At 43.8% G+C, this 252,914-nt stretch overlaps 1 protein-coding gene across 1 annotated transcript; it reads right to left on the bottom strand.

The window, feature by feature from the left end:
- Positions 1–20,291: 20,291 nt before the first annotated feature.
- On the bottom strand, positions 20,292–137,760 carry VIPR2 (vasoactive intestinal peptide receptor 2). Its single transcript, XM_083188992.1, has 13 exons — positions 137,320–137,760; positions 127,205–127,307; positions 120,296–120,403; positions 119,591–119,691; positions 75,876–75,973; positions 63,875–64,001; positions 48,081–48,231; positions 38,875–38,935; positions 38,724–38,793; positions 28,872–28,963; positions 25,775–25,904; positions 25,648–25,689; positions 20,292–22,454 (listed from the first exon to the last, which is right to left on the bottom strand). The coding sequence occupies exons 1-13, from the start codon at positions 137,371–137,373 to the stop codon at positions 22,281–22,283; spliced, it is 1,311 nt and encodes a 436-aa protein (XP_083045118.1). The 5' UTR covers positions 137,374–137,760; the 3' UTR covers positions 20,292–22,280.
- Positions 137,761–252,914: the final 115,154 nt, after the last annotated feature.

The raw sequence follows: 252,914 nt of genomic DNA, 5'->3' as shown, positions 1-252,914 counted from the left end.
CTACATCTATTCTGTGAGTGGCGTGCATGACTTTTTCTTTACATTTTGGGAATTCGGACATACGGATACGGTCGTATTGTCGACAGCACTTAGGTCGACGCCATTGGGTTGACAGGTGTCTAGGTCGACATGGGTGAAGGTCGACAGGTGTCAAGGTCAACATGGGACAAGGTCGACATGGGCTTATGTCGACACAGTGTTAGCTCGACATGGGATAGGTCGACATATCGGAAAGTCGACTGTTACTGTTTTTTGAGCCGACATGTGCTGACAGGCGGTATTTCATGCCCTACCATCCACTAGCGCATGATGGGAGAATAAAATAGTGTGCCAAGCGCAGCGAGGCACCATGAACGAAGCATAGCGAGGGGCTGCGGTTGACTTCCAACTGTGTCCATGTTGACTGTGTCGACATTCGGGTAAAAAAACAGTTAATAAAACCATGTAGACCTTCCAACCCGTCGACCTAACCCATGTCGACCTAACGCTGTGTTGACCTCAACCCATGTCAACCTTGTCCCCTGTCGACCTTGACACCTGTCTACCTTCACCCATGTCTACCTAGACACCTGTCGACCTTGCCACCTGTCGACCCAACGGTGTCGACCTAATGACTGTCAACCTAAGTGCTCTCGACAATACGATCCACACCCGGACATACTACATCACATATTTCTCTTTTCCTTATGAACGACTTATTCTGAAAAGAAGTATATGTATTGACTCATTCCCTACATTATCACTTAGAAGAAGTTGGGCTTGAGCACCATATTGCACTATATTTTTATTTGTTGATATCTGTTTATTAGATTTGGTGATCTAATTTTAGTGTGGCTGCATAAGGTCATAAGGTCACCTTAGGATTGTTCAATCTATCTTTTGTGCCTTGTTACAGTATATGTGTTTTACCTCCAGATCTGATCCGATGGAGGTCCAGTGTGCATCAGATTGGATCCAGAGATCACCAGGGCTGCCACAATGAATTATCTGATCCTGTGGCAGTCAATGGCATTGCAGACAATACATCATATAAAAAAAATGTAATGTGCATATGATGTATTATATGCAATCTTGCTGCCCAGAAGCCAGTAGCCAAAGTTTCTGCAAGCTAGGCAGTATGTGATACCTCGGCCTAATGCATGGGGGACTTTAGTAATTCAGTCCTTGTTCCTGGCTGCTGATATTATGGAGTCTTGTTGCTGATAACCTGACCATGCTTTCAGATTTAGTCTTCTCAGCTAAGTGCCTACATCTTTGTATATATTATCCATGGCTTGGCTGAAACCAATATACTATATTATTGCTACTTCATTAGTGGAGTCTGTTTTGAATGGTGTTCATTCCCCTTGCTGTGAATACTACCATTGCCTTGCATACAACATTATACATTATTAGTTCTGAGATGAATTTTCTTGGCTGTGGAAGCTACCTGTGGCTTACACAGATTTACATATGGCAAATTCTGGCAATTCTATATTATATTCTAATTGATATTTGGGTACTTGTTTCCTAGCACGGCCACAACGATCATGATCGTGGGCATCGTGAGTAAAAATCGTGGGCGATGGCCATCGCATGCACTGAAAAATCGGGTGAGATGGTACCGACGCGCAGTGGTGCAAGTAGGAAAAAGGTCTTAGTGGTACTGTGCCGCGCTCCGAAGGCGCGCGGCGAAAAATGGGCGTGGTCAGGGGGTGTGACCAGGGGCGTGGTCATATGACACTAGGGGGAGTGGCTGGAATATTGCACGCCAAAGGCACACGGCCAAAGTTTACACAGTAATGCCTGTTACGCGTCACACACCCAATACATATGGCCCATACCATAATGCCCGTTACACATTATTCCCCACACCATAATGCTCATTACACCGCACAACTGATGCCCATTACTAATAGGCCCACACAGTGCCAGATATGCCCCCACAGTGCCCCAGTGCCAGATATATGCCCCCACAATGCCACACATATGCCCCCAGTGCCAGATATGCCCCCACAGTGCTACACATATGCCCCCAGTGCCAGATATTCCCCCACAGTGCCACCCATATGCCTCCAGTGCCAGATATGCCCCCACAGTGCCACACATATGCCCCCAGTGCCACACATATGCCCCCAGTGCCACATATGCCCCCAAAGTGCCACACATATGCCCTCAGTGCCACATATGCCCCCACTGTGCCACACATATGCCTCCAGTGCCACATATGCCCCCACAGTGCCACACATATGCCCCCAGTGCCACATATGCCCCCACAGTGCCACACATATGCCTCCAGTGCCACACATATGCCCCCACAGTGCCACACATATGCCCCCAGTGCCAGATATATGCCCCCACAGTGCCACACATATGCCCCCAGTGCCAGATATGCCCCCAGTGCCAGATATAATATGCCCCCACAGTGCCACACATAAATGCCCCCACAGCAGCACAACTCACCAGTGCTGGCTGTGTCCGGGGCAGTCAGGTCCTCTCCCCCCTATAGTCCCCCGCTGTTCTGCTTCCCTGGGGAGGGGAGGGGGAGGGAGCGCATCTCCCGTTTCTTCTGCCTGGCTCTGTCTATCTCGCGGGCTGGCTCCTGATTGGCTGCCAGCCCGCGAGCGCTGATTGGCTGTCGCCTGACAGCCTAGTCTGAGTGACACAGGGAGGGGAGGGAGAGAAGCGCAATGCGCTCCCCTCCCCTCCGCTCCGATCAGCTGTGGCGGGGCGGCGAAAACCACGCCCCCCGCCACTTACATATGCGCGCATGCGCATTACACACTTTGGGGCAGATTTGTTATGGCGGTACGGGGTACCGGCAGTATTTCTTTTAATGGTACGCCGTACCACCCCGTACCGCCATACTTGCAGCGCTGCCGACGCGATGCCCGCGATTTCCCCATAGGGAACAATGTTAAATGCCTCAATTTACCCGCGATGCCCCCGATTTCCCATAGGAAACAATGTTAAATGGCTCAATTTTCCCAAATCATCATAGGGAACAATGGTAAATGGGCCAGAAACCCCCAAAAACACCCCTGAACAGTGAAATGTCCCCCCAAAAGTAGTTAACGCCACCCCACGATCAACGCAAACCTGAAGCGTGGCGAGCGCAGCGAGCCCGCGAGGGGCGGCGGTACGTGTCCTCCGACCTTTTCATACCCCCACTATCCACGTCGGCGTGGAGCTGAGAATAGAATAGTGTGGCGAGCGCAGCGAGCCACCGAGCCCGAAACGTGGCGAGCGGACGCGGATACCTGTGAAGCCTGCGAAGGGACGCGTTTACCTGTGAAGGTATCCGCGTCCGCTCGCCACGCTTCGGGCTCGGTGGCTCGCTGCGCTCGCCACACTATTCTATTCTCAACTCCACGCCGACGTGGATAGTGGGGGTATGAAAAGGTCAGAGGACGCGTACCGCCGCCCCTCGCGGGCTCGCTGCGCTCGCCACTCTTCGGGTTCGCGTTGATCGTGGGGTGGCGTAAACTACTTTTGTGGGGACATTTCACTGTTCAGGGGTGTTTTTGGGGGTTTCTGGCCCATTTACCATTGTTCCCTATGATGATTTGGTGAAATTGAGGCATTTAACATTGTTTCCTATGGGAAATCGGGGGCATCGCGGGTAAATTGAGGCATTTAACATTGTTTCCTATGGGAAATCGGGGGCATCGCGTCTGGACCATTTAAGCCTTTTTTAGCCGCATACGACGCGACCGACGCGATGCCCGCGATTGTGGCCGTGCTAGGAAACAAGTACCGATATTTGTGTTAATGTCTTTTGTAAAATCCTGTTATTACTGAAAGTATAGAACAAAGAAAGAGAAATTGCAGCGCTCTTTAATTATGCAAATTGATGATGTTACAAAACAATTTTATTAGTAAAACACATAAAATATAAGATGATTATATATATATATATATATATATATATATATATATATATATATAGTGTGGCAAATTAAAAATTCAAGATTGTGGGAACCTGTCAACAGAGAATAAAGGGATAATATAACCTGCTCTGGTCACTCGTATAGTCCCGGCACTGGTATAGGAGGAAGGAGGGTAGAGTCCAATATTGTATTCCAAGCAATTGTTGGAGGTGTCCCAGTCCTTTTGGGGGCTGTAGATTTGGGGGATCCTCTCTAGAACACTGTTATGCTTGTTGGTGGTACTCCAAGGTATTACTTCTCCTTATCACTCTCAAGAGGAGTCACAGTCCGCCTGGACTGGGTAGTGTGCAAAGTCCTCTGTAAAGTGCAAAGTGCTGGTGGAAGTAAGTCAAATGCCAGGAGGGTATTGTGCAGATCCAGATGATTCAGCAGGATGGAAATGGCAAATCTCTGACAGGTCCCTGAGGTGACACCAACGCGTTTTGCTGTCACTCCCGGACAGCTCTACTGCCTGGAGGTTTAAGGCCTGGTGGCATCCTAAGTACATTTGGTTGTTATAGGCAGAAGATCCTCCTTAGCAGCTCTAGGTGCCATAATATATATATTTCATAAAAAGTATACAGAAAACCTCCTAAAGAGTGATTGAGCAAACAAAGGGAAATTGGCCATAGTAACAAATAAGCTTTTATATACTGTATATATAAGCTTCTATATACAGTATTCTTTCATAGAATTCAATTTATGAATGATTGATAGATAGAAGTTTGCTGAATACAATGGTGACCTTCATAAAAGATTTAGTATACCCCCACCCTACCACAAACAAACACATATACAGACAGAGGCAAGACAAAGGCATGCTAAACTCAATTTTTTATCCAGAGATGGTTTGCAGAAGAACACTCTTTGAAGACTTATTTATTTTTGTAATTTATTAACAGTTTCTTATATAGCGCATACATAATCTGCAGCGCTTTACAGAGAATATTTGAACATTTACATTAGTCCTATAGCGGATCTAGAAGCCACTATTGACGCACACAATAGATCAGAAAGTCCCATCAAATTAACCAAGGCTCATGATAAATGTAAAATCTGCATTTTAGACATCAAAATTAGGGCAGAAAATGACATTTTATCCACTTGCCACAGATCGAAACACCATGCTGAGGCATGAGAGTTTCCACCCTAGAGCTACTGTAAAAGGACTACCTTTGTCTCAGTTTATTAGAATATGTCGTATCCAGGGCCGGCTCTACCACTAGGCAGCTTTAGGCAGCTGCCTAGGGCGCCAGGATCTAGGGGGGCGCCACCAAGTCTGCCTACCAAATCAAGGATGTCTGTGAGGATCCTTGTTGTACTTAATGCAGGCGGCTGCTGTGAAACCTCAACAACCTCATCTCCATACTTTCTCTTGAGGCATACGTCCCTATTTTGCTGCCCTCTCTTCCTGTACTCTGTTGTGGGTGGCAAAGGGGAGGGCGCTGGGGGCCTCCAGAGAAAGCAGGGGTCTTGCCCACCTACCCGGGGCGCTGGGAGAACCACTGAATTTTGGGAGGCTCCCTGCCATTCCAGAATGTTAGGCAAGTATGCATTAAGGGGTTGGAAAATGGTTATTGGTGGCAGTATTGGGGGGGGGGGGCAGTAGGTTGAAGTTTTGCCTAGGGTGCTGAGAAGCCTTACACCGGCCCTGGTCGTATCACTAGCATTCCAGAGGAAATGGATCAGCAACTTGATGCAATGACAGATAGGTTTCTACAAAGGGGATACCCGTTGAGAGATTTATTGTCAGCTTGCAAAAAAGCTATTGAGAGAGAGTGAGAGAGGAGCTTTTATTACCAAAAAAGGTGACTAGGCAACAGACCCTCTTTGCTTTGGTCAACCAATATAATGTACGCAGCACCTACACATCCAAGAAAGCTAAAACACTCTGGCCAATTATAACGTCAGATACAGAGTGGACGGGGCTAAAGCAGAAACACCTGATGCCTATCTATACACGTAGTAAAAGCATTGAGGATTTGGTAGTCAAGACTGATCTTTCCAAGTTTAAAAAAAAGGTTAACAACTGTTTCCATGCCACTTTGTGACTGGTAAATACAGCATGGCAATGCTGAAATATAAAATAAAAGATCATGTTCCATCTAGTCCCAGAGGAGGGGATAGGGGAAAGAAGCTGTTACAATTAGAAATGCAATGGATCATTAGACTTGGCAGCATGAGACCAAAATGTCTCAATAAGCAATTGGGGTTAATTAATTTTATATAAACCATTACAAGTATGCATGAGTACCATTCCCTTTGATATACCTTGTACGATAAAATAGCATCGTTTCTTAAACAAGAAGAATCGGTACACCTCATTGGATGACATAAGATGTCGATAGCCCAGTAAGCCCAAAGCCTGTATAATGGGAATATTGAGCAATAGGAGTTCCCACATAGTTAAATAGCTATGATTAGCCAACATTGTAATCTTTGTAGGTAATGGTTGTCCTATTCGTGTTCCTGCTTAGCCAGATTGGGTCTGATAGCACAATCACTGATGTTTTATACAGAACATCCTGTTTTCACAGTGTAGCATGTCATTCTGTATATTATTTATATATATATATATATATATATATATATATATATAGAGAGAGAGAGAGAGAGAGAGAGAGAGAGAGAGAGTAGAGAGGAAGCGGCACTCGGAGTCAGAAATAAAGAGAAACGCAGGTAGATTCTTGATCAAACGTTTTCAATGTTATACAAACATCGTCATCAGGATAAGTGAACAAGCTTAAACACACACCTTATAAAGACATCACCCCATCACGTGTGGTTGCCCGCCAACAGCTCCCAATTGACGCATCTAATCGTGATGCAATCAGCAGGAGACGGTGGTCATAGCAACCAGCTATAAACAGTGAAAAAATACATTACATAAAAAGATACATAAATGAATTAAAAACATATAAACAACTCCACCAAGGATACAATGTAGATATCATATAAATGTATACTAAAGAAGTGCAACAGTTGCACTGTATATATTAAGAGTAAGCATGTTATCATAAGGAAAAAAGAAGAAAATAATCTACACATCAGTAGAGATCCAAGACGCAACCCTGGAAAAAACATGTGCAGAACATGTGTCGACAATATATGTGTCGACCATCTATGTGGACTGGCTCAGCTCAAATTACAAGAAACAATGTAATCCTGCAGACTCATTGAGTCCGCGAGGTGCCAACGTGCCAAGGGAATGTATCCAACGGGCTTCCCTACGGAGCAGGCGCAATGATCTGTCACCTCCCCGCAAGGTCGCTGGTTCATGGTCTATGATAGTGTATTTTAACATGGCTAGAGTGTGCTTCATAGTCACCCAGTGGCGAGCCACGGGTTGATCACTGGAGCCACTGGCAATCGCAGCCCGCAAAACAGATTTGTGGCCGGCAATTCTTTCTCTTAATGTCCGGTCAGTTTTGCCGACATAACATAATCCACACGGACACGTAATTAAATATATAATAAATTTGGTGGTACACGTCACCCGATGTTTAATGGGGATACGTGCGCCCGTGTGGGGATGTGGAAAGTCACTGCCGGTATTCATGGACCTACACACTATGCAATTGAGGCACCTGAAACATCCAACTCTCAATTTCAAAAAGGTATTCTGTTCCGAGTCAGACTGTCTCATACCAGAAATATCAGTCTTCATCACCCAATCCCTTATATTTTTACCGCGGGTGTAACACGGCATTATACGGGTGTCATGGAGTTTAAGGGCTGGATCCGTACTGACTATTGGCCAGGCATTCCTGGTTATCCTCTGAATGGTAGAACTTTTGGCATTAAAGTGGTTGACCCAAGGGATACACTTCATGCGGGCAGCTTTGGAGGAAGGTCCCAATAGTTCCTCTCGTGAGCGTTCAAGAGCTCTACTTATGTACATGGTCGAAAACGATATTTTATTCAGTAGCAATTTATTTGTTGACAATACCATCTTATACACCAGATATATAGATGACCTGTTCATCGTCTGGTCAGGTGAACAGGAGGTCTTTGAGAATTTTGTTAAGATGCATAATGCCACTGGGCATCCCGTCCAGTTCACTTATAATATCAGTCAATTAGCTGTCAATTATCTTGATGTTAATGTCAGCATATCTGGTAATTTATTGCATACTGAACTGTACCGCAAAATAACTGATAGAAATACCACACTTCATGCCGCCAGCTTCCATCCCAAGAAGTTGAAATACTCACTCCCCTATTCACAATTCCTGCGGGCAGTAAGGATATGCTCCGAGAAAGAACAAGCGGTCAGACACATCGACAGGATGATTGTCGACTTCTTGGACAGGGGTTATGAAAGTACTCAACTTGAGTTAGCTAAAAGTAGAGCTCTTGAACGCTCACGAGAGGAACTATTGGGACCTTCCTCCAAAGCTGCCCGCATGAAGTGTATCCCTTGGGTCAACCACTTTAATGCCAAAAGTTCTACCATTCAGAGGATAACCAGGAATGCCTGGCCAATAGTCAGTACGGATCCAGCCCTTAAACTCCATGACACCCGTATAATGCCGTGTTACACCCGCGGTAAAAATATAAGGGATTGGGTGATGAAGACTGATATTTCTGGTATGAGACAGTCTGACTCGGAACAGAATACCTTTTTGAAATTGAGAGTTGGATGTTTCAGGTGCCTCAATTGCATAGTGTGTAGGTCCATGAATACCGGCAGTGACTTTCCACATCCCCACACGGGCGCACGTATCCCCATTAAACATCGGGTGACGTGTACCTCCAAATTTATTATATATTTAATTACGTGTCCGTGTGGATTATGTTATGTCGGCAAAACTGACCGGACATTAAGAGAAAGAATTGCCGGCCACAAATCTGTTTTGCAGGCTGCGATTGCCAGTGGCTCCAGTGATCAACCCGTGGCTCGCCACTGGGTAACCATGAAGCACACTCTAGCCATGTTAAAATACACTATCATAGACCATGAACCAGCGACCTTGCGGGGAGGTGACAGATCATTGCGCCTGCTCCGTAGGGAAGCCCGTTGGATACATTCCCTTGGCACGTTGGCACCTCGCGGGCTCAATGAGTCTGCAGGATTACATTGTTTCTTGTAATTTGAGCTGAGCCGGTCCACATAGATGGTCGACACATGTTCTGCACATGTTTTTTCCAGGGTTGCGTCTTGGATCTCTACTGATGTGTAGATTATTTTCTTCTTTTTTCCTTATGATAACATGCTTACTCTTAATATATACAGTGCAACTGTTGCACTTCTTTAGTATACATTTATATGATATCTACATTGTATCCTTGGTGGAGTTGTTTATATGTTTTTAATTCATTTATGTATCTTTTTATGTAATGTATTTTTTCACTGTTTATAGCTGGTTGCTATGACCACCGTCTCCTGCTGATTGCATCACGATTAGATGCGTCAATTGGGAGCTGTTGGCGGGCAACCACACGTGATGGGGTGATGTCTTTATAAGGTGTGTGTTTAAGCTTGTTCACTTATCCTGATGACGATGTTTGTATAACATTGAAAACGTTTGATCAAGAATCTACCTGCGTTTCTCTTTATTTCTGACTCCGAGTGCCGCTTCCTCTCTACTCCATATTTGGGACCGCCGAGTTCTTATTTGAGGGCACCGGGGCACGGTAAAATTACCGGAAAGGTGTGCTGTCCTACAACTACTTATATATATATATATATATATATATATATATATATATATATATATACAGGGCTATTTTTCAGCAGGGTCCAGCAGGAACTGAGGCCCTTGTTCTAGTTCACTCTTTCTGACAAAATATTTCTTAGATGGACAAAACCATGTGCACTGCAGGTGAGGCATGTGTTACTTGTGCAGAGATAATAAGATTTGGGTGCGGTTTTACACCTGCCTCACCTGCAGTGCACATGGTTTTATCCATCTAAGAAATATTTTGTCAGAAAGAGTGAACTAGAATAAGGCCCTCAGTTCCTGCTGGAGCCTGCTGAAAAATAGCCCTGTATATATATATATATATATATATATATATATATATATATATACAGCTTTTGCGCTGTGAAGCCCGTTGGATTCTCAGACTGGGGACTCTATCACCCCATGGGTTAAATGAACATACAGGGTTATCTGTGTTAATGAAAAAGATCCCATATCTTCCCAGTGTCAGCGATTGCAGTCAGCTGCGCGATTGTTTTTAATAGTTGTTTCTTTTTAAGTGAAATTGAAACTGTTTGCAGTTGTCATCATATGTTGTAATGGTGTAACTGTATTATATTATATGTATTTGTTACAATGGATCATTTTTGTTATGGTGATGGTGTCACACTATTGAAGGGGGGCGGAGGAGTCAGCCCTGTTAGTGATGTCATAGGTATGCGCCCCGGCTGGGAGCGTGGCCTTGACACAGCTGATGCACTCACTTTTGGTGTTATATAAGGTATGTTAAGATGTATGTTGTTTATACTGCCTGAATAAAATACCTACGAGTATTGAAACGTTGCTAATAAAGCCGTTCTAATTATAAGAAGTGGAGTGCCGTACTTATCCGTTTGCTGTTTATCTTCCTGCACGGGCACCCCGACGATTATATACTCAAGTGGATGTGCTGGACACCCCCTACAAGTATATATATATATATATTTTTTTTTTATTGATGTTTTCTATTCTGTAGATCAGGCTTTCCCAACCACGGTCCTCAAGGCACACCAACAGTGCAGGTTTTGTAGATATCCAGGCTTGAGCCCAGGTGACTCAATTAGTACCTGAGTGATCTGATTAAACCATCTGTGCTGAAGCCTGGATATCACTAAAACCTGCACTGTTGGTGTGCCTTGAGGACCGTGGTTGGGAAATCCTGCTGTAGATTGTTTACCCGCCCATCACCATGGGAACCTGCAGAGGAGATGCGTACACTTTGGAAGTAGGGGTGACTCTCAAGGCAGGTGATTCCACTCCGATGAGCTGGGCGTCCCAGGTGCACAGAAGGGGCAGGATGTGGGGGGTAAATTTTGTCTATTTATTTCACATGTCACTTATTGTATGGTTATCCTGATGTAGGTTGAGCCAAAAAAAACCACCAAGTTTGTTTTTCACGCAAAAATCGCAAGTCTCCGAGTGCCGCTTGTATTCAGCAATTATATACATATAATGTAATGATGATATATCGGGCAAGATAGTGGTAAACCCAGTTGATGTGCATGCATAGTTAGTATCTCCAGGGCACATAGGGCCTTATTCTAGTTCACTCTTTCTGACAAAATCCTTCTTAGATGGACAAAACCATGTGCACTGCAGGGGAGCAGATGTAAAATGTGCAGAGAGAATTAGATTTGGGTGAGTTGTTTTGTTTCTGTGCAGGGTAAATACTGACTGCTTTATTTTTACACTGCAATATAGATCTCACTTTGAAGTAAAACCCCACCCAAATCTAATTCTCTCTGCACAAGTTACATCTGCCGCCCTGCAGTGCACATGGTTTTGTCCATCTAAGAAGGAATTTGTCAGAAAGAGTGAACTAGAATAAGGCCCATAGTACCTAGTGATGCAATTTTAGAAAGGAATCCACATAGAAAAATGTTGTTTTTTTTAAATATTGTTGGATTCTAGTCAATTTTTTTACTATCGATATGTGAGAATTGCAGCATAGATGAGAGTGCGGGTTGCCATGGTAACAGCCGGCTTTGCTTAGCAGAGCAAACTCACTTTAAATAATTTTTAAAAAACACACAGGTTTGTTACAAAGATTATAAATATAACACTTGTCAAAATGTCATTTATCTTTAGTCATGCGCTAAAGCCTTATCACAGCATTTATTATTGTCGCACACATGCACGCTTTTTATGTTACAGGCAGACATCACACATCCGAGACACTACAGACTTTTAAAATGCTCTAGCCATGATTCATACATGCCCCGCATAGGGCAATTTCATTCTCAATAAGGAGCCATTTCTTAAGCTTTCTGTTTACTAAAGACATCTAGGAATGAGGAATATTGTGATAGAGTAGATTTGGAGGATGCCAATAGGCATCACTGGATAATAAGCTGAAAAGAGGTTGCCCATAGCAACCTATCATATTTTGTCTATTATTCTATTGCATCCTAGAAAATGATAGACAGAATCTGATTGGTTGCTATGGGCATCACCTGTTTTTAATTTTAGAAGCTTTAGTAAATGTATCCCTTATATGTATCTAAATAAAATTTGTATTTAAGCATCAATAGAAATGTGAAAGTTGTTTTATTTTCTAAAACGCCATTGGATTTGCCATTTCTGATAGAATCTTGCATCAATAGATGTATAATTCTGATGAAAACTGATGGACATCTCTGCTGAAACTATTTCCTAGTGCTCCATTTATAACTACTCCCCAATCCAGCTAACACATTGTGAGGGTGTGGCCAGGCTCGGACTGGCCTGGCGGGGAACCGGGGAATCCCCCGGTGGGCCCTGGTGATTTCTGACCCCGCCCACTTGTTTAGGGGGGCGGGGCCTTTCATATGCGTGCGCGCGGGTGTCTGGCCGGAACGGATGCCTCCGCTCCTGGCTCAGTGGCAGTGCTGCTGCAGTGCGGGTTCCCGGCGGCTGCCGTGAATGATTGACAGCCGCCGGCGCCCGGGTCCCCTAGAACAAGTACAGGACAGCTGAGCGACGGCTCAGCTGTCCAGTGATTTTACAAGATGCAGCCTGCCGGGCCTGCAGCTCAGGGATTGGCTGAGGCTGAGCGCGCAGGCTGCAGGGAAGGAGGCGGGATTCCGGTCTGGCCTCAGCACTGCAGCACACAGGCAGCTACTCAGCCAGGTGAGAGGAGCCGCCGGCCAGGTAGCCAACTGTTATGGAAAACCGGTCACAGGCTGCAGGATGACACTCTGGGGCTGCGGGGGTAGATGTCCGGGAGGTCTCCTCCCGGCTAGTGGAGAAGGAGCTGCTTTTGGACCCCTCTGCAAACTGGTAGGTAACTGACCATGTGCTTCATTAACTTTTTTATATTCTTTTTTTTTAGGGGTATGTGCTGTATTTTGTGTGTGTGTGTGTGTGGGGGGGGGGGCATATTATCTGGGTAGGGAGGAGTCAGGACCTATGTGATGTATTACATGTGGGGGTACATATATGCGGTGTTATGAGTGGGGGGACCTATGTGCTGTACTATTATCTGAGTGGGGGGACCTATGTAATGTACTATATGGGGGGCTATGTGCTGTTCTATTTGATTGGGTGGACCTATGTGCTGTATTATATGTGGGGGACCTACGTGCTGTACTATTATCTATGTGTGGAGGACATATGTAAAGTATTATATGTGGGGGTACATATGTGTGGTATTATGAGTGGGGGGGGGGGGGGCTATGTAATGTATCATATGTAGTGTTCCCACTAGGCTTCTTTCACAGGGCGCTGCGCCCTGCCCCTTTGAAAGCCGCCGAATTCCGCCCTGCACAGTAAATATCTGCCGCTGACAAAATAAGGTCTGTGAGTCCCTGGGAGGTAGGTGGTACCTGGGCAGCAAGGTCCGGGCATGGGGGTGCCTGCGGCGTATAGACAATCTCGGCGAGGTCCCTGTGGTGTATGGACAATCAGTGGCGGGGTCCCTACGGCATATGGGAACTAGTTCAGTTCCCATCCACCGCAGGGACGCCGCCGTTGATTGTCCATACGCTGCAGGGAACTCAAGCCCGCCTGCGCTTCCTGGACCCCGCTTCCCAGGATACCACCTGCCTCCCAGGGACCCACAGACCTTAATTTGTCAGGGGACCCTTCCCAAACCCCCCTTGCACCTATTCATGTGCCACGTGAATCTGAGCTGTGCACTGCTGCCGGCAGCAGTGTTCAGTCACAGGTTTCACAAGCAATGCACCCAGCACTGCGGTCCCACCACCCCCCTCCTCTGCCCCGGCATCTGAGCTGCACAAGCAGCTGGGTACAGGGCAGCTGAACAAGTAAAGTGCCCAGCACGGCGCCGCAGTCCCGTCCCCCCTCCTCTCCTGCTGCGGGCAGGCTGCACAAGCAGCATACCCAGTGCTGGGGTCCGCCACCCCCCTCCTTTGCCGTGGCATCTGAACTGTGCACAGGCAGCTGGGTACCGGGCTGCTGAACAAGTAAAGTGCCCAGCACCGCAGTCTCGTCTTCCTCCTCTCCTGCTGCGGGCGGCTGGGTACAGTCACAGGCTGCACAAGCAGCGCTCCCAGTGCTGTGGTCCCGCTTCCCTTCCTCCTTTGGCCCAAGTTCTGAGCTTTACTCTGAAGCAGGCAGCTGGGTACAGGCTCAACTAGCAAAGTGCCCAGCGCCTCTGTACACCTCAGCGGGCAGCAAAGGTGCAAGATGAAGAAGGTGCCCAGTGTGTGTAGTATGTATGAATGAGGGAGGCAGTGTGTGTAGTATGTATGAATGAGAGCGTCAGTGTGTGTAGTATGTATGAATGAGAGCGGCAGTGGGTGTAGTATGTATGAATGAGGGCGGCAGTGGGTGTAGTATGTATGAATGAGAGCGGCAGTATGTGTAGTATGTATGAATGAGAGCGGCAGTATGTGTAGTATGTATGAATGAGAGCGGCAGTGTGTGTAGTATGTATGAATGAGAGCGTCAGTGTGTGTAGTATGTATGAATGAGAGCGGCAGTGTGTGTAGTATGCATGAATGAGAGAGGCAGTGTGTGTAGTATGTATGTATGTATGACGGCGTCAGTGTGTGTAGTTTGTATAAATGACGGCGGCAGTGTGTGTGTGTGTAGTATGTATGAATGAGGGCGGCATTGTGTGGAGTATGTATAAATGATGGTGGCAGTGTGTGTAGAATGGATAAATGAGGGCGGCAGTGGGTGTAGTATGTATGAATGTAGAAGATGCTGGTACCTGGTAGAAGATGCTGCTATTGGGTCCTAGGGGAGAGGGAATGTAAAATGAAGGTAGATTCTACCTCCATTTTACATTTTAATTTGATTTGATTGCTCTGCATCGGATTAAACATTCCAAAGTGCACTAGTGGAGGGGGGCCTTTACACTTGAAAAGAGACCCTCTCCCACCTCATAACATTTTGCATCATTCAGTGAGGAGCATACAGCGAGGAGCCCTAGAAGACAGAAGGAGAAGAAAAGAGAAGAAAGACAGAAGGAGAAGAAAAGAGAAAGACAGAAGGAGAAGAAAGAAGACCAAGAACATGGTAAGTAAAAGAAAGATCATTATCTTTGCAGACAGTGGTTGTTTTAGGGTAGGGCAGTGCACCAACACCAACACATGCCCCCTGTCATTAAACACTAGTGAAAAACATAATAATGTGTATGGGTGGAGGTAGAAGCAGCCTGATCTGTGTCCCACACAGGGACATAACTATCTGTGTGCCAGTTGTGCCTTGCCCACAGTGCATTTGCACTCTATAATGGACTCATTATACATAGGCCACACACCGTGATGCCCATTATACATTTGCCACACACAATGATGCTCAATATACATATGTGGCTCTCTCTGTGTCCTCGCTGTCACTCTCTGTCTGCTGTCACTCTCTCTGTCCTTGCCGGGGACATAGCCAGCAGCTCAGAGCCACTAGCCATGCCCCACAGCGTCAAAAATGGGGGTGTGGTCGAATTGAAATAGGCCACACCCCCATATTGCTAGGCCACGCCCCCAAAAAAAATCGACGCGCCTGCGGCGCGCAACACGCCCCTTGATGGGCCCCTGTGAGTGATTTCCCTGGTGGGCCCTTCATGCCCCAGTCCGACACTGGGTGTGGCTGGTGGAAATAGAGATAGGAGTTAGTTGTTTTCAGGAATTTCACGACTAATGCCCGGTACACACCAGAATGATGCACATTGTGAGCGGATCATAAGACGATTGTACGACCCACTCACAATCTGGTGGAGCTTACGACCTGTTCATGAACTGCATCCGATCCGATCACGACCCGTACCCACTTGAATGGTCGTTTTTCAGATCCTACCTGCTGCAGGTAGGATCTGAAAAAAGACCTAACCACCTGCGGGGCCGCGCATTGGATCGGGATTGGAACTGAAATGCTCTGAACTGGTCCAAAACATGCCCAATTTACATACAATCGGTCGAGATTGTATCTAATTGGGTCATTTTGGGCCAAATTGTTCTGGTGGGTACCCTACATTACTCAAGTGAATGTTGGAAGCTGACTTCTCTTTTGTGTCCTTTTGCAGTTTGACTTATTTTTTCTTTGGTGTATCCTTATTACATACCCTCCAACATGACCCATTCCATTAGGTACAAAATGCTCTGTTCCTGGACTTCCCTGTCAGTGGCAGTTACAGATGTGAGCCTGCAGCACAGTCCAATATTCAAAAAGGGGAGCTACACCTACTAACACCCCAAACATCACTGTCCTGGACTCACTGTCAGTTGATGTGACCACCCCTTTTTGAATATTGGACTGTGCTGGAGCCCCACCTCTGTAACTGCCACTGACAGGGAAGTCCAGGAACAGAGCATTTTGTACCTAATGGAATGGGTCAGGTTGGAGGGTATGTTATTATTTCTGTCTTATCAATGTTTATTTGTGTGTGCCTATGGTGTGCTAGTGTAAACAGGGCCGCAATGGTACTGGGACCCTGGACTAGACAGGGTGCCGACAAAACTGCTTGGAAGAGGTAGGCGGCATAGGCATATGTACAGGCACACCCTTATGTCTGGTACAGCCTCTCACAATTGCATGCTGTAGTGATTACCAAGCGGGTCGATTTATTGTCCCACCTACTCAGGACTGCGTTACTGGCTGGCTGCCAATGCTTCTCACTCTCCCGGCTCTGACTAACATACTGACGTGACATGATGATGTCACACCGCCTTCTAACTCTCTCATAATGTACCATGCCAATGCCACTGATGAGAAGGTGGAGTAGCAGCAGCATTCTACTTAGGAGGATACATTCAGTGCCAACATGCGGCAGCCAGCAGTTATATAATAGCAGAAGCAGCACTGCCATTGTGATCGACTAACTTGCAAGTGTAACGGAATCTGCTGCGCTATATAAGACACTGTAACGGAATCTGCTGCGCTATATAAGACACTGCAACGGATTCTGCTGCGCTATATAAGACGCTGTAGTGTCCCCCTCCCCTCCTCCTGGCCCCACGAATCCCCCAAACCTCAAGTTTATTACTATGTTTACTAACATCATTAATTAGCTGTAAAATGTAAAATAAAAGAAATCCACCTTGAACCAACAACACATAGATAACAGGGCGGCACGGGCGGCAGCAGAAAACCTTCTCCTCCAGGCTGGTGACTGAGTCTGGAGTGCTGCTGCGCTGGAGTGCTGCTGTGCTGCCCCGGAGCCGGACTGAGCAGCAGCAGCAGGGCAGGAGGCAGGCGCCGGGCAGGGCAGCCACCAGGACACGCTGCCCGCCGTTAGTGTATGATATACTTGCAGGGATCATTTGCGGAGGGGGGCGGGCCGGCGGCGCCATTCCACCAATCGTCGTCCGGAGCTTGAGCTCCGGTGGCTCCACCCTTTCTACGCCTCTGGTGGCCGGTCCACTCCTAATGCCATGGAGCTGCCTGGTTCTTACCCCAAAGAAGGGCTAGCCTTTTTACAGGGGTGGTGCTCCATATGAGTCCATACAGGCTGGAGCTGAGTTTTTCCAGCCTTAATACTAAAGTCTATTTCTTTTTTTTTTTTTAGATTAAAACATATTCGGTACTTCCTCATCTTTGGAGCCACTGCTTACACTACGGAATTTATGTAGCATATGGCGAGCCGCAAGGGTTATTTTCGGGGGCAATGCCACCCTCCTGTGTTCACGCCACCATTTATCACCTTTAGTAATGTTGTAGCGAGCAAAGCAGAGCGAGTCACCGAGCCCAAAGCGTGGTGAGCGAAGCGACCGCTCAGTGGGGACAATTGTGATCCACATAGCCATGGCCACAAATATGAGGAAGTACCACATTTTCAAACACTAACCTATACTACACAACATACTGTACGATACAAAATGATCCCACTGCCGGTCACCATGTCCTGGTCACCCACTGCTTCTCTCCTTCACCCACTCTCTGTCACCCACTGCCTTTCTCCCATTCGCACTTTCAGTAAGACACTGCCTTTCTCTGTCTCTCACTCCATCACACCAATTATCCAATTCTTCTCTCCATCACCCACTGCCTCTCCATCACCCTGCCTGTAACCAATGCCTCTCTCTGTCACCCATTTGTTTTCACCTTCTTCCTGTAAATGCCTCTCCCCACCACCCTCACCACTGCCTCTTTGTCACCTTCTCCATCACCCAATGTCTATGAACCTGCACCTGACAGATGGGCTGGGGGCATGGCTAGCAGATGTCACAGGGCTTGCCATACCCTCAACGGCAAAATTGGGGGCATAGCCTTGTGGAAGTGACGAGATTCGCAGGCCACACTCCCTGGCCGCTAGGCCACAAACCCAAATTTCAGACACATGGCTCCCACTGCCCGACTTATAAAATATTCCAAAATCCAAACTTTTTTAGTGCAATTGTAAACCCGTTGCTTTTTAATGGTTCCATATACACAAACTTTGTTTCATGCACAAAATTATTAAAAAATATTGTATAAAATGTTCTTCTTGTGTGTTAGAACAAAGTAAATGAAACATAAAATGCATTCCATGTTTAGACATATCTCATTATGGTATGCACATATTCCAAAACACAGAAAAAGGCAAAATACTTTTGGCTTACAACATTCAGATATCAGAGAATTGGGGGGGGGGGGTATTTAATATCTGCTCATGTCTTCAACAAAGGAAATACCGTCAGTTAAGGTATTTTGGACGTTATTTTTGTTGACACTTTAAGCTACGGACTTTGTCATTCAAATGCCATTATTGAGAAGGGAGTGTTAATTCCGCACTGAGTACTCCTTTGTTCGTATTTGCAGAAGTTGTATCCTCTATTTCTTTATCATTTATAATTTGCTTAGAATTATTTAAATGTTTTTATATGCAAAATGAAATTGGTGCTTCCCTTCTCTGATACAATGACTAGAAGTAGGAAAGAAAAAAGTAGTAGAGGGTGCACTCTGAGGATATTTCTGCAAAGAGTCTAGCTTACACTTTCTTAAAATGTAACTTTTATTAATGTTTGTTAAAAAAGAGGTGTACTAATTACACCTTCTAAATAAGATGATAATAAGGATGTGCATTAAAGGGGTTAAGAAAATGTGATTAAAACTAAGATGTGGATGCTCTAATAAATGATTTGCATGTTTTTCATGTGCTGGATAATCCTCCGTAATTTATAAGGAAATCATTCTTATGCGCTATTGTGTAATTTGCATCTCTCTCCCCTGTATATTCAAGTATAATTATTCTATTATTATAAGCAGGTTGTTGAGTACTGTCGCAGTTTAGTTATGTTTATATGCTGTCTCATATGTGTCCATTTGTTGAGACAATAGAGCTTCTTTTATAAATAAATTGTTACTGTTATATACAAGGCTTGATTTCAGATGTTCAAATACATTGTATCCACATTATGATTCTTGTGGTTTGATACCCTTCTTCCCTGTAGGAAGATAAACCTTGTAATCAGAGCTATTTTTCAGCAGGAACCAGCAGAAAGTAATTTCCTGAACCTCTAATTAAATATGATCAGGAACTAAAAATGTACTTTCCATAAGATAAGTTTTATTTTAAAGTCACCTGTGAGTTCCTTTGTTTCTAAATACAATATATACATCTATCTCACCCTCCCTCTCTTTATTACATATATTATTTTTTATTTAATTGATCCACCCCCAGACCTGAAGATCCTGGACCTATTTTTCCAGAAAAATAGTACTGCTTGTAATTGAATATAAAGGGTATGTTTGACCTCTTTAATACCGCACTGTGGAGTCATGAAGTTATGCTATTACAGTATAAAATGCATGATTTGGTAAATCCAATTTTAGGAAATAGCATAACTTCATCACTCCGCACTGCGGTATTAAAGAGGTCAAATATACCCTTTATATTCAATTACAAGGTTTATCGGTATACGGTCATATTGTCAACACCACTTAAGTCGACAGTCATTAGGTCGACACCGTTGGGTCGACAGGTGGCAAGGTCGACAGGTGTCTAGGTCGACATGGGTGAAGGTTGACAGGTGTCGAGGTTGACATGGGACAAGGTCGACATGGGTCTAGGTTGACAAAGCGACCTGTCGACCTTCACCCATGTCAGCCTAGACACCTGTCGACCTAGACACCTGTCGACCCAACGGTGTCAACCTAATGACTGTCGACCTAAGTTGTGTTGACAATACGACCCACACCCGGTTTATCTTCCTACAGGGAAGAAGGGTATCAAACCACAAGAATCATAATGTGGATACAATGTAATTGAACATCTAAAATCAAACCTTGTATTTAACAGTAACAACTTATTTATAAAAGAAGCTCTATTGTCTCAACAAATGGACACATATGAGACTTATATACAAAGTGTCCCCCGGCTGTGGCATGACGCAGAGGGCTGTTGGAGCCCGGTGCTGGTTTCAAAATACGTGGGACCCCCTACGCTTTTTGTCCCCGGTATTTTTGGAACCAGCCCGGGACTGGTTATGCTCAGGAGGGGGAACCCCACGCCATTTTTTTATTTTATTTTTACTTTTACACATATTTTAACACAGAACCATACACAGATCTCAATGATCTGTGCATGGTTCTGTCAAATTTGCGAGTCAGAACCTGGCCTATTTTTCTGCTGATTTTTAGACATTTGTTTTGCTGATTTCCAAATTCGCACACCATTAAATTAGCGAATTCTATATTTTTCAATGGTAAACATCTGGATGCAAATTGAGAAATCGCCACTTCTGAATGAGCAAATTCACGGCAGAAAGTGTGATTTTTGCCGCAATTCGCATCCCATTAAGTTGGCGATTTAGGGAAAAAAGTGGGAATTCTGCCATTTTTGCGAAAAAAACCCATCCAAAATTACAAAATCGCACCCTATTAAATGTCACCTAAGATTTTTAAAGCTTCAGATCTCTTTGTATTTAAGAAAAAAAGTGAACCTTGTTCTTTTACTGTAAATAAAATTGATGGAAACATAGAAACATAGAATTTGACACAGATAAGAACCACTTGACCCATCTAGTCTGCCCCTTTTTTAAACATGTTAAATTAAACCATATTTAATCCTTATTGCTTTGTAAGGATATCAATATGCCTATCCCAAGTATGTTTAAATTGTTCTACTGTATTTGCCTCTACCACCTCTGATGGGAAGCTATTCCACTTATCCACTACTCTTTCTTTGAAGTAATTCTTCTTCAAATTTCCCCTGAATTTTCCTCCCTCTAGTTACAGTGCATGTCCTTGTGTTCTTCCTGTAAAGAATGTCTCCCACCTGTACCTTGTTAAAACCCTTGATACATTTGAAAGTTTCTATCCTGTCCCCCCTTTCTCTTCTCTGCTCTAAACTATACATATTAAGATCTTTTAGTCTTTCCTGGTACGTTTTAGGCCATGCACCATTTTAGTTGCCCTTCTTTGTACAGTCTCTAATGTATTTATATCCTTCTGGAGATATGGCCTCCAGAACTGAACACAGTATTCTAGATGAGATCGCACCAATGACCTATAGAGTGGCATTATTACTTATTTATTTCTACTGCTGATACCTCTCGCTATGCAACCCTTAAGTCCCCTGAATTAGTGACGCCTAGATCCCTCTCCTTCTCAGTAGTTTCCATTATAGTGCCAATAATACTATATTTAGTCTTTGGATTTTTGAGACCCAAGTGCATGATTTTGCCTTTTTTTACATTAAACTGTAGTTGCCATGCTCTTGACTATCCACTAATCTACCTAGATCATCAATCATTTGTTTTACCCCTCCTGGTGTGTCTACCCTGTTGTTTCATCTGCAAAAAGGCACATTTTACTCTCAATATCATTTGCAATATCACCAATAAAGATATTGATGGTTTACAAATCAATACTTTTAACGTGACAAGCTTAATTTAATACTGCACAACCCAACAAATAATACCCTAATTATAATAAAATCAGTTTAATTGTTGGATATACATATATTTGATACATTTCAATTGATACATTTTGCCCAACTTGTATGTACATAGCACTCAATTATCCACCAACTCTCAAAGAGCAAATACAAACAAACATACTTTAATACTCAAATAACCAAATATGTTCCACAAAACATAAAGAAGACACACTATTATAATAAATTAGATGAAAATAAATGGATGGTAGAAAAGCCTATAGAGCAGTAAGTGCAAACATGAAGTCCCAAAGTTCATAAAAAATAGTCCATTGGTCGTCAGAGCTGCAATAAACCAGTCACTGTACAGATTTGATATCATTTTTAGCTGCACACAATTTTCAATAGTCCAAGGATGTTGTTTGTATATCCTCTTTATGCTTGCAAGAGTTAAATGATGGAAGTTTCAGTTTGCATGATAGAGGGTGCTCTTGAGTTTCGGTGGAACTGAGGCGCGCTTTCGGAGCCATTCCGTGAAATAGACAGACTGTGCAGTCTGTAGTCGTGACTCAGGTATCGGTTCATAGACAGGCTGCCCCATTTCCTTTTTATCTCACCCTGGACCTGATAAGTGATCAAAAAGCACAAAATTAATAACAGGAAAAGACTATTGTGAAATATTATATATTTTAAGAACAAACAAGGACCCTTATTCTGGTTTACTCTCAAAGGCAAATTCCTTCTCAAATGCACAAAACCATGTGCACTGCAGTTGGGGCAGATTTAACTCATGCAGAGAGAATTAGACTTGGCTGGGGTGAGATCTATATTGCATTGTACAAATAATGCAGCCAGTATTTTCCCTGCACAGAAACAAAATAAATCACTCAAATCTAAATCTCTCTGCACATGGTACATCTGCCTCCTGCAGTGTACATAGTTGTGTCCATTTGAGAAGGAATTTGCCTTTGCGAGTGAACCAGAATAAGGGCCATGGTCTGTAGTAGTTTTTCACTCCTTCTTCACTCCTTTGGTCTAGATTTTTATTGTCCATGTGTGCCTTTAAGTTACATCTTAGAAATGTCCAACTGACACACAAACTTGTGTTGACCTATTAACCATGTCTACCTTTTACTTGTCACCATTTTGATTGACCTAATGCATGTGGATCATAAGTTCTTTATATAGCTCCCACATAGGACCTTATTCTGGTTCATGCGCTCCCATGCGAATCGAACGGGAGCGCAATGTTTTTATTTTTCGCATGCGCATTTCTGTGCATGTGCATGCGCTGTGTGCGAGTGGCCACTGCAAATGGAGTGTTTGACAGGAAATCGCAGAAAACAGTGTGGGCGGGGGTGTGGGGCAGCGGGCAGGGGGATGCACCCATGGGAACACCCAGCGTTTCATGGGCTTTCCCATGAAAATGCCTTGCGTTTTCATGGTAATTTCCCGATGACATGGGTGCTGGGGGCAGGCAGCTGACATCACTGGATGTCAGCTGTCCGCCCTGTCCTCGTACAGGAAAGCTAAGACACCTGAGAGTGTCTACATTTTGCATGTACACCACATCATTCGATGGTCAGTGACCATCGAATGATGTATGTCTTGCCACCTAGGCTGGGAATGGATGTTTATGTAAAGCCTCCCTTCTCAGGCAACAGGGCCGCCAAGAGAAATCCTGGGCCCCGGTACAACAACTTCCTGGGGCCCCCACAGACGGAGCTCCCCATACACTCTGTTGACCCTTGTTACGCCACTGCTTCCAAGGTGGATACAGGGACAAAAATTACACCTTAGTGTCTATTACACATGTCACATACCCATTACATATTATACCACATGCCATAATGCTCATTACACATTATGCCATACCGTAGTGGCCAGTACACATTATACCATACACTGTAATACTTATTCCATATTTTACCCCATTTATTTTGCCCATTACACATTATTCCACACACCGTAATGCTCATTGCATATTATTCCACACACTGTAATGCTCATTGCATATTATGCCACACACTGTAATGTCTATTACATATAATACCACACATATTATGCCACATACTGTATGTTTCATTTATCTAAATGCTCATTGCTATGGGCTTCATGCTTGATGCCAGGGGTTAACATGCTCTACCAGGGGTTAACATGCTCGTTGCCATGGGTTTACATGCTCTGCCTGGAGTTACATGCTCTGCCAGGGGTTAACATGCTCTTTGCCATGGGATTAACCTGCTCTGCCAGGGGTTACATGCTCTGCCCAGAGTTACATGCTCTGCCCAGAGTTACATGCTCTGCCAGGTGTTAACATTTTCTGGCAGGGGTTAACATGTTCTTTGCCATGGGATTAACCTGCTCTGCCAGGGGTTACATGCTCTGCCATGGGTTACATACTCTGCCAGGGGTTACATGCTCTGCCAGGTGTTACATGCTCTGCCCGGAGTTACATGCTCTGCCCGGAGTTACATGCTCTGTCCGGAGTTACATGCTCTGTCCGGAGTTACATGCTCTGCCAGGGGTTACATGCTCTGCCCGGAGTTGCATACTCTGCCAGGGGTTACATGCTCTACCCGGGGTTACATGCTCTGCCAGGTGTTACATGCTCTGCCCGGGGTTACATGCTCTGCCCGGGGTTACATGCTCTGCCCGGAGTTACATGCTCTGCCAGGGGTTACATGCTCTGCCAGGGGTTACATGCTCTGCAGAGAGTTGCATGCTCTGCCCAGAGTTGCATGCTCTGCCCGGGGTTAACATGCTCTTTGCCATGGGATTAGCATGCTCTGCCCAGAGTTACATGCTCTGCCAGGGGTTAACATGCTCTGCCAGGAGTAAACTTCCAAATCACGTGGTGGGCTCTCAGCAGGCCCTGGAGTTGGAGAGTGGAAGGACCTCTGTGATGCTGCTGCCCCATGCCTGCCCACGTCCACCCACATCTGCACTCCTAATGCCGCTGCTGAAAAGTTGACTACGGCGCACTCAGACCCAGCGCACTCGCCACCAAATAAAAACACACAGAGAATGTTTTAACACTCACATCAGTCTCTACCCCAGTGGGGCTTACACTCTACATTCCCTACCACATGTACACAGACACACAGACATTCTAGGGTTAATTTGTTGGGAGCCAATTAGCCTACCAGTATATTTTTGGGTTGTGTAAAGAAACCGGAGCAAACCCACACAATTCTGCATGCAACTAAAGCCATGCATATATTCTATATTTCATGGGACACTACAAGTAAAACCTACAGTATATATATAATACATAATGCCCATACACACTGCTCGATTTTTAGGAGAAAGCCGCTTGAAACACCAACTTTGAGCAGCTTTCAGCTCAAAGCCGCCCTAGTGTGTATGGCCCGGTGATAATCGGTGAGCGCTGCTGCGCGCTCCCGCATCATCAGCGGGAAAGCCGCTCATCTGTTGGTATTACCAGCAGATGAGCGGCTTTGAGGACGGCTTTGCATAGCACTGCGCTATGCAAAGCCGTCCGCCCCCCACTGACGGAGCCAGGCAGGGGGAAAGCCGCTCAGTGTGTATGCACTGAGCGGCCTTCCACCCAGCGATGATAGTGATCATCACTGTCCATACACGCTGGGTATAATCACCCAGTGTGTATGGACCTTTAGAGTTGCGATACCAACTATCAAGTTCAGGGTGAGATCATGTTGCTACACAGAGGTCTGGCATTCATATGTATCATCTGCACTTAAACATGGTCACATGATCATGCCATGCTGTAGGTCACAAAAAACTGCTCTATCTGTATATTCTTGTTAGTGTCAAATATAAACAGATAACTTACTTCTGTATTTAAAAAGCAGTAGAGAATCACCACCACCAGTCCCTGTAAAAACAAAATGTATCATTTTCCATTGTTAAATAAAGAGAAATCAGAGTTCACACAGATCTCTTTCATAAGTTGGATTTACCTGAAATGATCCAACGCAGAGTTCAAACCATATCTGACAATCACTAAAACTGGGCACCTGGAACACGGTGAACACCATATAGTGAACACCAAATAATGGTATAAGCAATAGGGTAGATTTGGTGAGCCTCCTGTTAGAAAGCAGAGATAGAATATTAATATTAAACATAATGTAAAGCATCTGGATGCAGCTTAATGGAGCGCACGGCAAACTGCTCCATCAGAATACATGGTTTGGCTTTGCATCTTTACAACCTCAGCGGTCATTTTGAAGGATCAGTTTGGTTCTGACTAGATACAGTAGAGCATACACTCTTGCTCCCCCTCCCCCTTTAATGAGAATCCTGACTAGAGAGTGGCTATTTTCTCATTCTTGGGCCCCACAATTTCTGATGACAGCCTTTATAGCAGGGCATATACTGTAGTATGATCATCATTGCTGTGCATGCATAGAGAAACCTCATTCACATCTCTGGGGGGTTTATTCTAGTTCATTCTTTCTGACAAAATCCTTCTTAGATGGACAAAACCATGTGCACTGCAGGGGGGCAGATGTAACATGTGCAGAGAGAATTAGATTTGGGTGAGTTATTTTGTTTCTGTGCAGGGAATATACTGACTGCATGATTTTACACTTCAATATAGATCTCACTTTGAAGAAAAACCCCACCCAAATCTAATTCTCTCTGCACAAGTTACATCTGCCCCACCCGCAGTGCACATGGTTTTGGCCATCTAAGAAGGATTTTGTCAGAAAGAATGGACTAGAATAACCCCCCATATGATTGGTTAAATAACTTTGTACTGGGTCATCATGTTGTAGCCAATGACAACTTATCACCAATGAGCATACTTACCTACTTTTGAAAACTAGTTTCAGGGAGATTATAGTTGGTAATAGAATTTTGCACAGTGCCCCATTAAGAGGGCGTGTCATGCTCCTCCCAAAGGGTGTGTCTAGTTCCATATATGGAGAGATTGTGAAAAGAGATTGTAAAAATGGGCATCTGGAATCACTAGTGTGTACTGCTACATCTGAATCTTTTAAAATGACTTATATCCAAATGTAGATGAGCCCTAAAGCAGTTAGTAAGAGCTACTGTACTATACTTGCTAAAGGAAATGGAGCTGATGATTCAATGTAAATGTATCTGTCTCTCATTCCTTTTTCCCCAAATAAATGTAACAGTGTAATGAGGGCTAGGTGAAATGAGGGAGATTGCTAGACTAATGAGGGAGAGAGGGAGATTGCTGTTCTTTCAGGGAGTCTCCTGCAGAATGCAGGAGGGTAGGCTATTATGCTAATGAGGTACAGTACATACATAATTCGGTGGTATCTGCAATTGACAGGTTTTTCTTTAATTGGTACGGGTGCCGGAAGGGATCCCAACAGTCGGGATTCTGACAGGCATGTACCCGACGTCGGGATCCCGACTGTCAAAACACCGACAGTCGGGTTCCCGACGGCCACTCGCTATTTTCCCTCGTGGGAGTCCACGACCCCCATAGAGGGAGAATAGAATAGGTGGCGAGCGTAGCGAGCCCGCAAGGGGCTTAGTTGCGCTCACCATGCTGTCTGGGTCCGGCCAGTCGGGATCCCGACATCGGGCTAATGACTGTCGGGATCCTGACTGTCGGACCCCTGTACCACACCCATTGGTACTGTACCTCTTCTCTATTGCCTAAGATCATTATACTACAGCAAACTACTAGAGCAACTTCCAATACTTCAGGGTTCTATTTAAATTGGCTTCTGAAAGCTCAGAAACTATCTGCTACTGTCATTTGAATGTTACTTTCTCAATAATTGTAGCTATGAAAAAGTGTGGTTTATACTGTTTATTAAAGAAAAGCTATTTTTCTGTGTTACTGGACAGTCACACAAGTTTATGGACTTAACATCCTCTTTATTTGCACATTCTCAATATCAACATTATAATGCATCTCCCAACTTTAGAAGATCTGAAGGTGTTGACATTTTGGAGGTGTGTTCGCTGCCGTGGGGGCATGGCTCATGACTCTTTAAGCTGCTGACCATGCACCCAGCCCCTCAGGCTTCAGGAATAGATTCTGTGCACAGTGTCTATTCATGAGTGACAGGAGGGGACTCCCAACTGCCCCCCCCCCCGCACACCGCAGGACACTGCCGGGTGGGATGCGGGAACGTCACAGAAAACCTGGATGGTCCCGCGAAAAGTTAGGTTTTTTTGATCTGAAATTATTTACATCTTTTATAGTCTGAGCTGTCATAATTGTATGCATGTTAGTATGTATTAAGCGGAATGTGTGAATTTTAATTATAATACAGTGTGTGACACAGTAGAGTATGCATTGTGGTCTTAGAAGCGGCAATGAAGAAGCGGAGGCTGACTAAAGGAGGCGGGAAGTGCAGTGAGCTTCCAGGGTGTGGCTGGATTGGAAACAGCGGCGCTGGGGAGGGGGGGGGGAGGGGAGGGGGCTAATGATGTGCTGGACTGAGCTCACTGTGTAAATGGCTTTTCTATACAGTAGCGTCTCCTCCGCTGAAATGAGGTTTTGTGACCACCTCTGCTCATTTACGTATTACTATGACACATTGCGGCACACTACGAGGTCAACTAGTGGTGTATCGTCTAATGTAAGCTGAAAGTGGCAGACCATAGAGTTTAAAGTCTGGGGGACAGGAACACAGCTATGGAAATGGAGGAACAGAGTCCGAATGCATACAGTAGAAGGCACTCTGTGGGAAACCGGCCAGATGTTTTAGTATAGTACGTGCAAATGTAAAGAATAAATATATATACAAATAAATATCATTTAATAAACTCCCTAAAAAAAAAAAATTGCTCATGACGGGATCCAAACACCAGGCACAGCAAACAGCATGCTCTGGACATAACCGTTAGGCCATAAGGGCTTCTGTACCACAGGCCTGTCATCTCATTCACACTTGATGCTGGCCCCCAGAGCCTAGCCTAGCCCGAGACTATCGGTAACGACGAAGCCCACCACATCAGCTTAGAAATAAACCCCTAAACATGGGTGGATTACTGAAAAAAAAATTAATTGCATTCAAAACAGAAAAAAATATTTTGATTGTAGAGAGCAATAATACATACATGCACTGCGATTGGTCATTGCCGCCTACGTCGGGAGATCGTAACTTTTGAATAAGGATCCGAATGATATTGATAAATAGACAGAAGTTTACCTGTAAAGGAGAACAAAATGCATTATTACACAGCCCTACAAGTTTTTCAGAAAATACGGCAAAGATTGTAGGCACTTTAAGTATAACCACATGGTTGCAAAATATGCCATCTGGTCAGTTTATGAGAACACCAAATAAAGTGTAACATGACATTTGTCATACAATATATGTTAACACATAAGTCATAAGAAAAACCCATTGGAGGGAAGCCTGGAAGCCCCTTTCTCACATCCCAGCCAATGGCCACTACAAGTAGTATAATGGTCAGAATTAAGCTTTTACACACACCCAGTGGCAACATATTTTTCTACCAAGTCTGCTGAGTGAATGTGTGTATGTATGCCTGTCTGTGGATATGAGTGCTTACTCATCTTAAGTGGCTTACCTTGATCATTGGCCTGCATTGAGCCTGTTTATTAACCCCTCGGGTGGTAGGCCCATAAATTTTCCAAGCTCAGCTGCGTTGCCGCAGCGAGCTGCCACGGAAAATTTCCGGGCATACCATTAATATTCAGCACTTGCGCGCCAGTGGTGTCCAGTTGTGCACCACTGGCGCACCACCTCTAGAGCCCCTCCTGTCATACCCACCAACCCCCCCCCCCATCACCTCCGCTCCGGTGATCATACGGTATGACGGAGCTCCTCCACTGTTAATTCTCCAGCCGCCAGCTGACATTCACAGCAGTCATGAAGGCAGCAGGCTTGGGGATGTTCGAGGGGGATGCAGTTAAAATCCCGGCGTTCAGAATCCCGACGCCGAAATCCCGACACGTTCTCCCTCCGTGGGTGTCCACGACACCCCTGGAGGGAGAATAAATTAGTGTGCCGAGCGTAGCGAGGCACCGGGCCCGCTGCGTGGCGAGCGCAGCGAGCCCGCAAGGGGGGGCGATCCACGTCCCCCCCTTGTCGGCATTTCGGCTCTCAGGATTCCGGCGTCGGGATTCTGAACGCCGGGATCCCGATCGCCGGGATTCAGTACTGAATCCGTTCGAGGTGGCTCAGGAGGACTCAGGAGTGCTCAGGAGTTCAGGCGCTCGAGTTCTGCCGAGCTGCTGCGAACATCCCTGAGCCTGCCGTCTGTGGTCACTGCTGTGACTTACAACTGGGGCAGCATACAAATGCCAGAGAGGAGGTGAGAGGGGCCCCTACGATCTGTGGTGGGTTTTGCTGGGACAGCAAAACCCACCACTCAAGGGGTTAAATAAACTGCTCTTTGTTTGGGACAGGCTATGAGGGGTTTTCATGCCCCATCCCCTGTGTCTCACCAGAGCAAGCCTGGCAGATGGAGACTCCCAACTGCCCCCCCCCCCTCCCCATGTGGAATGCTGCCGGCCCCAGGAAAATCGAGATGGTTGGAAGTATGAGGTCATATAGATGATATGAGTCCCATGTGATGTAATACATTGTGTGCTGTAATAAGCTCATCATCATCAGTCAGGACCAGCAGTGCAGCATTGATACCTCACAGGACAGCAGGAATGGCTGGTATGAGAATGGAAGAAGGAGGGAACATAATTTATATTGCAGATCATCAGTGAGACCACCAGAGTGCAGAAAAAGCACGTATGAGAGTGGAGAAATGAGGGAGCAGCATTTATATAACAGCTCATCAATCAGTCCACCAGACCACAGGAACAGCTGACTTGAGAGTGATGGAAAGAGGGAGCTGCATTACATCACAGCCCTATCTTTGAGACCACCAAACTGCAGCAATGGCTGGTATGAGAGAGGAGGAAGGAGGGAACCAAATTTTTAGTGCAGATCATCAGTGAAACTGTCACGCTAGCAGTGGCACCACCTGGAGTGTAACGGAGGCTAGGTGCCTTGATTTAAGGTTTTTGCATAAACGACAGAAGGGAGTGATGCAATTGGATAAAAGAAAACCAGTTTTAATAAAGATACTGTAGTACAGGAGATGAATAGTGGCACAAAGGTAATACTGAAGATATGCGATAACCAAAGTCAATGATATATAAAAGTTATTGTAAAGTTCGTAGTGGGTGGAGCACGAGGTTGATATCTGAAGATGGCTTGAAGTGTAGATTGGATAATAAACGTAAACTTGAATAATCGAACTGAAGAATATACTTGGAAAGATGATTGGATTGATGATTGAAGAATTGAATGAAAGATTGGATGATTGGACGATTGGAATCCGGAAGGAATAATAGCAGGCCTGAATGGCTGTGACCAGGAGAGTTGCAGGTGAAGTGACCGTCAGGTGAGGAAAAGGGTGATCCCCTTTGGGGGACTAACCTTGTCCGGACCGTAGAGGTGGCAGCAGGGTCCTGCAGGTGGATGGTCGAGTACAGCAGGCAAGCAGAAGGATCGCTCTTGGAGATACCTGGCAGGCAGCAGCGCTGTCAGGAGGAGGGAGTCAGATGTCTAGGGAAGGACATCATTGTACTGACTGACTCCTAGACCTAGTCAGTCAGTATTTATCAGGAGGGCTGCACTGCAATTGGTTGGAGCTGATTGGCAGTGCAGTCCCATTGGAGTAACCAGATGGCTGCCGCCTAGGGGCGGCGACAGTTCCCAGCCTGCAGGAAGCATGTGCAGCATACTCCAGGTTGTGTGTCCAGCAAGGCCCAAACAGAGGCACAGAGCATCATGGAGCCTCAGGCCCCACGCCGAGCATTACCCGCATGTCACCAGCGAGCACATCATCACTGTCACCAGCAGGTGACAGCGCGACAGTACACAGCCCAGCAACCTGGGGACTGCCAGCGGAGGTAAGCACCAGAGCATGTACTGCCCTATTAGGGACCACAGAGGTAACCATAGTATGGGAGGAATGGGTAGCAGCCATGGTGGTCGTGACAGAAACCACCAGACTTCAGGAACGGCTGGTATAAGAGTGGAGAAAGAAGGGCGCAGCATTTATATCGCAGCTCATCATTGAGACTCCCAGACCAGCTGGTGTGAGAGTGAAGGAAGGAGGGAGCTGCATTACATCACAGTCCATCAGTGAGACCGTCAGACCCCAGGAACTGCTGGTATGCGATAGAGGAAGAAGGGAGCAGCATTTATACCACAGCCCATTAATGAAACCACCAGACCATGGAAAGGCTAGTACAGTATGAGAAAGGAGGATTGAGGGAAAGGCATTCTTATTACAATCCATCAGTGAGACTTCTAAAGGGGAGTTTAGGACATCAAGAGCTCTCTGAAATTGCAGCTCAAGAGACCACCAAGGAGCACCACTCCTTCATAACATTTAGACAATATATATAGAGTGAGTCCTTTAGCGCAAAAATCATATAACATATAAATAATGGTCCCCTTTATATAAGATAATGGGACTTCATACAGTAAAGTGTTCCTCAAAAATAACAAAAATTATGGTATAACAATCAATAATAATAGGATCTATTCGGGTGAGTGTCCCGCGTGGTATAGTAGAGGGTCCTAGCACTCTTTTCTTTTCGGTCAGATCTCCCATAGACTGAGACTGACCTTAAATTAGGTCCCTATGTGCATATCAAGGTATGTTTGATACGTCAGGTAATCAATTATTCTCAATCCTGGATACACCTTAGAATATTACTGACCTGGGATCAAAGTCCTTATGGACCCACAAAGGTATCTGTATAACTAAATGACTTCATATGCATCATCCTAAGGTGATCACCAAAACGCATACTGACCTTAATGTTATTCCCTATATTCACATAAGGGTCTCTTTTAGGTTCAAATCCTTCTGGTCAGGCACATGGAAACTGTGGATTCTTCTAAAATAATTTATTAAAAATTGACAAATATCCAACAAAATTCTAAAAATAGTAAGAAATCCAGAAATAAAGAATATATAAGAATATATATAATAAAGAGGGGGGTCTTCAGGAGGGCCACAACAAACATAGGCTGATTCCCATCTCACCCGGAATGAGCTGGAAAAAACAGCCAAAAGTTCCTGATGTTATGGATAGGTGTGGATCCCTCCTGTATTTCTCCTTCTTTTAACACCAATGTGTTTCAGACTACTGTGCTTCCTCGCGGTTGTCGGGTGTGCTGCTGGTTTTGTTAGGAAGCTGTTGCTCAGCAACCTGGACTGGGTTCTCTGCAGCAGTCCACCTGCATTGGATATCTCATTAGTTGGTTACCCTTAATTAGGGATTCTGATCAGTTCCTCCCTGCCGGTGATACTTTCCTGTTGAGCTCCTAGTGAGTGTCCGGGTGTCGTAAGTCCTGTGGGCATTTTGCACATTGCGACTAGGTCTTCTGTTTGTATACTGTTGTTTTACTGTATGTAAATTTTGCGTCTGGGTTGTTATTTTTATTTTTGCTCATGAAGAGATCGCTTCTGGTACTCACTTATTAGCGGTAAGGTCGCCTTTGGATCTTATGCGTGATGAGGTCACTAATGTTCTATTGTGTGTGATGAGGTCGCTTCTGGTACTCGCTTATTAGCAGCGAAGTCGCCTCTGGTTCTTATCCACAACTAGATCGCTATTGTTCCTTTGTGTGTGACAAGGCCGCTTCTGGTTTTTGTGTTCATTGTTGTTGCTAACTTTTCTTTAGTTTCAGGTAGCCTTCTAGTTTTATTTAGTTAGTTTTCCTCTTGTTTTCCCTTAGATTCCACTGGTGCCTTGTTTCCCTGTAAGTACTGGCAGCACTAGAGTTGGGATGGACCTAATTCAACCCTTCAAATGTGGCTGTTAGAGGTGAAGCCTTAGCACCACAGGTATCCAGTGGTTTCTGGGGGAAACAATAGAGTTAGCTGTTAGAGTAGGGTGTTCTTTTCCTAATATTGTCACAGCTTGGTTTTTGTTATTCACATATTCCATTCATACATCCATACCACGGTCATGTAATCTTCATCCTCACCTCTATGCTCCTGGTTACTCTTGTCAGTCCTTAGTCCTGTATTCAGTTTAGTTTACTCCTTTGTTATTTCTGGATAGTCCTGCAACTGCTCCAGGTACTTTATTGCTCTAGTTCCCTGTTCTATCCTTATAGAACAGGTGTTAATCATAACAAGGGTGTCTTCCACACCATCAGATAAAGTCATCTGGTTATAAAGATACCTTTATAGGGACATAGGGACTTTGATCCCAGGTCAGTAATACTCTAAAAGGTTTATGCGGGATTGAGAATAATTGATTACCTGAAGATACCTTCATATGCACATAGGGACTTAATTTAAGGTCACTCTAAGTCTGTGGGAGATCCCACAGAAAAAAAAGAGTGCTAGGATCCCCTACTATACCACATGGGACACTCACCCCGATAGAGCCTATTATTATTGATTGTTATGCCATAGGAACACTTTACTGTATTAAGTCTTATCATCTTATATAAAGGGGACCATTACTTACATGTTGTACAGTATGTTTGAAAGTATTTTGCACCATCAGTGAAACTACCAGAATACAGGAAAGAGCGGCATTTATATCACAGTCCATCAATGAGACGACCAGGCCACAGGAAGGCTAGTATGAGAGTGGAAAGATGGAGGGAGCAGAATTTATATACCATACCATCAGTGAGACCATCAGACCAGCGGAAGGCTTGTATGAGAGTGGAAAGATGGAGGGAGCAGAATTTATATCCCATACTGTACCATCAGTGAGACCATCAGACCATAGGAAGGCTTGTATGAGAGTGGAAAGGTGGAGGGAGCAGCATTTTTATATCACAGCCCATCAGTGCGACCATAGGAATGGCTAGTATTAGTAGAGAATGGAGAGAGTGGAATTTATACTGTATAACAGTCCATCAGTGAGACCACCAGACTCCAGGAACAACTGGTATGAGAAGGGGGGATAGAGGGAGTGGAATTGGTATCTCAGCCCTTAAGTGAGACCATCAGACCACAGGAATGGCTAGTATGAGAGTGGAGGACGGAGGGAGTGGCAATTATATCACAGCCCATCAGTGAGATCACAAGAATGGCTAGTATAAGAGAGGAGGAAGAGGAGAGCTGCATTTATATCATAGTCCATCAGTGAGACCACAGGAACAGCTAGAATGAGATTGGCAGATGGAGTGAGTGGCATTTATATCTTAGCCCACCAGTGAGACCACCAGACCATGGAAAGGCTAATATGAGAGTGGAGGATGGAAAGAGCAGTATTTATATCACATACCATTAGTGAGACCACAGGAATGGCTAGTATGAGAGTGAAGGACGGAAGGACCAGCATTTATATCATAGTCCATCAGTGAGATCACCAGACCACAAAAAGGCTAGTACTGTAGATTGAGGCAACGGCTTTTTTTATCACAATCTATCAGTGAGACCACCAGACTCCATGAAGGAGCAGCATTTATATCACAGTCCATCAGTGAGACCACCAGACCACAGGAAGGCTAGTATGAGAGTGGAAAAACAGAGGAAGCAGCATTTATATCACAGCCCATCAATGAGACCACAGGAACAGATAGTCTGTGTGGAGAATGGAGGAAGCAGAATTTATTTAACAGTCCTTTAGTGAGCCCACCAGACTCCAGGAACAACCTGTATAAGAGTGGAATACATTGGGAGCTGCATTTATTTCACAGTCCATCAATGAGACCACCAGACTCCATGAACAACTGGTATGAGAAGGGAGGATAGAGGGAGTGGCATTTGTATCTCAGCCCATAAGTGAGACCACCAGACCACAGGAATGGCTAATATGAGAGTGGAGGAAAGAGGGAGCGACATTTATATATTACAGCCCATCAGTGAGACCACAGAAATGGCTAGTATGGGAGAGGAGGTAGGAGAAATCAACTTTTATATCCCAGCCCATTAGTGAGATCACCAGATCACTGAAAGGCTAGTATGAGAGTGGAGGATGGAGGGAACAGCATTTATATCACATACCATCAGTGAGACCACCAGACCACAAGAAGGCTAGGAGGAGAGTGAAGGATGGAGGGAGCAGCATTTATATCATAGCCCATGAGTGAGACCACAGAAATGATAAGTATGAGATGGAGTCCATCAGTGAGACCACCAGACTCCATAAACAACTGGTATGAGAGAGGAGGGAGCTGCATATGTATCTCAGCCCTTACATAAGAGTGGAGGATGGAGGGAGCTGAATTTATATCACAGTGCATCAGAGAGACCACTAGATCACAGGAAGGCTAGTATGAGAATGGAGGATGGAAGGAGTAACATGTACAGTATATTACAGTCCATCAGTAAGACCACCAGACCACAGGAAGGCTAGAATGAGAGTGGAGAATGAAGCAAGTGGCTTTTCTATTACATCCCATCAGTGAGCCCACAGGAACGGCTAGTATGAGATTGGAGGACAGACCGAGTGGCATTTATATTACAGCTCATCAGTGCAACCATTAGACCACAGTAGTATGAGATTGGAGGATGGAGGGAGCAGCATTTATATCACATTCCATCAGTGAGACCACCAGACTCCAGGAGGGTGTGGCATTTTTATCACAGTCTATCAATGAGACTACCAAACTCTAGGAACAACTGGTATGAGAGTGGCTGATGGTGAGAGGGGCATGAGAGGGGAGGGAGAAATATTTACATTACAGGAGTATTTTAACTCCAATAAAGAAATTAAGTGCCTCCACTGCAGCCAATAGAAATGTAATTAATGCTTCTATTAAATCCTATGCAGGGTTGCCACTACGCCTTTTTGCATGCACCATAGTAAAGAAGATAAACCAATTAAAAAAGTTGCTCTTCTACTGAGGAACCCACCACTAAAATCCTAATTGCACCAATTGCAGACAAAGACACAACACATTGGATGCAAATTGGTCGCACCATCAAAGTTCTGAGCACTTCTATGGTTGTAAAGAATGTCCTTAAGAATTATGTTGATAGGAACATTTCCACTGTGTATAAAGATACAGTCGCTGGTTGTGATACTCCCCAAAATGTTTCTGACACCCCTGCAATTTACTCACCACCCCATGTTACTTCGCTCACTATGTGTCAATGAATCTGTGTCCAAAACCTCACTATAACCACCATCATGGCACATGTAGTAAACATTGTCGAAAATATCCGCATTGTGCCCTCTTCTGAATCAGGCCCTGTAGCTTCAAGGGATCTGTCTATAGAGGTAATTGAACTCAATGGGAAATGCACGTTGAGTATCTTCTGTTATCAGCATCGCCAAAAGGAATCATGACACAGAAAAGAGAAAAGCAAGAAAAAGCCATGGCTTGCACTGACAATTAAATTAAAGTGAATAAATGGACCAACTTATGTATAAATATAGGTGCAGATACCTCACTGAGGGGTAGATTTATCAACTGGTGCTGTGGGGCATATGCGCTATCCCCTTGTGTTAAAGCAGGGGATAGCGCTTCCCCACATATATCAAACCCGCTGTGTGTGTCCTTTAATGGCGTCGGTGCGGGGCAGTGACTTAGCGCATGTACTAGTTTTAGTACAGCGCTCAAGAGTCCTACCGAAATTATGAAACTTCTTTATCTCCCTCCGTTCATCTGGGTGTTGCTTTCCATAACGCCAGAATGATCTTGCAAACTTGCTTGTCTCCTTTATTATTATTTTTTGTTCCTTTCAATAAACTTTATTGCTGTCATCATTGAGTAGCTGGCGTCTGAGGTCACGAGCAGTGCCGCCTTCTACTCACGGCGCCTGCTCATCCGTCTCCCCGACGTCCGGCTGTGTAATCTGCGCATGTGCCGGCTACACATCGCGAGACAAAGGTATCCGGCGCATGCGCAGATAACACAGGGGGACGGGAGCACACAATACGTTATGGGAGGCAGCGTATCCCCGGCAGCAGGGTATAACGCACTCCCATAACGATGACCACTCTGTTCATACATTAGGGCGAATTGCAGGTGAGCTTCACCACGGTAAAGTGGTGAACCGAACCTGCGTCCATAAGGAACCTTAACACCATAATGATAAATCTACCACATAGATTTGTTGGCGGTGCTCCCTAGAGTTATGGATAACCATATATTTTGAAAGAAAAAAGATAACTTTTTAGGGGCACTAACTTGTTCTGTTAAAATTATATAATTTTTATTGGTATATATTAAAAGTTATCTAATACACTGTTCAGCACAAATGTAACCTGGGGGCCAAAGGGTACGGAGAAAGAGAAAAGCACAGTAGAGACAGAGAAAGAAGAGGAAAATAAAGTGTTATAATTAAATGTGAGTGTGAAGAGGATACCAATGAGTTCCTTTACAGGAACTATCTTATGCTTGCAAACACCAGCCTGTGACCTATGCTCTCCTCCAGTTATCTTTTGTCTTTAAAAATATATAGAGAAAAGAGAATACCCAGCTCCAGGTCAGACAGATTTGACTAGAGCTGCAGAGTTTGTGTCATGTACTTTTAACAAATTATCACTTTATTAATAGCACGGATGGTTAGCATTACTGCCTCACAGTGCTGTGGTCAGGGGTTCGATTCCCAACATCGCTTTAACTGTGCGGAGTTTGTATATTCTCCCCATACTTGCGTGGGTTTCCTCCGGGTACTCCGGTTTCCTCCCACAATCCAAATATATACTGGTAGATTAATTGGCTCCCAAAAATGTTTTACCCTAGAATGTCTGTGTGCGCGTGTATATGTGTGGTAGGGAATATAGATTGTAAGCTCCACTGGGGCAGGGACTGATGTGAATGTTCAAAATATTCTCTGTAAAGCGCTGCGGAATCTGTGTGCGCTATATAAGAAACTGCTAATAAATAAATAATAAATAGTTATGTTTAATAATGAGAATAATTGCTATGTAATATTACCATGATGATAAATATAAATAAATAAATATGCAGGTTATTAGAAGGATTGTTAAAGTTTACTCACAATAATGGAAATGATAATTGGTATTCTTATAACCCACCAAGGAACACTGCGATCATTTGTATCCCAGCATCTACAACATAAAACTCATGTCAAATATGCATGTTAAATACATGAACAATTAAGCTTCTTAATAAAACAGCACTCAACTTACCCAGTGTCTTCTAAATAAATTCTCGTCACTAGCCATACAACAATGCATATAGTAGGAATACCTATGGAACATAAAAATAACAATAACAATTAACTGTTGAAATGATGATCATGCTTGGATAACATAATATTTCCATTTTAGACATGTTATAATTAGTGATGTGTGGTTCGGTTCTCCAGTAATCCAAATACACCCAAATTTTGTGGATCCAAACCAAACCAAAAACCCCTTCCAGATATCCCATGAAGATACTATCCGGAGGATCAAAATTGAGATTTCAAATCCAAAATTTTAAATTGCAAAAATTACATGATTTTACGTTTTTTAATTTGAATTTCATAATGATTTTAAAAAGAGAAAAAAAATTTTGAAAAGAGAAAAAAAAAAAACTGAACCTGAACCAAAACATTTTGAGTGTTTTTTTTTTTTTTTTCCAAAATCGAAACATGATTATGAATTAGAAAAAAAAAAAAAAAACATGGGGGATCGTGCACATCTCTGGTTATAATACATGAACACATACATAAATGTAATAGTGGCCAATGGTTTAGAAAGAGTTAAGGTTTTTTTTTTAATCGCCTCTTAGTGGCTGTGAGGGTACGAGTTCCTCAATCACTCAGACACCGAGCAGATGAAACCAGAAGAATGGTTTATTTTCCACAGCACGCACAAATAGACAATAAACAGTGGCAAAGGTAAATTGCAGAGTAGAAAGATATTCAGGTAGCAGGCCCAAACAGACAGTCCTTGTATAGTCACAGTCCCAGATCAGTTCCACAGGGCAAACTATCACTTGTCCACACAGCTGTGATAGCAGAAAACTGTATAAGTCCACAAAACACTGGCAACTCCACAGAAGCGAGGATGAGGCGTTCCACAAGACACAGGTAGAGCATACCTCTGAACCTTAAGACTGCGACTAACCTCCTTCCTCCTCTCTTCTCCTTCAGCTCTCTCTGGTCTGACCAAAAAACACTTTTTAAAACATTTCAAATTCCCACGGTGATCGCATCATCTGTGGGGTTGCCCAATTTCCTGATTGGTGGATTCAAGCATAAGGTATATCCCACCTTCAATCCACAGTTGTCCAACTGCTGCTCCCAACCCCTGCTGTGTCTGGTTCCACAAAGTCTGCTAGAGCCCAGAGGTTTACAAAGAATTGTAAACCCCCCTGTGGAGATGGTTCCTCTGCTATCTCTTTCCTGTAAATAGCAGCAAAATAGCAGGGTAATTGGATCACCCCCTGTGGAGATTGCCTTTTGGGAGGACAGTTTATGATAACCCTTTTCCTGTCAGGGCACGGGCAAATGGTATCAATGGTATAATGCTTACATTAATAAAGTCCTGGGAAATACAGACATACATAGGGAACAATAGGGCTAAAATGTACATTAATTACTGTGGAGTAGAGGATGTCACAATTCACTTATCGCCAATGCAATTCCTTCACATTTCCTCCCCCACATTTTAGTCCATGTTCCTGGTGTCCTGGGTAATGGCAAGGGCTGGTCTCCTGGTGTTAGGTGGCACTGGGTCTGGTTCCTGCTGACGGGATAGGCCATCCGCGTTTCCATGATCTTTACCCTTTTTGTGAGAAATAGAGAAGTTGTACAGTTGTAGGGCTAAGCTCCACCTCAGTAACCGTCCATTGTCTCCAGCTGTACGTTGTAGAAAACTAAGGGGGTTATGATCTGTTACCACTGAAAACTCACGCCCATACACATAGGGCTGCAACTTCTTTAGTGCCCAGACGATGGCTAGGCACTCCTTTTCAATGGTGGCGTAGGCTATCTCGCGGGCAACTAGTTTTCGGGAAATAAAGGCAACTGGGTGCTCACACCCATCCTCCCCTATTTGACTTAGCACAGCTCCTATTCCACAAGCTGAAGCATCTGTTTGCACAATGAACCGCCGGCGGAAGTCAGGGGCGGCTAACACTGGGGACCGGGACAAGATGTCCTTAAGCTGGGAGAAAGCCTGCTCGCAGTCAGGGGTCCAGTCAATGTTTCGGGTGTACTTTTTGGTCGTTAGGTCAGTCAGTGGTTTGGCAATGGTGCTGTACTGAGGAACAAATTTACGATAGTACCCCGCTGTGCCCAGGAAGGCACGTACCTGTTTTTGGTTAGTGGGGTGAGGCCACTTCAGAATGGCCTCAATTTTTGCTGGTTCTGGACGAATACGGCCTCCCCCAACCCTGTGGCCAAGGTACAGCACCTCTGCCATCCCCATCTGACACTTATCCGGTCTGATTGTCAACCCTGCCTGGCTAATCTCTGCTAAAACCTGGGCTACATGCTGCAGATGATCCTCCCAGGTCTCACTAAAAATTGCTATATCATCCAGGTAGGCCTGGGCAAACTCCTGACACCCTGTCAGTATGCGATCTACTGTACGCTGGAAGGTGGCAGGGGCATTCTTCATCCCGAAGGGCATGTCAGTAAATTCAAAAAGCCCAAATGGGGTATTGAACGCTGACCTCTCCTGTGCCTCTCTGGTAAGGGGTATCTGCCAGTACCCCTTGCTAAGGTCCAGGGTGGACACATAGCGAGCCATCCCCAACCTGTCTAACAGCTCATCTACCCGGGGCATGGGGTATGCGTCTGTCACTGTCACCTCATTCAGCTTCCTATAGTCCACGCAGAAGCGTGTACTCCCATCCTTCTTGGGCACTAAGACCACGCTGGAGGCCCAGGGACTATTTGATGGCACAATGACCCCAAGCGCCAGCATTTCGTCTACCTCTTTTTTCATCATATTGAGCACCTCGGGATTCAGCCGATATGCTGGTTGCCTAATGGGCCGAGTTGCTCCGGTGTCGACATGATGGGCTGCTACATGAGTGCGTCCTGGCCTGCTAGTGAACTGAGGCCCCACTAGCTCCAAAACCTCCCTCATTTGTCGGGTCTGGGTTTCAGTTAACTGTGTGCCTATGGGCACGGCCTCCACCCCCACATCCTTCTTGGTTGCTGCCAGAATGTCAGGGATGGGGTCAGTCTCTGGGTCATCCATTGGTGGGCAGCAGATTGCCACAGCCCCTATTTCCCTGGTGACATATTTTTTTAATCTATTTATGTGGTAGGTGCCCACCCGCTTCCCGGTTTGATCTAGGGCAATGATATAATCTACCTGCCCCTGTCGGTCCACTACAGTATATGGCCCTGCCCAGGTCGCCTGTAACTTGTGCTTTCGTACAGGTACCAGTACCATCACTTTCTGACCCACTTCCAACTCCCGTTCACGTGAATGCTGGTTGTAATACTTGCACTGCCTTCCCTGTGCCTCCAGCATATGGTCATGCGCCAGCTGCATTAGCCTTTGCAGTCTCTCCCTCATTTGGGCCACATATTCTAAGACCGGAACCTCCGGTTCCTGGAATGATCCTTCCCAGCTTTCCCTGACTAAGTCGAGAGGACCCCGGACCCTTCTGGCATATAGTAACTCAAAAGGGGAGAACCCGGTAGAATCTTGCCTTACTTCGCGGTATGCGAATAGAAGCTGTTGCAAGGATTTCTCCCAGTCTCCCCCCTCTGATTCAGCATATGCCCGTAGCAACTGCTTAAGGGTCGCATTAAATCGCTCACACAATCCGTTTGTTTGGGGGTGATAGGCAGTAGTGCGAAAGGGATGGACCCCAAATTTGGCCCATATGGTCTGCAGTAAGTCCCCTTGAAATTGCGCACCTTGGTCGGTGACCACTTCTTCGGGAAATCCCACACGACTAAAGATATCCATGAGAGCCTGGGCAATATGCTCAGCATCTATGGATGCCAGCGCCACCGCCTCTGGGTACCTAGTCGCATAGTCAACCACAGTCAGTATGTATTTCTTTCCTGTTCTGCTCGGTTTCTTAAAAGGCCCAACAATGTCCATGGCCACTCTCTTGAATGGCTCACTGATCACAGGCATGGGTTGTAGGGGGACACGACGTGGGGGTCCCCCGAGGCGTTGACAGACCCCACATGACTCTCTATACTGTCTTACCTCCTGGTTTATTCCTGGCCAGAAGAAGTGCCGCAGCAGTCGGGCCCGGGTTTTACGAATCCCTAAATGGCCTGCTGAGGGGATGTCATGGGCAAGTGCTAGCAATCGCGCACGGTACTGCTGGGGAACAATTAACTGTTTCCTAGGGACTTCGGGCTCTAATGGGTCTGCTTTTGCTGGCACCCTGTACAGTCTCCCCTCCTCCCACTGAATGCGATCCTCCTGAGTTCCCCAATCACTCCGTCCTGCTGCCCTGCGGAGGCTAGCTAGGGACGGATCTGTTTGTTGGGCTTCCCTAAATTCCACTCTATCTACCTCCCCCAGATTCACGTCACAGTCAAGCAAGTCTGGTACCATGTTACTCACCGGCGGTGGCTCAGGGGCTGTAGCAGTAATTCCTGGTGCTGGCGGGAGAGGGCCCTCAGGTGCTATCTCTCCAGCCTGTGACTGGCTCCGGGTGATAGCTCCCACGAAACAACTGGCCAATCCACCACCCAAATCATTTCCTAGAATAACATGGGTGGGGAGCCCTTCCAGAAGTCCCACGTTCACTTCCCCAGAGTCCTGACCCCAATCCAAGTGTACCCGGGCCATGGGGATGACAGTGATCTGCCCCCCTGCCATGGAGATCTTAATTTTCCGTTGCTTCAGTAGTTGGCAGGGGGGGATTAATTCTGGGCGGATAAGGGTGATGGAGGCACCCGAATCTCTTAACCCCTGCAGTTCCTTCCCATTAACTTTTACAGGCTGTAGATGTGGCTTCATGTTATCCGGGGTGGCTTTTCCAATAGCTGCTACCACCTCCACCTGGTATACTACTTCCTCCGCCTCTGGCGCATCAGGACAGTACTCCCCTCCCCCTCCCCCAAATGATGGTTCCTGGCACACAGCTACTCGAGGCAAGGCATGTCGGGCACCTGGAAATGGTCCTCTTCCCCGGGGGCAATCTCGGCGGACATGACCCACCTTGTCACAGTTGTAGCAGCGACGGGCTCCTGGTAGCTCGGGTCCCCAAGGCCGGGGGTTGGGGGGCTGTGGAGCTGGGCGTTGGGGGGCCGCCGGTAGATCCCGATCTGGCTGGGCCCGTCGGAGATTAGTCTTTTCCTCGATGTTGGTCCCTCTCCACCGAGGCCTGTTAGCTGTGAACTCGTCCGCTAGTTGTGCCGCTTTCTCGGGGGTGGTAGGGGTCCGATCTGCTACCCATTCTCTGATCTCAAGAGGCATCTTGTTCAGCAGCTGCTCCAAGATAAAAGCATTTTTAATATCTTTTACAGTAAGGGCCTGCTTCACGGACAGCCACTTATCACAGTTCCTCCGCAACAGGTTATTAAACTCTGTAAATGAAGAATCGCCTTTTCGGGTTATGGTGCGAAACTTCACACGGTATGATTCAGCAGTCACCGCATATCTAGCAAGCAGGACACTTCGTACCTCCTCATATACCAGCACCTGCTCTGGGCTCAGGGCATGGAATGCTTCCAGAGCCCTTCCTCTCAGACTGGGGAACAGAAATCGAGGCCACTCTGCTGCCTCAATTCCATGCAAAGTCATAACAGATTCAAACATCTGCAAATGGGTATCAATATCCGAACCGGCATCATCAAAAGGTGGGATGTCATTATATCTCAGCCTGGCCACCTGGCTTACTGATGCTGCCGTAGTGGGAATAGAGGACTGCAACCCCAATGCAGCTCCCAAAACTGAGGCTCCTTGTCCCAGAGCTGCCAGCAAGTCCTGCAACTGATCTGCATTTCCAACAGGCAGCGCAGCCCCTGAAGCATTTGTCCTGTTGGCCCCCTGCACCTCGTTCCGCTCTAGGACGGGGTCCTCATCGTCCTCCTGTCCAGGGTGTTCTTGGTCCCATTGTGCCAGCTTTGCCATTAATGCTGCTCTGGTGTCCAATGCCTCAAACTCAATCTGCCTCGTACGGCACAGATCCTGCAGTTGATCCTTTTTGCTGTATCGGTAGCATAGTGGTGCTGGATCCATTCCCTGAGGTGTTTATGACTCGTTGCTCGAAGGTTGGTGTCTGAGTGATCCCGCTGCTGCCGCCAAATGTGAGGGTACGAGTTCCTCAATCACTCAGACACCGAGCAGATGAAACCAGAAGAATGGTTTATTTTCCACAGCACGCACAAATAGACAATAAACAGTGGCAAAGGTAAATTGCAGAGTAGAAAGATATTCAGGTAGCAGGCCCAAACAGACAGTCCTTGTATAGTCACAGTCCCAGATCAGTTCCACAGGGCAAACTATCACTTGTCCACACAGCTGTGATAGCAGAAAACTGTATAAGTCCACAAAACACTGGCAACTCCACAGAAGCGAGGATGAGGCGTTCCACAAGACACAGGTAGAGCATACCTCTGAACCTTAAGACTGCGACTAACCTCCTTCCTCCTCTCTTCTCCTTCAGCTCTCTCTGGTCTGACCAAAAAACACTTTTTAAAACATTTCAAATTCCCACGGTGATCGCATCATCTGTGGGGTTGCCCAATTTCCTGATTGGTGGATTCAAGCATAAGGTATATCCCACCTTCAATCCACAGTTGTCCAACTGCTGCTCCCAACCCCTGCTGTGTCTGGTTCCACAAAGTCTGCTAGAGCCCAGAGGTTTACAAAGAATTGTAAACCCCCCTGTGGAGATGGTTCCTCTGCTATCTCTTTCCTGTAAATAGCAGCAAAATAGCAGGGTAATTGGATCACCCCCTGTGGAGATTGCCTTTTGGGAGGACAGTTTATGATAACCCTTTTCCTGTCAGGGCACGGGCAAATGGTATCAATGGTATAATGCTTACATTAATAAAGTCCTGGGAAATACAGACATACATAGGGAACAATAGGGCTAAAATGTACATTAATTACTGTGGAGTAGAGGATGTCACAATTCACTTATCGCCAATGCAATTCCTTCACAGTGGCTTCTAAGATAAATAATACAAACTTTATACATGACGCCTTATGTAATAAACATCTTACCAAGATTACTGAAACAAAGAACGGTACTTGTTTCCTAGAATGGCGCCCACGATTTTGATCTTAGGCATCGCAAGGAAAAAAATTGCGTCGGTCGCATCGCATGTGGCCAAAAAATCGCATGCGATGCGACCGACGCGATTACCGCGATTTTACATAGGGAACAATGTTAAATGGCCCAATTGACCCGATTTCACATAGGGAACAATGTTAAATGGCCCACAGACCCCAAATACCCACCCTGAAGTGTGAAATGCCCCCCCCCCCAATTGTTAACACCACCCCACAATCAACGTCAACCTGAAGCGTGGCGAGCGGCGGCGGTACGCGTCCTCCGACCTTTTCATACCCCCACTATCCACGTCGGCGTGGAGTTGACAATAGAAAGTGTGGCGAGCGCAGCGAGCCACCGAGCCCAAAGCGTGGCGAGCGCACGCGGATACCTTCACAGCTATACGCATCCCCTTGCGGGCTTCACGGGTATCCGCGTCCCCTCGCGGGGCTCGCTGTGCTTGCCACGCTTCGGGCTCAGTGGCTCGCTGCGCTCGCCACACTTTCTATTATCAACTCCACGCCGACGTGGATAGTGGGGGTATGAAAAGGTCGGAGGACACGTACCGCCGCCCCTCGCGGGCTCGCTGCGCTCGCCACGCTTCGGGTTCACGTTGATCGTGGGGTGGCGTTAACAATTGGGGGGGCCATTTCACACTTCAGGATGGCTATTTCAGGGTGGGCCATTTAACATTGTTCCCTATGTGAAATCGGGTCAATTGGGCCATTTAACATTGTTCCCTATGTAAAATCGATAATCGCGTCGGTCGCATCGTATGCGATTTTTTGGCCGCATGCGATGCGACCGACGTGATTTGCATTTTACCATGCATTTCTATGTAAAATCGCGGACATCGCATTGGTCGCATCGCATGCCATTATAATGGCATGCGATGTACATGCGATGCCCGCGATGGGCGCCGTTCTAGGAAACAAGTACCCAAAGAACATTTATACATTTTGGTACTTGTTTCCTAGCACGGTGCCCATCGCATCGTATACCATAAGCCTTTCAATGGTATGCGATGCGACGCGATGGCACCCGATGTTATACAATTTAAAATTGTATACCATTGTATATGGCATACAATGCGATTGTATACGATTTTAAATTGTATAAGCACCCTAATGGGTGCGTTCAATGTTAAATGGACCCGCTATAAGATTATTAATTGTATAAGCACCGTAATGGGTGCTTACAATGTTAAAAGCACCCCCAGGACACCCCCACTATTAACGCCAACCCGAAACGTGGCGAGCGCAGCGAGCCCGTGAGGGGCGGCGGTATGCATCCTCTGACCTTTTCATACCCCCACCATCCACGTCGGCGTGGAGTTGATTTTAGATAGTGTGGCGAGCGCAGTGAGTCACCGAGCCCGAAGCGTGGCGAACGGACGCGGAATACATGTAAAGTAATACAATAATAATAAAATAACAATAATAATAAATATTAATCAGTTTTAATCACTGAGCGATTTTTGCCTGTTTTAGTGATTTTCCCAGGGGTGGACGACTTTCCAAAACCATCCACCCTGTTGCTCATTTGCTGGTAATACCAGAAGATGAGTGGCAGGGCCAGCGATGATGTGGATACGTGCATCAGCGCTCACTGCTCATTGCTGGACAGCTTTTGAGCTGAAAGTAGCTCAAAAGACAAAACTGAGCTACTTGCAGCTCAAAGTTGCCCAGTGTGTATGGACTTTTATATGTGAAAAAAAAATTGTTTGCAGTATTAAATGACTTTTTAAACACAAAAAAACACATATGGTTTATTTCACAGTTGCAATAACTGAGACACAGTTATTATCAGTGTATTTGCAGTGACCACAAACAACTTTTACAATTACACCAGTCACAAATGCAGCCTCCTGATGGCTAAGGAGTGAAAACAATCACAAACTGAGTAAATGATGACACACACTGTGTAAATTCAGCTAGTTTACCACAGATCACTCAGCTATGCACCATTGATGTGTGCTGAGCGATCTGTGCGAGAACACTGGCGATCTGACTGGATTTTCACTGCATGCAGTCAAGATCTAGTCAGGTGATGGGGGCATACACACTGAGCGATCTGTACTTAATTTCAAAGCGGTCTAACCAGATTGCTTAGAAAAAGGGGTGAAATTGCCTTGTGCGCATTTATGATACAAAATAAGAGCCATAGAGAAGAAAAAAACCCAGTATGAATAACTTACCCCATCCAATCATCAGATATATTGTAAAATGTCTGTTAGGAGAAAATATGACCACAAGAAGTGTGTGCAGGTAAAGTCCTTCAACCAATAACCAGTAGAAATTTGCCGTTACACAGTAATGAACAAATACTAAAATAATCTTACACCCAACCTGTAATAAAACAAAAGTACATTGCTTAGTAACATTACGTTATATCGGTTTTAAATGCGGCAACAGAAAACAATGAGCTATATCATTTCTATGTATTCTATGTATAATTTATTTATTTTTTGGTAAATATACTGATTAGATTTTAGCATGTAAGTAACAATTACACCACATATGAAAAAACTAATTATTACAACCAACATAATTGCAAATAGTACAAATAATAAGACATATGTATTATTTTTTATTCACAAAGTATAGATGTCTTTAAAGCTTCCTCCAAGTGTGTTAAATATATAAAAGAAAACAAGTGCATATCGTCTTTTCCCATCCGCATGGTAGTGTTTACAGGTCTTTGTCGAGACACATTAACAAATACCTGTGAGCAGGGCAGCCATCCGTGGGGGGGTGGGGGTGGGGGGGGGGGTGTTCGGTGTCTCCAGTCCTGGGCCCAGGCTGAAAGGGGACCAGAACTGGAGTCTATAAAGTTTAATTTGTCGTATACAAAGTTCACATTTACAGACAGATACAGGTCTTACTAGTGGCAGTTTTTACCTTTGGGTAGCAGGGAAGTTCGACCTGCCAGTCACCCAAGGCAGTCCCATTGGGAGGTGCCTCTATGTGGGCTGCTGCATGGGATGGGCAAGAGCCGCCGCTGGGTTTTAACATGGCATGCCGGGTGTTTGAGAGAGGGGAGGAGGCCCTGCCTATTTTTTCAGTGCTGGGCCCCAAAATTACTTATGGCAGCCCTGCATGTGAGGCTGAAAGGTAGTCACCTCTTAGTTACCACTTTGGAGCCCAGAACTCTGATCATATCATGGATAATGGAAGGAGAGAGGCTGCAGATGAAAACAGAGGTAGCAGGCTGGTGTTAAAGCTTGCTTCTTTTTAATGTAACTGTGCTCACTGCTTCCAAAGTCTAGTAGGCAGACTTGTACGTGCTTATTACGAGAAGCAGATGTATTGTTTTTAAAGATGGGTTGTTGATGGTATACTTGTGCAACTTTTATTAAATAAAGATTTAATGGACTAGATGGGCTTTTTATATTTTTATTCTTCATGCAAAATGCTTGGGGGAAGATTCAGAAGCCATCCCTACATCAGAGGAAGAAAAAAAAGTTTGGTCAATAAAGAATGAGGGTACTCTTTACCTAGAACGGCGCCCATCGCGACCATCGCGACCATCGTATGCACTAAAAAACGGGTGCGATGCGATGCCCGCGATTTCCCATAGGGATCAATGTTAAAAGTCAGATTGGACGCGATTTTAGTGTTCAATGCCTCAATGCCCGCGATTTTTCCATAGGAAACAATGTTAAATGGGCCACAGAGCCCAAATAGTCACCCTAAAGTCTGAAATGGCCCCACAATTGTTAACGCCACCCCACGATCAACGTCAACCCGAAGCGTGGCGAGCGCAGCGGTATGCGTCCTACGACCTTTTCATACCCCCACTATCCACGTCGGCGTGTAGTAGAGAATAGAATAGTGTGGCGAGCCACCGAGCCCGAAGCGTGGCGAGCGCAGCGCGCCCCGCGAGGGGACGCGGATACCTTCACAGGTAAATGCGTCCCTTCGCGGGCTTCACAGGTATCCGCGTCCCCTCGCGGGGCTCGCTGCGCTCGCCATGCTTCGGGCTCGGTGGCTCGCTGCGCTCGCCACACTATTCTATTCTCAACTCCACGCCGACGTGGATAGTGGGGGTATGAAAAGGTCGGAGGACGCGTACCGCTGCGCTCGCCACGCTTCGGGTTCACGTTGATCATGGGGTGGCGTTAAAAATTGTGGGGGCCATTTAGGACTTCAGGGGGACTATTAGGGCTCTGTGGCCCATTTAACATTGTTTCCTATGTAAAAATCGCGGCCATTGAGGCATTTAACACTAAAATCGCGTCCAATCTGACTTTTAACATTGATCCCTATGGGAAAATCGCGGGCATCGCGTCGCACCCGTTTTTTTATGTGCATACGATGCCCGCGATTTTTTGCCCGCGATGCCAATCACGGGCGCCGTTCTAGGTAAAGAGTACCAGAATGAGTTTCATAATGGAACGCTCTCTAACATCTAAATTTTAAATAAAAAAGACTGAATGTATAGAAAATAAGAAACACGGCACTGCACATCAGCAAACTTTCAATAGTAAAATAATTCTGAAGTGTCAGTAATAGCCTCTGGCTTTTTTATAACGAAGATACCAATTAATAAACTAGAGAGAACTTGTCAATTATGAACTGCAAAAAGGTGGCCCCATAGTTACTCTGTCTTTGCCCAAGAAGTGCACTTACTCATTCAGTAAACGCATTATTAAGTTGCATGTAATTACAGTAGCTTTGTAGGTCCATCATGGTGACTTAAGTCTGCTTTATCTATTCATTTAAATATTTTAAAATGTTTTCTAAAGTACTGTTCTGTTAGGGGCCTATTTTTCATTACATTTTTACAGTATATTCCCTAAAAACAGACACTTTAAGTTCTGGGGGTACCTTGGATCTCTGAGATGTACAATGGAGGGTTTGCAGCAGATATCTCCAATACCTGCTGCCATCCCTCTATTTTAATATGGAAATGCAGCCCATAAGTTTTCTGTGGGGCTACTTTTCCGCTGAATTTACCAAGCTCTGGAACTTGGCCCCAATAGTATAACACTGTCTCCAGGTAGTGTTATTATATAGTAGTCTATAGGGCACTTAGGAAAAGTGGTCTGGGGTAATGAGGGTGTACAGGTATATTGGATTTTGTTCCTCCTGGATGGGTCATGTTAGGTGGTATTGATTGTGCATATTGCATTTAAACCTCTGGAGTATAGTCGATTTAAACTAATAGTGTAATAATGCCTGGATACCTTCACAGGTAAACGCGTCCCTTCGCGGGCTTCACAGGTATCCGCGTCCGCGTCCCCTCGCGGGGCTCGCTGCGCTCGCCACGCTTCGGGCTCGCTGCGCTCGCCACACTATTCTATTCTCAACTCCACGCCGACGTGGATAGTGGGGGTATGAAAAGGTCGGAGGACGCGTACCGCCGCCCCTCGCGGGCTCGCTGCGCTCGCCACGCTTCGGGTTCACGTTGATCGTGAGGTGGCGTTAAAAATTGTGGGGGCCATTTAAGACTTCAGGGGGACTATTAGGGCTCTGTGGCCCATTTAACATTGTTTCCTATGTAAAAATCGCGGCCATTGAGGCATTTAACACTAAAATCGCGTCCAATCTGACTTTTAACATTGATCCCTATGGGAAAATCGCGGGCATCGCGTCGCACCCATTTTTTTATGTGCATACGATGCCCGCGATTTTTTGCCCGCGATGCCAATCACGGGCGCCGTTCTAGGTAAAGAGTACCAGAATGAGTTTCATAATGGAACGCTCTCTAACATCTAAATTTTAAATAAAAAAAGACTGAATGTATAGAAAATAAGAAACACGGCACTGCACATCAGCAAACTTTCAATAGTAAAATAATTCTGAAGTGTCAGTAATAGCCTCTGGCTTTTTTATAACGAAGATACCAATTAATAAACTAGAGAGAACTTGTCAATTATGAACTGCAAAAAGGTGGCCCCATAGTTTCTCTGTCTTTGCCCAAGAAGTGCACTTACTCATTCAGTAAACGCATTATTAAGTTGCATGTAATTACAGTAGCTTTGTAGGTCCATCATGGTGACTTAAGTCTGCTTTATCTATTCATTTAAATATTTTAAAATGTTTTCTAAAGTACTGTTCTGTTAGGGGCCTATTTTTCATTACATTTTTACAGTATATTCCCTGAAAACAGACACTTTAAGTTCTGGGGGTACCTTGGATCTCTGAGATGTACAATGGAGGGTTTGCAGCAGATATCTCCAATACCTGCTGCCATCCCTCTATTTTAATATGGAAATGCAGCCCATAAGTTTTCTGTAGGGCTACTTTTCCGCTGAATTTACCAAGCTCTGGAACTTGGCCCCAATAGTATAACACTGTCTCCAGGTAGTGTTATTATATAGTAGTCTATAGGGCACTTAGGAAAAGTGGTCTGGGGTAATGAGGGTGTACAGGTATATTGGATTTTGTTCCTCCTGGATGGGTCATGTTAGGTGGTATTGATTGTGCATATTGCATTTAAACCTCTGGAGTATAGTCGATTTAAACTAATAGTGTAATAATGCCTGGATAATGTTTATAGCTTTGCCCAACTGATGGACAATTATTTTATAAAGCTTCTGCATAGTGGAACAAAGACAATGTGAACAACCTTAAATCACATAGAAAAATAAAATCTAGTATCATCTATATTGTCACATGCAGGAATAGCATCAGCCTCTGTACTACTACGACAGGAATATGGAGAGCTAGTGATGTCACTGTGCTTTGGCTGGGGAAGGGGGCCCTGACAGATCCGGGCCGGGGGTACAGTATCCCCTGCATCCCGCACCCCTTAAACTGGCTATTTATGGGCTACTATATCACCTTCTTTCAGGGAGGGATTCTCCAGATCCCTCCCCATCAGACACCAGTGACCCATGACTTTATTGCATATGCTACTTTTTATATTGTACATTACAAGCATTTAATTAAACTGGTTGAAAACTAAATTGGTTACATAGTTACATAGTTAAATAGTAGTTAAGGCTGGATAAAGACTTGCGCCCATCAAGTTCAGCCTTCATTATTAAAGTGCATGATCTATTTGCTTCATTTCTTACATAACTGAAATCTGATTTAATTATATACAGATTTTAATTGTTAGTTGTACCCCTGGATGTTTTTGTCCAATAGATGATTGTCCAACCTTATTTTTTGTCTCCACTTTATTGTCTTCTCTTCTCCAGGAAGAGAATTCCACAATTTTACTTACTTCCCTGGCCGTAAATTTATTTTCTTTTAAGGGAACAAAATCTTTTTTCCTCTAGTCTAAACTGATGCCCACATGTCCTAGAGTCCTTCCTCAAAGCAAAGAGGGTGCCTGACAGTTCCTTATATTGGCCCCTATTTATACATGTTAAGCATGCCTCCCAATAAATGTTTCTTTTCTAACGTAAACAATCCCAAATTGTCCAAACTGTCCTCATAATACAATTTCTCCAACCCTTTTATTAGCTTTGTTGCTCTTCTTTGGACTTTTTCCAGTTCCATGATGTCTTTTTTGTAGTGAGTGGACCAGAATTGTGGTTCTGACCAATGCTTTATAAAGCGGCATAATTACCTATGCGTCCCTAGACACCATACCTCTTTTTATACAAGTTAGTATCCTATTAGCCTTTTTAGTAGCTGCGTACATTGAGCACTACACCCCAGTTTGTTGTGTATTTGAATTCCTAGATTCTTTTCCAGTTCTGATGTACCCAATGCCACCCCACTTATACGTGTTATAACTAGCACACTGGTTATGTCTTTCAAGATGCATAACCTTGCATTTATCCACAATGAACCTCATTTTCCACTTTTTTGACCACTCATCAAGTTTAATTAGATAGCTGTGAATCGTAGATAAATCCATGTCTGTTCTAATTACCCTGCGTAGTTTTGTGTCATCAGCAAAGATTGAGACATTACTGAGTATACCCACCCCAATATCATTAATGAATATGTTAAATAAAATAGGCCCTTGCACTGAACCCTGTGTCACTCCACTTAGTACAGTTATCATATTTGAAACTGTACCATTTACCAGGGGCGGATTGGGAAGTAAAACCAGCCTGGGAAATATCTTGAAGCAGCCCTAATGGGGAGGGGGGGGGGGGGGGAACGGAGCGGTTGTGCGTCATAGGCGCGCCTGATTTATGGGGGCATGGCCTAGAGAAAAGGGGGCGTGGCCTCATTGGGGGCATGGCTAGTGGTGCTCTGAGCTGCTGGCTATGTCCCCAGCCCCTCATGCTGCAGAATAGGTGCATGCACACAATGTCTATTCTGCAGCCTGTGGGGCTGGGGAGATAGAGACAGGGGGTGACAGGGGGTCTCCCAAGTGCCCCCCCCACCATGGGACACTGAGTATGGGCCACCTCCCTTAAACACATAACTTAATGCACCATAACAAGAGGGCCCTATTTTCTATCAAAAAACCTGTACGCCTTAAGCCACACAGTATCAGCCAATATTCACATTATGACACATGGAATGATCCAAAATTCACAAAATACCACACAGAATGAGTTAAAAAAATAACATTATGTAGCACCCTATGAGACAAAAATGACATTATGCCAAACAGTATGACCTAAAGTTCACATTATGCAACTGAATGACAAGACACAGGGTGAGAGGGGGTTGGTGCAGGGTGAGAGGGGTTGGTGATGAAGGGGGTAATGAGGGGTGAGAGTAGAGTGGCAGGGTGGAAGAGGATGCAGGGAGGGAGGGGTGACGCAGGGTGGCATAGAATGCTGGGAGGGGAGATGCAGGGTGGCTGAGGATGAAGGGAGGCCGGAGGTACGCAGGGTGGCTCAGGACGCAGAGTGTGAGGGTGGCACGGTGGCACAGGATGCAGGGTAGGAGGGGGAAAACAGAGTGGCAGAGGATACAGGGAGGGGAGTCACAAAGTGGTGGAGGATGCATGGAGGGTAGACGCAGAGTGGCATTGGTTGCATGGTGGCAGAGGATAGAGGGAGGGGGGAAGCAGGGTGGTGTAGAATGTGGGGTGACAGGGGAGACGCAGAGTGGCATAGGATGTGGGGTGGCGGAGGATTCAGATAGGGAGGGGGAAGCAGGGTGGGAGGGGGGTATGCAGGGTAGCGTATATGTATAGATAAATATATATAGATAGATATATACAGGGCTATTTTTCAGCAGGCTCCAGCAGGAACTGAGGCCCTTATTCTAGCTCACTCTTTCTGACAAAATATTTCTTAGATGGACAAAACCATGTGCACTGCAGGTGAGGCAGGTGTAAAACCCCACCCAAATCTAATTATCTCTGCACAAGTAACACCTGCCTCACCTGCAGTGCACATGGTTTTGTCCATCTAAGAAATATTTTGTCAAAAAGAGTGAACTAGAATAAGGGCCTCAGTTCCTGCTGGAGCCTACTGAAAAATAGCCCTGGATATATATATATATATATAGTCCGAGGGTATCCTCTGCAATTTATTGCAGGGGATGTCGGGCACTCGCCTTTCTAATTCAGACAGAAGACTGATTATAAAATCCAATTTTGGGTATTTTTATTTCATCCAAAAAATTTTCATTAGACAGTGGTCATTTTGTTTGTAAATCCATATATGCCCCGACGTTTCGGTCCATATAGCGGACCTTTATCAAGGAGCCTATAAATATATGGAGAAAAGCATTTTTAGAAACCTACAAACTAGGTCCAAAAATGCAATACAAAACACAATTTGTACATACAAAAAAACTTATAGTACAATACATTACTTGGTTATAAGAGGATTACAGCAATCAACGAAGCAGCAGGAGACCCATGGTGAGAGGAGCAGCAGCTACCTCACACTACCCGGGCCCGGCATTTATACCCTGCACATAACGCTAGTAAATGAGGACGCCGCCTCCTAAACAGCTGTAGCGAACTACCGGCAAAACCGGAAGTTCGGGAATCCGGAAGTGTCAGTTAGTGACACGCATAGATGGAACGCACAGACTTCCGGAGTTTCCGGCCGCTGTGACGTAACCATCGCGCGTTGCTGGGTTACAGGGACGCTATGACATAGCCACAGGAGGCACCAAGAGTAGCGTAACGATATAAAGGTTGCTAAGTGACATAGACGCTATGACAGAGCCCCAGCAAGCACCAATGATAGCGCAATTATGCCGGAGATGTGTGCGCCGCAATCTTCTTTTGAGCTACAGCAGCCTGAATAATTAGTCAACTGTTTGTTGAATAGATACACTAGGATATGCGGGAAATGTGTGGGTGAGCCGGGATCGTAAAGCCTGGCAATATAGGGCACAATGAGTGACTGCAGAATACTGCAGATGGAGTCACAAACATTATAGGGGTTTTAACATGATACATATAGTAAATACACTATTCTTGTGCCCAAACCTAACCAGGGTTTAAAATGGAATGTAATAATCGGATGTGCTTTTTATAAAGTATATGGTACTAAGATCTATTTTAATGCCATCAGAGTTATAGTCATCTAACAAATCTTTTAAAGATATAAGACTAGAGACTGTCTACCATATTCCTATTTATTTTCATAGTTATTGTTTTTATTATTTTTATTTATATATATTTTTATTATTTTTTGTTATTTTTTTAAATATTCTGGAAGAAAAAATGAAAAAAATGAAAAAAATGAAAAGAGTGGTCTATGAGAATTTCTAGCAATCGCTCAGAAGGTAAACTCGCTATATGCACACATGCATGAATGTCCATGTGAAGATGGGCACATACATATGTGTATATGCACGTGACCATCCCAGACGGGACACATGTAGATAAGGTGAAACGAGGTAATAAAGTGGGCTGAAGACACTATTGAGAGACTGCCTAAAAAACTGTGTATATTTTTGCCACTAATCAATTATGCCCAAGAGTGAAGAATTTTTCAAAAAAGTTTTCAAAAAAAGTTTTGTTACTTAAGAAAAATGTTCAGGGGATTGTTCTCGTTTAAGCCTCTGGGGGCCAATGTCCCGAGCTGAAAGATCCATCGGCTTTCTTTCTTCTTGAGCATCAGAGTTCGGTCACCTCCTCGAGGGGGTGGTGGAACCCAATCTATCAAACGACAGCGTAGAGTGGATATCTGGTGATTCGCTTGTAGAAAATGCCTAGGTATTGGCAATTCGGCTTTACCCGTCTCAAGAGCCACACGCACAGAATTGCGGTGGTTAGCCATGCGCTCCCTAAACTTACGGGTAGTCATCCCCACGTAAGCGAGACCGCACGGACAATTTAATAGATATATCACGTAGTCCATTTGGCAATGTAACCGGTGCTTGATTTTAATAGCTTTGCCCGAATGCGGGTGTGGAAATGTGGCACCTTGAGTCATACTGTTGCATGTTGTGCAACCAGTGCAGCGAAAGCACCCTGGTCTTTTCGTATGCAACCAGGTGGTATTTTCTTTGGTGGTTGGTGTGGCCATTGGTCTCATCAATATTTCCTTAAGGTTTGGGCCCTTCCTGAAGGCCATCATGGGCGGTCCGTATCTTTGTAATTTTAGAGTATTATCCGTTGCCAAAATGGGCCAGTGCTTTTTTATGCTCTTTTGAATGTTCTGTGAACCATGGTCATATGTGTTCACAAAGATCATTCTCTGTGATGTTTTTGGTCTTACTGAGGTGTCCATTGCCTGCTGGTCTTTGTTCATATTTCGTCGTGCTTTCAGAAGACATCTGTTGAGTGTAATTTTTGTGTATCCTCTCTCGAGAAATCTTGAGGTCATTTCTTGCAATTGCTCTTCAGTTTTAGAAGGTATGGTGTTATTTCTGATGACCCTCATGTATTGCGAAATAGGCAGGTTCTCTTTTAGGGCCGGGGGATGCTGGCTTTCCACTGATAATAGTGTGTTACGGTCTGTTGGTTTCCGAAACACACTTGTCTGCAATGCCCCATCAGTTAGAGTTACTGTGATGTCCAGGAAATTAATCTCTCTACTGTCAATTTGGTGCGTCAGTTGAATTGGATGTTCCAGAGCATTCAGATCTTGTACCATAGTAAGGAATTGATCTTCGGAGCCAGACCAAATTACAAAGATATCATCAATAAAGCGTTTGTAATATCTAATGTACTCTCCGTACTTTGTTAGTATATGGGTGCTCTCATAGTCGACCATATATAATCCTGCATACGCTGGGGCTAAATTTGAGCCCATGGCGGTACCCGACACCTGGACATAATATTTGTTGTTGTATAGAAAATGATTGCAACTCAAGATCAGGGCTGCCATATCACACAAAAAGGCAGTTGGTGGTACTTGGACAGATCTTTCGCTTAGTTTTTCTTTTAACACTCTAAGACCATCGGAGTGCGGGATCACGGTGTAAAGTGAGCTAACGTCCATAGTAGCAAGAAGTAGTCCACTTGATATTTCTACCTGTTGAAGTTTATCAATAAAATCGGCCGTGTCTCTGATGTAGGTCTCGCTGTTTGTGATTAAGGGTTGGAGGTAATGGTCAACAAATTTGGCAAGCGGCTGGAGGAGAGAAGATCTGGCGGAAATTATAGGCCTGCCCGGTGGTTGCGTATTAGATTTGTGAATTTTCGGCAACGTGTAAATTATTGGACAAACCGGATGTTGTACTGTCAAATAATCAAATTCTCCTTTTGTAAGCCATTTGGACGATAAACCAGACGCTAACAGATTATCGACTTGTTTTTTGAAGTCTGGAATTGGGTTATGTTTGACCCAATGATAGGTGTTGTTGTCTCCCAGCTGTCGGACAATCTCTTCGTGATATTGTTGCCAGTCCTGTACAACCACTGCACCTCCCTTGTCCGCAGGTCTTATTACTAAATTTGAGTTACGTTTTAGCTCATTCAGAGCTGTGCGTTCCTCGGGAGTTAAATTGTAATATTTTGGTTTGTCGGGTAAGTGTAGCGAATCCAGTTCCACCAGTCGTGCAAATGTTTTTATACTTGGGTTCCCTGAAGAAGGGTCAAAAGTTGAATTTGTTCGAAACTCTGATCTATTAGTTGGCATTATTGAATCGCCAAATTGTTCTCTCAGCCTAAGCTTCCTACTAAATTTAAAGATGTCTACATTGGTCTCGAACTTGTCGTGTGTAGTCGTGGGGACGAAAGACAAACCCCTTGAGAGGACAGACAACATTGCTGGTGTTAATGGTGTGCTGGACAAATTGTAGACTAGGTTTGAACTGGCTTTCGATTTCTTTTTCCCAGTACCTCCGCGACGAGGGTGTGGTCTACACCCCTTCCTCGTGGTTGCCTCTTTGGTTTTCTTGTATTGTCGGTCCCTTCGTCTAAAAAATCAGACTGTTGACTTGAGAATTCAGTGTCTGATGCTGAGGCTGAGGTTGATGAACCTTTATTAGAGTGATGCTGATATTGCTGACGTCGTGGTTTATATGGACGTTGGGTACGTCTGGGGTTTCCGCTGTTACCTCCCGAAAGCCATCGGTATACAGAGTGTGTTTGATAGTCTGTCGTAACAGCTGTAAGTTTACTTCTTTTAAAGGAAATCAAGTCATTCCTATAGGTATCAAGTTCTGTGGCAATTTTGTCCAGTAGGTTACATCCTTTATCATTTTTTATGGTGGTTAGATAAAGTGTGTTAAATTCGTCGATGTCCTTTTTTATTTTCTTTAATTCACCGCCGACCTCCTCCACCACCAAGAGCATTAAGTCAAATGAACATTTGTTCAGCACACCGCACCAGCGGCTGCAGAACGTAGGATTATTTCTCCCTATGGTGGGTACATTTGGTATTCTAAAGCCTCTTGGTATGAACTTCTTCCTATGATAATCTGATAAGAAGTGTCCATGCATTGTTAGGTCGATCTCGCGTTTTCTGAGCTTCAGTAGTCGTTGCGACAAATCGGTTGCAGATTCTGTTGGCAGAGTGTCAAAGTCGGACTGATCGAAGAGGACTTTGTCCGCGTCGTCATCCGTAAGGGATATTATCCCATGCTCCGCCTGTAGGAGCAGATTGTCGTTTAGGAAGCCCAAACCTCCAACAGCCATTTTGTTAATAGATTAATACTATTTGCTGATTAGAGAAGATTTGTGGGTATGGTAGTTCAGGTATATTTTTGCCGTTAATGTGGGATGTTCATTCCAGAAAAGAAATATTTTTATAGAGTAGCAGTTTTTAACTCCAGGTTTTATACTTCGATATCCAATTAGGGATTCCAATTTTGCAGTGTCAGGTTGAGCTGCTCAACTGCCAATCTGGGTGTCCAAGGGTGCGTGGGTGACCGGTCAAAGGGGAACAATACACAACATGCAACAGTATGACTCAAGGTGCCACATTTCCACACCCGCATTCGGGCAAAGCTATTAAAATCAAGCACCGGTTACATTGCCAAATGGACTACGTGATATATCTATTAAATTGTCCGTGCGGTCTCGCTTACGTGGGGATGACTACCCGTAAGTTTAGGGAGCGCATGGCTAACCACCGCAATTCTGTGCGTGTGGCTCTTGAGACGGGTAAAGCCGAATTGCCAATACCTAGGCATTTTCTACAAGCGAATCACCAGATATCCACTCTACGCTGTCGTTTGATAGATTGGGTTCCACCACCCCCTCGAGGAGGTGACCGAACTCTGATGCTCAAGAAGAAAGAAAGCCGATGGATCTTTCAGCTCGGGACATTGGCCCCCAGAGGCTTAAACGAGAACAATCCCCTGAACATTTTTCTTAAGTAACAAAACTTTTTTTGAAAACTTTTTTGAAAAATTCTTCACTCTTGGGCATAATTGATTAGTGGCAAAAATATACACAGTTTTTTAGGCAGTCTCTCAATAGTGTCTTCAGCCCACTTTATTACCTCGTTTCACCTTATCTACATGTGTCCCGTCTGGGATGGTCACGTGCATATACACATATGTATGTGCCCATCTTCACATGGACATTCATGCATGTGTGCATATAGCGAGTTTACCTTCTGAGCGATTGCTAGAAATTCTCATAGACCACTCTTTTCATTTTTTTCATTTTTTTCATTTTTTCTTCCAGAATATTTAAAAAAATAACAAAAAATAATAAAAATATATATAAATAAAAATAATAAAAACAATAACTATGAAAATAAATAGGAATATGGTAGACAGTCTCTAGTCTTATATCTTTAAAAGATTTGTTAGATGACTATAACTCTGATGGCATTAAAATAGATCTTAGTACCATATACTTTATAAAAAGCACATCCGATTATTACATTCCATTTTAAACCCTGGTTAGGTTTGGGCACAAGAATAGTGTATTTACTATATGTATCATGTTAAAACCCCTATAATGTTTGTGACTCCATCTGCAGTATTCTGCAGTCACTCATTGTGCCCTATATTGCCAGGCTTTACGATCCCGGCTCACCCACACATTTCCCGCATATCCTAGTGTATCTATTCAACAAACAGTTGACTAATTATTCAGGCTGCTGTAGCTCAAAAGAAGATTGCGGCGCACACATCTCCGGCATAATTGCGCTATCATTGGTGCTTGCTGGGGCTCTGTCATAGCGTCTATGTCACTTAGCAACCTTTATATCGTTACGCTACTCTTGGTGCCTCCTGTGGCTATGTCATAGCGTCCCTGTAACCCAGCAACGCGCGATGGTTACGTCACAGCGGCCGGAAACTCCGGAAGTCTGTGCGTTCCATCTATGCGTGTCACTAACTGACACTTCCGGATTCCCGAACTTCCGGTTTTGCCGGTAGTTCGCTACAGCTGTTTAGGAGGCGGCGTCCTCATTTACTAGCGTTATGTGCAGGGTATAAATGCCGGGCCCGGGTAGTGTGAGGTAGCTGCTGCTCCTCTCACCATGGGCCTCCTGCTGCTTCGTTGATTGCTGTAATCCTCTTATAACCAAGTAATGTATTGTACTATAAGTTTTTTTGTATGTACAAATTGTGTTTTGTATTGCATTTTTGGACCTAGTTTGTAGGTTTCTAAAAATGCTTTTCTCCATATATTTATAGGCTCCTTGATAAAGGTCCGCTATATGGACCGAAACGTCGGGGCATATATGGATTTACAAACAAAATGACCACTGTCTAATGAAAATTTTTTGGATGAAATAAAAATACCCAAAATTGGATTTTATAATCAGTCTTCTGTCTGAATTAGAAAGGCGAGTGCCCGACATCCCCTGCAATAAATTGCAGAGGATACCCTCGGACTATAATTGGGGTTGTGTGTCAAAACACATTCCCCTTGTCTGGCACCCCAGATTGTTGCACTAAGATATAGTGCGAGTGCGGTCTTACCCTCGAACTATATATATATATATATATATATATATATATATATATAGAGTGTAGGTAGATTGGCGGCACTCGCGGCGTCAGGAAATGAAGACACGCTACAACAAGTTGAAGCTTAAACAATCACCAACCAGGGGCGAGTGCCGATACCAGGACTCTCTCTATATATTTATATATATATATATATATATATATATATATATGTGTGTGTGTATATATATATATTTCACTGAGGCCACAAATTATTATTTCTGCCAGTGTCATGTTTACCCTCCTGTGGCCGCCCTCAGAGTCAGACCGTCACCTGCTGGCTGCTGTTTAATATGTTGTGCACTGCTGGCTGACAGGCTGCCTGCTCCTGCCGCCCATTGGATCCAGCCCAGCGTGCAAATCATTCCTGCGCGCTGCTGCTGGGATGTCACGCGGCACAGCCACCCTTCGTCCGGACCATGGGAGTAGCTGTGTGCGCCCGCGCACCAGCCGTCCCGCGGCCATTTTAACTATGGAAGAACCTGAGGCTGGCCATGGCCATCTTTAATTAGTGCATGGTGCCGAGGCCCAGCACGGAGATGCCGAGGCCCAGTTAGCGAGGGTAGGAGGCCGTTTCTGCTAAAAAATGTGCCAGCCCAGTTTCCCGGCAGGGCCAATCCGCCTCTGCCATTTACAACAACTCTCAGTTCTCTATTCCACAGCCGGTTTCCTACCCATCTACAAATTTTTACCTTAAGGCCCAGTTCCTCCAATTTATTTATTGTGACAGGAGGCTGTGTGACAAGGGGCTGCTGTGACAAGTAATGAGTAGAAATGAATGTTATTGAGGTTAATAATACTGTAGAATAAAAAAATAATTTTAGTTGTTTCTCTGATTTAAAAATAAAAAAAAGATTCAAAACCAGATCCAAAACATAAACCCAAAAGGGTGGTTTTGGGAAAACCAATCCAGATCCAAAACACAAAAGGGAGATCCAGATCCAAAACATGAAAAGTGTCCAGTGCACATCTGTAGATAGTATACAAACTTTGTTTCATGTTTTGTGTTCACACATGGATCCTGTCTTCAAGATACCTTTTTGAAATATGAAAATATTCCAAAAATACGGAATAATCCGTTATCCAAAATGCTTCTGATCCCGAGCATTTTAGATATTCAAACTGTATCCGTTTAGTAGCAGTCTGGGTACTTATGTAGTATCTGGGCGTCCGATTTAGAAATCGGATCGCATCGCATCGCATGCGACCAAATCGTATGCGATGCGATGGTCAAGATTTTTCCATAGGATTCAATGTTAAAATGGTCTGAGTCCATTTTAACATAGAATTCAATGGGAAAAAGGTGTCCTTTTCCTTTCCGCACTATCCAAGTGGGCACGGAGTTGGATATAAACCTGTGGCGAGCGTAGCGAGCCACCGAGCCCGAAGCGTGGCGAGCGTAGCGAGCCCCGCGAGGGGACACAGAATACTTTTTAAGAAATATGCGTTCGCTCGCCACGCTTCGGGTCGCCACGCTATATAAAATCAACTCTATGCCCACTTGGATAGTGGGGAAATGAACAGGACCTTCTTAACATTGAATCCTATGCAAAATCGCATCGAATCGCATCTGATTGTATGCCTTAAGGTAAGGCATACAATCACAAAATCGGACGCCCAGATACTACATAAGTACCGCAGTCTGTTCATAGTGTCTATTGGTAGTCAAGGTTTATCTTTTAAAAAAATGAGAAAAAGAAGATTAATCAGTGACATTACAATGACAACCATAATGGTTTTGCTGACCATCCATCTTGCATCCTAGCACATGATGTAATAACATGGTAGACAGTTTACTAACCAGAGATTCTGGACAGGGGTAAGTACTTGAGTAGAGAAAATCATCCTTCACTAATACTGAGATAGCTTTCAAAATGAAAGAAAGGAACAAATTCAGATGGATGTAATTCCTTGTACAGTGAAGCTTTCTAGAAAAAAAAAGAGGGAAAAAAAATCAAACACACAAAGTCAAAAGTCCTAGGTTCCCCCTCATTAAACATATTTCAAGGACTGTGTGGAATGGATGCCCTGAAATGATATGTCTAGTTTGAAGCAAGGATTCAGTATATAGTATCAAGCTTTTAAAAAAAAGAATTGTTATCTGACTAGATTCACTATTAAAACTAAAACTGACCATCAGCAAACTAACAGCGTTTAAGACAGATGTTTATATATTTCTTAAAGTTATCACCTTTTGAAATAAGTACCTGTTTACACTACCTGTAGCCAGGATCCGATCTACCGTTAGGCAGCTTTAGGGCTCCAGAATGTTGGTGGCAACCCAGAGACTCACTATCACAAAAATAAGGATGACTCTTGTTGAACTTCATGCAAATAGCAGGTGTTAACCTTCTAAGACCCCACCTTCACACTTTTACCTGAGGTTCTGGAAAGTAGGTATCGGTGTGTGTGTGGGTGGTTTGTGCAATATGCTGAAGTTTGGCCTAGGGTGATAAAAAACCTTGCACCAGCCCTGCCTGTAGCAGCTTCAAGTACAGATCATGTAATTAATTATATCTCTGTGGAAGGCTTGTAGTCCACTCTATAGTAAATTGCATATCAGCTTTAACTCAGTTACATTTGTTTGTTTTTGAACATACTGTATATTACATGTTCCAGGTGCTTCTGCAATATCTCATTAGTTTTAGTCTGGACACTGATTAGGACAGTCCAATTCACTTCAAAATGAAAATTTTTATGTAAACTGGATCATATCATTGTCTTGTTGCAGACGTTAAGTTTGCTTCACTTCAGTTCATGTTTCTGTAAAATCCTGTGGCACAGATTAAAATTCATACTTTCTACAGTGTTTGTGAGTGAGAAAACTTTGACCATGACAGAACCATCACCATGCTTTATGGACGTATGAAGTTATTATAAAGTAATGTATTATTAGCTTTTAGTGTTACATTTTCATACCCAATTTCAATTGAGCTTCCCCAGCCAGTGGCGTAGTGAGGGCGGAGCTGGCAGAGCACGAGCTCTGGGCGCTGAGAGTTAATAGGGCTGGAGCCATGCACCGCAAAAGGCACCTGTGCCACCCGCCCACATTCTCTGTGTGCCGCTGTGGTCCCGCTGCCACCTGCTCTGTGTGCTGCCGACGCACGCTGTCTCTGTGTCCTGACTCCTGTGCCGCCCGGCCATGGCTCACAATATCGGCTGTGTGAGCCACGGGCGGGTGGTGCAGGAGTCAGGACACACACTCCCTAAAGCATGGGTCTTCAACCCGTGGCCCTGCTAATGCAGCAACATGATGTAGTCCCTGGGACCATGAGGTTGCCGGCAGCCAGGGGCGGGCTGGGCAGGGGGGCAGAGTGCCATGTGCCCGCCGGGCCGCTCAATCGTTTTGTGCACGGCCACCTTGCTCTGAGGCTGCTGCTGCAGCCACGGCTGACCAGTATGGTTTCTGGTCTCCAGAAACATGGCCGCCGGCATCCTGCACTGAGGACATGCCAGGTGCAGGAGGCTGCTACAGAGCGTGCATGGCCCGGGTCATATTACAGTGCAGCAGAATATCAGATGGTAGCAGGCTGCCAGCCCAGCGGTAAGGACCCTTTTTTGCACACTGAGGCAGCCTGCCCGCCCCGGAGTAGTGGCTGAATGAAGTCACCACCCGGGGAAGGTGGTGTCGGACTAGTGAGACTGCGGAGGGCAGGGAGAGGGGTGTTTATATATACATATGGAGCCGCACTAATGTATTAATGAGGGTAGTTGGTGTTTGTAATTGTGTATAGAGCCGTTTTGTTGGGGAGGGGGGATGGTGGTGTTATATATATGTATGGATTTGAATGAGGTGTGTCGATGTATATATGATTTGATTGATATAAGAGAGGTAGTGTATGTATGTATGTATGTATGTATGTATGTATGAGAGCAGCAGTGTATGTATGTATGTATGTATGTGAGTGCCATGTATGAAAGTGATGGTGTATGTATGAGAGTGCTGGTATATGTATATATGATAGTGGTCCTGTATGTATGTGAGAGGTGGTGCATGTATATATGTAGATGCGAGGTGGCGGATGGACTGACACTCATGGGCCTGTCCTTTGTGCATGCCCCCCAGGCTAAACTTTGCCAGCCAGCCCCTGCCGGCAGCCCAGCACGTGTTAGGAGACCCGCCGCTGCGGCTGTGATTACAGGGACCTGGCAGCTGTCACAGGAGCAGGGACCCAGTGGCTGTCAGCACATGTGAGGAGAGCCTTTGCTGCGGCTACAGGAGAAGGAGAGAACGACACTGGTGAGAATTAAACTTACATCCTCTCCTCCTCGCCACTTCGCCTGTCACATCACCTCCTCGCTCTCAGTCACCTTAACTGCCATCACCTCACCCTGTCACCGTACCCCCTCTCACCATGCCCCCTTTCACCTTACACCCTCTCTCTCCCCATCAAAGGTGGCGGCCTGCTACAAATTGGGGGAAGTGGGGTGCGAAACTTTCCCTTGTTCTGGGCATTGGGACACGTAGCTACACCGCTGTCCCCAGCAGCTCCCCTGGAGGGCTCACTTATGATTTGGCACGTGATGTACCATTTTTTATATATGTTAAATCACATATGATTTATTGTATGTAATAGATCTCTCTAGGAGATGGTGGGAGAAGTCAAGTGAAATCGTATGCAATGCATCGCAGGTGCTGAAAAGCACCTATGATGTACCGCTGATGAGTCCGATTCTTATTTTTTGCCCGTCTGACCACTGACTCCGATCCAATTCGCAAAAGGAATGTGGATCAGATGTCATACACATGCGATTTGGGTCACTTTCACTCGATTTCTCAGCCCGACCCCTCGAAAACGATAGAAAGATTTTTAAAGTGGCAATCGTTTACATGGGTGGTAACCAGGTTGGTTTTGCTGTGTGTGTGTATATATATATATATATATATATATATATATATATATATATATAACATGGGAAGAAGGCGGCACTCTCACAGGCTTGGTTCAAAGATTAAAAGTCCTTTATTGCAGCGGTCCTACGCCGTTACGGAGTTACCTCCGTCATCAGGGACACAATGGCATGCACAGAATTCAAACAATAAATACAGCAAAGAAAACAATTATCCCACCCCCCATGTCACACCCGATTGGCTACACACTCACCCTCCCCCGTCAGCATCCCGCCGCACACCTGTCAGCCCATGCCGCGATCAGCCCGCAGTAACACACCGGGCGGGGAGCACGTCACTCTCACTGACCTGCTCTTCCGCACCACGTGACCGGACAGGCCGCATCACGCCATTGGACAATCCACATGCGCGTCATCAGTGCTAGATGGAGACTGGACAGGCACAGTGTATGACCTAATCGGTTTCTATGGAAACAATAAACAAACATAAGTAAACCACATAAAATAACGATCATCAGCGATCGACAGTATAAAATGAATAAAATATGGTAATAACATTTGCACAACAATACATTCAATGTGAAAATATCCCTAATCTTATAGGATTTGGCATCTAATGCAAATATTTACGTATAATATAAGCCAGCATAATGGTGAGGCAATGGCTAAACGACATAAATACATTAATTAAGTATATTCCTCAAATGTTACAAACACAGGCATACAATACAGCAAGGTGGAAACTAAATGAAACACTGGAGCCCCAGAGTCTCATTCAGCCCACCAGGGGACATTGTCCCCAGAGAGAAAATCCAACGGCTCTCCCTCTGGAGTAGAATTTTATTCCTATTCCCCCCTCTGATAGATAATGGCACATGATCAATGATCATAGTGCGTATGGAAGCTACACTATGTTTAAATAGTAGACAGTGGCGGGCCACGGGTTGATCACTGTGTCCACTAGATTGGGCTTGATGAATGGAAGACCTATGTAGGGCCATGCGCTCCTTGAATGTGCGCTGAGTTTTCCCCACATAGGTCAAACCACACGGGCAGGTCAAGGTATAAATAACATAAGATGAAGAACAGGTGAGGGGAAACTTAATATAGATTTTATAACCTTTATGAGGGTGTGTAAAAAAGCTCCCCACCGCCATTGACCTGCACGTGGTGCACCCGAGGCACCGAAAGCATCCATTTTTTCTGGACAAAAAATGCTGACCAGGATTTTTCTTATCCCAACCCGTGATGTCATATTTGACAATTCTATCCTTGATGCTACTCCCCCTGGTGTAACTGGGGAGCACCCTGGAATTATGTAAAAGTGGTAGGTCACCATCAGTTGAGAGCATTGGCCATAACTGCTTGACCTTTTTGGTTTTATGCTCTGAACCCATGGAATATCGATTGACCCAGGGAACACGTTTTAACATGTTATCAGCTGGCGGCTCTGAATTGGATTTCAAAAGTTGTTCACGGGGCATAGCTAAAACTTTTTCTTTCAAAATGTTTAATTCACATCTAGAATACCCTCTTGTTACAAATTTTTCCACCATGGCTTGTAGTGCAATGGGGACCTCCTCGGGGTTCGATGTTATCCTTTTAACCCGTAATAACTGTGAATAAGGGAGCCCTTTACGGAGGGGGGTAGGATGGAAACTTTCATTTCTTAACAATGTATTTCTGTCGGTCGCCTTCACGAACAGAGAAGTACTGATTACAGCATCCCTCTTCGATATGGCGACATCCAGAAATTGTACATTATCAGTATTCATGGTGTAAGTGAACCCGACCACACTGCCACTGTGGGCGTGGTCCACAAACACCTGCTCCAAACTTTCTTTATCTTGATTCCAAAAGATCAAGAGATCGTCAATGTAACGTTTATACAACAACACTTCAGATCTCAAAATGCCGCCCCTAAAAAGCATGTTCTGTTTAACGTGATGCATGAATGCGTTGGCATATGCCGGGGCCACTGCTGACCCCATGGCACAGCCTGCCACCTGTAAATAAAATTTACCTTCAAAGAGGAAATAATTCCTTGTTAGTACAAAAGTCAACAAAATCATGAAAAACTCAATGGGGGGACCCATGTATTCTGTGTCACTAGAAATCAGCGACCGCACCGCCTTCACACCTGCATCATGAGGGATACAGGTGTAGAGGCTGGTAACGTCCGCCGTACACATGACACAATCCTTATCCAGTACATTTAATCTTGAAAGATTATCAAGGATAGATAAAAGGGCAGTGGTATCTCTTAAATAAGACTTTAATCTCTGGACACAAGGATTCAAAATTGTGTCCAGATACACAGCCACCGGGTGCATCAAGGACCCCCTGGACAAGATAATAGGTCGTCCTGGAGGATGCAGAGAGTCCTTGTGCACCTTCGGTAGAGTGTAAAACAAAGGTACCACCGGGTACTCAACCGACAGAGCCTGTTTAAAATCCACATCAAGGTACCCATCTCTAACAGCAGTATTCAGAATCATATCTAACTCCTGTTTAAATACAACGGTAGGATTTTTAGCAAGAAGCTTATAAGTCTTGGTATCACCCAACTGTCTGAGGCATTCAGACCTATAGTCCTGGAAGTCCTGAACAATTACAGCACCCCCCTTGTCAGCATTACTGTCGATCGCTGATGATCGTTATTTTATGTGGTTTACTTATGTTTGTTTATTGTTTCCATAGAAACCGATTAGGTCATACACTGTGCCTGTCCAGTCTCCGTCTAGCACTGATGACGCGCATGTGGATTGTCCAATGGCGTGATGCGGCCTGTCCGGTCACGTGGTGCGGAAGAGCAGGTCAGTGAGAGTGATGTGCTCCCCGCCCGGAGTGTTACTGCGGGCTGATCGCGGCATGGGCTGACAGGTGTGCGGCGGGATGCTGACGGGGGAGGGTGAGGGTGTAGCCAATCGGGTGTGACATGGGGGGGTGGGATAATTGTTTTCTTTGCTGTATTTATTGTTTGAATTCTGTGCATGCCATTGTGTCCCTGATGACGGAGGTAACTCCGTAACGGCGTAGGACCGCTGCAATAAAGGACTTTTAATCTTTGAACCAAGCCTGTGAGAGTGCCGCCTTCTTCCCATGTTATATTGGATCTTCTATGCTCCGTGGATGGCACCGCAGCAAGTTATTTGATTACACAAGCAGAGTGCCGGGTAGATCCGTTCCTGTATGACTATTATGGCTCCTTTATGCTGCACTAGTCTTTCCATGGCACCTATACCTGAAGTCTTGTATGGATAAAATTTCCCCTTTGTGTCCGGGACTGTTTTATGGAAATCTGAAGTGAGTGTTTGCCTATATAAAACACCTTCTTGTTTCTGGTTTGTAATATCGTTTGCACACAACAATGGCTGCAAGCCAACATCTGGATGAGGCTTTGGACTTTATGAGACTAGACCTGAGTGAAGCGGTGAGTTTAAGTGATGCTGATGCTGAAGCTATATTATCAAAGCAGCAATTTGAGGATGTCTCTTTGCCCTTAACCCCTGAAGTTCTGTACAATCAATTACTGCGTTTGAAACAAAAGGAATGTGACTTTATGTGCCACAGTGTCAGTTTATCTGACTATTATCGCAGAAAACAGATTCCCAGGGGATTTAGGGTTAAAAACACACCAACGATTGGCAGGTATAACATCGCCTTCTGCCGACGTTGGATTGGTGTTTTGAATAAATGCTCCCAAGATTTGCTCCTGCTGGTCATTGAAGAAGCCACCAGGGAGCAAAAAGACCTGCAGCAACAAATAACTACATTCGAGACAGCTCACTCTATTACACTCACTCAGGATAGCCATACCAATTGGCTTGATAAACTTCAAATCCAGATGGACAAATACAGGCATGACCTTATAGCCTTTAAGAAAGAAAAGGTAAAAAAGGTTCAGCTTGATTATGATCAACGGAGGGTGTATCCGTGGCTTAATGCTGGCAACTTCCAAGAGGGCGGACGCCCGAATTATGGCCGACGCAAGCCACAGAGATTCCAGCACTTTAATCAAGGATCGAGTACCTCCCAGAGCGAAAGTGAGTCCTCTTTTTCCACCTCCAATGCTGCAGGTGTCCCTTTAGGGGTACTAACTGGGACCGCAGCAACTGGACACAAAGGAAGAGGACGAGGAGGGCAGGGCAAAACCGCCACCAAAGTAAGCACTCGTCCACCGAGGAAAGCCAGAATTTAGTTTTTAACCTGTCCAAAGTACCACTAACTACAACGGAGATTGAAGTCTTGGCTAAGGGTTTATCGTTTGTCCCCACCGTCAAAGCAGACGCATTCCAGTGGAAGGTGGATACGTATAAACTCCATCGGACATTACGTTTAAAAGAACATTTTGGCAAAACCACCCCCTCTGCATCCACTGTGGAAAAAGTGATCTTACCTGAACAATTAAAAAAGATCGCCCCTCGGTCGAGGTTCGACCCCCCTTCAATTAATCCCTCGGTGAGGACTTTTACCAGGATGATGGACCAGCTGGGTGCGGTGGAGTCGGTCCGCACACATACCAGGTATAATCTGTCCATGCCACAACAACTGGCTTTAAACAGTCTGGCTAAAAGGAGAGATATAATTGTGCGTAATGCTGACAAGGGGGGTGCTGTAATTGTTCAGGACTTCCAGGACTATAGGTCTGAATGCCTCAGACAGTTGGGTGATACCAAGACTTATAAGCTTCTTGCTAAAAATCCTACCGTTGTATTTAAACAGGAGTTAGATATGATTCTGAATACTGCTGTTAGAGATGGGTACCTTGATGTGGATTTTAAACAGGCTCTGTCGGTTGAGTACCCGGTGGTACCTTTGTTTTACACTCTACCGAAGGTGCACAAGGACTCTCTGCATCCTCCAGGACGACCTATTATCTCGTCCAGGGGGTCCTTGATGCACCCGGTGGCTGTGTATCTGGACACAATTTTTAATCCTTGTGTCCAGAGGTTAAAGTCTTATTTAAGAGATACCACTGCCCTTTTATCTATCCTTGATAATCTTTCAAGATTAAATGTACTGGATAAGGATTGTGTCATGTGTACGGCAGACGTTACCAGCCTCTACACCTGTATCCCTCATGATGCAGGTGTGGAGGCGGTGCGGTCGCTGATTTCTAGTGACACAGAATACATGGGTCCCCCCATTGAGTTTTTCATGATTTTGTTGACTTTTGTACTAACAAGGAATTATTTCCTCTTTGAAGGTAAATTTTATTTACAGGTGGCAGGCTGTGCCATGGGGTCAGCAGTGGCCCCGGCATATGCCAACGCATTCATGCATCACGTTGAACAGAACATGCTTTTTAGGGGCGGCATTTTGAGATCTGAAGTGTTGTTGTATAAACGTTACATTGACGATCTCTTGATCTTTTGGAATCAAGATAAAGAAAGTTTGGAGCAGGTGTTTGTGGACCACGCCCACAGTGGCAGTGTGGTCGGGTTCACTTACACCATGAATACTGATAATGTACAATTTCTGGATGTCGCCATATCGAAGAGGGATGCTGTAATCAGTACTTCTCTGTTCGTGAAGGCGACCGACAGAAATACATTGTTAAGAAATGAAAGTTTCCATCCTACCCCCCTCCGTAAAGGGCTCCCTTATTCACAGTTATTACGGGTTAAAAGGATAACATCGAACCCCGAGGAGGTCCCCATTGCACTACAAGCCATGGTGGAAAAATTTGTAACAAGAGGGTATTCTAGATGTGAATTAAACATTTTGAAAGAAAAAGTTTTAGCTATGCCCCGTGAACAACTTTTGAAATCCAATTCAGAGCCGCCAGCTGATAACATGTTAAAACGTGTTCCCTGGGTCAATCGATATTCCATGGGTTCAGAGCATAAAACCAAAAAGGTCAAGCAGTTATGGCCAATGCTCTCAACTGATGGTGACCTACCACTTTTACATAATTCCAGGGTGCTCCCCAGTTACACCAGGGGGAGTAGCATCAAGGATAGAATTGTCAAATATGACATCACGGGTTGGGATAAGAAAAATCCTGGTCAGCATTTTTTGTCCAGAAAAAATGGATGCTTTCGGTGCCTCGGGTGCACCACGTGCAGGTCAATGGCGGTGGGGAGCTTTTTTACACACCCTCATAAAGGTTATAAAATCTATATTAAGTTTCCCCTCACCTGTTCTTCATCTTATGTTATTTATACCTTGACCTGCCCGTGTGGTTTGACCTATGTGGGGAAAACTCAGCGCACATTCAAGGAGCGCATGGCCCTACATAGGTCTTCCATTCATCAAGCCCAATCTAGTGGACACAGTGATCAACCCGTGGCCCGCCACTGTCTACTATTTAAACATAGTGTAGCTTCCATACGCACTATGATCATTGATCATGTGCCATTATCTATCAGAGGGGGGAATAGGAATAAAATTCTACTCCAGAGGGAGAGCCGTTGGATTTTCTCTCTGGGGACAATGTCCCCTGGTGGGCTGAATGAGACTCTGGGGCTCCAGTGTTTCATTTAGTTTCCACCTTGCTGTATTGTATGCCTGTGTTTGTAACATTTGAGGAATATACTTAATTAATGTATTTATGTCGTTTAGCCATTGCCTCACCATTATGCTGGCTTATATTATATGTAAATATTTGCATTAGATGCCAAATCCTATAAGATTAGGGATATTTTCACATTGAATGTATTGTTGTGCAAATGTTATTACCATATTTTATTCATTTTATACTGTCGATCGCTGATGATCGTTATTTTATGTGGTTTACTTATGTTTGTTTATTGTTTCCACAGAAACCGATTAGGTCATACACTGTGCCTGTCCAGTCTCCGTCTAGCACTGATGACGCGCATGTGGATTGTCCAATGGTGTGATGCGGCCTGTCCGGTCACGTGGTGCGGAAGAGCAGGTCAGTGAGAGTGACGTGCTCCCCGCCCGGTGTGTTACTGCGGGCTGATCGCGGCATGGGCTGACAGGTGTGCGGCGGGATGCTGACGGGGGAGGGTGAGTGTGTAGCCAATCGGGTGTGACATGGGGGGTGGGATAATTGTTTTCTTTGCTGTATTTATTGTTTGAATTCTGTGCATGCCATTGTGTCCCTGATGACGGAGGTAACTCCGTAACGGCGTAGGACCGCTGCAATAAAGGACTTTTAATCTTTGAACCAAGCCTGTGAGAGTGCCGCCTTCATCCCATGTTATATTGGATCTTCTATGCTCCGTGGATGGCACCGCAGCAAGTTATTTGATTACACAAGCAGAGTGCCGGGTAGATCCGTTCCTATATATATATATATACATATATATATATATATGATGACTGCTTTAAAAATCCATCCAGACTTGCAGGAAATCCCACACTTCCTGCTTCTCACAGGCAACAACCTCATACTTGCCAAACTTAAGTATCTCCTCTCCGGAAGAAGCTCAAAGAGGAGATCCTCTTCATCTTTTTTTTTTTTTTGGGGGGGGGGGGCAGGGGTTGTCATCATTAATCCCTGCCCCATTCATGTAAATGCTGTGATTTGCGGCTCTTCGGCGAGGGGTGGTACTAAATGACACAATTCGCATAATTTTAGCTCCACCCCCTCCCCAAAGACCCGCAAATGCTGGTATTTGACCGGAAGATAGAAGAGGTGCCAGGGCTGATGTTTGGCCCTGCTAAATGCGGGAAGCTTGCCTATCCTAAAATGTAACTGGGAGGGGGACCTGATTTTTGGGACCCTCCGGCCTTCAAGGAGGGTATGTAAGTATTACCTTTAGCCCTTGTCGTAAATAGAACATGTTCACTGACTGCTGATTCTTAATGAAGTGTGCACACAGCCAATCACTGTAATACTAGTGCTACAATAATATCCTATGCACTGTACTATACAAACCAATTTTTTCCACAATATTATACTATAACCCAGGGAAACCTCTCATCAAATTTACTGAAAAGTATGAAAACATTTTAAGAAAATCAGAGGGAGGTAATTCTGTAGATTTTTATGGCCTTTGTGTTTTCAAATATGAGCTGCTCATTTGATAAACAAAATGAAAAGCTCTTGTAAACTTATCCACTCATATTGTTGTTGTTCAGCCACTATCAAATATTTAATTGTTAACTTGCCTAAGGTTATTACCTCTCGGCATGTCTATCTCTTCTCAACCTTGAAGGACATGAAAGATAATTTGTTGCAACTGAATTTGTTTCCCACACAACAGGAATCATTATTTAATAAAAGATTGTTCACAGCAATGCACAAATAGAAGCTTACAGTTAACAACTTTCACACAAAATGTTTTTAACCTGTTGAGTGCCAACGCTGCTGTGAACCATCCTCAAATATCTGTTAAAAATTCCAGCATCACTCACAGCGACTGTTCTTTTAGCATAAATAAATACAAACACAGCCAAGTCATTTAATCGAAGTTTAGTTAAATATTGCACACAAAAAAAAGAACAGTCGCTGTGAGCGGCGCTGGCATTTTTAATGGATATTTTGAGGATCGCTCACAGCAAAGATGGCCTTCAAAGGTTTGCTTGGCAATTTCACACATATTTTGACAAATTCCCTTGGCACTCAAGAGGTTAAATTCCCTAGTAAATTATTATTTTGACCAATCTGAGTAATAAATGATGCATTAAAATTTTCTAGTAATTACTAAAATAATGGCATATTTTGTAGGGACAGTTCTCTTACTAAAATTGGATTATGAAGAAAATGTGAAAATCAGGGTGCTTTTCACCAAAATTGGAAAGGTTGACCGATTATTGGAATTTTGGAAATTCACTACAAACCCATGAAAACAAATCTTAATTTAGCAAAAGGTGTATGTGTTTTGTCTAGGGAACAGTCAATAATGAAATATTATGATAGATAGATAAATAGATAGATAGATAGATAGATAGATAGGTGATTCTGTACAATTAAATCAAATGCAGTGGTTTCTTTATATGCATGCTTTAGCATTGAAACATGTTTGGGAACTTACCTAAATAAACAAAGAATTGCGCTTCCAATTGTGAGAGCTATAAGTGAGGCACTGTGACCAAATGTGTAGATCGCCTTGACAATTACATAGAAGTAAATCTGTAATACAATAAAACTCCGTTTATAAATGTATAATGTACATCTATATTTGATTTAAAAAAAAATCTAATAAAAAACAAAGAAAATATTAAAATTGCATTCATTTATAACAGTTGAAGGAACATCAGACAGTTATATATTGAAACCAAAGTGGCCTGATTTTAAAACTGTATAGGAACAGTCTAATAGAAAACTTAGATAGATCATTTTAAGTAGGATACAGCATATGCTAAAATACTATTAAAAATATAGATTTAGTAACACAGAAACATAGAATTTGATGGCAGAACCACTTGCCCCATTTTATCCTTTAGGTAATCTCAAGCTATTTTGATCCCAATGTTGAGAGTTAAACTATATATAAAGAACCATAAAGCCCCAGATGTATAAATCCAAAGTTTAGCCATCAGCTGTGAAATGCATTGTTCAGTGTTAACCTGACATTGCACAGGGGCACTGTTTTAAAGTAAAGTATCCACAACAATTGTATATCCTTACTTTTCCTGAATATGGTGTATATGTATCAAGTGGAGCCACAATCGTTTTGTTTGCGTTAATGCATGTTTCGGCTTTTCACAATTTACCACAAGGGGTAATGTGGGGAAAGATTTCTTAATTTTGCCTTTTTTTTTTTAAACAAATATCAGTGCCATCGCATGCCATGGAGGGCCTGATTATAGCATGCATGGAAACTAAAAGTGGACATCTCCATCCCTAAAGATTTGGCTGGATGGATGTGCACGATGGAAGGAACTTGAAGGGGCATTTGCAAAAACTCTCAGCTGTGCAACCTCCAATAGGCACTGCTACATGCGCTTATGGATCCCCTTGGTTTGAAGATCTGTGATTGACATTATAAGTTAGTGTGAGAGACACTGTAGCAGCTGAGGTTTCAAGAGCAGCTACTGAATTCTACAAAACAACATTATGTAGGGGTTCTGCTGGTAGAGTTGTGTCTAGACTAGTCACAACCATCTATGATACCCCGCCCCCTCTAGCCAGGAAGACTAAAAAACATTTCAGGGGGAATTAATGTGTGTATAGAGTCGGCATGTTTTTAATCTGAAAATTCTGCTTTTATTTGTTTTTTTTTACGTCTATGTAAAATATTTAGCAATAATATTATTACATTTGTTTAGGAAACACCCAATTCACTGTGCACAGTTATGTGAAAAATGTCTGTTTTAAACTGAAAAAAGTAGATAAATTTAAAAAAAAAATTAGAGTTACTTAGTTAGAGTTAGAGTTAGTTAGTGGAATGTACCAACCATTTAAAATGATTTAGTCCTCATTATAGTCCTCATTATAAGCCTATCAGGCATTGTCAGACCTTCAAAAGCACCAATTTGTTATAGTGATTTATAAAGGGAAATACACAATTATCTTGTTATGTATGCTATGGGCTTTAGAATTGCAACTGGAAATTATTTTTACAAAAATTACTTAAAATACTCAAAATTAATTTAAGTTCCTAAAAGATAAACTAGTCATTTCTGGCCCCTCTCCCTGTTGTTCAAATTGTGGCAGATTCACAGTTTAATGTAAATCTAATTTTAGTGAGTTCCATGCACTCACCTATAAAGGTAACAGGCACTGGCCCTTATTCAGATCGGTGCGGATATTCCCGCATTCTTACGGAGCGGTCCGCACGCCACGGTGTTTTGCCGCATGCGGCCATCGTCCGTAGAAACGCCCACGTGTCCTCCGCATTCGGACGGACTCACTCTTTAAGAACAGGGCGTGTTTACGGACGACATACAAACCATGCGTGTGCGGGAGAAACACTCCGATTCTGCACGGTATTACAGAGTATTACAGAGTATGCTCGGAAATACCGCATCCGACCGGGAGCCAAGCGGTGCTACCGCCCGTAAGCGGAGTATTTACGCCAAACAACCCACTATTATGTATCTTCTGCAATACATCACAAGACCCACTTATTCAATTACCTATCCTCATAAAAAACTTCTTATTTGGAATTGGAATCAATTAGATGCCAATATATCCTTACAAGCATGCCTAACACATGCATTGCACACATTAACCCTTACAGCAATTGAAGTGCAATGGTTTCAATTAAAGCACTGACAAGCGTCCTATTAGTGAGTAATGAGTAAAGGAGTCGATTCTATTGGGTTCAGGTGTTAATGCTTGTAGTCATTAGGCGTACGTTCGCCTACCGCATGAACGAGTGGTGTCCGCAAAGCAATAGTACACTTGTGGACACCGCACATTTCTTCCCTTTTTGATCGCGTGCATTCGGAGTGGTATCCGAATGTACGCCCCCCAACATAAGTGTACTCCCCCGTGTCCGCCCATGTTTCCGCCCCGTTTTGCCCACTTTGAAACTACGCCCATGTGTCATTCCGCATGACGCCCATATTTCCCGACTGATTGCGGGGAACAGTTTGGGACGGGATTTGGCCGAACTGGTACGGAGTCAAGGCCTGGCACATGCGCGTTGCGTTCTCCACGCATGCGCAGACGGCGTAAAGACGCGATCCGAAAGTATGCAGTAAAGTCCGCGTCAATCAGAATAAGGGCCACTATGCTGCAGAGTCACCCACTGCCTAGCCATGTGTTTCCCAGGAAAGAAGCATGCAAACATACAGTACCATAAATATAAAATAATAATAAAAATAATAATAAAAGGCTACAGTATAAGCTATAATCCACATACTGTAAGTATAATTGAATGATGTTTGTGTGTAAATATATGTTCCACGATAACTCTCAAACGGTTTAAATCATCTTCAAACTTTGCACACAACCTTATCATCTTAAGGGATCTAATTTCCAAAATAGGTTTAATCGGATGACCCCTTACGGGTGCTGTTATAAGGGTCCTTGCTATTTCTGTTGTTTTCATACATTATGATATTTTGTTGAAAAGCTTAAGACTTTTTAAATACAACCTGGGCTGCTGAAAGTGCCGCCGGGCCCCTTCTAAAAAAGGGACATAATCAACGGGAGGGGTATGGCCAAAAATTAGCACGGGGTGTGGGCTGTATGCTGCTGCAGCTGCCTCTCTCCCCCACTCAGCATACGGCACTGAGCAGCATGTTCTGAGCGGCGGAGAGAGGCTGTGCTGCTGCAGTAGCCTCTGCTCTGTACTCCCACTGCCCGGTCTCTACAGTGGGGGAGGGGGCGAAGGACTCGGGACACTCCATCACACCTGGGCCCGGGTAAAAAAGTACCCCTCCCCTCTCAACGGCACTGAATATGACGAAATAAACAGACTGCCTTAAGTGGACCCTTAACCCCTTGAGTGGTGGGTTTTCCTGTGGCAGGACAAACCTACCAGGGCAGAAATAACCACCACAGAAGGTAGAAATCTGAAAACTGAGCGCAAACACCTGGTTATGGTCCAACTTGCTGCTGTATAAAGGGATACTCAACCCTTTCAAAAATATTGAATAAAAACACTGAGTAAATAGCGCTTTTGGACCAAACAGATAAAATTACTCACTCCTTTTGGATTCATTTTTTAATTTATTGACATAAAAAGCTGTTCCACCGGCCGGTAGGACAAAACAATAAAATTACAATTCATACAGTATAACAATACTTTAAAAAAATATATATAAGTAATTAAGGATGTGAATCAACTACATTAATGAAGCATTGCTAGCTTTAAACAATTTTTAATGGTCATATATAGATTTCAGTAGCTGCAAAAAGACATATACTGTACTCCATTCATTTGCTTATTGTGTTAATAGAGCAAATTAAAACTGGTAGTTGTATAGCCAAGCTGTTGGCTATTAAGTTCTGTATATTAAGTTCTGTGATAATCTAGCAGAGATAGATGTTAGAAAGTTCCTTTTTAGCAGCATTTATCCCAAGTTTAGGTTTACTATGACTCTACAAAGCTGAAAGAGCACAGTGTTCCTTAGTGGAAAGCAGTGTTAGTGGCTATTATAAGTATGATTCACATACATGTAAAGGTGCCCATACACGGTACAATTATTTTATACAATTTGGACTAGATCGCATCGCATTGCATAGGATTTGCAATGTGATGAGATTAGATCGAGTACAAAAAGTATGTGCAGCATATACTTTTTGTGCTGTGCGATGAGATGTGTGGCGGGAGCTCGCCTCTCATCGCACCCAGCAATTGTACTGTGTATGGGCACCTTAAGCACTTGGTTAGTAAGCTTTCTGTAGCAACATTTGGCAGCAGTTAGTGCAATTTAGCCAGGAATAAGGTTAAATAAGCAATACTTATGCTCTGCTTCTGTCCATCCTGGGATTTGTAGTCCACCTGCTGGTAAGCTGTGAGCATCTCCACAGACTGTTTCCCGGCTGCTGGTGCTTCCTGATTTGTGCAGCCCTATCTGGAATACACAGCCTGGGTTCAAGCGCCTCCCGGTCGGTGGTGGCGTGTGAAGGTGATGCTAAGCTTCTCATACTGAATAAATGTTGTTTTAAATTTTTTATTGTTATATGAATTGTCATTTTATTGTTTTTGTCCTACCGGCCGGTGGAAATGCTTTTTATGAGAATAAATTTAAAAATGAATACAAAAGGAGTAATTTTTGCGGTTTGGCCCAAAAGCGCTGTTTACTCTGTGTTCTTATTCCACCACAGATGGGGTAGACGCTGCATTCTGCAGAAGCCCCTGCTCCCCTGGGGCTGCTTCTGACAGCTTTGTCTGTTTGCGGCCACTAGGAGAAGTCCGTGGCCGCTTGGGGGGGACGGGGGACGCTCGGGTGTTCGGGCGCTCAGCTGTTCATCTTTTCGAGCAGTCCTGTGTTTGGACACCCAAACACATGAATGGCCGAGCGTGGCCGAACCTCCCCGAGCGGCGACGGGGAGGATCGGTGAATGGGGGCGGTGAGGAATGTAAAGGTATGAGGCTAAGGGTAAAACTGTTATGGCATTTTATTCTGTGTAGTGAATAATGCACCTTTTAGCCCTTCTGTTTCCTTGTCTCTCTTGCGTAACTGCGTGTATACATTCACAGGACTAAAATTAGTGCATTAGCCTGTATGTTATATGCTGTAAACCTTCTCTAGTACATAGAGGTGTGTAGTGACTTGGTACATTGTTCTGGGATGCTGCTGGGTTATATTAGGGGCATGCCAGTCTGTGTATGAGGTCACCTGGTATATACAGAAGTCATCAGTGGGATGCCTGCTGTATCCAGCTTTCATCCTTATATGGTTACACAGGAAATAGCAAGGAAGAAATATAACATATCATCAAAAGGCCACTTCCACAGGGGATACTCAGGAAATAAGCCAATTACCAGGTCATTATTCCTACTAATTGCTTCCCTTTGTGGCTCTCTGGACTCTAGCTGACATCTTGGAGCCTGACACAGCAGATGGGAAGCAGGAGAGTGACAGCTGTGGTAGGTAGGAGGGAGAGACCTGATATCTGAACACACCAATCAGGTAGCTGTACAACTCCCCCAGGTGAGCACAGCAGTATGGGAATTGTGACGTTTTCAAAGGAGCTTGCGCAGGTCAGCTCCTCATGTTAGTCACTGATGTTTGGTAAGAGGGATTGTTCTGCTCACGTATCTAGTGGAACGCATCAACCATCCTTTGTGGAAACCTGTTGCATCCTGTGGATTACCTGTGTGGAGCTTTTCGGTTGTAAATCCTTTGGGGAATTATTGTGGAACTACATCTGCTGCAAAGACTTCCTGTTTGGACTGCTACCTGCATATTGTTTCTACGCTACATTTGCCTCTTGTTTCTTTATATTATCTATTGTTGTGTGCTGTGGAAAATAAATCATTACTTTGATGGGTGCCTGGGTGATTGAAGAACCCCATATCCTCGTAATGTGGAGGATTGGCAACGGGTGTGTGTGTGTATGTGTGTATCAGCGACAGGGGTGATGATGGTGCGCCATTGGTTCACCACCGGTGCACCCTTTGTTTACAGTGGCATACTTGAAAATTTCTCAGGAGAGACGCTCCTTCAGCGCAGCTCACCCCAAGAAATTTCTGGGCATATTACCGAAGGGGTTAAAGGCCTAAGGGTTTAATAAATGAAAAACATTTTCACTTTACAAAAATTTTGAGAACTGCTTAAGCATAGATTTTCTCCCATCTGTTGGACAGGCCTTAAGTCTGGTAATGTATAATATAGCTGTACACTAAAATCAAAAAGGCTGAAAAGTTGATGCTGCAGCCCATAGAAGCTGGCTGGGGGTGCACGGTAAGGCAGGGAGTGGCTTCCTACACGAAGCCAGCTCTCTTCTAATCGCAGTCTGTACGCCACAAGCACTTTAGCACCTGGCTATAGAAGCCTGTTACCTAGGTGATGTTAACGCCAGCATCCACCTGTCTATGTGAGTATTTGTATATCTGCAAACATTTACAACCCATAACGAGAAACAATGGTATCATTGTGACTCTGCACTCACCGTTCAAAGAGATGGTTAGCATTTTAAAGCAGTGGCTTTTTTTATGAGGAATGCACAACACCCAAGATTATGGAGGATCACAAACAACCTTGGAGTTGACAAGCACACACTCACTAAAGCATACATGACTACACTCCTGGAAGCATTCAGAGGAGTGGAACACCCTTCCACATCCACCCAGATCCTGAGGAAATGGATGAGATGGAAGAAGTGTTGATTTGTGAGACGTGCATCTTAAGGGCACAGCCCCACTTTACGCAATGCCACAATGCACAGTATTGCACAATGCTGTGGGTGTAATCAGGCAGTGTTCCCCCCTCCCCCATGCAGTGGCCACTTTATCTACCCTCTAGGATCTCGTCAAATAGTAGCTCTCTCACAGAAGGAAGTTCAAAGTTTTAATAACCATTAGACCATTATAAAGTAGTTAATTAATTTTGCAGCTGGTCTTACCAATGGGAATGAAGTACTGCACATGTGGGAAAATGCAGTACTGTATATATCATGATTATTGAAAGAGACTCTAAGGAAAACCTTTCTCCTTTACATAATTGAGGCCTTTGCCTATTTCCATCAGCTTTCCTGCCAGTGAGCCTATTGAATGACACTGTAGGGATCATTACCGTGCTTAATGTGTATGAGTGCATAATAACAAATATACAGCACATACAATTTCTAACATCTGTTTAGGCTGGCGGCGGTACACAGACACCTGGTGCACATGGCATATTCTCAGAATAGGCATCATTGTTTATGCTAGCATAGTTCACAGAACATTTCAATAATCATTACTGTAGCTAGATTGTCACACGAATACAATACGTGCAAGCAAATAAGCCTTGGGATAATATATATGGGCAGAAATAGAGCCTGCTGCATGTCTATCTCGTAAGGATATGGAACAATTAAGCTAGGTACACACTGGGTGATATGCTATCTGGTTGGATGGATTGGACCAGCATATTATTGCATATTGCTAAGCTCCCACGGTCGCTCGTGAGGACGCTAGGTTTGATGCGCTGCACATCCAACCTAGTGACATCAGCAGCCACAACATGCATGTTAATGTAGGACAGAACAGTGATTGTTTCGTCCTTTACAAGCATTGCTTCAATGTGTACAGGCAGTGGTGGCTCTTGCCTCTGTGGATGGTGCTGAGGGGCTGCTGCAATGCTGCCCCCTCCCCTCTGCTGCCGCTGGACCACACCACCGCTGCCTGCTGGTCCCAGCCACTACCTGCTGGTCCCCGCTGCCATTCCAGACCCCTGATCGCGGTCGTGTGACCAGCACATGCTCAGTAGCATCTTCAGTACTGCACATGCGCTGACCCCCACCCTCTATAGGCTGCTTAGGCAGCAGTCCATAGGAGTATATTCACAGTGCCAGGTCTGACGCATGCACAGTACCGTCCTCTATACTGCGCATGTTCAGAGCCCGTTTTTATGGGCTGCTGCCCAACCTCTTAATCGGACTGCCTTGGGTGACTGGCAGGTCGGACTTCCAATAAGAAGCCACTGCCAGTCACAGTGAAGTTAGTGCCGTCTCACAGCATCTGGCTTCACTACAGTGGCAGATTTTGCCTGGGGGGCTGCAGCCCTGCAGCCCCTAGGTAAAAACCTCCACTGTGTACAGGTGATCTGGGCTGACCGTGATGTCTGAACAACTCCCTGCTGCTCCAGTGTGTACTAGGCTTAACATGTATATACTTGTAAGTGTTACCAGGTGGCTTTTGTTCTGGATATACTAATATTTTTAAATTTAGAGTCTGTCTAAAGGGAATATCAAAATGTGGGAAATATCAAGAATAGCTGTAAGGGTTCAATATGTGCTGCTTTATTTATAGACCAGGAACTGCTTCCAAAATGCGAGCTTTCAAAGTATGAACAGTAATCAGCAAATGTTATTATTAGAATGGAATCTCCGTATTTATTTCAATAGGTTCTTGGAATGGCAGAAATGCATTTAGGGGACTAGGTGTCCCTGGAAATCCATTTCTCACATGAGAATGACTGCAACAAGACAAGCATACACTTCCACATCGGATCCTGTTGTCACTGTTTAATGCCATATCTAAATAAGCTTGGCGCCTCGTCTTCTCAAATGTTTATAAAGTATGATTAGGCTCCATCAGCTTCTTTAGTTTTCTCACAGAAATAAACATAATGAAATCCCCCTAATTAATCTGTGACAAAACAGAATTTTCTTCTCATATGTCATTTACTGTGACTTTGCTCTGTGACAGGAAAAATGAGAATGAGAAGGTGGAAAAAAGCAAATGCTAGAGATGTGACCATGCTACGAGTATTTTCATGTAATAATGGATTTTACTTTTGTTGCATTAGTTGATGTCACAGAACCCTTTCTCTTGTGAGTCTATAATTGAAAGATTGTTGAGGAAAAGGACTAACAGTAATACACGACTCAATTTACTGAATGGAGATATAGTATGGGGGGACAAAAGAGACTTCTTGGTATGTACTAAAAGGATTTCTATGTCTTCAGCCTGCCCACGATAACAGTGCATATATATAGTTGCTCTAAGCAGGGCAAAAACTAGACTTTTCATTACCTGGAACAAGGCAGTACAGGTTGAGTATCCCGTATCCAAAATGCTCGGGACCAGGAGAATTTTGGATAACGGATTATTCCGTATTTTGGAATATTTTAATATTTCAATTATTTATTTTGAAGTATCTTGCATGTATGCTGTATAAACACATAAAATACACACAAATATATTTTATTACCACATAAAATACACACAAATATATTTTATTTGTTCAAAAAACAAGGTTTCAAAACATGAAACAAAATTTGTGTACTATCTCAGATATTGAGGGGGAAATTTACCAATATGAAAAACCTAGTTTTTCGTATTGGTATTTCCCCTACGGCTGCATACAACTGTTTGAGTCGTATGCAAAGTCGTGTTCCGGAGGGGAAATTACAAAGCAGTCAGATACGACTGCTTTGTAACCCTCCGATGGTGTAACAATTCGTATTAGCTGGCCATATATACGGCCGCTAATACGAATTATTTGTAGCAGTCTGCACGGATCAGTCAGATCCGTATAGGCTGCAGTGAGTAAAAAAAAATAGAAAAAGAAATAAATTTAAAAAAAAAAATCGGCGTGGGGTCCCCCCCACAGCTGTAACCAGCACCAGGCTGAAGGAGCCGGGGCCGGTAATTAAAAATCAGGGAACCCGACAAATAGGGGTTCCCCGATTTTTAACAACCAGCCCCAGGCTCCAGGTCCGGGGCTGGTTCCCAAAATACGGGGGACAAAATGACTAGGGGTCCCCCGTATTTCAAGAACCAGTCCCAGGCACAACCAGCCAGCAGGGTAATGCCACAGCCGGGGGAGACTTTTTATACAAGTCCCCCCGGCCAAAACATTAACCCCCTGACCGGTCAGCCTGGCCAGGGGCCCTGGGGGAGTGGGGACCCCCCCAATGAAGGGGTCCCTCCCCTCCAGGACTTACCTGACCAGGCTGAAGCCTGGTACTGTCTCCGATGCCCCTTGGTGGTGGGCATCGGGCTGATTATGGTGTAAAAAAAAGATGAATCTATTGTTTTTTACTGTGGCACTACAAGTGCCAGCAAGCCTCCCCAGCAAGCTGGGACTTGGAGAACCACAAGTCCCAGCCTGCTGGGCATTAAAGGGCCCGATGGCACTTGTAGTTCCACAGTTAAAAAAAATAGTACAATAAACACACTGACACACATGAAAAATAAAAGTTTAATACATACAAAGCCCACACATACTAATACTTACCTATCTTCTTCCCGTAGGTATCCCTGGTCCTGTGTCATCTTCTGGTCCTCCTGTGTATATTTTTCTATCTGCATCAGGTGGTACTTGGTGCAATAGTTGCGCAAACTTCCTTAGAATATGTATTTCCGGCGCATAGGTCATCTGTTTTCTACGATTTCGATATAAACATTACACTAAAAAAATATTAAGAATTGCCACATTGGCCAGTATTCAATGCAGCTGATTCACCGCTTGTTTTCAGCGAATCGGGCTGTTTTCACGCTCTGTGGTGAATCTTTTCACTGAAAATCTGATTCACCCTATTCAACGATCACTGTTTGCCAAAAGTGAACAGTGAATGCCGGCGAGTTCTCTGTTTCATGCTCGCTGCAATTCCCTGGTGTATTTCAATGGGGTTTTGACTCTAATTCGACTAGAGTGTATGAAATGCTAGAATGGAGCACTGCTTTCACCATGATTTTCGCCGAGATTCACGTTTTGCATTTGACATCTTTTTAAGGTGAACTGGATTGTGTTCTTTTAAAATAAAGGTTTTCTTTTTGGTGTCAAAAAATCATACATTTTATTATGTGAAGGGTCTTGCTATTTGGTTTCATGTACTTGCACCACATGAATATATATATATATATATAAAACATTTTTTTACATGACATCATCAGGGGGGTGGGGAGCCGCTCATTACTATTCACTGCGCTGGGTCCCACTCATTACATATGCACGAGCTGTACCAGAGCAGCGCTCCCTCCACCTCCCCCCTGCCCTGTCTCCTCGGGGAAGCAGCTTCTGCACAGGCAGGGAGGCTTCTGTTCCCCTGGCTCCCTGCAACATTTTGGGGGGGGTGTTAAAATTCGCCATCAGGGGCAGCGAGCCTCTGACGTGTTGAATAGGGGGGAGAGGGAGGGCTGGCGGCAGACCGGAAGGACGATGAATGCCAGCGAATGTGCAGCAAATCCTAAACAGGATTCGCTGCACATGGTGAAAAATAACATTGAATATTACACACTGACTAAATATTATTAGTAAATGATAATGTGTTCTTTTTGTTTATGAGTTTTACAATGTAATCAAAACAACCAGTAATGATGCTTTTGGACCCTATATATAATGGACTAGATCAGGGGTGGCCAAGCGGTCAGAGGTAAAGAGCCAAAAAATATCTGTAGTCAAGCTAAAGAGCCAACAACATGCGTGCGCCTTCGAAGCGCGTGCCAAAAAAGGGCATGGTCTATTTGGACCCCTTGGGTGGGTGTGATACACATATGCCTCCAATAGTGCAGTGCCATATATACATATGCCCCCAATAGTGCTAGATACACATATGCTCCCACGGTGCCAGGTATGCCTCCCACGGTGCTGGGTATGCCCCACGGTGCCACAAACTGATGCCCCCACAGTGCCACAAACTGCTATGCCCCCACAGTGCCACAAACTGCTTTGCCCCCACAGTGCCACAATCTGCTATGTCCCCACAGTGCCACAATCTGCTATGTCCCCACAGTGCCACAATCTGCTATGCCCCCACAGTGCTACAATCTGCTATGCCCCCACAGTGCTAATTTCGCAGCAGCAGCACTCACCGTTGTTGCTGCTGCTGCCGGGCGTGGAGAGGACAGTCTGGTGTCCCCCTGTAGTCCTATCATATCACCGAGGGGAGGAGAGCACAGCACACCTCGCGTCTCCTTCCCCCCCCCCCCCTCACTTCCCTGTGACTGGGTCGTCCACCAATCAAAGCTTGCGGGCTGGCTCCTGATTGGCTGCCGGCCCGCGAGCTCTGATTGGCGGGTGACCCAGTCACAAGGATGCACAGTGAGGGGTAGGAGAGATAAGCGATGCGCGCTCTCCTTCCCTCAGAAGGAGAAGGGATTTGAGGAACCGGCAGCGGGTGATGGGGATGGGGACAGACGGTGGGCGGCGGGCAGCAGTGGGAGCAGGTGCCGCACTTTAACAGGGGGAGAGCCGCATGCGGCTCTAGAGCCACAGGTTGGCCACCCCTGGACTAGATATATCTTTTTATTCAGTGTTATTTCATGTTTTGAGGACACAGCGATTTGTATTCTTTAATAGTATTACCCATTGAATTAATCAATTTAAATCATTTTCTTAAACAGACAACTGCTTGACATTTCTTGCAGACATCTAAATATTGACCTGGCCATGATAATTAGTCTCCCTTAAATCAGCAGTAGCATACTGTAAATTAAACAGATATCTTACTTGAACCTAGTTTGCAGTAATGTTGTACAGTGCTTTATTATTGACCTTATCTAGAATAACCATATTAACTTTATTTTACTAATGCACTCTTAAGGGCCCCTTACACTACGCGATTTGGGCAAGATTTCACCCGATTCTGGCAGATTGGCCTGAGAAATTGGGTGAAATCTCACAAATTGCAAGTGTATGACATCTGATCAAATCTGATGCGCAGTCCAGTGCCTATCGGATCAGAATCGGAGGTCAGACAGGTCATCAGTGGCATATTGTGGACCAACAATGTATCGCATGTGATAAAATGCAGCTGGCAGGGAGCAGGGTCCATGGTCCGGTGATTGGCTGACAGAGCTCTCTCAGCAAATCAGTGAACACAGTCTTTTGAATAGGATTTTTCAATTCTGCCACCCCGCTCCCCAGGCTTACATGTAATAAATCTCATGTGAGTTATCACATGTGAAAAAATGGCACATCAAGTGCCAAATCTTAGTGAGCTGTCGCAGGGAACTGCCGGGGGAGCTTAGAGGAAACCAGGGCCGACTTGTCCTTGGGAGAAGTCGGCCTAATGTATGAGGGTCTTAAATTTAAAAGCAAGTACTCTGACTTATTGCACTTTTTATCCTTTTTTTTAAATAGGAATAAATGTAGGGTACAAATTTGCCACCAGAAATAAATTATAAATTATTGAACACATAGAACAGGGAATTTGTTTTAAGTTTTGAAGGTCAATAAATCAATAAATGTATACTTAATATATAATTTTGTTTATCAGTTACTATGTATTATTGAATCCTTATTTACTTGATGTTGCATCCAATCAGATTCTACTTCTAATTTATTTAGAATACAATATATAGAATCTGCTATGGGCAACATTCCCTTTTCAACAGAACTCCCTCTTTAGTAAATGTACCCCCTTGAGTCCAAAAAGGGAGGACCTATTAAAGAGTAAGAAGGTTAAACAAGTGTCCAAGTCAGTGGTGTGGGTGAACCAATTCATGAATAAGAGTCACCATACATGTAAACCAGTTAAAGCCCAGTGGCCGATTATTATTTCAGATCCTGATTTATAAAACCTGGAAGATACTAAATTGATACCAATTTTTACGAGAGGACCGAATTTCAGAGATCTGGGGGTTAAATGGGACATTTCTGTGTTTGAGAAAACTAGCCGTCATTTTCTGAGTTGAAAAGGCTACTCGAAACGGCTACAAATGATACGGTTCTTCTTTCATCCTACTACAAACCACCAACCTCGCTATAAAATTTATAAATTTTTTTTCGCATTGGCCAACTAGTTTACTGTATTTGAAATATAGGGTATGGCCTCACTATAAGGCTAATTCTTGTCATCTGGAACATTCTCTTCAATGTTATTTTTCTATATTTAAGAGAAACAATTTAACTTGTGAAACCGCCTAAAACGATAAATAATTTATGCCATGTACCATCTCATTACCAGAGGCATGATCTGTGTTTGGAAATATGAAGGTGACCTCTATTTTGTTTTAGTGGAGACAGCAGTTAATGCTCAAAGATTCCTGGCAGAGAGCCCAGATTTATAGCTACAGTTATCACCAGCTACATAACAATTAGTTAATAAAATCTAGAGCTGGCTATACATGAGAACGATATCAGGCACAAACGCACAATTTTGATGGGTCGTGTGATCCATTGTGTGCATGTCACGGTATTTAAATGTGATGCAGAGGTGGCTTAACTGATTATACTGTACATGCTGTATGATCGGTCAGGATGGCTTGCAGGTCCTAATCAGATCGTATGTGTTTGATAGCACATATGATCAGTCGTTCAATTGATCATACAAGCTGCATACGAACTATTGTATGGCCAGCTTTAAAAACATCATACACAAACTCTCTTAGACAAACACACACACACACAAAAACACGTGTATGCAGGGCTGTCAAGAGGGGGTAGCGGGTAGTTTTTAACCGGCCCGGGTATGCCGGAGGAGCCCGGGGCCCAATCCCCCATTGCATGAACCCAGAAAGGGGGTGAGAGATGACAGACTGCAGCTGCAGCACAGCCTCTCTCCCCAGCTCAGCACATGCTGCTCAGTGCTGTGTGTTGAGCTGGGTAGAGAGACAACTGCAGTAGCAGCTTGTCATTTCTCTCCCGTTTGTTTAATGTTTTCACGGGTCGTGGCCACACACCCTGTGGAGGCCATGCCCCCACCTGGTAGCCACACCCCCTCCTTAATTAACTGAGGCCTGGCCTAGTTGTTGGCGCCCTGCGTGCATGCATAACTTATACAATAAACCACACATCATTGGTAGTATGGAAATGGGATGTGAACATTGCGGTGGCCCATTGGGTACATGACTGTGTCACAGTGGATGTGGTCACACCTGGTGTATGTATGGAGGGTATGACAACATACACAAACTTACATAATACCCATACTAAAGTACAGTAACAAGGTTTTATGTCTGTGCTTTCTGCTGTCTCTCTCCAAGCAGATGGGCAGCCCTCGGCTCCCCTCCCTGCACTGATAACTGCTGCATGGCATCTATTCAGTGATCACCTGTCAGTGATCACTGCCTCTCACCAACTCCTCCCCCCTCGCCACGGGACACTGTGACCTGCATGTAAGACAGCAGGACAGTGTCCAATTAGTGGGACTGTACTGCTGTAATAGGGACAGTTGGAAGGTATGGTATGGCACCCAGACCTGCTCACAGATACCTAGCTATATTATAAATTACTACTACTAAGTCCCATACTCATTTGCATAGCTTGATTACTGTAATCTTCTTCTCTCAGGTTCTCCAAGCCTCCGTGGATGGAGGAGAACCAGTTTATTTCTATGAAAAGCATCAGATACAGACCCTGGAAGCCAGAGTGTTTTCCCATGGTGATCCTTTGTTTCTCAGTTACTGCATTTCAGACTAGCAGGTCTAGTGGAAGAAAACACCTCCCATGTGACTGCATGTCTGGGTATGATTAGCAGGGATGGCTTCCATTGGGAAGTCCTTGAGAGTGGCAGATTTTACTTGGGAGGGGTCTGCAGTTCTTCAGGTCTTTGGGAAAATGCTGTCATTGACAATCCAGCACCTACACAGAGTTGCAACACATTTGGGACAATATGGTCCCAGTGTAGGACACACAATGCTCCAAATTTTCAGCAACTCTGTGTAACTTCTGTCATTAATCTATGACTGCCTCATGGTCCAAACCAATTGGAAAAAGAAGACCGAGACCGCACTAGGAGAATGGAAGCCTTTTTATTTTTTAGTGACCTTTTTTTGTTGTATTTTATTGCTATATTCGCAATTTCAAAAAAAAAAATTCAGGGGGGGGGGGGGTAAATCAGCAACTTAGTAACATTATGCACTAGAGTATTCATAAAAATAACATACACTGAGCAATAAGGCAGTGCACACGTTTCTGGATCTTAAAATTGAAATGATTCTGCACATGTCCAGAACACGAACACATTTGTCAAAAAGTCAGAACAGGACAAAGCTAAGCAAATGTAGGCTAGATCACAGTAAGTGCCTGTTCATGTAATTGCAGATACTGTACATTCAGGCTGGTAACCAGATACATACATACAGTACAGTATCTAAGATATTTACAGTACTGAATTTATAAGTGGACAAGGTATAGTGGATATGTATTGATGATGATGATGATGATGATGATGATGATGATGATGGTTGCTAGAAGTGGCAAAACACTTATGATTAGATAGTTGTATTGGGGTTAGCAGTTTCCTATATTAAATTGTGTTTAATGGTAGTTGGAATAGTGTTTTTAGGAGCGCTTTTTAAAGATAAAAAATATGTAATTTACAGATAAAAATAGAGATATGTATAAAACATTAAAAAATATATAGTGAATGCCAAACTTTATTTCCTGCCAAATGGGTAAAAGGGGAATTATTCTAAAATGTTTACACTCTTATGAGTGATTTTTTTTTAAATTGTGGACTTCTTCCAGGTAGCTTGATCTTGCACTTACCCTAATAATTCCCCTTTTTCCCCATTTGGCAGGAAAAAAGTTTGGCATTCACTATACATTTTTTAATGTTTTATACATATCTCTATTTTTTATATATAACATATTTTTTTATTTTTTAAAAGAGCGCTCCTAAAAACACTATTCCAACCCCCATTAAATACAATTTAATATAGGAAGCTGCTAACCCCATACAGCACGGAGATAAACACAATATAGCATATTTAATAATTCTCTGAATTTTTAAAATACACTGCTGCTGCATGACACAATCTTCTCATATTACATATAAAAAAAACGTAATCATTTAGAAAACATTTTTTTCAAATACCCCAATAATAATAGACCAAACTATAGAGGATGAAGGATTTTGCAGTCAATTTCTAAAACTTGAAAAATTGTATGCACAATAAGTAAAACAATGGAGGGAGGTGACCACCTTGAACAAATATTTGGAAAACAAGATGATACCTAGGGGATTGAGAATGAGCAAGAGTGCAACGTTCCAACCGCATACTGCAAATTTCTATGAAAAATGGAATGACATCCTGGATACATGCTCATACAAACTCATTGCTCTAATTATTAATGATAGAAAATTAGCACTATCTAATGTGAATGAGAATATAAGACAGATAGAAAAGAAATTTGAAACATTGGCAGAAATGGCAGATTTTAAAAAAACTGATCACCATGACTAATGATAAAATTGAGAAACTGGAAGATTCTATCATAGCACAAAAACAACGGAAATTCCAGAGGGATATGGAGGAAAAGAAAAACTATCAGGATAAGAAAAATCAAAGGAGAGACCAAAAAGAAATATGAAAATCATACATACCAAACCAAAGAACATATCAGTCAGGAAAACAGGGACACAACAACAACCAGACCAGAAACTACACAAAGACCCCTCTAATTAAAAACACTCCCCATACGAAATACTCAGTCTGAAAATATCAACCTTATACCTTATATATTCCTACCAGAATGAGAATGTAATTAAAAATTCCTACAAGTCAGGTATGGAAACAGCAATAAAAGAAGGTTAAGTTAGCTTCAACACCCTATTAAGAACTATAGGAACAGAAGAAACAGTGATTGATAGAAACAGACCTCAGGAAAGACCACAACACAGAAAGGGAAAGCGAAGAAGAGTACGCTTTTTTAGAGGTGACCCAAGGGATGGGAGAAGCATCCAATTATCAGACACCATCATACAAATGAAAGAAAAAAAATCACAAGAACAACAAGAAAGAAGGGAACACAAGGAGGAAAACAGAAAAAAAAACCATCAAAGATATTAGAAACATCGGACAACAAACCTTCGATTTTCAACTTAAGTAACAAAGTATTAACAGAAACTCAAACACAAGTACTACAGAAGGGACTCAAGTATGCCCCTGAATCCAAAATTGACAAATTCCAGTTATACATCGACACAAACAAATTTGTAAGATAAAAAAAAAAACTACAAATATACAAGCAAGCAAAGGGAATATGAAACATACCCAATTCAAACCCCATGTCAAAGTTCAACCCAATACAAAGTAAAGGTCCATACGTGGGAACATTTCAAAAATTGGTGGAACAAGAAATCAGGAACATACCGGAGAAAACAAAATATAAACGCAACCTAAAGAATGAGTAGAAAACCGCACTAACAGAATTGAAAAATGATAAATCAATTATTATAAAACCAGCGGACAAGGGGGGGGGGGAGTTGTCGTGAAACAACTACTACAAAGAAGCCTCTAGACACCTAGGAGACCTATCAAGTATTAAAAGGAGATCCGACTCAAGAATACGGAATGAAACTAAAATATCTTTTGGATGAAGGACTATTGCTGGGAATTGTAAACAAGAAAGAATATGACCTTTTAGAAAAAGACCCGAGGAGCCCCACCTTCTACTTTTTACCAAAAGTACATAAGGGCAAGGTAAATCCACCAGGGAGACCGATTATATCAGGAATAAAATCATTATCATCAAATCTATCCAAATATTTTGACTATGCATTACAACCGCTAGTTAGTAAACAAAAAAGCTTCTTGAAAGACACCATACATGTCCTGCAGATTATACAAAACATAGAATGGAAAGAAATCTACATATTAGGAACAAGCGATGTCAAATTATTATATACGTGTATAAGCCACGCAGTTAGTTGTGAACATACGAGATGGATGCTTTCCAATTTTACAGATTTCTCAAACCAAAAAATTAATTTCATTATGGAAAATATTTAATTTATTTTACATCATAACTATTTTTTGGTATGGTGGTAACTTCTATAGACAAAGGTGCGGGACCGCAATGGGTACGCCCTTTGCACCAAGTTACACAAACCTGTTCGTAGCCCGATGGGAGGATCTAAAAATCTGGAGTGACAACAGATATAGAAGAAATCTTGTCTGTTGGTACAGATTTATAGATGACGTCTTCTTTGTATGGGATGGCCCAGAAGAAGAGCTGCAAGACTTCACAGAATACATAAAAAAATAATAATACATCTGGAATTCACTACAACTACAAGTCGTGAGTGCGTCACTTTCCTCAACTTGGAGATCTACATCGCAGAGAACACAATACAAACAAGAACTCATATTAAAAGCGTCTCAGGCAACAACATGTTACCCACTTCCAGTAACCACCATAGGAAATGGATATCAAATATCCCACTGGGACAATTGCAGAGTGAAGAGAAATTGCACAGAAAACTCGACTTTTGAGAGACAAAGCAAAGCCATGAAAGATCAGTTTCTACAGAAAGGTTATGAAAAAAAAAAACACTTAGAGACCCAAATGACCAAGGTAGAGAAGATGAATCGATCAGAGATGATCAGATACAAGGAAAAGAAGAAAGACGATACAGATCAAGACCTTCTCTTTATCACACAGTTCTCAAGTAATTTCAAAATAATAGAATACCTTATACAAAAACACTGGCACATCTTACAGTTGGATGAAGATCTGAAACCTTATATAAAGAAGAAACTGCAAATTGTATACAGAAAAGCAAAAAACATTCAACAAACACTATTGAAAGAACAGGAAGAGAGAGAGAGAGAGGACATAAAGAAAGGCTTTACGTACTGCTTGAACTGCATAGCATGCAAGAACCTGGGATGCACCACAACAAAACCGACAACATCATTCAAAAGCACAACAACAGGAAAAGAATACAAGATAAAACAGAATATATCATGTAACTCAGAAGAAGTCATTTATATATTACAATGCCCTTGTGGAATCCAATACGTGGGACAGACTAAGGAAAGCTAAAACAAGATTTTCTGAACACATCTATAACATAAAAAAGGACTTCTTACTCACAGTGTGTCAAAACATTTTGCAGAGAAACAAGAAAAAACTTTATTCAAAATTAAACTTCTAAATACTAGTTAACTATACCTGATTAATGCAGTGTATACTACTGTAGACTAGTACTGTAATGTGGTAGAATTACAGTAATGTACTGTAGATCACCAACAGGCCACTAAATATTACTAATGCTGGTGTTAAGTGATACATTTACAAAATAGTAGAAATTCATGAGTGATAAAAAAGATTTTATAAGCTTTTCATTTAGAAACCAGAAAAAGGAGAAAATTATAAAGAGTACCTTGTGTTATTTCTTTACTCTTAAACTGTTATCTTCTGCACTTAACAGAATAAGTGTACGGTACTTAAAAACCTCACATAACTCATTGCTCGGCTGTGCTCTTAAGGTGTAGGTTTCAGTTAATAAAGGATAGTGTTTTTCTTACACTTTCAAAGTGATTACTCCCACAAATGGGCTTAAACATAATTTGTGCAATCAGCTGCAGTATCATATGAACTAATGCAGTGTGGAGTACAAAAAGTACTTTAGTCGATAATTTTATAGCTAAAAGCTTTAAAGCCGATCCACACTCTTTATGACCCAGTCAAACCCTGTCAGGTTTTAATATGTTCATGTTGTTTTTATATTCATTTAATGATATTTTTTTTTATTAGTTTAATCTAAGCTTGCATTTATTGAATAATTAATGCGATGAGATGTTTTAAAAAAGACAGTTGGAAGTTTTTTCCCAAGCTGATTTCACATACGTGTTATTCTGTTTACACTTAATTAAGACGTTTATTGGGAAATACAAACAATGTCAGCAAATTTTGAAGTCACATTTGAACTTTTTACCAACTAACATTTTTACTGAAAACAAATCTAAACCCCCACATGAAGTATAAAAAGCTTTCATCAAAACAAAAAAATATATTTTCCAAGTTAAAGACCATCTGTCGTGACACAGAGAGTGTAATATATCTTTTGGGATAACCCTGCGGACTTCAATATGTGGGCGAAACTAAAAGGAAATTAAAAAAAAAACATTTTCTTATTTTTATTTCTTACTTTTATTTTTATTTTATTTTTTATTTTTATCCGTATATTTATTTATTTTCATTTTAAATTTTTTGGTGCAAAATGAAAAAATTCTTGTTTTGAAGATTGAACCTGGTAAACCACGAGGTTGCTGTTGAAACTGACCTCTTCCGGTTCCGGGTATTTCCTGTTCTATCAGTAAAATTCACTATATAAAGCAAACCTTTTTTCGCAAAAATGATCCTTGACAAAGCATCCTTGGAGGGTGAAACTTAAGCTTAAGAGGGACCCCAGGTGAGACACTGCTGCTTACACCCGCCCCGTGATACAGCACGGAATAGCCGGAGAACAAAGTGACGTCACCCGCCGCACGCTAAAAGCCGGAAAACTACAGACGCTGCCTGACACTGCGGTGTGGAGATTCCTTGCAACAGGACTCCAGGTAGATTTACATAGCGTTAGAGATGGGCAAAACGGGTCCCAAAAAGAGCTGGGATCCAGTGATCAACCCGAAGAAAGATTCGGATCTTTTAAACGGGTCCTCTGCTCGCTTTGAAAAAAGAGTTAATTTCATAATAATGAAGCATTATTATAATTATTATTATTATAATTTTATTTATAAGGCGCCACAAGTGTTTCGTAGCGCCATACAAAGGAACAATACAGGGAGACAAAACTTGGCATAACATTGAATAAATAAAAAAAGTACAGGTAAAGAGCGCCACAGTTCAATAGACATTACAGCTTAAATATAAGTAGTAAGGACTCAATCAACATACAACTAGAGGCTTGAGGCCAATGATGGAGATGGGTATGCAGACAAAGATGGTCACTGAGTTTTTGAGTATAGGAGAGCTGTGGGTGACATTTGAAGAGAAGTGGGCTTTGACAACAAGAGGGAAGAGGGCCCTGCTTGGAGGAGCTTACAATCTAATAAGCATGAAATCTCGCGAGAGGTCGGTAGCTCTCGCGAGATTTCCCCTGTACTGTACTTGACTTGCTAAGCACCATCGGGCGGTTGGGTGGACCATTATCATCAAAAAATGTTAATGAATGATGGTTCACCTTTTCGAGATCGGCGGCTCACTCACTCTTTTAAGTGATCCGTCCAAAAGGTATGCTTCATTCGCGCACGCCCCATCTCTAGTTAGCTAGCGAGCTTCTCAGTACTGGACTGGTGCCCTCCCAACCACTCTTCAAGAGGGTTGTGAACATTAATTGCACAAAAAATGTATTTTATTATATTATTTTTATCTTTTTAGATTAAATTTTTATCTTTCTCATTTGCCTTTGATACTGTTCCTCCTTGCTCTAATCCTCCCACTGTATTTGTCAAAAACAAGCACTTGGTGTTATTGCTTTTAGCAAAACTTTCTAATTACTAACACTCCCACCGGTCAGCTCACACAATGAAGTGCAAACTCGTTTTTTGGGATATCCTCCCATCAATTCCTTTAATCTAGAAAAGGATTTGCCACATTATGGGCAGCCAGTAAAGGTAGTAGAAAATGGGAGTTCCTAAAACGGGTGCATGCACACACTTTGCTGTACGCTCCATACGCTTGGCTGCTCCTCCCCCGGTCCTGCTTCTCTTAATATTGGATGGTGTAAATCTCAGATGCTTATAAATCTCTAGGCAACAGAAGATCCAGATTTCCTTCTGTAAACCCAGCATATGTACCATTCTGCATCATCCCTTGTATATATGAATTCACATACTCTCAAAGTCTACACAGAAACTTTATGTTCTACTTTATGTTTTGTTAACATTCTGAAGATCAGATATTAAACAGATAAATGAATATCTGTACTAGACATAGGTACTAGAAATAATTAATGTAGTCAATGGACACAGAGTATGTCTGTTGTTACCATTTGAATTTAGCATTCTATGAGGGAAATTTACTAAAATGGAGTTCTATATCACATGGTATGTTGCTATGGGCAACCAATCAGAAGCTAAGGGGGGAAGGAAGTATACCCCCCATTGGGATTCCGGCATCCCCACCGCCGGTCATCTGTATGTGTCAACTTACAACAATGTACAGTAGCACAGTGGATAAACAGAACTCCAAAATGAAGCAGTATTGAAGAGTGTCACGCATCCTGTGCATGTCCCACTATGGCATAGGAGCAAATAAATAGAGAGAATATTATTTTTTTTGGTTGCCAATAATAAGAGATGAGCTGGCATATGCACACAGGGCAATTTTGCAGATCTGCCCATGATCAATGTGATGTGATTATTTATTTTCTACCCATATAAGCGCTATAATGAGTGTAACATGTACTGTGTATGGATATTTTATTCCCCAGATGATGTTCTGTTGCCTTAGGGATACAAGAGAACTCACATTTTATACTCCAATCTTACAGTGGCACAGAATTAAAGCTAAGCCTTTTATTTATACCTTGATGTACTGTATTGCATTACTGCATGTGCAAGGATGTTATTCTTTATTTGTTCTTTCTGCAAGCCTCAAGAGCTATTGACTTTTGAAGGATTATGCTTACTCACATAATCCATTAAGTATTTTATTATCTGACATAGTCGTACAGTATTTTAAGGGAGATTCAAGTGTCTATGATAATGTCATGACTGGGGATTGGTGGACCTTGGTGGCTAGCTTGCTACCAATGAAAATAGATCTCAGAGGCACGTAAATATGATGAAGGAAGTTTATTGCACAATGGAAATATGGTACAGGTGATTACTTTGGGGAAAGATGAGTATCAGAATCTGTAATAGTCTTTTGGGAAGCTAGTGGAAAAGACTGGAACAAGTCACCATGGGAATTGGACCAGACACTTGGAAGTTGTAGCTGGAGGTGTAGAGGTATTGAGGACCTGAGGAACACAGGTGCTGGCAGCTGGAGGTGTACGGGTACTGGGGACTGGAGGTACATGGGTGCTGGCAGCTGGGACTGATGAAGGTGGAGCACAGGTGCCGGAATTATGGTGTTGATGCAGCAGAAGTACAGGTGCCGGAAGAACAGAGATGATGCAGAAGAAGCACAGGTGCAGGTAACTGAAGGTCAGTAATGCAGGTAACAGGTGATCACAGGCAGGGGCGAATTTATGGGTCAGGCCGCCCCTAGGCACAACATTTTTGTGTCCCCCCCCCCCCCTATTTTAATGTAATCATATATGTATATACATTGTTATTTATACATTTCATAAAAATGTAACTGTAGTCCACCTTAATATTTTTTTAAGCACTCTGGACTGCTCACTGCACGGAGGACCCGGAGGGAGGCACTTATTAGGACAGTGTCTCCGTCAGTCTCTCTCTGGCTCACACACTGTGACTGACTGAGTGCAGGGAGGATCTGCGCGCCGCTCAGCTGCTGGATACACAGCAGCCAATAGACTGTGTGTGTGTAGAGTAGCCAATGGGTGGGAGCCGGCAGCAGTGAGCCTGAGCCATTTCTGGACGCGCAGGGGGACCGTCGGACCCAGCCACTAAGCGGTGATTTAATGTGCATGGCAGAGTGGGTGGGCAGTGGCGGGTGAGGAGTGGTGCTGCCGCTGACATATGATAATTCATGTTTGCGGCGCTCATCACTCGCTGATGCCCACCTGCTGTGCCATGCTAATATTTAACAGAATGTCAGCCTGCATGCCGCCCTTAATTGGTGCCGCCCTGAGGCCGGTGCCTCACGGGCCTAGGCACAAATCCGGCCCTGATCACAGGTGCAGGTAACTGAAGGTCAGTAATGCAGATAACAGTTGATCACAGGTGCAGGTAACTGAAGGTCAGCCGTGAAGGTAACAGGTGACCACAGGTGCAGGTCAGGGGTGTACAGGAGCTTGCAGCCAGAGTGGTTCAGGACTTGGGAACCTGTTCAGAAAGAGCTCCTACAGCATGGAGCTTAGTAGCGACGATGCACAAGCAAGGTGTGCCTCCAGATCTGAAAGGATATCCCCTTAGAGCAGCACTGATTGGGCAGCAGGGTGATTGGGATTAGAAAAACCTGGAACAGTCCCAGAATGAGGCCAGCAGGGTAAATAGGGAGCTTGCATGATTCCACTCCACCGGTAACTATAGAGTTAATGGCTGAATTAGCACTCCCCCAGGTGCTCATTACTAGCATAGGCTCAGGACACATGATACCTAGCTGCAGCAGGCTGGGCTACACAGGACTGAAAATCAGGCATGACAGACCAAATACACAGACTACAGGCAGGATTGTGACAGATAGCTGCTTGTCTCCCTGAAGTCCAGCGTCAACAGAAGAAGGGCTGCATAAGTCCGGGAAAATGGTGCTGTGGCCATCTTCATGGCATCTTGTGCATGCACATTAGGGGGAATGCTGGGGAAATGGCCAAGGTTCCAATTTCCCAGAGACCTGTGCACACGCAATAGGCTCCAGGACAGCATTATAACTGCTTCTACTCCTAGTACTCCATGCAAAGCTCCTATGAAACTTACATAGCAAATTAACCCTGATGGCATGTATAAATGTCTGCAATATACAGCGATGTGTATCGCCAAACATCAATATGGTCACAAAGCCAAAAGCTAAATCTCCCCTTTACTGTATGTCTATACTGTAGATTGGAATTACTGTGATTTAGCAGCAGTTTTACACTACTGCGCTTTTTTCCGAGTCCCAGGACCAACTGGGACTCGGAAAAAAAATAATACATTACATATACAGTATATGTAAAAGGGATGTAATATGCCAAGGCACTTTATATATTATGGTTATTTTGTTTAATTATCAGTATTACACTCTCATATTGTACTGAATATCTGATATACCGAAGAAAATTCTACACCAAAATTAAAGATCTGTAATTAAATACATAGTGCGTGCTTATTCATGCTGTGCTTAGATCCATTATAATACAATATGCAGACTGTGTTTAAGATGAGTGAGTTATTGTAATATTATCTACTAGCTGACTTGCCCGGGACAACCTTGTTTTTTTTTTTTTTTAATTGCTGTCAAATTATGTCTTATGCTGCATTTATGGCTCAAGATTGTAATTTATTGAAACCTTTACCATAATGTTAGAATGTGTTTGCATTGATACTCAATGCCATCAATGTAATAATCAGGGGTGGTGTTTTTGTTGTTGTTTGAAAAGCACCACTCCTGACTTGATAGCTGGTGTGTTGATGAATTCCACATCCACTCCTGAGATTTAGCACCTATGATGCATTTATTTTTGTGTGTTTGTGTGCGTTATACTGTTTTTGTGTGTGTTGTAGTGTATGTGGGTGTGTGTACTGTGGTGTGCTGTGTTGTGTTGTATCTGTCCAATGTGTAAGTGTGTGAGGTGTGCTACGTATAAATATGTGTGTGCAATGGTCAAAGTGGAAATTTTGAAGTGGGGGTATGGTAAGGTATGGGAAATTAAAGGCTGAAGTTATGTGCACACTACAGAAAAAGAGGGTGCCGCCACTCAAAAATGTCCTTGAGTGTAGTGTACCATGCTGTATGCTGTACTTGGTACTTGCCCCTTAATTATTATGCCATGCGGAAAGAGCAAAAATTCCCCTTATGCGACACAGAATGAGCAAAAAAATTCACATTATACCACCCGGAAAGAGACAAAATTCCCATTATGCTACATAAATTGAGGCAAAATTCACGTTATGCAACATGGATTGAGGCAAAATTCACATCATGCCACCTGGAATAAGCACAAATTCACATCATGCTTCCCAGATTGAGCCAAAATTCACATTATGCCACACAGATTGAGCAAAAATTCACATTATGCCACCCGGATTGAGCCAAAATTCACATTATGCCAGCTGGATTGAGCCAAAATTCACATTATACCACACGGATTGAGCAAAAATTCACATTATGCCACCCGGATTGAGCCAAAATTCTCAATATGCCACATGGTGGGATGACGCATGGACAGAGACGGTAGGGGGATACAGGGGCAGAGATGGCTAGGTGATGCAGGGACAGAGATGGCAGGGTGATGCAGGGACAGGGATGGCGGGCTGACTCAGGGACAGAGATAGTGGGGTGACGCAAGGACAGAGATGGCGGGGTGACGCAGGGACAGAGATGGCGGGGTGACGCAGGGACAGAGATGGCGGGGTGACGCAGGGACAGAGATGGCGGGGTGACGCAGGGACAGAGATGGCGGGGTGACGCAGGGACAGAGATGGCGGGGTGACACAGGGACAGAGATGGCGGGGTGACACAGGGACATGCACCTCTGTCACACTACATGTCACATTCATCCCACCTGCTACCTGTCACATTCATCTGACCCAGATCCTGTTTACATCAATGGGGGAAGCCCAACCTCCAGACCGCAGCATCCTGTGGTCAGTATGGAGGTTGGACGGGGGTTACACACAGCCTCCGCTGCTGTCTGCTGTACACTGAATCAGGGAGGAGGTGAATGGATGTCTGTGTGCGGTATCCATTCACCTTGCAGACAGGGGGTGCACGGGGGCTGGGGGTAGCCCATCAGCTTACTTTGGTGCTGGGCTTGCCCCCAGGGCGATGATCGGCTGTCCTGGCAGGGGTGATCGTATTCCCAGCGCTTGGAGATGATGTCATCTTCAAGCACCACCTCCGTCTACACTGCAGGTAGGCACCACAGTGTAAATGGTGCAAATCCCGGATCCGACTTGGCTCTATCCCTGTTCCAAATGCCATGTCGGATCCGGGTTTTTTGGTGTAAAAGGGGTATAAGTGTGTGTGTGTGTTCTGTGTGTTTGTATTTGTTGTACTGGTTTTGGGTGTGTTGTAGTGTATACTGTATGGGTGTGTGTTGTACGTGTGTGTGTTGTGTGTATCTTGCCAATGTGTAAGTGTGTGTGGTGTGCTACGTATACAGTATATGTGTGTGTAGTGTGCTGTGTGTGCGTATTTGGTGTACTGTGTGTGTGTTTACAATGTGTACGTGTGTGTGTGATGTGTGGTCTATGTATTTCCCCAATTATTCCCAATTGTTGAAAGCCTTCACCATAATACTAAAATGTGTTTGCATTAATACTAAATGACAGCAATGAACTCATGTGTGGTGTTGTTCCTTTGCCTTCAGTTTCCCAGATCGTCGAGTTTTTCCCCAGATCATTAATTAAGGCAAATTGAACCTTGGTGTTTTTTACATTTCTAAGTGAAATTTCCCAAAAACGGCTTTGAGGTGCACACCACCAGGTCCAGAGGTACCTTGCTGCCAAATTGGGCGGCTCTGAGTGCCACGGTGTGCCCGCAATGCAACAGACACGCACACACATGCACGCACACAAACTCTTCAACTTATTATATAGATGCATTACAATATTTCTTAGCTTTTACTCATAAGATCAGTGGTGGTTTTTAAATACGGGCTGAAGTCACACCCCCACCCCCTAGGTAAAGTCTGCCACTGTGTGAAGCCAACTGCAGACTGCATGGGCTTCACTGTGATTGGCAGTGACTTCCTATTAGAATTCCAACCTGCCAGTCACCCAAGGCTGTCCTATTGGGAGGTGTTTCCTCCCACTGGGATGCCGCCACGGGTTGCTGCGACTGCAGGCCATAAAAATGGTTTCTGTGCATTGGAAATACCGAGGATGTTACCCCGAATGCGCCAAACCCGGGACCTTGAATATACTTATGCTTCTTTGGACTGCTGCCAAACCAGCCCATAGAGCAGGGCTGGGCAACACTGGCCCTCCAGATGTTGAAGAACTACACATCCCAGCATGCCTTGCATCAGTTTCAGCATGGCCACATAGCAAAACTAATGCAAAGCATCCTGGGATGTGTAGTTCACTAACATCGGGAGGGCCGGTGTTGCCCAGCCCTGCCATAGAGGCTGGGGACAGTGCATGTGCAGCACTGAAGAAGTTATTGCACATGCACTGGTCACGTGACCGTGATGGGGGTCAGTACTGGCAGCAGGGACCCCCCAACCCTATACTGCTACCAATACTCACTTTCCAACTCCTCAAGAAAAACATGAGAGTAATATCAGTGCCTGCAGCTATGCAGTCAAATGTAGCAACACTTGTTGTGGATGACAGTTTGCAAAACACTTCAATAAAGGTGTGAAGCAGCCATTAGACTTTTATAAGGATGTTGTTAATTTGTATCATCAGATCCTCAATGTACAGTAATAATAATAATAATAATAATAATAATAATAATAATAAATAAAATAATGAAGGGCCAAATATGGAAGAATTTGACTAGATATTTTTCAAAAAGAAACATTGTATAAACATAGATTTTTTTGTCAACAGTGGCGCACAGCTAATAATCAGCCATATAGAGCCCACTCAGCTCCGATCTTTCTTTATGAAGGTTGCTGTATTCCGAATTTAGACATGAATGAGTCACCGTTTCCTTTCTCCCTCGACCTCGCACCATTTACAAGCCTGTTACAGACACTTATTCTTGGTTGCTTTAGTAACATTTGTTTAGGGAAAATGTAACAAGTCATAAATTTGTTTTCACTTTCATTCTTGAAAGGGATTTGAATTGTAAACATGTTAATGAATGGCTTGCACTGGGTTCAGGTTATCTGCGTTTTGTTCTTGCAATAAATAAATACATATTTAACAGATAACATATGATACATGTAATGTTCTCACCTGTTAACATCAATCAATAGCTCATCACTTTGTACAGACCAAAAGGTTTAACTGCTAAAACTATCCATGTAACAATTCTAGGGATGGCCATTGGTGCAGTCGCCATCGATGGTTGTCATCGATGGCGATTCTGCAACCAGCCATCGATAGTCATAAAGTACATAATGAATAACCAGCAATAGTTTTAGCGATTGATGGTCATCCATTTTCTTTGATTGAATGGCCCGTGGGTCAATCAGAACAGGCTTCAAGGTGTCGGAGGCAGAGCTATGCTGCGTGTCTCGGCACCTTGAAAAAAAAAGAAAAAAGGAAACATCGGTTCTGCTTTGCCATCGATGTAGGGAAACCATCTGGTTCTCCCACATCGATGACAAAAGTATTGAACATTGGCCATAAACCATCAATGATTTAAAATCATCAATGGTTTATGGCCAATGTTGAATTGACCAATGATGATTTAAAATCATCGATGATTGATGGCCACCCCTACATCTCATCTGTAACATGGCTCCAACTGCTATGGACGCCTAGCCTAGGCTAGCAGGAGAGGACATTGATAACAAAATGATCAGGTGCTAATGAGTATACAAGTCCAAAATACAATTTAGCAGGAGAGGAGGAATGCACTGTCAACACTACAGTATGTCAAGTGTCCGATGACTCACCGACAGTTGGGATTATGACGGTCATTTGTTCGACATCGGAATCCCGACTGTTACAAGCCTAACAGTCGGGATTCCGTCTAACGGGGCCTATTTTTCTATTTTTAGGGGCTTGAATACGCAAGGGGCTTGAATACGCTCGCCCCCCTGTTGAGCTCCTGACAGTCGGGATACTGAGCAGTACGAGGGGCAAAGAACAGCAGACAGACACCAAGACTATTGGGGTTATTCAGACCTGACCGATGGGCTGTGAAATTGCAGGCCAGGCGATAATTGATAGATTGTGCATGCATACGGCTCATAGTACGCATGCACGAGACATTCCTGCGATAAAATTCTTATACTTTTTTCATCGCTGGCCATACGCAAGTTGATTGACAGGAAGTCGGCCTTTAAGGGTGGAAACCTGCTGTTTTCTGAGAGAGTCTGGGAAAATGCAGGCATGACCAGGCATTTTGAAGGAGGGCATGTGATGTCATCTCCGGCCCCGAACAGCCTGTTTCTATTGCAGCCGCCGTGTAAGTCCTGCTTTACACACAGACTGCACACAGTGGAAAAATCATTAGATGGTGAGTGATTGCAAATGGATTTGCAGTTAATCTCAGGACTGTGAATATTTTGCTCCCATAGAGGTGAGACGCAATGTTAGACTTTTTTATATATAATCTGTATCTTGCATGAATATTGGCACTGCAAACTTGGATTGTTTCAGCACTTACTATTGGGGAGGCAGAATGGGGAGGGGAGGGTTGTTCTGATCTAGGCAGAGTTCAGGAAGAGTGTACTCAAGCCAGGAGAGAATGTAAGGGTGGGATATATATATATATATATATATATATATATATATATATATATATATATATATATATATAACCAACAGTCAGGATTCCAACAGTCAATCCGAAATCGGAATCCCGACTGCCAGGACTCAGACAGTGGGGCAAGCGCACAAAGCCCCTTGCAGGCTTGCTGCGCTCGCCACGTTGTGGGTTTGGTGGCTAGTTGGGATTACCACCTATTCTATTCCTTCTATGGGGGTCGTTGACCACCATGAGTGAGAATAGCCCCTGTCAGTCGGGATCCTGACTGTCGGGGTATTAACAGTCAGAATTTCCGACGTTGGTGTAATGACTGTCAGAATCCCGACTGTCACAACGCCATCCACCACCCGGGAATCAGGGAATATGTATCTTTGTGTACAGTATGTCCAAGTACTCAATAGTGATGATGAGCTGTAGAAAGCCAGATGCAGATGCAGCCATATAGCAAGAAACATATAGCCCTGCATAATTGCAAATATTTATTTTTTTTGTAATTGCACAAATAACTTCAAGCTCATGCTAAAATACTGTAATATGGGTACCTGTTAGTGTGATTGGCTAAAGACTGAACCCATTGGAAAATCTTAGTCATCAACTGGAAGTACCAGTGAATATCCGATCTATGAGAATTGGGTATCGATCTGGGCTAATGGTTGTTTAGGACCTATATACAACACACAAGTCAATGGGGGAAATTTACTAAGAATACAAATACCACTCAGTCGTATTAATTTTCTTTATACAACAGAATATGACCACCATTGGTCGTATTTTGTCGGAAATACGATTCGTAAATAGGGCAGATTTACTTGTGAGAGAGGGGGGGAGAGGGGGAAGAGAAAGTTAGGGGACTGAGGAAGGTCCAACAAGAAAGTGAGGGAGAGACAGAGAGGCAAGGGATAAAGTAAGAGAGAGAGAGATGGAGAGAGAAAGAAAGAGAAAGTCCAGCATAATATGTTATAGGCATTACGGTGTGTGGTATAATGTGTAAGTGCCGTTTACCTGCATAATGCCCCCAGTAGCAGCATTGCTTCTATACATAATGGCAACAACTGTTTATCTGACCTTGTAGCTCTGTCTCCTTTGTGCCACATAGGTGCAGGGCAGCCATCAAGGATGGACTTCGGGGACTCCAATCCTGGGCCCAGATAGAAAGGGGGCCCAGTACTATAGTTTATAAAGTATAATTTGTCATAAATAAAGTATAAATTTCCCTTGAACCAATGTTGAGGTTGAGTAGTGCAGCCAGTGCTGTAGACAAAGGTCTCATCAGGCATTCCAGGTGTTCGAGAAAGGGAAGGAGGGCCCTGCCTATTTTGTCAGTCTCAGGCCCCACAATTTCTGCCAGTGCCTGTTCTACCATAGCAGGGAAGTAGAAAGGAGAGAGCACCTCTCTAACCTAGTGCCCCCTGCTCTGCATCCTATGCTGAGTCAGTAGCACCAGCTCTTGATACATGACTACTATCCTGGAATTCTTGGCATTGTCCTGGATAGCAGCTTGACACTTAAACATCAGATAACAGTTCAATCAACTCCTCATTCTTTCATCTGAGAAACAAAGCCAGAATCAAGCACTTAATTCCTTCTGAAGAGCTGCCAAAAGTCATACATGCATTCTATCATCTCAATTACACTACTGCAATGCCCTCTACCTTGGTCTCCCAGCAAATAAATTGCACCGTTTATAGTTGGCACAAAATGCAGCTGCCAGGCTGTAAACAAACCAGCCTCATTCCAGCCACATAACAGCTGCATTCCAGCCACATAACAGCCTAATTCCAGCCACATAACAGCCTCATTCCAGCCACATAACGGCATAGTTGCATAACCTCCTGCATTCTGCAGGAGACTCCCTGAAATAGCAGCAATCTCCATCTCTCCCTCATTAGTCTAGTAATCTCCCTCTCTTCACCTAGCCCACATTAAACTGTTACATATTTGGAGGAAAAAAAGGAATGAGAGATAGATACATTTACATTGAATTATTCCCACCATTTCCCAGCACTTTAGCAAATATAGCATCTCTTACTAACTGCTTTGGGGCTCATAGATTCCTCTTAGATGTAGCAGTGCACACCCACGCTTCTAGGTTCCACGTTCGCAATCTCTTTTCACAATCTCTCCATATATGGAACTAGACACGCCCTTTGGGTAAGGCATGACACGCCCCCAGTAGGGCGCTGTGTAAAATTTTACTACCAATTATAATCTCCTTGAAATTAGTTTTCAAAAGTAGGCAAAAATGCATAACAGCCTCATTACAGCCACATAACATTCATCTCTCCCTCCTCCAGCTGCCTGTTAGATAGCAAATCATTTTCAAGTTTGGCTTACTGACTTTTAAAGCCTACATGACCAGAACCCAGGGTACCTGAAGCAGCTCCTGATCCAATACTGCCCTGCTACTGCTACTGCAATCTGTAGATGAAGGGCTATTACCAGTATAGAGAATCTTCCAGAATCTGGGGCTTCAGTATCTCCATGCTCTTTGTATTTTATGAGAAGCTTTCTGTACTTCATTGTTTCTGTATTGTATTCAGGGTCAGACTGGCCCAGCGGTCTACAGAAGAAATCCTCGGTGGGCCCTGCTTATGGCCTGAGAGCTGTGAAATATATGAACTTGCTTTGCCATACCTAATTCTATCAAATAAACAAACATTGCATCAAACAAATGCATAGCTGTTCCTAACAGTCCATATCCATTAACTGAGCACCACTGGTGGGATGTTTTAGTGCCCATCACCTGCACTAACACCCGTGGATATATTTTTTAATTGTCGGGGATAAGGCTAAAAATAGCCCTGAAATCTCGTCGGTCGCGTCCATCGCATACCGTAAGTTAAGGTATGCGATCACCTGCGACGGGCGCCGTGCTAGGAAACAAGTACCGATTTTTCAAAGCCAGCATGTAATATGACAGTTAGGAGCAGATTGACTGGTTGTTTATCAATATCCATTTTATCACTTTTTGAAGCTTGATACATCTGGACCTAAGCCACGAAAGGGTTATCAGCTGCAGGTGTCATCACACAGCATGGAGGAAGACACTGTGCAAGCTCTGTGGTACAACAGACCCAAGCAGTGCTATTTAACCCCTACAAGCCTGAAAGCCTGCAATGTCTGCAAAGGCCCACCCTCTCTCTCCCTCTTTACCCTCTCCCCTCCCTCTCTCTAATGACCTCGTCTTTGTGGGCCTTCAAAATTCCAGTTCAAATGATATTCTCATAGAAATGCAGGGTCATCCAGGGTTCAGTATGAAAGGTGCCGACCTGGGTTGTCCCTACTTCAAAAGCATGTGTAAACGGCAGTGGCATAACTATGGAGGTTACAGTGGGTGCAGTTACTATGGGGCCCGAGCTGTTTCTAGGGTCCGCAGCTACTAGGGTGACCAACTCATCCCTTTAATCCGGGACACATATTAATTACACAGGTTCTGTGGCAGTTTAAAACCAGGTGAAATGGAGTCTTGAGGTGTGGCAGTTTAAAACCAGGTGAAAGCCAGCCACAGAACCTGTGTAATTAATATGTGTCCCGGATTAAAGGGATGAGTTGGTCACCCTAGCAGCTACCCCTGTACGCAGTCCTGACTGCACTAAAGATCAGCGGCATTCACTGCTCCACCTTGCCACTGCCCCCTCACCTTGGCCTGGCCCCTGCAAACTGCAGCACATCCACGGATGGATGAAGCTGCACTCCCTTAATCCCTGTCTCACTCTCCTGGTGATTCGCTGACATTTAGGGGCATGGCCTTATAGCGTGAAGTGCCCACCCCCATAACAGGCCCCCTGGCTCTGCTCCCACCGACTGCTGTCTGCTGTAATGAGGTATGCTCATCCCCACTCTCTTTCTGAGGCTGTCTAACTTCCCCCTCTGGGGCAAATGTATTAAGCTTTAACAAGAGATAAATCCAAGGGTGATAAGGAGAGATAAACGTCCAGCCAATCACCTGCTAACTGCCATGTTACAGCCTGTGTTTGAAAAAAGTCAGTAAGGAGCTGATTGGCTGGATGTATATCTCTCCTTATCACCCTTGCATTTATCTCTTGTTAAGGCTTAATACATCTGCCCCAGTCCCATCCCCCTCTCTCTGATGCTGTTCCCTACCCTCTCTCTGATGCTGTCTCCTCCCACTCTCTGACTCCTCCTCCTTTTTTCTGATGCCATTTCCTCCCCTTCTTACTCTGATGCCATCTCTACCCCCTCTTTCTCTGATGCCATCTCGTCCCCCTCTTTTTATTATGCTGTCTCCTCCCCCTCTTTCTTTGATGCCATCTCCTTTCCCCTCTCTCTGATGCTGTCTCCTCCCCCTCTCTCTAATGCTGTCTCCTCCCCCTCTCTCTCTGAGGCGGTCTCCTCTCCCTCTCTCTGACGCCATCTCCTTCCCCTCTCTCTCTGATGCCGTCTCCTTCCCCTCTCTCTGATGCCAACTCCTCCCCCCTCTCTAACGCCATCTCCTCCCCCTCTCTCTGACACCATCTCCTCCCCCCTCTCTCTCTCTGACATGGTCTCCTTCCCCCTCTCTCTGACACCAATTCCTCCCCTCTCTCTAACGCCATCTCCTCCCCCTCTCTCTCTGATGCCGTCTCCTTCCCTCTCTTTCTGACACCATCTCCACCCTCTCTCTCTGATGCCATATCCTTCCCCCTCTCTCTCTGATGCCATCTCATCCCCTTCTCTCTCTGATGTCGTCTCCTCTACCTCTGGATTATGCCACCAGTTTTTAATCCAATTACAATTTTAATCTCCTAACCAAAAATTACTTAGTTTTAGTAATAACCTTTTATGAGACACCGGGTCAAAAGCTCTAGCGACATCAAGCAGTATTACATCAACAGATTTCCCTAAGTAAAGCCCTTTACTGATATCATCATAGAAGCTATTTAAATTAGTCTGACATGATCTATTTTTGACGGACCCATGCTGAGCCTTACTTATCACCTTCTCCTGTCATACTATCTCTTATTCCTTCTAATATTTTCCCCACAATGGATGTAAGGATGATCGAACTATCATTTTCAGGGTTAGTTTTGCTACCTTTCTTACATATTGGTACTACGTTAGCTATGCTCCAGTCCCTTGGTGACGTCCCCCAGTTTATTTATTCCTCGAATACCAGATATAATGGTAGTGCTATGACAGAACCCAATTATTTTAGTATTCTAGGGTATACCAGGAGATTTGTTACTATTTAGGTTCAGTAATCTATTTTTGACTATTTCCTCACTCAAACATACAGTTTGGGAGCATTCAAGAGCCGAGCATTTAATCTGTGGTAGATCTTCTGAAGATTCTTCCCTTGTAAATATTGAAGCAAAAAATGAATTTAATAATTCTGCTTACTCTTTTCCTTCTATTACCAGGGTACCCTGCTTATTTTTTAGCGGGCCAATATTTTGTAGGTCGACTTTAGGTCGGCAGGTCATTAAGTCAACACAAGCATTAGGACAGCATGGTCTAGGTCAACAGTCAATAGATCGACATGGGTTTTTTGACTGTTTTTTGAGCCAACATGTGCCGAAAGGCGGTATTTCATGCCCTACCATTGACTAGGGCGTGGTGGGAGAATAAACTAGTGTGTCGAGCATAGTGAGGCACCGTGCCCGAAGCATGGCGAGCATAGTGAGCCATGTGAGGGGATGCGGTGCTACGTTCTGGTAAAAAACAGTGAAAAAAACAGTGAAAAACCCCATTCAACCTTTTGACTGTCGACCTAGACCATGTCGACATAATGATTGTGTCGACCTAATGACCTGTCGACCTAAAGCCATGTTGACCTAGAACCATGTCGACCATGACCCATGTTGACCTAGAACCATGTCGACCTATCCCCATGTCGACCTAATGGTGTCGACCTAATTCTTTTTTGACCAACTAGCTGTAGACCAAATGATCCCATTCCGAACATATTCTTATAGCTAATATAACAGTACGAATCTTTGCACAAAATGTTTTTTTGTTCATTTAAAAAATATATAAAATAAGAATGCTGTTTGATGTCAGAAGAGCTGCAACTACCAATGGAGCTCTTTTCTTATATGACATGCGTGCAGCTAATATTAAGTCCAACAGTACACTTGGCCAGTGTGCCCTTGTTAGGAGACCCTGAAATAGGATATTATAAATATAGAAAATGTTATATCTTCTGACATACAGTATAAAGCAGGGCGGGGCAACACCGGCCCTCCAGATGTTAATGAACTACACATCCCAGGATGCTTTGCATTAGTTTTGCTATGTGGCCATGCTGAAACTGATGCAAGGCATGCTGGGATGTGTAGTTCATCAACATCTGGAGGGCCGGTGTTGCCCAGCCCTGGTATAAAGGATCTTACACACAGAATCATGTGAGCAGTGCAATTATCAAACAAATATACAATAACTGAGTGATACTGGCAAATTGACATGCCTCACTGGAGTCATAATGCATAGCCCAATGCCAGCAATACAGAAGTGCAATGCGAGCTACGTTTTGCAATCCCGGTGCACAGAATGTCTGTGGCTCAGCTTCCTTTTCAATTGCAGCTAGATAGAAATGGCAAATCTCAATCAGGGCATTGAGTTGTGAATTGATGTTGACTCCCTCCAGCCAGTTCAATCTATTCTTGTATTCACTATTTTGTCCTTCATATAGTAACAATTGGTCTTCTTGTGCTGCACTGACCTCTAAATGCCAGATGGATGGAGTTCCCTGCATAACAGAAATCTAGACAGCTAACAGCAAAATATTAATTAGCAGGTACCCTGTCTGAAGGCCAGTGGGATAGAGAGCAGTGGAAAAGAGGCAGAAAATAAACGTGGGTCTCCTTTCTTGGACCCAGGGCTTCAGAAATTTCGACAATAACACAACTGCATTTTTGACAACCAGAATCCCTCCCTATATCCCCATACCTCCCAACTTTGTACGTCCTCGAAGCGGGACGCTGCTCCTGCGCGCCGGAGGCGCGCCGAAATTTTCGGGGGGCGTGGCCTAATTACGGGGGCGTGGCCTATACGTGCGGCTCTTCCGCGAGGCCACGCCCCCATTTTGCCGCTATAGGGGCATGACCCAGAGGCTCTGTGAGCCTCTAGCCATGCCCCCAGTCCCCTGGCTGCGGGAATAGACGCTGTGCGCATGCGCACAGCGTTTATTCCCCGCTGCTTAGCAGCTGACAGGGGGGACTCCCAACAGCCCCCCCACACCGCGGGACACTGCCGCCCGCGGGTGGGACATCGGGACAGCCCCTGACAATCGGGACTGTCCCGATAAAATCGGGACTGTTGGGAGGTATGTATCCCTATAAACTAAAAAACTAAGAAATTATTTTACAAAACCCAATTTACCTCTCAAATCCACTGATTAAGTAACTAATATCCTTCCACACAAAATTTATATTGCAATTTTACCATATTATTCAGTTTTGTTAATTGCATTTAACATAAAAGTACAGTACATATGATTATGTGATTTATAGATTGTCTAGATCATTTGTTTGTATTCTTTTAACTCAATTTACTTATCATTTATTGTGCTCTATATCTTATTTATCAATATAATAATAAATCACCCGTTTGAAATGTTGCTCTGAATTCCAAGGTCAGACATAATGCAGAGAGTAATAACCCTGGCAATATTCATCCAGTGTTTTATACTAGTTCCAAAATAATCGGAAAGAATCTGCTTGTTTCTCCTCTAGGCTGATGTCACCTATTCATAGTAAGGGCCTCGTTCAGACCTGTTCGCTAGGCTTGCTATTGCCCCCCCCCCCCAGCTGATCGAATCCCCCCATTAGCATGAGAGCGGATGTGGAGATGAGACACATATTCGCACTTGAGCATCCGCAAACCCCGACCATCGGGGATGGGGGTGAATTTGGTCCGCTACGAGCGTGTCTGAATCGGCCCTTAACTTTTCCCTGTATTTTATATTCCTACAGATGCTCCCTTTTGTACTCTACAGTACAAAGAGTGACTTACATTTCATTAACACAGCCAACAAATGCCCTCGTACATGCCCTCGTACATGTGCCCCCCCACTGCAGCTTTGCTGCTTATAGTAGCATGTTGCAACAGGATTGCTATGCAGGAGTACTGCAGCCAGGGCCAGACTGGCCAGAAGGGCCGATGGCCAGGTGAGCCGAATTTGACCTTGCGAGCGCCTTCATTTACATAATTACGTCATGAAACGACTGTGTCATGATGCAATAGAACCTCCGGTCTGAGCGGTGCGGGAGGGGGGAGAGCTGAGCCGCGCTGCTCTAGAAACCCAACTCAGTAGGAGGAGGAGGAGGCGGGGCTTGTCGCAGTGTCAGGCCACCTCCTGCAGCCCCTCCAGTCCTCTGTGTCCTTCTGACTGTCACTGGACTGATGTCTCATAGGTGAGAGGGGGACAGTTCCAGTGTTTGGGGCATTGTGTATTGTGTGTGCTTATATGAGGCTATGTTTATGTGCATATGGGGCTTTTTTGCATATTTGGACTAATATGAACATATGTGGCTGTGTGTATATAGCCATGATATGTAACGGGCATTACGGTGTGTTTCATTATGTGTAATAACTCCTTTTTTGATGCCACGCCTCCTTTTCCATGAGGCCACGCCCCCACTTCACTGCGCAAGGGTCCCGCCTGCTGTAGGTGGGCCTGTGTGTTCAAAATGCCAGGGCCGATTCTGGTCCCAGTCCGGCCCTGACTGCAGCATTCCACAATATGTGCATCACTGTTGTTTACTATATACAGACGTAGTGCCTCTCTTCTTTGCAGGGGTTGTCGATTCCATCGCCAGACCCCGCCAGCCGTCCCCAGGGGGCGCGCGCACGAGATGCTCGCAAGCCCCGAGCTCCCTACTGCCGTCCGCCGCCTCCATCGCCGGTTTCCACCGCTGCCCCGAACCCTCCGCCCTAACCCTTCCCATCTCCCTCAAGTGGAGATGGGCAGGGTCCCGCCGCCCAGGCGCCTAGGGATTCTAGTGGTGTGGTATGGTCTTGGCATCTCCAGGGAGTTGCATTTAGTTTTCCAGTTTATGGATGGTAATTGTTCCTCAGTCTTTAGTCCCTCCGCACTTAAAGACCAGTACCCCTTCATGAACTTCCGCCTATTTGCATATTTTCAAATACATAGGCCCTTATTCTGGTTGGTGCGGTAATATCCGCATGCGTTCGTGCCGCCGATGTTTTGTGTCTGCGCATGTGCAGAGGCGTCTCTGCGCATGTGTGAGCGGGGCGTACGGCCAAATCCCGCATGAAATGTGAACACTCCGAACAGGGGGTGGAGAGGGGCGTGAAGGGCTATTTGGGCTCATTACCATATGCATACGCCCCGCGTTTCATGGGCGTTCCCATGCAAATGCTGGGCGTACGTATGGTAATGCAGTCGTGACGCACGTGTAGGGGGCGGACATATGACATCGCCGGATGTCAGCTGCCCGCCCAGATCCCAGCTTTTGCACGGAAAAATGTCCGTGTGGTCTGAGGTTGCGGGAGCTGGTGGACCACTCAGTCCTGCATTCGATGGTCTGCGACCATCGAATGATGGGGGAGGTTCCCTGAGATGGAGGAGGCGTATTCCATGAAAAATACACGTGCGGTCCGTTCTGCCAGCTTCTTACCGCGTACGGACGGAGTTGGCGATCCGTATGGAAGGCGGGGTTTCGCACGCACGGTCCTGGCCGCATATTCGGATCCGGCCGCACCGATCAGAATAAGGCCCTTAGTTATATAACACTACTTTTTCCCTCTTAACCACTCCTGCACTGATCTGCCCACTAGATACCAGACTGAGGTTATACTGTAGGCTTTTGGGCTCCATCCTACCTCTATAATTGACCTCCATTTTAGAAGAATTCTAAACTGGGGTGGACAAGTGGAAAAACACTTTGCTGAAGTAAGTTTGTAAGCTGTTGTTAATTCCTGTGTGAAATTGAACAAACAACTGTTGTCTTCATCATATGCTGAAATCTTATTATACTCCTAAGCTAAGATGCTTAACAGGTGTCTCAGCTGACTCCGAGTGTTTAAGTGCTCTCAGCCTGTTGTGTTGTATGTGCAAGGTCTGGGATTTAGGGCTAAAGGTGGCTTAGTGTAGAGCTAATACCTGTTGATAATCTCTAGGTTAACCTTGCTTTACCAAATAGATGCGATAGAATGTTCGCTCGATGCTTATGCCAAGGAAGATACATTTTTTGTAATTTGGCTCCCCTATTTATTACATACTCTGCCACATTGTACAGGAGAATACACCCAGCAAGCGATCAAACTGACATCTTGGTACAATTTAATGTCCAAGGGGTCTCCTCCATTTTAATGTTATTGGATCTGTGGCTTCTATTTACACATGTCTGATACCTAAAGGGTTTGCATTATTGTTATTATTGTCTATGGGGTAAATTTAGTAAGATGTGAGTTCCATTGAAAAGGGGAGGGGGGGGGGTAAAAAAAATGGAGAGATTTTGGGAGAGTTTTCCCATTTTTTTAAAGCAGCGATCATTTATACTGCATTTCCAGGTTTAATTTACCATGTAAATGATTGCCACCTAAAAAAAAAAATTCAAAACTCTCCAAAAATCTCCGGCTTTCTGATTCTCGCACCTTATTACATTTGGCACATGATGTTGCCTATAGCATCCAATCAAATTTACTTCTTTATTTAGCACCTTCTAGAAGATAATAGATAGGATCTGATTTTAGGTTTTTATGGCAACATTCCATCTTCAATAGAACTCCCATCTTAGCAAATTTACTTGTATGTGTTCTATGGCCCTCACCTTCATCCTACACAACAACCCCTCTGCATAACTCATCTTCCTAGTGCTTCATCTGCTACACAGGGGTGTCAAACTCAAATTCATCGGGGGCCGCATCAGCAGTTTGGTCACCCTCAAAGGGCCGGTTGTATCTGTAGGTCCCCCTGTATAATTATAATGCCATGACACCACAGGCTGCTCCCCCTGTATAATATAAAATGAATGCCATGACACCAGGCTGCTCCCCCTGTATAATAATAATGTCATGACACCACAGACTGCTCCCCCTGTATAATAAAATAAAAGTAATGCCATGACACATAAATGATTATACAGGAGGAGCAGCCTGTGGTGTCATGGCATTATTATTATTATTATTATACACGGGGACACCTCAGGAAACAGCAGATATATATATTTTTTTTTATTGTGAGTGTGATCCTCATCCTCACTTACTGTTTCTCCGTCTATCCTGCAGCTGCTGCAGCTTCCACACTGTCCCCGACTCCCAGTCCAGCTTCCCTGCCTGCTCCTACTTCTCTACAGACGCATGGGCGGGCGGTGTCATCGTCATGACGTCCCCACCCAGTGTCTGTCACTGCCGGGCATCAGAGGGAACAGGCGGCCGTGCCCTCCTCCACGTAGCCGTGGAGGCCGGCGGCCATGTTTCTGTAGCCGCATACATATGTGCCTACAGGAACATGGCCGCCGACAGTGGAGGAACAGGTAAGGCGGCCGCGCTGGGGTGGGTGAGAGGAGGTGGCCTAGGCAGGAGCTGGGACACACTGCCCTGCGTGCTATCTCCTCGCGCGAGCCACATGACAAGGTCTGGCAGGCCGGATTTGGCCCGCGGGCCTTGTGTTTGACACCCGTGTGTTACAAGTACCCTAATGGCTGCCAGACAATTCACCTGCCACACTCCATTTACCTGCTACCATACCGATCCGCATTGTCAGCCATACCCTGCCTCCATTGCACTGTAATATACATTTGCCATGGATAATTCCCATACTGAATACCACAGGAATTCTAACTACTGCTAATAGTCAATAACCTAATATAACATGCATTAACTATGAAAATATATTGAAAATATGATTAGAGTTTATTCTATCAAACAGTACACCACATAAATATTATTATTATTGTTGTTTTTATTCTACACTCATGCGTAGAAGGATCCGTGAGCACATACAAACCCCAACACATCGGCTCTGTAAGTAAAACCACTTGGTTTTTCTGAATTAGTCCCATTGCCATAGAGCTCACACTAGGGAAGACAATCCCGGGGCCTTTATTTTTTCAATCCTGGGATTCGGGATTGAAAAATGTTAATCCTGTCAGTTTTAGGGCCAAACCCCAGGATCTAGCCAATCCGATCCCTGGCTTGGCCCCCCTAGATCACACAAACAGAAGAAGTAAGCTCAGTCTGTGGCCACATCCCATAAAAGCATGCCTAGCACTTGTGCACATTGGGATTTCTTTCAGAAACAATGGGGAAAATGTATATCTCTTTTACACCAAAATCCCTGGTCAGGCCCTGGTCTTTGAACACGGGAGTTTCCAGGGTTGGACCCAGTTTCACACCCCCTTTACACAGCACGGCCCCCGTATTGGGCAGTGGATACTGGGCTGTAGCCCCCTGACTGCCCAGTCCTGCGATGCTCAGACTCCCCCACCTACTCAGATGTCCCAACCCAGGTTGGGACCATTTATACCACTCACTACCCAGGTCCTACCAGTGTTCCACCCTGGTCAGGACCTGGGTGGGATTCTCGTGTAAATGGACCCGGGTTGGCCCCTTTTACTAAGCTGCTGACCCAGGTCCACAAGGCAAAATTATTAGTAAGATGTGAGTTCTATTTCACATGGAATGTTGCTGTGGACCACCACTCAGATACTATCTATTATCTTCTAGAAGGTTCTAAATAAATAAGAAGTAGATTCTGATTGGTTGTCCATAGCAACATCCCATGTGAATAGAACTCGCATTTTAATCAATTTCCCCCACTGACAAAAGCATCTACAGTATGTGTGGGAGGATTAATTTTGAGTCACCTCTGCTCCCTGTTAACACACAATATACATTTAAATAAGTTTTGTTCTTGGATATGCCATAGAACACAAGGCAACCCTACCTTATGGACTTCAGTTACATTTTCATTTTGCCCACAAGCATTGACATAGTGTGGATATGGATCTGTCCATCCATGTATTGTGCAGGTCCTGCTAATATTTCCTGTAGAAAAAAATAATTATTTAGTTTAGTTTTTAGGTATGTCTCTTTCATAGCTCAGCAGAAACGATCTACCTGTATATAGATATTTGTGATCTCTTGTCAGTGTACAAGGACAGTGTGGTAGAGCTGGGTGTAAATGATTAGATACACAGTGGGGTATTCAATCTGTGCAAATATTTTCTGAAAGGGAAAATATCGGCACTCACCTATTCAACGCTACCGTTATCGACAGCACTGAAGGGTGTCAGATCCACCTTTTTTTAATGTCAGATCTGTTTTGTTGGAAACTGACAAGGATTGTCAAATTCACTGCTGTTTTTTAGACAATCTGCGGCCTTTTTCACCAATCCACGGACTTTCCGACACTCGACAGTTGGAACATTGAATTCCGATTGTCGAGTTCAGAATCAGAATCAGAGTTACTATCGGATCAGATGAAAACAGATGCACCCTGTGCTGGCTCTGCTCCTGAGCATGTGACGTCAGTAGGGGCATGGTCAGCAGTACTGGTAAGGGCAGCACTGGCCAGTGCACCCTGAGGATGCTCCAATCAACTCCACAGACTACACTGTGCCCGTCTATAGTCAGAGTGTGCGTCACTTACCATTCTTGTTGAAGAAATGTCTCAGCACTTTTGGACATGTCTGAGTGACTGTTTCTCCATATTTAGCTTGGTCCCAGCATGTTATATTATCCCAATCTCCCAAACATCCTAAAGAAAAATAAGATAAAGTAAAACAGTAATTAATTCTTATTATTTATTATTATACCAGGGTATTTATTTCTGCATAGATTTCTGCAAGTGAGTTTATCCGGTTATATATATAAAATATAAATTACAGGTCCCTATAATTGTTTTTTTATTATTATTATTATTATTATTATTATTATTATTATTGTTGTGTGATTAGTAATTTATGTGGTATAATTCTACAGTCATACATATTCTTACACTTATAAAAGATTAGTTTATAAACCAGTTTTGAATCTCAATGGTGTGTAAATCTGTAATAGAGTGCAATTATTAGCAACCATTAATGGTCTGATGGCAATGGCAACACATTTGTTTTTTAAATCTGTTTATTTATTTTATTTAACATTTTCCGTATGTTACAGACATACAGTATACATTCAAAGTCGAGCACCCCATTGACAAAATAACACAAAAACATAGAGGATTAATGTTGGCAAACCCATATCTGTAGTGATAGAAGAAAAAAAACAACGAAAAATCAGTAAAAGGTGATCCCTTCAATTAAGTTTGCCATCAGGGTGATTTACCTGTTCCCACTATAGGAGCCCGTGTTAAACTTTGAACATGGTTGTTTATTGTGAGAACCGCCATAGGTGCCCTCTTAATATGGGCGTCTATGGAGATGCAAACAGCCTTTCAGGCACGGAGCTCCTGTGGAGTTCGTCAGTGGGATTCCCTTCATTCTCAGGGAGGAGCTGCATGTGCAAATAGGGTGTGGTATAGGGGTCCGACAGTCGGGATCCCGAGAGTCAATATCCCAACGTCGGGATCCCGACTGGCCGGACCCAGACAGCATGGTAAGCGCAACAAAGCCCCTTGCGGGCTCGCTGCGCTCGCCATGCTGCACGAGCCACCTATTCTCCCTCTATGGGGGTTGTGGACCCCCACGAGGGGAAATAGCTGACAGCCGTCGGGAACCTGGCTGTCAGTGCTTTGACATTCGGGATTCTGACGTCGGGACCCCGTCTGGCACCCGTGCAAATATGCAGCTCCTTGGTCTGCTGGGTTCAGGGTATTTTTGCGGCTCATAAGTTCATAAGGTTAGTGACACTCCTTTTTTTTATTTAACCCTTGGATTGCCTTCTTTGGACCAAAGAGGAGGTGATCTACACTGGGATAGGTGAGGCTTTTTTTTCCTTCGCAGGTACTGATGTACCTGTCAAGATATTTAAGTATGTACACCATTCCAATTGGATTGAACTCTGGGGAAAATGCTAAAGGAGCCCATATGCTTCTATTGATCAAACCACCACATACAAACTCTAGAAACTATCGCATTCTGGGGCTTGTTACTTGAGCGGCAAGTAGCCAAACTTCCAAAAAAAAACATATATTTGAAGATTGGCAGAATTTAAAATGCTGTATATTTCAGAAGGCAGCGCCCTAGCTGCAAGTGACAGCTGTGATTGAGCTAAGGCAAGCTTCTGGTTAGCTATTATGTCTTACATTATATTTACTAAAGCTTGTAAAACAGACAATTATTGGTGTTGCCCATAGCAATAATGGTACTTGTGTAGTTTCACGGCGCCAGCATGGCGCCGTGCTACTTCCGGGTTCTACGCTCGCCGCAAACAATGTTAAAAAAAGAAACTTAACTCCATGCCAACATGGATAGTTCATACCCCCACTATCCATGTTGGCATGGAGTTGATTTTAAATAGCGTGGCGAGCCCGCAGCATGTGCGAGCCCGCAGCGTGGCGCCGTGAAACTACACAAGTACCGCAATAATTTCCTAGAATGCAATAGAGGAATGATAGATCTGATTGGTTGTTTTGGGGGTTAACACGAGTTTTCTTTTATAGAAACTTTATCAACTCTACACCCAAGAGATATCGGGTATGAGTGGTACTGTACATGATGTTTTGTCAGGTGGAACAGAGTTTAGCATCTTTACTTAACTTTTACATCAGTTGGAAAATAAACTATTAATGTGAACTGTATTTTGCCTATCCGAAAATATTAAAATATTGGCCAGAACAATTTTCTAGTTTTCATCAACAACCTATGTTTTCTAATTTTTACTATAACTGACATGGATTGAGCAATAATATAACAGTACACAAAAAGACACAACAGCAGCAAAACGATTATGTTGCCGAGGTATAGCTATTGACACAAGCTTTATTTGTTTGTTTGGCTAAATGACTGTGTTCATATATCCCTGTAGTGACATTCATCACCCTCCCATCTGTCTAAGGAGAAAAGAATTCATAAACCATCAATTCTGCACTTCAGCAGGTGTGAAATTATTTTATGACTTCTTGTGGACAAAATTGTTATATTAAATCTGTCATTATGTACGGGCTTTGTAGCCAGGAGGCACATCAGCAGGGGGTATATAAATGAATATGATTTCAAAATCTTCTTTGGACTAAAGATCATATCACAGGAGGTGGCTCAGATATGTATTCCCTTTATCTCTACACTATTCAATTGTTTGCAGAGTTAGCACTAATGGTGTTTTTGCTGACAGAAACTTTTAAATATTGTCTTACACTGTACGTGTCCTCCTAAAACTTTTAATGAATACATAGATTTAGATTTTCCATAACAACTTTTTATCCAATGAGAAGATCCGTAAATTTGGTGAAAACTGCTGTTTTCTCCTTATTTATCATGGTCTGAAATCTCATTGGCTACAAATGGTCTCTCCTGCTTTCACATGCATTCAGGCCCTTATTCTGGTCGACTCGCAAGACTGCGAATTTCACAGCCTTGCGAGTCCACCAAAGGCCGCCCGCCCATGGCATCGTAATCAATTAGAAAAATAGACTGTGCAGGTAAGACTATATATAGTACAGGTCTGCATTGTATAGTCGTGCGGTTCAATCCCTATTCACAGGATTGATTAGAAAGTACATCGACCATGTGTACAGGGGCATAATGAGGTTGACATAAAGACTTGTGAGATTGGGAATAATTAAGACCTGATTGCACGGCTGCTAATTTGCACAGAAGCCACGAGGCCTTTCTGCGATAAAAGCCTGATACTTTTTCTGCTCACTGGCCATTCGCAAGGTGATTGACAGGAAGTAGGCATCTGTGGATGGTAACCGGCCATTTCAGGGGAGTGCCAAGAAGTAGGTGTGCCAGAAGAAAAGCTGGGAGTGACAGGGAAAATGCAGGCATGTCCTAGCATTTTGGGGGATGGCGTGTGACATCAGAAATAGGCCAGATAAGCTTGTTTTCATCACAGCGGCTGTGTAAGTCTCTGGCTGCTCTGAGCCTGCGATGAGTGTTGCCCAGTGTAAAAATCATTAGATAATAAGCCTCTTATGAATGGCTTTGAATATACTGTATTCCCATGACTGCAAACAGAGCAGCCGTACACATCTTTTCGCACAGTGAACACATTCATTTGCAAGGCCGTATTTCACTCTAGCGGGGTGGCGTCTACTTGAACACTGGCCAAAGGCGAATTTGCAGCGACCATGCAATCAGGCCTTAATGACTCTCATTGTCACTAAACCCATGATAGCAGATGCGATACAGTCTAAAAATGGTTTGTTATTTAAATAAAGCATTGATACTGTACATTGCAAATATTACTTATGTGGTTGACTTTGTATTAAAACCACTTTTATTTTTTAAAGCAAAATTGGAACGAGAGACTATGAGGGATATTCAATGCAGGGTCATGACTGTCGGGCTGGCCCGACAGCTGTGACCCTGTCCCATTCTCGGCCGGCTTGACACTGATTTGGCAGGCGGGATTTAATGTCCCATCTGCCAAGCGCTGAGAAGGGGGCATGGTTTGCGAAAAGCACTATGCCTCCCCAAGTATTTCTCTGCCTTATCCCACCTAAAGTGTGCCTCTGATGCTACCACCCCAAATATGTATCTGCCTCTCACCCCCCCCCCCCCATTATTTCTGCTTGCTCCCTCTCATCTCTTTTAAAATGAGCCTCTTCCCCCATTCCATCCCAAATGTGCCTCCACCCTCATTCCTTCCAAGTGTGCGTATGATCCCACTCTCCATGTTGTTCCTCTGACCACCATTCCCAATATCTCCATCTGCTACTTCCCCATCCAGGGTAATGTGAGCTCTTTTTTAAACAAAAAAATCTTTTGGATGTTTTCTCACTCCAAAGGCTTACCAAAGCTGGGGCAAGAAGAGAAGCCATTTATCCACCACAGAGGGATTGGCACCAGTTGATCATGTCAACATATCATCCAAGTGGACATGACGCCAACCAGCTGCATGTCAACAGCTTGACCTTGTCGGCATTCTCATGTTGACCTGATAACTGTCGTCATGCCACACCCGCAAACCTTATGGTTGCTCATTCACATATTGAGAACTGACTGCAAAGTGATAGCCATATCTTTACTACTAAACTTTCCTTTGGGGCGGGATGCTGTCAAAGCTACAGACCTGACAAGGGTTCATTTATAAATGTTCTCCTTCATTTTTTCTGTTTTGTTATAGCTGTGTTCTGCAGCGATAAAAACATTCTACTTTTTTGTCACCACTGACACCAATTAGTTTGAAGCTGGGAATATCCTTGCAATTAAGGTTCTGAAAGGGTTACAATGACAGCATAAGAGATACTAAATTAAGCCAGTCGAACATGATGGCTAATTCATTTTCTAGGTATGAGACACAACAATTAATGTACTACAATAATTTAGATTAAATAATGACAGAATGATTATTTAAAACTCCTGCGGGATAAATTAAAAAGTAGTTGCCATTGCCAGCAATGTGTTATAAATCATGGATCCTGCCATCTAAAAATGATTCTCTAACTTTACTTTTAGAAGCACAACTAAGGCAAAAAATGAGGAAGCCCAAGATTAAGCAGCAAGCAGCCTTGGGAGTGCAGTTTTTGCTAATTTCTGCTTATACTCTACAGGTTGGAGGGGGGGGGGGGTAGATGGGCACAACATGCTCACTTGCTCACCCCTAGTATATATTCCTGGCTGCAGTTTGGGGTGCAGGAGGTGTCAATATATATTATTTTGTCTAGTAATTATGACTTATATTTGCAATTTGTAACTTGTTTTTGGAAATAGTGGTGGATGTGGAGGGTGGGGTTGCTGCTGCCTTTTGCAGTGCACTCAAAGATAGAATACATAGAAAATTAGAATGTTATTTGTGATTTTCTCCTGTCCTATAGGAATTTGAGGGAAGGAGCTTGTCTAGTCTTAGCTGATGCTGGGCAGATTTTTTTTTTTAATTCATCTTTATTAAATTTCCAACATTACAAAAAGAAAAGACAAAGATTACGTAAACATAGATGCTGGGCAGATTTAGTGCACACCCTATTTCTCTGTTGTGCATGTGAATTTACTGCATTGGTTTAGCTGACTAAAATGAAGACCACAAGCAACAAAAATGTGTAATAAAAAGCCACAGCAGACAGTAGAGCAAGGTAAACATGCTTGGGAAAGGTATATGTACTTTTGTCAATGTCTGAATCTTGTCCTTGTCAACCTTTTGTACATAAACCTTTTGGTGTTTGCTTATTGACTGTCAACCTAGACTCGTGGTCGCCAATCCATCCCTCGAGAGCAACTGGTAGCTTGCCATCACAATCCAAGTAGCTCGGGTGTGGTATGGGGCTCCGACGTCATTAGCCTGACGTCGGGATCCCGACTGCCTGTACTCAGACAGCTGCGCTCGCCACGCTGTGGGCACGGTGGCTCGCTACGCGAGCCACCTATTCTATTCTCCCTCTATGGGTGTTGTGGACCCCCACAAGGGAAAATAGCGGGTGGCCGGCGGGCACCCGGCTGTCGGCATTTTCACAGTCGGGATCCCGACGTTGGGTAAATGACTGTCGGGATCCCGACTGTCGGGAACGCGTCCGGCACCCAGTAGCTCAACCTGGCCCTGCTGACTGCCACTGACAAAATTGGGAACACCCAGACATATAAACCAGAGATATTGTGTTTAGTATCTGACCGGCCACAGCTAACAAGAAGTATAGCTAATTAACAACAGACGTCTAGATAATAATAGGAGGACAAATATATAATGGCCCATTAGGAGTATTATTACTTACTTTTGCACTTTCCTTTCTTTTAATTTTTTACTGTTTGAGCAATTTAAACAATTTTAATTTATACCAAGAAAGTGTTTGACTTTTATATTGTCACTGATCCCAGTGCACCCAAGACATAAATCTACTGTTCGTATATCTTATTTCTCTTTTTTGCTACACCCACTTAAGGTTGGAAACCACTGACTTTTAGAGCTTTCTGTCCACACCCAGTGAAAAATGCTAGTGAACAGGTAAACAATGCCGCCCAGCTAAAAGGCCGACCCCCCTCACATCCCCTCACATGCGGTTGAATGGGAGAGAACGCATTCAGTGGTCGCTGACCATTGACTAGACTGACTTTTATTCCGGCCGCTAGCCACACAAATTCGTTGTGGGCACTGACCTCATGTGATGTCTGCTGTCCACCCTGAGCAGGCATCGCCACGTCTGTGTTCTCAGGGAAAAGTCCAGCGTTCCCCTACTGCCAACCCCTGCTGGCCCCCCGGCCCTCCTTTCTTGGAGTGAACGGCTCGGCAAGTGTGAAGTTTGCCGAAGCCGTTCGCTGCTGGAGTTTGTGCATGCCCATAATCGCGCATGCACACACCCCAAACCAGAGGGACTGAATCGGCCCATGAATACATTGGAAAACAAAGACATTTCCTGTTTTCTACCATTGCTGCATTCTCAAGGGGTTCCATGCTACCTTCTTTTCACAAAAAGCGGTAAATCGGAAAAGAAAACGATGACATGATTACTGCTATGTGCACTTACCCCTGAATACAGCAGTTGTTTGCTGGTTCAACTTGGCCATGCATTTTCTCTCCTCGTCTTTGATTTCCAGTTGTAATATACAATCTGGGTCAAAGCCATTTACCTTGAAAATAAGTCAAAGAAATTTGTTAATATTGAATGTAAAGTACAAATAAATTAAAGAATTTCCATTACTGAGTAAAACTTGGCCATTACTTTTTCTTTGTAATATACAATAGTATATGTTGGGGAAATCTACGAGATGGGAGTTCTATTTGACATGGGATGTTGCTATGGGCAACCCATCAGATACTTTTATCTTCTAGAAGGTGCTAAATAAATAAGTTAATTCTGATTGGTTGCCCGTAGGAACATCCCATGTGAAAAAACTCCCATCTTAGTAAATTTCCCCCAATGTGTTTTACAGACACATGTGGCATGTATACAACACAGAATAATATGATCCCTATGCGCAATCCCAGGAATGCTAAATACACAAAGTCCTCAACAACATCACCTCTTTGATACATCTCAGAATATTGCTTCTGGGACAAACTAGGGCCATAGCAAGAGCAGAGTGATAAATACCGTTGTCCAGGGTGCTATGAATGTGGCCTGGCACAATGGCTGCCCATCTCAGCCCATGATGCTCTTTCCCATTCAACCTGTAAGTGCCAGGATGCCTGCCCTGATGGATTGTGTGCAAGCACCGCACCCACTGTCATTACTAGCAACATCCTGATGTCTTATCAGTTGAGAAAATGAGAACATTGGGTTCAGCCCTCCCAAGCCAGAGCTGAGAAAAAAAACACAAGAGCAGTGTAAGTAAAAGGATAAAGATGAAAGGATGGGGTTGTGCAATTGACTAAATCATTAAATATATGCTATAAGATGTGGGGATGCAGAGTGATTAGGGAGGCATAAGTAAGAGACTCATTAATATATTCCATAAGGTGTTCAAATAACCTGTGTTTGGGGGCACCTGGATGACCACCTGGCCACCCTACTGTTAACACAGCACTCCCAGAACAGAGCAGATTAGTGTGTATTGCAAAACTTGTGAGAGGAGGAGCCGAGAGAGGACACAAGGCTGGGTCTGCTCTCCTCTGTATGTTGTCTGATCCAGAGTTCAGTGTCTGAGGTGAATAAAGCAGAATCAGGGGGGGACTGATTACAAGCATTATTTTTTTTATGGCTTGCTTTTTATTACACATACAGTTACTGTGTCACACAAGAGAGGGTAACACTGTCTATTCTCTGGCATTCTACATCCTACAGTACATAACACACTGTAAATGTTACAATAGTTTCCTTGAGACCCCAAATGGATATAGGGCGGGATGTATTAATATACATCGCCGCCCTTCGCCTGCCAGCCGCCGCGATGCTACCGCATATGTACTAATATATGCGGCTAGCATCGGGTTGCGGTGACGGAGACCCCCACGATACCTGTAATGTGGTGTGCGGGGGGGGGGGCTCCGTCACATCCCGGCGGCTGCCAGCGTCCCCCGGTGTCTCCTCCTCCCCCCTGCAGCCAGATGTCCTCCCGGCTGTGACACCTGCTGGGGGAGGAGGAGATCGATGGAGGACGGGGGGGGGGGCGCGCGGACGGCCCATAGGCTTCTATAGGGTATCGCCACCCGCCTGCCAGGCGGAGACGGGGTGGACGGGTTATGGTACATCGGAAAATGCGCTAAAACCCCCGTTTTACCGTATTTTCCCTTTAGTACATCCCGCCCATAGTCATTAAAAATTAACTTAACTGATTTATAAACTTTGTTTAAGCAGCTTCACTCAGGATGTCTTCCAGTGCAGAAAGCTGCACTGATCTGAAAGCACAGGCTTTTATGTCAGTAACATCCATTTGCAGCTTTGGGGGATCCACCCACATCATTCGATGGTCGGCGACCATCGAATGTTGGCGAAGGTGCACGCATATAAAAGTGAATCTCAAGTCACTTACATATGCGTGGATGCTCGGGAGGAAGTGGACAGGCAGCTGACATACAGTGATAATTCCCATATGCAAATAGCCCATCCCACCACCCCACGCCCCTCCACGCCCCCACAGGCAACCCTGTGATAATCTGAGAGCTCTAAAGGAGAAGTTCCCATAAGGGGCTCAGGTTAAAGGATTTATAGTCAATGGCTAACTGCCGGGGGGGGGGGGGATATATATATATATATATATATATATGAAAAGCATGTTTTTGTCCCTCTGTACCTTGCTCAGTAGGAGACCTCACAGGCTCAGCACTACCCCTGATTAAAAACCCTCCCATAACTAGATCAGACCTCAGCACAAACCTCTCAGCCTCTGACCTCTTGTTGTCTGGGTCCAAGAATAGATCTTGAAGTGCAATTCAGTATTTTACATTTAACTTTCAATCTTGGCCAACCTGTCAACTGAGAACTAATGGAAAGGTTGTCCACATCAAAGAGGATAGTTACAACTTGTTGATCTTGTTTAACTTATAGGCATAGAATTACATTGATGGTACCTTGTTACCCTCCATGACCTGAAAAGTTTATCAATCTCCTCCTTCTGCCAAAAATGCATTGGATATTGCAATGCATCATGTGCTCTATTTCTGCAACTGAATGACACTGAATGGAGTACGATGCCCCTGCTTTGACACCAACATCAACTATTGCTACCTTATTAGTCAATGGGGCATTGTCTTGTCAGCATGGATGATCACTCTAATATCATCTGATGGCATGTTTTATAAGCCAGTCCTTTAGCTCCTGATAGTTATTGCTAGCATGCAACATCTCCTGCAACTGAAAGACTATACGGAAATCAAGGCCATGAATATTTTCACATTGTGTTTTTGCTTTCTGGTTCCTGGGTGAGATTTAATGGGATGAGAGATTCAGAAAGTGAGAGATTTGGTGAGAAATCTCCAGTTTTCTAAAGCGGCAATCATTTTAACTGCAAAATTAAACTGGTTTTGCAGTGTAAATGATTTGCTGCTTCAAAAAAACTGGAGATTTCTTACCAAATCTTTCACTTTCTGAATCTCTCATCCTATTAAATCTCACCCCATCTACATTTACAGATGGAGCCAGCCTCCCTCTTGCTGGCGAATCACCAGATTGTCCCCGCTGGCAATCCGCCAGTGGCGAGGCGCTCCATCTGACTGAGACGCGCGTGCGTCTCACACGCACGCGCGTCTCAGTTTCCGGGCGGCGGGGCGACGGGAACCCTGTCCGTCTCCGCTTCAGGGAGACGGACAAGGTTAGGTGGGAGAGCGGGGAGGCGGTGGGGACCCCGGGTGACCACCGGCAAGCCGGCGGGGACCCGGGGGAAGCGCCATCGGAAGGGGACGCGTGCGCGCGCGTCCCCTTTCACAGATCAGATGACGGCTGGCGGGGGATGGCGGCTGGCGATTCTTCCGCCATCCCCTGCAAGAGCGAGGCCCACTCTATCTGTAAGTCAGGCACGGCCAAACTGTGGCCCTTCAGCTGTTGTGAAACTGCACATCCCAGCATGCCTTCCCATAGTTTTAGCATTCCTAACAGCAAAACTGTGGCAAGGCATGATGGAACTTGTAGTTTCACAACAGCTGGAGGGCCATAGTTTGGCCATGCCTGATTTAAGTAAGTTTGAAGGAAATTATGATTATTCGAAATTTGCAGCAATTATCCTACTTAGGATAAGGTAGACTTGACCCTGACCTTTACATTTTCCATACATGTATGTTGATTCATCCCCTTGACCTGTTGCTGTAATTATATTTTCGAATGTCTGAGCAAAACACTTTTAAATAAAATTTTGTGTTCAAGCAAACAGAGACTTAACTGGCTCAGGGAGGTCAGCTTTTCTGCCCCATACCTTAGCACTGCAGTGATGCATAACATGTTTCCAGTATTTACCTTCGGTTGCATCTCATACTGGATATTTGCATCAAAGTGAAATGCAGCTCGTTAAAGTCTTGCCATGGTTTTAAACTGAAAACTGCAGTTTTTGCAGCATTATATGATTGGTGAATTTGTGCTGCTGCTGGAGACTCCTTGGCTTTTGAGGCTGCAGTTTGTAAAGTATTGGCTAAATGATGGGTTTGTCTTGCATCCAGTGACTCCATGGCCCTTTATACCGCAGTTTGTGCAGCCCTGATTGACTGATGTGTTTTTCTTGAAGCTCCTGCCTCCATGTCCTTTGAGGCTACATGTCTATCAGCACCAGCTGACTGGCATGTTTGTCTTGCAGCTGGAGACTCCATGGCTCTGAATGTTACATGTCTAGCAGCATCAGCCGGTGGTGAGCTAGCCTTGCATTTAGTGATTCTCTTGAGTGACTGTTTGTCTATTTTGTTACAATGCCAAACATGCTTGTACTGCCTCTGAAGTCTTCTCACTTCTTGACTCTCTTTTATTTTAGCAGCTGAAGGGCTACTGCCCAGGCTGGATAATTTTTATTTTTTTGGGGTGTTATAACTTATCTGAATCTTTGTGGTTGTGTTAGCGAACACATCTCCTTGCATAGTATGGGGATTTGGTTGGCAGGGGGGGGGGGGGCATTCAGTGTGGTGGCGGGGTGGTGTTTCAGCAATTCGAGCCAAGAGGAATTAGGAACTTAGGACCTTATTCAGGTCTGTTCGTTCGGACCCCTCCGTTTACAAGGGGTCTGATGGTGCGCATTTCTGTTGCCTACCATCGAATGATGTGGGTGGATCCCCCTAGGCTGCGAATGGATGTTAACATCCATTCACAGGCCCTGCGAGGGAATCGCCTTTGCGAATGGGTGGCGGCCAGTCGACCATTCGCAAGGCGGGGTTTGGTGGACTCGCAAGGCTGTGAATCAACCAGGATAAGCCACTTAATTTCTCAACTCACTGCTCTTCTGTTGGACCTTTGCCTGCCATCTACTGGTACATATCAGCCTGTGCTTTCAGATCAGTGCAGCTTTCTGCACTGGGAGACATCCTAAATGAAGCTGCTTAAGCAAAGTTTATAAATCAGTTAAGTTAATTTTTAATGCCTATATCCATTTGGTGTCTCAAGGAAACTATTGTAACACTTACAGTATGTTATATACTGTAGGAGGTAGAATGCCATATTAAAAAAAAAAAAAAAAATTATGTGTAGGACGTACTTCCCATTGCTAGCAGTCAGGACAAATGTCCTACCTGTAGGACAGGTGCCCAGATTCAGAACAGTCCTATCTAAGTCAATACAGCTGGAAGAACTATTCAAGTAAAAAGTGATAAAGACATAGGGTTATTCTGATTCACTCAGAAAGGCAAAATCACTCTATAATGGACAAAACCATATACACTGCAGGTGGGGCTGATGTAAAATGTGCAGAGAGAGTTAGATTTGGGTGGGGGGTGTACTTCAAACTGATATCTATATTGCAGTGTAAAAATAAAGCAGCAAGTATTTACCCTGCACAGAAACAATAAAACACCCAAATCTAATGTTACATCAGCCCCACCTACAGTGCGTATGGTTTTGTCCATTAGAGAGTGATTGTGCCTTTTCGAGTGAATCAGAATAACCCCCATACAGTACAATTTAAGGTCCATACACATAGGACGATTTTTCCCAGCGTGTATGGACAGCGATGATGGGGAAAATTGCTCAGTGCTGACACACAGCGATTTTTCCTGTCCAGGTGATTTTCCCAGGTGGGCGACTTTCCATAGTAGGACGCTTCAGAAATCCATCCACCCCATCGCTCATCTGCTGGTAATACCAGCAGATGAGTGGCGGTGGCCGGCGATGATGCGGGAGCGCGCATCAGTGCTCACCGCTCATCGCTGGCCCATACACACTTGGTGGCTTTTGAGCCGAAAGCAGCTCAAATGACAAAACTGAGCTGCTTTCAGCACAAAATCACCCAGTGTGTATGAGCCTTTACTTGAATATTCTATTGCAAGACTAAAACACATCGGCCCTTTATGCAGCTATATGTTAGAACCCTACCAACTCTCCATTTCTGTGCACTATTTCCTGAATGAAGCTGGCAGTGTAAGAGTGCTAATACAATGTTTAACGTCCACCTGCTACTTGTCATGGAAATGATAGGGCCTAGTGTGCCAGGAGCTTTTACCCTCCCTGGAATAAATATAGAAGCAAAGAGAACGTCATGTGAGAGTTCAAAGCATCCATGTGTCACCAGATATCTACTGTATTACCCAACACCCCCTCTTAGCAAATATATTGTGAAAGGGACCACTCACAGGGGCCGATTCAGACCAACTCCTAGCGGGCCAAATGCGCGAATATGCGCACGTGCAAACCCCGGAAGCAAACAGCTTTGGGGAGTTTCATAGACGCTGGGCTCCAGGAGGGGCAGGAAGGGGGCAGCCAGTGGCCATTAGGGCAATCCCCAGCGTTTTATGGGTGTTCCCACAAAAATGCAAGACATCCCCCTGCAGAGGCAGGCGTGTCGATGTCTGCTTGGGGCGGGCAGCGGACGTCAGCGCCTGCCCCGAATTCGGAGCCCAGGGGGGGGGGCTCCTACAATTAGCACCACATTAGATAATAATTTGGCCATGCTACAACAGTGGGAGCCATGTGACAATGTGTAACCCCCATACAACATGGTGTCAGAGGAAGCCCATCCAATCACAATATCTACTGTATATGCATTTGGACAGTGTATACAGTTTTGCATTTGCATATTTTTTGTACACTGTCTATCCTCTTTGCACCGGACAGCCCATTCAATATTTAACTGTCTTAACTAAGTAGTAACATAGTGAAGATGTACAGTACAGTACAGTAAATCAGCGGTGCTGTTGAAGGTTTTCCACCTGTACATATACTGTACTCAAGTCAGTTGCCCAACTGCTTCCCATACACATTTTATAGAGCACAAGAAACAATAGATGCTGACAGTAACAGTGTCATGATGTTTTGTGAGTGTAGAGTGTGCCAGAATTGTGTCATTAATATTGCTTTATGATGAGATTCTTCAACTTTTGTAGCCTGAGGCCCATATTCAGCTTCATAATCACATCTGGAATTTACAATATTGCAATAGTTTCCAGGAAGTCTTTGCTGCTGAGCCAGTATATCTAAGCTCAGCACACATCACGCTGTCTCGGCCAATCCCCAGCACTAGTATGCACGTCATCCAATTTGCTCCGGAAAAACACCTGAAGCGCAAAGCATATGTTTTTCGCATTGTTTCTCCGATATTATTTTTTGGAGAGCTATCCAATTTGGTCACCCAAAAAATTTTATTCTGAGGCAGGTGAAACAAATTCACTGATAAGCCACAGGTTGTACCGGCTTATCAGATAATCGGATTGCCCCGGACGAAGCAATTGCCTGCAGTCATTAATAACCCATAATTGGAAAATAGGAGTCAAATATTTAACTTTGCCTTCCCCATAATCCTCAGTGTGGCCACCTCCCAGAAGGGGATATTACTGTAGATGTTGGCAAGTATGACTAATAAATTAGCCATTATTTCTTTACATGTGGAGATGATACTTTGCTGGCACCAACAGAATCCATGTTCATATTATTCTGCATAACTCTTCCGGTTTTACTTACTATAAAAGATTATAGTTGCAGTAACCCATAGCAACACATCAGCATTTACCTTTGGTTAATGGCACTGCAAGCCAGGCATGAAATACAAGTTTCTCATTGGTTGCATGTCCTATTAAAGAACCTTATTCAGTCTTGCACTCAGTAACAATAAATTGTGGGCATACAGTATAGTATACTGTAGTATCAGATCTGGAAGTAACAGGACTCTTTTGGGCTCCATTTAAATGCTAAACTACACCACGACCATTATGTGGAAATGTTGGGTAAAAATGTTGGGTAACCAATTTATCAATTAAAGGACAGTCTACCAGAAAGTTATTTGAAAAGAAAGGAAACATTATACATCATTGAAACAAAGTGTTGTATCTGTACTCATGAAACCAAGGCAGCTGCCTCCTCTTCCTGCTCCCTCTGTGCTGGATGATAACTGCACTGTAAAATACAATTATTCAGGCACCATATTCTTGAGCAAAAAAAGCTTACAATCTACTGTACTTTTGGGTGCCTGGTCATAGAGTGTAAAAGCACCTTACAGCAAGAAGCTGACACTGTGAATCAAATCTACATTATGTTCCTGTATGTTTCAGTACAAAGAACTACAATAAGTCCTGGGAACTAAATTAAAAGTAGGTCTCATATCTTAAATGATAACAAATCTAATTCCATTTACCCCCGTACACTGTGAAGATCTGTGTCAAGGAATTGTAACACTCCTTTTAGCAGACATACTGTACTGTAATGATTCAGTATATTAATGAAAACATAGGCATTTTTCATTCTACACTTCAGAAATCTGGAATATTTGTTTGCATTTGTAACAATATGTTGTATTTTAAATACAGAACTTGTATTTCTTCATAGAAACTATTACATGTTATGTATTCTAAAGTCTACAGTATACAAAACTATTTTATAAACTTTGCACATTTAAAATGTTAGTATTCCTTTATGGCTTATTCATGCATGTGTAAGGTCCCAGGGTCCAGTCATGTGAAAATAAACTGACACAAACGGATATTAAACTGACAATATCTCCATATCTCTATGATACTATATTTAGCCAAAATGCCACTATATAGCCGTATACAGTACTTACTTTCAATGACTGTTACAATGCAATTTATGCTGTTTGCAATTATTATTTAAATGGAGAATCTAGTCTTGTTCTAAAGAGCTGTCAAACTGAAATGCATGTGTATGTGTGCCTTTAATAAAACATTGAACACCCTTCACCTTAATTATTTCTAAAACAAATTTGCTTTGCATTGCTGAAATACAGTTAGTTATACTGAAGTGTCTTGCTCTTATTTTTGGAATTTTATAAATACTGTATAAAAGTAATTCAAACAGAACATTAAGCAGAACCAACTACAGTGACAGCTATTTTAAAACCACCTAAATAATCTGGTACTGCAATAACAGAATGGTAATCATAGTAAAACACAAAATAACATAGTAACAGTGAAGAAATACTGTGTAAAACACATAATGCAAAAGACATTTATGGACTGTCACTGAAGCACAATATCGCCCTCTACATGCAGTGTTAGCAAACTGGCAAAGGTAAGTACAGACACAGAATTCCAACAATATCAAACTAAAAAATGATTAGTACTGTCACTGTCTTTTCTAAAATATATATATCAGATAAACTTATAAAATATTTAGTTTGCCTCCAACAAACAAATAAAATACAATGAGAAACAAGAAAAATGAGTGTGTTAGTTTTGAAATGCACATTACTTCATTGATGAAATATTTTTACATGATATCTTATAAAATAAAAGCTGGTGAGCAGGATCCTAATGATTGATTATATATATATATATATATATATATATATATATGCAAGTGTATATATGTATATTTATATATATTGGGGGAAATTTAATAGGATGAGAGATTCAGAAAATGAAGGATTTGGTAAGAAATCTCAAGTTTTTTTAAAGCGGCAATCATTTCCGCTACAAAATCAAACTGGTTTTGCAGTGTAAATAATTGCCCCTTTAAAAAAACTGGAAATTTCTTACCAAATCTTTAACTTTCTGAATATCTCATCCTATTAAATTTCCCCCATTGTAAGCTTGCGAACAGGGCCCACCTACCGCTATACCGGTCAGGTACTACGTGGTTACTACCCAATTTTTATTACTGTGGTTTCCAATTGTAAAGCGCAACGAAATGTGTTCTACAGTATAAGAAACTGTAAATAAATAGATGTGTGTGTGTATATATATATAGTTCCTTAAAAGCCATGTGAAAGCCCAAACCTCTTTATTGCCACTAGTTAATACAGTATATTTAGTCTGTAAAGTTATGAGAAGATAACCTGTTGATAAAAGTATACCATCAGCATCTCCCTACATATAAGCAACAACCATGCTAAAATACAGTAGCAGGACTACAGCACTCTGAAATGTATAACTTTAGACAAGTTTACAGATTGATATTAAAATGACTACAGTATATAAAACTCTCCCTCCCTGAAAGGCAGAGTAATAGCAGTCACCTAGGTACTTAAACATTGCAATGGTAAAAATATTTCTAAAGACAACAGAGTTTAAGTGCAGAACCTATGTAAAGAAACATTCCCAACAGATCTATACAGAGCAGATACTCACCAAAAGGAGCAGAGGAAAACTTAAAATGAGCACGGACGATAAAGTCTTCATCATGCCGAATAATTCAGGTTACGAAGATTCCTGGGTGGTCATTCCAATACATTAGATCCAAAAGCATATGGACGAATCTTGATTTTAATATGTATTTTAATATATTGTATTTTGTCCACGAACAAAGTAAACCTTTTGTTATCAGCAAGTTGAAAAGAGTTCAAATTTGAAATAACAATAATAATAGAAATCTTCTTAGAACAGTGATCTGGAACAGTAATGATTCAGTTTCTGTGTGCTTGAGTTTAGCTTTAACAGCACCTTCAGAGATAGAACTATATAGACTTGCTGAGCAGAGGCTGCACATGTAAAAAACAACTCCCCTTGTTTTACTCCAGAGATGTTGATTCGGTGCACTCGTTTCACTTAGTGACTCAACATTACAGGAGCTTCTGTATAAGAAGAAATCCTTACAGGCAGTAAGGGATTTCATATTCTAATGCATTACATATTCTAATGCCTGAGTGGGCAGGAACAGGATCAGAGCAAAGAAAATGATGATTGAGTATTAAATAAGCAAAATCTCACTGCTGAAGGCAGAGTAATGCTCATTTTCTGTGCTTTCAATCCCTCCAAAAGGAGGGTCTTGTTTTATTGTTTGGTAACAAAGTGCGCGATAATATTAAAGTGCAGCTGAGGTTTTGTGCAATCAAACTCTTTGTTTTTCCGTTTGTAAGTTACTCTTTTTTTTTCTTCAATGACCATTTTGATTCAAATACCATGGGATGTGCTTCAGAAAATAAAGGTGGAGAAGAACGTGTGTTTTCTTTCAACACAAATACAACAAATCTTCCAACTAATGACTGTTGACAATCTGTTGTTAGATCACAGTATGTGGACCCACACGTAATTAGGGGTGTGCACCGGGCACTTTTCGTGTTTTGGGTTTGGGTCTGTATCTCCGGCCGTGTTTTGGATCTGGATCTATTCCAAAACACCACCCTTTTCGTGTTTCGGATCTGGATTTAAAAAAAAAAAAAACATAAAAACCGCTAAAATCTCAGAAGTTTTTTTTTTTTGCTCCTATGCTTTTATTATCCTCAATAACATTCATTTTCTTTTCACTCATTTCCAGTCCGTCCTGAACACCTCACACCTCACAATGTTTTTAGGCCAAAAGGTTGCACCAAGGAAGCTGGATGCCATTTACATATAAATCTGGTACATATTGGCCGTGGTTAGTTTTACTTTGATAATCCACTTGATTTCTCAGTCATATGCAGGGCTTAAAGTGATCATGCAGAGGTGGGGGAACTCATTTATCTATGGCACCTAATTACCATCCCCCTGCAAACTAGATTGCTTTTCTGTAAGAGTTAATGTGCAGGGCCAATGTGGAAGTTAAAATATTCCACCTCACCATTAGAAGTTCCACCCCATTCCTCCTCACTTTAGCCAATGGTCATGTGACTTGGTAATTGGATCCCAATGTCATACTCTAATGTAGCACCAGGTTAAGGAGACTCTTTGACATGTACCTGTTCACACCAGGACCAGGTCTGTGGTGCCCCTGAATCCTATGTCTCTCTTATTATCCTATGTAATATCCTCCTTCTAATATATGCTACTTATCCAGCCACCCAACAGTTATTGCAAGGCTGTACAAGTGAGTTATACTCTGAGTGGTGAATTCTGATGTTTTATCACAGTGATAAAACAATTTTTGCACCGTTGGTGTGCGATCGACTGCTGGTGCCTGCAGCATACCCCTAACGATTTGCCTTCACGAATTTTAAGCCTTGCAAGTCAACCAGAATAAGGGCCATTATACTGACCTTTACAAGCATAGACCTCTCGCACCGAGCAGCATCCTTCGAACTATACCTGATTGAGTGCCGGAACCATCCCGCAAATAACATGGCTTTCTAACATCTGATTGGTTGCTATGGGAAACATGCCATCTTCAGTAGAATTCCCGTCTTGGAAAATGTCACCCTAAGTGTGAGTGTACAGTACACAGATTATACTGAAACAAGTTATTGTGAAAGTTATCCTCCAATACACCGATGAGGACAAAGCTGTAGCTCCTACTCCATAGGTATCACTCTACTACTGTACCCCCAGCTAAGGAAAACTCCTGGTTATTGGGGTAGTCCCCCCGCTGCCCCTGAAGGGTGCCTGTAGGGTGCCTGTATCCTGCACGCACACTGCCTATTAATGTTGTGCATGGGGCAGGGCTAATAGATACAGCTGGATTTATTTTGCCCCACCCCCTCCGCATAGACTCAAAAATTGTAGCAATTTCTGCAATGGGAGCAGGGCTTGATAATGCTGGGCTCTGTCCCTGCCCCCCTAGGCGCAGCTGAAAGTCACCTCTCCGGGATTCACCCGGAGTGGAGAATTAAATGTCGGCAAGTATGTTGTAAACACATATTTCCAAAATGATCATGTATATTTACTTACTGCAGTGTGTATAACATCACATATGGAGGCCAAACACTCTGAGATTAGACTACTACTAGCAGGAATGTCAGAAAGTACAAGTAAAAGTGCATAAAAAGTCAAAGATTCTTTTAGGTTAGACTCAGAGATTAGTCACACAGCAGTAGAGAAATTCTTCCAAGTACATAATCAAGCTGTTTTCTGAAAGGAACGTAGGAGACAAATAAGCAAGAGAGGGATGATTATCAAAATACTTTTATACATGTAGAGTAACACGCAAACAATGTATTCATTATTTTTATTAAAATCCATGGGTGATGACGCCACTTCTCACAAAATAGCTTTATATATTGCTGTATGTTTTAAGACGATAAATACATAATAGTCTCTCCATATTGTACTGATGAGGTTGAGGCAACCTGAAATAAACTGCATTTAGGGGGTTATTCTAGTTCATTCGCAACCCCTGTGTGTTTGCATGGGGGATCGATGTTGAGCATATGCGGATGCGCATTTCTGCACAGGTGCATTCGCCGGGTGCATGCAGCCACAGTGAACAGACTGTTTGCTGGGAACACGCACCCAAGACTGCAGGTGGGGGGGCAGCGGCGAATAGTCCATGCCCATGGGAATGCCCAGCGTTTCATGTCCAGCGTTTCATGTCGGTACCCATGAAATCGCTGGTGAGTGTGCACACATATACTAATGACCTGGGAGTCACTTTAGATATGCGTGCATTCACCACATCATCCATTTGCATCCAGTACATACGAACGTGGCGTGCAAGGGGGGAGGGGGGTTGGGTCAACCGGCATTCGCGGGAAGCATCCGGGTGACTCGCAAGTCAACCAGAATAAGGGCCTTAGACCATCTAAGGGTATGAGAATGGGGATTCGTTTTTTCTTATGTAAACATTTCAAAGGTATACAGAGCATGGCTGTAAATGACGGTGTGTGCCTTTGTCCTCACTACCAGGAAGTCAGATGCCTCTGCTTACTGAGTGGGCAAGGTGTCACTCCTAAAGGAGCGTCATCTTGCCAGGGTATGGGCCTTTGGGTCTACCCTATTTAGGCTGAAATGCATCAGGTTGACCACTGAAGGTCGCAAGGGCTTAGGTCGACACCTGAAATAGGACAACATGGCTGAGGTCGACAGTATACCTCCCAACATGGCTGGATCCAAAGAGAGACTGTGCAGACTGAAGGTGGAATTTTGGGAGGGTGGCCTAGTGGCGAGGGGGCATGGCCTATACTTGTGGCAAAAAGCGGGACAGCTGGGAGGTATGTGATAGGGTTGGAAGGTCGAAACAAGCATTAGGTCGACAATGGGAAGGTCGACAGTCAAAAGGTCAACATGAGTTTGCACAATTTTATTGTTCCAAATGTCAACATAGTGGACATAGACACAGTCAAAGTGTACGGCTGCACTTGCCATGCTTGGGGCACGGGGTCTCACTGCACTCAGCACGCTATTTTATTCTCCCACCATGCAGTAGTGGATGGTAGGGGATGAAATACGGCCTGTTGGCAAATGTCGGCTCAAAAAAACATGAGAAACTTAACCTCAACCTTTGGACTGTCTACCTTCCCACTGTCGACCTAATGCTTGTATTGTTCTTCCAACCCTGTTGACCTTAGTCAGGCTGACCTACTGGATTTCATGTGTTGACCTAAGCCCTGTCGACCTTCAGTGGTTAACCCAATCCATGTTGACCTAAATATCGTTGACCTCGTGACCGTATCCCAGATGGCCTTGGTGTACAGATGGAAACTAGCGGGATACACTGAGGTAGAAATGCAGCGCTAGAGATAGGAAAGGGGATAATATTCCTCCTTTATTCGGTTTCATTTCCATGATCCATTAACATTAAAATACTGGAGCCCTGTAATTCACTGCAAGCCTCCGATCTCTATACAATGGCTGAGCACTCTATCTATATCATTCTGTAGGTCATGTGAGCTTTATACACACACATTAGCGCACAGACATTAGCGCGCACACATGCACACACATTAGTGCACACACAAGCGCATGCACAAACATTAGTGCACACACATTAGCGCACACACAAGCGCATGCACGCACATTAGCGCATACGCAAGCGCATGCACGCACATTAGCGCACACACATGCGCACACATTAGCATACACAAAATCGCATGCATGCACATTAGCGCACATGCAAGCGCATGCACACACATTGGTGCACACGCAAGCACATGCACACACATTAGCGCACATACAAGGGCATGCTCGCACATTGGTGCACATGCAAGCTCATGCACACACATTAGCGCACATGCATGCACATTAGCGCACACGCAAGGGCATGCACAACATTAGCACACACGCAAGCGCATGCACGCACATTACCGTACACAAGCGCATGCAAGCACAATAGCACACACAAGCATGCACACATTAGTGCACACACAAGCGCATGGATGCACATTAGTGCACACCATATTTGTTTTCCCTTTTTCTAAAAGAGGAGGCAACAATCTCCAACTTGCCTCCGGGAGACTGGAATGAACTTACACAGATTCAAGAAAAAACCCTACACCTATGTGAAAGCGCTTATAAATAAATATTACTCTCCTGATTTCGGTTTCTTCTTCCCTCAGTAGTCTCTTCCTTTTGGGAGACTAATACATGGGAAAGAAAAACACAGAGGTGCCACAATCCTCGTGTAATACTGTTATAATTTGAAGATATTATTCTGACAGACACTGAGAAATCATCAAGTGTATGATTGGCTTAAAAATGAGTTTGGGATTCCCCCTTACAAACTACTCACAATGATAGAATGAGTGTAGGCATATCAAAAGGTTATCTCTAGATGGTTGTCGATCCAAAACATCAGATAACACATTCACTAAGATAAATGAATGGCTTTATTAGGTCAGTTATACAAATTGAGTAAAAAAGGGAAGTGAGTTACTCATCTTTATGGTATCAGGAGTCCAGCAGATGTAAAGATGGGAAACGAAAACAGGGCTTCGTTTGTAAGTAGGTTTTTCCTTCCTCCAATAAGATGCAAGTCCTCACTCCCCTGCAGTCAGGCCCAACGCGTTTCGATCAATAAATGATATTTTTCAAGGAATGAACTTATGCCTGTGTGCTACTGTATATTCAGTTTTCATTAGTGAGAATAGCAACATGGAACAAAGGCTTTAAAAACTCATGAAGAGGCTGTATAGAGCTGGAAGAAATATCCACATAATTTACATATTCATCTGGTTTACGGAAGTCCTCCTTATCTGTCTGAATTTGCATCGACATTAAGTGGAATACACATGGGGCAGTTTCAGTCCCTTTCTATGTGATCTGATTAGATCACTTAGAAAAGGCGCATGGAACACTCCGTGTGTATGCCCTGCAGCGATGCTGATGCACGGTCCACCTATCGGTATCGCCGGCTGGATCAGCAAGTGCTGGCAGTGGCTTTCCCCACATCGCGGGGCTTTGTCTATTATAAAAATAGGCAGAGCCACGCTCAGCACAAACACTCAGCACACAGCATCGCAGTCACTCAGCCAAAAGCTGTCTCGCCCGTGTGTATGGGGCTTTAGAGAAGTTGCCAGTCTATTTTCAGCTGTGAACGTGTGTTACTCCAGATCTTCATAAGTCACATTTGTGGAAATACGCCCGTCTGTACCTGGAATACAGTATGTTTGACTCTCCATCTCTCGAGCAGCAATAAGGCATATAGCACAGATAAACGATGCCCGTCTGACCGAATGGCCCAACAATGGTCATGTGACGTCAGCCGCCCACCCTGACATGCCTGCGTTCCCAGGGGATCACCCAGCATTTTTATGTGGACGCCCATAACACAATGGGAATTCCCCTGCTACCACCCCCTGCCCACCGCCAGCCCTTGCTGTCAGGAGTGAACGGCTCTGTGAGTATGAAACTCACCAAAGCCGTTCGCTCCTGGGGTTTGCGCATGCAATAATTTACAAGGCAAAACTGACCTGGTTGATTTTGTCGTAAGTAATTTCCGCTTTAAAAAATAAAGCCAGACTTAACCTGCACCTCAGGGCTATTACATATTTCCCATGTACAGTACTGCAAACGTGTATTTCCCAACATTGGAATCATGCAGGCCAGGACATCTTGTACATGCCTAAGGTGCACACATGCATCAGGGGATACTTACACATATTGGGGGGATTTTGTGTCACGCTGGGGCGAGCCCAGCACTCTGGCTGCTGCTGGTCTGCCCCCAGCCTCTCCCAGCATTACATGGACAAGGAATACTGGAACATTGCTCAGTGGACCTTATTCTGGTCCACACGCAATGCCGCGAGATTCGCTGTGCTGCGTGTGTATGTAATAAGTACGATTTGGGGTGGTCATACGCACAGGACACACAGTTGTATTCATATAAATAGGTGACCCCCCGACAGGGTATATTGTCAACAGTTGAAATAAACTGCCTGGGGGTGTGCTACCACAGGACAAAGAATTATGAATTCACGTGAAAAAGAAAAAAGGGTTTGTCACGATAGTGGTGCACCTCAAATGAATTGCGAGACTTAAAACATAATTTTTAATGGATCAATTAAAAAGAAATCGGCTGCGAAATATGACAAAACAACATAAAACATATAACATGGACAGTGCTTGTGTGAACTTAAAAACTTGGGCTCATGCGGCGTCCCTTGATATTGTTGTTTATAGTATAGCTTATATATTAGTGGGTCTCACCTTCAGTGCTGGCTATTGTGCCTATAATGCACTGATGGGGACTCGGAAAGCTCTTTAATAAATAAACAATCGATCGTCTGCCTGTGTCTTTATTTATATGTACATTGCTTAGAAAAATGGAAGAGATTTCTGTCACATACGTGAAGATACAGCTGACAATTGAACAATCTCTGATTAATTCAACTGGATGCCCCAGTCTGCACTCAAATCATAGTGACTACCTCGATGCCGATAAACACTGTATAGTGTGAAATTCTACATGTGGTTCTACACAGTGTCGGAATGGGGTTGTGAGCAGCTGGCGCAAGCGCCTGATGTATACTGCTCTAATAAACCCCTTGGGTCACTTTGTTTGTAGGTGCCAGAAATGGCCAGTATTTACCAAAATAAATTCGGACAGAGTTGTCAGCGTAATGTTATATGTGGTATCACATGGGTCTGGCTGTTATATCCCGCCCCTGTCAGTTTGTGGGGTCACAGATGGATATACCCCAGGACTGGCAGGCGGTAGGTGACTAACGGCCAGTTCAGAGCTCCCAGTATTATATAGTAAAGTGCTGATAGTTTAATCGTTTAACTGGAAATGCGCTACTGTGTAGTTGGATAGTGGTTACCTCGATGCATATAAACACTGTGTAACGTAGAGATCCTACACGTGGATCAACGCAGTGTCGAGGTGGGGTTATGAGCAGTTGGCGTAATCGCCTTGTGTGTACTGCACAGATCGCCCTCTGAATCACTTATTTTCTACAGGCGCATAGTAATTACCAGTATCTGTGACCAAAGATATTTTTGGACAGATTTTACAACATATCCGCATTGGTACAGGGTCACATAGGGTCTGGCTGTAGTGTCTCGTCTCTGCCAGGTCGTGGGGTCACAGGTAAGTATCACCCAGGGCTGGCAGGCGGAGATGACTGACAGCTCACGATCCCCCAGTGCTACTGCAGACGGCAATGTACATAAGGTAAAGAAAATATCTTAACTAAACATTAGAGTCCTTAAAAGGACTGGAAATGGTAACAATCAGGCAGGAAAATAAAAAAGGTTTTAAGGGAGCGACCGCACGGCTAGTGGAGGCCGGCGTACGCTTCGCAGTTTCTTCCTCAGGGCGACCAAAATATCGTGAAAAAATGGAAAATTTAGCGATTTGCAAAATGTTAAATTTTCTGCTTGTGAGACAAATAATCTTACCACTCAAAATAGTGAATAACTAACATAGACCATATGTCTACTTTATGTTGACATCATTATTTCAACTTCCTTTTAATTTTTTGGGACACTAGGAGGCTTACAATATGAATAGCAAATTCTCAAATTTTCAAGAAAATTTCAAACACTGATTTTTTTAGGGACCAGTTCAGTTCTGATGTGACTTTGAGGGACTTGTATGTGAGACACCCCCATAAATGATGCCATTTCAAAAACTGCACCCCTCACAGTATTCAAAACAGCATTTTGGAAGTTTGTTAACCCTTTAGGTGTTTCACAGGAATTAAAACAAAGTGTAGGTGAAATTTCAAAATTTCTTTTTTTTTGCAGATTTGCAATTTTAATACATTTTTCTAAGGAACACAGTACATTTTACTAGAGAAATGTGACTGAAAATTGATTCCCCCAATTCTTTTGTTTTCATAAATATCCTATATGTGGCCCTAGTGTGCACGGTGACCAAACCACAGGCTTCATAATAGAAGGAGCACCTACTTGATTTTGGAGCCTCCTTTTTATGAGATTATTTTTTAGGCACCATGTAGGTTTCTAGGCACCATAAGATGCTAAAAGTTAGGAACCCCCCCACAAGTGACCCCATTTTGCAAACTACACCCCTCAGGGAATTCATCTAGGGGTATAGTGTACATTTCAAACCCCCAGGGGTTTCACCAATTGTGGTACAACTGGGCAGTGAAAATGAAAAATTATTTTTTTTACACAAAAATACAGTTCTGGCTCCAAATTTGTCATTTTCAGAAGGTATGAAGGAGACAAAGCACCCCAAAATCTGTGCCCCAATTTCTCCCGAGTACGGCAATGCCTCACATGTGACCAAAAAATACCAGTTGGGTGCATGGCAGGACTCAGAAGGGAAGGAGTGATTTTTGGATTTTGCAGCTCAGATTCTGGTGGAATTTTGGTGGGTGCTATGTCGCATTAGCAAGACCCCCAAAGCACCAATACAGTGGAACCCCCCCACAAGTCACCCCATTTTGAAAACTACACCCCTCAGGGAATTCATCTAGGGGTATAGTGTACATTTCAAACCCCCAGGGGTTTCACCAATTTTGATACAAGTGGGCAGTGAAAATGAAAAATTACATTTTTTTACACAAAAATGCAGTTCTGGCTCAAAATTTTTCATTTTCAGAAGGTATGAAGGAGAAAAAGCACCCCAAAATCTGTGCCCCAATTTCTCCCGAGTACGGCAATGCCTCACATGTGACCAAAAAATACCAGTTGGGTGCATGGCAGGACTCAGAAGGGAAGGAGTGATTTTTGGATTTTGCAGCACAGATTCTGGTGGAATGAATGGTGGGTGCTATGTTGCACCAATACAGTGGAACCCCCCCACAAGTCACCCCATTTTGCAAAGTACACCCCTCAGGGAATTCATCTAGGGGTATAGTGTACATTTCAAACCCCCAGGGGTTTCACCAATTTTGATACAAGTGGGCAGTGAAAATGAAAAATTACATTTTTTTACACAAAAATGCAGTTCTGGCTCAAAATTTTTCATTTTCAGAAGGTATGAAGGAGAAAAAGCACCCCAAAATATGTGCCCCAATTTCTCCCGAGTACGGAAATGCCTCACATGTGACCAAAAAATACCAGTTGGGTGCATGGCAGGACTCAGAACGGAAGGAGTGATTTTTGGATTTTGCGGCTCAGATTCTGGTGGAATTTTGGTGGGTGCTATGTCGCATTAGCAAGACCCCCCAAGCACCAATACAGTGGAACCCCCCCACAAGTCACCCCATTTTGAAAACTACACCCCTCAGGGAATTCATCTAGGGGTATAGTGTACATTTCAAACCCCCAGGGGTTTCACCAATTTTGATACAAGTGGGCAGTGAAAATGAAAAATTACATTTTTTACACAAAAATGCAGTTCTGGCTCAAAATTTTTCATTTTCAGAAGGTATGAAGGAGAAAAAGCACCCCAAAATCTGTGCCCCAATTTCTCCCGAGTACGGCAATGCCTCACATGTGACCAAAAAATACCAGTTGGGTGCATGGCAGGACTCAGAACGGAAGGAGTGATTTTTGGATTTTGCAGCTCAGATTCTGGTGGAATTTTGGTGGGTGCTATGTCGCATTAGCAAGACCCCCCAAGCACCAATACAGTGGAACCCCCCCACAAGTCACCCCATTTTGAAAACTACACCCCTCAGGGAATTCATCTAGGGGTATAGTGTACATTTCAAACCCCCAGGGGTTTCACCAATTTTGATACAAGTGGGCAGTGAAAATGAAAAATTACATTTTTTTACACAAAAATGCAGTTCTGGCTCAAAATTTTTCATTTTCAGAAGGTATGAAGGAGAAAAAGCACCCCAAAATCTGTGCCCCAATTTCTCCCGAGTACGGAAATGCCTCACATGTGACCAAAAAATACCAGTTGGGTGCATGGCAGGACTCAGAACGGAAGGAGTGATTTTTGGATTTTGCAGCACAGATTTTGGTGGAATGAATGGTGGGTGCTATGTTGCACCAATACAGTGGAACCCCCCCACAAGTCACCCCATTTTGCAAAGTACACCCCTCAGGGAATTCATCTAGGGGTATAGTGTACATTTCAAACCCCCAGGGGTTTCACCAATTTTGATACAAGTGGGCAGTGAAAATGAAAAATTACATTTTTTTACACAAAAATGCAGTTCTGGCTCAAAATTTTTCATTTTCAGAAGGTATGAAGGAGACAAAGCACCCCAAAATCTGTGCCCCAATTTCTCCCGAGTACGGCAATGCCTCACATGTGACCAAAAAATACCATTTGGGTGCATGGCAGGACTCAGAAGGGAAGGAGTGATTTTTGGATTTTGCAGCTCAGATTCTGGTGGAATTTTGGTGGGTGCTATGTCGCATTAGCAAGACCCCCCAAGCACCAATACAGTGGAACCCCCCCACAAGTCACCCCATTTTGAAAACTACACCCCTCAGGGAATTCATCTAGGGGTATAGTGTACATTTCAAACCCCCAGGGGTTTCACCAATTTTGATACAAGTGGGCAGTGAACATGAAAAATTACATTTTTTACACAAAAATGCAGTTCTGGCTCAAAATTTTTCATTTTCAGAAGGTATGAAGGAGAAAAAGCACCCCAAAATCTGTGCCCCAATTTCTCCCGAGTACGGCAATGCCTCACATGTGACCAAAAAATACCAGTTGGGTGCATGGCAGGACTCAAAAGGGAAGGAGTGATTTTTGGATTTTGCAGCTCAGATTCTGGTGGAATTTTGGTGGGTGCTATGTCGCATTAGCAAGACCCCCCAAGCACCAATACAGTGGAACCCCCCCACAAGTGACCCCATTTTGCAAACTACACCCCTCAGGGAATTCATCTAGGGGTATAGTGTACATTTCAAACCCCCAGGGGTTTCACCAATTTTGATACAAGTGGGCAGTGAACATGAAAAATTAAATTTTTTACACAAAAATGCAGTTCTGGCTCAAAATTTTTCATTTTCAGAAGGTATGAAGGAGAAAAAGCACCCCAAAATCTGTGCCCCAATTTCTCCCGAGTACGGCAATGCCTCACATGTGACCAAAAAATACCAGTTGGGTGCATGGCAGGACTCAGAAGGGAAGGAGTGATTTTTGGATTTTGCAGCACAGATTCTGGTGGAATGAATGGTGGGTGCTATGTTGCACCAATACAGTGGAACCCCCCCACAAGTCACCCCATTTTGCAAACTACACCCCTCAGGGAATTCATCTAGGGGTATAGTGTACATTTCAAACCCCCAGGGGTTTCACCAATTTTGATACAAGTGGGCAGTGAAAATGAAAAATTACATTTGTTTACACAAAAATGCAGTTCTGGCTCAAAATTTTTCATTTTCAGAAGGAATGAAGGAGACAAAGCACCCCAAAATCTGTGCCCCAATTTCTCCCGAGTACGGCAATGCCTCATGTGTGACCAAAAAGTGGCAGGACTCAGAAGGGAAGGAGTGATATTTGGATTTTGCAGCACAAATTCTGGTGGAATGATGGTGGGTGCTATGTCGCATTAGCAAGACCCCCAAAGCACCAATACAGTGGAACCCCCCCACAAGTGACCCCATTTTGCAAACTACACCCCTCAGGGAATTCATCTAGGGGTATAGTGTACATTTCAAACGCCCAGGGGTTTCACCAATTTTGATAAAACTGGGCAGTGAACATGAAAAATTACATTTTTTTACACAAAAATGCAGTTCTGGCTCAAAATTTTTCATTTTCACAAGGAATGAAGGAGACAAAGCACCCCAAAATCTGTGCCCCAATTTCTCCCGAGTACGGCAATGCCTCACATGTGACCAAAAAATACCAGTTGGGTGCATGGCAGGACTCAGAAGGGAAGGAGTGATTTTTGGATTTTGCGGCTCAGATTCTGGTGGAATGAATGGTGGGTGCTATGTGGCATTAGCAAGACCCCCGAAGCACGGTGAAATTATGAACCTAATATTCCATAGATGTGTGGTATATTTTAAAACACTCCTTTATACATAGGCCGGGTTTGTCGGGGCAAGTGTCACACTGGAAAATAGTTTGCTTTCTTATTCCCTTTTTATAGCAAACTTTGCACCTTTTTTGTGTCCTGCCCTTTTTTCCAGTGGAGGGGATTTCATCAGGAAAATGCTGCCCTGGTACAATACGGGGGCCAGTACTAGAAGTACTGGGGCCCTCTGCCTGCTGGTTCCCAAATATTAGGCCCTTTATGACTTCCTCTTGAAAGTGCATAAATGTCCCCCTCTGGCCGGTAGAACGGAATAGCACGTAAGCGTTATACAGTGCCATCTGGATGATATACACGGCCACCTTCTTGTACCAGATTTTTGTTTTCCGCAGGGCACTGTACGGCTTCAGTACCTGATCTGAAAGATCCACTCCGCCCATGTACCTATTGTAATCCAGGATACAATTAGGTTTGGAGGTGTGGGTACTGGTACCTCGTACAGGGACGGAGGTGGTACTGTCTCCGTGAATTGTTGTCAGTATAAGGACATCCCTCTTGTCCTTATATTTGACCAACAACATATTTTCGTTGCATATTCCCCTGCTTTCACCCCTTCTCATTACTTGGGCAATGTGCGTTTTTGGGAGGCCTCTTTGGTTCTTGCGCACAGTACCGCAAGCTGCTGTACCTCTTGAACCAAGGGCCTTAAACAGGGGGATGCTAGTGTAAAAGTTATCCACATAGAGGTGATAACCTTTATCCAGGAAGGGGTGCACTAAATCCCAGACAATTTTCCCACTAACACCTACGAGGGAGGGGGGGCATTCTGGCGGTTGAATTCTTGAATCCTTCCCTTCATAAACCCTAAACCTGTGGGTGTACCCTGAGGTGCTTTCACACAGTTTATACATTTTTATGCCATACCTTGCCCTCTTACTGGGAAGGTACTGGCGGAATTTAACCCTTCCTTTAAAATGTATAAGGGACTCGTCGATACAAATAAATTTTTCAGGGATGTACACCTCTTTAAATTTGGCACTGAAATGATCAATGACCGGCCTGACTTTGAATAGCCGGTCAAAGGTGGGATCATCTCTGGGTGGGCACTGTGCATTATCGGTGTAATGTATAAATTTAAGAATTGTCTCAAATCGAGTCCGGGGCATGGCCATACGGTAAAATGGAGTACTGTACAGAACATCTGTACTCCAATATTGCCTAATTTCTGGCTTTTTTACTATGCCCATATGAAACACCAGACCCCAAAACGTCATCATCTCTACTGCATCTACAGGGGTCCACCTAGCAAATGATGACGTGGGGTTTTGAGCAATAAACTGCTGGGCATATAAATTAGTTTGGTCCACCATTAAATTTATAAAATCATCAGAGAAAAATAATTTGAAAAAGTCAATTTCTCTGAGACCTGTGGAATCAAATTGGATTCCTGGCATGGCCAAAAACTCAGGAACCTGGGGCTCAAAATTGTCTGGTGGTGGGGTCCATACTAGATCAATTATTGGGGGGGGAATCTCAGCTGATCTACGGGGGCGTCTTTGAGGGGGTCCCTCATCACCAGAGGAGGAAGAGGAGCTTAAGACGAATCCTTCAAATTCCCCGCTTGCATCACTGCCTGTGTCAGAGTCAGAGGCAAGCATGGCATATGCCTCCTCCACTGAATACATTCTCCTGGATGACTGGGAGGACATTTGGGAGGACATTTGGGAGGACATTTGGGATGCCATTTTTATTTTTGTGTTACTGGTAGTGAAATGTTTCAACACGTGTATAGTGTAGGGGGGGGGTACAAACTTTATTTCAATCCGGGGGGTATGTAGTGTGTATGTGGTGCAGAAAAAAAAAAATACTTTATACCAATAAAAAAAAAAAAAATGAAGGGGTTAAAAATAAAAAATTGAAGGGGTTAAAAAAAAAAAAAAAGGTCCTGCGCCAAAAATTGAGCACAGATGTTGGTCAGTAACGTCTGTCACTGAACAGCGCTCAAAGGCAACAGGAATCTGATCAAAAAAAAAAAAAAATTGATCAACCCTGTGCCGAAAAAGCTGATCAGTGATGTACGTCACTGATCGGCGCACAGTGGCCACAGGACACCCACAAAATCAGTGTGTGTAAAAAAAAAATTAAAAAAAGACCCCACAGCACTCACAAAAAAAAAAAAAGGTGATCAGTGATGCGACACTGATTACCAGTGAGGGACAGCAGGTGCACAACCTTTGGTGCAACTGACAGTGCAACTGGCAGCAACTGACAGGTATATATATAAAAAAAAAAACCTCTGCGCCCCCAAAAAGTTGCTGATCAGCACAGATATACTGATCAGCACAAAAGGGGGGGTAGCAGACACAAAATATACACTCTCTATCACTCTCTGTCACTATCTCTCTCTATCTCTCTATCTCTCACTATCTCTCACTATCTATCACTCTAGGACACTGCAGCAGCAGCACTGACAGTTATATGTATAAAAAAAAACTGCACCCCCAAAAAGGGGGGGTAGCAGACACAAAATATACACTCTCTATCACTCTCTGTCACTATCTCTCTCTATCTCTCTATCTCTCACTATCTATCACTATCTATCACTCTATGACACTGCAGCAGCAGCACTGACAGTTATATATATAAAATAAAACCCCTGCACCCCCAAAAAGGGGGGGTAGCAGACACAAATCTCTCTATCTCTCTACCTCTCACTATCTATCACTATCTATCACTATCTATCACTGTATGACACTGCAGCAGCAGCACTGACAGTTATATATATATAGAAAACCCCTGCACCCCCAAAAAGGGGGGGTAGCAGACACAAAATATAGCTCTCTCTGTCACTATCTCTCTATCTCTCTCTATCTCTCTCTATCTCTCTCTCTATCTCTCTATCTCTCTATCACACTGCAGCAGCAGCAGGAAGTCTCAGGAAGTCAGATCCAGGAAGCGTCCAGCACGCTACAAGCAGTGATAAGGTGATCAGGTAAGGTATTTGCAAGGATCAGGTAAGTATTAGCAAGGATCAGGTCGGTATTCACGGCAGGCAGGCACGGTGACCGTTCTGCACGCTATTCCAGACCGGAATGGCGTCTGCAGCGCAGTCACCGTCAGTTTAAATGTCGCGCCTTGGCTGTGATTGGTCCGTGGGTCCCACGGACCAATCACAGCCTTGGGGGCAGGTGGGGTGAGGGTGGGGTGAGGTGTCATCGTCACCGATGACCCCCTCATGCCCCCTGACGCCCGGCGGTGATTGACACCTGTGTTACCGAGCGTCCGATTCGCTGGTAACACAGGAAAACGCTGTGAATGGCTGTTCACACTGAACAGCCAATCACAGCGATCGCCGACGGGGGGGCGACATCGCAGCCCCCCCTGGGCATGCAGGGACATGTCTGCTGTCAGGGACAGCAGACATCGTCCCTCTGTCACTGCGTCTCGAGACGCAGTGACAGTTTAAACTCATGACGTACATTTATGCCATGTGTCGGGAAGTACCTCCCGGCCATGACGTAAATGTACGTCAAATGTCGGGAAGGGGTTAATTCCAATCAGATGGAGTACCATAGGAAATAAAATGAAAAACTCCTCATGGTGCAGATAAGATAAAAAACATGAGGCTTTATTTATCACAGAATAAAAAATAATAATTGGCTAAGCCTCGTACCGTGAAAACAGGGATAACAACAGGATGATAACTGGAACCCGGGTAGCTCCTGCTGTATGATTCCAACCTGGTCCTTGGTAACGGGGGTAGCCTTCTAAAAACACTCCTCCAACATGTTTCGACGCTCCAGGCGTCTTTCTCTCACACCTTGAGAAAGACACCTGGAGCGTCGAAACATGTTGGAGGAGTGTTTTTAGAAGGCTACCCCCGTTACCAAGGACCAGGTTGGAATCATACAGCAGGAGCTACCCGGGTTCCATCTATCATCCTGTTGTTATCCCTGTTTCCACGGTACGAGGCTTGGCCAATTATTATTTTTTATTCTGTGATAAATAAAGCCTCATGTTTTTTATCTTATCTGCACCATGAGGAGTTTTTCATTTTATTTCCTATGGTACTCCATCTGATTGGAATTAAGGAAATATACCTTTACATGACTGGTTATACATCTCACCACGTAAGACAGTGTGAGCATTGTTTTGGAGTTTTAAAGATACCAATATATGGGTTTCTAAAGTGTCCTGCATGTAAGCACATGTAAGATAATCTATTATCCTGAGCACGAGTTGGTGGTCCCCTTAAAAAAGATACCCAGATAGGATTACACACACAATATACCCTGTAAGCACGTGTAAGCAAACCAGCTTTGGGAATTTGGGGTCCATCCCCCCGGAATTATCATTCCTTCATTTTATATATGAGGAATCATACCTGACGGTCTTGTTTTGTTGTTTCTCTTTTCTTTTGCATGTATGGAGAAAAAGTACACATCAAAATTAAAGAAGTGTCGTCATTTTGGGAACTACAGTGAAATACTAGACTGAGACAGTACATTGGTATTTCACATTGTGAGAGGATAAGCAGTGCAGTGATCTTTATATTCTTTTTTTCATATTCTGTCGTTTTTATAGCATTTGTAGTTGCTATTAATAGAGATCCTTGCAGCAACTTTGAAGTGAGGCGCCGGTTGTTTTACTTTTTCTTGTATTTTTATACTTTAGATTTAGCCCTAGGACACTGTTCATATCGTCCCTACATCCTTTGTACAGCTCATGATAGCATACCTCCCAACATTGGAGAGGCAGACAGAGGGACTCTGAGCGCAACTTCAATTTTGGGGGCGTGACCTAGCACCACAAGGGTGTGGCCTATAACCGTGATACTCCCATGAGGCCACACCCCATTTTTGCCACTGTGGGGGCCTGGCCAGCAGTCCTGTGAGCTGCTAGCCATGCCCCCAGCCCCACTGGCTGCAGGAATAGATGCTGCTCACAGCGTCTATTCACAGATGATGGGGGGGGGACTCCCAACTGCCACATGACACTATCGGCACCGGGCGGGATGCGGGAACGTCCCAAAAAAGGACATTCCGGCAAAAAGTGAGACAGTTGGGAGGTATGTGATAGTGGTCATACAGTGGCATGGAAGCTATAGGAGACTGGAGCTGACAGGGAGACATGACAGGCAGGGATTGCTGCAGCGTCAGGTGATCTCTGAAGAGATATTTTAGAATACCTCCCAACATGACCCTGTCCAGCAGGGACAAAATTCTCTGCTCCTGGGATTTCTTCATAATGCATGATTACCTTTATCTGTGTTGAACAGGTTAATTGATAAGAAAGTTTCAACACAGGTGATGGCAATCATAGATTAAGAGGGAAGTCCAGGAGCAGAGCGATGTGTCCCTCCTGGAGAGGCCATGTTGGGAGGTATGCTTTAGAGGTAAGAAAATAAGTCTTATTATCTGGATCATCAAGGTTAAGAACCACTGCCCTACTGGTTCTCAACCTCAAGTACTCACAACAGTGCACATTTTCCAGGTCTCCATACAGAATTGCAAGTGAAATAATTAGCTCCACCTGTGGGCATGATTCTGGTTCACTCGCAAAAGCAAACTCCTTCTTTAATGGACAAAACCATGTGCAGGTGGGGCAGATGTAACATGTGCAGACTGAGCTAGATTTGGTTGTTATTTTGTTTCTGTGCAGGGTAAATATACTGGCTGCTTTATATTTACACTGCAATATAGATATCAGTTTGAAGTACAAACTCCACCCAAATCTAACTCTGCAGATGTTTCATCTGCCCACCTGCAGTGCAGTCAGGCCCCTAGACCATTATGCTGTCTAGAGGACTGTGTTTGAAAACTTCTGGTCTATTCATTTGAATCATACTTGCCTACCTGACCCTCTCCTTCAGGGAGAAAATGATCTGTTCCTGGACTGCCCTGGTAATGTATGATTACCATCACCTGTGGTGAAACGCCTTTCTTATCAATTACCTAGCTCCCCACAGGTGATGGCAATCATACATTGCCAGGGAAGTCCGGGAACAGAGAATTTTCTCCCTGAAGGTGAGAGTCAGGTAGGCAAGTATGATTTGAATAGGGTTTACAGCATACACAGGTATAGTGTTATTCAGATGGGTGATTTCATCATATACACAGCCGACGGTTGCCTCTTTGTATGCAAGCAACGGATCAGAGATGCTGGTTTTGCGCGTCTCTATTTAGCTTCCTGTAGCTATGACATTAGCATATTTTCTCATGGTTCCTGCATATAAATTCACAGCTGCATATGCATTTGTGAACATCTCTTGAGCAGGCCCATTGGCCAGACTTAACAGGATCTTGTCAATGCCTGCAAGTCACCTGCTATTACATTAACCCTATGAGCAGTGAGCTAGCCATTTTAGGGAATTGAAGCTTACAATCTATAGGGACATAGGTAGGGAAACACAAGGACAGGCACCAGTAATACAGTAGCATTGCTTGTAGGTCCAAAATGGAAGCTTTATAATACTTAAGTGCCTCAGAGGGTTATGCATATGGAATTTAAATAGGATAGGCTTGCCTGAAGAGGTGAGTTTTCAGGGAACGCTTGAAAGTTTGGAGGCTAGCGGAGAGTCTTATTGTGCGTGGAAGGGCATTCCATAGGGTGGGAGCAGCCCCATGGAAGTTCTGTAATAGTGAATGGGAGCTGGTGATCCGTGCAGAAAGAGCTGAAGATCTTGTGCAGAGCGGAGTGGTCGAGATGGGAGATATTTTGAGATAAGCAAAGAGATATATGCTGGTGCAGTATGGTTAATAGTTTTATATGCTAGCAGAAGGGTTTTATATTGAATACGGTAAAACACAGGTAACCAATGGAGGGACTGGCAGAGCGGATCAGCAGACAATGAGCATCTTGCAAGGAAGATCAGCCTAGCAGCAGCATTTAAAATGGATTGCAGTGATGAGAGTCTGTTCTTGGGAAGACCAGTTAGGAGACTATTGCAAAAATCAATGCGGGATATAATGAGTGCATGGATAAGAGATTTAGTAGTCTTGTGTGAGATAGGGTCGTATTCAGGGCCAGATTAACAATGGGCCTGATGGAGCTACAGCTCCAGGCCCACTCTCCATATAGGCCCATTTTGTAGATAAGGACTGGGGCTTTCCAACGAGCCCAGCCACGCGTCGCTAGCCCCCCCGGGAACCGGAGATACCACCGGGCAAAGCTGGAACATTTTCCCCATAGGCTATTACAGACCCCGACCCAGTTCTGACGGCCCAAGTTCCCCCCTGGCTCGAGGTTGATCTTATTTGTATTTGTAAATTTGTAATTTTATATATATATATAAATATCCTTATAACTGAGTGCCGTCTTGCATATCCTTATTATATATATTTATATATATATATATATATATATGCATTAAACTGCACCAGCACTTTTCTTAATAAATTTGGAGCCTTATTTGTGCTGCCTACTTTCCTGCAACTGTATAGAATGGACTCACCCCTAAGGGGGTAACCAAGATTTTGGACACTGAAGTGCCGGGGAAGCTATTGTGTGTGTGCGTGTGTATGTATATATATATAATGTATATATATATATATATATATATATATATATGTGTTTGTGTCTAAATATATATTATATTATATGCCATTGCACTCTTTAGCTGGAGGGAGTGTGCATATATATCATCCGATGCTCTCAGTGCTGGCGATACATGCTCGGCACTGAAGTCCAAAGTCTGCAGCCGCCGCTGGAAGGAAAGTATATTCTATTTTCCCGCTTTTCTGTGCCAGGCCCCTGCATATGCCAACCTCTTTTTTTTGCCATTTTCCACCCTATACTAAAACCATTGCATTTTTCCTATGCCAGCCCCCTGCCTTTTGCGGGCATATATAATTAGTTGAAAGTATTTACACAAATAGAGACACACCCATGAGCAGACCAACCAACAGAACACTGGTCACACCTCCCACATTATTAGGTGCTGGCCACAACTCCTATTATTACACATAATAGGCCCTTGATAATTTTCAGCTCCAGGCCCATTTAGACCTTAATCTGGCTCTGGTCGTATTGTATATGTTTTTTAGATGCATGTAACATGATTTGGTGACAGATTGAATGTGGGAAACAAAGGAAAGTTCAGAGTCGAGTATGACCCCTAGGCAACGAGGTGAAAGTTATTGAGGTTAATAATAGTGTAGGAGCCAAAATAAGCCCCAAATTCTGCGATTTTAATGGTTTTTATGTCTGTTTAATTTTTTAAATCCAGATCCAAAACACAAAACACGAAAAGTGGCTGGTGCACACCCCTGCTGGAGAATAACATTTGCATATGTGATGACAGATGTCATAAGAATACTGTAGCATGAAGAAGTTTGCACTAAATGTGCATGATTTGCAATTGTGTAACTTTGAAACTATTCTGAAGTTATAATATACAACCAAGTGTTTTCATAACAGAATGTAACCATGCTAAAAATAGCAAATTCCCAATAAACCCTTTCACCTCTCACAGAATCTCCCCAACTATCTCTCACCTTCTGCTAATTTACTGTCTGGTTCCAGAGGCAGAAAATGAAATGTGTGTTATTCACAGCTTAGAGATATTCCCCTTATGTATTTACAGTAGCAAACTGTCATGTTTTTACCTCTTGCTCTTCATTTACAGTCACATTTCATCACTGTTATCCAGGGCTCTCACACTTGTCTCCCTCACCCCTCACAGCTCTCACCAATACTCCTCACTCACACTGTTCTGCTCTCTGTCTACTAACCACATCTCACCTCTGTGTGCTCTGTGAGTCAGCTTACATCACTATCTAATAATGAGTAATTTGACACTCTAAATATACTGTAGTCAAGCTTATACAGTAAATGTCTGTTTTCTGTAATGCACTGAAATAAAGGCAGTTATGGAATGCATTTATTGTACATGCATTTAAAAATGCGCTTTAAACAAGTTGCATGTGGTAAACACAATCAACAATGTATACTGATATATATAGTCACTGTTACTGAAGCAATTTTTTAAAATGCGTATCGTGCAATAAAAAGGCAAGCAATCTGCTTAAGTGGGCATGGAGCTTAACAGTCCTAGCCAGCAGGCAGTTGTTTCATCTGCACATCCCATACTAAACTGATTAAATCATATTTACTGACTATTGAGTTTCACCCGTGCGGTGGAATCACTGCTGTAACTGTGTGATACAATATTACTGTATTCTCTCCAGAAATGCAGTGACCCTTGATGAAGCACTGGTGCAGTATATATCTCACCTCCATATAATTCTGATATTGGACAAACTGTCCAGTTTCCCAGAAACGTTACTACCGAAAAAGTTCCCCATCATGTGCACACATCCCCACAGCCCACACACATTATGCAGTGATGGGGAGGCTCCGGCACAGCCACATACCTCCCAACATCTTCAGTGTATGAAGCAGGACCCTCGTGGCGAAAAAGGGGAGTTTTGCCATTCCCCACCACCATGGTGCTATAGACTACAACTCCCGGCATGCTGTGCGGTAAAGGGCGACCGCTGATTGGCCGGATCTCAGCTTGCCTATGGACTATGCATGTGAGAGAGGAAGCTCAGCAGCAGCACTGTCCCCTGCTATGCAGCAGCAGCAGCAGCTATGAAGAGGGCTGAGCATTGTCCCAAGTGATGCCCAATACTGAGCACTGCAGCCTCCCCCTGCTCTGTGCCTCCTCTTCTGCTGCCTGTAATGTACCCTAGCACTACTGATATATATATATACACCTTAGCACTACTGATTTATACAAATATATATTCTAGCACTACTGTCATCGAGTGACAGATTGGGTAGCCTATCAAATAGCAGTGATGAGCGAGACAAGGTGTATCCCCAGCTCCCCCCCCTTGATCCCCTAGCTGTATCCCCCCTTTCCACCACGCTCCCCACAGCAGCATCCCCTGCCATTTCTCGGCTCTGTCTATCTACAGCTATCCGCCCATGAGAGGGCCTAGAGCTGGCACCTATCATGGGCGGCATGCTGCCTGTGACCATGTCTGAGTGAACAGAAGCAAGTGACGGCCATAAGTGCATGGAGGGGAAGCAGAGCACAGTGGAGTACAATACATAATAGTGCTTCATACCCCACCTACACCACCCACACTATCCCCGCACCCGTCACCCCACCCACATGAACCCCTAACCACCTTCCCCCACCCATAGCCCCCTTGAACCCAACACTCACCCCCGCAATAAATGTGTTCACAGGTTAAGGTGTGAAGAGCGCCCATAGGGTGCGATGAATCACCTAGTAAATAAATATATATATATATATATATATATATATATGTGACAAGGATCACAAACATGGGGACTCAGATGAAGACTGTTCTTTATTTTTCAGATGCACTTCACGTCAACATTATACTGCACCTGCACTTTGCTTTACATCTGTGGAGTCTCATGAGTGCAGCCTACTACACCTGTTGTGTTCAATTCATAGCGCAATTCATGCAATTTGGCCGCAACATTTCTGTATGAGGGAGCTGGTGCGTTGTCGTGGTGAAAAAAATACTAACCTCTGAATGAATCTGAAATTTGGTATGGCGTTGTTTGAAAGATGCTAGTACATGATAGTAATACCAACTTTCCTTAGCAACGCCACCTGTCTTCAAACACAGGTACTTAGTGATCCACCCTAGTATATACTGTAAACACACACACACACACATTACTTGTATCTCAATTGGAAAAAAAACATGTTCAAAATTGCTCCAAAAGATTTATATGAAATCATAGGAATTTATATGAACTTAGTCAATAAATGCCAGTTGCCATGGTAGCATTAGATTTTAACACTAGAAGTGAAAGTTCTTGCTCATTATTGAGAAAGGTTAAAACTATAACAAGGGATTATTATTCTTTTTTCTGGTTCACCCGCAGTGACAGTAAAATGCAAAGTCTTGTTTATTTAGAACTAGCAATAATACAGAACCAGAACTCAGTAGTGGATAAAAAGTTACCTCAGGCAACAGAAAGGTTTGTGATTCACTGGGTGAAATTTACTAAGATTGGAGGTCTATTTCAGGTAGGATGTTGCTTTGGGCAACCAATCAGAATCTACTTATTTATTTAGCAACTCATGGAGCTGATGATAGATAGTATCTGATTGATTGCCCAAAGCAACATCTCATGTGAAATAGAACTCCCATCTTAGTAAATTACCCCCACTGCGACTGAAACATTCTGGACCATGCTGTACTGTAAAAACTGGAGACTGTGCTGATAGCAACTTGACTCATGGCCACTCCCCCTCGTACGCCATGATCCCCCGCACAACTGTAAATGGATGATTTGCATAATCATCCAATCGCAGCCCTGGGTGTGAGGAAGAAATCTTTCGATGGTCAGCAACCATCGAATGATTTCTCCAGCACTTGCAGATCTGAGACACCTCTGTGGTGTCTCAGATCTTCGGGCGCCCTGTGCGGAAAGCGGGCAGGCAGCTGACATCTGCTGATGTCAGTTGCCTGCCTCCGCACCAACCTCATTGGGGAATTTCCATAGGAACTCCCAGCGTTTTTCATGGGAACGCCCATGAAACGCCAAGCATTCCCATGGGCGAATCCCCCAGCTAACCGCCCCACCCCCTTCCCCACACACACACACTTCTGTGTGCAAGCTTTATTATTTTTAAAAGTATTCCTGGTTCCCTTCTTATTAAATGCAAAGACACATGTAATCCACTGTAGCACTCGCTCCCTACTGTACAGTATCTCCATTCACAGCAATGTAGACCATGTGGAAGTCATATCTATGAGATACTGTACAGTAGGGAGCGAGTGCTACAGTGGATTACATGTGTATTTGCATTTAATAAGAACGGGACCAGGAATACTTTAAAAATAATAAAGCTGCTTCTGAGAATAAAAGCCAGAACTTAGTACACAGAGTAAAGACAAAGTGACGGCAGGCTATTAGAGGCATATATAGTATGCAGCAACGATATATGGACAAATCTGTATGTGAATAATATTAACCCCTGATCCACTTTTAAATAGTAAATACAAACAAGACACATTGCCTTAATCAACACACACAATTACAGTTATGAAAAAAAACGTACCAAATATAACATTTTTATAAAAGCTGATAAAACATAGCTCAGTATGAAATGTTAGGAACAAAAACTAAAATTTTATTCCATGGTGTTGAGTGACACACCAAAATGAGGAACATCATGTCAATAAATGGTTGAAAATGGTTTGGCTGCATACGTATGGTTGGAGTTGCGAATGAATTCACCCACAGAGGATGTGTGCACGGACGCACGCACAATGCCTCATCTTGTGAACAGGACAATGTGCTTGTGAGCAAGCAAGTGTACGTGTAGTTTGTGGCCACTCCCATTTGATTATCATTGTGAACACTCACGGTCGCATGTGGTGTGGGTGTTTCTTCGCAGACTCTGTGCGTGTGATTGCCTTTCGCACAGGTGCGTGCGAATGTGCATGCAAATGAATCAACCAGAATAAGGTCCTTATAATGCCAGCACCGGTGCCTGGGTGCACCCAAATTGAGCAACACTTATCTTGTTCCCGTAGGTGTCCATCTAGTGGTCACCAGTGTGCCCATTAGAAAGTATAAAATATATACCATATACAGTATAGTTGATGTGGCCATATATATTTATTAATATATATGAATAGATTATATTTTGGCAGAAAGACGGTGTAATACTTACTTAGTACGGACAGTGTAATGGTTAGCGTTACACAGCACTGAGGTCATGGGTTCGATACCCACCATGGCCCTAAATGTGTTTATATAGTCTCCCTGTGCTTGCGTGGGTTTCCTCCGGGTACTCCGGTTTCCTCCTACCAGTATATTAACCCAGGAATTAATGTGCGTGTGTACATGTGGTTAACAAAATTAACCCTGGAATGAATGTGTGTGCGTGTACATGTGGTAGGGAATATAGATTGTAGACTATGTGAACGTTGAACTATTCTCTGTAAAGCGCTGAAGAATATGTGTGCTCTATTTAAATAACTGTTAATAAATAGTTGACCTGATTTGCAGCTTGAGACACCTATGTTAGCGTAGCTGTTGGATACTGATTATCTAAAGCGGGTGATATTTCCCCACATCTGTGTCACAAAAACATAGAGCATTGTGTAGACTGTATTTTGTGTCTGAGCATCGATAGGGAATTAATGAAGGTACATATGTTGTGCACAGTAGTAGGTCATTTGCCGGACACTAACATAGACAGACAACTCTCAGTGAACTTTACATGGCCCAACTAAAAGTGCAGATATAAAGCCTGCAGCAAAGTTCAATAAGGTAGGTGACAAGTTGCAATAATAATTACAGGAAGGAACAGCTAATACATGTTGATGTGTTATAAATAGAAATGGAACATACGCATCGGCAGTCTTACTAATCAATACAGGAAAAACAGGATTTGATGTAATTGTAGCATGCCTTAGGCCGGTTTCACACACTCCGGCTCCTGCCGGACAGTGAAATCCCGCACGGCCAGGGAGCCGTGCCGCACACATTAGTTGTGAATGGACACTATTGTGTCCATTCACACGGGACGGTCACGACCCGGCCGCACGGTTGCAGCCGGATCCCGCCACTGGAAGGGACGGCTGCCGGGCTGTGGCCATCCCCTCCATGATAAACTAGTGTGTGCGGCACGGCTCCATGGCCGTATGGGATATCACCGTCCGGCAGGAGCCGGAGTGTGTGAAACCAGCCTGAGAATGGGCAACTGCATTAACTGTCTGTATCATATATAATGATGTTACTATATAACATTATATCATGTAATTATCATAATTTTTTTATTGATGATCTGATCGCAGAACAAATTTGTTCAGAAAATGAGCAAATCCATGTGCACTGCAGGTGGGGCAGATGTAACATGTGCAGAGAGAGTTAGATTTGTGTGAGTTATTTTGTTTTTGTGCAGTGTAATTACTGGCTGCATTATTTTTACACTGCAATTTAGATTTCAGTTTCAACACACCCCACCTAAAGTTAACTCTCTCTGCACATGTTATATCTGCCCCTGTTTTGCCCATTTTCCAAACACATGTGTACTGCGATCAGATCTGAATAAGGGCCTAAATTCATAAATTACTATTGTGGCTTAGGGGGAGATGTGTTAAGCTCTGGAGAGAGAAAAAAATAGAGAAGTTCCACACAGCAAACGGGACCTGTCGCATCAAAGTCAAGAGCTATCAGGTGGGTGGTAGAGGGGGGAATGACCTAGCACCGCCCCCCCGCCACCCGTTTTCGGGATATTCAGGGTTCCCTCCCTGCCCTCTGCCCCTCTCTTCAGCGATCACCAGCAGAGTAATGGGGATTCGGAAATTGACTGCATCCCAATTAGTGGTGATCTCCTTCTCCCCCTAACATTGCCACCTGCAGGAGGGACAGCGGGACAGTCTCCAAATAGCGGGACTGTCCCATTGTAATTTGGACAGTTAGGAGGTATGCAACCTATCAGCTTCTAACTGTCATCTCATAGAAAGTGCTCAATAAATGGCTAATCGTTTGCTTTGGGCAATTTCTCCAGTCTATCTCTATCACCATCTATCTATCACCATTTTTCACAAATTCATATGCAATTCCCGAACCATCGAAAGGATTTTACTGTCTGTGCGATTGTGGGTTGGTCTGAGGCTTCCACTAATCTGTGGCTTGGAGAGGATGGAAGTGGTCATTGCTGACGTCGCAGACCTTCCTCAAAAATGCCTGGGCAGATCTTCATTTTTTCAGACACAACCAGAACACAACAGGTTTTCACCCCTAAAAGGCAGCTTCCTGTCAGTGAAACTGCGAGAGGACTACGATTTTCACTTCTAGTCGACATCTCTCATCTCCTAGCTATCAAGTAGCAATGTCAGCAATGACAGAGGTGACAGGGTGGGAGGAAACACCACAGGGGTTACATTGGGTGGGGAGGTAGTGCATCTATTTTCATTAAACTTGGGAAGTAAATGCGAGATTACGCTTACTGAAACAAATGTGCAACATAAACAATTTTTGGCAACACTATATCTTCTTTGGCAAACATTAAGCATTGGAAGAAGAACATGAAACTGTTTTATGTAACCAGTATTATCAAATAGTCAGACATTAATGATTACCAGGCTCTTTCTGTAACTGCATAGCATGCAATTATCACATCCTTCTGTATATAAGTGATACTGTTACTAAGGGGAACAGTTTTCTGCACCTGTGTTTATCCATTGGGATATAGCCAGAATATTTCCATATTTTATTTCATATTGTGTAGCCTGTTTATTTTAGCTCTAAAAACTAATTTAAAAAATGCCACATAGAAAACAAGGTCTGGCAACGGACAACATGTCTGACATAACACTAGTCTTTGGCTAATAAATATCCCATGAGTCCTGTGATTCTACAATGACACCCTGCTCTGTTTGGCCTTTGAAGATACAGGCCCTTATTCTAATTCACTTGCAAAGGCACATTCCTTCTCAAATGGACAAAACCATATGCACTGCAGGGGGCAGATGTAACTTGTGCAGAGAGAATTAGGTTTGGGTGGGGTTTTACTTCACAGTGAGATCTATATTGCAGTGTAAAAATAAAGCAGCCAGTATTTCCCCTGCACAGAAACAATATAATTGGGGGGGCATGGTCGCTGTTAATGACAGCTTGGCAGGCAGGTGGGGGGGGGTTCTGGGTACTCAGAAACCCCCCGCTGCATGCGCACCTGGTACCCTGTACACAGTTACAGTCCAGCTCCGAACACACGGAGCAATATATTGCTGTGTCCCGTATTCATAAGCGACAGTGGCGGCTCTTACTCTTTTGGAGGAGGGGGGCTGCCGCAATGTGCCCCCCCCCCCCCCTCCGCTGCCACGCTCCCTGCACCTTCTGGTCCCGGTCGCCGGTCCCCTGCGCATGCGCTGGCCCAAGTCTCCATGGGCTGCCTTTGCAGCAGCCCCCGGAGGCTTAATCAGGTTCCTGGTTCCGGCATACAGTATGCTCAGTATAGTCCACATTTGGGCACAGAGAGGTATCCCGGAGGGAACACCTCCCATTGGGACTGCCTTGAGTGACTGGCAGGTCGGACTTAAAAACCACCACTGATAAGCAACCAGAGATGGTCGCTGATAAAACGGAGACTCTCTGCAGGGGGAAACAGCTGATCACAGGAGCATGATCCCCTGACCAGTGACCACCCCAGGGCTGATCTCAGGAGCGCACTCCCGGCGACAGTCACCCCATACACACAGGGATATGGTCGCTATTTAGGCTAGAATCGCCCCGTGTGTACAGAGCTTTAAACCTCTATTGGCTTGGCTCTGACGGCAGAGCTGCACATTTCACTGGGAATGAAATATATGGCCAACACGGAGATGTCACCACAGAATGTGAGTCTAAAGCACCGCTGGAAAGGCTTACTAAAAAGTCTATTTGTTCTTGCATTTTGTTGTCTACAAGGTCACATTAAAGGTGGAACAAGTTCTGATATATATTTGATCACTTCACAAAAACCTACAATGTGCATTAGTTTATATAGACTTCTTTGGGGGAAATTTACTAGTATGGGAGTTCTATTGCAGATGGAATGTTGCTATAGGCAACCAATTAGATACTATCTATTATCTTCTAGATCAGGGGTGGCCAAACCTGTCCTCAAGATCTATCAACAATTCATGTTGTTCAGACAACCTTTGGATGTATAGTAGGAATGAATGCAGCTTGTTTGAAAATGTGACAGTTAGTAATGACTACAGCTGTCAGTAGCGCACGCAGGGGGGGTTCAGAGTACCCAGAAACCCCCCTGATGGACCAAATATTGTTATAGAGACATACTTGTCTCTGCAATAGCCATGGACCACCCATGATCAGAGCTACCGGCTACTGCCGCAAAGCACTAACAGCCCTATAGGCAGTTGTAGTGTAATTGCTTGTCTAGGTCAGCTCAGCTGACTTGCGCTGGGCTGGCTCTAATGTGGCCTCCTTCCTCCCTGGCTATACTGGGCAGCCTGGGCCATCCACAAAACTGTATGAATGCAAGTGCTGGCTCAGTGTGCTGTACACACTGCCTGGCCGCTCTGGCTGTACTCTCACACTGTTTCAGGAGAGACCCGGCACCCCCCTCGGCAGACCCGCTGCGGACCTGCAGGAGAGACCAGGCACCGATCTGCGGGGAAGAGGCAGCAGCGACCTGCAGGAGAGACCCGGCACCAATCTGCGGGGAAGAGGCAGCAGCGACGTGCAGGAGAGACCCGGCACCGATCTGCAGGGAAGAGGCAGACGCGACCTGCAGGAGAGACCCGGCACCAATCTGCGGGGAAGAGGCAGCAGCGACCTGCCGGAGAGACCCGGCACCAATCTGTGGGGAAGAGGCAGCAGCGACCTGCAGGAGAGACCCAGCGCCGATCTGGATGAGAAGGAGCGGCGGCACCAACCAGAGACCCCCCCACTGCGCGGAGAAAGCACTGCTGATTAAACTGAAGGCCGGGGAGGGACACAGAGGATGTGTTTAAAAGTGATGCTGTCTCAAACACTGTTTCCCCTGCCTTCTTAGTCCACTAATTTTCTCTCGCCCATGCTCTCTTCCCCTCCCCTCTCCATCTACCCCAGTCCACCTCTCACTCCTCTCTTTTCCTCTCTCTCTCTTCCCCTTAACCCCTATATCAGTCATCCTCCACCTCTCTGCCTAAACTCTTTCTCTATCCTCTCTTTTTTCTCTCTCTCTATAAGCTCCACTCGTCTCCTCTTTTTCTCTCTCTCCCATGGTCTTGGGGGGATTCTCACCAGCACCTTAATAAAAAAGCCTGCAGGCTTTGAAACGTCGGCAACTCCGGCCTGCTGTTTCTCGTTTTTTACTGAGTGCCGCCAGTGGCGGATTCAGGGGGGGTGGGGGGCACCAGGGCACGTGGTGTCGCAAAGATATTGCGTGTAAACCGATTTTTTTTATTTTTTAAGTGTAATTTCATGGCTGTTCATGTTCTTTGAGGGCAGATTACTCTGGAACCAAACGTTCCAGTTTCACTCATTCAAAGTCCATTCAAAAGTTCTTCAATATGATACTTGTCTCATGTAAATGGGTCAGTTGGTTCCGAAGATATAGCCGGTTAAATGAGATAACTGGTTAAAGGTTTTCTCTCCCCCTCACACCAGAAAATGCAGGGACTAGGCTGGTGTAAAAGGGGCCAACCTGGGAAGGCATTTTCGGGTGTGAAAGGGGTATTATTTCAAATAGCTGAGACCTGCAGTGCTCTGAATACAGCCAGGCTCTGCCACTGTCAATGGCTATCACTACTGCCTGGCGGCGGCTGTCCCCATTTACCGCGAGTATGTATAACCCCTTGGCAATGAGCATGTAATCCCACATGGAAATGAGCATGGAACCTTTGGCAATGAGCATGTAGATAAGCAGCACTTATGTTGCATAATTTTTAATAGGCATAATGGACATAATGGCGTGTAACTCAACGTGTAATGGACATTATGATGTAAATGTTTAATGCGCCTCTGGTGGACAATGTCCCTGTTTATGAAGCGTATTGTGAATTTTGACTTAATCTGTGTGGCATTATGTGAATTCTGGCTCAATCCGTGTGGCATTATGTAAATTTTGGATCAATCCATGTGGCATTATGTGAATTTTGTCTCAATCCGTGTGGCATTACGTGAATTTTGTGTCACAACTGAAGGGCTGGATGAAGTCGTGTGGTGTGTAGCAACCGGAGGCGGACCAGAGGAGGAAGGATTAAATCGTGCAGGTTTAATAATAAAATTCATCAATGGAAACAATACACACTTGAATACTTTCTTTAAGTGGCAGTTAGTGGTAAATAATACTTGAGCCAGCAAGGCACTTTTAGAAGAAGAAAGTTCATTTGAATAATGACAGTTCAATAGCACAGGACGACAGGCAGGGGTCTTGAAGAATAAGAGGATCCGGAAAGAGAATGTACTTGATGGTAAATGAAGGATCCTTGAAGACTGGAAGAAGATGAATGATGAAATGAAGATTGCAGAATTGCTTGGAAGCAGGAGACTTGAAGAGCTAGGCCAGGAAGCTCAGGGATACAGGCAGAGGCCAGACTGTGGAGAGAACTGGCAGCGATGGGGTTAAGCAGTAGCCTAGACCAGCACAGAGCACGAGCAAGGCACCAAGGTCAGGAGAGGTGAGTCAGAGAGCCGGAGTCAGCTGGGAGCTGTGAACGCCTCGGGAGACTCTTTGTACTGACACTGAACAGCCCTAGGCAGATCCCCTTTATCCCAAGAGGGCGGCTGCCATTGGCTGTCAGGTCAGTATGGGCGGAAACCTCAGACCTGGGCCAATCTGCTATTTGCCCTTAACCAAGAAGGCGACGCCGGCCTCCCGGCACCATTACAGCACACACTGCTACACCTGTCAGCGTCCCACGCTGCCTGCTGCCCACCAGACTGCAACATCTCGGGTGTTGAAAGCCGTTTTCCACTCGTCACCGGAACGAATTCGGATCAAGTTGTACGCCCCTCTCAGATCCAGTTTGGTAAAAATAGAAGCCCCTCTGATCTTATCGAAGAGTTCGGTGATGAGGGGTAATGGGTAGCGGTTCTTGACAGTGATATCGTTTAGACCCCTATAGTCTATACATGGCCGGAGAGTTCCATCTTTCTTTTTTACGAAGAAAAACCCCGCTCCGGCTGGCGAAGTGGATGGACGAATGAAGCCTTTATTCAAGTTCTCACGAATGTAGTCAGACATAGCCTTGGTCTCCGGTAGAGATAAGGGGTAGATACGGCCCCGCGGTGGGAACTTCCCGGGTATCAGCTCTATCGGACAGTCCCAAGGACGATGAGGGGGCAGAGTATCGGCACCTCCCTTGCTGAATACATCAGAAAAAGAATGGTATGGTGTGGGTATAGACACGGGTGAAGCTGGTGAAGATGGAAGACTGGGACCTCCTTCTTGAGGATTAATTTGATTGAGTGGAAGGATACGAGGCATGCAAGTGGTTAGACAGTTCGTACCCCATGCTTTGATCTCCATGCTGGTCCAATCAATATGAGGATTGTGTTTAGCGAGCCATGGTAGGCCCAGGACCATCTGGTGTGATGACTGAGGAAGGACTAAAAACTCTAGAGTCTCTTGATGTAAAGCACCGACTAGCACTGTCACTGGATTGGTTTGAAGGGTGATTTGCCCACTACAAATACGACTCCCATCCACTGCAGTGAGAACCAGGGGATGGACCAAGGGTTGTACTGTCAAGGAGTGTTGAAAGACGAAGGATGAAGAAAGAAAATTTCCTGCCGCTCCGGAATCCAATAGGGCCTGGACTTTGATTTTCCCTTGAGGACACACAAGGGTAACTGGAATGGTGGAAACAGTTGAGGAGGGAGATGTAAGCAGAACTCCTAACCGGGCCTCCCTCTGGGAGGTTAGGAGCGTCCGTTTCCCGGACGCAATGAACAAGAGGATAGCAAATGGGCGGAAGAACCGCAGTACATGCAAAGATTCTCCCGTCGTCTACGGGACTTTTCTTCCAAGGAGAGCCGAGAGCGATTGATCTGCATGGGTTCATCAGGGGGTGTAGTTGTGGAAGAACCTGATCTAGGAACGGGAACAACATTGGTGGTAAAGCGAGGGCAGAGGTGATCGGAGTGATTTCTCTCTAGTTGGCGCTCCTGCATCCGTAGATCTACTTTGTTGCACAGGGAGATGAGCTCGACCAAGGTAGCAGGAAAGTCACGAGTAGCTAATTCATACTTGATACGACCTGCCAGCCCATTCCAGAAGGCGGAGACGAGAGCCTCTTCGTTCCATTTTAATTCAGAGGACAGGGTCTGGAACTGCACAACATACTGTCCCACAGATCGGCTACCCTGGCGAATCCTCAGGATTTCAGTGGCGGCAGAAGACACTCTGCCAGGTTCGTCGAAGATGCGACGGAAAGAGGTAATGAAAGCTTCATAGTCATTGAGCAGGGGGTCAGAGCATTCCCAGAGAGGGGACACCCAGTCCAGAGCTGACCCTGCCAGGAGAGACACAATATATGCCACCTTTGCCTTGGAGGTTGGGAAGTGAGACGACTGCAGGGTGAAATGAACATCGCATTGGTTCAGGAACCCACGGCATCCCTTTGGCGAACCATCAAACTTGCTGGGAGTTGGTAGTTGCATGTGATGAGGAACTACGGATCCTGGTGTGGAAACAGGAACTGGAATCACTGGTGCGGGAGCCACCAACACTGAGGGAGCCGCCTGGGGCGGGGACAAGGCCTGAAGAAACTGAGCCACTTGGCGTTGGGTAGTTTCCACTTGTTCAAGACGAGCCACGATGCTTTGAAAGACGTCCGCCATGGAAGCCTGTTCAACACCCGACTCCATCGGGTCAGTACAAACTGTCACAACTGAAGGGCTGGATGAAGTCGTGTGGTGTGTAGCAACCGGAGGCGGACCAGAGGAGGAAGGATTAAATCGTGCAGGTTTAATAATAGAATTCATCAATGGAAACAATACACACTTGAATACTTTCTTTAAGTGGCAGTTAGTGGTAAATAATACTTGAGCCAGCAAGGCACTTTTAGAAAAAGAAAGTTCATTTGAATAATGACAGTTCAATAGCACAGGACGACAGGCAGGGGTCTTGAAGAATAAGAGGATCCGGAAAGAGAAGGTACTTGATGGTAAATGAAGGATCCTTGAAGACTGGAAGAAGATGAATGATGAAATGAAGATTGCAGAATTGCTTGGAAGCAGGAGTCTTGAAGAGCTAGGCCAGGAAGCTCAGGGATACAGACAGAGGCCAGACTGTGGAGAGAACTGGCAGCGATGGGGTTAAGCAGTAGCCTAGACCAGCACAGAGCACGAGCAAGGCACCAAGGTCAGGAGAGGTGAGTCAGAGAGCCGGAGTCAGCTGGGAGCTGTGAACGCCTCGGGAGACTCTTTGTACTGACACTGAACAGCCCTAGGCAGATCCCCTATATCCCAAGAGGGCGGCTGCCATTGGCTGTCAGGTCAGTATGGGCGGAAACCTCAGACCTGGGCCAATCTGCTATTTGCCCTTAACCAAGATGGCGACGCCGGCCTCCCGGCACCATTACAGCACACACTGCTACACCTGTCAGCGTCCCACGCTGCCTGCTGCCCACCAGACTGCCGCTGCCCGCTGCCGCTGACCCGGAGACCACTACACGCTAGCCGACGGCGGGCGCGAACGGGTGAGTAATATGCCCACCGCGCACCTCCGCGGCTGCGTGTGACATTTTGGCTCAATCTGTGTGGCATTATGTGAATTTTGGCTCAATCCATGTGGCATTATGTGAATTTTGGCTCAATCCGTATGGCATTTTATGAATTTGTCTCAATCAGTGTGGCATTATGTGAATTTTGACACAATCCATGTGGCACTATGTGAATTTTGGCTTAATCCATTTGGCATTATGTGAATTTTGGCTCAATCCGTGTGTTATTATGTAAGTTTTGGCTCAATCCGTGTGGCATTATGTGAATTTTGACACAATTCATGTGGCATTATTTGAATTTTGGCTCAATCCATGTGGCATTATGTGAATTTTGGCTCATTCCATTTGGCATCATGTGTAAGGGGCAAGTATAATGGGGTCTAGTATTTTGTTGCGTAATGTGTAGAAGTTGTATATGGTGTTGTACACTACACTCAAGGACACTCCCCCTGTTGAATGGCCATGCCCCTTTTTCCGGAGGGCGCCTTCTGTGCGCGCACAACTACATCCTTCACTTTTGTCGCCATGGTGGGCCTGCGTACTTTAAATGTCAGGGCCTATTTTTAATCCCATTCCCACCCTCTCTCTGCCACTCTCTTAGCATGTACACTGGCACCACTAACACCGCCCCCTCCCCCACCTATACCCTCTTTTATCATGGTGCCCCCCCCCAGTCATTTTATCCTGGATCCGCCCCTGGTGCCGCCACACCACAATACGTTTATATTCAGACTGCTGACTTCGGCCAGCATTCTCCATAATTCAGGTGTGCCACCTCAGGAATTTGTATATTTATATATATATATATATATATATATATATATATATATATAAAATCACATACGGAAACCCCCCTGTGAAATTCCTGCATTTGCCCTTGGCTCGGTGATTTGGAAAACGTGGACTGTGGGTAGATCTTGAGGACCGGTTTGGCCAGCCTTGTTCTAGGGGGTGCTAAATAAATGAGTAGATTCTGATTGGTTGCCAATAGCAAGATCCCATGTGAAATAAAACTCCTATCTTAGTAAATTTTGCCCTTTATATCCAGTATTTCAGATGGGTTGAATACTGTTTTAGACTTAAAGAAGCATCCTTTTGTTTAGGGAATACTATAGCTATCAAAGCAAAGTCCAGTGTTCCTCATAGAATCAGAATGTGAAGTAAGGACTGTCACAGGTATTTGAGGTCAACGTTTATAAAACCTAATAAAGAAGGTTTTCTTTTTAATAACTATAGGTTTTTTTTCTCATTATTCCCTGCTGTTATATCTTTGCACAGTTTTTGGTGAGACACTTCATAATTGTATCCCTTAAAGCCTGAGAGAAATGGTAAAATGCATTATTTCAATGCTGCCTCCACTATGTGTGTCTAACCTGATGTTAAGGTTTAAAAGCTCTAAAGAGAAACTAAAAAAAAAAAAAAAAATCAATTATCAAAATAAGTGGCTTAACAAAATGACACACCTTTGAGACCTTACTAATTTACAGAGAATGAGTAATGTAACCTTCCAAACTGAGGTTTAACTGTACATTTTAAACAGCTGCTTCTCCAAATTGATTTGCACATTCTATAAGCTCTTAATGTAAGCAGGTACTTGCCATGAAAGGCTGATGAAAGGTATCCACTTCCAGTATCCGGACTGATCATAGACTGACTCATGACAGACAGTCATATGGTCGACCACTAATGATCGACACACAATAGGTCGACAGGGTCTAAAGGTTGACATGGAAAAGGTTGACAGGGTTTAAAGGTGGACAGGCAATAGGTCGACATGGTCAAAAGTTCGACATGCATTTTTTTACTAAATTTTCAACCGACATGTGCCAACAGGCGGTATTTCATACTCTACCATCCATTAGGATGTGGAGGGGGAAAAAAATAGTGTGTCGAGCCATGCGAGGGAACGCGGTACACATAGACTATGTCGACATAGACACCCTAAAAACATTAAAAACTCATGTCGACCTTTTTCATATCAACCTTTTGACCATGTCGACCCTTTTGATGTCAACCTTTTAACCATCTCGACCTTTTACCTGTCGACCTTTAGACACTGTCGATATTGTGACTGTCGACCATTAGTGGTCGACCATATGACTGTCTATTATGAGTAAGTCTATGATTTATTAAAACAAGACATAGTTCCCCCAGCTCACTGAATGGTATTAGTAACCAATCATGAACACTGCATGATAATAGAATTTAGAGATATTGGGTACATATACCTGCGCAGGTGTATGATATGCCCCAAAGCCACGTCATGGCTTCTCTGTATATTGGGGGTCCCTAGCTAGCGCTATATCTAGGTGCAGGGTGCGGCACCCCAAAAAACTAGCATAAGCTAGAAAGCCCAGTGCGGCACACCAGTGAAAAATTATATGTTAATAAATATTAGTGGTAAGAAGCCGAAGCTATATATATATAGAGAGAGAGAGATAAAAGTGAAATGTAATTAAAATATTGAAGAAATAATGTTATTAAGGACAATAAAAAAGTGTTAATAGAATGTAAGGGTGTGCCGTACTAGAGCCACCCAGCCCAACCAGTCCAGGGGAACCGCACCCCACACCACCGTTACCCTAAATTGGGTCCACGATTAACCAGCAAGAAGCCACACGATAATGGTTCCTTACTTGATATATCCAAACACCCCCCCCCCCCCCCCCCCCGAGCCGAGCCACAACACTCCCGGGGCACCCATCCCCCCCCCCCGAGCCGCACCGCAGCTGACCCCAGTCCCAGCCACAGAACAGGCGCCGGGGCGGCTTACAGTCAGACAGAGCTGGCAGTAATTAAATTAAAGAAAGAACACTGTTTTCCAGTTACAGACAGTGAGCCACCTCCCACCACACTGTCTTGTACCTGCCCCCACTGTACTGTTAAGGCCCCCATACACTATGAGATATGGGAACGATTTCACCAAATTCGGATGAATCGGGCAGTGAAATCGGCCCAAATCGCACTTATAGACATCCCCTCCAATCCGATGCGCGGTCCCGTGCGCATCGGATCAGGGTCGGGAGGTCGGACGGGCTGCACATAAGATTTGCCAAATCTTATGTGCAGCCCAGCCCTGGAGCCATGCGGGGGACATCAGTGGGCGGGAGACGCCGGCTATAGAGAGTCAAGCAGGGGGAGGCTGCATATGGCGCCGGGCTGGAGGAGGCTATTGCGGTGGGGTGACAGCGGGAGCAGGGAGAACTTGATGACATGACGCTGGCTGCCGGGCAGCGCCGCAGCGGCGGGAACCGGGAGGAACAGATAACTTGGAAAAAAAAATGCCCATAGAGATGACTAGCAAGCCATTGATTGGCTGAGACCTCTCTCAGCCAATCAGCGATTGGCTGAGAGAGGTCTCAGCCAATGGCTTGCTAGTCATCTCTATCGGCGTTTTTTTTTCTCCAAGTTATCTGTTCCTCCCGGCTCCCGCCGCTGCGGCGCAGCCCAGCAGCCAGCGTCATCAAGTTCTCCCTGCTCGCATCCCGCTGTCACCCCACCGCAACAGCTTCCTCCAGCCTGGCGCCATATGCAGCCTCCCCCTGCTCGGCTCTCAATTAGCCGGCATCCCCCGCCCACTGCCGTCCCCCGCACGGCTCCCAACTCCTGCAGCTCCCCGGGAACTGCATATGATAAATCCATGCGATTTATCATATGCAAACCTTGGCACATCAAGTGCCTAATCGTGTGTCCCCCTCCCGGGGAGCTGCATGGGAAATCAGGTCCGACTTGTCCCTAGGACAAGTCGGACTAATGTATGGGGGCCTTTACTCTTGCCCTCCATCCTGACCCAATGATCTGTCATGTCTCCTCTGTCCTGGTACCTCTGTCCTGTTCTCACTGACATGTCCCTGTCCCCTCTGTCCTGGTGCTGTCAAATAGCGAAAGGATCTTACATGTAGTTACATGTACACAGATTTCTCCTGACATACCCGGCTGGGCCTGCCTCTGCTACCGGCTAATGGCTCTAGAACACAGGTTCTCAAACTCAGTCCTCAGAACCCCACACAGTGCATGTTTTGCAGGTCTCCTCACAGAATCACAAGTGAAATAATTAGCTCCACCTGTGTATATTTTAAAATGTGTCAATGAGTAATGAATGCACTTGTGCACCTGCTGGGTGACCTGGGAAATGTGAACTGTGTGGGGTCCTAAGGACTGAGTTTGATAACCTTTGCTCTAGAAAGTGCCTGTTTGCTGGAGCCATGACAACTTCTGGATAGCGTTGCCCTGTGTGTTAACTGGCCAGGCCAACTCATGAATTAGCCCAGGCCTGTTGGTAGGGCGTGCAAGTCGTGCAGGCTGGGTAAGCCGGCCCAGCACAGGCAGTATTAGGACCGCTCCAATGTGGACTTGCCCACTGTTCCAATGGCCCAAGCTGCCCCTAATTGTAGACATTTGTATTGTAGATCTATTTACTGCATGGATATTTATGTTAACTGTATAGCCCTTGAACATTTTTTCTACATGATATTAGCAGCACATACCATCAGCATAATTGCGGCCAATGATACATCTCCTGGAGTATCTGTGAAATGTGCTCACTTGTACGCAGGTAATTCTGTATATTTATCGCGTATGCACTAAGGTACAAAGAAAAAAGTTTGGTACCGTGTTAGCCAGTTGATAAGAAAAGTTTTATTGTTCCTCAGTGAGAAAAACAAAATAGCAATCTAGCAAATATGATACCTTTTAAAGGCTAACAAAAATAAATGTTGTTAAAATACAAGCTTTCGAGACTACTTACGTAAGTAAGTAAGTAGTCTCGAAAGCTTGCATTTTAACAACATTTATTTTTGTTAGCCATTAAAAGGTATCATATTTGCTAGATTGCTATTTTGTTTTTCTCACTGAGGAACAATAAAACTTTTCTGCACTAAGGTACGAAACCCTTGTGGTGCAATATAAATAAACGTTAATAATATTAATTTAATAAAAATATTGATAGCACCCCCATCCTGAATGGACTTGATCCTGTGTGGCCTTTTTATCTGTGTGGACCTATTGGTAACCCAATAGAATAAAACACTATGTTTATGCAGATGATGGTGTCCTTTGCATGTAGTGCTGTAAAGTACTCATCCCCTCTCTGAGAACCTATGACAATAACACTGAGCCTTCTAGAGACATCGTACGATCCTTTATGAAGCATCACTTAAATAAACTATCTCTGTGGATGAAACATTTCAGGAATCTGCTCACAACATATAATGTAAGGGTGCATACAGGGTATATGGTCACTAGGTCGACCACAGGAAGGTCACATTCATTAGGTCGATCACTGAAAATCAACAGGCCTTAGGTCGACACCTCCAAATGGTCGACATGGCTTTAGGTCGACAAGGTAATTAAGTTGAACATGAGGTCGATATGGGGAAGGTCAACCGTCAAAGGGTAAAAATTGTTTTTTCACAGGTTTTTTTGAGCCGACATGTGCCAACAAGCGTTATTTCATGCCCTCCCATCCACTAGGGTGGGGAGGGAGACTAAAATAGTGTGCCGAGCATAGCGAGACACGGTGCCCGCAGCATGGCGAGCACATGCGGTGCACCGATACAATGTCCGTGTCGACTGTGTTCACATTTGGGACCAAAAAGTGTCAACCTTTTGCCTGTCCACCTTCCTATGTCGACCTAATACTTGTGTCAACCTAATGATCCTGACGACCTAAAGCCTTGTCAACATTTTGCGGGTGTCGACATAAGGCCTGTGGACTCAGTGGTCGACCTAATGAATATCGACCTTCCTGTGGTCAACCATATGATCCCAAGCAGCATACAGTGTATGGTGTTTTATATTTATTCTGAAATAGATCGATTTGGGGAAACATAAATGTTTAATTACCTCATCTGTTTTACTGCATTCACATGTGTGACTTAACTCCCTTATCTTATTAAACACAAAACAGACCTAAATAAAACAACAAACAGGCCTGGAAATACAAACATTGCACTCCGACTGCAAACTCATTATAAGCGTTCACAGACGGCAAGGACTGATAAATGCCAAAATCAAGCTTAACCACGTAAATGAAAATGTGTTTCCCTAACACTCATCAGAAATAGTTTTTTAATGAATAATGTTTAAAATGTATTTTTAAAGGTATATTTAAATATTTGATCTAAATAAATATATACTTTGGGAGTGTTTTGCACCACACCCCAACACTATGTCCATAGGTCCCCATCAGTGGCGTAAGTTCGTCGCAGTTGCCCGGAGGCAAGATAAAAATTGGTGCCCCCCTCCCAACACACACACACCATCCTATATTAATATATGCATGTATGTATGTATGTTATGGATATTATGTTTGGAATAAAGAGAGTGTGACATTTATGATCCTGCTATGAGGAGGAGACAGCCACAGAAGCGATATCAAAGGCTTTCAATTAACTCATTCAAACTCAAAGGGGAGGAGAAGTGCCCCATTGGGAGCAGGAGCCCGGCGGCAGATGACTCCATTGCCTCCTAGAGTTCTGCCTCTGGTCCCCATTGTAATATTACTTCTCATCACCATCACAAATATTCCTCTTAGTGCCATAAGATCCTCTGGTGGTAACTGATCCCCTGGCAAAACCCCTCCCTCATTTCCAGTGTCATTTGGCAAGTTAGGTACCCTCCTCCCCATGTGTCTCTATATATATTGTGCTCGTGTTTTAGCTCACCATTTAGCAGATAGAGCCGCAGAGCATGTGGCAGCTGATCTCTGTACATGCATAGATCAGCGTAGATGTGCTGACTCCTGAGGAAGAAACTACATTAATTTTCCCTTCCAGCATGTTTAGTTACGCTCGCAATAAATTCTGGGGCGCAATGTTGGGAGTGATGTCAGTGGTCAAAGACTGCCATGTCACTCCCAGGGGGCCATTTCAGCATGAGGAAGCCCTCTATAACAGAAGAGGGCTCAGCTGGGCTTGCCGGATGTACAGTATGTGATGTGACCTGGCCAGATAACACATTCCTGGCTGAGGTTACATCATATACGGTAGTGCCAGGTAAGTGGTTAAAGGAAAATTTCACTTTTTAAAATGTGTTTTTAGAACCCTCTCATCTGATTACTCCTTGCCAAGGGCGCAACTACCATAGGTGCGGGGGGTGCAGCTGCTATGGGGCCCAGAACTGAGAGGGGCCCACTTTGCCTGTCAAAGTATCATGTGCTGTATACACTTTTCAGCATTAGGTGCTAAATAGGGGCCCTTACAAACTTTTGCTATGGGGCCCACATGTATCTTGTTACGCCACTGCTCCTTGCACTGGACTATATATAACTCTGCCAAACATATTACCTGCTGCCTGCATCACTTTAGCGGCTTAAGGTGAATAATGCCATGTTCTCACTGCCAGTGAGAAATACACAGCTTTTTTTAATGCCGGGCACTGCAGGGACGGACCCCCGTTCTCACTGCAAGGTAAATTCCCGGGTGAAGAAGTTCTACCCGGTAATTTGCCTTTTAACACGGGTTTTTCTGCAGTGTGAACGGGTCAACCCGTGTCTGCATACCTGGATCTCAAACACGGGTAAAAAGAAGGGTTTTACCCGTGTATGAGATCCGGGTATGTGACCCACACTGCAGAAAAACCCATGTTAAAAGGCAAATTCCTAGGTCGACATGCTAGACCCGGGAATTTGCCTGCAGTGAGAACGGGGTATAAGTGGAGATGTTTCCTATAGTTGCCAGTCAGCTTTCACAAATTATGAAGAGTGTACTTGATACAGTAAATTCTAGCTGCTTTGGGCAACTGCTCCACTTGTTCACTTCACTACTAATTAGGACATCTCCAAAAGAATTGTATTGGTAGTTCCTCTTTTTCCCAATCCTAACTAGAGATGTGCACCGGCCACTTTTCGGGTTTTGGGTTCTGATTACCTTGAGGTTTTGGGTTTTAATGCTTTTTGGCAAAACACCTCCTAAGTGTTTTGTGTTTGGATTTTTTGGGTTTTGGGTTCTGATTTTTTGTTAAAAAAGCATAAAACTGCTAAAATCGCAGAATTTTGTTTTTTATTTATTGCTCCTACGCTATATTAACCTCAATAACATTCATTTACACTCATTTCCCGTCTATTCTGAACAGCTCACACCTCACAATATTGTTTTTAGGGCAAAAGGTTGCACCGAGGTAGCTGGATAACTATGATAAGCCACACAAGTGTGCGGCACAAACACTAGACTGATATGGCACACTTAGCATCCCCTCTAGGCTGATACTGCATACCTAGAATTACCCCTGGACTGATATGGCACAGGTAGCATCACCCCTGGACTGATATGGCACACTTTACAGCACCCCATGAATTGGCAGACTTGGCTTACCCCAGGAATTATACAGCACAGACGGTGGCACCCCTGACCTGATACAGCACACATGGAATTATACGGCACAGATGGCGGCACCCCTGGACTGATACAGCACACATGGCGGCAGACATAGTATTATACGGCAGACATGGCAACATTCCTGCAGTGAAAAAAAGAAAAACTTTTATTCTTTTAATTAAAAAAAAGAGCAGCACACCTGGCAGACTTGAATTATACGGCATTCTTGGCTCACCCCTGGACTGATACAGCACATTCAACAGCCCTTGTAGTAAAAATAAAAAAAAAAACACCTTTTTATTATTTTCATTTAAAAAAAAAGGCAGCTCCCCTGGTTTGATACAGGACACATGGGGTCATCCCTGGACTGATACGGAACAAATGGGGGCACCAATATAATTATACGGCACACATGGGCGCACCCCTGGACTGATACGGGACACTGGGCACCCCTGGAATTATGCGGCACAAATGCAGGCACCCCTGGACTGTTATGGGACACTGGGCAGCACAGCTGGATACGGCACACTTAACACCCCTTGCAGGTTAAGAAAAAAAAACACCTTTTTTTATTTCAATTAAAAAATGGGGGTAGATCCCCTGGACTGATACGGGACACTGGGCAGCACAGCTGGACTAATTCGGGGCAGCCCTGTAATAAAAAAATAAAAAAAATCTTTTTAATAAGAGAGCCCCTTAGATGTCCCCTACAGTAGTCCCATATAACAGTAGTAGCATATACTGTAACAGCCCCCCTTAGTAGTAGCCTTAGTAATGCCAACTTAGTAGTTGTAACCTGAATAGTTTTCACTTAGTATAGTTTCCCCCTCAGTAGTTCCCCCTTAGTAGATGTGCAAAAGTTCCTGCACCATTAGTTCCCCCTCAGTAAATGTACCTTTAGATTCCGACATTGTCCCCCTTGAGCAGCCCCAATTAATTGTTCCCCCATTAATTGCCCCACCTTAGTATATCCCCCCCCCCCCACAGTGTTTTTTTGTCCCCATAGGTTTTTTTCCTGTGCAGACAGCACGGACACATCCGTGCTGTCTGACTTCCACTTGCAGAATAAAGATGGCGCCGGAGCCGGATCTTATATAGAGATCCGAATCTGATGCAGGGTGACGACGTTTCACCCTCGTTTTGGACCCGGGAAGATGGCGGGAACCGGCGAACTCCCTGGATCCGGCCTCGGATCAGGTAAGTTCGGGGGGGGTCGGATCTCTAGGATCCGAACCCGCTCATCTCTAATCCTAACCAGTGAAGAAATTATACAATCAAATCTAGCAACAAAATAAATGGTGGTGTTCAAAGTGTTTTATCATTTTAAAACTTCAATACCAAACAGTCCAAGGGACACACAATTTTAGATAATGAATATAAGTGGCTGTATTTCTGGGCATCCAATAAAACATAAAAGAGACAGTATTCATGGCTCACACTTCTGTTGGCCACACTGTCTTATCAACACTTTTTTGTACTAGGACACTGTCTCCCTAGTCACTGCTGGGCAGGTTTGAACATGTTATGTTAGTTTATATGCAACTGCAGTGCAAGAAAAAATGGCTGCCCCTCTGAGTTGCAATGAGAAGAGCAACATGCAGTGATTCATTTTTTGTGGTGTGATGGTGTGTCTGTTGCCAATATTTATCAAAGACTTTGTGTAAAGTGTGAGAAAGTGTGTTTGTCCTAAAGAAGTGTGTATGACTGCATAGAGAAGTTCAAAGAAGGTTGCACAAGTGTCAGCCATGAAGAAGGAGCCAGATGCCCATCTACGTCCACAACTGATGAGACCATTGAGTGTGCACATGAACTGATTCTGTTGGATAGACGAGTCACAGTAGATTATGTTGTAAATCATTTGCAAATCAGTCATGGCTCTGATTATGCAATAATCCACAACAGACTTGGGTGCATTCATGGCTCGCAGTTCAGCCTAAAATATTTTTTAAAGGGAGAATACAAGAGCTTGTGGATAGGTAAACAAAAGGCCCGATTCAGGATCGCTCGGTGCCCTGATAGTCAGGTTTATGCATGTGCATGTTTGCACATGTGCAAACCCTGGCACCAAACAGCTTTGGGAATTTACATACTCCTTAGAAACGCAAGCAGGCCGATGCCTGTCAGGGGAGGGCGGCTGACATCACATGACATCAGCACCCACCCCCTCTTCAGCGGACTCAGATAGAAATAAAAGCCAGAAGATATTCGATAGTCAGCAACCATTGAATGATTTCTCTTCCCTTCGGCCACATGCAAGTCGTTTGCTAAGCAGCAAATGACCGCTGCTTAGCGAATGGTACTGAAATAAGCCCAAAGCGTATTGAAAAGTTAGGAAATTATGTATAAAAAAACATGTATTTGTCTTCTATAAAAGTTATTTAAAAGATATTCTACAGTCAGATAACTTTTGATTCACCCTCACCCATATATATATATATGATCCTCTAGTAATCAGCACTCAATACTAGTGATGGCCATCATTGCCATTGCAATCGACGATTGCCATCGATAGCAATAGCGCAACTGGCCATCGATAGTGCTAAACTATGCAATGGATGACCATTGATATTTTTACCTATCGATGATCATCCATTGTGTTTGACTGATTGGCCTGTGGGCCAATCAAAACACTGGGGTGGGGCTTCACTGGTGTTAGGGGTGGAGCTATGCTCCGTGCCTCTTCACTTTGGGGGAAAAAAAAGAAAAACATTGTTTTGCTGTGCCATCGATGGAGGGAAACCATCTTGTTCTCTCCCATCGATGGCAAAAGTATTCAACATCGGCCATAAACCATCAATGAACCATAAATCAACCAATAATGCTCGGGTGCCTTTACACATTGCAACACAAACCTAGCTGGCAGGGCTTAATTAGCTGTCACAATCAGGAGACAGATTCCCAGGAATCGATTAACATTTCAGTTGTAAACTTTCAGCAGTTTCCTTGAGTGTGTCTCTGGCACATATACAGTATATCAAACAGAGGTGATTATTTTGTATTTTGTGAGCCTGAACCACTTCATATACAGTAGTCTACTGTACATCACAGCTTCCTGTGACCACTTCCACTGTCTGAATATGTGTCCTGGAAGATACATATTTACTCTACTTATCCTCCTCATGTATTAGAGAGATTTTCCAGTGACTTCATTTATTTATCTTCATGTCACTTTTTAGCTAAGAAGACCTGTAAATATTTACGCCATCCCAATAACGGTGCATGGTGCAATGTGCACACTAGCAGACTTAAAGAGAGGAACTTTTGCTACAGATCATAATCTGTATATAGAAATCTCACAGATATTTATTTCACTTCAAGTTGTTTTATTGAAACAAAGGCATCTTAGTTTATATTCCTCTCATTCTATGTAAGATTCTGTCACACATAACCTGATTTATCACAGAACAGACTCTACTAGTCAAAGGCAACATTACTAGAAGTGTTCATCTTAAAAGTAGCTTATACACAGGGAAAATCAGTGACTTCCTTCTCTGTACAACTGTGCACATTTTGTTATAAACTTATTTATTTAGGCAAATAGACGCTACTAATTTATTCTCACTTTAGTAAAATACTTGGCAGGCTTGTATTGCAGAAAGAAGGAAATTTGCCCCAGGGTCTCTCTGGGATTTATATCATACACCAGTGGCGTAACAAGAACATTGTGGGCCCGATAGCAAAATCTTGAGAGGGCCCCCTCCCCGTCATTGTCACAATAGTGTCCCTAAAAGGGCAGAAAAAAGAGACAAAGAGGGTGTTGGGGAAAGGGAGAGAGAAAAAGAGAGGGGGATGAGGGGTGATCATGAAAGAGAGAGAGAGAGAACGAGAGTGCTTCATGGAAAAAGAGGGAGGAGGAGCACAGGAGGTAGAAAAAGTGAGGAAAAAGAGATTTGGAGGGCAAGAGGAGAAAGGGATGGCGGAGAGAAAAAAAGGAGAGCGAGAAGGGGTAGGAGCACGGGAGGGAGAAAAAGAGTTGAGAGAGCAGGAAGCACAGGGGAAAGAAATTGGGGAGGGAGGGGTTGGTGGAGCATGGGAGGGAGAAAAATAGGAGGCATTATGCAGGTAAGCGGCACTTACACATTATACCACACACCGTAATGCCTATAACATATTATGCCACACACCAGTGGCGGATTAAAGGGCGTGAAGGCCCCTGCACTGCTGCTCACTTCTCTCTGCTGGATTTTCTCTTTCTTTCTCTCTCCATCTCTTTCTCTTAATTTATCCCTTGCCTCTCTGTCTCTGTCTCTCCCTCACTTTCTTGCTGGACCTACCTCAGTCCCCTAACTTTCTCTTCCCCCTCTCCCCCTCTCTCTCACAAGTACTTTTGCTTTCTCCATCTATTCCTCCACCCAGCCCTAATTTTCTCCCCCTCTCTCTATCTCCATTTTACTCCCCTCTTTTTCCCTCTCTTTATTCTGATGTTATACCCCCTTGATTCTGCCTGTTCTTTTCCTTCATGTTCAAATGATCCCTTCCAGCCAAATTTACCCCATTAAATCCTTTGTACCCTTCACCCTCTGCCTCTCCTCCACTGCTCTTTCCTTTCACCCACTTTAGTCTCTCTGCCTCTCACTGTTACCCTCTTCCTATTACCCACTGCTTCTCACTGTTACCAAGGCCGTCAAGCACCTCTTCCCTGTCACCTCCTACTTGTCACCCTTTTAGATTAGTAAATCTGCCCTATTTACGAATCATATTTCCGACAAAATACAACCAATGGTGGTTGTATTCTGTTGTATAAAGAAAATGAATACGACTGAGTGGTATTTGTATTCTTAGTAAATTTCCCCCATTGACTTGTGTGTTGTATATAGGTCCTAAACAACCATTAGCCCAGATCAATACCCAATTCTAATAGATCGGATATTCACTGGTACTCCCAGTTGATGACTAAGATTTTCCAATGGGTTCAGTCTTTAGCCAATCACACTAACAGGTACCCATATTACAGTATTTTAGCCTGAGCTTGAAGTTATTTGTGCAATTACAAAAAAAAAAAAATATTTGCAATTATGCAGGGCTATATGTTTCTTGCTATATGGCTGCATCTGCATCTGGCTTTCTACAGCTCATCATCACTATTGAGTACTTGGACATACTGTACACAAAGATACATATTCCCTGATTCCCGGGTGGCGGATGGCGTTGTGACAGTCGGGATTCTGACAGTCATTACACCAACGTCGGAAATTCTGACTGTTAATACCCCGACAGTCAGGATCCCGACTGACAGGGGCTATTCTCACTCATGGTGGTCAACGACCCCCATAGAAGGAATAGAATAGGTGGTAAGCCCAACTAGCCACCAAACCCACAACGTGGCGAGCGCAGCAAGCCTGCAAGGGGCTTTGTGCGCTTGCCCCGCTGTCTGAGTCCTGGCAGTCGGGATTCCAATTTCGGATTGACTGTTGGAATCCTGACTGTTGGTTATATATATATATATATATATATATATATATCCCACCCTTGCATTCTCTCCTGGCTTGAGTACACTCTTCCTGAACTCTGCCTAGATCAGAACAAGCCTCCCCTCCCCATTCTGCCTCCCCAATAGTAAGTGCTGAAACAATCCAAGTTTGCACGATTCAGCAGTGCCAATATTCATGCAAGATACAGATTATATATAAAAAAAAGTCTAACATTGCGTCTCACCTCTATGGGAGCAAAATATTCACAGTCCTGAGATTAACTGCAAATCCATTTGCAATCACTCACCATCTAATGATTTTTCCACTGTGTGCAGTCTGTGTGTAAAGCAGGACTTACACAGCGGCTGCAATAGAAACAGGCTGTTCGGGGCCGGAGATTACATCACATGCCCTCCTTCAAAATGCCTGGTCATGCCTGCATTTCCCCAGACTCTCAGAAAACAGCAGGTTTCCACCCTTAAAGGCCGACTTCCTGTCAATCAACTTGCGTACGGCCAGCGATGAAAAAAGTATCAGAATTTTATCGCAGGAATGTCTCGTGCATGCGTACTATGAGCCGTATGCATGCACAATCTATCAATTATCGCCTGGCCTGCAATTTCACAGCCCATCGGTCAGGTCTGAATAACCCCTATAGTCTTGGTGTCTGTCTGCTGTTCTTTGCCCCTAGTACTGCTCAGTATCCCGACTGTCAGGAGCTCAACAGGGGGGCGAGCGTATTCAAGCCCCTAAAAATAGAAAAATAGGCCCCGTTAGACGGAATCCCGACTGTTAGGCTTATAACAGTCGGGATTCCGACACCGCTGCTGCCCCCTGCACCCTTGGTAGTTTTGCCATTGCCATGCACTATGAAGCGTTAGCTATACGGGTAATTACATTTAGTTTGTTATGCAAGATTTTTGTAGCAGCTATGCTAAAAAAGGTGTTTTGAATTTCATAAGAGGTTCCTAGTATACATGGAAGGGGTATAGCATTGCACAATTTTATTTTGGAGTGTCTAAACCTCCTCTTTGATGATGGAAGTTTGGAGTGGGTGCTGGATGATGGAGGGACAGTATGGATTACGACGTTCAGTACACCGACATGGTAATCCCGAATGTAAAATACCCGATAGTTGGGATCCTGACAGACAGGGGCTATCCTCTATCCTTGTGGGAGTCCACGACCCTCATAGAGGGAGAACAGAACCTGTGGCAAATGCAGGAAACCACAGAGCATGCAGCATAGCGAGCACAGTGAACTCGCAAGGAGATTCGCTCCGCTCGCCCCCCCCCCTTTTGGAGTACTGGCAGTTGGGACTACCATGTTGGTATATTGACCGCCAGAATCCTGACTTTAGGCTCGACATACCACACCCGGTTGGAGTAGGATGCATGAGAAACCACACACACAGGAGAGCAGGTTTGGGAGAGACTTCTATTGAAGCATAAGTACAATCAATCAGTTGCTGATTATCAGGATGCTGAAAGGCGAGGGGTAGATGATAGGGTTTGGCTGATTGTGGGATATAAGAACTGTATGCAGAACCCAGTTGGAAATAATTTGAAAGTCTGTTTCTTGGTTCCAGATCATTGTCACTGTGTGTGAGATGTTTGAAGGCTTGTGCTTTGGAGAAATAACAGTTCTATAAGTCTTTGTGTTGTACAAACAACACTGAAAAGTGTTACAAATTGCAAAACAGTTCCATATAAACAATCTCTACTGTTGGTGATAAAAGTGCACCATCTTATCCAAAGACACACTGCGAGAATGATATGGAACCCAGGAACAACAGCCTCTTATACTCTATCACTTCTGGGCTTTGACGCCTCAGTAGACTGCAAGCTGCTGCTCCAGCCACCCCATAAGACACAGGAGGGTAACACTTGGGAGAAGGCAGTGTTACCACCTTCATTTTCCACACTGCGAGGCAGCACTGATTGCACTTGTTTTCTATGGCCATGACTATGGAAGTAGCAAATACATAATCAACAGTGTGTAGATTGTTACCTCATTCTCCTAGATGATTCATCTAGCACACTTCAAGGTGCATGCCAGCTTGACGCACCTGAGAAATGCCTATGCAAGCTGCAAGTGAACATTGTCTGAAGACAAGTGAAGTGATGTACTGTAAATGTCATATTCAAGTCCAACCTTCTACTTCTTTAGAACTACTGTATTCCTTTTATTTTCTCCAAATAATGCATAGCTTGACCTCAAATATTGCTCCATAGAAACATAAAAACATAGAATTTGGTGGCAGATAAGAACCACTTGGCCCATCTAGTCTGCCCTTTTTTAAAACATGTTACCTCAAACCGTATTTGATCCTTATTTCTTTGTAAGGATATCAATATGCCTATCCCTAGCATGTTTAAATTGCTCTACTGTATTTAACTCTACCACCTCTGATGGGAGGCTATTCCACTTATCCACTACTCTTTCCGTTAAATAATTTTTTGCTCAGAATTCTCCTGAATCTTCCTCCCTCCAGTTTCAGTGCATGTGCTCCTGTTCTGTTGCTCCTCTTCCTGTGAAGAATGACTCCCACCTGTACCTTGTTAAAACCCTTGTGATGTAGGCAATGCACCATTTTAGTTTCCCTTCGTTGTACAGTCTCTAATGTATTTATATCCTTCTGGAGATATGGACTCCAGAACTGAACACAGTACTCTAGATGAGATCGTACCAATGACCTATACAGTGTCATTTTTACTTCTTTCTTTCTACTGCTAATACCTCTCCCTATGCAACCAAGCATCTGACTTGCCTTCTCCATTGCTTTGTTACATTGCCTACCTGCCTTGTAGTCCCCTGAAATAGTGACACCTACTGTAGATTCCTTTCTTCCTAAGTAGTTTCCATTATAGTGCCGTTTATACTATATTTAGTCTTTGGATTTTTGAGACCCAAGTGCATGAGTTTGCATTTTTTGACATTAAACTGTAGTTGCCATTCTATTGACCATTCCTCTAATCTACCTAGATCATCAACCTTTTTTTTATCCCTCTTAGTCTGTCTACCCTGTTGCATACCTTTGTGTCATCTGCAAAAAGGCACATTTTAACCTAAATTCCATTTGCAATATCCCCAATAAAGATATTAAAAAGCACTGGCCCAAGTACAGATCCCTGGGTTACTCCACTTGTAACTTTCCCTCCTTTGACTGTACTCTGTTTACTTCAGCTCTCTGTTTTCTGTCCTGCAACCAAGATCTTATCCATTCAACCATCTTAGTATCCAATCCCAAGCTTTCAAGTTTATTTAACAGTCTGTGACGTGGGACAGTGTCAAAATCCTTACTAAAGTCTATATAAGCTATATCTACAGCCGTACCTTGATCTATTACTTTAGTCACCCAGTCAAAAAAGTCAATAAGATTTGTTTGACATGATCTTCCCCCAGTAAACCCATGCTGTTTCCAATCCTGTAAGTTGCTGGTTTTGAGATATTCTACAACTCCTTGTTTTAAGAGTGTTTCCATCAATTTCCCTACTACTGTTGAGAGGCTCACTGGTCGATAGGTGCTTACCTCTATCTTGCTTCCACTTTTGTGCAGTGGGACTACATTTGCTGTTTTCCAGTCCTCTGGGATTACTCCAGTAGCTAGTGACTGGTTGAATAATTCTTTTAATGGTTTTACCAGCTCCCCTTTAAGCTCTTTTAGTATCCCTTCTGGCCCATTGATTTATCCACTTTTAATTTTGAGAGTTCTGTCCTCTGTAAATGTACTTGTTTCTCCCTAATTTTTCTGACTATACTTGCATCTTAACTGTGGCCCCTCTCTTTCAGCAGTGCATACTGAGCAGAAATAATTATTAATATGATCTGCTAATAAATGACCCCCCTCAAGAAGCCTTCCACTCTCTGTCTTTAGTCTTATTACTCCACTTTTTGTTTTTCTCATTTCATATATATACCTAAAAAAAGCTTTCCCCTTTTACCCACTGACTGTGTTTTCTCATCAGCCTGTGTTTTTGCACATCTGATTACCTTCTTAGCCTCCTTCTGTCTAATAAGATACACCTATTTGTCTTCATTATTCTGCGACTTCTTATATTTCTTAAAGGCCAACTATTTTGCTTTCACAATAAAAGACAAGAGTGTGGAAAGATTTATCAGGGAAATAAGGTTTCTGAGATTTCAACCAGACACCGCCCACAATGTTCTGTTTCTCACATTTCCTTATATTATAGTAAACAATCTCTGGATATTTTCATGTGCAATGTGAGGAATTATGTAGAATTGAGTTTACCGTTAGAGTGCTTTTACATGGACACTTCTGTGCTTGGAGATTTGTTAAACATTGAGCAAAGTAAACCAGATATCTGTTCCTCCACTGAAGTGTAATAGGAAGGTGCAAAAATAGATCAAGACCTTGTGGTATATTTACTAAAGTGTGGGTTTCTAGAAGTGAAGATGCTGCCCTAACTAATCACATTCTATGTATCATTTATCTAACACCTTCTACAAATCTCTGTGGCTGGTCAGGCAAGGCACGGACCCTGGGGGAGTGGGGAGCCCCCCAAAAAAGTGGTTTCCCCCTCCAGATTTTACCCTGCCCAGGCTGAAACCCGGTGCTGTCCCCGGTGCCCCAAGACGGTGGGCACTGGGCCGATGGTGAAATGGTTAATAAAAGAATAAAACTATTTAAATATAAATTATTTCATTTATTTAGAATGGATTGGGTCGAAGCTACTTTAAATAAGGAATCAAGAGTCGAAAAGTTTTTTCTAATGTGGGAAAGCTATATAAATACCTTATCCATAGAAGTGAGGAAAAAGATTCAGGAAAGTATGAAACACACGTCTTGGTTCTTGTTGCGATCGATAGCTGAAGATCACCCTATTGACATTGGAAAACTAGTATTGAATTGGCTAGGAGTGATGGGGGCTGGGGTCCGGGGGGGGGGGGGGGGGTCGGCAAGAGTGGGAAGAGAGAGTATTATTATTTTTCAATTATTTATTTATTCATTTATTATTTATTTATTTTTTATTTATTTATTTCTTCTCTTTAATTCACTGCCATCATCTTGAGCTGTGTATTGTTATGTAATTCATGCATATGTTTTCACAAGTGTTGACATATACCTTGATTATGTTATTCGATGTTATTTGTATGACAAATCACGTCAGGTAAATTCTACAATGTCCTTTATTCTGAAATTCAAACATGTGCCATCAATAATGTATACATCTGTTTACGATAATTGTCAATACTTGGATATATACTGGAATGTCTGTACATGTTCTTTTCTTGACTGTGCTTAATAAAATGAAGTTTAAAAAAATAAATAATAGAATAAAACTATTGTGTAATGTTGTGGAACTACCAGTCCCAGCAAGCGGTGATCTCCTGCCCTCCCCCCAACTGTGGGACACTGCCATCCATGGGTAGGACAGTGGGACAGTCTCCAAATAGCGGCACTGTCCTGCTGTAATCGGGACAGTTGGGAGGTATGCATGTGGTCGAATAAAATTTTAAACAAATTTGTAACATTTATTTCCTTGTAACTAATTTATGGCCAATATGCATTGTGTTATGTGCTACATAATTTTGATGTGTGTTTTTTCATGTTTTCTGCTTGGGGTAAATTGAATAAAGCTTCTAAAAATCAAAAGCGGTAATGGTGCCCATAGCAACCAATGAGATTATGTCTATCATTTCTCTATTGCTTAATAGAAAATGATAGAAAGAATCTGATTGATTGCTTCAAGCAACAACACCTCTTTTCATTTTTAGATGTTTTGGTAAAGTTTACCCCTCTGTATTTAACAGGATTCACTTGGTCATACAATAAAATGTCAAAAAAGTAATGTAAGGACAGTCAGTCTGTGAGGTTGGTGTTAGAGCCCTGAATCTATTAAACAGCTATTTTTTTTTTCCAGTTTTATTTTCTGTAACATAAGCTAGATATTATTATTATTATTATAATTTTATTTATAAGGCGCCACAAGTGTTTCGCAGCGCCGTACAAAGGAACAATACAGGGAGACAAAACTTGGCATAACATTGAATAAATAACAATGATCAATATGATCAAAGAGCAATTAATTAAAGCAAATAGAGTAGCTTAATTCATGTAAGTGAAATCGGATTGGATTCCATGTCCCGGGGATTTTCGAAGTACTTATTTGTACCAGGTGTACGCCAGGCCCGTAAATCAGCCATTAATTCAGAGTGGGTGAAATTCGCATAATTTCCTTTTTTTTTTTTTTTTTTGTTTCAGAGAGAATAACATCTTGAATAAATAGGACAAGCTCTCATTCTGCAGCTAAGCTTTGGAAATCAATCAAATCTAGACTGGTCTGCGTAGGGATTAAAGTCTAAAGTGCCTTAACATATAAATCATTATTGGACAAACGTATACATTACTACAGGATGTAACATTAACAATGTAAACTGGATTCAGTGTTATTCATTTTCTTAACAGGGGAGACCAGTTAGTGAACAGCACTGACTGCTATAAGGTATAAGATATAAGTATAGGGGAAAAAAGCTTTTATATTAAAAACCTAGGTAAAATTTGATTAATGTTAATCAGACGTCCAGATGTATAAATGTTTTAGGTGTGGATTCCTTTAGGAGACACCTGACTTTGCAGCCCTGATTCCCCTGGGAAACGCAGTCCTGTGTGGGCCAGGCTCAGGTTGGAGCACGATATGACAGAGGGACCATATGCTGAAAGGGATAGGTCAATATTCAATAGGTTGGCCACTACTGATCTACAGTCAAAGGGTTGACACATGCATTATGTCGACATGGTCAAAAGATCAACACAAGCAATAGGTCGACATGGAAAAGGTCAACATTAAAAAGGTCAACATAAGTTGACCTATTGACTGTCCTCCTATTTACTGTTGATCCTATGGCCGATACCTGCTGCAAGCCTGCCTATTGTAATTGTAACCAGCCCAGCTTGTCATTGTAGCTTACTGCCATACTGTATTTGCCTACTTTTGAAAAATCATTTCAGGGAAAATGTAAAAGTAACATCTGTGTGTATGTAAATGTGGAAGTGTACTGCTACATCTCAGAGGTGTTTCATACTGGACATCCAAATGTGAAAGAGCCCCATAAAGATGGAGCCTTCTTCAACTAGCCTTCTCTGGAGAGCCATGGTGAGCCATGACTCACCAAGAATTATTATCATCTATTGTTCTCAGCTGCAATACAATACATAGAACAATACAGTAGGGAACTAGCAGAGGATTAAGTCTGACAGGTCTGACTCACTTAATCCTATTAAAGGGCTGGATGAGGATGGCTTTATCTGTACTTGCTTACACTCCCAGATGTTTTTCAAGTCTTGCTCTTTTATTGTGGTTTACAACTGGTTCCATATCTTATGGGAGTAAGGGAGATTGCTACCATTTCAGGGAGTGTCCCTGACAATCAGGAAGAGTTAGCAAGTATGGCTAGTACTTGTGCAACCTTTACAACACAAGCAAAAAAGATGGAAAGTTTGTGTTTGTGTGGCAGAAAAGAATACAAACAACAGGATCTCGGTTCCCAATGGATGGAATCCCAGCAGGTGCCCAGTAAGTATAACTTAATTCCCATTTTCCCCTTCCTAACCCTATCCCTCCTTCCAGTCTAACCGCAACCACCCCTTTCTAAATGCCTAACCCTAACCTTTGCTCCCCACAAGTCTGAAGGTCTGTCACACCTGGGGTTTGAATCGAGCTGACGAAGGCCTCAGGCATAGGCTCTGACTAATGAATATATCGGGGAGGCTTGATTCGGCTTTTGTACATGGACCCACGTTATGACACTGGAGTTAACAGGCAGGAGCAGCATGGAGGAGACAAATGGTAAAAGTACAATCTCCGCTAAATCTCATCTCATCTTTTCTTAGCAATACACTGTTTATTCTTTTTATTAATCTTGTACTATAAATGTCATCTTCTTAAGGTAATAATAAAAGGTGATAATATAAAGGTAACAATATAAAGGTAATAATATAAAGGTAACAACATACAGTAGAAGTAATAATATAAAGGTAACAATATAAAGGTAACAATATAAAGGCAATAATATAAATGTAATAACATAAAGGTGACAATATAAAGGTAATAAAATAAAGGTAATAATACAAAGGTAACAATATAAAGGTAATAAAATAAATGTAACAATATAAAGGTAATAAAATAAAGGTAACAATATAAAGGTAATAATATAAATTCAAGTTAAGAAAATTAGTTTTTAATGTACAAATATATTTCTGTGTTTACAGACTGGGTACATTTACTAAGATGGGATTTCTATTGAGGATGGGATGTTGCCCATAGTAACCAAATAAATTCTGTCTATTATCTTTTAGAAGGTGCTAAATAAAGTAGAATCTGATTGCTATGGGCAAAATCCATTTTCAGTAGAACTTCCATCTTAGTAAATTTATCCCTATGAGTTGTGCAGGTGAAGACATTTTACACATCTGTACATTACTTCCAATAAACTCATAACACAGGCACAGAAAAAATAGAAGTAGTTTCCGTGCTCCGGAACTTGCAGCGTCCAATTACCACCAGGGACCACCACTCCCAGATAGAACCACAAAATGCACAGAAGGTGGCAATTTATTTTTATAGTGGGACGCGCTGTCTTTCTTCTTTCCCATTTTATTATTTCTCTCCCCAAACGTTCCCTCATAAATATAAAGAGGAAACCATCAATAGTATTGTGTAGCAGAAGGTTCACATATACTTCTGCTGTCTCCAAACACTGACCCTTTCTCAAGGCCCTATTGGCACGTAAAGGTTTCTTTCAACACACCATCTCCAACTGTAAACCCATCAATTTAGGATCTCACCTGCATAAGGTGCCTTATTTTCCTTAAAAGGTTTCTTTAGCGTCCTCCCAATCGACTTTCTCAGACTCCAAACCCCCAGAGGTTCCAAATGTAGTCCAAAAGGGTTTTTATTCACAATACGATAAAAAACTTTAAATCCAGTCCGCCCGTCCCAGAGTGTCCGATAACCCAACTCCAGCTCACCCGGAATGAGCTGTAGTAGGTCCTCCTGAGATGGAAAGTCCAGGTATCAGCACTCCCATCACACGGGGGGACCGATGATGTGCGTCTGCGCATGCACATACGCATTTCTGTGCATGTGCAGATGCAGGGTGCGTGCACTCATGGCGAACAGTGTGTTCTCTGGGTGCATTCACCCAGGACAGCGGGCAGGGGACGGAGAGGGGCGTCAGGCGCCGGACAGTCCCATTAGCATATGGGAATGCCGAGCGTTTCATGAGTGTTCCCACAAGAATGCTGGGTTTTCTCATGCTAATGAGGCCATGACGCAGGTGCGGGGTGCGAACAGCTGACAATACTGGATGTCAGCTGCCCGCCCATATAATTCTAAGTGCGCACGCATATGTAAGTGACTTGAAAGTCACTTTTATATGCGTGCACCTTTCACATCTGTTGATGGGCGGTGACCAACGAAAGATGTGGGTGTTCCCCTTAGCATGCGAATGGATGTTTATGTGAAACATCCATTCACAGACTGTGCGTGGGAACACATGCTGCGAGGGAACACTCTGCACTGCACTATACCCTACACTACATCACTGACCCCTCTATACCCCATACTACATCACTGATCCCTCTATACCCCACACTACATCACTGACCCCTCTATACTCCATACTACATCACTGACCCCTCTATACCCCATACTACATCACTGACCCCTCTATACCCCACACTACATCACTGATCCCTCTATACCCCACACTACATCACTGACCCCTCTATACTCCATACTACATCACTGACCCCTCTATACCCCACAATACATCACTGTCCCCTTTATACACCACACTATGTCACTGTCCCCTCTATACCCCACACTACATCACTGACCCCTCTATATCCTACACTACATCACTGTCCCCTCTATACCCTGCACTACATCACTGACCCCTCTATATCTCACACTACATCACTGACCCCTCTATATCCTACACTACATCACTGTCCCCTCTATACCCTGCACTACATCACTGACCCCTCTATACCCTACACTACATCACTGACCCCTCTATACCCTACACTACACCACTGACCCCTCTATACCCTACACTACACCACTGACCCCTCTATACCCTACACTACATCACTGTCCCCTCTATACCCTGCACTACATCACTGACCCCTCTATACCTCACACTACATCACTGACCCCTCTATACCCTACACTACATCACTGACCCCTCTATACCCTACACTACATCACTGACCCCTCTATACCCTACACTACACCACTGACCCCTCTATACCCTACATTACACCACTGACCCCTCTATACCCAACACTACATCACTGACCCCTCTATACCACACACTACATCACTGACCCCTCTATACCCTACACTACATCAGTGACCCCTCTATACCACACACTACATCACTGACCCCTCTATACCCTACACTACATCCCTGACCCCTCTATACCCTACAATACATCACTGACCCCTCTATACCCTACACTACATCACTGACCCCTCTATACCTCACACTACATCACTGACCCCTCTATACCCTGTAAATCATCACTGACCCCTCTATACCCTACACTACATCACTGACCCCTCTATACCCTACACTACATCACTGACCCCTCTATACCCTACACTACATCCCTGACCCCTCTATACCCCACACTACATCCAAAACAGGTGATGATCAGCTTTATACATTCCAGAATTTTAAAGATGTGTTGTCCATTATATTCCTTTTAAATAGATCTGAAAGGAAAGTCTCCCATCCCACATAAACTTAGCAGCAACATAGGTGGGGAGAGCCAGACAGCAGAAAATAGGGCAAATAGCTTTTTATAAACAGTGGATTTTAATAACAAATTGCACTTATAATACAGGATGATACTGTATAAAGTATACAGCATACAAAGAAGAATCCCAACAGACAAACAGCAGCAAATTGGTTAGCCCTGGGCATGCACGATGTACAATGGAAGGTTCTGACTTCAGTTTCATAATGAGATCAACCCCCAGCGACAAACCAGCATCCTCTTTGTTACAAATGTAGAAGCAAAGCCACATTTAAAACTTTTCAGACATTAAAGTCCTTTGCCAGAAGCGTGGTATATGCTCATAAGGTCCATATTTAAATACCTAAATAACTAATACCACACCCGATGTCCATCCACCACCAATCAGTGAGATCCTATCCTTCACTACCTCTTATGTTGCTTATACCTGAACATCATTCATGCACTTAAATTGAGAGCCCTTTGTTATTCAGTCACACTGTTCTTTATTTCAACATGTTTTATTCAAATTTTGATATACAATTTACAATGTTCAAAATTCTCAAGAAATGCATAATACACACACTGTTCTTTTTAACTCTTGAATATGCTTACATCTACCTGGTATTTGAACCCATTGCCTATGGCATTGCAGTCAGACACTCTACTCAGTGAATCCATTTTCTTGCAGTGTTCTCCAAATGTGTGTGTGTATGCCACTTCTCCACAAGGTCACATGCCTTATGTTTATATTGTAAAAATGAGGAGGGAGGGGGGGGTGGGACATGACAATTCTCTTTTGCACAGAGCGCCATAAAGTATAATTATGGCCCTGCAATTACTTTTAAATGTAAATAATGTTTTAAAGATGTGCTTTATCTTCATAAAATATTAGCATTGATTGTAGCATTATGTTTTATTGCCTTTACTGCTAAAACAATAACAATTACCAATCTGTGGTCATGTTCATTCGAGAATAAGGAAGCCTTCTGCCTACCAACACAAACGTGTCTCACGTTGAATACAAGGTTCAATCCTTTCAAAAAGTAAACACATTAACACACTATTTATTTGCTTACAGTCAGTGGTTCACATTACACATAAACCTGTTATGTTACATAGAGAAAGGATAGTGGCCCCGATAATGCGCTTAGGAGAGCAGCACCTCTATAGTACCCTGCTGTCAGTAAAGGTACAGAGATAGAAAAAGAGAATAGGGGTGCGCTAAATGTACCACTTGGTGGCTATACATACAATAAATAACCAGTTATTTTCATAAAAAACAGGTAAACGTTTATTGATGGTTCATCCAGCAGTAAAAAAATTCATTTGTTCGGAGTTTGTCAGACAAATGCACATACACTGTAGATCCGCGGCCCAACGCGTTTCGTCCCTTAGGACTTCATCAGGCGCAATGAATCAATCTATGTGAGTTGTAAAACATGCCGTTACATATATATATTAAAATATACTAAAATTTATACAGGGTATAATCCGAATACACACAAAAACTAAAAGCATGCCTGGAGGGAGGCAAAGTACATTCAAGGAGGTGAGGAGGAGGGAATGAAGTTCATTCAAGGAGGTGAGGAGGAGGAAATGAAGAAAATAAGCTGAGCGAAAAGGGTAATTACCAAGAATTACTATTTTTCTACATACCTAATGAGGAGAAATCTCCTACACAGTCTGTGGGTGGGATTATATCTTTTATAGGCTTTTATTAGAGTTGCCTATAGGGGCAAAACAGATATGTTTTATCTTGTATAGCATTATAAGTGGAAAAAACTCTTTGGACCGTATAGATGGTAGATATAATGTTTACATACCTATTACGGAAAATAAGTCTCTCAGGCTAAAAAAGTTCTGTCCACAATGAAAGATTTGTACAGCCTCTATAATAAACAAAGGCCTTACGTCAAACCTTTATTAGCTATAGATGAAATGCAACTTACGTGGAAACATATCAATACTTTTTTAAATATAATTTACATACCAGAATGAATGTGGTCTTTTTTGACCAGAGGGTGGTTTTGCATAGATCAGCAGATACATTTTGTAACAGTGTGGTATTCTTCAGGTTCTAGCAGGTGTGTTTATACAGCCTTTAAAGTGAAATTGAATTGAGATCTTAATATCACTCCCCGCATTTAGACAGGTATATACCCATAATATGCATACATCACAAATTGACATACCATTGGGGTGAAAAGATGGTCTCCAACACCAACAGTAGATTCACACAAATACAAAATGGGGTATCTCTCTGTTAACAATAAATGCAGTTTCTGTGGTACAACCAGAATCCAAAGTTACAATGACATATTGGGTCTCCCATATATGGAGTCTCAGGGAGTGCAACCTTACCTCAAAAACGTCTAAACCAGATATCACGGGGTCTCCAGGAGCCTGTGTGCTGATGACTGGATGTGGCACCGTAATATACCCCTCTAACAATGACCTCACTTCCTGTGGGAGGAAGAAGGACCTATTTCCTATATAGCCGAAAATAAGGCTAAATGAGGTTAATAAACGAGTGGTGCTTAAAGATGTAATTGCGCTAGGTGTATAAAGTAGATATGATCTCCCAATTTCCCTTATAGGAGACCGTGTCAAGACAAATGCTAAAACTAAATGGCACTTCCGGGACGCCAGTGCGTTCCACTGTGCGTTTCAGTGACAACGTCCGGTGTGCGCACATCAAAAAAAATGATGCCACGCATATTGTAGTTAAAACATATTCCCTTAGGGGATTAAGGTGGAAGGGAATCTGTGTTTAAGCCCAGTGGAATGTAGTGTGTGAATGGAAGTAGCCCGAATTGGAAGGAGCGTTAGTGCGTTCCATTGTGCGCTCCACATGACCGCTTCCGGTGTCAGCACTAACGCTCCTTCCAATTCGGGCTACTTCCATTCACACACTACATTCCACTGGGCTTAAACACAGATTCCCTTCCACCTTAATCCCCTAAAGGAATATGTTTTAACTACAATATGCGTGGCATCATTTTCTTTGATGTGCGCACACCGGAAGTTGTCACTGAAACGCACAGTGAACGCACTGGCGTCTGGGAAGTGCCATTTAGTTTTAGCATTTGTCTTGACACGGTCTCCTATAAGGGAAATTGGGAGATCATATCTACTTTATACACCTAGCGCCATTACATCTTTAAGCACCACTCGTTTATTAACCTCATTTAGCCTTATTTTCGGCTATATAGGAAATAGGTCCTTCTTCCTCCCACAGGAAGTGAGGTCATTGTTAGAGGGGTATATTAAGGTGCCACATCCAGTCATCAGCACACAGGCTCCTGGAGACCCCGTGATATCTGGTTTAGATGTTTTTGAGGAAAGGTTGCACTCCCTGAGACTCCATATATGGGAGACCTAATATGTCATTGTAACTTTGGATTCTGGTTGTACCACAGAAACTGCATTTATTGTGAACAGAGAGATACCCCATTTTGTATTTGTGTGAATCTACTGTTGGTGTTGGAGACCATCATTTCACCCCAATGGTATGTCAATTTGTGATGTATGCATATTATGGGTATATACCTGTCTAAATGCGGGGAGTGATATTAAGATCTCAATTCAATTTCACTTTAAAGGCTGTATAAACACACCTGCTAGAACCTGAAGAATACCACACTGTTACAAAATTTATCTGCTGATCTATTCAAAACCACCCTCTGGTCAAAGAAGACCACATTCATTCTGGTATGTAAATTATATTTAAAAAAGTATTAATATGTTTCCACGTAAGTTGCATTTCATCTATAGCTAATAAAGGTTTGACGTAAGGCCTTTGTTTATTATAGAGGCTGTACAAATCTTTCATTGTGGACAGAACTTTTTTAGCCTGAGAGACTTATTTTCCGTAATAGGTATGTAAACATTATATCTACCATCTATACGGTCCAAACTGTTTTTTCCACTTATAATAGCTATACAAGATAAAACATATCTGTTTTGCCCCTATAGACAACTCTAATAAAAGCCTCTAAAAGATATAATCCCACCCACAGACTGTGTAGGAGATTTCTCCTCATTAGGTATGTAGAAAAATAGTAATTCTTGGTAATTACCCTTTTCGCTCAGCTTATTTTCTTCATCTCCTCCTCCTCACCTCCTTGAATGAACTTCATTCCCTCCTCCTCACCTCCTTGAATGTACTTTGCCTCCCTCCAGGCATGCTTTTAGTTTTTGTGTGTATTCGAATTATACCCTGTATAAATTTTAGTATATTTTAATATATATATGTAACGGCATGTTTTACCACTCACATAGATTGATTCATTGCCACTGATGAAGTCCTAAGGGACGAAACGCGTTGGGCCGCGGATCTACAGTGTATGTGGCATTTGTCTGAAAAACTCAGAACAAATGAATTTTTTTACTGCTGGATGAACCATCAATAAACGTTTACCTGTTTTTTTATGAAAATAACTGTTTATTTATTGTATGTATAGCCACCAAGTGGTACATTTAGCGCACCCCTATTCTCTTTTTCTATCTGTTATGTTACATGTTTAATTTCAGGGAATTTTTGGGATTTATTAGGCCTGTGTATATTAGCAGCGCTCAGGACCAGGGCCTTGGGTGGGCGAGCGGGTACTTTTTACCCATACCCGGGTCAGCTGGAGGGGCAGTTGAGAGAGATGACAGGCTGCAGCCACAGGACAGCCTCTCTCGCCAGCTCAGCACATGCTGCTCTGTGCTGTGCGCTGAGCTGGGGAGAGAGACAACTGCAGCAGCAGCCGGTCATCTGTCTCCCTCCTTAATATACTGGAGCCCGTCCGAGCTACTGACTACTCAGCTCAAAACACAGAGCAAGGGCTGATGACACAAATAATTATATACAGATTACAAAACAAAACCATTTATTATTATATTTAGCAAAGATATCAATGAACTCTCTCATTTATCTGATAATACTGTATATTTACTCCCAATTGACAGATAGCAGATGAAAATTGGGGTGTGGTATAGGGGTTCGACAGTCGGGATCCCGACAGTCATTAACCCGATGTCGGGATCCCACTGGCCGGACCCAGACAGCATGGCGAGCGCAACAAAGCCCCTTGCTGCGCTCGCCACGCTGTGGGCACGGTGGCTCGCTACGTGAGCCACCTATTCTATTATCCCTCTATGGGGGTCGTGGTCCCCCCCGAGGGAAAATAGCCGACGGCTGTCGGGGGAACCCGGCTGTCAGTGTTTTGACTGTCGGGATCCCGACGTCGGGTGAATGCCTGTCGGGATCCCGACTGACGGGACCCCGTCCGGCACCCGGAAATTGTAGTTAATATTGGGTAGATCAAACAGAATTAACCAGTTTGTCGAAATTACTGTTTTCTCAGTTTTCCAGTGTTTGGAAGAAAATTGTAAATTGCTATTTGCTCTCATACATTTTCAAATTTTTATTCTAACCAGACAACAAGTTGGTAATCTTAATGTGTATTTTACATCAGAATCTTAATTCCACAATTCAGAGCTATGAAACTACTGACAATTGTCTCAATCTTTTTAGTAGCAGTGTTGTTCCAAACAAAAGATAGGAGCTGATTGGCTGGACGTTTACTTTTTATCACCCTAGCATTTTTTTTTAAGGCTTAATACATGTGCCCCCTAGTACCTAAACCTAAATAACAAAACTGTAGGGATTGTGTATATACATAGAAATATCATTTTTCGTTTGTTTTGCATCAAGAAAAAACTAGGATGAATTTAGATTGCGGTTTCACTATTGCATTGCTCAGTGACCCATAAAGAAACTGACTTTGGCTGTCCTGCACTTACTCTGCCACAGTGCCTGCAGGGAAAGACTGGGGACATCAACGGGTGTTCTGTCCTAAGCGTAGTGGGGTCTCCTTCACCTCTTCTTAAGTTGTCTCACTGCAGCAGCATGTCCACATTCTGATTGTCCCACTCTCTCTCTCTCTCCCTTCCACTAGGTGCCTCTGAACCACTCATTAGGAACCTTATTCTGCTCCATGCGCTCCCATGCAAATTTGCACGAGAGCGCAATGTTTTTGTTTTGTGCACATGTGCGAGCGGCCACAGCAAACAGAGTGTTCGCCAGGGCACTAGCACACAATAGTGCATGCGGGGGTGTGGGGCAGCTGGCCGGGGGATTCACCCATGAGAACTCCCAGTTTTTAATGGGCATTCTCACGAAAATGCTGGGTATTGTCATGCTAATGCCCCAATGACATGGGTACCAGGGGGTGTCCGCGCACAGGACACACGCAAAATGAAGACACCTGAGAGTGTCTTCGTTTTTTGCGCGTACGCACCACATCATTTGATGGTCGGCAACCATCGAATGATGTGGATGTCGCCCCATAGGCTGGAAATGGATGTTTATGCAAAACATTAATTCACAGCCGTGCGCACAAATTAAGAAAGACATGCTTCGCATCGCTGCATGTCAACCAGAGTCGGAAGCACCACCTCCATATTGCATGATGTTGATAGGCTGCTGCAGCCTCACTATAAGTATAAGTTACAGTTTACCTACATGATCAGGCAGATTGCAGCATTAATGCATGCAGTTCTGGCAGCTCTCTTCATGCTCCCTATAGTTGACATTTGGAAAGTATATGTGCAGGGTGTAATTCTGGGCTGGCTGTTGATTTAGGTCAGCGGTTCTCAAACTGTGGGTCCTGACCCCAAAGAGGGTCTGGACCTTTTTAGCATAGGGTCGCGACTCCATGTTGCTGACCATCAGGCTGATGACTTTTCTAATCTCAGTCAGTGATTCAAGGAGTCTGAAAAATGTGTTTAGTTGTCTGTTATTTTAGACTCCTCCCATCATTTTGTGCCTCCACAATGCTGCCATGTATGTGCTGTCTGCTGACTACACATGTGATGTGATGACCTTCTGCGGTAACTTGCTGGGGTCCTCTAATTATTTTTATTGTCTGATGGGATCCCACAGCAAAATAGTTTGAGGACCCCTGATTTAGGTAATAGAAGCTTCCACAGATGCTACCTACCGTGGACTTGAAGTGTCAATGTGCGTGGTGCAGGAAAGTAGCCTGTGCCCTACAGTGCTGACACAAGACAAAACTTAATGTTATATACATTATTACTATGTATCTCTGGGACTGGGAGCCTTATCCATCTGCAAGTCATGGCTAAACAACTTTACTTAGGGTTAATGAAGTCTGTTTCCATGCAAGCATATAATTTGCTTATAAATCTGGCATGTGCCAGAATACTGACAGCCAGAAGTAGTGATTTTGCATGGTGGGTTGAGATTGTACGGCAAAAAGGGCGGCTTTGTTTAGGCACTAGTAGGGGGACTAAGAGTTAGGCTGCGGAGAGGGTAAGGTTAGGTTTAGGCTGTAGGGAGGGGGGTTATATTTAGGCCCTTCCAAGGGGTCTTAGGGTTAGGATGTGGGGTGGGGTGGGGGGGGGTAGATTTAGCACCGGGGTGCAGAGATTAGCTTTAGATGCTAGTTGGAGGGTTAAAGTCAGGCTGCAGAGGGTTAGGATAAGGCTGCGGCAAAGCAAGGTTAGGTTCCCAATGGAGCCCCCTGTTGGTATTCTCCATATCGGGATGCCGGTCTTTTGACCGGCAACATCCAGACCGCCAGCAAATCATATGTATCCCTCTGGAAGACCGAGGTTGGGAAATCCTGAAGTGAGCAGTGATAATGATGACAGCAATGAAAGCAAATGTATAGATATGGGTGGTTTAGCTGCAGAGATGTGTGCAATCAGCGAGTCAATATATATATTTAATATCCATGATCCCAGGTAAGGGAAAAACAGCTTCTACCCAGTCCCCCTTGGATTTATTTGTGTTACACCTGGATGACTTTGTTGCACTGCGTTGATAAAGGTCCATGCAAGGACCGGAACGTCGGCAGGCCTTTCCTCTATGGAATCAAACTTCTTTTTGGACTGAATTTGAACTTAACTTCTACGGACTGGTGCGCGCTGTTTTTCCCTTACCTGAGATCACAGATATTTACATAGGGAGGGACGCCTGGTTCTACAATGAGAGTGCAGGGCTTTGATCTTCTTTTTGCATTTAATACCCTGTATGCAATAATGATCACTTAAAGGCAACTTGATTTCAACTCTGCATCAGGCACAAAATGTATCCCAATAGCTATCACTGCACTGATTTTATTGAAAAGTAGGTGTTTTTGACGCAGGCAATTCCCTAATAAGGAGAAAGTGTATTCTGAGAATCTGGAGTCACACCTGTCATAGTAATTATGTTAGTGATAGACAGGGAAATTACATTGTGAGTGAGCGGAAAGACAAATATAATCTAATACTGTAATAGTCAGGACTCTGTGGGAATAAAGATTTGCTATGGAGATCTTACTCACGTACAATACAATCAGGAGGAATGATCTTAAAATTTAAAACTATTTCTAACCATGTAAATCTTGTCTGAATCAAGTCCAATACGTGGAATTGTAAGGCGGGTTAGAACTTAAACTTTTAATATAGTTGTTATTTACATACATCCCTCTTCCCAGTGGAAATATATATATATATATATATATATATATATATTTAAATATGTATTAACCCCTTCACTGGCAATCCCGAGAATTTTCCGTGCTATGCCTTAATGCCCAGGCTGGCAAGCCCGGAAAATTCTTGGGATTGTCAGTGATTAGCACCGGGCAGCGCTGCTGATTTCATCGCTGAACTCAGGCAGCTTCAGCGCTGCCCGGCTTCCTCCCCTCCACCGCGCCCCCGGCTCACCCCGCCCTCCCCCCCCCCCCCCGGGAGTTACATTGCAGCCTGTGGCGCCGGCTTATGACAAGCCGGGTCGCAGCATGTAGGGACGGGGAGCCGGGGCGCAGGTCCGGGCAACGGCTGATTGACGGTTCAGCGTCGCTGCCCGGACCCAGGGGAGACAGTGGTGTTTTTTTTTTAGGGAGCGCTCCCCATAAAAAACTTGCCCACTGGGGAGGGCTCCCTAAAAGAAAACCCACCACTGAAGGGGTTAATGCAATCATAAGGAGATAAAACAAATGTGCTTATTAGTTACAGTACCATACAAGTGGTAACACAAATAGCACTCCTTGGTCTGAAATCCAAGTCATCAAGTTTATATTGAAATAATCTCAGTGCTTTACTTGCTGGAGAAAAAAACAAGTTATTCAATTATTAATTATTTTTAATTGGTACCATAATTTATAGATTAAATTAATTAAGACAACATAGACTTGGGAAGATACATTTTGTAAAAATAAGTTAAATGTATTAATTTTCACTTTATGTACAACTTACAAACAATTGTACATATTTATAATAATGTAAATTAAATATATTGATTTACACTGAAAATGTTTATTTTCTTAGTGAAATGATATGTAATTTAGTTTGTTTTGCTTTAAAAAAAAACAGATTTTCCAATAGAAAATATTTGACCTTCTCCATCACCTCTAGAAATGCCAACAAATGTATAGTACAGTAATAACACAATCATGTACAAAGCACAGAATCACAGAAGAGTTTTGTGTTTCAAAACATATGCTATTGCCCGAGGCAGCTCCAGTTACTAATGTTATTAGGAATTCATGTTTACTAAAGCCATAAACACCATGTACTGTATACAGGAAGTACTGTAATAACATTATGATACCACTATTGATGAATAGTTATTTATTAATTTTAAACCTTTTTTTAAAACCTTTGGTTCCAGCACAACAGTCGTCATAATGTGAAAGACCGTAACCGCCCAAAAAATTTCTTAATAGCACAGAACAACTGTATGTAAGGTCCCATGCACACTACCCCCCCAACATCACCAAAATTTGTCAGCAGCGGGGACACGGCGGAGTGCCGTCATCGGCAAGTGCATACATACTTGACGATGTTGGCGGAGAAGGGAGCAAGGCCGCCATTAATGAGAACCTCCCTCATCAATACATGCAGGATGAGGGAGGGAGTTAATGATCCGCTGCCCCCTGGTGCTACTGCTGGTGCTGTGCGGGAGACTCAGGACTGGTGACAGAGAGACCCGGGGCTGGTGACAGAGAGACCCAGGGCTGACAGAACTGATGAGCCTGAGACCCGTGACCTAGCTCCACTGAGGGGACCCAAACTAATGTGTACACCTGGCACTCCTACTGGAGGTAACAAGCAGGGCCGGCTCTACCACTAGGCAGCTTAAGGCAGCTGCTTAGGGCACCGGGGTCTAGGGGGGTGCCACCAAGTCTGCCTATCAAAAAATCAAGGATGTCCATGAGGATCCTTGTTGTACTTAATGCAGGTGGTTGCTGTGTAACCTCTACGACCTCAGCTCCATACTTTCTCTTGAGGTATACTTCCCTATTTTGCTGCCCTCTCTTCCTGTGCTCTGTTGTGGGTGGCAAAGGGTGGGGGGGGGGGGGGTGCTGGAGGCCTCCAGAGAAAGCAGGGGGCTGGTAGGACCACTCAATTTTGGGAGGCTCCCTGCCATTCCAGAATGTTAGGCAAGTATGCATTAAGGGATTGGAAAATGGTTATTGGTGACAATATGGGGGGGGGAAGGGGGGGGCGGCAGTAGGTTGAAGTTTTGCCTAGGGTGCTGAGAAGCCTTACACCGGCTCTGGTAACAAGTGCAACTTATAATGAAGGAGGAGGGGGGCACAGTGCAACCTGTAATGGGAAGGTGGGGTGGATTAGGAGGGTGTAAAATGATTATTTTCACAATCCTTTCAATGCTTCCTTCTCACACCTCCCCTCTCTCTCTCTCATCTCTTTTTTCCTCTACCTTACCCTCTCTCCCTCCACAGCCCCCCCCCCCCTCTCTCTCTCCTGTTTTCGCTCTCCTCTTTTACACTCTGTTCTCTTGCCTGTCCTCTCTCTCTCCTGCCTTCTCTCCCCCTCCCCTATCACCTCCCCTTTCCCCTCTGTACTCATATCTGATACAGACAAAAAATAAAATAAAGGATTAATACATACCATTTTAGTTAATAACTACTTGTAGGGTTTTTTTAAGGCCCAATTTGCCACAAAATATAAATAAGAGTATAGCATCTGAGTTACAGAAAGTAAAAATGCATGCAAAAGAAATCTATGTTTTTTGGTTTGCTTATATTAATTTTATAGAAATTGTGTACTGATGGTGAATGCATGGAAATTAAACATATTCAGTTACAATTCCCTTTATTAAATAACACATTTCAATAAACTGCCATACACAAGATTTTTACACATAGCCTGTTGCATTCCACTTACACTCTACAAATTGAGCTACAGTATCTATGGTGTGTGCAGCTACACCTCCAATCTGATCTATGATGTGTGCAGCTACACTTCCAATCCCTTGCAGCCACACACTACATAGATCTGCTCTGTTCCATTAATAGAGTGTCTGACTGTAATGACATTGGAAATGGGTTTAAATCCCAGGTATGACAACATCTTGAAATGTAATAAAAGACAGTGGGAGAGAATAACAAGGAGCTCTCAAATTAAGTTCATGTGTGCTTTACATGTATTTTCTGCAGGGGTGAGGGAAGGAGACAGGGTCTGTCAGGAGATGGCAGGCTTCAAAGAGATGAAAGACACAAATAAATAATTAAGTTGTATTTATATAGCGCACTTTCTCCAACAGGACTCAAGGCGCTTTACAGACATTAGAAATAACAATGCACATACTGTAATACAAAGGGTTAGCAGTACAAGGTACAGGCAACAATGGCAGTACAGATGTACATCACACATACAGATATGCACAAGATGCATTCTAATAACGGACACGGACATGGGGAACATATTTACCGAGCTGTGCAGTACCCAGGCAGCCATTCAGCAGCGCCACATGGTGATTGCACAGCCAGATAGGTAGCCAGTAACAGTACAGGTATATATATATACTAGATGTACTCTAATGAGGGACACAGACATAGGGAAAATATAATTACTGAGCTGTGCAGCACAAGTGAAAGTAATTAAAACAGATATTTAACAAGCACCGACAACAGTGCCCCTAGTTGCGGCCCTGAAGCAAAGTGATAAAATGATAGATTATTGGGAAGATTGCAGACTTGAACATATGTTCACATTATTTAATTATTTAATTAACAGTTTCTTATACAGCGCAGCAGATTCCGTTACAGCTTCTTATGTAGCGCAGCGGATTCCGTTACAGTTTCTTATATAGCACAGCAGATTCCGTTACAGTTTCTTATATAGCGCAGCAGATTCCGTTACAGTATCTTATATAGCGCAGCAGATTCCGTTGCGCTTTACAATTGTAAACAGCAATAAAACAAACTTGGTAACAACAGACAGACTTGGACGTTAGAGGGCCCTGCTGCAAGCTTACAATCTATAGGGACGGAAGGAGATATGTATTGGTGCAAGTACCCCCTATGGTAGCTTACTACACATACAGTTTTATAATGATCTATTCACATCTCCACAAGACTGTTCCACAATTTGTAATTTATAGTTAGCCAGAAAGCAGCTCTGTATTTATTATGTGGTGTGGTTGCTAAATATTACTAAACCACAAACAGCTTGTGTATCCTAAATATTGGTTAACCACAAGCCGACTTGTTTGGAGATTTTTTGTATATTCTAGTCATTTATTCCCCTACTCTCCTGTAATAGACATTCAATGCTCCTTATCTTATAGCTTGTTTCCTAAACCTAGAGATATAGTGTATTTACTAAATGGTAGTTTTTCAAAGGTACTTAATGTAGTTTTACCCTCAGCATTTAAAACAGCAATACAAATAAATGCAACCACACTGAATTTTACATTTAATGTTATTGCCATTATAAATACTCAAGGGAAAAACAGCTGACAATAAGAGGCTTTGAAAGACTAATGTTTAGAAAATATACCCCTAGGGGTCCATGCATTAAGATAAACAGATCTTTACAGATGTGTCCAACCGCAATACCTAACATATTGTTCATATGCCATGTATTGCGGTAGGCTTGCTGTGTTTAACATTCTGCGTTTGGATATAGCATAGTGGAATCATTTGCTGCATAGCATATAGAGCGGGTGAGTGTAATAGACAAGATGTCGCCTTTCCTAAACTATTCGGTGCATGCGTCAAATGGATATAGTGAACTGACACTTACTGTGATATGCTTTAATATTCTGCTTTTTTGTTCCCTTCTCCAAAGTTGTGCCACAATTTACTTAACTATTTGCGTGCCAAGGGAATTTGTCAAAATAGGTGTGAAAATTACCAAGCAACCATTTTGTTTCATCATAATGACCTGTTATGTTTACCTTATATAGGAAATATATTCGTTTTTTTACACTCAAATGTGAGCGACGCTGGCATTTTTAGAGGGTATTTTGCGCATCTCTCACAGAGATGTTGGCATTCAAAGGGTTAAATATATATGTCTTGTTTGAGGAGGGGGTCCACAGTTTGTGTATTATAATTATTATTGTTATTATTATTATTAATATTATTACACTGGTCAGCAAAATTGTTGTTGCATTTATACTGGCACTTGTTCTAAACTAATTTGGGTACTTGTGTATTATCAGGACGCCCCCGATTTCCATCGTATGGCATTGTACGATGAAAAATTGCGTTGCATCGCATGCGATGCGATGCAACGCGATTTCACCCGATTTTTCATTGTACAGGCGCCCAGATGCCTTATTACCATGTTAAATGCCCCCCCAGACCCGATTTTTTATTGTATACCCACCCTCATGGGTCATGAGTATGTGAAATGCCCCCCATTGTTAACGCAACCCCACTTTGAATGCCAACCCGAAACGTGGCGAGCGCAGCGAGCCCGCGAGGGGCGTCGGTACGCATCCTCCGACCTTTTCATACCCCCACTATCCACGTCGGCGTGGAGTTGATCTTATAAAGTGTGGCGAGCGCAGCGAGCCACCAAGCCCGAAGCGTGGCAAGCGCAGCGCGCCCCGCGAGGGGACGCGTATACCTGTGAAGAAATGCGCGGCCCCTCGCGGGGCTCGCTGCGCTCGCCACGCTTCGGGCTCAGTGGCTCAATGCGCTCGCACACTTTATAAAATCAACTCCATGCCGACGTGGATAGTGGGGATATGAAAAGGTCGGAGGACACGTACCGCCACCCCTCGCGGGCTCGCTACGCTCGCCACACTTCGGGTTGGCGTTGATAGTGGAGGGCCGTTAACAATGTGGGGGCATTTTACATATTTATTACCCATCAGGGGTGGGTATACAATTAAAAATCGGGTCTGGGGGTGCCATTTAACATGGGACTCAATGGCAAATCGCGTTGCATCGCATGCCATTGTAATGGCATGCGATGTGACCCGATTTTAAAATTGTATACTCAGCCCGGAAAAAAGGCTGAAATTGGGTCCATCGCATGCCATCGCATACCTTAATTAGTGGTATGCGATGCGATGCAATGGGCGCCGTCATAATACACAAGTACCCTAATTTGGGTAGGCTGATTTCAAATCTAAAGTTTTTCCCGGTAAGCTATAGTTCTTTTATTTTCAATTCAATATTTCAACTTTTCATCTTATGTAGGGGCATAATAATGGATTTAAGTAGTAAATTTGATGAACCTATTAAAACACAAATGTTTGTAAGACAATTGATGCAAACAGCTTTATTCCATATAATACCAGTTGTCACCATCCAACATGGAAGAAATATGTTCCGTTTGCACAATTTCTACACATTAGCAGAAACTGTAGTAGCATTGAAGATTATTGGAAACAATCATCAATTCGTTATAATTGATTTATATAGAAAGAGGTTATGACAAATCTTTAAAAACTTCACATTCACAATTCTGCAACATTTGTTGCTCTTCCCAGAACAGGGGAGGTAATAGGGAATTATTTTTTTGCCAAAAGGGGATGCATTCTGGATCTATGGTTTGAGTACTTTATACCCTAATGGGATAAATGAAGGTGTTGATATGGTTTCATTTTTACAATGATTAAGATTGTAAATGATAGAGTATCCAAAATACTGTAAAGCAATTTTGTATGATGAGGTCACATCTCTAAAATAGTGACATAATAACATATTTAATAAGTTGTGGATCTTGGAATATGTGTGTGTGTGTGTGTGTGTGTGTGTGTGTATATATATATATATAATTGCGTTATGTTAGAAATATGTGTACAATAAAAGTACAGGATGTGCTGATACAGTAAAGCATATCATATATGCATACATTACAAGTATATCCAACTATATGACACGTGACAAAATATACTAAGAAAATAGTATATTTCGTCAAGTGCCAGTGACACACAGACATTGAGGAAGTTGCTGACAGAGTTGCCCAATGAATGCTGTCATTGACCTTATGTAGGTGTTTGAGGCTACTGTATCTGTGAAAGAAGGTAAACACAGTCAGATGAGGTAGATTATTCCATTGGAAAGGGGGCAGAATGGATGCAGGAAAAATTACATACCACACTGGTTCTCAAAGTCGGTCCTCAGGACCCCACACAGTACATGTTTTGGAGGTCTCCTCACAGAATCACAAGTGAAATAATTAGCTCCACCTGTGGATCTTTTAAAATGTGCAAATGTTTAATGAATGCATCTGTGTACCTGCCGGGTGACCTGGAAAACGTGAAGTGTGTCGGGTCCTGAAGACCGAGTTTGACATATTGAAATAGCTCTAAAATAAAGGTCAATAAAAAACACTAGTCCTGCTGCTCAACTATGTGTAGATGGAGAGCATTATAATTAAACTATTGAAGAACAATAATTGTTCCTTAATTAAATTTAATTCTAATAACACTCTCACCACCAACTTTAACTCTAATAGAGCAGAAGGACTACTGATTTTTTATTGTCTTTAAGGAGCACTACTACATGGCATAATGTGTGTAAGAGGTAATACAGGTTGAGTATCCCGTATCCAAAATGCTCGGGACCAGGAGAATTTTGGATAACGGATTATTCCGTATTTCAGAATATTTTAATATTTCAATTATGAATTTTGAAGTATCTTGCATTTATGCTGTATAAACACATCAAAAACATGAAATGCACACAAATATATTTTATTTGTTCAAAAAACAAGGTTTCAAAACATGAAACAAAATTTGTGTACTATCTCAGATATTGAATTTAAATGCCAAGCAGTCATTGCCTTGCACATATATAGTGCCAGTTACATATCATGTCCTCAGTAGTGCTGTTACAGATGTCCCCAGTAGTGCCAGTTACATATCATTCCCTCAGTAGTGCTGTTACAAATGTCCCCAGTGAGTTTTTAGCAAAAAAAATATATTTTTTTCACTTTCTGGAATGTATGGTTTTCGGAATAATTTGGATAACGGATATTCGGATACGGGATACTCAACCTGTACAGTGTGGTTTTGCAGTGTATTAGGAGTACTACTGTGTGGTGTATCATGAATAAGGGGAACTTCTATGTGGAATAACATGAATAAGGGGTTGGAGGGCTTGATAAATAGGTCTCCTCTTAGTCACCAGTCCAAATTAAGATGCAGTAGCCACATTCCCTGTTGTTCATTTGTTTCTCTAGCTTGCTCTTTCTACAGCTTTGCTAAAATAATAAAACAGCCAAAATGTGCACACTGTAATAAGAAAAACAGAAATCTTTTCAAGTCTATTGCAAAACTATTGTTCTAGTTTAGAACACAATGTTGACATCCTGATTTATTATCTTATTCATTTAAATGTATGAAGAAGAGTACGGTACTCTTTACCTAGCACGGCGCCCACGATTTTGATCGTGGGCATCGCAGGTAAAAAAATCGCGGGCATCGCGGCCATTGAATGCACTAAAAATCGGGTGCGACACGACCGAAGCGATGCCCGCAACAATGCCCGGATGCCCGGATGCCCGGAACAATGTTAAATTTCTCAATTGACCCGATTTTACTGTTCAATGCCTCAATTGACAAGATTTTTCCATAGGAAACAATGTTAAATGGCCCACAGAGGCCAAATAGGCACCCTGAAGTGTGAAATGGCCCCCACATTTGTTAACGCCACCCCACGATCAACGTCAACCCGAAGCGTGGCGAGGGCAGCGAGCCTGCGAGGGGCGGCGGTACGCGTCCTACGACCTTTTCATACCCCCACTATCCACGTCGGCGTGGAGTTGAGAATAGAATCGAGCCCGAAGCGTGGCGAGCGCAGCGAGCCCCGTGAGGGGACGCGGATACCTTCACAGGTAAACGCGTCCCTTCGCAGGCTTCACAGGTATCCTCGTCCCCTCACGGGGCTCGCTGCGCTCGCCACGCTTCGGGCTCGGTGGCTCGCTGCGCTCGCCACACTATTCTATTCTCAACTCCACGCCGACGTGGATAGTGGGGGTATGAAAAGGTCGTAGGACGCGTACCGCCGCCGCTCGCCAGGCTTCGGGTTCACGTTGATCGTGGGGTGGCGTTAACAATTGTGGGGGCCATTTCACACTTCAGGGTGGCTATTTGGCCTCTGTGGGCCATTTAACATTGATTCCTATGGAAAAATCGTGTCAATTGAGGCATTGAACAGAAAAATCGGGTCAATTGAGAAATTTAACATTGGTCCCTATGGGAAATCGCGGGCATCGCGTCGCACCCGATTTTTTAGTGCATTCAATGCCCGCGATGACCGCGATGGGCGCCGTGCTAGGTAAAGAGTACCAAGAGTACAAATCAAAACTAGAGCTCTTTTATGAGAAATGGAAAAATACATTTTACTGTACAGTAAGTGAAAAGGTTGGCTAACATATGAGCTATCATAAAATTGTGAAATTTTTAACAATGGGCACATTTTAGAATGACTCTATTGGAAAATTAATACATTTAGATTAATACAGACTTTATTAATTTTGTATGAGGAATTAGGTTTAATATGATGCCAAGATCTGAAAACTTCCTCTCATGCTCTATTGGGGCCATTCAGGCAGGCCCAGAGACAGGGGGGGTCAAGGGGGCCCTGGTGATCTGAAGGGCACCAGGTCCTGGCCGTGGCCCATCTGTAAGCTGTATTAGCTTTCACTGAGTCTGTGTGAGTTTCACTCCCGCGGCCATTTTCTGGGATTGTCAGAAAAATGGCAGCCATGGCCAGGCGTTTTATGGAAGGGTCATTTTTACAATCAAACTGTTTTACAAATAATTAAATATTAATATATACCTTATTTGTATTATTGTGTATTCATTGGTCTATACCAGCCTTGTTCGATCTGATAGCACAGAGATTCTTTTAAATTATTGTTTGGGTGGTATCTCAACTGTGCACATAGCTGCCTTTTTGAGAGGTTAGAGAAGAGAGATTGTTCTCCACTACTCTTAAGTACCAAATGAAAATAGAAAAATGCCCTCAACCTCAAATTCAGGCGCTCTATGAATAATCAACATAGGCGAATCTAAGGGGTGGTCCGGGGGTGCACCAGACCACCCATTAGACTGCCGGCCGTTCTACTACTGTACCTTTAAATACATTTTATGAACGCCACCGCCGCCCCTTTAATCCCCTATTCAAACCTTAAAGATGACCACGGGAGGAGTGCGCGCATGCGCGAGTGCACGCAGCTCCTCCCATGGTCCTTTGCGGAGTTTGAGCGACGGATGCCGGCTCCCTCCGTCTGTCTGACTCTGTTCCGTCCTCCTGCAATGTACTTGAAGGACGGAGAGAGTGACGAGGGGCAGTGGCGCAGGCGGGGATTGAAGGCCTGGGTGGCTGGGCCTGGCTTCAAAATGTAAGTGTTCAACAACTCAAGTCCAGTTTCAAGGCAGGCAGCTTGTACCCCCCTGCCCTGCTGAAAATCTGTGTCCCCCCCTGTCCTGGTTATATATATATATATATATATATATATATATATATATATGTATATATACATACACTGTGTGTGTGTGTGTGTGTGTGTGTGTGTGTGTGTGTGTATGTATACACACACACAGTATACATGTAGCTATCTTATCGTGTGTAGGAAGTTTAAACACCCTCATATTGATAAAGAGTACCAGATCCGCTTTGTTCTATCTTGCAGATCGTCGTTTGTGGTGTACATAATAGTGTATCCTTGTGGCCACTATTATGTGGGACAGACTACTAGAAGCACAGGTCTGCCATCGACTTGGCACTTTCTGGCCGGTCAGTAGATCAACCTGTTGCTCGCCATTTCAAAGCGATGGGACACCCGTTGACCTCGCTTATATATTTTATTATTGACCACATCGCCAATTCACTAAGAGGAGGCAATAGAACAAAGTGCTTACTGGTATCTGAATCAAGGTGGATCTTTAGATTAAACACCATTTATCCACACGGTTTAAACGAAAAGATTAACTGGAACACTGTGTTATGATTAATCAGTGTCCGGATGTCTGTTTTATCTTGTTTGTTTGTGTATGTGTTCTGTACAGTATATATTGTATTTACTTGTCTCAGATTCTATATCCTGTATGTGTATTATATATATTTTGCCCTTGTTCCCCCAGGTCCCCCAACCGGCAAGCGGGTCTGCGCCATGGTGAAGTGGGTGACAGTTCCGGGATCAGGTGAAGCGCAAGCTAGCTGCCACCGGATGTCTGCGGTCTGACAGCTTCCTCCTGGGTCCAGCGACGCACGCCGAGCGGGAAGACAGTGGGCAGAATGGAGGGGTTAGTATGTGTATATATTTGTCTGATGTATGTCAGTGCATTTTGCTGTAGGTTTTGTCCTGAAGACAGGGGTCAGACCCCGAAAGCTTGACTGAATACAAACCTCCATTTATCACGTTGTATTGCCTCTCGAGTGCCATTTATTTCTGGACTGTGTATATATATATATATATATATATATATATATATATATATATATATAGAAGTCGGGAGCTCAGCACTCGCTGCTTAGGTGATAATAACCTGGGTGCCATCCATGGGAGAAAAGTATGTAGTATGCAGGATAGGCGGCACTCGTACCAGGATTTGAAATAATGAATGACAGACACGCTAGGTGTGGTCAACGTTTCAATTCTTTAGTGTAGAATTTTCATCAGGAGCATGTTATACAAACAATCAGACATACCTTGTATACCTTCACCGTGTACACCCCGTGCGAGGCAACCTCCTGGACTTCCGTCGACGTCACCACCGTGAGAGTACACTCCCACCATGACGTCTCTGGGGGCAGGTCTGGTTGCTAGGTGATTGAATCTAAACAATAATATACGTGTGTCGTATTAGTGAATAATCGGAACAAAGCCAGCCAAGTACAGCATATAACTTTGACGATAAGCTAAATGTATAGCATAATGAAAAAGGAAAAAAGGAAAGAGAGAGGGGAAAAAAGAAGCATAAGTATAAATTACGAGGCAACAAGTTTATAGAAAGCAACTGAGATTAAGTTGCTCATTCAGGCCCTTTGGAGAAACACTATTGAGTTCATATATCCAGCGCGCTTCCTTTCTTAACAGAGCCTTGGCTCGATCTCCTCCTCTCTTATTGTCCAGCACACAGTCTATCATCTTGTACCTTAATGTTAAAAGTGCATGGCCATGTTCTTTGAAATGCCGTGCCACCGGCTGGTCCGTGGGCTTGCCTTCAATGGCTAATCTGATAGAGCTGCGGTGTAATGCCATGCGTTCTTGGAACTTGCGTATCGTTTTACCGACATAAATTAATCCACATGGGCATCGGATATAATATACAACGTAGCTTGAATTGCAAGTGAAGATATGTTTTATTGGATATCTTTTTCCTGTGTAGGGATGTGAAAAACTGTTGCCTGTTTCCAAGAAGCCACATGTGGTGCATAAACATCTGTAATTGCCGGGTTTTCTAGTTAAGAAATTTGTCGGTTGGGTATTGGTTGTGATTGGCACTTCTGAATGCATTAGGAGATCCCTCAGGTTACGGCCACGTTTGTAGCAAGGTAGGAGTCTTGTATTCTGTAATGTTGGTAATTCAGCGTCGGTAGTGATAATTGGCCAGTGTCTTTTAGCTGTCGACACCAGTGTGTCGCTTGCTGGGGAAAACTGGTTCAGGAAGACAATTTGTTTAGCAGGAGAAGGTGTCTTTTTCTTGTTGAGGAGCTCATGTCGAGTTACTAATGCTGCCTTGCTTCTAACAGATTGTAAATCCTTATTGGAGTACCCCCTTTCCAAGAATTTAGTAGTCATTTTATTGAGTTGTTCCTCAGTGTCGGCTGGGTCTGAACACAGTCTTCTGACTTGTAGGTATTGCGAATAGGGTAGTCCTTTTTTCAAAAAGGGCGGGTGGTAGCTTGAAGCAAGGAGTAAGGAGTTGCCATCAGTGGGTTTGCTGTAGACTGATGTCATTAGGGTCCCATTATCCACTGATATTTTGACATCCAGGAAATGTATCAGATGTTCATCACAGGTATAAGTGAATTTTATGTTATCATCCTGTGTGTTCACCTCTCTCATCATATCTTCAAATTCTTCTTGAGTGCCTGACCATATAAGGAATAGGTCATCTATGTAGCGCTTAAAAAAGCAGATTTTAGAGGAATAAATGGGATTGCTGAAGAATAATTCGTTCTCTATTTCAAACATGAAGCAATTTGCGTATGTTGGAGCTACGCAAGCTCCCATTGCGCAGCCGCGCAGTTGTAAGAAGAATTCGTTATTGAAGATAAAATAATTGCGGGTGAGGATTAACTCCAGTAGCTGTAACAGTAAATTGATATTCGGACCGTTGTAATGAATGTTGTCCGTAATGAGTCTCCTGGTCGCCCCCAGTCCCCTGGAATGGGGTATGCTAGTGTTCAAGTTGATGACATCAATTGTACATAATAGGTACTTCTGGGTTTCAAAATTAAAGTTAGACAGTTCTCGTAAGAATTCTGTGGTATCTTGTAAGTAAGTTTTTTCTTCCTGTATTACCGGCTGTAATATTTTATCTAGGTACTTCGAGACCTGATAGTACATAGATCCTCGTGCCGAAATTATCGGTCTACCCGGGGGATTGTCCGTGCTCTTGTGTATTTTGGGGACAAGATATAGTACTGGGACAATCGGTGTGGATGGAGACAAAGCAGCTTTGATCTGTGGGGAGATGAGACCTTCTTCCATACTGGTTTTTAAAATGTCATTAAGTTCTTTAGAAAAAATCATGGTTGGATCCTCTCGCAATTTTTTATAGACAAGAGTGTCATTAAGCTGTCGGTAGGCTTCAGCGAAATAATCATCGGTGTTGAGGATAACAATTCCGCCCCCCTTATCGGCAGGGCGGATTGTGATTGCTTCATTCTTAGAAAGGTCCTGTAAAGCTTTGCGTTCTTGAGCTGATATGTTGCTGGGTATCTTGGTTTTGTTGTTGTCCAAGTCCTTTATTGTTGTCGACATGATTTTGTTGAACGATTTGATGGAGACATTATTTGATACAGGATCAAAAGAACTTTTAGCTTTTATGATGGGTTGCACAATTGGTGGATTGAGGGGTGTCTCTGTTATTTTGTTGCCAAAGTATTCCTTTAGGCGGAGTTGTCGTGTAAAACTTAAAAGGTCGACATGTCCCTGTAGACTATCAAAGCTATTGGTCGGTATGAAGCTTAAACCGCGTTTTAGGATATTTTCTTCATCTTTGGTCAATGTATAAGTTGATAAATTGAAGATTATTTATTTTTTCCCTTTGCGGCAGATCCTTTCGCACTGTCGCCCCCTTCTTGTGCGGGTCCTTTTGGTCCTGTTTTTGCCCGTGTTTTCACCCCTGTGGGGGGACGGGCCTTGGAGTTTTTTGAAGTTGAGGTCGTCTCTTCCTGATCACTGTTTGATGTAACTTGATCCGATGTGTCGGTATCCAAAGGATACTTTTTGAAAGGGCGCGCTCTATTGTATGTGCGCTTGGTTTTTTTACTCTGGTTGTTAGCCCAATAATATACTCGGTGGTCTTCATAATCGATTTCCAGTTTTTTCCTTTTAAAGGCAATCAGGTCTGTGCGATATTTATCGACCTGTGTTTGCAGCTTGAGGATCCAGTCCTCTTCAGTGTTACGTTTCAAAGTTTCAAGATGGAGGGATTCATACTTTTTTAATTTATCCTTGGAGATGTCCATTTCTCTTTTGGCTTCTTCGACCACTAATAGCATTAAGTCGAAAGAAGCACGATTAAGTATAGCCGCCCATTTCCTGCAGAAATCAGGATTGTTTTTCCCTATGGTAGGGATGTTGCGAATCCTGAATCCACGAGGGATTAGTCGATCCCTATAGTACTCGGAGAGCGTTGCTCCGTGCAAATAAAAGTCAATTTTAACGTTTCTTCATTTTTAATAGATTGAAGAAAATCTGTTGTATTGATTCTTCTGCAGTTTTCAGGCAAGGTTCGGTGAAGAGTATTTTCTCCCGCTCCGTGTCAGAGAAAGTGAACAAATCGCCTCGGCGTAAATCAGCTGTATGGAGCCCCAGCTGGTCGTCTTGGCTGGCAGCTGATCCTTCCATAGTGAGTATGTGATTAACTCAGTGCACAGTGTGTGCTCGATGATGATATACCTTTTTAAACAAATTTAGTGGTGCCTTAGTAGGTGCTTGACGCATCAAGGATACATAGAAGTCGGGAGCTCGGCACTCGCTGCTTAGGTGATAATAAATGACGTCGACGGAAGTCCAGGAGGTTGCCTCGCACGGGGTGTACGCGGTGAAGGTATATAAGGTATGTCTGATGGTTTGTATAACATGCTCCTGATGAAAATCCTACACTAAAGTATTGAAACGTTGACCACACCTAGCGTGTCTGTCATTCATTATTTCAAATCCTGGTACGAGTGCCGCCTATCCTGCATACTACATACTTTTCTCCCATGGATGGCACCCAGGTTATTATCACCTAAGCAGCGAGTGCCGAGCTCCCGACTTCTATGTATCCTTGATGCGTCAAGCACCTACTAAGGCACCACTAAATTCGTTTAAAAAGGTATATCATCATCGAGCACACACTGTGCACTGAGTTAATCACATACTCACTATGGAAGGATCAGCTGCCAGCCAAGACGACCAGCTGGGGCTCCATACAGCTGATTTACGCCGAGGAGATTTGTTCACTTTCTCTGACACGGAGCGGGAGAAAATACTCTTCACCGAACCTTGCCTGAAAACTGCAGAAGAATCAATACAACAGATTTTCTTCAATCTATTAAAAATGAAGAAACGTGAAATTGACTTTTATTTGCACGGAGCAACGCTCTCCGAGTACTATAGGGATCGACTAATCCCTCGTGGATTCAGGATTCGCAACATCCCTACCATAGGGAAAAACAATCCTGATTTCTGCAGGAAATGGGCGGCTATACTTAATCGTGCTTCTTTCGACTTAATGCTATTAGTGGTCGAAGAAGCCAAAAGAGAAATGGACATCTCCAAGGATAAATTAAAAAAGTATGAATCCCTCCATCTTGAAACTTTGAAACGTAACACTGAAGAGGACTGGATCCTCAAGCTGCAAACACAGGTCGATAAATATCGCACAGACCTGATTGCCTTTAAAAGGAAAAAACTGGAAATCGATTATGAAGACCACCGAGTATATTATTGGGCTAACAACCAGAGTAAAACCACCAAGCGCACATACAATAGAGCGCGCCCTTTCAAAAAGTATCCTTTGGATACCGACACATCGGATCAAGTTACATCAAACAGTGATCAGGAAGAGACGACCTCAACTTCAAAAAACTCCAAGGCCCGTCCCCCCACAGGGGTGAAAACACGGGCAAAAACAGGACCAAAAGGACCCGCACAAGAAGGGGGCGACAGTGCGAAAGGATCTGCCGCAAAGGGAAAAAATAAATAATCTTCAATTTATCAACTTATACATTGACCAAAGATGAAGAAAATATCCTAAAACGCGGTTTAAGCTTCATACCGACCAATAGCTTTGATAGTCTACAGGGACATGTCGACCTTTTAAGTTTTACACGACAACTCCGCCTAAAGGAATACTTTGGCAACAAAATAACAGAGACACCCCTCAATCCACCAATTGTGCAACCCATCATAAAAGCTAAAAGTTCTTTTGATCCTGTATCAAATAATGTCTCCATCAAATCGTTCAACAAAATCATGTCGACAACAATAAAGGACTTGGACAACAACAAAACCAAGATACCCAGCAACATATCAGCTCAAGAACGCAAAGCTTTACAGGACCTTTCTAAGAATGAAGCAATCACAATCCGCCCTGCCGATAAGGGGGGCGGAATTGTTATCCTCAACACCGATGATTATTTCGCTGAAGCCTACCGACAGCTTAATGACACTCTTGTCTATAAAAAATTGCGAGAGGATCCAACCACGATTTTTTCTAAAGAACTTAATGACATTTTAAAAACCAGTATGGAAGAAGGTCTCATCTCCCCACAGATCAAAGCTGCTTTGTCTCCATCCACACCGATTGTCCCAGTACTATATCTTGTCCCCAAAATACACAAGAGCACGGACAATCCCCCGGGTAGACCGATAATTTCGGCACGAGGATCTAAGTACTATCAGGTCTCGAAGTACCTAGATAAAATATTACAGCCGGTAATACAGGAAGAAAAAACTTACTTACAAGATACCACAGAATTCTTACGAGAACTGTCTAACTTTAATTTTGAAACCCAGAAGTACCTATAATGTACAATTGATGTCATCAACTTGTACACTAGCATACCCCATTCCAGGGGACTGGGGGCGACCATTACGGACAACATTCATTACAACGGTCCGAATATCAATTTACTGTTACAGCTACTGGAGTTAATCCTCACCCGCAATTATTTTATCTTCAATAATGAATTCTTCTTACAACTGCGCGGCTGCGCAATGGGAGCTTGCGTAGCTCCAACATACGCAAATTGCTTCATGTTTGAAATAGAGAACGAATTATTCTTCAGCAATCCCATTTATTCCTCTAAAATCTGCTTTTTTAAGCGCTACATAGATGACCTATTCCTTATATGGTCAGGCACTCAAGAAGAATTTGAAGATATGATGAGAGAGGTGAACACACAGGATGATAACATAAAATTCACTTATAACTGTGATGAACATCTGATACATTTCCTGGATGTCAAAATATCAGTGGATAATGGGACCCTAATGACATCAGTCTACAGCAAACCCACTGATGGCAACTCCTTACTCCTTGCTTCAAGCTACCACCCGCCCTTTTTGAAAAAAGGACTACCCTATTCGCAATACCTACGAGTCAGAAGACTGTGTTCAGACCCAGCCGACACTGAGGAACAACTCAATAAAATGACTACTAAATTCTTGGAAAGGGGGTACTCCAATAAGGATTTACAATCTGCTAGAAGCAAGGCAGCATTAGTAACTCGACATGAGCTCCTCAACAAGAAAAAGACACCTTCTCCTGCTAAACAAATTGTCTTCCTGAACCAGTTTTCCCCAGCAAGCGACACACTGGTGTCGACAGCTAAAAGACACTGGCCAATTATCACTACCGACGCTGAGTTACCAACATTACAGAATACAAGACTCCTACCTTGCTACAAACGTGGCCGTAACCTGAGGGATCTCCTAATGCATTCAGAAGTGCCAATCACAACCAATACCCAACCAACAAATTTCTTAACTAGAAAACCCGGCAATTACAGATGTTTATGCACCACATGTGGCTTCTTGGAAACAGGCAACAGTTTTTCACATCCCTACACAGGAAAAAGATATCCAATAAAACATATCTTCACTTGCAATTCAAGCTACGTTGTATATTATATCCGATGCCCATGTGGATTAATTTATGTCGGTAAAACGATACGCAAGTTCCAAGAACGCATGGCATTACACCGCAGCTCTATCAGATTAGGCATTGAAGGCAAGCCCACGGACCAGCCGGTGGCACGGCATTTCAAAGAACATGGCCATGGACTTTCAACATTAAGGTACAAGATGATAGACTGTGTGCTGGACAATAAGAGAGGAGGAGATCGAGCCAAGGCTCTGTTAAGAAAGGAAGCGCGCTGGATATATGAACTCAATAGTGTTTCTCCAAAGGGCCTGAATGAGCAACTTAATCTCAGTTGCTTTCTATAAACTTGTTGCCTCGTAATTTATACTTATGCTTCTTTTTTCCCCTCTCTCTTTCCTTTTTTCCTTTTTCATTATGCTATACATTTAGCTTATCGTCAAAGTTATATGCTGTACTTGGCTGGCTTTGTTCCGATTATTCACTAATACGACACACGTATATTATTATCAATTACCTAGCAACCAGACCTGCCCCCAGAGACGTCATGGTCATCCCCCCTACACGCTGTATATATATATATATATATATGTATATATAAAATAGGAAACGGACCGGCACTCTCCCTTCATATGCAGTGGCCCGGTGCCTTTCGAGAAAAGTAGGTATCCAGGTGAGAAAAGAAGGCCCTTCAGGGACTTTTCGGTAGTGGTAAAAAAAAGTGTATTTCACAGCATGAAAACGGCCTTTTCATGCTGTGAAATACCCTTTTTTTTTTACCAACACTGAAAAGTCCCTGGAGTGCCTTCTGTTCTCACCTGGATATATATAAGCGTGGACCCTCGGTCGCCTATAACACTTGGTCCTCTACTAGCAGGACCCCCACAATCCAAATCACAATACAATAGTGTTATATGGTGCCCTTACATATATTTAGAGTTGAATCAATGTCTGTTTTTCCCAATCCTTATTTAACCAATTTGTACACACTAAGATTTTTCTTTTATGTAAAATACATTTATTGATACATACATAAAAACATTAAAACAAACTTTTCTGTAGTTAATTCTTATCTTTGGAATTATCCTTTGATTATGGACTTTATCACAAAACTGACGCGTTTCGTCTCCTTCAAGAGACTTCATCAGGGGTGTGCCAATTATTTAGTAATAATCTGGAAGAATCTTTATAGTGATATAAACTGGATATGTCTTCTCAATTTATTGTAAACTTTCTGGTGTCTTTTTAGTTTTTCTTTTATTGGAAGCTCCTTAACGCCTTCCTATTATTTAGTGGCTTGGATGTGAATCCTTATATGTAAGTTTTGTTTCTGAACCGTTCACAAACGGATTATATTGACAGGACTCTATGATTATTCATTCCTGCTTGCATAAATGATTCCATAGGCATGTATATCACTCAGTTTGGGATAAAATCCTTTTTAATCCTCTAATAGTGGATATATATTCACACCTTTTAGAGTTCAGATCAATAGACAATCAAAAGGAGATCACTCCATCTAGTGCTGGTGCATGTGTACTCCTCAAGTTCCAAATGGCAAGGACCCCTGCTCCTACACACCACCACACAATCCCCAAACCTACCCTCCGCTTTCACCGTCAGCCCCCTCCTGGCATGCCACTGCTGACTACAGTATCTGCTGCTCAGTCACTGCAGGCAACAAATTAATTAAATGCAGCAGCTAGACTGCCTGTACGGTGACACTGCCCGCGGCACCCCTGTCACAGCGCCACGGCTCCCCAGGGAGCTGCGGTGCACCATTTGGGAACCACTGGGGTGCCATTAGGAGGTGCCTGTGCACCCCTAGCACCCCAGTGCGCACGAATATGTGAGCTTAACAGACAGGCGAGCGATGTACAAAGAGTCTCACTCACTCCGTACATCACCCACCCGCCTGTCTGTTAAGCGCACATAGGCTGGCACGCACAGGACAGAGCAGGGGGTGCTCTGCAATCCGTTGGCGTCCGGAGCACAAGCTCCGCCGGCGCCACCCTAGCTACACCTCTGCATATAAACACCACCCGCACGAATGGCCGCCCCCGCTCGCACATCAATTTCCCTGCACGCATGTCGACACAAATGATTTCTACAGTGCTCGCAGCTCTAGTGTCTTAGATCTGAGGCGTCCATGTGCGTGAAATGGGCAGGCCACCCCTGGCACCCGTGTCACAGGTGCAGTTCCATGGAAATGCCCAACATTTTCATGGGAACGCCCATGAAATGCTGAGCATTCCCATGGGCACAACCCCTCACCTCCACCCCCTGCCCACACTGATACGTGCGAACAGGCCGGCGAATAAGCAATTCGCCACGCTCACTCACACCAAGTGGATGCCCACTATGCGGCATTGCATGCAATAGCATGTCTGCTGATTGGCATGTTACTCATTTCATTGTCAGCCCTACAAACATGTAGCATACAGGCACAGGTCTCCTTTACATGCACATCATTTATTTATATCACTGATAAAGCAAAACAATGAGATACCTGTAATCATAGATGGGGAATTCTGTTTCACAGGCCTCCTCCCACTGCCCGCAGGTCCCAACAGATGTATTGTAATGACATCACAGAAGAGGGGGTTGATAGCAGTAAGTTTGGTGAGACTAGGGATGGCTGCAGTGGCGTAACAATAGCCCCGCAGACCGCGCTGTGCTGTGGCCGGGACCCGCGGATTTACCTGTCTGCACAGCGATCCTGGCTCCCCTTCTGGCTTCTGCTGAAATGAAAATGGACCATCATAAAATGTCTGCCCCCATACAGCAGACTGTTCTCTGAAACTGTCTGCTGTATGGGGGCGGACATTTTGTGATGGTCCGTTTTCATACCAGCAGAAGCCAGGAGGGGATCCGGGACCGCAGGCAAAAAAATCTGTGGGTCCCTGGCACTGAAGCACAGCGGAGGGTAAGGCACAGGGGCATGGGCGTGGGGGGGGGGGTGTTGTTATCTTTACTAATTTTCGGCTGGGGTGCGCAAATTTTGATAGTTACACCACTGGATGGCCGTCATTGCCATCGATGGTTGCCATCAATAGCAACAGTGCACTGGCCATCGATAGTGGTAAACTATGCAATTGTTTTTTTACTGATTGGCCTGTGGGCCATTAAAAACATAGGGGAAGGGCTTCATGGTGTTGGGGGCAGAGCTATGCTCCGTGTCCCAGCATTTTGAAAAAACAACAAAAGTAAAACATCAGTATTTCTGTGCCTTCGATGGAGGGAAACCATCTGGTTCTCCCCCATCAAGTAAGTATTTGACACCGGCCATATACCATCGATTATTTTGAATCATTGATTGTCGATGGCCATCCCTGCATAAGACTAGCAGCAGTGGACCATTGAAAGCATCCTACAAGCTGGATATAGGGGCCACTGGGAAGTGGTACTCCCTGAGCAGCATCTAGTTCACACAGTCCTGGTTACACCCCTGTCTGTCTTTCTTGAGAACTCTCAGTACACCCAGTAAACATTACACATTTTGGTTGAGTCTTATTTTATCCCTCCATTATTCAGAGGAATTATCTGTTTGGAGCCTACAACTTTCCTTTCAACTACCACATAAATCAAAGCTACTTAGCACATGTTTGTAAAATGAAACATTTGAAAGTATTTGGTGTAGAGCTGATTTGTCTTGTGTTATGTGTGCTCAGCTGTTGCAAACAAATTATCCACATACATAAAGTACACATATTATTTAAACATCTGCAGAACACAGAGTGCAGCAGCAGTGATCCGATGTACAGCATATAGTCATGCTATTTATAGCTCCATAAACTCATCACATAACCTCAGACCTTTTATACATTGTTTGATGAAAGCATCAATCATGGATGCTCATGAAATTACTGAACAGGCTTTACTGAAACATCCCATATACTCCTTTTCCAATGTCATTATTGTCTTTAAGTAATGCCCTTATTTGAAATGTGCCAGTGGGGTTCACAACTTTCTCTTGGACTTATCCTTTTCCCTAAGTAGTAGCCAGCAGTATTCACTTTAGAAGAGAGTTGGAGAGCTGCCAATGATAGACATTGGGCAGTATTAAAAAAAGCCATCCTCGCCGTCAACCCCCCTCGCCGTATTCAATGTTTTAAGGAAATCCTCGCCAAGAGAGGCTGGTGAGGATTCGCTTAAACGGTTTGCCGCAAATGTGGTGAGTTTACTGCATATTGAAGTGAACCTCGCCATTTTAATGGCGTCACTCGTCGTTTCTACCTTGCCTCAGGGAACAGGCGAGGGTGGAAGATGGCGAGTTATGCTCACTGCAGGGGGGCGTTGAAAACCCTGATGGTGAGTTATCGGCACTGCTCGCCATCCTAACTCGCCGTCAGGGCGTTGAATACTGCCCAATATCTAGGTCGACAGTCACTACCACTAATGGTGGACAGTGACTAGGTCAACACCTAAGAATGGTCGACATTCCCTAGGTCGACATTGACAAAAGGGTGACACAAGCTTTAGGTTGACTTGGACATCGTTGACATGAATAAGGTCGACATGAGGTTTTTTATTTCACTTTTTTGGGTGTTTATGTCGACCTATGTCTCTCATAGAAAACAAGTACAGTAGTATGTTTCCTACAACCTGGGAAAGTATATCTTCTCTTACAGAAAGGTAAGACAGAAGATAGACAAAAGTGGGTGTAGAAGAAATGAAGCTGCATCAGTACTTTTTTATTACATGAAGATCCATTATGCTTCGTCTTTGACTTTGTGCATTTTTTACGCACATTCCTCTGTGTCAAATTCCAGTGTTTTACTACATCTGCAACAGTTAAGTAAAATGGATGGGTGAAGCCTGGGGGGGAACCACTTTACTACATCTGCAACAGTTAAGTAAAATGGATGGGTGAAGCCTGGGGGGGAACCACATTTTGACCTGTCGATTTTTTTGCCACACTTCAATTTGCATTCAGATGTTTTCTCATTATGAAGTATACAACTCGCAAATGAAATAGGGTGCGATTTTTGGTACCAATCGGTTCTGTCCAAAACAATGTGTTAAAGTAAAACTAAAAAATAAATGCAGTGAGGTTCCCCCTGCATAACCAGCCCCGGGCTCATTGAATTCGTCCTGGTTTAAAAATACAGGGGGACAAAAAAACTGGGGGTCCCCCGTGTTTTGGAACCAGCAGCATTTTTATGAGAGGTCCCCCCAGCCGTACCATGTCTACCATGGTTGGTCAGCCCTGAACAGGGTGGGTACTTGGGGGGAGTTGGGACCCCCAAATAAAGTGGTCCCCCCCCCCAGGCTTCACCCATCCAGGGATGAAGCCCGGAGCTGTCCCTAGCATCCTAGGGCAGTGGATGCCAGGCTGATGTGTGCAAAAAGAGAATCAAACGCATTGCTTAATAATACAGGTGAACTATAAGACCCAGCATGCGGGACATTAGTATGCCCACTGGGTCTCATAGTTCAGCTGTAAAAAAGAATGTGGAAATAACAACACAGACAACAGTATAAGTTTATTAACACCCCTTTTACACCACGAGATCACACATACTTACCTTATCCAGGACTGTCTTCTCTGCCACTGCTCGCTCGGCAATGACTGTTTTAGACGGGGATCCCTGTGACATCCACATTCTTTTTACAGGTGACCTATGAGACCCAGTGGGCATATTAATGCCCTGCATGCTGGGTCTTGTAGTTCACCTGTATTTGATTCTAGTTTTGCACATATCTGCCCGGCGTGCACAGCCCGGGACAGCCCTGGACGGGCGATGCCTGGGGGCACCTCTTTATTGAGTAGCCACGGTAGTCATGTTGCGGCTGCAGGACCTTACGTAAAAAGTGTCCCCTAAATGACACCACTGGCTGTTGGAGCCCGGTGCCTTCAGATTTTTTAGAACCAGGACCGGTCCAAGAGACACAATGTGTCCCCTGCATTTTATTAAACCAGGACCGGTTCAGTGAGCCCACTAAAAATCACACTTCGTCTAAAAATTTGCACCCTATTACATTTGCAATATTAACAAAAAATGTGTGATTTTTAAATGTGCGAATTAGTGTGATTTTAAAACATTACTAAAACACCCTATTACATTTTCTCCATGGTGTTCAGCTCCTGCCAGATCCGGGTACTGGGCACCACCATTTTTTTTTCTCGTGTGACCTAGCATCAGTCAATCCAGAGTCTAGGTTGTTCAGCTAATCGATGGCAGCCAATCTCTTCATCCCTGCAGGTATACAAAATGCCATCTGGAATGCAGCCAGTACAATTGTCCACAGTCTAGCTCTGTGTCATAAGTGAGCTCTGTGGATTTGTTTCCTACTCAGACTCTAGTGCAGATGTCCATCCTGTTACACCACCTGGCTCCCATTGGTTCCAGTCCTATATACTGTTGTGTTCAGTGGTTCGAGGTCTGATACATTGTTTATTGGGTACTTGTTTCCTAGCACGGCCACACCGATTCTAATCTTGTGCATCGCAGGATAAAAAATCGGTCGGTCGCATCGCATGCGTGCTAAAAAATCGTATGCGATGGACCCGACGCGATGCCCCCGATTTCCCATAGGGAACAATGTTAAATGCCTCAATTTAGCAGGGAACAATGTTAAATGGTCCATAAACCCCCCAAAACACCCCTGAACCTAAAAATGTCCCCCCAAAAGTACTATACGCCACCCCGCCATCAACGTGAACCCGAAGCGTGGCGAGCGCAGCGAGCCCGCGAGGGGCGGCGGTACGCGTCCTCCGACCTTTTCATGCCCCACTATCCACTAGGGCGTGGAGTGAGAATAGAATAGTGTGGCGAGCGCAGCGAGCCACCGAGCCCGAAGCGTGGCGAGCGCAGCGAGCCCCGCGTGGGGACGCGGATACCTGTGAAGGCCACAAAGGGACGCGTTTACCTGTGAAGGTATCCGCGTCCGCTCGCCACGCTTCGGGCTCGGTGGCTCGCTGCGCTCGCCACACTATTCTATTCTCACTCCACGCCCTAGTGGATAGTAGGGCATGAAAAGGTCGGAGGACGCGTACCGCCGCCCCTCGCGGGCTCGCTGCGCTCGCCACGCTTCGGGTTCACGTTGATCGCGGGGTGGCGTCAACTACTTTTGGGGGGACATTTCACTGGTCAGTGTGTTTTTTGGGGGTTTCTGGCCCTTTTACCATTGTTCCCTATGCTGATTTTGTTAAATTCATCCATTTAACATTGTTTCCTATGGGAAATCGGGTCATCGCAGGTAAATTGAGGCATTTAACATTGTTCCCTATGGGGAAATCGGGGGCATCGCGTCTGGACCATTTGACCATTTTTAAGTGCACACGACGCGACCGACCCGATTTTTCACTGTTTTCAATGCATTTCAATGGAAAAATCGGGGGCATCGCGTCGGTCGCGTCGCAGGGCACTAAAATTACCCCCGATGGACAAGATATGTGGCCGTGCTAGGAAACAAGTACCATTTATTGCATTCAGTCCTTTTATGTTCTTTAGATCCAATCTGATATAGTGTCCATGGGTTCCAATCCAATATAGTGTTCATTGATTCCAGTCTAATATAGTGTCCTTCGGTTCCAAGTCTGATAGTGTTCATCGGTTCCAGTCCAGTATTGCCTCTTTACTAAGATGGGAGTTCTATTTCAGATGAGATGTTGCTATGGGCAACCAATTAGATACTATCTATTATCTTGTAGAAGGTGCTAAATAAATAAGTAGATTCTGATTGGCTGCCTAAGCAACATCCCATGTGACATAGAACTCCCATCTTACTAAATTTCCACCTCAGTGTCCATCCGACTGAATCATGGAAATAGGTTATTTTGAAAGACAGAAGGAGATTTTAATAAAAGGAGCTTAATTAATGCAGCGATACTTGTGTTGTCTAACAATTTCTTTTTTTTTTTTTTAAATATTATAAGGAAAGCTCTGTATTTTTCACAGCATGCATCCGAAATGAAAAGGCCTTGTACATTAATTGATATGCATATATGAACTGAGATCGACCCTTCATTTTTACAGATGATGCATTTAATAGAGCGTAAATATTCATATGTTACAAAGTCAATAATCCATGCTTATAAAGCAGCTATTAATATATTTCAATTCAGTCGACTTTTGAACTTCATTTAAAAAAAAATGATGCAATATTGAAACATCTTTTCCCATATCAAGTGCACTTGATATTAATACACATGGTACATTTTAGTTACTTGCTGTAATTCAATAGAACAACCTGAAAACAGTATTTAACATAAAAGACTTTAATGGTTGGTTGTTATATAATCAGCAGTTATTCATTCTTTTCCATGAAGTCAGATGTGTTTGGATTGTTACCACCAAGTAGCCATATTATAAATCAACATAGAGTCCTAGCAAGCTGCTACGCACTACTCTGACGCGAGACTCCGTAAAGAGCTAGAACTGGAGAGAAGCCAGTTTCCTACTTTTAAAGTGTAAAATGTTTTTAATGACTTTATATGACCTTCTCAGTCGCCCCGTCTAATTTGCTGAGGCAATATGTGACTCAAAGCAAACTGTTGAACAGTTTGCAACAAAGAACGTGATACTAGATGTAAATATTTCTGCCTTAGGAAGAATATACATCTGAAAAGCGAAATACTTTTAATGAAAAGAACAGGACATTCTGTAATTTGGTAGTACTGTTTGAGAGGTTTATGAACTGTTGACTTACGTTAATGCTTTAGGTATTTCAAAATTTCAACATAGTTACTGGATAATTCTATCATATACAACATAGCTTATACAAAGTTCACATCAAAACAGAACCTTCAGAGCAAAGAAAAAAAAAGCATTTATAATTGTCATGAAAAGTGTTTAGAGAATTTATATTTTATTCAAAGTCAACCTTGTAGGCTGTTCTGATGTTTGTTATCTGTATATGTGGAGGCACATTGTATTTGTATATTAGGTACTTGTTTCCTAGAACGGCGCCCACGATTTTGATCTTAGGCATCGCAAGGAAAAAAATTGCATCGGTCGCATTGCATGCGGCCAAAAAATAGCATGCGATGCGACCGACGCGATTACCACGATTTTACATAGGGAACAATGTTAAATGGCCCAATTGACCCGATTTCACATAGGGAACAATGTTAAATGGCCCACAGATCCCAAATACCCACCCTGAAGTGTGAAATGGCCCCCCCAATTGTTAACGCCACCCCACCATCAACGTCAACCCGAAGCGTGGCGAGCACAGCGAGCCCGCGAGGGGCGGCGGTACGCATCCTCCGACCTTTTCATACCCCCACTATCCACGTCGGCGTGGAGTTGAGAACAGAAAGTGTGGCGAGCGCAGCGAGCCACCGAGCCCGAAGCGTGGCGAGGGGCCGCGGAACACACTCCCAAAGCGTGGCGAGCGCAGCGAGACCCGCGAGTGGACACGGATTAATTAACATGTATTCCGCGTCCGCTCGCGGGGCTCGCTGCGCTTGCCACGCTTCGGGCTCGTATTCCTCAATGCCTGAAATCTTTTGTCCAGGACGGAAAATAAATTTCAAGGCTAATTTATGCGCACATCTTACGATCGCAGATCTTTCTAGTGTCTGGGCACCTTAAGGGGCCCTTCACATTTATTTGTTCAGGGTTTAGGCACCCATTGTATTCATACATCAACACTGAGCAGCAATTCATGTGCTACATCGAGGGCTAACTAGAAAATTAGAATTATACAGAATACTGCCTGTCAGCTCAGTAAGAAAAAAAATACATTGTTTCCCTCCAGCTCACTGCATGGTATTAGCAGTACTGTTTTTCTGGAAAAAAAGGTTCAGGAACTCTAGGTCTGAGGGTGGATCAATTTAAATAAAAAAAAAAAACATATAATAGAGGGAGGGAGAGATAGATGTATATATTGTATTTAGAAACAAAGACACTCACAGGTGACTTTAAAATAAAACTTATCTTATGAAAAGTACATTTTCAGTTCCTGATGATGTCATATTTAATTAGAGGTCCAGGAACTGAGTTCCTGCTGGTTCCTGCTGAAAAATAGCCCTGGGTATTAGTAACCAGTCTAGAACACTACATGAATTATCATGTAGTGTTCTAGACTGGTTACTAATACCATGCAGTAATACCATGCAGAATTCAGAGATCTTGGTTACATATACAGGTATTTGCACAAATGTATGATTTCAAGCACCCAAGCCGTCGTCAAGGCTTCTCTGTAATTGGGCGTCCCTAGCGCTATGTCTAGGTGCAGAGTGCGGAACCCCCAAAAAACAGCATAAGCAAGAAAGCCCTGTACACCAGTGGAAAAACTATAATGTTCCTAAATATGTTTAGGACAGCATTCAATGCTCCCGATTCATGTTTTTTTCGGCGAATCGTGCGGTTTTCCCTCCTTGCGGTGAATCTTTTTCACTGAAATTCTGTTTCATCCTATTCAATGTTCACGGTTTGCCGAAAGCAAACAGTTATGCCGGCCAGTTCTCCGTTTCATGCTCACTGCAATTCACTGGAGTATTTCAATGGGGTTTTCACTGTGATTTGCCGAGAGTGTATTCAATGCTAGAATGGAGAACTGCTTTCAACATGATTTTCGCCATGATTCACTGTTTTACATTCAACATCTTTTTAAGGTGAACTGCAATGTTTTCTTTTAAAATAAAGTTTTTTTGTTTTTTTTTGGTGTAAAAAAAACAGTAATTTTATTATGTGAAGGGGCATGGTATTTGGATTCATGTGCTTGCAGCACATGAATACTGTATATATTTAATTTTTAATTTTTTTTTTTTACACATGACATCAGCAGGGAGAGCCGTCCGTTACATATTCACTGCACACTGGTCCTGCTCATTATATTTGCATGAGAGGGACCAGCGCAGTGGCTCCCTCCACCGCATCCCATGCCAGCTCTCCCAGGGGGCAGCTTCTGCTGCTTGTGTCCCCAGGAGCCCTCCTTCTCCCCCACAGTGTCTGTCACAGGCAGGGAGGCTTCCATCTCTCTACCTTGCACCGTCCCCCCTGCTCCCTGTGGCTTTCGATGGGTGTTAAAAATCACCATCAGGGGCAGCGAGCCCCTGCGCCGTTGAATAGGTTGAGAGGGAGGGCTGGCAGTGAATGCTCCAGCCCTCTGGAACGTGGCGAATGTGCAGCGAATCCTAAACAGGATTCACTGCACATATCAATTAAACTCATTGAATACTGCCCTAAGTGTTATCATTAGTGTTAGGAAGCCAAAGCTATAAACAGAAAGTGAAACAAAGATAATGAAGTGTAATTAAATATTAAATAAATAGGGGGTGTGGACAAACTGGCAGGAGCTGATACTTATGGTATGGGACATGCTTACATCACTTCCTGTCCCTCAATTAAAAGCTATGGCAATTAACACATGTATAAAAGCGTTCTGAAAGAGGGTCATAATATGGTTAATAAATACAATAGTGGTCCGTCATTAGGACCAACTGAGCCCGCTGTCTGATTGGCAGAAATATGTTAATTGACAGTCAATAGGTCTAATTGCTTTCCGTGGGTACGGAACAGCGGGGCGGTACGTCACATCCGCCCCACTTCCGCCCCACATCCGTCGTCAGCCTGGGGATCAGTGCGCCTGCGTGTAATTCATGTAGTACGCTCCGTCTACCCTCCGGCTTGTCTCCCACTCCTCTGAGCGGCTTAGGACGGTCACGTGGTGTCTTCCCATTGCGCTGCAACAGAGTCATCTAGTTGCTAGGCGACCTCACACGTTAACAGCATTTCCTTTACTACGTGTCACTTAGGGTGACCAACTCATCCCTTTAATCCGGGACACATATTAATTACACAGGTTCTGTGGCTGGCTTTCACCTGGTTTTAAACTGCCACACCTCAAGGCTCCATTTCACCTGGTTTTAAACTGCCACAGAACCTGTGTAATTAATATGTGTCCCGGATTAAAGGGATGAGTTGGTCACCCTAGTGTCACTCGTCGTAATTTTCTCATGGGTATTGGATTTTGGATGATTTATATAGGGAGAGGGAGAGATAACATCAGTGCATTACTGATCACAGCAGGAATACATCGTACAAAGCAGGCTGGTCATAATGCTTTGAAAGGAGTAAATAAATATATCATATATATCCCATTAGATGAATAATAATTGAAAAGAGATAATTATGTTTGAGAAAGTATAATAAAGTGATTATTAAGGAGGGGATAACTCCTAATAATATACATAAAATGAAATCATATAAAATGACAAGCTAATATTGTTTATTGCATGATATTTGCATACTGGTCTAATATGCTAATCCGACTAGGAAAAAAGCAGGAAAGGGTATAAAAGGTGATCCGGTCATATAGATACAGTTGAGTAGACCTGGTGAGGATTATTTCATGGTTGCCTCCATTTGTGTGTCCCTGTTCAACCTTAAATTACAGCACCTGGTCTTCTTTGGAGGTGCCCCTTCCAAGTACTGGCCAGTACTTGGAAGGGGCACCTCCAAAGAAGACCAGGTGCTGTAACCATGAAATAATCCTCACCAGGTCTACTCAACTGTATCTATATGACCGGATCACCTTTTATACCCTTTCCTGCTTTTTTCCTAGTCGGATTAGCATATTAGACCAGTATGCAAATATCATGCAATAAACAATATTAGCTTGTCATTTTATATGATTTCATTTTATGTATATTATTAGGAGTTATCCCCTCCTTAATAATCACTTTATTATACTTTCTCAAACATAATTATCTCTTTTCAATTATTATTCATCTAATGGGATATATATGATATATTTATTTACTCCTTTCAAAGCATTATGACCAGCCTGCTTTGTACGATGTATTCCTGCTGTGATCAGTAATGCACTGATGTTATCTCTCCCTCTCCCTATATAAATCATCCAAAATCCAATACCCATGAGAAAATTACGACGAGTGACACGTAGTAAAGGAAATGCTGTTAACGTGTGAGGTCGCCTAGCAACTAGATGACTCTGTTGCAGCGCAATGGGAAGACACCACGTGACCGTCCTAAGCCGCTCAGAGGAGTGGGAGACAAGCCGGAGGGTAGACGGAGCGTACTACATGAATTACACGCAGGCGCACTGATCCCCAGGCTGACGACGGATGTGGGGCGGAAGTGGGGCGGATGTGACGTACCGCCCCGCTGTTCCGTACCCACGGAAAGCAATTAGACCTATTGACTGTCAATTAACATATTTCTGCCAATCAGACAGCGGGCTCAGTTGGTCCTAATGACGGACCACTATTGTATTTATTAACCATATTATGACCCTCTTTCAGAACGCTTTTATACATGTGTTAATTGCCATAGCTTTTAATTGAGGGACAGGAAGTGATGTAAGCATGTCCCATACCATAAGTATCAGCTCCTGCCAGTTTGTCCACACCCCCTGAGGAAGTCTGTTTAGACGAAACATGTCGGGCAGCTTTTAACCTTGTTTCCTCTCAAAAGCTAAGCGATTTTCCATATCTTTTACCTTCATTTATATGTTCCCGTTTTTATGATCATATGAATGTATTGATAGGTCTCTCATTTTAGCCGAATAGATTTTATTGTCTTCTACAGTATATTTTAGGGATTCTTTTTATTGCTGAGCACTATATATTTTTAGAGTATATTATCTCCATTGTTTCATTACGTGTTGAAAAACCCCCCTTCCCTTTGTTAAAATAAATTTCTGACATTTTTTTTTTGAAATATTTGATTTTAATTTATTACATCCATAAAACCGATCGCCGAGTTCCAAAAACATAGTTCCCCAAAAATTTCTAACCTATACGGACGGTTCACCAACGTCTGGCTTTGGACTCGTGCTGACACCCATCTCTCTGAGTGGGGAGCGTTTTATATACATAGATTTCTTGTTGAGGTGTAATAGAACACCCACAACTCCATTGAAAATACTAATATCCTTCTGTTCACAAATATATATATCTTGGCGCTGAAATCTTCTCTCTCTCTTGTGTACCCATTAAATAAATAGTGTTAGTGAAGAAATTTTACTAAGTGTTAAGTGCTAAGTGTTAATAGAATGTAATGGTGTGCCACAGTAGAGCCATCCAGCCCAACCAATCCACACACCTCCATTATCCTAATCTGGGTCTCTGATTAACCAGCAAAGAGCCACATGATAATGGCTCCCTATATCCCTTTCACACCAGCCAAAATTCCCGGGTTGGCCCCCAGAAGAACCCGGGACTAGCGCTGATGTTAAAGGCTCCCTGGCTGAAATCCCAGGACTGAGGTGCCCAGATTTCAACCGTGCTTGCCAGCAGGGTTGCTCTCGGGACCTTCACAGGTTGCTGGCTGGTGTGAAAACTACTCACCTGGCTTACTGGCCTGAATGCCGGGTGCCCCCCCTCCCATTGCAGCCAGCCACTGCCCAACTGCTGGGGATACACCACACCAGAAAATGCAGGGACTAGGCTGGTGTGAAAGAGGCCAACCCAAGAATGTCCCTGCATGATCCAGGGACTGTATTCCTGGGTAAGTCCCTGCGTTTTCAGATGTGAAAGGTATTACTTAAATATATCTAAACTAAGAGCTACCTACTTTGGAGCAACCCCATAATGCTCCATGTGGCATATAAGGACCTGCACATCCTCCTGATGCAGGCTCCTTTTCTGCCTTTCAAAGGTATATACTGGTAGATGCTCAATTGGTTTAGTAATACCATTCAAGTACATGGAAATGAGGGGTAATAAAGGATAAGAAAAAATACATTGTTTCCTTCCAGCACACTTTAATATTTTAATTACATTTTATTAATTATTATTTGTTTCACTTTGTACAATGCCATTGTCAGCACCTAGAATTATCTGCCTACCAAATTTGGTGATATTCTGGTAGTTTGATCAAGCTACAGACAGCTCTGAATAGGTGAAGATTTATTATGGACAACTTGTAAATACAATATATAGTAATGTGCCTTAAAAGCTTACTTTAATGCAGAACAAAAAAAATAAGTTTATCTGTGTTATTTATTTCTCTGTGTAGTTTGACACTGAGGGCAGTATTCAATGAGAAAAGTTCTCCGTGTTTTGTGGAGAACTTGTGCTTTGTTCGCCTTGGACGGAGCATTTTGCTCTCCAAAAGCGAGCAACCCTATTCAATGTGAAATTCTCTCCGTCTTTCTAAGTGATGTTCTCCGTGTCTCTCCGTGTAGCAATTCTCCATCTTTTGATGGAGAGCTGGAATGTGAACTTTTAAACTAAAAGGTTTTTTTCTTAAATTTTGGTGTAAAAAAATCAGTTTTTTTTCTGTGAAGGGGCATGTTATTTTTATTCATGTGCTTATAGCACATGAATATTTATTTAATTTTAAAAAAAAAAGATTTTTTTTTTTTTACACAGTGCAGCCAGCAGGGGGCCGGAGCGCTCGAGCCGCTCATTACATATTCATATATACACTGCACCCGATCGATAGTATGCACGAACGGGTGCAGTGAATACTGGGTCCCCCGCTGGCTATAGGGGGGGGCAGCCTGTGCTGCCTGGGTCCCGGAGAGCCCCCCTCCTCTCCACATTCCTCTGGAGCAGCCAGGGAGACTTTAATCTCTCTGGCTGCTTCCGGCTCCCTGAAAGCTCCCTGCTCCCTGCAGGGGTTAAGACTCTCCGCGAGTGGCGGAGAGTCTTAACCACATTGAATAGAGGGAGCAGGAGTGGCAGAGAGCCCTCCGGAACACGGAGAGTGCATGGAGAGCGAAATAAAATGCTCTCCATGCACGGAGAACTTTGACATTGAATACTGCCCTGAGTGCTCTATTGTGTATAAGGATATTTTCAAGACAAAAATAATTCAATCTCCAATAACTGTATCACTTTATATTGTAATCTCATACTTAAATTTCCATTTTACAAAAAACGATGTGACTTCTTGAAGTTTTCATACACTGCTAAATTACGTTTTTTTTTTCAAGTAAAAATAAAAAAAAGGTTAAAAATAGTATGAAAATGATTAGACGTCTTTTGCGAAGACATATGGTTAGCATAAATGTTTACAATGTCTAATCATAAAAAGAGTGTAGGAATTATGATCATTTTCTTAAAACAATAATAGGATCTGCTTGTTAAGTTGCCTTTTAAGATGTTGTCTCTGTGCACCACTTATGTTTTGTCAGTAATATACAGTTCAGCAGCAGTAAGTGCATATCTTCTTCACATTATGGGGTGATTCAATGCCACTCGCTAAGCAGCGCTCGTTCATTGCTTATCAAGCAGCTTAACGCTGCACGCCCCCCTGCCGCAAATGCCCTTGGTACCATGCGAGGGGATGTATGCGACCACACATCCCCTTTCATGCGGCCGATGGGGCGAGAAATCAATCGATGGTCCCCGACCATTGAATGATTTATCTTCCCTTCAGAAATAAAAGTCGATCAAAACTGATTATCTGCCAAAGAGTGGGCGGGCGCTAAAATTATGTGGTCAGCCACCCACCCCCTGCTCTGGCCCCAGCCCGCTCTCCCCCCTCCCCTACCCATGCGAACACCCCTTCGACTGAAGACACTCGCACAATGGCCCTGCACATGCGTATATTCACTTACATGCATGTGCAGAGCCGCACCATCGATCCCCAGCGTATTTACAGAATCAAGATATATATGTACTAACTAACTTACCATAAAACTAACTGTAATGTTACACTAGCAAAGGCTGGTGCTAAATATTTTGCCATGAATTCTCATTTACTTTTACCCAGAATTTTTTCCCCAATTGTTACAGTAACCATGTACAAAAGATAAGAAGATATTCACAGTCACAAAAAAGTGAAATATGAAAGATATTCAATATGACTAATAGAATGTCAAGCACAAAATTATGCAAAATGACAATGCAATATCCTTACTGTATATGCATGCACATTACCGTACCTGTAACCAGTGTATCTAGGATACATGGCTGAAACTTTGCAATACCGGGGCCTATATCAATGTCACGCAACTAACAGTGATTCTGTTTTTCCGGTAATAGACCTATTTTATTATAGTGCACGATAGTCAAGTATTAATTAAACAAAAAGCATACATGTGTTATTAAAGGTACTTTATGTAAAGTCCCTTGTTTTCCTCTCTACTGCATTTATAAATGACTGAAATGTTTGTTTTCTTGTTTCTCTTTTGTGATCCATAGATTAAAAAAACAAATCTTGCTCGAGGACGCTCTACTTATTCTAATGGGGCCTCCACATGTAGGCATATTGCGGGGCATTTTCTAAGAGATCTCACTAGATCACTTAGAAAATGCCCCTACATCACTGTGTGTATAGGGGTCAAAGCAATAGCGATGCGCGATACCCCATGGCCCTATCGCGATTAATGTCCAGCATGCTTGAAATTAATGGGTCAGGGCCAGTGTCCTCACCAGTGCAAATATCTACGTGGACAGGCCCCTACAATCATAGCACCTTTGTTCTAACTGACTCGAGCATGAGAGACTCATTCTAATTGGCTTCTTGAGTATAGACCCCGCTTAGGAATCAAACTACATTGTATCAAATAAATTAATTCATAAATTGTGAACTTATTGTACACTAGCAAACCTATTAATTTCTGAGAAACAGACAACTTAAACTGTTATTTACAAGGTACTTGTGAGAAATTGCTTATCTAATTGAAACTAATTTTAATTCAATTAACACAGCTCACATTAGTCAGAGAGTTGTTGTTGATTGTACAGATACTTCCTGCCACGGTAACTGTAAGATGATAAAGTTATGAACTGATCTTTTCAATGTGCTACACGTACATGTGCAGCTGTGTTTGCCAATTACTGGCCTATAATAACAGATCTATTATTTTGCGATCCTTGGAGAAATACTTGCTTGAAGCCTTGAGAGGACTGTAAATGTATATAGTTGGTGTATAATCAGTGCATGTACTGAGAGTGGTGGGGAGAAAATCCTAGATGATGCTAAAAATAAAATGTATACAGCCATTTATGTTCTGAATAATTACAGTAAGTTGTAATTACGTAATGCTTTGAAACATTCTAATACTGCACCCTGTTTCTACAGATGGAGCGGGTCTCTTCCTTGCAGGGGATGGCGATGGCGACGCCAGCCACCATCCCCCGCCACCCGCCATCTGTATCTGCGAAATTGGACGCGCACACACGAGATGCGCGTGTGTCCCCTTCCGACGGCTTCCCCCGGGTCCCCGCCGGCTTGTCAGCGGTCACCCGGGGTCCCCACCACCTCCCCGCACCCCCCCTAACCCTGTCCGTCTCCCTGAAGCGGAGCGGACAGGTTCCCGTTGCCCCACGGACACTGAGACGCGCGTGAGACGCACACGCGTCTCAGTCAGATGGAGAGCCGGGCTGCTGGCGGACCGCCAGCGGTGACATTCTGGCGATTGGCCAGCACGAGGGAGCCCGGCTCCATCTGTAATTCTTATTCTAATATCTTATCTTGTATAATCTGTGTAACCTGGTATAGTATGCATTTAGCAGTGCCACTGCGAAGTAGCAGCTGATCCCCCTTGAGGAACTTTCTGCATGTGATACATCGCATGTGATCCAATTCCCTGCTGCTGGGAGTCGGAGGTCGGATGTGCAAACAGGACCGGCTTCGGATCAGATCTAATGTTAAACACATGCGATTTGGCCACTTTTCACATGATTACTCTGCACTTCCCCTCTCCTTTCCCTTCAGAATACAATTCAAGCTCCCTACACTCACTAATAAAGCCATCACCCATTCTTCTCACCTCTTTATCTGACCTTGGCCCTTATTCAGATCTCATCGCAGTATACATTTGTTCTCAAAATGGGCAACACCATGTGCACTGCAGGTGTGGCAGATGTAACATGTATAGAGAGAGATAGATTTGTGTGAGTTATTTTGTTTTGTTTCTGTGCAGGGTAAATACTGGCTGCATAATTTTTACACTGCAATTTAGATTTCAGTTTCAACACACCCCACCCAAATCTAATTGTCTCTGCAAATGTTACATCTGCCCCACCTGCAGTGCACATGATTTTGCCCATTTTGAGAACAAATTTGTACTACGATCAGATCTGAATAAGGGCCCTTATCTTTCTTTACCATCCCTCCCACTCTCTTTGCTCCACAAATGCATTTATGTGTACTCATACACCTAGCTATTTTGCACCATACTGTAAATGCCCCCATACATTAGGCCGACTTGTCCTAGGGACAAGTCGGACCCAATTCTCCTGCCAGCCGCCCGGCAGCTCCCCGGGAGGCTCACATACAATTCGGCACTTGATGTGCCATTTTTTACATGTGATAAATCGCATGCGATTTATCACATTTAAAATAAACCAGGGAGCTGCCGGGCGGTGAGGAGCAGTGTGTGTGTGTGTGTGTGGGGGGGGGGGGTGGGCACCGGCAGTGCTGGTGAGCATCGGCGGTAGTGGGGGCTGACAGCAGCGTCTCTGGGTGCTGCGGGGGATGCCGGTGACAGTGGGGCGGGCGGTGGTGATAATCAGCGTGCTGTAACTGTGCAGCGGGCTGGCAGCAGCGTCTCTGGGTGCAGTGGGGGATGCCAGTGCTGTCACTCAGCGGGCGGGCAGCGGCGGCTATTACATCTTTTAAAATAAAGTCAAATGACCATCCGGCTTCTGATTGGCTGAGATAGAGCACTCTCAGCCAATCAGTGGCTCCTTCCCAGTGGCCACTGATTGGCTGAGAGTGCGCTATCTCAGCCAATCAAAAGCCAGATAGTCATTTGACATGTTATTTTAAAGATGTAATAGCCGCCGCTGCCTGCCCGCTGAGTGACAACATGAGGATTATCACCGCCGCCCGCCCCTCTGTCACCGGCACCCCCCGCTGGGCACTCATTTCAGAGCCGCTGCTGCCCCCCCCCCCCCCACCTGCTGCAGGAGGTCGGACGTGATCGTACATGCTGAACGTCCGACCTCCTGATCCAGTCCGATGCGCACGGGATCGGATCAAATGTCACATGCATGCGATTTTGGGACGATTTCACGTGATTTATCGGCCCAAGTGCCGAAATCGCATGGAATCGGCCCAAAATCCCATAGTACATGGGGGCCTTAACGGTGAGATTCTTTTGCTATTCCACTAAGGTTGGATTGCCATGCAATGTTTGCTAACTCATGTGCTAATTACATAAAACTCATACTATCTACATTCAATCTGCACTATATAGTAGAGATGTGCGGGCTCGGAATTCCCAGATCCAAGCCCGCATGAACGTCACTAATCCGAACACAGATCCGAGCGGCGCTCGGAGCTTCCCGCCTGACTCGGATCCTGGCACGCGGGCAAAACATCATTGCCCGGCGCCGGATTCTCACGAGATCCGGACCTCTATATAACCACGAGAATCCGGGGCCATTTGTCACTCATGAGTTAGGAGGGTTAGGGTTAGGAGTGTGCTTACTGTGCTGAGCTTTGTTAGGTTAGGTAGGTTTGGGAGCTGTCTTTCTTTTGCTGCTGGGGTGACTGCCAGTGCCTACTAGTGCCACTGTCTGCTCTGCTCTCTGGTGTGTGCTCTGCACTGCCAGTGGCTGCCAGCCCAGCCAGTACCTGGCCACTTCAATCAGTATATGTATACTGTGCACTGTTGTTAAACTTATTAACCACTTGTATACCAGTCTGCTTATAATACCTCCCTGCTGGTGTATTACAGCCTTATATAACTAGTAAACATTTTCTCTGCTGGTGCATCTGTACTGACATATAAATAAATATTAATACCAGTGTACTGGTGCATATACTGCCATATATATAATATCTCTCTGCTAGTGCATATACTGCCATATATATAATATCTCTCTGCTAGTGCATATACTGCCGTATATATAATATCTCTCTGCTAGTGCATATACTGCCGTATATATAATATCTCTCTGCCGGTGCATATAATGCTGTATATATAATATATCTCTGCTGGTGCATATATATATATATATATATATATATATATATATATATATATATAAATAATATCTCTTTGCTGGTGCATCTACTGCCGTATATATAATACCTCTCTGCTGGTGCATCTACTGCCGTATGAATAATACCAGTCAACTCTACTGGTGCATCTACTGCCGTATAAATAATAGCAGTCTACTGGTGCATCTATTGCCATATATATATATATATATATATATATATATATATATATATAATACCTATCTGCTGGTGCATCTACTGCCATATATATATATATATACATATATATATATATATATACTGCTGCAAGAACCGCCCACTCCATTGACTGACTCAATTTTTAATGGGACCAGTAAAATCCATCATATTAAAAAGTCCAATTTCACAATTTTTTGAAACAGAATCGAAAAATTGAGATTGCAGAACATGTTGCATTTTGTTGGTAACCTGACCCAGGCATCGTCAGAACAAGGAAATGCATATGCAGAACTAAGGTCTGTACTGTATGTGCAGAGCCACCAATAGGGGAGTGCTGTGGGTACAGCTGTCTCAGGCCCGTCCTCTGGAAAGGCCCGGACAGCTCATTTTGCCCACCGAAACCCCACCGACTGCCTCCACTGTGCTCAGTGGGTTGAACAAAGCAGGTCCCGGAGCTCAGGCTTATTCAACCCAGGGCGCTGGTGGCTAATTAAAATGCTGCACCAGCTTTTGAGCCAATCAGAGCTCACATACCGGCAGCCAATCAGAATGGCTGCCAGTACGCGAACTCTGATTGGCTCAAAAATGATGCAGCATTTTAATTGGCCGCCGGCTGCAGCTCAGCAGAAGAGGAGATCAGGGAGCTGGAGCGGGGTACAGTAAGTCAAATGAGAAGGGGGGGGGGGGGGCGGACTGGAAATGAGTCCCAGGACACAAAATTTCTGATGGCAGCCCTGTGTATGTGCAAGCTGTTCGGTTGGAGTTACTTTACGCCCAATCCAATTAGCTAACACAAACAATACACTGTACCGTCCTAGCAACTTGAATATCATATATTCTGTACAGAGAGGAGCATGCACAGAAAGAACTATATGGGTTGTGAGAGGAATGATGTGACCATGGTCTCTATGGTTTATTTATTTTCAATTAAGCTCAGCTCAGTGCAATGTTCTAATAGAACACTGTGTATTGGTGAGCTCTCTCTTTAATGAAGGCATACAGATAAAACTTTGCAAAGAGCATCCAAAGTCCACTGCGAATGTCAAATAATTAGTGATTCACACATCATTCAACACAGATAAAAGTTGTCTTTTTCCACTATCTCAGAGCCACACAAGTCTCTATTCTTAACTATGATAAAATGATTATATTTGGATACCTTCTAGATGACTAACTAATGCGGTCTTAAATTTCCATGTAACCCAAAAAAAAAGATACTGTAGAAAAAAGACACAAATTGCAAGTTCTGTCTCTCTCTTGTAAGTTAATGTGGAGGTAGAAGCAGGGTTCTTTCTATACACATATATGAATTTGCTTCTATGGGGGAATGATTGCTGGAAATTTGAAAAACCCCAAGGTTCAGGAATTTTCTGGAAGCAGGGGGGGGGGTTCCTATTCAATTAAAGGAGAGAATATGAAGTGAAGTGACTTCTCTCTTTTTTTTGCACCCACAGAGCATGTACTAAAATTGTTATTTTTATGAAAAATCAGTGGGACTTGCTCTGACATTACCCTTGCGGCCCCCTGCTCCATCCTAAAGACAAATAAAGCAATTGGAAATTTCTAATTAGCTTAATTAGTCAGTAATTATTTACCTGAAGTGGTGCCTTCTTCATCCAGCATCAGGATCCAGTCTTATCCAGCAGAGGTGCACGTATGTATGCGCGAGAGAGTGCACTTAGGTCTTAGGGCCTGATTCAGGCTGGCTCAGTAAGCTGCAAACATCGCAACTTACTGAACGCCTTAGATGCTGTCACCGCCTGTCCAAATGCCCGTCCTGCCCCGCCGCCAATCCCCTCGTTAACATGCCAGATGATGTGTATCGGGAACACATCACCTCACATGCCTCAGCTACCAGGAGAAGTTATTCGTCGACCATCGAATGAATTTTCTTGCCTTCACAGATAGACTTTTATTTGCGAGTGATAAGACGAAGATGGGGTGGGCTGCTGAAGTCCTGTGACGCCTGCAGTCCGCCCTTGCAGGCAATGGCCCACCCACGTACCCATGGGAATGCCCAGCATTTTCATGGGGATACCCATAAAATGCTGGGTGTCCCATGGGAAAACCCCATTACCGCCACCATCAGCCCCAGGCCCTCCCTACTGTGTGTAAATCGCCAAAGCCGTATGTTGCCGGGGTCTGAACATAAGCAAATGCGTCCTTACGCAGGCACAGACCGCTAAACATCGGGAGGGTTCTGAATTTGCCCCATACAACAAGAATCAGGGCCTTAGTTTGTGCAAGTATGTGTGAGTGTGTGTAAGCATGTGTGTGTGAGTGTGTGTAAGCATGTGTGTGTGTATATGTGGCGGTTGGCCATTACCGTTGTAACTCACCTTTACCTCTGAGTGATTGTGGGCTACTATTTACCTTCTTATCCAAAAGGTACCCAACCTTAACTTCCAGTTAAAGCCTACATCCTATAGGTCCATGGAATTGATAAATCCTCCAACTACCGATAGTGCATCTGGTCTACTATAAAGAATACAGGATGACTGTAGCAATATTAAATAATTCCAGGTCGTATTTGAATAGTTCCTCTAACAGAAATATACTTATTAGTGCTCTTTATATTAGCTTTGGTTTAAATGCCTGTTTGAACTGTTGAATAGATAATGGTTCCCAAACTGTGTGCCTAGGCACCCCTGGGTGCCTTGGGACACTTGCAGGGGTGCCTTGGATTGGTGGTGTAGGAGATATTCATAATAGTTATGGGCAAAGCAATAGGCAAAACCAGAGTTGGTGGCCTCCAATCATTAAATATATGGGCAAACAAAAGCAAATCTTGTTCCTCACCACATAGTTGATCCTAAGGATGACATATAAACACAATTTACTTAATTTGATATCTTTTTGAAGTTTATCAACAAGAAACTTTTGACCTAGGGGTACCATGAAAAATATTCTGATATTCTAGGTTCAAAATGGTTTGGGAACCACTGCACTAGATGGTTACTCTGTATCATATTTCCAACATGTGGTTACATTTGTTCCCATCCAGTTGGCTATTCAATGACAACTCTTACACTCTCATATTACTGTAGACATTTTATCCCAATAGAAGGATTACTGCTCTGTACTGCATCTCCTATTATAATTATAGTCAGCCATAACTTCTCTTTCCTCTATAAGTCATACTTGTATGTAGATTTTTTTTTTAACATGTACTGTAAGTGAGAGAGGCTCCCTCCTCACCAAAGAAAATCCTCTGGCATTGTCCTCCTAACCGCTCCAAATCAACACAAAACTATCCCCATCATATGATACGCGCTGAGGGGAGCACGAGGATATCTTTTTTGGAGCCGAAAGTACTTTGACCACCGGGGTCCGGCCCTCAGCACAGACGGCCCGCATGACCGCCCAAGCATAGGGCGTGAAACAAGGCGCCACGCCAGCAGCGCTAACCTGCATACCCACAAGCCGGGGGACGACTGCCGAGCCCAGGGGGAGAGACCATCCGGGGAGCGCTCCAGGAGGAGACACAGAGAGAGGCACCGTCCCGGAGGGGACGCCGGGACCAAGCGCGACCGCGTCACCTGAAGCGCCTGTGACCGTCGCCCCTGTGAGGTTCGAGGCTCCGGAGAGAAGCCGACACCACGCAAAACCTCCCCGCTCTGAGTCCCAGGCGGCACAGCGGGAGGATCGGAAGCCACATCCCCCTGACTCCGCTGGACGGAGCGGGACCTCGGCGACGGCTGGACCTGCCGAGGTGAGGGGTAGCGAACACCCCAAGGACTCCCAGAAGGCCCCCAGGTGCCCTGTGAGTACTGCCTCCCCGATCCCCGGTCCCTGCGAGGTGACCTGCACCCCTTGTTGGCCCCCTCCGCGGTCGCAAAACCAGGGGTGATCCCCACGTGGCGACGCTTCCGGCCCCACTAACGGAGAGTCTGGGTTGTCCAGGCGGGGGCCAGACCCACTAATCCCGACACCTGAGAGGTGTAATCCACCCCACAACTTCCTCCTGGGAGAGCACCACCATCCCTGGGTGGCCCATTGTTTGGGGACACCCTCGGGGAGGACGCCCGGATATACACCCACCTTGCCCTGCAACTTGGAGGGTCGCCCCCCCCCCCCACAACGGAGACCCGACCCCATACCCTGAGCGGCAGCTACCCCCACCACGCCACATAGCGGGTCGTGTTGTGAGGACTGAGGAGGTGTGGTGAACCAACGACATCTTGCCAAGTCTTGGGTGAATGTCTGGGAGCTGCCACAAGCCCCCCCAAACAACATAGGGCAGAGGCTCTGCTGACTGCCCATTGCCCCCTGTTCAATACTCAGGATTGCCCTGGGCTGCCTCTCCCTGTCTCAGACAACGCCACCTTTCACTAACAAACGCTGGGAGAAACTCATAGGCTTGTGATACAGCCTCTTTTGGAAAGTGAGACACATAGCACGTGCAACCCCACCAAACCTGCCTGAACTTACACCTGTATACTCAGGAGGGCACGCCTGGCATCCAGCAAAACCACTACACCGATTGCTGCTGCCCAATCAAGGGAACTCGGACTCCTACTAAACTAGACTAATACATCTTGCCCTGGAAGGCAGAAACAGTTTTTCCTCAGGTTTTTCCCGGTTGCAAACTCCCCCTGCTTAAGAAAACCCCACTAGTGTTTCAGAATTAATACAGTGTTTTAGCTACTGTTTAGCTTGTAAGCCATATTCACCTGAGCTACTCTGGTCTAGATTGGGAAAGGGGTGAACCCCTCCCCTGGACCAGAGGCGCCACCTAGAGTCAAGTCTGGTCAATGCAAAGAATTGGTTAATAGTGTGCTCAGAACTGTATTTACCTGTATATTGACGTCGGAACGCCATCTAGGGTTCGGTGTTGGAATTGCATCAAGGTGAACATTTCACTTTGACCTTGTTGTACTCTCACGCTGATAACACCCTACCTGACGGGTTTGAATGTTAACACACTGATCACCCAGACGATACCCTGGGTGATTCAAGAGCATAACAATTGAGTGTCATTTTTAGTTTCAGTTAACTACACAGATTTGGGGAACAGTCGTGGGGTTATTCCAACACCAGATATGTAAAGGGATAATGTAAGCCCACTCGGGGTGACTAGGCCTTCAGAACTTCTCTAGACTATCCAATAGGTTCGCCCCTTTTACCTGAATACTGGTTTTTGTCTATCACAGGGCACAAAACATAGTGACAATTGTGCTGCCTTGAGGGGTATGGACAAATTCCTTGAGAGGAATTTCCTTACTCAGCCCTCAAGTTCCTCTCAAGACTCCGAAATGAAAAAAACCGCCAAAAGATATCACAAAATGCTTCCCCCCCCTCCCCCCCACTATTCTCCTCCAATACCCAGACAGGGAACCACTCCAGCTGGCCATCCCAATCACAGTCCATACCCTCCCCTGAGGACAATGCAAAGGTCACGATACAAATGTTGATGCATCTTATCCTTGCTGGATAAGAAATTTGAAGACCTGCATACCAGGCTGGAGGCCTATTTAGCTAAAATTGACTCCAACACGGCCAGAATAGCCACAGCAGAACAACGCATCAGCGATGTAGAGGACTCGGCCCAGAGTATGCGGGCACTATTAGACAGGAGGGAACAGACCATAACTACTCTCGTGGCCAAAGTAGACGAGATGGAAAATAGAGACAGAAGGTGTAACCTTCGATTCATTGGGATACCAGAGTTGGTTAGGGGTCAACAACTGGAGGAATTCATAACTGTGAAGATAGCTCAAGCTTTAGGGATCTATGATGCCACTAAAATGCTGCAAATAGAGAGAGTGCATCGAATAGGGCCAGAGAGGCAGGATCAGGCAGATAGACCGAGACCCACAATTGCCAAATTTCTAGACTTTAGAGCGAAGGAGAAAATGCTCCTGGCCTACAGAGCAGCCCAATCCCTGTCAATAGATGACCGGAGAGTCCTGATTTTTCAGGACTTCTCGGCCATAGTGTCACAGAAAAGAAAAGAATTTTCCCCAGGGTGTAAAATACTGATAGAGAAGAACCAGAGGTTCGCTTTAATGTACCCTGCTAAATTAAGAATTATGGAGAATGGACGCCCTAGATTCTTTACTGACCCCAACACTGCCAGGGCCTTCCTGGAAAGAGGCCCCTCTCGTTCTCCTGATAGACAGCTAGATTAACAAATGATGGATAGTCTAATTCACTTCTCCTGTTTACTAAATTTTTGGAGGCCAGTTGCCCCTATAGATGGTTAACTTATTGTTACTGTATTTTTTGTCTGTTTAGGTTATCAGAGCACCTCATATGAAAAATTATGAGGTCCTCAGCTGGTTCAAAGAGTGGATCCCACTCTTTTCGGTTAAACATGTTCAAAAATAAGAAACACCACTCCAATGTATGGTTTTATGTAATACTGTCATATATCTTAATTTACAGGTTAATGTGTGCTGCTACATTGTCTTGGTATGTTGTCCCAGGGCTGCCCCTCGGCCACACAGTCCTCCCTGTCTTGATCTGCAATCTAATATGTGCTTTTTTCTCTGCTAGTGCGCGGTCACCTCCCACCCACAGTGTCGATCCATGTCTGCAGGGCTAGATAATCGGCGACCACAGCAAGCCCCTCCTCAACTACACTTGCTATCATGGAATGTTAACGGCCTCAACACGCCCATTAAGCGTAAAAAGGTAGCCTCCCACATCAAAAAATTCAGACCCGACATTACTATGCTCCAGGAGACCCACTGGAAGGGGGACAGTGACTCCACACTAAGGGCGCGCTGGATAGGGGACTGCATAGCTGCCTCCTACAGGACTAAGTGCAGAGGGGTAGCGATCCTATTCCACAGAAACCTCAGATACCAAATACACGATTCCTTAGCTGACCAGGAGGGACGATACTTGCTTTTAGATGTGGAAATTGAAGGAGTACATTTGAATCTTTATGCCCCAAATGCCTCTCCCGAGCAATTCCTGTCTAGGGTCTCCCAGATCCTGGCGGGACGCACCGTACACAAATTGATAATTGGGGGGGACTTCAACTCGGTGGACAGCCCCACACTAGACAAATCCCCACCCTTCCTGGGCCGTCCCCCGGCCTCATGGAGCTATATCCAGGCCTTAAAAACTGACTTCCAACTCTGTGACCCTTGGCGTTTGCTTCATGACACAGAAAAATCATTCACCCACTTGTCCAGAGCACATCAAACGTTGTCTAGAATAGACTATTTCTTGATCCACGACAGCCTTATGTCAGAAGTGGGGCGGGCGGAGATACACGAGATTTTGGTGTCGGATCATGCCCCGGTGTCTTTGAGCCTGCAGCTGAGGGCCGGGGAGGGATCAGATCGACTTTGGCGTTTTCCAGATTATCTAGCTAAATCAGAACAATTCAAAAGCTTCCTCAAACAGTCTTGGCATAATTACCATGATGACAATATAGAACATTGGGAGGATTCGGTTCTGTTCTGGAGAACGTCAAAGGCTGTATTGAGGGGACTGGTGATGCAGTTCGTATCAAAACGCAAAAAAGAAACAGCACAGCAGTACAGGGACTTACACAAGGAGGTGTCCCGGTCATTTAGGGTATACCAGGCCTCTGGTTCCCCCCCTGACTTGGAGACCTACCTAAATAATAGGAAACTACTTGAATCCTTCCTCACCGCCCAGGCGAGACTTAAAATAGACTACACAAAACAAATGTACTACAAATGGGGCAATAGGTCAGGACGCTTGTTATCCCTCATTTCAAAACCATATAAAAAGAGATCCTTCATTACCTCCATAAGAGATCCAGTCAGTAATAGAAATTTGTTCACCACTAAAGAGATACTGACGCACTTTGAGGACTATTACAGAAATCTGTACAAAGACTTCCCAGTTAACAAGGAAAAACAGGAATCCCTGTTGACCGAGGCCAATTTACCCCCCTTATCCCGGACTCAAAGGGAAGCTCTCATACGGGATATTACCCCGGAAGAGCTGCACACAGTGATAGCGGGCCTTCAATCGCATAAATCGCCGGGCCCAGACGGCTTCTCAGGAAGCTATTATAAGCTTTTAGAAACAGAATTGACTCCCACATTAATGGAGTTATATAACAACATCCTCAAATCTAAACCCCTATTCCCATCATTCTCTGAGGCGTATACCACACTTATCCCCAAGCCGGGTAAGGACCCACAACTTGCAGACTCATATCGCCCAATTTCCCTCTTAAATGTTGACTTCAAAATCTTGACGAAGATAATTGCCAATAGATTGCAGCTGATAGCCGATGACTTGTTTACCACCCACCAGATGGGCTTCATACGTGGCCGTCACTCGGTGAGGGCCATAAGGATGGCCATCTCGGCTGAGATGGCAGAATCCCATAGGAAAGCTCCTCAGAGCATGTTACTGAGTCTAGACACGAATAAAGCCTTCGACTCTGTAGCTTGGCCACATCTCTACTCGATCTTAGAGCGCAGGCAGTTCGACAACTCCTTCATAGATCTAATAAGATATTTCTACACTTTACCCTCCACCTCACTGCTGATAAATGGGCGAAGGGGCACAAATATTCAAATGTCTAGAGGCACACGTCAAGGCTGCCCATTTTCCCT

The sequence above is a fragment of the Crinia signifera genome, chromosome 5 (genome assembly GCF_055691185.1).
Source record: "Crinia signifera chromosome 5, ASM5569118v1, whole genome shotgun sequence".
Classification (NCBI taxonomy): domain Eukaryota; kingdom Metazoa; phylum Chordata; class Amphibia; order Anura; family Myobatrachidae; genus Crinia; species Crinia signifera.
The sequence above is the reverse complement of the archived record's forward strand: the minus strand, read 5'-3'. Positions and strand labels throughout refer to the sequence as shown.

Bases quoted from the DNA above. Each gene is read 5' to 3' on its own strand.
- VIPR2 (XM_083188992.1), bottom strand. From the start codon at position 137,373: ATGATGAAGACTTTATCGTCCGTGCTCATTTTAAGTTTTCCTCTGCTC. The intron at 28,964-38,723 runs GTGAGTAAACTT...TCTCCTTTACAG, and splicing joins CAATTATCATTTCCATTATT to GTAAACTTCTGTCTATTTAT. The intron at 25,905-28,871 runs GTATGTATTATT...GCTTTCTAACAG, and splicing joins AATGACCAATCGCAGTGCAT to GAGGCTCACCAAATCTACCC.